Source organism: Mauremys reevesii, linkage group 25, assembly GCF_016161935.1.
Source record: "Mauremys reevesii isolate NIE-2019 linkage group 25, ASM1616193v1, whole genome shotgun sequence".
Taxonomy (NCBI): domain Eukaryota; kingdom Metazoa; phylum Chordata; order Testudines; family Geoemydidae; genus Mauremys; species Mauremys reevesii.
Window position 1 is genome coordinate 8,890 of NC_052647.1, and position 216,189 is coordinate 225,078.

General features: G+C 51.0%; 5 protein-coding genes across 14 annotated transcripts in view; all 5 read right to left on the reverse strand.

The window, feature by feature from the left end:
- The window catches only part of LOC120391203 (maestro heat-like repeat-containing protein family member 2B), a 15,384-nt gene extending 3,091 nt beyond the window's left edge, over window positions 1-12,293 (reverse strand). The window contains exons 1-9 of the mRNA XM_039514677.1: window positions 12,242-12,293; window positions 10,374-10,486; window positions 9,405-9,557; window positions 7,272-7,426; window positions 5,749-5,911; window positions 5,104-5,297; window positions 1,902-2,039; window positions 1,581-1,692; window positions 1-83 (exon numbers count right to left, since the gene is read on the reverse strand). The exon at window positions 1-83 is cut by the window's left edge and continues 64 nt beyond it. Of these exons, the coding sequence (XP_039370611.1) occupies window positions 1-83; window positions 1,581-1,692; window positions 1,902-2,039; window positions 5,104-5,297; window positions 5,749-5,911; window positions 7,272-7,426; window positions 9,405-9,557; window positions 10,374-10,478 (1,103 nt within the window). The 5' untranslated portion in view covers window positions 10,479-10,486; window positions 12,242-12,293. The remainder of the gene's footprint in view (window positions 84-1,580; window positions 1,693-1,901; window positions 2,040-5,103; window positions 5,298-5,748; window positions 5,912-7,271; window positions 7,427-9,404; window positions 9,558-10,373; window positions 10,487-12,241) is intronic.
- Window positions 12,294-19,155: 6,862 nt separating this feature from the next.
- Window positions 19,156-20,988, reverse strand: LOC120391204 (maestro heat-like repeat-containing protein family member 2B). The gene is made up of 4 exons (XM_039514678.1): window positions 20,840-20,988; window positions 20,096-20,122; window positions 19,650-19,772; window positions 19,156-19,239 (listed from the first exon to the last, which is right to left on the reverse strand). The coding sequence occupies exons 1-4, from the start codon at window positions 20,948-20,950 to the stop codon at window positions 19,156-19,158; spliced, it is 345 nt and encodes a 114-aa protein (XP_039370612.1). The 5' UTR covers window positions 20,951-20,988.
- Window positions 20,989-36,311: 15,323 nt separating this feature from the next.
- LOC120391476 (maestro heat-like repeat-containing protein family member 2A) lies at window positions 36,312-44,660 on the reverse strand. Its single transcript, XM_039515121.1, has 6 exons — window positions 44,551-44,660; window positions 43,687-43,829; window positions 40,120-40,242; window positions 38,320-38,482; window positions 37,670-37,768; window positions 36,312-36,394 (listed from the first exon to the last, which is right to left on the reverse strand). Exons 1-6 carry the CDS (start codon window positions 44,588-44,590, stop codon window positions 36,312-36,314), a joined length of 651 nt encoding a protein of 216 aa, XP_039371055.1. The 5' UTR covers window positions 44,591-44,660.
- Window positions 44,661-71,182: 26,522 nt separating this feature from the next.
- RASAL3 (RAS protein activator like 3) lies at window positions 71,183-128,317 on the reverse strand. Of its 5 annotated transcripts, none has more exons than XM_039514379.1 (19): window positions 128,190-128,317; window positions 124,240-124,666; window positions 105,115-105,233; window positions 103,699-103,783; window positions 96,735-96,832; window positions 96,232-96,320; window positions 90,703-90,835; window positions 90,227-90,325; window positions 89,064-89,609; window positions 88,326-88,470; window positions 87,205-87,349; window positions 84,479-84,715; window positions 81,955-82,156; window positions 77,817-77,917; window positions 76,526-76,850; window positions 75,775-75,897; window positions 75,095-75,294; window positions 73,021-73,096; window positions 71,183-72,136 (listed from the first exon to the last, which is right to left on the reverse strand). In XM_039514379.1, exons 2-19 carry the CDS (start codon window positions 124,664-124,666, stop codon window positions 71,993-71,995), a joined length of 3,294 nt encoding a protein of 1,097 aa, XP_039370313.1. In that variant the 5' UTR covers window positions 128,190-128,317; the 3' UTR covers window positions 71,183-71,992. The 5 variants fall into 5 exon arrangements, with proteins under 5 accessions (XP_039370313.1, XP_039370312.1, XP_039370315.1 ...); XM_039514378.1 differs by having other exon boundaries at window positions 128,153-128,219; XM_039514381.1 differs by lacking the exons at window positions 124,240-124,666; window positions 128,190-128,317 and adding an exon at window positions 112,679-112,698.
- A 3,875-nt stretch (window positions 128,318-132,192) lies between these two features.
- On the reverse strand, window positions 132,193-154,526 carry PGLYRP2 (peptidoglycan recognition protein 2). Of its 6 annotated transcripts, none has more exons than XM_039513673.1 (7): window positions 154,239-154,526; window positions 144,871-144,998; window positions 144,370-144,441; window positions 141,096-142,010; window positions 138,856-139,066; window positions 132,947-133,241; window positions 132,193-132,406 (listed from the first exon to the last, which is right to left on the reverse strand). In XM_039513673.1, the coding sequence occupies exons 2-7, from the start codon at window positions 144,938-144,940 to the stop codon at window positions 132,404-132,406; spliced, it is 1,566 nt and encodes a 521-aa protein (XP_039369607.1). In that variant the 5' UTR covers window positions 144,941-144,998; window positions 154,239-154,526; the 3' UTR covers window positions 132,193-132,403. The 6 variants fall into 6 exon arrangements, with proteins under 6 accessions (XP_039369607.1, XP_039369610.1, XP_039369608.1 ...); XM_039513676.1 differs by lacking the exon at window positions 154,239-154,526 and adding an exon at window positions 151,788-152,931; XM_039513674.1 differs by lacking the exon at window positions 154,239-154,526 and adding an exon at window positions 150,592-150,629.
- Between the last annotated feature and the right edge of the window lie 61,663 nt (window positions 154,527-216,189).

The window sequence follows — 216,189 nt, forward strand, 5'->3', positions numbered from 1 at the left end:
TTCCTATCCTGTGACCTTTCTTCCAAGATGCGCAAGACACTCTTAAGCAACTTCTTCTCCCTGAGCATGGGATCACTCATTAGCTGAAATAAAATCAACATGTCCATTAGCCCCCATATGATCCTTAAGATTGGGAATAGAATTTGACCAGACATGGAATTTTCTCACCCCTGGTGCACCCTGCCAGCTGACCTTAGTGAGTCTTCTGTGGCTCAGGCCTCTGGCTAAGTCCCAAAGTCCAAATGAACCCCTTCTGGGCTAGTCAAGAACAGTCCCATTGCCCTCACTAGGGTCTCCAGCCCCAACTCTGGGTCCTTGAAATTCTGCCCTTTGTTCAAGTTCTCCGTAAGCATTGTCCCCTTCCTGGGGCTTATGCCACTGTAAGTGGTAGGGGAACCAGGGCCTGCCCATAACTCTGAGTTCCAAACCATGGACCCTGTAAACAGTAGCTAGGCACCGCTTGATTTCAGTTCATTGTTGCTTTTTCCTACAGGCCACTTTTAGCTTCACCCTCACCTCAAGGTTCAAGTTCTTAAGGACTCTCTTCCTGTAAACCCAACTTAAGCAAATGCGGCCAGAATCAAACTCTGGCAATCCCCTGAATTTCTGTGGCCAGAGAGCAGCATCGTTTCTTGCCCCTCCAGTTCCTGGTAGGAACTGACCTGCTTAAGGCCCTGCAGCTCCTTTTAGCTGAGCTTGATGGGCTCGGATTGGCTGCTTTCATGAGGCCTCTCTAGACAGACCCAGATTTGTGGCTCTTTTCCTGGGGCAGGAGGCAGTAGGACCATGGGGCCTCTTGTAAGGAGCCTCAAAGCCCAGGAACAGCCCATCCCAGGCACAGATCAATTGTTTTTCTTAGAACCAGATGAGCCCCTAAGATAGTTACTTAGCGTAAGTGGAAATATGATGCAGATGTTAGAGGAGGGCTGTAGAAAGGGAGGATGGTCCAGCAGTTAACACACTTGCCTAGGACTTAGGAGACCCAGGTTCAATTTCCTGCTCCCTCAAAGACTTCCTGGGTGACCTTGGGCAAATCACTTAGCCCTTCTGTGCATCAGCTCCCTGTCTGTAAAATAGGAATAAGAGTGCTTCCCTACCTCCCAGGAGTGTTGTGGGGACACATACATACATAAATGAGTTTTGAGGTACTCAGATACAATAGTCATGAGAACCTAAGACAGATGTGAATGTATTTGTATGTTGCTTGTTTTATAGTATTAGGACACTAGGTTCATTCCGAAGATCTGCTGAGTGAAACCAAAACCAGGAGCTGTTGGTTAGTATCAGCACTGGGATTTGGCAGAAGAGGTCCAGAATTTCAAACTCTGTCTGTATCTCTCTCAGCCAGCACCTGTGGTTGTGTAGCTAGTATAGGCAATGACAGCAATACAAATATCAGCGAGAGAATGACTCAAAAAGGTAGAATGAAGTTCCTGGTCAGGTTTCCATATAAAGGGGGACCCAGTCTACTATCTAAAATGACAGTTACTCCTATGAACTGAACTGTACAACTCCTTAAAAGAAAGGCAAACAGACAACGGTCTAATGGTGAAACTGCTCTTCGGAGCCCCATGTCTTACCTGGGCAAGGAAAGCTGTGCCGGTGACTCGGAAGTTTTCCATTGGGGAATTCATCCAGGGGAGGACGCTCTGGATGATCTCAGGTGTTACTAGTCCTGATCTTAGCAGAACTCTGGAAGGCAAAAGAAACCACTTATGGGGTCGATTGCACACTTCAAAAACTCAGCTGCTCTGAGCAGACAGCTCTGATATCTATGGGTGGGAGCTGTGTGTTTCCACCCAGGGCACCCCCCACAAAGCTATAAACTGAAGGCTCCCTCTCAGCCACTCTATTTGCTACTAATTCCCAAAGGATAAAATCATGCCTCCTAGATCTCTTACCTCACCAGCAGACACACTCCCTCATGGTGAGTCTGGGGGTTTTCAAGCAGAATCCATGTTTTCTGCAGCCTGAGGACTCTCACCAGTCTCTCATTCCCAACATTGAAAAGCACAGACTCTAACGCTTGGACAGAAAACCTGGGGAAAGAGGCACAGAACTGCAGCAATCAGTAGGAAGGTGCAGCCTGAACAGAGTCAGGAAGCCCAGGTTACTTGTCAGGTCTGCTGTTCATCGACAGTTCATCCATTGGCAATATCCTGGACACCAATGTCCCTGGAAGGACTTGATGCCAGGAGGTAAGTTTCTGTCTCATACATCTCTTCTAACTAGTTTTGCTAGGGACAAAATTTTGCAGTTATTTTCACTTTCTGCAAGGAGTATGGGCACTAGCAGAGTACAAGGGTATAGAAAAGATACACGATCAGGACCCCAAAACTGGGGGGCATAGAATGTGGTGATCACTAGTGGATATTTTGGGGTCCTATCTCCAGATATGATGTGATAGAGTGCTGAGGGTTTGCACTTGAGTCAGCACTCTGGTCACTATTAGTACTAATTGAGTTCCTTACAGAAAGCCTAATTGGACAGAGGTGTAGCTGATTACGAGGTTAGACTGGGGCTACTGAGTCATGGAACCAATCATTCCATTAACAGGGAAACTGTATAAAAGGACATGGGCAGGAGCCCTTTGAGCGGAACAGACAGAGAAAGAAACTTGGGTGACCAGATATCCTGATATTTGGGGCTTTATCTTATACAGTTTCCTATTACTGCCCACCCCCTGTCCTGATTTTTCACACTTGCTGTCTGGTCACCCAAAGAGAAACAGAAAGACAAAAAGCTGGGAGAGCCTGACAAAGTGAGCTCTCTGAGTGGAAACACCTTACCCCCCCCATTTTGGAGAAGAGTTTAGAAAGTTGAGATACAAGATAAAGGTGCTATGTATTGGTAGGGGGATTAAATAGACTACACGTTGGTGTTTACAAGCCAGAAAGTCTCAACGTGCTCAGTGTTTGTAGAAGATGTGGGGGTGCAACACCCCTCCCTGTCACGGCTGGGGGCTCATCAGGGACTTCCCTGTTATCTATGCAAATGGAGAGCCTGCTGGAAAAGCCGGGGTAGAGGTTTGGCAGTGTGGGTGATGGAGGGAACACACTGAAATGGGTGGTGAAGCAGCAAGGAGAAGTATAGAACAGGGGCTCTCAACCTTTCTGTTTCTGAGCCTCCTCTCATCTCAACAAGCTATAAATACTCCATGGCCCACTCCCAGGCCTCTGCCCTGCCAGGCATCAGAGTTTGGGGCTCCTGGCTCTAGATTTTAACTCCACAGGGTGCAGGGGCTCGGGGCTTTAGTGCAGGTGCTGGGGCTCAGGGCTCCAGCCTGGCTGGGCTCAGAGATTCAGCTTTCTGCCCTAAGCCCCAGCTAGTCTCCTACCAGCCCTGCTTGGCGGAACCCCTAAAACCGGCCCGGTGGAGAACTGCTGGTGTAGAAGACCCCACAGACCTTCCAACAATCCCACCAGGCAGAAAAACAGCCTTTGCTTGCCTGGTAGGTTTAACAGCAAAAGAGCCTTCAGGAATTTATACGGGAGCAAGCCCAGGTCTGGCAACAACTCCTCCAAAGTCTGGCGAGTCCTGTGACAGGAAATGGAAACCAGGCACAGGTGATCAGACTCTGTAAAATGGGACCTGCGAACAACCCTGATCTGGTTTTGGTTACTCTTAAAGGAGCAGCGGTGAGACCTCACAAGGACAGAACAATGTGGGCCTTTCGACTGACACCCCATTTAACCGGGGAAGCACATATATGGCTCTTAGTGATTAGCGGGCAAGAGATTAGGACATGATTAAAGCAGCCATGCTGGATGAGGTGGGGCCTGTCCACAGAAAAGTACTGCCAGAAATGGAGAGTTGAAAGATGGATTGAGGGATTAGGCCTCTGTGCATTTGCATAGAAATTGAAAGATTGGGCCACTCACTGGTAAGGCCACATACTCAAACTGTGGGGGAGATCATGGATGGCATGATTCTGGAAGTTTCTTCAGAGTTTCCCTGAGCATAGCTGAGTATAGGTTACATGGCGCCAGCCAGTTAATCTGGACCCCGCAGTTAAAGTTACAGAGGAATGTGCAGAGGCGGACATTCCCAGAGTGAGTCAGTGGTTTAAGGGGCTAAAAGATCACTCAAAGATTGCCATATGAGTCTCAAATAAAAGCTCATGTCACCAATATCACTGTGAAACACATCTACAGATGCTGTGTAAACAGCCATGTATACGCACTGAAAATTACATTCTTATGATCTGTGTCTAGGGACTAGTCACCAGGAAAGGTGAAAAAATGGTTTTCTTTAAGGCAAGAAATGTTTCTCCATCTGTTTGTTTACATGTAAATTAAGCATGTAGGGTTCACATTCAGTTCAGAAGGACTGTGAGAACTTCAAAGAAAGAAAAGTAACAGGAAGGAGACAGGGGGTGGGGACCCAATTTTGGGGTACACCTCAAAGGTTTGCTCTAGTATATTTGGGGGACAAAGAAGACACCCTGGCATCTTTCACTTAGGAAGTAGATGGACAGCGAGACGGACAGCGGGGTCGCTATCAGGCTTGGTTGAGAACGTTGGGGGAGAAACATCTTTAGACAGGAGGTTAACCTGTTGGTTAAGTTTAGTCTCTAGGAGCATGTTATGATTTCATTTGACATGTAACCATTTTTTGCTTGCATTCTTACTCACTATCACTGGAATCTCTGTTCTTTGATCATCTCTGTTCTTGTTTGCACTATAAATATATCTAAGTGCTGTGTGTTTTGCACTATAGAGTATAAGTAATAAAGTATAGAGTCTACAGTATAAGTAGTAAACTGGTGTGTACTGTTCCATAGGGAACAGCAGGCCTGGTAATTCTGTGGGTGTTCAGTGGATAAAGGTCTAAACACCATACGGAACAGTCAGAAGACTCGGGGGTTGGTGTGTGTCTATCACTAACCTGTACAAAGAGACTGGGGTCTGAGGAGGCCTGGATGGCAGTGCTTGTTTTGCCAGAGCCTGGTCATTTTAGGGAACTGACCCACAGCAGACAGACAAGACTTCCTCACTCTAAGGGCAGGCAATGGTAAGGTGCCTCATAACCCTGGAAATTCCTGGGGAGTGTCACACAACTCTATTGGAATTCTCTTTGTTTCTCTCCCTTCCTTCTAATTACCGGCAAGGGTTGCCCTCAGTATGTTGTTGGTCTTTTTGGAACAGGCTCCGGCTTCTTATCCTTGGCAAAGGCATCTTTTGTCCTGAGGTTCGGCTGACCTGCTGCAGGAGAACAGGAAACCACTCTGGGAGCAGCTCCTGCACAGCTTTGCTCGACTGCAGTGCTGACACCACCTCAAAGATGGCACATGTTGCCTGAAAGGAGAGCATGGTAAAAAATGAGATCTCCTCCCAACACCATCACATCCTCTTCTCCCCTTCTGATATCAGCTGTACTGAATTTTCACTTCTGCCAGTAACTTGAATGACTGCGAGCAATTCCCTTAACTCGTGGCTCAGTTTCCCACATCTGTAAAAATGTGTATGACCTACCAAGGCATGTTGTGAGTCCTAAGGAATATTTGCAAAGCACTGTGAGCAACCTGGTTCAAAGACTCTCTAATTGCCAGATGTTATGAAGTAAATCAGCCACGTACTCTAAAACTGCCGTATTTGTTCCACAGACAGCAGAGCTGGACTCAGGGAAACAGTACATCAGAGGAGAAGTGCCCACACAGCAATATTCTACCACACTTCTAGCTTTCCAGCAGCAGGATTGTCACAGGGCAGAGGAAAGCCTGAAAGGAGTGTCTGTCATCTAACTTACTGAGAGAGGTTCAGCAGCTGCCAAATGCCTGTCAGTTTCAGTCTCTGAGGTGACGCTTCCTTCTTGCCTTGTTGAAGTCTTTATTTTTTCTATTAGGACCTGTAGGACTTGAGTGGCAAGCAAGGGGTCTCTCCCCAAAGATCTCCACAGCTCAGTGGTGTCACTGCAATTTAATAGAAGTTACATGTGACCCCTGGACACTTTTGTGGCTCAGACTGAATGCGTCCTATTTAAGTAAAGACCAACTTTTCTCCTTGCCTATGAGGAGAAAGTTAGGAGCACTGTCCTCCTTTAACGCTCCTCCTGTTTAAATATTGAGTTTCCAGTTACAGAACTAGGTTAAGTGACCTAGTCTTACTGCAGCCTAATCATTAATACTAGACTTCCGAAGGACAGGACACAGAGCGCCAACCTCAGTTCCTGTTTTCCCACTTCCCAGGAAATATGAACTCATGAGCATGTGGCTCCCAAAGATCCAGGGTTTGGAAGGCAAGTGGATGAAAGAAAAGCCACATTCCTACTAACTGGACATACAATTATGAGAACGAATATTCATGGCCATCCTAGTTCCCCTTCACAAAGGGTGTCCCTACCCTCTGTTTGCCAGAAGCTGGGACTGGGCAACAGGGGATGAATCATTTGACAGTTACCTGTTCTGTTCATTCCCTCTGGGGCACGTGGCACTGGCCACTGTCGGAAGACAGGATACTGGGCTAGATGGACCTTTGGTCTGACCCAGTATGGCCGTTCTTATGGTCTTAGATTCCAGCACTGATAACTGATAACTCAGTTGGGGACCTTTAAATGAAATGATGGATCTGCTTCCAGTCCAGTTTTAAATCCCAAGGATGGCAACGCTATTCTAGCAGCCGCACCCTCACCGATACCAAGCTGCGGTCTGATGACAATATTGGCCCTATTCTTTGTAATCAGCCAGGGATTGGACTTGAAGCTGTCATGCTACCAGGAAACCAACAGCAACTGCTAATTTCCAAAGTGAGGTCAATTCAGGTGTCTAGAGAGCCAGGCCGATTCCAGGCACCAGCCCAGCAAGCAGCTGCTTGGGGCGGGCAATGGTGAGGGGCGGCACATCTGGGTCTTCTGTGGCAATTCGGCGGCTGGTCCCTCACTCCTTCTCGGAGCGAAAGAGATGAGCTGCACATTGCGATCGCAGGGGTTTTTTGTATTCCCCCCCCCGTTTTTGCTGCTTGGGGCAGCAAAAGCCCTGGAGCCAGCCCTGCTAGAGAAGTAGATGTTTCCAACAATACACTCCAGTTATACCAGTAAAGTTAGGTCTTTAGGATGTCAAAGCAGTTATGAATTAATGGAAACAGAATGACACTTAATTTCTCTCCACACCCCACCTTAACATGCTCTTGGACCTTCCTGGAGAAAGACCCAGGCTATTAACCATCAGGAATTATCCCAAAATGTCTGCTGCTTAAATAAAAGCCCTGCATCTCCCAGTAAAGCTGTGGGATCCATGTTTTACCAAGATGAATGCAATAGGTAGCGGTATATACCTGTCCATCGGCAGATGGTTGCTGAGGAGGCTGGAGATCACTGCCTCTAGGTGATGGTGAGCTAGAATAGACACTGCCTCCAGCAGGGACTGCCTCAAGATGCCCTCCTGGATAGTAGCCATGTGGCTATATATGATATCCAGAATAGCTGGCACCTGGAAGGAACAAAACCAGAAAGCAATGTCCCTTTTTCTTTCTCTCCATTCATTCTACAGAATCAAAACCTTTATTTAGACATTTGCTGCTTTTTTAGAAATTCCTCAAGAAACAAATGATCAAGTATGTCTGTGTAACTTTAACCCACAACAATTGCCCACACTTGGCTGTAAAAATTAACACTGACACACACAGCGAAACCCCGCTATAACACGATGATCGGGGTCCAAAAAATTGGATCGCACTAAATGCGGGGTTGCGGTATAGCGGGGTTTACCATTTCAGGCTGGTCAGTTTCAAGCCAGTCAATTTCTCTTGGGCAGAAAACTACTTCCATTTGCGAACTGCCCACAGCAGTAACTGCAAGGGTGGAGCTCCAGCAGCGGGGGGCTCTCAGCCTGCAGTGAGAGAGGGAAACACTTGGGGAGAGCAGGGGAGACGTGCAACGGGCAGAGGAAGAGCGAGGAGCAGCCGGGGAGAGTGTGGCTCTTCTCACCAAAAGGGTAAGCGGGGGCAGGTGAGAAGAGGCAGTGGGAAAGCCACATTCCATTTTTTGCTTTTCCTTCAGGGGCACTCCAGCCTCTCTCTCTTCACAAAGCCTCTCTCTCACTTTGTTTTTTTCTCTTTCGTGCTTCTGCGGCACTCCAGCCGCTTTATTTATTTATTTATTTTGCGCTTCCGCGGCGCTCCAGCCACTTTTTTTTTTTTGGCCTGGGGCAGCCGGAGCCACCTTACAATCGCGTTATAGCCGAATTCACGTTATTGCAGGGTGCATTATAGCGAGGTCAGGGGCGACTCTAGCCATTTCGCCACCCCAAGCACAGTGGCACACAGCAGGTGGGGCTCTGCCAGTTGCTGGTCCCGTGGCTCCGGTGGACCTCCCGCAGGCGACTGGCAGAGTGCCCCCCGCGGCGTGCCGCCCCAAGCACGCGCTTGGCGTGCTGGGGCCTGGAGCCGCCCCTGAGCGGGGTTTCCCTGTACATACCAGGTAATTTAATGTGGTGGTGCCCAGCTATGCATTAAATAAACCAGCTGGCATGCATAAAAGAAGGATTTGCTTGCCCAGATTTTGCAGGTGTGATTTAAGCAGCCAAATGCAACCATTTGCCTAGAAGGATGCACAGTTCATAAACAACCACAAGCACAAAATATGCAAGTGCTTTAAACACAGTGCGCAAATGCTTGGGATTATGAACAGGTGACGACCTCTCATATTCATTCCTAGCCCTTCACATCTTCAAAACACTGTGCAAACGTGGCAGTTCTGCTGCGAGGGTTCCCTGTCCTGCAGCCTTTCACCAGCCTTGATAGAAGATTTGTGGAGTGCTCCTTTCATCTAGCCCTAACGCACTGGGCTCCAGAATAAGGCATATAAATAGTGGACCCCAAAGACACTATAGTTTTCTCCCTCCCTCCTTCTATTCTTAAATGGTACATCTACACACCAAAAAAATCCCACAGCAGTGAGTTTCAGAGCTCAGGTCAACCTGGGCCTGAGGGGCTTGCACTATGTGGCTAAAAGTGTAGCTGTTCCTGCTCGGGCTGCAGCCCAGGCTCTGAAACCTGGCAAGAGGGTGGGTCTCAGAGACCAGGCTCCAGACTCACTGGGAATGACTACAGGACTATTTTTATCCAGGTAGCCATTAGCCATGGGCCTCCTAAGAACTGGATGCCTCCAAGTGCCAGTCATTCTGTCTTCTTGTCTTTTCCCCAGAGTCTGTTTTTTCAAGCCTTTCTTGGCTGAATACTGTGGCAACAAGCCAGACAAATAAATAACCAACCATCTTCCTTTTCCCTTGGATTCTCTCTGTCTATTGCTATTGATTCTGCCATTGCCTAGTTTAGGGTGGCAACAGAGATGGAATCAATTCTATGTCCGAGGGGGAGAAACAGCAAGATTTTTTTTCATTACACATGAGGGCAAAGATCTAAAAGCCTCGAGTTTAGGCAGAAAACCTCTCCAGTTTCCCATTTTACCTTATCGAGCATGGCATCTTCACACTCCTTCAGTATAACCTTCATCCACAGTCCAGCTGCCGTGGCACAGGTGGGGCTGGCAGATAGCATACCTTCCACTGTGGCCGCAATAAAGTCTGTGGCCTGTTCTGGGGAAAAGTACTCACTAACAACCTGGGAACAAATCAAAAACAGGAGAGACTGCAATGATGTTTGGCTCCAGCACTTGTAAAAATGGAGGCCTAATATCTCTATGGAAAAAGATTTATGCATCAGCATTTTGCATCCGACAAAGTGGGTATTCACCCACGAAAGCTCATACTCCAATACGTCTGTTAGTCTATAAGGTGCCACAGGACTCTGCTGCTTTTACAGATCCAGACTAACACGGCTACCCCTCTGATTAATTAACAATTTGTTAATTAGCCTCATGTCCAGCTAGCCATTTGGGATTAAAATTCTCTCCATAGTCTATATACTACATTTTTGTATTCTACACTAATGAGATCAGGTTCGAGGCAAAGCTTCTGTTGCACAGTTAGCACAACATTGTACTGGATATGCAGGAGGTAAGTTTCCAGTTTGTATTCTCTTAGATACACTGCATCTTTTTACAACATATACAATGAAGTCAAGAGAGGCATGCACACAAATATAGGCTAAGGCAAACCCACAAGGTGACAGAATGAAGACTGGATGGGTTCTCAGCTTGATGTTCCACTAATACATTTTTTTCTCATGGATAGCTGGATAGGTACATGTGTGTGCATCTGCGTGTGCATTTTCATGGGCGTGCAACATTCTGTGGAATCTGGATTTTACATGGCATTCATAGCACACATCTATGAAAAGCATCTTGCTGGTTACTAGCAACGAATGCCCCTCGCCCACAGCTCGCTCCAAGTACGGAAAGGCATCATGAAAACATAAATGTAAAATGAACGGTGCCCGGTCACTAGAACATCCGCACAAGTTTTTTGAGTCAGTTACCCTGGCCATTTTGGAAGATGCCTGAAACAGAGCCTCGGGGTCTGGAGCTGCTGTTAGTTCTTCACGGAGACATCTCAGCTCCTCCTCCGCTGACCCCAGGTTCATGGGCTGGCCTGAAGTGGAGAAAAGGAAAAAAAGTACTGCAACAACTAATGAAACTGAACCTCTACTGCATGGATATTCATACAGGAGGATCCATGTGCTAGGCTGTTATCAGCATAGTGTAAAATCTTGGCCCCATCAAAGTCAATGGCAAAACTCCTGTTGACTATAATGGAGTCGGGATTACACCCTACATGTCTGAAAGTTAACAGTAGTGGTATGTTATTGTGACTGATACATGATTGAACAAGCACCGTATTCAGCTTGGAGCAGCTTTCTGGGGGTGTCTGGTTTCAGTAGCCTCTCTGCTCTCAGTATTTACATCTAATCTCACATTCAAGTACAACTCATGCAGGTAGATGTGAGGTTCCAATGTAGAGGTAAATCCCTCCACCAAACTCTCATTGTAAAAGAGATGGGGCTGGACAAAACCTTCGGCAGGAAACCCAGGCTCATCCGTCACTTCTAAACAATGCTGGGATTTCTATGTTGTACAGTCAAAGACTGGAGTCTCTTATTCTGTTTCTGAATCACCAACACTGTTTTTTAGGACTGATTAATAATGATTAGAAATAGGGTGACCAGATGTCCCAATTTTATAGGGACAGTCCTGATTTGGGGGTCTTTTTCTTATATAGACTCATATTATTCCCCCACCCCCGTCCTGCATGAGTTTCACATTGGCTGTCTGGTCACCCTAATTGGAAATGGCCTTCAATAATAACCAAGATCTATCCCTTTACATCTAACCATTAGGTGAAAAGAATATCCTACTCCAGGGGTCGGCAACCTTTCAGAAGTGCTGTGCCGAGTCTTCATTTATTCACTCGAATTTAAGGTTTCGCGTGCCAGTAAGACAATTTAACGTTTTGAGAAGGTCTCTTTCTAGAAGTCTATAATATATAACTAAACTATTGTTATATGTAAAGTAAATAAGGATTTTAAAATGTTTCAGAAGCTTCATTTAAAATTAAATTAAAATGCGGAGCCCCCCAGACTGGTGGCCAGAACCTGGGCAGTGTGAGTGCCACTGAAAATCAGCTCACGTGCCGCCTTCGGCGCCCGTGCCATAGATTGCCTACCCTTGTCCCACTCTTTCACAAATGGGAAAATGGCCTACACTTACTCCAATAGCTTTGAATGCTCATGACAGAGGGCTGCTGCAAGAACTTTTTGTTTAAAGAATTATTCCAGGAAACCCCTCCAAAACAGCCAGTGGCAGGGTAAAGAGAATGAAAATGTTTAGTACCAAGGGCTTGTCTACATGGAGATAGTCAAGAAAGCTAATCCAAATTCATTTTCAAACTGCATTAGTTAAACTTCATTAAACACCTCTGGGGACACACTTATTTAGAATTAAAGGAGCCTTTTTCAGGTTAGTTTAATTCATGTAATTCACTAAAATTAAGAAGGGCCATTTTCATTCAGAATCAGAGCATCCACACGTGTTTAATGACACTTTAAAATTTACACCTTTAGTTCATTTGGATGAACTCTCCTTAGTGTCCCTGTGTAGAGAAGCCCTAAGGAACTGAGCAGTTATCTACCTGGTGCAGACCATTTATTATTTGTACAGTTCCCAGAAGTGTGCTAGGCTCTTTACACATCATAATTGTCTCTTCTAATGAGCTATTTAAAAGATGCCCACCACTCTGTTATCTAAGTGCCAACAGACAGGACAGAAAGAACTGGACAGGCAGAAAAATGGACAATACAACAGTAAAAGAAGGTGAAGAATTACTTATACCTGCTAATGGTCTCTTCACCTTGTATACAGAGAAGGCAGCTGATACAGTCAACCACCCACTGACGAGACGTGGCCAGTGAATCACAGCTGTATGGTGCTATTGCTCCAATCAGAGATCCAAACTGATGAAAAGTTTCCTGAGTCTAATTAAAAAAGAATGAAGAATGAACATTCTCCAGCTGTACTAGACTTCACTTGCCGCCTTTATTGTTGATACCAGTCAGCTCTGTGTTTTTGGGGAACCAGGGCACAGTATCTAGCTTGTGTGACTCATGAAGGACACCCCCAACCCCGTCTCTGTTTGAACCAAAACCGATCAGAGAAAAGGCTTGCAGAGAACAATGAAGGGTTGGGGAGACACACCTAGAGGCCTCCTGACAAGGGTGACAAGATTAAGACATCTCCATTTGCATACAGAATGAAGATCAGAGACAACTCCCCTAGCCTCATCTGCATGAAAGATGGTATAGGGATTAGCATAAAGAATGAAGAACAGAGAACCGCACTGAACTCTGGGACCAGAAAGCAGGGACGCATTGAATCATGGGAATCCCTGCTCCAGATGCTAATGAACCTACGCCTGCACACACTCAGCTCAGCAATTATCAGACCAGTTCTAGTAATAAATCTTTGACTCATATCCCAAAATACTGAAGCAGCCTAGTTGCCTTGTGAGCTCCCTGGAAGAAAACACCCATAGCCAAGAGTGATTAGCTCCTATTGCCTAGCCTAAAGAAAACCCTTGAGCCATCAGTTTACCTATAAACAAATCTAGTGCTCTCCCTTGAACCACTGTATCTTCTCTACAAAACCCCTACCTATGCCCAGGTAAGGGTTCTGATATATAAATCCAAACTCTGCATCAGTTCCACTGGGATTCCATCTCCTGACTGATCGTGCTGGGGGCTCTGCCTGTCTCCAGCACTCAGGACCCTGAGCTACCACCATCACCTGGGAACCCCGACCAGTTCAAGCCTCATGGAGTGGGTGAGATCCATATCTCTCTCTCTCTCTGTTTTCTTTCCTACCTCAGGTATTAACCTTTAAAATGTAGCTGTTATGTTTGTTTAGCCCTCCTGGTGTGGTTATCACTATGATTCAATCAATAAATGACTTTTACGGTTCAGCTGGTTGCTTCTCTCTCTGAATTTTACTCTTTTGTGTTTTTAGCTTCCCCCATTTACTCTGCAGCAACACTTCTTGTACCTAAGCTAAAGATCCCTGTAGTGCCCCAAAATATACTGTGGGGTTTGCTCATCAAGTGGGTTACTACCAGTACAATTGTAATGTGAAAGTGTGATAGGAATGTGTTAAACTTGCGGCACATAAGTGGGTGCGGGGAGCAGTGGAAAGTGCTGCTGAACCCAGCCTGTTGAGACCAGGGGCGCATAAGGGTACCAGCTTGACAGTGCTGCTTAACCCAGCCCACTGAACACAGGGACATATGAGGGGATCAGCTGATTGACTTGCTCTGCTAGTGTGTGCGCATGTTCGTCTAGTTCTAGTTATTAGCCCTGGGGAACCGAGGTCCTGCAGGAAAGCTCCATTGGGAGGGGACTTGTGGAAGGAAGGAGTAGAGCTCCATATGAACACACAAATGACATAAGCAGCACATTAATACAATTACAGAACCGCCCCTCCCCCCCACAGAAGAGTGACCCTAATTAATGAGCCTCCCCAAAGTAACGGGCATGTCTGGTAACATTGTGCCTCTGAGTCCTGTACTGAACTGGGTAACGCACATTGGAAAATATAATCCCAATTGTACATACTGCTACAGACTAGGGACCGAATGGCTGGGCAGCAGTTCTGCAGAAAAGGACCTAGGGGTTACGGTGGATGAAAAGCTGAATATGAGTCAACAGTGTGCCCTTGTTGCCAAGAAGGCTAATGGCATTTTGGGTTGTATAAGTAGGGGCATTTCCAGCAGATCGAGAGATGTGATCATTCCCCTCTATTCAGCTCTGGTGAGGCCTCATTTGGAGTACTGTGTCCAGTTTTGGGCCCCACACTACAAGAAGGATGTGGATAAATTGGAGAGAGTCCAGCGGAGGGCAGCAAAAATGATTAGGGGGCTGGAGCATATGACTTATGAGGAGAGGCTGAGGGAACTGAGATTGTTTAGCCTGCAGAAGAGAAGAATGAGGGGGGATTTGATAGCTGCTTTCAACTACCTGAAAGGGGGTTCCAAAGAGGATGGATCTAGACTGTTCTCAGTGGTAGAAGATGACAGAACAAGGAGTAATGGTCTCAAGTTGCAGAGGGGGAGGTTTAGGTTGGACATTAGGAAAAACTTTTTCACTAGTAGGGTGGTGAAGAACTGGAATGGGTTATCTAGGGAGGTGGTGGAATCTCCTTCCTTAGAGGTTTTTAAGATCAGGCTTGACAAAGCCCTGGCTGGGATGATTTAGTTGGGTTTGGTCCTGCTTTGAGCAGGGGGTTGGACTAGATGACCTCCTGAGGTCTCTTCCAACCCTGAGATTCTATTATACAAACGGATAGGGTCTAAATTAGCTGTTATCACTCAAGAAAAAGACCTCAGAGTCATTGTGTACAGTTCTCTGAAAGCATCTGCTCCACATGCAGTCAAAAACGCTAACATGTTAGGAACCATTAGAAAGGGATGGATGACAAGTCAGTAAATATCATTATGCCACTATAGAAATCTACAGTACCCCCACACTTTGAATACTGCATGCAGTTTTGCTCATCTCATCTCAAAAAAGATATGATAGAACTGGAAGAAATACAGAGAAGAGTAACAAAAATTATTAGGCATATGGGACAACTTCTCGTACAAGGAGAGATTAAGGAAGTGTTATTTAGCCCTTCACATAAGACAAGAACAAGGGGTCACCCAATAAAATTAATAGGCAGCAGGTTAAAACAAAAAAAAAAAGGAAGCATTTCTTCACACAGTGCAGTCAACCTGTGGAACTCATTGCCAGGGAGATGTTGTGAAGGCCAAAAGTATAACTGGGTTCAAAAAAGAATTAGATGAGTTCACGGAGGATAGGTCCATCTCGGGCTATTAGCTAACATGGTCAGGGATGCAACCCCATGATCTGGATGTCTCTAATCCTCTGACTGCCAGATGCTGGGGCTGGGACTGTCCAACAGGGGATGGTTCACTTGACAATTGCCTTGTTCTGTTCATTCCCTCTGATGCATCTGGCACCCACCACTGTCAGAGGACAGGATACTGGGCTAGATGAACCATTCTTCTGTGGGATCCAGGATAGCCACTCTTATGGTTTATGTTCTTAGCTGATTACATAGAAATTCAGCTTTAGCATCCTGGGAGCATAAGAACCAAGAAGGCATTTGTGACACTGGCAGACCAGTCAACCTGTGTATGACCCATAATAACTTAACTGTATCAAGACAGTTTACTTGCATGTGAATTTCAAAGAGATGTATTAGACTAGCAATCATCAACTCATTCAAAAATGAACAATAGATGCTAAGTGTATTTGTCTGTGTTTATCTATACCTGGTTAGAAGTTTCACAATGTAACTAAATTAGCTTGTAGATGCTAATTCCCTTTCATGGCTTAATTGCCTTAATTATGTGTGCAAGGTGTTCAGTTAACCTTAAAATCAAAGATGGAAGACACTTCAGGAAACCAATCATTTCTACATTATCTTCAGCTTAACTATCTGTGTTATAATAGAAGAACGGCTAATTACCTTATGTGAATGAATGTCACTAGTTTACTGTGTATGCACAGGAAATAGAAGATTATCTTCAAAGCAAAGTACAATGGGCCATCTGCATTGGGGGAAGGTCCTTCTGTGACAATTTCTGTGAGGTAGGCTTGTCAGCCTGGTAGAATAGCTATAAAAGAGAAGGCTCGGGCCTGATCCTATCATCTCTAGTCTGCTTAAACATTGAACAGGGACAGTGTAAGCCATAGGACAGAGATATTCCAAATGATTATTTGGAAGAACCTGGAAAATGCCTGGAAAAACTAACAGACTTTACATCTAAGCAGCCTTTGGATTCTGATCTGTTGGGATGATTCCAGAGAGACTTTTACAAATCAGCAGTTTATTCCATCACTGTTGTGATCCTGAACTATGAACATTGAAAGTCACATGTCTGGATATTGATCTTTTAACCCTTTGTAACTCTCTTCTTACTTTTAACAATAAATCTTAGATTTAGTTATTAAGGATTGGCTGACAGTGTGATATTTGGGGAAGACCCAAGATTCACATTGACCTGGGGATAAGCATCTGGTCCTTTATGATCAGTGAACCCCACATATGGTGAATCAGGTTTCCAGTAACCCCTCACTGGTTACTGGACATAGAATATCAGGGTTGGAAAGGACCTCAGGAGGTATCTAGTCCAACCCCTGGCTCAAAGCAGGACCAATCCCCCAGACAGATTTTTACCCCAGTTCCCTAAATGGCCCCCTCAAGGATTGAACTTACAATCTTTGTTTAGCAGACCAATGCTCAAACCACTGGGCTATCCCTCCCCCATCTTCCAAGATGTGGCTGTTTAGATAGGAGCCAAAGTCTGGAATGCCAAAAGGGGACCGTGTTTCGCATCTTGTTAACTAGGGTGGAAGCTCTTTTGTTGTTGACTTGGTGAATCTAATGATAGAATAAGCCATCAGTTTGGGGTTGGTCTCCCTCTACTTCTTGCAGTCTGCCCGCAGTGTGGTCACAGCATTGTTGTGTAAACCTCTCTCTTACGGAAGCAGAGGGATGTTAGTCACCTTCAGATCCCAGCTGCTGTCCTGGAAGAGTTTTTCATGCATTCGCGTTGAGTGTCAGATCTGATGTAAGCAGGGAAGTCAGCTCAAGGAAGAGTACGGCTATACTCACTGTGCTGTGAACTGTCTCTTGATAGGCAGTCAGCAGCTGGGTGCTGGCCTGCAAGGCCCTTTCTCTCTCCCACTCCTTCCCTGAACTGAACCATGTCCTTAGGAGCTGTTGGTAGAGCAGGGGAATGGACAGAGTTAGTACCAGAAAATCCCTCCCAAAAGTTCCTCTTAACCAGGTTTAATTGTCACTAAAATCCCTCTCCAAAGCATCTGACCTCCATGTAGCAAAGGAATTACATGTCTAATGAAAGAGCCCCTTAGATATACAAGTCCCAGGGGCCAGATTCACCTCTGGTGTACTGTAGCTCGATTGAAGCCAAAGGAGTCACATGAGAGATGAATCTGGGCCCGTGTTTGTGATGTCTGCTGTAGACTGTCTGATGGGAGCTGTCTAGCACATTGCATGCTGTTTGATGTCTGCTGCTATGGTCTGTTTCCTGGGCAATTTCTCCCACGATGAGTGGCAAAATGACAGAGAGGAGCATTTCTTTTTATTAATTTGAATAAGAGCAGAGAAGTCCCCCCAGCCCAGCTCCTTTTATAACTTCATTTTTATACTGAAGGTGCATCAAACTCCCCACCCCTCAGCTCTTCATGATATTCTGTTCATGTCTGAAGAACAGGAAGTCTCCTCTGAATGAGTTTCCATACACAGGGCTTAACTCAATATTCATGAGTTCCTCTTAGAAGTGATCAGTTTCAACTGGTTCTCTTGGATTTGGCTACTGCAGTGGTGATTTTCTTGCCGCTCCAAGTAGTGTCAACGACACTGTAAGAACTTGGTCCCAATCCAGCCCTGGCATAAAATGGCATAGCTTCCGTGGATTTCAATGGGGCACATGCCCGTTTATCCCAGGAAGAATTTGGTGCTTTCTCCCTAAAATTCACTCAGTTGCGGAAAATTCCTCCACAACTGAAGCTTGACCCCCTAAATCTCTGACTCTTCCCTGCTGTAACACAAGAAACAATCTCCACCACGGTTCAATGGTCTACTCACTTCAAACATTTCCTGGAACCAGTCTGTGGTTGGTGCTTCCTCCAGCAATGTCTCCATTAGCTTTCCAAGGGCTTCCAAGGACCTCACGTAGGGTGACTGAAACCAGAAGAGAAGGAGTGAGGCTCAGCACAGATCATTTGTGTGTGTGGGCTGGGGAAAGCTAACCATAACCTTGCCAGGGAGGCCATGTGTGACTGCCATCACCCAGTGCCTGCTGGGCAGAAATACAGTGGATGGTGCCAGAGGAGAATTGTCGTCACGTACTTGTATATGCAGAGCATCCTTTGCTGTCTCGCCTTCCTCTTTCATCATCTCCAAGGGAGGAAGGGGAAATAAACTTTTGAAGCACTGATCAAGGAGCTCACGGTTTTCCTCCATGGTCAGAGATGGTTTGAGTTTGCTGGTAGAAGAAAGATAGAGAGAAAAGTCATGCATTAGACTCAGTACCACCTCCAAGTAAAAGAAACGGGTCCAATGATTGGAGATTGTCCCAATCTAGAACCCCAAATGTGAACAACCCTTCACTTTGCACCTCTCTTAAGTATTGGCTCATCTAGAAGTAAAGCTAAAACGTCAAGTCCCCTTTTTAGAGAAACCCACAAGCTTCCTTCCCTCTGCCAGCTAGCCAGACACCTCCCTCCCCATCTGAGCTCTGCTCCATTGTACTACATGCCCCACAACCTCCAATCTTGCGTCTTTCGAGCACAATCACCCAAATGGACACATTCAAATCCTTAAGAATTAAAGTCCTGCTGGGGAGCAGCATGTGAGCCACAGGGCCACCCAGAGGATTCAGGGGGCCTGGGGTCTTCGGCGACGGGGAATTGCCGCCAAAGACCCGGAGCAGAAGAAGCTCCGGGGGCTGGGGCCCCGTGAGAGTTTTCCAGGGCCCCCGGAGTGAAGGACCCCACTCCAGGGGCCCTGAAAAACTCTCATGGGGGCCCCTGTGGGGTCTGGGGCCTGGGAAAAAATGCCCCATTTGCCCCACCAGGAGGCCCTGGTGAGCCAAACCTTGCAGGCATTAAACTGCTCCCAACCTGACACTCATGAATTAACAAATAAGGCATCACAGTGCCAGGAAATATGGCAGAAAATAGCCTACCTCAGATGTTCAATAGCAAGAATTGCCTTGTAGCGAACTGGAGATGCCAGGGAATCCAGTGGTTCGTTTTTAATGAAGTCCTGAAATGCATGAATAGGGACATAAAAAATGGGAAATGGATTTGAAAGGCAGAGAGGCCTTCCTCTCACACCCTGAAACAGGGCCATATGCCAGACCTGGAATAAACAGACACTGTGCCCAGCAGGCTCTCTGCCTCAGAAATGGACCGTAGGGCCATCTGCAGGCTATACAGAGGACAGAAAGAGAACTCAGACACAAGCCATTCCTTCCAGTTACAGCCCACAATATGTCAGCATCCCTGCCAAGCTCAGAGTGGACCCAGCATTCTGGGTACCATGCAGGTAGCTCATGAGACTGCAGTAGTACAGTCACAGCCAATGGATAAAATATCATCTCCCTGGAAAGCCAGTCTCATTACATTACAACAAACTCTCTTGTACTTCAGTCCTCAAAGCTCCTAATCACTCACCAGCATGTAGCCAAGGAGCTCCAGTTTGTATGAGAATTCGAACTCTTGGGAGTCTCTGGTCTCCAAGATGGCACAGCTAATCTCCATGACATTGTGGATGAGGGTTAATTTTAGGTTCATGTCCTACATAATCCAGAAGGAGAAACAAGAGGATGTGGATGAGAAACAGAGAAGAACCAGAGTCCAGACGATAAAGATCAGGAATTAAATCTAGCCCCAGGAAAGGAGAGAGGTGTCCCCAGACCCCAGAAGGTAGAGGACTCTGGATCTGCACCCACCTAGGAAGAAGAGAAAACCCAGGTTCATCAAATAAATCCAGGTCCACTTACACCAGAGCAGCCAGGACTCCTGCTTGATGTAGCAAGGAAACCAAGCTCTGTGCAATTTAAACAAGCAACTTGTGTATAGAAAACGCAAAAGCTGAGGGCAGATTATTTAGAACGTACCTTGTTTACAACAGTGATGCCCAGCACCTGAAAAACAAAATGCAAAACAGCTATTAGCAATGTAGATAGTCCCACATAACACACAACCTCAAAATGTCCTGGCTGGTGACTATGGAGCAGAGAGAAATCACTATTGTTAAATCTTCTAAAAGGCAGGAAAGGTATCCAGAGGGGGTGTTTTCCAGAGGTCAATATCAGGGGCCATCCTCCGTAATATTTGCACTTGTGAACTACTGGAAAATCTCAGTTTGGTTCAACTGTTTTTGGCAAGGCCTAAGTGAGAGTCTCAGTTAGACAAGGCAGAACTGAATGGCAAAGTGACGTGGAGAGGTTGTACTGAGATGAGAGTCAGGACCAGCAGTCAGGCACCTGGGGAAGAGAAATAACGGAGCACACAGACAAACAAGACGACAGATAAGAGGTAAGGGAAGTAGTGAGTCCAAGAAACAGCGTGACAGAAAATCAACTACATACAGGCTAGCACTAGTCCCTCTTGGGTAGTAAAAGATAGAGCTAGATACACATCCATATGAGGGGAGTTAGATTGTTATTCTGAATAGCCTGAGCATCACTGCATCTGAATTACTGTGTAGCTGGAGTCTACAGAATTTCAGAAGAATATAGAAAAACTAGAGAAAATACAAAGAAGAGCAACAAAAATGATACAACATGTGACAGCTCACGCTCCATCCATTACAGTTTTAAATTTGAGTTATGTGACACTTATCACGCAAAAGCTCTTACCTGACAACTGGCTCTGTAATGGAGAAGGATGTTCCCTGTGATGTCTGCCTCTACTCGGGAGAGAAGCTGCTCTTTTGGAGCATGGACAGCCACGCTGCTGTAAATCAGCATCAGGGTGCTGCGAGTCTTGCCTCTTCTCCCATGGTGGTAGTCCTAGTCAATCAGAAAGTTCTTCTGATTCCTTTTGCTTTGGAATTCTCATCTGCTGCTGACCGAGGAATTCCTCACAGCAGCAATAGCAGCTTGCATTTGCAAAGCTCTTTTCAGCCAAAGATCTCAAACCACTTGCAAAAAGTATTTAAGCAATATAATAATGGTGAGGTGTGGAGATATTAGTATCTCCATCATTCCCACTAGGTAGCTCTGACACAGAGAGCCTAAAATGCTGAACCTACAGCAGTGAAGTACACGGGAGCTTAGTCATTGACACTGGTGGGTACAAGATCAGGCGCTAAATGTCTTGCCTAAGGCTGCACAGTGAGTAAATGGCAGAGCCAGCAGTGGAAGCCCAGAGGCCTAGTCTCCTGCTCTAGCCTCTAGATCAGTGGTTTTCAACCAGAGCTACTTGTGTACCCCTGAGGGTCTGCAGAGGTCTTCCAGGGGGTTGATCAACTCATCTAGCTATTTGCCTAGTTTTACAGCAGACTACAAAGAATGCAAGTACAATATTTATATTCCAGTTGATTTATTTTATAATTATATGGTAAAAATGAGAAAATAAGCAATTTTCAGTAATAATGTGCTATGACACTTTTTAATAATTTTATGCCTGATTTTGTAAGCAAATAGTTTTTAAATGAGGTGAAATTTGGGGTACACAAGACAAATCAGACTCCTGAAAGGGGTACACTAATCTGGACAGGTTGAGAACCACTGCTCTAAATCACAGGTTCCATAATTGTCATCCGTAGACCACTGGTGGCCTACCTAAAGCAGGTTGGTTGGCCACATGTTGCTTGCAACACCTCCTCATTTCCAGCTACTAACGGGGATTAAAAAAACCGCTAAAAATATCTTAAATGCTTTTCCATGCAAGCGACTGAGGTAGTTCCCACACATTGTGCATGGGAGGGGCGCTCAAGCCATGAGACATCAGATGATAAAAATCATTTGAGAGAACCCCAGCTCCAGAGTGTGCTCCTCTCTGCTTAACTGCAGGCGTCACGTAGAACGCACACACCGGGGGACAATGCGAGCTGAGCAGAGCAGACACTACCCCGGGGCTGCTGCCCCTGCTATAGAGGGAGAGGAAGTTGGAGAGAAGCCCCTGGCTCCTTTACCTTCAGGCCGCTGATGAGCCCAGAAATCTTCACCTTGCTCATTGCAGCCCCAAACTCCTGAAGTGCATTCAGGGTGAGGTCCAAGTGGCTCTCAGCAGAGAACGCGAGGATGGAAATGATTCCCTGTCACCCAAGAAAAATACTGGTTAGGATCTACCCACAAGTCCATTCCTTTCAGCTGAAGCGGTGTAAAGCGCCAGTCAGGCGTCAGACCCGTGGGCAGCGGGGGCTGAGTGGAACAGCAATGAAGAGGATATGAAGCGAAATGGCATCTGTCCCAGGCCAGCTCAGAGCTGAGCCCCACAGGGAGCATTCAGGGATTACTTGGTAAAGTGGAGAGAAGGACAGAGTCCTCACCTGTCTCTCAGGGGCTTCCATATAATCTGTTGCTGTCAAAAATTTATGAAGCTGGGATTTAATGTGGACCAGGTCCTGACAAACTGCTAAGGACGTTCCTAGTGCCTTATACAGGAAACTCTGAAAGAAAGAGACCGGCACTGAGATACCAGTAACAGAACGTGCCAGTCAGTACAGACCCAGCTCAGCAACACTCAGGAAAGAACAAGATAGCCAAGTCCAAGCACCCATACTGCAGAAACATCCCATCATCTAGCCCAGCCAGAGAACCAACAATGCAGCACAGACAAGCAGCCTGTCCAAGCAAATATTGGAAGGGCAGGGGGGCAAGAGAGCAGGGAACAAGTAAAAACAAATTTTATATGCAGAATAAAATATAAAGTAATGAAGCCTTGAGAGAAGCCTTATGCAGCCCCCAATCAGAATTTCAAGGGAAATTAACTAGAAACTAAGCCTTAACAGAGAACAAACCTTCTCATGGGAGGGGCTGGTATAGCCGGCCATCTGCTGGTTCAACTCAAGGCTTATCTGGCTGCTCCAGGCACTGTCGTCTATCATCGCCAGAGATGTTCTTAGGAACTGAGTGTAAAAGAAGAGTTAAAGCAGATGGTTAATTGCAAAAATTTGGGGGTTGTTGTAGGGTTTGTTTGTTTATTTGTTTGGTGGTTTTTTTTCTTCCTTGTTCTCTCTTGTAAACTTTCCAATATTCAGGTGTCATGGGAAGGTTATTTCCCTATTGAGAACTATAAACATCGACAACCCAGACTTTCTCTGCTGTTGTTCTTTAACCTTTGTCTGATGATTCTTCTCAGTCCCCAAACCCAGATGAAAAGTGAATTGGAGAATGAGATGGAGCCAAGAAATCTGACCATTGAGAAGTGATTTTATAGTGGATGGAGGATGGGCCCAGTAAACTTTGAACAAAGGGCCCTGGACTACGAAGGACCAGAAACCTTCTCTGAAGTGCTATGGACCCTTTATGCCACCTCCTGAGGGTCTCCAGGGTTGTGAGGTACCTCACTACCACCTGCCCTTAGCATGAGGAAGACTTCTCTGTGCTCTGCCAGCCACAGGAAATACAAGCACGCCCTTCTCATCCCATCCAGGTTCCACTGTCCTTCTACAGATAAGCAATTGGTACAGTCCAACCGCCGAACCCTCTCTGCAGCCCCACAATGTCCAGCCCCTGTTCCACTGGACACTCACAGAATTCATAGGTTTGCTACACACCACCTTACCAGTTTCACCTCAGCTTCACTGCTCCATTGCACACACTTAAATACATTTATAGTGAAAACAAGCAGAGTTCAATTGACAAAGATCATAGAGTTGAGAAGCAGCAAGTAAAATTAATGTAAACAAATGGTTACGTAAAAATAAAATCCTAACACACTTCTAGAGCTTGAACTTAGATAACCAAACATTCCCCGTCTCACAAAGGATAGCTCCCCCAAATCTCTCTCCCAGCATGAAACACCCAGACCAAAGGTCATCCTCCATTCATAAGACAAGCCAGCTGGCAGTTCGCCCAATAGGTGAAGGATACCTGGGGCCAGATACCTCTGGACCTCCAGATATAGTTCCACACATCCATTGTCTTCATCTGAAAACAGGGTACCCCCTACTGTTTGCTTGTTTTTCTTGTGTGAAGTCTCCAGAGGAGATTTGATAATCACTTGATTAGAATTTTCCTCTGTTGATTAGCATCCACTGTGAATAATTACTCACAGGCAGATAAGCGTCTCCTGCCTGAAAGAAACTTGTTTATCACTTTCTGGTGACCAGCCCCAACTCACAGACCTTAAAAGCATCAATTTCAGTATACAACCATAACACCTTATATATTACCCATCCAATCACTGTGCAATGATTATGATGAGCTGTGTGGCACAGGTATCCAGTAAAGGCTTTACATGACACCCTTTGATTATATAGAGATCAGATCCAGGGAATCCTGGGAATAAAAGGAGATGTACCAATCTCCTAGAACTGGAAGGGACCTTGAAAGGTCATTGAGTCCAGCCACCTGCCTTCACTAGCAGGACCAATTTTTGCCCCAGATCCCTAAGTGGCCCCCTCAAAGATTGAACTCACAACCCTGGGTTTAGCAGGCCAATGCTCAAACCACTGAGCTATCCCTCCCCACTCCTGTAGCCTAAGTCAGTGGGCACCCAAAGGACCCAGGGTCACACCCTCAACTCCCATTGAAGTCAGTCAGAGGTTAGTAACTCTCAGCACTTTGCTGTTTCAGGCCCGAATTTTGAACAGCCAGGAAATCTCAGAAACCTCACAAGAAAACCTAATCTTATTTGATTTTTTAGCCCAAAGAATTTCAAAGGAGGCTGGATCTGGAATGGGGAACTCTAGAGTGTAATCCAACCCCAAATGGAACTGCAAACTTTCTGGGGCGTATTTGTTACTGGGTCCCTTCCTTTCATTTTCAGCACTTGCCATCAAAATGTTCCTTGTCTGGATTTACACGAGGCTGCAAAGAGCTCTTTCTGAGCAGAAAGGCTTCTCCCTGAGATACAGTCACCAAACCCTGTCTTGTCTCTTCCTTTTGGGGTTTCTCATAGCAAATTTTCTTTTGAGTGGCAAAGAGAAAAAAAGAATCCTTTCGATGTCCCCCAGTGGTGCATTAGCACCATGAGCATGCTGGTTTTCTGGTTAAGTTTTGTGTTGTTCCCAGTGGTAACGCAGAGTTATTTATAACTAGAGCAGGTTGAACAATGGTAAGTCCATTTCACAAAACAAGTGGGATTTTTTGTTTTCTTGATTTTTCAAACGCACACATGAAAAGTGAAAGAAACAAAAATATTTTGCTTTTCAAAATAAAAAATGACCATTATTCAGTTCTTTGTTTTCCCCCTTTCCTTCCCTTTATCCCTCATCCCCAGGCCTTTCCTCCTCTCTTCCACTTTGTGACTGAAAAAGCCAGGGCGGGGGGAAGGAGACAAACAGGAAAGCAAATGAAAAAAAAAACCCAAAAAATCAACTTCAGTTAAAAAAAAACTGGACATTTTCCAGTTGGGTTGGGTTGTTTTGTGTAAAAAAAAAAAAATTGAAAATGTCCCATGAAAATAAAAAAGGCCAGTTTTCACTGAACAAAAGTTGCAAATGAAATGGTTTGACCAGCTCTACTTATCATGAATAGTTTATCATTAATATTTTCCCCAGCTGATACATTTGGAGGGGGGAGGGAGGGCTGTGACAATACAGCTGAAAGCCATCTTGTACCTGAAGCAGCATGTGCTCCCACCGCACGTGGTCCAGGGAATTCTCTGTGTTTCCTATGAAGCAGGAGGCAAAACAATAATGTCAGCTAGGTTAGCAAGAAGAGTCATCCCAGGAATCTCCTTTGCAATCAGTCCTTCGAAAACTCCTGCTCTGCCAAGCTGTAACATACCTGGGCTTTCAAGGCTAAATGGGACCTACGCCAACGTTCTTTGCTGGACCAACAGAAAGTATATTATGTACCCTGCTGGCATTTTTATTCAGGGTCAGTCAACCCACCAGGAGTGAGATGCTGAGCACTCCCAATTCCTTTTGACTTTAATGGGAGCTGAGGGTACTTAGCATCTCAGAAAACTGTTCAGCACATCAGAAGACTGGGTTTAATGGGAATACAAACTTTTCCTGCATAATAAGAGATTCTGGACTTGATCCTAACTTGATGTAAATCGGTGTAGCTTCACTGAAGTCAATGGAATGATACTGATTTACATCAGCTGAGAATCTGGCCCTGTTTCTGAATGTCCAGCTCTAACCTACCCTTCTTTAATGTCGGCACGAGGCAGTACTGGGGACTTTGTACAGCAACAACCACTAGGGAAAATACAGCTCATTTTTAAAATCTTTTTTTGACTATCAAATCCACTTGAACATTGTGGGGTCCGACCTTCATCAGAAACATATCGGGTTTGTGCTCCACGTAGGGTCTGTCATACTCCACAGAGACTACAATGGCACAGCCACGTCATTGGAGCTCTGCTGGCATAACCCCATAGTGTAGACGCAGCCTACACTGACTGAGGAGGTCAATAGATTCATACCACTGTAAAATTGCTGAAAGACATTATTAGGCCCACAATACCTAGAGTCTACATGGGCACCCACTTGGCCAACCTAGCTTTTATGGCTCAGGTTTCCTTACAGAAAGAAAAACTCTGGGTTTTTTAATTGAATCACCCTTGAAAGTAAACATGGGGTTTAATTTTCAGAAACATTCAGTTTGCAAAATCAGACTATATATGGGACCCCAAAATATTGCACTAACCTCCAGCTTCACGTGTAATTCACCTTCCCAAACATTAACCTAGCAAAGGTGTGGGGGGAAGTGCTGTAAAATTTCCATTCAGCTGAAACCTTCCTGGCCTGATTCTGCCCGGATTGAATTGGCTTCAGTGGTTTAACTCTAGATTTACCCCAGTGGTTCAGAGTTATCCAGATGAAGGAAAAGTGAGGGCCTAGAAGCCCAATTTCAATTCCCCGCTCTTCCCACATACTGCAACAGGAATGGCACAACACATGTCGATACGAAGCTGCATTTTCTGGCTTCCCTTCTATGCTCCATGGACCGCACTCCTCCTAACTAGCACTTTACCTTCAATGTACTGCAGCAGAGATGGGATCTTTACTCCCCACATCTCACCCACTGCTACATGGATATTTTGGTGCAGGGCCTGTAGTAACTGCAAGGCAGCACATCCGTGTCCTTCTCCTGCATAAGGGGACGAGGCCACTACCTGTCAGCGAGAGAGAAAGAACAGGCTAAGTTTGGTCAGCACAATACCAGTGTGTTCCTGAAGGAGGGAATAGTTCAGACTCTCTCATTGTGGAGACCATACAATAGAGTTGTTGATTCTACTGCAGTGCCTTCCTGAAGAAGAAAGCATTCTAGCTAGTACGAAGATACCGAACAGTGCGTCTCAGGAGAGGGCAGAGACAGAGACATCCAATCATACACATTCCTCAGCCTGTCTACAAGCATCTAGCTAGAAAACCCATTTTTATAGTTAACTGTCCCACTTCACATTCCGCAGAAAACCTAGTCTCATGGTCTACTCACCAGGAGTCGTGCCAGCAGCCCCTGGGGTGTAGGGAGTCTCACTAGGGAAAGAAAGAGAATATCATGAATTCTGCCAGACTTTCAGAGAGTCCTGCTGATGTTATTCACCTAGCCATTTTCAACGTGCCCACCAATGTTGAATGCAGCTGATCATAATTTGCATTTCCATAGTGCTATCAGTCTGAGCTTCTCAAAATGCTTTGCAGCCATGAATGAATTCCATCTCACAGCACCTCTATGAGGTTGGCATTAATTACTCCTTCATTTCACAAGTGGGGAAGCTGAGGGAGAAAGATCAGGTGATTTCCCCAAGGTCACATCAGAATTTTGGTGGCAAGCTGGGAACAGAACCCACATTTCCTAGCTCCCTCCCATGGCCATGTTGTAATCACAAGACCATCCCTCATTTTAGCCTTCTCATTGCAGATGAGAGAACTGGAGCAGACTGAACCTGTTCATTGCGTAGTGTGCCTGGAGAGAGTAAATGAAAGAGTTTCTGTTATAAACCTGGTCCACCGTAGTTGAGGCAAGCAGCTTCTTCTCCTTCCTGCTGCTTTTTCTCAGCCAGCTCCCTAAGGCATCTGCAGAGAGGCTTCAAAGTACCAGTGTACTGAGCTGGCACCACATATTCCAGAAGCCTTGGCCATAACACCTGCAGAGAAGAGCGAGACGACTGTTCAGTATGCAGCTATTTCCATCCCCCCACCTCCAGTATCCTGCTGTCAGAATCCCCCCTCTCATGTAGCTTCTCCTTTTATTCATCACTGACCCTTCCCTTACCTATCACCTCATCTCTCTCTCCCCATCATCTCACTCCACCTGTCCAATGCCCCCTCACTCTGTCTTTTGTGAGCAATTTGGCTCTCACCCAGAGATGAATCCTCTTTCCCTGCATTAGGGCATTATGGAGCTATTTAGATGGCACCATCAACTCACCCAGAACTTTACAGACCTATATAAGGCACAGTCCCAGCCCCAGCATTTGTTCAAATCCAGGATCACCAAATCTAAATGTCAGAAGTATTCATGGGGGACCTAAGGGGCAGTTGCACTCAGACAGTGGAAAGAATGAAGAGAAGATCTCTGCAACATGATTCCTTCCAGTTCAGTTGCTTTCTATCTTTTCTCTAATGTGAACCACTTACTCTGTGATGAAGGGGTCACATCCCTGACATGAATTTGACATGCTGTTCCTCCATTATGCTGATTGTGCAAAAAGCTTCCTTGTGGGGAGGTACAAGGAAGGTAAGGAAGAACGTCCCTATTTCAAGAAGCAGTAGCAACAGGTCACTTACTTGGGTCATTCCAGTGACTGAAGTGTCCAGACATTGCAGGATGTCAGTGCACAGGGTTTGGATAGTGTTTTCTTCTGGAATAGCCTGGGTGAGAAGTGTGGTACCCTGCTGTGAGACAGCTCTATAGAACTTATTAGCTAGTAGCAAGACACTGGCTAGAGAATCAGTGTCCTTCTCTTACAAAGCCATCTTGAACATTGACCTATGCCTGCTTTTATATTGCACTGGAAGTGCACAAACATCTGAAGGGAAGAGAATAATGGAAACTCCTAACTGGTGGGTCAGATCCCAGGCTTAGGAAAACCCTAAAGTGAAGGGAATGATTCACTGAACACAAAAGAGTTTCCCCAACAGGGTTAATTTTCTTTAAATTTGAAAAACTGTTTCATCTTTTTATCTCTGAGGAAAAACATTCAGACTCTGCCCTGTGGAAATCAATATGCAGAACCAGGGGGATCCACTCTGTTTGTTCTGATGCCCCAACCAGCTTGGTCATTCTGGGTGTAGTGAGTGTGATTCTATCAACGGGCCTAATTCTGCTCTTACTTACACCGGACTAAATATTGATTGACTCTACTGATTTCAGTGTAAAGGAGAGCAAAACTGGCCCGAGGAGAAAAAGCAGCCTTCCTTAAGATGGGGGTGTGTGTGTGCACACGCGCGTGTGTGTGTGTGAAAAAAAGGCCCTTGGAGAGTATTGCCACAAGCTCCAACTTTGTAGAAAAGGGGCCAGGCAGAGCTAAGATCTTCAACAACTTACTGTAAAGTTGAACTGTTTCTGTTAATACAGATCATGGAGCACAAAGTGTCTGGAGCCTCTGGCTGTGTCCATGGATAGAAATACGGATTGAAGATATTTTTAAACTAGTACATGTAGATTAGAGCGTGTAGTGAGGGAAATATGCAGCAAGCTTTCCCAGGCTCCTGACAGTCTGTGATGCAACCGGCATAACCTCGGTGTTTTGCTGATAGTTTATGTTTGCTTCAACAGCCACAGAATTGGGCGTCATTATGTTCTCTGGAGAGTCTATTGAACACAAAGAGATGTGCTTCCTTGTACAAGAACATTTCACTGGAAAATGGTGTTTTCAGAATTTTCAATGACTCATCAGAGGGTTGAGGAACCTAGATGACTCTGTTAGATGTAAATACCCAGTGTGAGAGTCTGATCTGTTACACTAGTATAAATCCAGAGTAACGCCACTAAAGTCAGTGGAGTTACCTTGACTTTACACCAATATAACTGATCAGATTCTGGCTCTAATCCTTCAGTCCAATTGTCCTTGAGTCAAAACTCCCACTGAAGGCAAGGGGAGCAGTCAGCATACAAGAATGGTAGGACCGAGTCTTAAGTGTTAAGAACTCTTCTTACCAGTTTGCTGGTGGACACACTGAACTCCCTGAAAACATGTGCTACCATATCCCATGCTGCACAGTTCTCCACACTTTCTGAGCTGAGCAGCCTCCGGATGAAATGAAGAACTGCCTTCCTCACCTGCAAGGGTAGAGATGACACACATGAGTTATTGTTATCCCTTCTGCCTGAAATAGGAGATAGGATATGAGAGTCCTTATGCTTTTGATTTGATCTCCTTGGCTTATAAACATGGATCTATTTAACACAGGCAGGAGAATGACATGCCTTCTCTAGTCTGCAGTCTCTCCTCTGGATCTGAATGAAAGCTCCACCCAGATGTCCATTCATCCCATATCATTGAAAAAAATTGAAATATTTCACTGTTCCACACACAATCTTACCGTAGCATTCTGATCACTGAAAGTGGATTTCACTGCCTTCACAATCAGAAACTTTTTCGGTCTTGTCTCGGGCACTGAAAGATAAGGAGAGGTGTACAGTACTTCTTTGTTCCACACACTCACTTTCCACATTGGAATGAATCCCGGATTTCAAAAGGCCCTATTTAAGAATAGTCCCAAGCTTCTCTCATACACAGAATCAATGGGGAAAACATAGGACCAGACTCTGGTCTCAGCTACACTAGTGTAAATCTAAAGTAATTCCAGTTCTATAAATAGTGCCATCATGCTGCCATGATGGAAATAGTGTAAAAGAATTAGATAGACTGAAGTCAATCTGTGTTTACACAGTATAACAGAACTCAGAATCTAGTCTATAGTGTCTAATACTAACGATTATCGAGTCAGGGGTATTATTTTATTTTTGATTATTGTTAATGTGCATTAGCCCCAAGTCAACTTCTGTATCTGAAGTTGAAAAATATCTTGGGCTGCATTCAGCACTTAGTTGAACCTGTTGATTTCTGTGTGGCCATAGGGGGCTAACTTAGGGCAGCATTTTGCCCCTTAGCGGATATCCAGACCACTGGTGACTGTGTGTTATAGAGATTCTGTGCCCCATTTGCAGAGGTGATGAGTCTGTTACAGCCCTGCCAGGCCTACAAAGCCTTGGTTCTTTAGCTCAATCTATAGTAGCTCATGCTTTTAGCTCTGGATCAGGGCTGGCTTTAGGCCGATTCCCCTGATTCTCCCGAATCAGGCCCCGTGCCTGACAGGACCCATAACAGGACCCCGCGCTCAGTGGCTTTTTAAATTTTTACTCACCCGGCAGCGCTATGGGTCTTCGGCGGCACTTCAGGGCGGGTCCTTCACTCGCTCCGGGTCTTCGGCAGCACGTGAAGGACCCGCTGCTGAAGTTCCACAGAAGACTCAGAACGAGTGAAGGACCCGCCGCCGAAGTGCAGCCGAAGTCTCAGGGCACCGCCCGGTGAGTACAAGCCCCACAAATCAGGCCCCGCACTTCCTAAAGCCAGCCCTGCCCTGGACGTCCCCAACTCAACCCTCAGCATGTCGGCCAAGAGGGCAGCTGGCACAGTTGCTCCTGTTTTACTTACAGTCAGCATCAACAATAGCTCTGAGCAGCTTCAGAGAGGTCACACGAACAGCCTCATTCTTAATCTTCAGCTGTGAGTACAGAAAGGCTATCAGATCCTCTGGAGAAGAACGGGCTGCAAGGAAAGAAATCACGTTCTCGCTGATGACAGAACTCTTACTGTTACCATACCTTACAAAGGTAAGGAAGTTACAAGGAAACTACTGTGTAACTCAGAGTCTCTTCCCCTTACCTAGTTGAACTATACAATGGACCAGCTCTGTGTGATTTTCCATGCTGAGCAGCCTAGCTTGAGAACAGAGCTGTGGGAAGAAGGGAAATGGTCAAAGAAAAACTAATCAGAAGCAATTGAAAAGAAAATGTTCAATTAATTTCTAAGCTTCCACTTCCTACTTGTCCAACTAGAGGTCTCAACCCCAGGTGGATGGTACTGAATACACAGCAAGAATCAAACACAATGTCCAATACATTAGACGGGAGAAGCTGAAGTGTTTTGAACAGCAGAGCTCATCGAATCAAGACACAGCCACAGTGTTTACTGTACAACTCTGACTCCCCCTGATAATCGGCTTATGGTGAAATTGCTTTACAAACTGAGCTGGATATTAGCTAAGAAAGTGAGACCACTACCTGCTTACTCTTGAGCCTGCAGAAATCAGTAAGGCATGAGGCGGTCCCCAGGCTCTGCACTATCATTTCATAGATTTTGATTGTTAATATGCTTCAGATCTGCTGTGCCTAAGCTCAAGGGATCCAAGCAAAACCACCCCTCACCTGGTTATGCAGAGCACTGCAGATGGCTTGAAACTTCCCGTCAGGGAGAGGGATCTTATATTCACCAGAGACCTCCAAGAGCTGGCTCAGACTCTGCAACAGAGGGTGAAAGTCAGATGGTGGCACACACAAGAGCAATATGTAGTGACTGAAGCAGATTCAGGGGATTCGTGGATTCCAAGGCCGGAACGGATTATTGCCATCATCTAGTCTGTCCTCCGGTATAATACAGGCCACAGACCTTGCCCAGAATAATTCCCAGAGCAGAGCTTTTAGAAAAACATCCCAATCTCGATTTAAAAACTGTCAGTGAGGGAGAATCTGCCTCGGCCCTTGGTAAATGGTTCTAATGGTCAATTATCTCACCATTAAAAATGGACGCTGTATTTCCAGTCTGAATGTGTCTTGCTTCAGTTTCTAGCCATTGGATCAAGTTACCCCTTTCTCTGCTAGACTGAAGAGCCCGTTATAAAACATGACTCCCTCATGTAAGATATTATAGACTGTCATGGAGTCACCCTGTCACAGGATAGGTCCACCCCGTCAGGTGGTACCAGGTTGTGGAGGAAATGAAGTAGATCTCGGGCGGCCCAGCTGGCCTAGTCTCCCTAGCCACCGCAGCAGTCCTGACTCCTAGGCAGCATAGCCTAATGGTTGGGATCAGCGCAGCAGCCCTTCAGTGAGGGTCCACGGCCAAACAGCCTGAGTCTGTAGGGCTCCCCTTCTAGGTATGGCAGTGCGTCCTAGTGGCCAAAGTCAATGGAACCACCCTTGGCAGCAGAGCAATGCGGCCTAGTGGCCAGAGTCATTAGAACCACCTTTTGCAGCAGGGAAGTGTTGCCTAGTGGCCAGCCCTTCTCCATTGGGTCCTACGTATTCCACAGGTCCCAGCCCAAGGCCCAGTCTTGCTGCAGAGGTATCTGCCACCAAATCAGCGGGGATCCTTCGAAAACATGCCAAGTCAAAGCCCGGTGCCTCAACTGGATCAGTGCTTAGTCTACCTAGGCTACTTTCCACTCAGGGATTCTGTGGTCTCTCCTCCATCTCTGGCATTGGGCGGTTGGGGGTCGGTTGCAGCCACAGTCTGGCTGGCCTCTGAATCCTGGAGCACTGGCAGTCTCTCTGCAGGAGCCTGCAATGTACCCAGGGCCGGCGCTTCCATTTAGGCGAGCTAGGCAGTCGCCTAGGGCGCCAGGATTTGCGGGGGGGCGGGGGCGGCATTTTGCCAGAAGGGCGACAGGCGGCTCTGGTGGACCTCCCGTAGGTGTGCCTGCGGCAGGTCCACTGGAGCCGCGGGACGGACCCTCCGCAGGAACGCCTGCGGGAGGTCCACCGAAGCCGCGGGACCGGCAGTGAAATGGGTAGAGCCGGCCCTGCGCCTAGGGCACCAAAAACCCTGGCACCGCTCCTGAATGCACCTCTGCTCTCTTCGGCAGCCAGCCCAGACTGAGCTGAGTGGCTCTCTTTTATATCCTAGTTCCAGCCGAAGCATGCCCAGCAGAGATGAGGGGCCATGGCCTCCTTGACCCATAAAGTATGATTAACCCATGTTGAACCAATGTAGGGTAGGTAAACCAAATCATGCACCCTTTTACTTTCTGTTTGTTAAACTAAATAGTTTGAGTTCCTTGATTCTACCACTGTAAGGCATGTTTTCTAATCCTTTAATCACTGTGGCTCTTCTGTCAATCTCCTCTCCAATTTATCAACACCCTTTTTGAGTTGTGGGCACTAGAACTGGACACTGTATTCCAACAGTAGCCACACAAGTGCCAGATTTAGAGGTAAAATAACCACTGAACTCCTCCTTGAGATTCCCCTTTTTATGCTTTTCAGATTTTTTGGCCACAGCATGAGCTCGTGTTCAGCTGATTATTCATCATGATCCCCACAATCTTTTTCAGAGTCACTGCTTCCCAGGACAGCATCCCCCATCATGTATGTATGGCCTAAATTCTTTGTACCTAGATGCTCACATTTACATTCAGCCATATTTAAATGCACCTTTGTTTGCACCAGTTTACCAAGTGATCTAGATCTCTCTGAATCTGTCCTCTCCATTTTTTACCACTTCCCAATTTTTATCTCATCTGCCAACTTTATCAGAGATGTTTTTATGTCCTTTGCCAGGTTATTGATAAAAAAAGGTGAAAATCAAATTCCTTCCTGCATCTAAACACTTTTCTCCTTTGCTGCTTCAAGCTTCCAGAATGTCTCTGATGCCATCTACAGATTTTACTATATTGAAGCAGTTCTGTAGTGCCCTGATGCTATCAAACAAGTCCATGATGTGTTGGTTCCCTCCAAATCATGGGTATTTCAACCCCAAAAGTGACCACATACTCTGTACCAGAAAGCTTCAACCAACAGAGATGGTGAGTAAATATCACTACCAAGAAGTTATAGCTGTCTCCTGAGTTCATTTACAACTGTGTAGCCCCACTGAAGACAGAATATGGCCCCTTAATTCTTGCTCATGTGGTACTCAGGGTAGATGAAATAGAGAGAGAAGGGGAGTGAGACAATATCTTTAATTAGATTATCTCACCCACCTTGGCGCTCTAATATCTTGGGACCAACATGGCTACAACAGCACTGCCTAGAACGGGAGATGAAATAGACAGGCAATGCTTTTAGATCCATCTAGTTACATAATCCAAAGCAATCATCCTCAAGCCTCCTTAGTATTAATTTTCAACCATTGACCATTGGCTTCGTACTGACCAGAGACAACATATGGCAGCCCCTGCTCTGAGGAGCTTATGAACTAAAAGAGACACGCAGAGTTGACAGGATGTACTGGGAAATCACAAGGAGGGAGGATCTTGTTGGGGAGGGGGACAGGTGTTTTGTTTTTTTTAATCTCCTTATCATCCTCCCCAGGAAACAGAGGATGCTTTTCATAAGAGGCATTTACCTACAAATCTCGTTGCCTGGGTCACCATGTATATAAACCCAGAACTCGTGTGGATATTTATTTTCTAAAAAGTCACTGTCTCAACCAGGAAACCCCACTGGCAGCAAATTCCTCATGCAGTTCATACATGCAGACACAGACAGTTACCTTAAAGACTGGTACCTCACCTTGGTGACGTGAAAAACATCTGTATTCTCCTTATATTGCTCAAGGAGCCATGAGATCTGTTCAAATATCTGATCTTGATATTCCTCTTTGTGTAGCAGGAGGCTCATCATGGGACCAAGGGCTTTGATGATAGCCTGCTTGTGCTGCATAGATGAGACACAGAATTTATGTTCCTACTAATTCATTCAGTATCATCCAATGGGCACACCTTTTCTACTTCTAATGCCTGCAACTTCCCTTGTTCCACTGTAGGAATGGGCCTATCTCAATATTTCCTGGTAAAGAACCGGGACTCGTAGGGCTGGTTTCAGGATTATATCCTAATGCACCTCTCAACTATACCAGGTAAAATATTCCCCAGATTAGTATGCATTCTAGGCCAACTCATCCCTGCTGGAACTCCACTGGGGCTGAATGGAGGAATTAATTTAGGCCACTATCCCATGTTTATCTGCACGTTAGGTGCATAAAACTAGAATCCATGTACACTGCGTACAGACAGAATTTCCGTGATGTGGTGACATTATAAATGTTTGGGTTTTAGATGTTTTACATGACACTCTGTTCCATCCAAAAGGACCTACCATTAAATGCCATCATCACAATGAGTGTCAGACACAGAATTTAATGTTACAATTTCTGCTAAAGGTTTAGAGAACCAGCAATTCTCACCTCCAGCTCCTCACAGGTCAGCCAGTTGCTGGTCACATGAGAGTAGACGGGAAGAAAATGATTGCAGAGTCACAATTTGCCCACTCTGGGGAATGAGCACTTGTCCCAGTTAGCCAAAAAGAGACGTACTGCCCTTGACCATTGTTCCAGAACTGCATGGATGGAGAGAAGACAGGCAATGTGAAAAGGACATATTAGTAACGAGAAGTTGCTTTATCCATGAAGACACCCAGGCCTAAAGTTTACTACAATTCCATGGCAGCTACTGCTCAGTTCAGGACTAGACGCTGAAATCCAACATCAATTCTGAGCTATTTCTCTGCCCCCCATTCCGTGTCTTGTTTCTCAAAAGGCTTTTTAATTTGCAGATCTCTCAATCTTTTTTCAATTACCAGCATCTGAAGACAATTTTTTCTCCCTTCCTTGTTACCTCTTAATTAGAGCTGCTTGAAAAAGCAGTTTAAATTAAATTACAAATCTGTACTGATTGCAATTTTGAAAGAAAAACACTAAGTTTAAAAATCATTTCTATTTTTCAAAAATCAGAAAAAGTTCAGCCACCTCTTTAGATACTCAAACACTGGATGCACACTTCCTGATCAGACTTGTCATTGACATTTTTCACGTTTGTTTTTCATCAAATTTGGGGGGAAAATTATGGAAAATATAATTAAAAAACAAAATATTTCAGCAAGCTCTCCTCTAAACGACTCGTGTCCTCTGCAGTTATTGTTTATTTAACACTAACACTGGATGATTTCATCTTGAGTTACAGTTTGTCTGAAAGATGTTCAGTGCCCCTAACTGCCATTGGCTTTACTGGGATTTGAACGTAGTGGGGAGCACTTTGCCCTAAAAGTAGGTGAATCTAGTGTCCTTGCTAAGAAGAATTAGGGCCCAATCCTGTTGTCTATGAACTTGATGGCAAAATTCCCATTTACCTCAAAGGCACAGGATTAACCTCTTACTGAGCATCACCTGAAAAGCAAAGGAAGAGAGAAGTGGAGAGGAAGAGAAGACAGAGAAAGAGGGTGAAAGGAAATGATAAAGAAACTAAGAGGGGAGAATGGGTGAAGGAGTGGGAAATGGGATTTTTAAATGTACAGTATTGAAATCTGCTCCCTTCACCTCCTCCCCCAGGAGACTGCTGGCAGATGGGCAGCTTCAGCCTTTGTGTCTGTTTATTTTAAATTATATTCATGAGTCATAAAGGGCTTGAACTTACAAATGCTCAGCTCCTCCTGCAAAGTGAGGAGCACTCTCAACTTCACTGAGTGCCGCGGGAGCCAAGGAACGCACCACCTAGTGCAATCCAGGGCAGGGAGCACAGTTCAGGGCATGTTTGCAAACTTGGTCAGTCACTCCAATCTGTACCGAGACCCCCTAAATATCCATTTGGGGCACCTGCAGGAAGTGCTGGCACTTACCACCGCAAAATGCTTGTCTCAGCCTGCCGTCCTTGACTAACTCCAGCATGGAGAATATGGCGTTCAGGGTCACTCTCACAAAAGGGATACACTTAAGTGCTGCAGAGAAAGGCAGAAGAGAAGGAAGATAGATAATCGGCTGCTCTCTGCCTTCTTAGAACACACTTAGAAACATTGTGGGGCAGGATGCTATGGGCTCCTAGGCCAGTTTGCACTGTGTAAGCAGAGCAGAATGGCTTTAAAGGAGCCATTGAAAGACAGTGGGGGATTCACCCTGAAGAGAGGAATCCTGCACCAGTGCACAGCTGTGCCCGATGCCCAACTCACTCCCAGCGTAAGGGGAGAGAGCACTGGGGCCGGATGGGAAGTGGGGTGGAGAAGAGCTCCACTAGACCTGATCTTCCACTCATTCCCATCCTTAAGGAACTTCAGTTGGGGGCAGAAGTTAGAGCTTGCACCACCGTCTGGATAGCTCATGATCTGAAAGCCAGAACTAGCAAGAGCAGTTAATCCTGTGTCTCTCCACGCACGCACACGCACACACTCAAGTAGAGCTCTGTTTAGCTGCAACATTTTTAGGTAGAGAGAGTAATCCCCTGTCCTTAAATGAAAGACGATAACTTTGAAACAAAAGATGGAAGTTACCATACCATGGGCTGATGACAGGTTGCCCAGCGTAACTAAAATAAACTCTTCAGGCAGCTTCGGTGGTTTCAGATGACACTGCAGCTCATACATGACATGATCAAAATAGCAGCTTGCCAGAGTCACTAACGTGTTGCTAGCTGCCACTTTTACTTCATTTGCTGCTTCCTAAAAAAAAAAAAAAAAAAGAGAAAGACTGAAGTAACTGAAGCCGGTTGCACTAGCCAGTGTAGTAAGTACAGGCCCTGAAAAAGGCCCAGTATGAGGCCTGAACTAAAGTAATGGTCAAGACTTTGCTAACATAAAGCAAAGTTAAGCTGTGAGCCAGAGGTAGGCCCTGCTCACAGAAGCTGGCACGAAAAGGGCTGATGCTGCATAAACATATATTCACCTAGCACAGACACAGCACTAGAACACACTATACTGAAACATTCCATAGATAATAAAAGGACAGGCCGACCCATCCCAATGACAGGGGCAAAAGGGTAAAATGATGGATAGAGTTGTTTTGATTGAACCAACATGTACAAGGTAGAAGGCGGCACCTAAATACGTAGAGGGGTTGTACCGTGCTCCGTAGAGGGGTGGCCCCTCAATACGTCAGGAGTGATGTGTAACTTGTTTGTATCTGTGTATAAGAATGTATCCCTGGGGCGGTGTCTTTGTCCGGCCTAGGGGGCAGTGGAAAGTCCCGCCACTGACTGAGCTTAGTCCATTGCCAAGAGGCATTTTGTTGCAGTACGCCCGGTAGACTAAGTAATCTACGGGGACCCTGCCAGGGTGTCCGAGGTCGCAATAAACCTAGTCGACGTGGCTTTGCATCTTACTGGACTCTGTGATTATTGGGGGGGGGGTCTCGTCGGGTCTGCTGTGTCAGCTATCTGCAGAGCTGGGGCAGCACACAGACGGAACTCACGCACGCAGCTGAGTGATATCAACAAGGAGAAAGCAGAGCACCACACCAGTACCACTCTGACAACAGCCAGAGTTGTTTATATGAGTCAAGTTCTTATTTCTGTGCATAAGTTCCGAATGAACTCACCCAACTTTCTGCGGATACAGTCATTAGTCATAAATATTCATTGAGTCGTTTGGCTAAACAATTTTCAGCCTTTGAGTTGCTTGCAAGCTGCTTAGTTAGACTATTCACTATTAGCACCTTGTGGTGGATGACTGGTCACCATAGTCACATGATATTTTGCCCCGCCCTTCCCTAAAGAGGCAGTGAGACACAGACTAGGCAGCTTCAAAATATCCAGAGAGCTTTCCTGGAATAAACTGTCCCCCCAAAGGGGGCTGACTTCCTTTGGAACAAGAGAGAGATTTTTCCATGGGTTTTCCTGCTGCCAAACTAGATTCTAAATCCAGTGCTGCTGCTTTTGGAGATAGCTCAGATTCTGTCTGTCTTAGGGCTTTATACTGCCACTTATCCCTATAGTATCAGAGTACCTCCCACATAACATCAGTATCAAAAATGAAATCCCTAGTAGACTTTGGGAAAGACGTGCTCATTAAGAAACCATAGGCCTGTCTCTGTGTCTGATATCATGTGTCCTGATCCTGCAAAGATGTGCATCCTGCATCCTCACATGTGTAACTTTCACATGTGAGTTTTCCCATCTTATGCATGTGCACAAGTGCTGTCTAGGACCTGGGCTTTGGTCTGGAGGAAGGTGTGTGCCTCTAACAGAAGAATACATTTTCATTTCAGTATATAGTTTACCCCCACCCCCAAATAAAAAAGAGAGTTTTAATTAGTTAAAGCTTTGGATCCTTTGATTAGTAGCTCAGGAGAACTAACTTACCTGAGTGTCTCTCATCTGGTCTGAGGCTAGGCTTATGATTTTTTTCACTAGCCTTATCTCTAGGCCTCCGGTGTCCTGCTGTAACACCTCCTCCAGGATATAGTAGATGGCTACTCTGTTTTGCTGGGGACAAACCAGAAAAGAGAACAAACAATTGGGAAAAGTTTTTCTTGATGACCACACGGTAATTTGACAAATAAGCCCCTGCCCTAAAGAGCTTCAAATCCAAACATGAAATGATTAGCCCAAGTCTTATCAGAACAGAGCCGGTCCGTGGCCAGGAAGAGAATCCATGTCTCCTGAGTCATTATCCAGAGTCCTATCCACTAGGCCACACTGACTCCTCAGCCAGCATGCTCACACAACTACTCCATTGACTTAATTGGTGTCAAACATGCCACGCCCTCCACAATCACCGCATTAGCAACACTTCAGAAGCAGCCGAACAATTGACATATTTTAATCTTCCTGCAGAGAAAAAAGCCAGAAGAAGCCTCCTTCACTGCCCCCTTCTCGAGTTTCATTTATTGAAAACAAACAATAAAAAGGAGCCCCTTGCCCTTGCTCTAGCCACTCCAGACAGAATTGGTAAATGTGTAATTACAAAATACCCAACTCCCGCAGTAAGTCCTCAACAGCTCCCAGGGGAAATTAGCTCAGCAGTTAGATCTACACTGACAGTCGCACAGTTAAAGGTGTCTTTTATGAGGCCCATCAGTGTAGAAATTCACAGATGATACTAAATATGGGGGAGGTTAGTATCAGCTGGGACAGAAAAAAAATAAAGAGGGAAACAGAGAAATTAAAAACCTGAGCGAAGAACAAGATTCCTTTCAGAAACCTGCAAACTAGCACATCTGGAAAGGAGGTAACTGACATAATGGGAGGGAGAAAAGTGGGAAGCAACAAGTGCCCTGGGGGTGACAGTGAAAAAGCAAGTCACCGTGTCTATGCAAGGGGTGATGGCTACCACAAAGAGCCATGTGGGTTGGGTCTTTTCCACACAGGGATCATGGCACAAAGCAGGAAGACGACAGTTCCTCTGTTCATCTAAGGTGTGACTGCCTCTGGATTATTGCATTTTCTAGCACCACATTCCCAGAGAGAGCAACAAATTGGAAGTAATTCATGGGACAGCAAAAAAGAATGCAGGGGGGTGGCAGAATTGACTTCTGAATAGAGCCCTGCAACCTGACCCAAATCCTATGGGACCTGACTACAGGCATCAGGGTCAGGTTGGATGAAAAAACAACTGACTCTCTTGGGCTCAGGTCAGGTCGGCTCTCCTCCTTTAGCTCATGGGATCGGCACAACAGGGGGCAGTGTCAGAGGATGAAGCCATCGCTGCACATCGTTGCCGCTGCGCCGGCTCCATGAGCAGGATGCGGTGGCAATATCCGGTTTGGGGGGAAGGGTTGGGACCAGGATGGAAAATGATTCAACCCTCTCAAGGTGAGGTGAGTGGGCTTGGGGCCAGTTCAGGTTGGGCTTCAAAACTGGGCCTGAGCAGATCTCTACTTCTGAAGACAGACTGAAAGAACTGTCTACGGCAGATGCGGCCAAAGGATGACTATGAGGGAGACATGATAATACCATACAACTATGTGAAGCGCGTGAACATCAAGGAGGGAGAGGAATTTTTTAGTATAATACATTTAGGTAAAAGTAGGAGTAATGGGATTAAACTAAAAACAAAGACATACAATTTAGACTTTAATAACAGGAAAAATGCCTCACCTGTGAGACAGGTCTATAAGGTTATGACATAGTCTTCCTAGGCTTTCCTTTCTCCAAAGAAGTTCAGTCATTAGGGGCTTTTAAAATTAGTTTTGCCAAACCAGTGGGAAATGGCCATTTGGAATGGTTCTGCATTCGCAGGGAAATGGACTGGATGATCCAATAGGTCTTTTCCATCTCTGTCTCCTGGGAGTCTCTAAATCTAGGTGACCTGCATGCCAAGGTCATAAAGCCCTTTGGAATGTTCAGAGCCAATCAGATCTCTCGATTGGCTAAACATTCCAGGGGTGCTGCTTGAAAAGGAGGCTTCTGCAAACTGCAACCAGAACACACAGCTCCACTGGGGAGAAGCTCCTTCCATTAATTTTTAAATGTCGGGAGGATTTGTTTAATTTAAAATTGTCACTGATAATTTATGAATACATAAGCACTACGTAATACAAGTAGCTCTGGATTAGGCAACAATTTTATTCTTTAAAACCAAAAGAGATTCATAATTAATCAAGTAATTCAAATAATTAAAGTACTAGGAGGCCAAGACAAGCAGTTCAGTTCTGCTCATAAGGGCTAGTGGGGGAGGACAGACTGGGGCAGGGGCTGAATGGGAGTGGAGACCCAGGGTTACAGGGGGGAGGGATGTGCAGAGCTACACAGGGACAGGGTGTGGTTGAGTGGGGCACAGAGCCACATGGGGATGGGGGGAGTGGGTGTCTGAGTGGGGGTGGAGGGACACATGTGAACAAGGGGTGCAAGGACCCATGAGAGTGCAGGAACACATGGAGACAGGGGCAGATGCCTTACTGAATGGGAGAGGTTAGGAGTCAGCCAGTGTCTGCATGGGGGAAACTCCCTAACAATTCCTCCCCACCCCTCCCAAAAAACCTGTTCCACACCTTTCCCATCCATACCCAGCAACCCTCCAAGTTCACACCAGGCTCCTTCCCAGCAATTCACCTCCCTCTCCCTCAGCTCCTCCATTACCCCTGACTCCACCAAGCCATGAGGGGTGCAAGAAATATGGCTCTGTAGTGAGTTGAAATGAATTGTTACTCAGAGTTCTGTATTAATATGCATAGTAAGGAATCTATTTGTCAAAAAACATTTCCTCAATCCTTTTTGTTGTCTGTATTGATACAGACATACTTGCTGACAGGGATTTTGAAATAAATAGTTTGAACTGGTGCAATTATATTGTATATTTGCAGAAATGTTAAAATACTGTGCACATAATTTTTATTTTTTTGTTGCAGAATCCCCCCACTAGAAAATATATAGATAAGGTCCCTTCAGTGCTATAATCTCAATAATCTTTCTTATGATGACATGAGTGTTGGTTAGGAATAAGAGCAGGGAGTCAGTTCACTTGGGTTTTATTCACATTCTTTTACTAACTTGCTAAGTGGTGTTGAGCAAGTAACTTAATTCCCTGTGACACAAATCATCTGTAAATGGGGATCATGCTTACCATTCTCACAAGGGTGCTGTGAGTCTTAATTCATTAGTATTAGGTAAGTGCTTTGAGATTTTTGGATGAAGATGCTAAAGAAGGGCAAAGTATTATTGGAAGAGATTACTGCAGGTCCTATAGTGTACTTTTACTATATACAACCCATGTACTCCACTGTGTGTAAACGGACAATGCTCTTTTTATAGAGCATTATATCAGCCTGATCTGTAATAACAGCATTTTGCATGATGAGGATAGAAGGGTGAATACTGATTATGCTGCTGGTTCTATACTGAATTACCCCCATGCATTCCCCCAGGAAGTCAGGCAGAATTTGGTGTGGACACATGGAAAGCAGATTTAATTCCATGAAACTGCCCTACCTTATCCTGTTGCAGTTTCTCCAGCAGAACTCTCATAACACTAGCCAGCTTGGTCTTAGCTATAGAGGCAATCCTGAGGGCAATTCTGTCCTTATCTTGGTCAGCTATATGCGCCAGGAGCGAAACAACCTCATTATAAACACCTGAAATTAAATAAAAGGATTTGGCTGGTTACCACTGATAGTAGAATTGGTGCTGGCCTCTTTAATTCACTATCCAGTAAAGATTCTGCAGGTGCCCAAACCCTGTGAGGAGAAGATGACCTGGGAATCATGTAAATCCTCTTCCTTCCTTCTGATGACCAGGTTTGTGTGCTGAAGGACCCAGTGTGTTTGGGGGGAAATCATAATGAAGAAAATTTGCTCCTTTCAAGTAGATCCCCATGTAAAATAATCTTCCTTTCCCTCTTTACTATCAGTTGATGAGGTTTGATAGCATACAGAATAATAATTTATGGCCCAAATTTTCAAAACCGGGTGCCTAAACTTAAGCTCCTAAATCCATATTAAGGCACCTACACCCTGATTCAGCATCCTAATCACATGCTTAACTCTAAGCCAACAAAGAGACCTAAAGTTAAGCACATGCTTTAAGAGTTCTGCTTAGTCAGACCTCCCCCATAACATTCAATAGAAACTCAGATTCTCAGGAAAGTTTCCAGGTCCAGAGGCTGTAGGCCAAGTCCTCAACTGGTGTAAATCAACACAGCTACAAGGAAGACAACAGAGCAACACTGGTTTACAGCAGCTGAGGTTCTGGTCATAGAAATGGAGAACATTACAACTAATCTATCTGTATGCCTAGGCTTTCTGAATGTGTGTGTGAATATAGACTGGATCTAGAAAATACAATGCTGACCCTTACCTCTCTCAGTTACCTCCTGTTCACTCACAAGATTATTCATGTTTTAGTCTTTTCTCACCACTTCCTCCGTCCTTTCTCCAAAGAGCTCCTGTCCTGGTAGGCAGCTGGCCTCTCAGTCTGTCATGGCCAGGATAGCCAGTTAAGATTATGCAAGCACTATTATGACATCGATGTGACTGTAGCATACCACACAATCTGCTGCTGACTAGGTATGTGCTGTAATTACATGGACAAGATCCTCAAAGGTATTTAGGCTCCTAACTCGCACTGAAATCAGTAGCTTTTAGAAACCTAAATACATTTCAATATCTGGGCCCATACATGTAAGCAGTTCAATAGGTGGCTACATTTGCTCCAGTGTAGAATTTCTCATTCTCTCAACATCACTTTGAATTTTGGTTTGGTTCCTCTCTCAGTTTACCACACTTTCCAGTATTGGTTTTACCTGAAAATCTGCTCCTGGTTGAATTTATATAAATAAAAGCACCAAACAAAGAAAGAGAAGAAACTGCCTTGGAGAATGCACAGTGACCCTTGAGTGTGGTTGGTTGGTTTCCTTTGCTTTTTAATATGGTTGATCAAAAAGCCTGATGAAACCTTATTGAACTGTATTACAAATATTGATTTTGTATTCTTTTACAATGAATTGAAATTTATACTTAATTTCCATGTCCTGCCAGACAAATCAACTACATTAATTTTTATTGTGTTTGATACAGTGTGGTGTCATATGTAGAGCCAACTCTTGATTTTGGAAGTTATGTTGCCTTTAAAGCATTCAGAGTGATGACACTCTTTGCAGTAAACCATATGGAAAAATAATTCCAATTACATTTGTCCCTTGCTATGTATAACTGTTTTTGTGCCTTACCCTTTCTGATTTTATCCTTACACATATATGCTATTCTTTTGTACTCCTCCTTAGTAATTTGTCCGTTTCACATTTTGTAGGATTTCTTTTTGATTTTCAGGTCATTAAAAAACTTACTATTCTTCCTATCTTTCCTTTGTATTGGCAGTTGTGCCTTTAATATTGTCTCCATGAGAAACTGCCAGCTTTCCTGAACTCCTTTATGCCTTAGATATTTTCCTTATGGGTGGCTACCTACCAATTCTCTGAGTATATTGAAGTGTGCTTTTTGTAGTCCTTCTTCTGTCATTCTCACTCCTTCCTTTCCTTAGAATCATGAAATCTATCATTCGTAATCACTTTCACTCAAATCACCTTCCATCTTCACATTCACAACTAGCTCCTCCCTGTTGGTCAAAATAAAGTCTAAAATGGTTGTCCTTCAGGTTACTACCTCCATTTTCTGAAACAAATCATAGAATCTCAGGGTTGGAAGGGACCTCGGGAGGTATCTAGTCCAACCCCCTGCTCAAAGCAGGACCAAACCCAACTAAATCATCCTAGCCAGGGCTTTGTCAAGCCTGACCTTAAAAACCTCTAAGGAAGGAGATTCCACCACCTCCCTAGGTAACCCATTCCAGTTCTTCACCACCCTACAAGTGAAAAAGTTTTTCCTAATATCCAACCTAAACCTCCCCCACTGCAACTTGAGACCATTACTCCTTGTTCTGTCATCTTCTACCACTGAGAACAGTCTAGATCCATCCTCTTTGGAACCCCCTTTCAGGTAGTTGAAAGCAGCTATCAAATCCCCCCTCATTCTTCTCTTCTGCAGGCTAAACAATCCCAGTTCCCTCAGCCTCTCCTCATAAGTCATGTGTTCCAGCCCCCTAATCATTTTTGTTGCCCTCCGCTGGACTCTCTCCAATTTATCCACATCCTTCTTGTAGTGTGGGGCCCAAAACTGGACACAGTACTCCAGATGAGGCCTCACCAGTGCTCAATAGAGGGGAATGATCACTTCCCTTGATCTGCTGGAAATGCCCCTACTTATACAACCCAAAATGCCATTAGCCTTCTTGGCAACAAGGGCACACTGTTGACTCATATTCAGCTTTTCGTCCACCGTAACCCCCAGGTCCCTTTCCGCAGAACTGCTGCCCAGCCATTCGGTCCCTAGTCTGTAGCAGTGAATGGGATTCTTCCGTCCTAAGTGCAGGACTCTGCACTTGTCCTTGTTGAACCTCATCATATTTCTTTTGGCCCAATCCTCTAATTTGTCTAGGTCCCTCTGTATCCTATCCCTACCCTCCAGCGTATCAACCACTCCTCCCAGTTTAGTGTCATCTGCAAACTTGCTAAGGGTGCAGTCCACACCATCCTCCAGATCGTTAATGAAGATATTGAATAAAACCGGCCCCAGCACCGACCCTTGGGGCACCCCACTTGATACCGGCTGCCAACTAGACATGGAACCATTGATCATTACCCATTGAGCCTGACCATCTAGCCAGTTTTCTATCCACCTTACCGTCCATTCATCCAGCCCATACTTCTTTAATTTGCTGGCAAGAATACTGTGGGAGACTGTATCAAAAGCTTTGCTAAAGTCCAGAAATAGCACATCCACTGCTTTCCCCTCATCCACAGAGCCGGTTATCTCATCATAGAAGGCAATTAGGCTAGTCAGGCATGACTTGCCCTTGGTGAATCCATGCTGACTGTTCCTGATCACTTTCCCCTCCTTTAAGTGGTTCAGAATTGATTCCTTGAGGACCTGTTCCATGATTTTTCCAGGGACTGAGGTGAGACTGACTGGCCTGTAGTTCCCTGGATCTTCCTTCTTCCCTTTTTTAAAGATGGGCACTACATTAGCCTTTTTCCAGTCATCCGGGACCTTCCCCGATCACCATGATTTTTCAAAGATAATGGCCAATGGCTCTGCTATCACATCGGCCAACTCCTTTAGCACTGTCCAAAAGCATTGTCCCCAGTACATTCCAGGAATTTACTGGATAATTTTGTGTTTTGCCATATTTCTTTTTTAACAGCTGTCTAGGTAGGTAAAATCCCCCATTATTATCATCAGGATTTGTGTTTTGAATATTTCTGGTTTTTGTTCTAGAAATGCCTCATCTCCCTCCTCTTCCTGATTGGGTGGTCTGTAATAGACCCCTACCAGGACATCACTCCTGTTTTTTCCTTCTTTTATCTTTACTCAGAGACTTTCAACTGGTCTGCTTCTCACCTCCTTCTGGACCTCAGAACAAGTGTACAATGCAAGACGTCCTCTCTTTTTTCCTGCCTGTCCTTCCTGACCAAGCTATAGCCCTCTATACCAATATTCCAGTCCTGAGATTTAGCCTATCAAGTATCTGCGATGCCAGTTAAGCTCAGTTATGACATATGTACTAAAACTCCCAGATTTTACTGTTTAGTCCTCTTTATTATTACTCCTTCCATTTGTGTATAGACATCTAAGATGTTAAGCAGATACCCCCATGGATTTCCCTTTTGTTACTCCTATAATGCTACTACAATTTTCCACATCTGCTTTTCCCCAAACATCTAGTCCTCTATTAAGGTCACCTTTTTTTACCTGGTGGCTTTTTTCACCCGCCCCCTCTGAACTTAGCTTTAAGTTCTTCTCATAAGGTTGGGGAGTCGGCACATGAAGATGTTCTCCTTCTTGGTCAGACGGACCCCATCTCTTCCAAGCAAACCTCCTTCCTGCAATAGCAGCCCATGGTAGAGGAAGTCAAACCCTCCCATAGACCCATCTTCATAACCCTATTATGTGGACCATTGAGTGTGTATTGAGCAGAAAGCACACTCACTGCAGGAGATGAAGGGACTGAGTTAAACTGCAGATGTCAAGTTCACATACTTCCATTTTCAGTGACTAACCTCTTAAGCCAGTGGGAATGGCTACGGTACAAAAGTATTTCTGTAGATCAGCATGTGATTATTTGTATTGCAGCACTGCCTCATAGTCCCAGTCACAGACCAGGATCCCATTGCACTAGGACCTGTACAGACATAGAACAAAATAGTCCTTAACTGTCATTAATTAAGACATAGTAACAGCACAATAAACAGACAAGAGGATAATAAAGCAAGCAAAAAAATCCCCTTTGAACCAGGTACCAGCATGTAACTAATAGAATGCTACATATTTAGGGAACTTTCTCCCTGATTCAGGGTCTGATGTGACTAAGCCCCTGTTCCATACCATTGTGTAAACTGGGGACTTGTACAAGATGGAAGGTATACAGTGGCACACAATCGAGGCCTACTCCATTTTTAGTACATAAACAGGAGGCCACTCTGTAAGAAGCTAATGGCATGGTCAGCACAGAGAATTTGCCTGTCTCTGTGCTGGTGTTATGCACCCCTCACTATCTGCACCTGGCTCCATAAACTTTGGCCTTTCAAGAATGCAGCATTGTGTAGGAGCACAGGTAATTGTAATAATGCTTGTTCATTGCAGCTGTTAACATCAGGGCAAGGCATCCACATATAGGTCCACTACAGATGGACCAGTGATAGGAAGAGTGTTCATGCATGTGACAAGTAACACCATAAACTATTAAATGCCACAGAACAAATTAAGATCAATAACAGAACAACATTATGTGTGGCGAAGCCATGACAAACACTGTGCAGGCATCAAGGAGCTCGGAAATTAGCACATCATCACCCGAACACTGGCTCAGCTTGACTTAGATCTTGGGCAATAGTAGGCCCTTAAAAGGAGGCCACAGCTTTACACCCATGGTCACTGTGGTGTTAATTGGCTGCATTTTACAAGAGCTGGATCATAGGCTGACTCTGAGTGTATTTACACGGGGCAAGGTTTGCACAACACAAGTCTTGTGCACACACTTCCCCTCAGAGCAGCTACGGGTGGAGGCCCGACCATTCCCCCTCCAGCGGAGGGGGAGACACGGCATCCGCCCCTCACTGCGCATGGGGGTGATTTCCTGGTGCACAAACAGCCCATGCTGTATTCTGCGTGGGGGAAGGCCCAAGCCCCGTGCATGGGGTGGTGGTTCCCGTCACCTCCTTTCCAATTTCAATCCTCCGCTCACGTTAGTGACCTGATGGTATGGCCAGGTGGGATGGCAGAACAGCTAGGGCACTAATGTGTCTTTGCGGTGCTGTCCTTCGTCGCTTCATTGTGTGTGACTGCTGCATGCTGGCATGTGCTCCTGCGGCCAGGCTGCCCCGAGAGCTCAGGGCAGCAGGAACCCTCTGTCCCGCAGCTCAGAAAATGGCAAGGCAGAGCTGCTGGAGAGTAGCCTTCTGAAGGACAGGTGCATAGCTCCGCAGGGCCGCCCAGAGGGGGGGGCAAGAGGGGCAATTTGCCCTGGGTCCACAGGGGCCCCCATGAGTGTTTTTCAGGGCCCCTGGAGCGGGGTCCTTCACTCACTCCGGGGGGCCCGGAAAACTCTTCCGCTCCTGGTCTTCACTGGTGGGGGGTCCTTCCGCTCCGGGGCGGAAGAACCCCCTGCTGGTGAATTATCGCCGAAGCGGGACCCGCCGCCAAAGTGCAGCTGGGGCTTTGGCGGTAATTCGGTGGCGGGGGGCCCTGCCGTTCCGGGACCCACCGCCGAAGTGCCCCGAAGACCCGGAGCGGGGGGCCGCCAGCCACCGAATTACCGCCAAAGAGGCAGCTGCACTTCGGCGGCGGGTCCCGCTTCGGCAGTAATTCGGTGGCGGGGGGCCCCCACCGCGGGTCTTCGGGGCACTTCAGCGGTGGGTCCCGGAATGGAAGGGCCCCCCGCCACCGAATTACTGCTGAAGCGGGGGCCCCCCGCCGCTGAAGACCCCAGGCCCCTGGAATCCTCTGGGTGGCCCTGTAGCTCCGTTCTGGATTTCAGGTGCCTGAGTGAAGCCCCAGGCTGTTGTGGCAGCACAACCTCTTTGCTCAGATTTGGATGGGCCTTGCTGCTAAGTAATTGGGCCGCAGCCCACCCAGGCCCATCTGTGGCTACGCCCCTGATTCTCAGCCAAAGGGTTGAAAATACTGGTGAAAGAATATGTGGTAAGCGATCTTGTGGAGACAGGATAACGTCTTGTTGGTCATGTTTAGTCTCTAGAAAGCATGTTATGATTTTGTTTAATATGTAACTGTTTCCAAAATTCTCTCTCTCTCTCGCTTGAATCGCTGTTCTTTGATGATAAATTTATTCCTGTTTTCACACACACTCTCTCTTTTTAAGTTCTGTGTGTTCAGTTGAGCAGTGGCCCTGAGTAGAATTGTACTATTCTTTTGGAATTAGCGGATCTAAAAGCAAAGTGAGTTTTCAATCGAACAGGAGCGCAGCACTCCAGGGGGATTCTTGAAGGGATTCTTGATTAAGTATTGATAAAAATGGAACACAAATACCTATGAGTCTCTTCACAATCTAGACCATTTTTAACACAATGGGATCACTATGGAACACCATTCATGCCTTGAATCACATGTTCCATCCTGCCTAACTAAACAAAGGGCAGCTACCAAGACCCCCCCCCCATGCCCTTCAGTGTTGCCATTACCTTCTTCTGTACCTACACAACAACAAGATAGGGATTGCATAAGAGACAGGGACGGCTCTAGGCACCAGCAAACCAAGCACGTGCTTGGGGCAGCACATTTTCAGGGGCGGCATTCCAGCCATCTTTTTTTTGTTTTGTTTGGGGTGGCAAAATCCTAGAGCCAGCCATGGCAGCAGCAGCACATTGTGCGCAGGGGTGCCCTGCGGCTGCTGCGGTTCGCGCCACAAGGGAGCAGGTCCCACACCTTGTGGGTGGGCCGGGCAGGGTCCGAGCAGGGGACACTCGGGCTGGGGGCCACCCTGTGGGGCACACGGCGCCGCCTGCAGGTGCCGCAGGGCAACTGCCCACTAGCACCACAGCCGGGGTTGGGCGAAGCGGCTCGAGACACCCAGAGACTGTGGCAGGGCGGCCAGAAGCAGCAGCAGTGGGGTCATAGAGGGGTCAACGCAATCTACAGCAGCTAACTGTGATGCTACAAACAGAGTTGTGACCATAGGTGAGAAATACCTAGTACATGAATTCTAAAAGCCAGTCCTGTGCAAGAATGAAACTATGGTAAAACAAACACAGGAAATGATTTAGAATTTCCTTTTGTTGAATACTTTGAGTGTTCCATAGCTCAAGTCTTTAAGTTGCACAATTGTTTTATGCCTCTTTGATGGCAGAGTAGAGGACTGTCGCTTTTCCAATCCTTATTTTTCGGTTTATAGTCTGGACTGTGTCCTCATGAGTTACAAGAAGAAATGCAAACCAGCGGAAGCCATCGCTCTTTCAAACATGCTGTATTCTCTAACTCTCACCTACTGATGTATAAAGCAAAATTATTTGGATTAGTCACGTGATAACTTTCTCTCATTTATAGGAAATGTGTCTTTATTTAAAAGTTACACTCCTAATTTTAAAATACTAATAAGCACAGCCCACAACTTGCACAGTGCCTTGGTAATCTGGAGTAAGAGCTGGTGACGAGGATTTCATGTTTGCATTTCAGAATCTAGAAGCACTGTAGTGTTGCCAGTGTCTACTGCGTTCAAAATCAATTTGAAGAATATGTTTGGGTATCTGTCCTCTTCCCTGTCTCCTTCATGCCCCAATTTAAAGGTGTCTCTTCTGACACACTACTAAAGGGATGGGCCATGCCTGCATTACCACTTATGTCGTCAAAATGTCTGTTGCTCATGCCCCTTCCCCGAGTGACATATGTTACGCTGGCATAAGTGCATCATTGGCAGGAGAGCTTCTCCCACTGACATAGCTCCTGCCGCTCACTGGAGTGGCTTTTTCATGCCGACCGGAGAGCTTTGCCACATGCGCTGCAGAGGAGTAGCTGTACCGTCCAGCTGCAGCGCTGTAAGTTGCCTTATTTTTTGGACCCGTTTGCCATAGTCTGCAGACCCCCAAGGGTCCGCTGACCACAAGCTGAGACCTACTAATTTGAGAGACTGTCAGAGGGTTTTCTTTGCAAAGCTGCTCTGCTGGTCAAGGGAAAGGGAACAAGAACAAAAATGTTGTTAAGATAAAAGCCTTCCTTAGTGTTTTACACCTCCAATGCTGTCACTGTTTTTCTTTCTTCTTCTGGATCTTCAGTAGAAAGTTACCAAGATTTTTAAAGGGATGTTTGCCATGGGACTAAGCAGCTTGAGGTCTCTGTATACCAGTCTCCCGACTTTGTATCCGAGTGTTTAATGTTGGACAGCTGCAGGGTCTCGTTAACACCTCTGACTCTCTGGGCCTGATCTTCCATCTGAATGAATACAACAAGTGCCACCCACTGACCAATGCAGATAAAAGGGAACACTGACTAGCTGCCCTTTCTATCAGCCCCATCCATCCTGTGCACCAAAGGAGGTGGGGCTCATGGAAACGCTACCATATGAGCTGCAATGAAGACTGTACTGGTCTGTCGCATCTTACGCTGGGGTTACGTTCCGCAGTCAGCATGTAAAGCGAAAATCTCCTATAGTCAAAATGACCCTTGAAAATCCCTTAAATCACCCATAAAGTACAGTTTTGTATATACAACCCTGTACAGTACTATGTATTGTATACACCAATGTACAGTATAAAAGAGACTACAAATGCACAATTTTACTATATTTTTAATAACATAACAGAAGAATAAAAAATGAAAACAGTACAGTACTGTAAACCTGAACAGTCACCAGTCATTCTGGATAGTCTTGCTAGTCTTGTACTGTACAAACTCCAATGATTAGTCTTCCTCTTCCCCTGACAACACTATAATTGAGTCATCAGGGCTTGATGTCGATTCAGGAGACGATGGACCAGGCTTGAGTGATGGAGAGCGAGCTGTAGACTAAGTGGTTGGCTCTGGTTCAGCTCGAGAAGTTGATTGTGTAGGCTCTGCTGCTGCTGGTTATTTTTTCTTTAAAAACATGGTGATTGGCAAGTGTAGCTCTTGTCTCTTGAGCAGGGGCGGCTCTAGAAAATAGGCTGCCCCAGGCAGCGCGGTGTGCTGCGCCGCCCTTCCTCGGTCCCGCGGCGGGTCCCCTCTTCCCGCAGCTCCGGTTGAGCTCCCGCGGCAGGTCCACCGGAGCCCCGGGACGAGCGGACCTGCCGCAGGCATGACTGCGGGAGCTCCACCGGAGCCGCGGGAACAGCGGACCTCCCGCGGGCACGGCTGCGGACGGTTCGCGGGTCCGGCGGCTCCGCTTGAGCTGCCGCAGTCATGCCTGCGGGAGGTCCAGCCGAGCCGCGGGATGAGCGCCCCCTCCGCAGTCATGCCTGCGGCAGCTCCGGTCATCCGCGGCTCCGGTGGACCTCCCGCAGGCATGACTGCGGCAGGTACACCGGCCCAGCCTGCCGCCCCCTAGATTTGGCCGCCCTAGGCAACAGCTTGGTTTGCTGGTGCCTAGAGCCGCCCCTGCTCTTGAGCTCCTCAAACATTTCTTAGTACGGTCTCAAATCATCTGTAATACTACGTGCGATTTTGAGGCTTCGTTCCATAGAAGGATCTGTGACGATGCAGTTCTGGCGGGACCCAACTGAGAGAGCCAATTCAGGACCAATTGCTCAAACAGGGCAGTCACAGCCCAAGGCTGGGGTTTTTCCACCTCTAAGGCAAATCAAACCAGCCAGACAAAAAGGACTTCGGTTTCACCCCACTGGCTAATCACAAGTCACACAAGCAATTTCCTTAGACACTCCAGTCTCCCAGTATCCCCACCAGTGCCACTCGTCCTGGGGATGAATGGTTATGAAAACCAATGCCCCAATAAAAGAAAAAGGTTCTCTTGATTCCAAAGAATCAAGCCCCAGACCCAGGTCAATGTACACATCAGATCTTACCCACAAATCACGCTGTTGCCAATCCTTTAGAACCTAAAATCTAAAGGTTTATTCATAAAGGGAAAAAGGTAGAGATGAGAGCTAGAATTGGTTAAATGGAATCAATTAGATACAGTAATGGCAAAGTTCTTAGTTCAGGATTGTAGCAGTGATGGAATAAACTGCAGGTTCAAATCAAGTCTCTGGAGTACATCCCCAGCTGGAATGGGTCATCAGCAGGGGTGAGCTGGAGCCGGTTCGCACCGGTTCGCGCGAATCCGTTGTTAAATTTAGAAGCGGTTTTAGAACCGCTTGTTAACTAGCTTCCCTGCCAGGGAAGCTTTGATGGGCTCTGCCTGGGAAGCCTGTAATTCCTCCACCCGGCCGCCGGGGGGCGCTGCGCTGCGCTGCGCTGCGAGAGCCATGTGAGCTGCCTCCTGGCCCTGTTGCTGCTCCTGCTCTTTGGAGCTCTGGCCCTGGGGCTCCTGCTGCTGCCTGGTGGGTGCCCGGCTGCGTCCTGCTGCTCCCAGCCCCGAGTGAGTGTCTGCGCCCCTCCCCCGCCTTCCCTGCCCCCAGCCACCCCCCTGCCCCACCCCCTGCCCCCCGCCGCCCCCAGCCCCCAGCCAGCCCCTGCCCCCAGCCGCCCCCAGCCCCCCCCAGCCACCCCCTGCCCCCAGCCAGCCCCAGCCCCACCCCCTGCCAGCCCCTGCCAGCCCCTGCCCGCCCCTGACCCCAGCCACCCCTGCCCGCAGCCGCCTCTGTCCCACCCCTGCCCGCAGCCGCCTCTGCCCCCTGCCACCCCCTGCCCGCAGCCGCCTCTGTCCCACCCCTGCCCGCAGCCACCCCTGCCCGCAGCCACCGCAGCCACCCCTGCCCCCAGCCAGCCGCAGCCACCCCCTGCCCCCAGCCACCCGCAGCCGCCCCCTGCCCACAGCCACCCGCAGCCCGCCCGTCTGCATCACCTGCCCCCAGCCAGCCCGTGTCACTCCCTGCCTCCAGCTAGCCCTGCCCCACGCCCCTATCTGCAGCCAGCCCCACATCCACTGGTGCCCTGCAGTTCCCAGGGCAGTAACCCTGCACACCTGCTTTAATGAGCAGGGGGGCAGGGAGCAGCTGGGACCCACACATGTGCACACCCTAGAGTGACCAGACAGCAAGTGTGAAAAATCGGGACGGGGGTGAGGGGTAATAGGAGCCTATATAAGAAAAAGACCCAAAAATTGAGACTGTCCCTGATCACCACCCACACATGTGAAACGGAGCTCATTTCTAGTTCAGCCCCATCTTTTTAAAAAAGAACTTTAGGTAGGGTTAAAATACATCTGTATTTTCCTTGACATGTCAGGCTTTTCGGTTCTTAATCACCTCCTGGGAAAATATGGACGTATGGTAACCCTATTGGTACAAAAAATACATGCTGTCGCACATCCCTTAAATCAGAACTTTTTATAGGGAACCCGTTGTTAAGATTTTGGCAGCTCATCACTGGCTGAGACACATTTGACTCTCTATTTTATCCCTCTCACTCCACCCTTGGTCTTTTCCACAGAATATAAACTCTTTGGGGCAGGGACCCTCATCTCTATACGTGCAGGCAGTGCTCAGCTCAGCAAGGGGGCTAACAGAGGGCAAATCACACACCACGCAGCAACACTGAACCACTTTTCCAGGGTTTTTGTCCTTTGTCCTTTCCTGCCAGTCCAATGGGTCTGTGGCCACTTCATCCATTGTGATCCACAGCTTATTCCATGCTAAGAGGGAATCCTGCCCCAACTACCTGCACTTCATGTTGGGAGCCATCCAGCTGCCTGTACTGTACATGCAATTTGGTGCTCTCAACCCAAAGCCCCAGTGGGCATATAAGAAAGGGGGCTGAACGCGGCAGACCCACTAGCCAAAACCCAGCATTGGGGTGAAAAACTATGGCCAAAGCTTTCAAAGCATCTAACGTCCAGTATCTGAAGCCAGATCTAGGCACCTTGAGAAGCAGCTTGATTAGTTGGAGACACTTGACTCCTGCTGATTTCAGCAACTCTGAAAAATGAGCCCACTTATTTAGGTGTCTAAATAGGGATGTAGGTACCAAACTTGAAAGCACCCAAATGGGAACAGATTGGTCCAAATACCTATCCCTTGGTCAAATTCTGATGAACGGCCAATGACCTTCAAAATGCTGGACCTCCCTGGCTTCAGTTCGGGCTGATGCAGATGCTCAGCAACCCCTTTACAATTTGGGTGCTGTGATTACAGCTGTGGAAAATTCCCAAGCCATGATCCTGGCTGAGCCAATGCTTCAGAGGAGCCAGGCCTTGGCTTTTCTTTATCTTAAAGGTAATTAGAAAATAGTTTAATTTAAAATTAATTAGGTCCATTACGTCCATCACTGGCTATTAGGATGGGCAGGGATGGTGTCCCTAGCCTCTGTTTGCCAGAAGCTGGGAATGGGTGACGGATCACTTGGTTATTACCTGTTCTGTTTATTCCCTCTGGGGCACCTGGCATTGGCCACTGTCGGAAGACAGGATACTGGGCTAGGTGGACCTGTGGTCTGACCCAGTATGGCTGTTCTTATGTTAAAAATTAAGTGGGGAACTCAGTGAAAATGAGACACTGCATCTAGCTCAAAGGTGCTAAACTTGATCATGCCAGTACAAGTGTGATCAGAATCAGGTCCAATATTTTAACCTCTACTGAAAGTCAAAGCTAACGTCACTCGTTTCTGGGCTGTTGAACACTCATCAGGCTTGTTTGCCGAGTGCACAACAGACAGATTTGTCAGGCACCACCGCTTTGAGACAGCAGTTACTGAACGAAATGAAGCCTGACATTGGTGTGTTTGTTTAGGAGGCCCTATATCTCCTTCTATAGAAATTCCAATCTGTTTGGGATCTAAACAAATAACATTTATGGGTCAGTGAAGATCAGTATGAACAATTTCACTGCGATTATCGCAGCTTACAGACTGAAGATGGAACGTCGTATTTAGATGCATCTGATGGAGACATGGGGAAGATGCTCCATGCACAGTCTGCATGGAAAGGGTTGTAATAAGCCAGCAGACAGCCGTTTGGAAACCTTACATTTTCCACGGCAACTTTAAACAAAGCTACAGGAGACACGAGCAGAGCCAGCAGAAAGCAACTAATTTGCATCAAATGAACCATACTGCAGGAACTATTGTTCAAAAGTGTTTTTTGACTCTGAAAGAGAGACTGTTGTCTAAATTTCAGGGGGGCCATCCATCATCTCTCTGAGGCTATGGCTACACAAAGCGCGAGTGTGGTCGGAGAGCTCTCCCAGCGCTGTCCGTACTCCACCTCCCTATGGGGATTAACGTACAGCGCTGGGAGCTGTGCTCCCAGCGCTGGGGCTCTGATCACACTGGTGCTTTGCGGCGCCGCAACTTGCAGCTCTGGAGGGGGTGTTTTTTCACACCCTGCTGCAGCGCTGCAAATCTGCAAGTGTAGCCAAGCCCTGAGACGCCATAGTAAATGCGCTCACCTTGCAAGGAAGCAGAGGTTTTCTTCTACTCACCCCGCAAACTAATGCCAGGATCAAAGAGTTAAACTGGGCTTTTCTCCTCATGCATCATTGCCTGTAATAACTGTTCTGTGGGTCAATTTCAAGGACACATGTGCTTAGTTGGCACAGTAGTAACTGATTAAGATTATGAGCAATCAGAACGTAAAAATGGCCATACTGGGTCAGACCAATGGTCCATCTAGCCCAGTATCCTGTCTTCTGACAGGGGCCAATACCTGGTGCTTCAGAGAGACTGAACAGAACAGGTAATCATCAAGTGATCCATCCCCGGTCGCCCATTCCCAGCTTCTGGCAAACAGAGGCTAGGGACACTTCAGAGCATGTGAGAGCAGTGCACAGAGAGACCTGGCCACTAAGCGCTGGACCTGCTGCTGGCCACTTTCTGGGTGCAGCGCAGAGCCAGGGCAGGGAGGCAGCCAGCCTGCGTTAGCCCTGCTGTGCCACTGACTGGGAGCCACCTGAGATAAGCCTGTGCCCGTGCCCCAACCCCAGCCCTGAGCACTGCCCACAAACCAAGCCCCCTCCTGCACCCCAACCTCCTCATCCCTGGCCCCACCCCAGAGCCTGCACTGCCAGCTGGAGCCCTCACGCTCTCTGCACCCCAACCCTTTGCCTCAAGATGCAGCCCGCTCCTGCATGCTGAATCCCTTGGCCCCAGCCTGGAGCTCCCTCCTACACCCCAAACCCCTTATCCCCAAGCAGAACCCTCACTCCCTCCTGCACCCCAACTCCCTGTCCCAGCTTGGAACCCCCCTGCCACACCCTAAACTCATCATTTCTGGCCCCACCCTGGAGCCTGCACCCCCAGTTAGAGCCCTCACCCTCTCCTGCACCCCAATCCCCTGCCACAGCTCAGTGAAAGTGAGTGAGGGTGGGCAAGAGCAAGACACCAAGGGAGGGGGAATGTAGTGATTGGGGGGCAGGGTCTCAGGGAAAGGGCAGGGCTAAGGTGTTTGGTTTTGTGTGATTAGGAAATTGGCAACCCTAAGCATATACAGCTCCCCAGCCCTCAAACTGCAGTCCCAGCATACACTGCTCCACCTTGAGCCATGTTCCCAGCATGCCCTGCCCCCATTCAGGGGGCAGTCCCATCATGCCCTGCTCGCCCATGCAGGCTGCATTGCCTCCCCAGCTGCCACTGCTGTCCCAGCATGCACCATGCCCCTCAGCCACACTCCCACTATGCACCCCGCCCTCCCCACATGCCCTGCGCCATTTCAAACCCAACCCCAGGGGGCGCTGCCACCAGCACAGAGTGACCAGGCAACTCCCTCACAGCCCGCCCCTCCCTGCGGTGCCCAGCTAGCCCCGCCTCTTCAGCTGGGCGGGGTGACTTCAGCAGCCTCGTTATGGTGCCCGAAACGGGGGTGGGGGGGGTTAGAGCCTCGCTGTGGTCTCACAGCGGCGGGGGGAGGAGTTTTGCACTGGCTGCTTCGGAGCCGCCTTCGCACTAAGGCCACGCGCTGGTCCGCGCAAAGCCTGGTGGGTAACGGCTGGCGCGCGATTCCTCTCAGCACGGCCGGACCGGGAGCTTCCTCCCCCTTTCCTCAGGTGCCCCCGGCCGGGTCGTTGGGGGAGGGGCGGGGGCTCTTCTCGCCTCTCTCTCGCGCTAGGTGTGGATGGCTGGGGAGGGGGCGCCCCGCGTGCCGCGTGGGGGGGCCTGGGCTCGGGCTCTGCTGCGGGCCCCGGGGCTGACACCAGCTGCCGGGCCCCGCCTGGCCCCAGCTGTGCGGGGCGCTGCGAGCCTGCGCGGGGCCGGGGATCGTGTTGCCCGGCGCCCCGGCTCGCGGTGTGGCGGGAGCGGCCCGCGCCACTGGGGATGCCGGAGAGCCCAGGTCCTTGGCTGCCCGCGCCTCAGCCTCGCTCTGCGCCGCCCCCCAGGCTGTGGTCCGTGCCCCCCGCAGTGTCCTGTGGCTGATGGATGCCCCCCCCCCCAGTGCCCCGGGGGCAGGTGGGGTAGGACACACCAGTGCCCTTGCGGGGGTGCCCTAGGCCAGACCGACCAGTTTGTCAAAGGCACCTCGGACATCGTGGTGCCGGTCAGATCTGCAGCTCACACTTTAGCGAGGGATACACAGCTGACACACGCGGCCCATGTGTGCCACTTTTATTAGGCATCTCCTTTTTGGCTTTTTTTTTTTTTAAAAGCAGTAACCATATTTTCTGGCGGGCAACCAAATCTGAGATTCAGATTGTCTCTAGAGTGTGTGCAGTCCTTTATAAATCTAAATAAGACAGAATTTAATCTTGTGAGGAAGGATTTTTTTAGATGAGTGATGCATTCAGATTGTATGAATTGCGGTGAAGACAGGAGAGAATCTAACTCTCTGCCTTTTTTTTCTTCTTCATACAGATCCTACTTTCTTCTTCAAAGTAGGGGCTTGGCTACACTTACAAATTTGCAGCACTGCAGCAGGGTGTGAAAACACACCCTCTCCAGTGCTGCAAATTGCGGCGCTGCAAAGCGCCAGTGTGGTCAAAGCCCCAGCGCTGGGAGCTGCGCTCCCAGCACTGTCCGTTAGCTTTCTCCCAGCGCTGGCGCTTTGACTACACTTAGCGCTTCAAAGCGCTGCCGCGGCAGCGCTTTGAAGTGTAAGTGTAGCCAAAGCCTAGGTGTAAAAGTGTTGACCTGTCAGGCAGGTGGAGTGGCTCAGGATGGAGCACTAAATTGTGTATAAGAGATAACTGAGCTCTCAAAATACATGGCTTAACTTTTCTTGGGAACTGGTTCTTTTAACCCTTTTAAATTTATTGGGCAAGAAGGATGTTTCAGATAAATATTTGGATTTTAGCATCTTGGAGGAAACCTTTCTGTGTGTGGCAGAAGAATATGAGGTTCCAGGTGCCCTACGTTATACGTGGGCCACCTTATAAGCTTGTGTCCTAAGCATACATAGCATAGATATAAAGTCTACTGGCTGCTGTCATGCAGTTGATCATTGACCCTTAGTAGCTGTGATGAATAAATTGAAATAACTTTCAAGTTATTTCCAGTGCTTGCAAGTTGAAGCTAGAAAAATTTAGAATGGAAATAAGGCTTATTTTTAACAATGAGGGTAATTAACCATTGGAAAAATTACCAGCTGTTGTGGTAGACTCTCCATCAAACTTTTGAAATCAAGATTGGATGTCTTTCTAAAGGATCTGCACTAGGTCAAATGGGAATTAAGTCAGGGCAGTCCTATGCCTTGTGTTATGCAGGTCAGCCTAAATCAGTAGTTTTCAACTTTTTTCATTTGTGGACTCTTAAAAAATTTCGAATGGAGGTGCAGGACCCCTTTGGAAATCCTAGATATAGTCTGTGGACCCCCATGGGTCTGTGGATCACAGGTTGAAACCTCTTAGATGATCATAATTGTCTCTTCTGGCCTTAGCAATCTGTGAATCTCTTCATTTTTGGTCTATAGGGTAAATATTTTAAGGAGGAGAGTGACACTCGGAGACTGGCTCAAAGGGTCCTCCAGCGAAACTTAAGTCAGCGTTCTTTCAGCATCATTAAAATGGATTTAGAAGACAACTATGGTAAGTATTTCTTTGCTGGCTTGTAACATTCATGCAGGGGTCTGGACTAGATGACCTCTGGAGGTCCCTTCCAGTCCTACAATTCTGATTCTATTCATGGTTCCTGCAAAGATACAGTGAGAGACAGCTTAGATCTTTGAAAGTATTAAAGTATCTTAAACTTGATTAAAAGGAGGGGGAGTGGCTTCTAGGGAAGTAACTTTCCTCTAGGCATTAAGTTTGGTGGATATATGCATCTGTGTATTAGAGCAGTGGTTCACTGCACCTGATTTTGGGTCCCAGAATGAAAGAATTTGTGGTCTTCTTGCAGTTCAAAACCACACAAACTTTAGAGGCAATAAAGGATGATGTGGGTCAATATCACAGCAAGAAACCATACCTAGGTTTTGCAAGGTGGGTGTGAGACTGCTTGGGTGATATGTAGTTCCTGGGTGGGTGACTGGGTGTACTGAGACAAACTCTTCTAGGCAGCATATTGGGTGCAGACATGCAACACCATGCCCCAACCTTTGTGAGCCGGGAAGGCTGGAGTGGGGGTGTAACTCAGCTGTGTGGGGTTCATTTTATTTATTTAGCATATGCAATCTGGCTAAGCCACAGCGTTCTTATCAGTAATGTTCAAGGCATGAAGGCCTCCAGGAAGTTGTCATTTTACAGTCCTCCACTGTGTTTGTAGGTTCCCACACTGACCCTAGTGGACTATGTCCCCCAGCTGCAGCATGTCAGCGGTCTGGAGAAATGGACGATCCAAGTAGCAGATTTGCTGTGTGGGGTACAAACTGGTTACAAAACTACAGTCATGTCTGGTGCAGACAGGGCCTAAATCAGTTTCCTGGGGATCATCCCAGTAAAGTGACTTCTTATTAAGGCCCTATCCATGCCACATTTTATAATTTACTTTATTACCAGTGGCTGGCTCCAAAACATGGTTAATATCCTGTTAGTTCTAGGGCTGTCAAACGATTAAACAGGTTAATCACACGATTAAACAGTAAGAGAATACTATTTATTTAAATATATGTGGATGTTTTCTACATTTTCAAATACATTGATTTCAATTACAACAAAGAATACAAAGTGTACAGTGCTCACTTATATTTATTTTTTATTACAAGTGTTTGTACTGTAAAAAAATAGTATTTTTCAGTTCATGTAATATAAATAATATAGTGCAATCTCTTTATCATGAAAGTTGAACTTACAAATGTAGAATTATGGACCAAAAAAATTGCCTCCTAAAACAATGTAAAACTTTAGAGCCTACACGTACAGTCAGTCTTACTACTTGTTCAGCCAATTGCTAAGATAAACAAGTTTGTTTACATTTGCAGGAGATAATGCTGCCCACTTCTTGTTTACAATCTCACCTGGAATGAGAACAGGCGTTCACATGGCACTGTTGTAGCCAGCGTCACAAGATACTTAAGTGCCAGATGTGCTAAAGCAAGGATAGGCAACCTATGGTACGTGTGCCGAAGGTGGCACGTGAGCTGATTTTCAGCGGCACTCACACGGCCTGGGTCTTGGCCACTGGTCTGGGAGGCTCTGCATTTTAATTTAATTTTAAATGAAGCTTCTTAAACATTTTAAAAACATCATTTACTTTACATACAACAATAGTTTAGTTCTATATTATAGACTTATAGAAAGAGACCTTCTAAAAACATTAAAATGTATTACTGGCACGCAAAACCTTAAATTAGAGTGAATAAATGAAGACTCGGCACAGCACTGCTGAAAGGTTCTGACCCTTGCGCTAAAGATTCATATGTCCCTTCAACCACCATTCCAGTCAATAAGTTCAGATGGCGTGAGCCCAACAGAGACAGACGTCCTCACGGAAAGTCCTCCTCCAATACCCCAATAGAGATTTCAAAAGGTCTCATACCTCTCATGTGGCGCTATGGGGTTCGAAGGGGAATGATCCGTAGTAGTTGTCTGTGGGTCCGTGGGCGTTGCCATCCCGGACGAGCCCCCAAATTGTCGAAGAAAAACTTAGTTCTCGCTTTTTGTTTGGGTGCAGCAAAATTAAATACTTTATTATTTCTCCAGTAATTACAATGGAGGGAGAGAGTGCCATAGGACACAGGGTCCTGGACAGGTCTCTCAACTGGTAAACAATTACATCAAGCCTTTATACCTTTGTTTCAGACAATTTCTAGCAATCATGGAGACAGTAAAAAGCAACAAATACATTTTGTTTATACATAGCAGAAAGGAGTGAGACAATAAGATAAGCCTAAGAAAAGCAAGCCTGCATTTTGGTTAGTGATTGCAAGGTCGTAATAACTTTGTACACAGTTCTTGTCCAGTCGCCTCGCACTATCTTTGCTCCTACAAGTCTCACGTCATTAGGGTTACAGTATGGCCTGACTCTTGCTAACTAACATTCATTAAGATCTCTTCAAACCTTGTTAATTATTTACTGGCTTCCACAGTGTGTTCAAGAGGAACTTTCAAGCCAGCAAACTCACCAGCATTGCTAAGAACCTGATATATGGACTCTGAAGTCATATGGATGTATCTGATTGCTTTAACATTTAACAACTCATAGAATCTCAGGGTTGGAAGGGACCTCAGGAGGTCATCTAGTCCAACCCCCTGCTCTTCTCTTTTTTTCTTTTCTAATAAGCCTTTAGTTTTAGGGCTGGTCTACACTGGGGGGAGGGGGAATCAACCTAAGATACGCAACTTCAGCTACATGAATTGCGTAGCTGAAATCGAAGAATCTTAGATCAATTTACCTCTCGTCCTCACGGCGCGGAATCGACGTCTGCGGCGCCCCCTGTCCACTCCGCTACCGCACGTTCGCGCCGGTGGAGTTCTGGAGTCGACGGGAGTGTTTTCGGGGATCGATATATTGCATCTAGATGCCCGAGAAATCGATCGCTACCCGCCGATATGGCGGGTAGTCTAGACATACCCTAAGATACTAAAGGATTGGCTGTCAGTGTGGTATCTTGGGTAAAATCCAAATGAGTATTGATCGAGTAATGTGCTTGGCCTTTTGGGGTCAGAAGAACATTTTGTATAGTGAGCAGAGTTTTAAATAACTTCTCAACTTTACTGGACCTATTTGCTGATTGGGAGCCAGAGAACTAGAATGCAGCAAAGGGGACCGTGTGATTTCTTTTTTTCTCTTCAGCTTCTCGATAACCAGTGTGGGGGATCCAGAGCATGGTTTGTCACTGGTTGGTGAATCTAACTGCCGTGTTAACCACCAGTTTGGGGAGAATCTGCTCTCCTTTTTGCAGCCTGCCCTGACCTTCGCATTTTCAGTGTGGGCTACTCTAGGCATCTTGGGTCACACTGCATAAATACAGGTCGACGTGTGCACGCGCGAGCACATGTGTACACATGTCATATGGAGCAGGGACCATCTTTTTGTTCTATGTTTTTACAGCACCTATCACAATGAGGTCCTGGTCAAAGACCTAGCCTCCAAAGGGCCACCATAATACAGCTAATAAATAATAATTCTGTGTGTGTGCTGTGTGTGTGTGGGGGGGGGAGTTTGGTACTATGTGTTTGGTATAGTGTGTGTGTGCACCATATGAATATGTACACTGTGTGCATGAATGTGGAGTTTGTGTGCACGTATGTGTAGAATTTCCTGGGGGGACGCTGCGTCTCAGAGGGAGCTGCGCTTCAGAGTTGCCAGCTAAGCTCTCACAATTTTATCACGTCTTATGCTCTTGGGGTGAGTTTTCAGGTGTGGTGAGCAACTGGGGCCAGCCAAGGTGGGACCTTGGGTAAAGGGCCCAGTGCAGAAAGATACCCCCCAGCCAAGGGTCCTTGCAGGCCAGACTGGGAGGGGGATCTTAACCCGATGGGGGGGCGTGGCTGGTGCTGGGAAGAATGGTCCCACCACCCAAAGCCTGGAGGTGTGTGGCCACTGCCAGAACAAGTGTCCAACCCGCAGTATCCCTGCAGCACAGCTAGGGCCTGAGAAGGAGCTCTGGGACCTACAAGGAACAGACTGAAGTGCCCGGTGTTTTCCTTTAACCTGTCCCATTTTTCCTTATTCTTTTTTAAAATTTGTTAATTAAACAACTTGTATTTGCTTTAAATTGTATGAATTGATCAGTGGGTCAGGGAGGTGCCCAGTGCAGAGAGAGTACCCCGGAGTGGGGACACCCTAGCCCCTGTCCCAGATGACCACAGCAGGGTTGGGGGTTGAGCCCACCAGGAATCCTTTGCCAAGGGGTGCTGATGTCACAGTGAGCTTGGGGTGTCTGACAGAATGGGGCAGGGCACTGAGGCTGTTGGGGAAGGTAACACTCACTGGCGGGGGGGGGGCAGGCGATGCCAGGATGGGGCAGGGGCAGTTACCTGTCAGTCTCCAGTGCTCCGGCCGCGCCAGCAGCCTCTTCACCTCAGAGTCTCCTCTGCTTGCCCGGGAGCCGCTCCTCCTCTCAGGCTACCTGGCTGCTGCTGCTGCCGCGGCCGCCCAGGAGGACGCAGGTAGGGGTGCCGTCACAGAGGAGAAGCAAGGGGTTGGGCTCAGCCAGGGCCCTGCACCTGCCAGCAAGAGCAGCAGGAACTGGGCGCCCCTCCAGGAGAGACAGGCGGCCGGAGCCCAGGGCAGTGGCAGCCTCCACAGCAGCAGGGGCAGGCATGAAGCATAGCCCACCATGGGGCAGGAGAGGCCACACTGCTGCTGCTGCTGTTTCCTGCCTACAGCTGTCCTTCTCCTATGCCCAGGAGCCGCAGAACCCAAGTGCGGCGAGGGGGAGGCAGGGGGTCGCACAGGGTCCACTGCCCATATGCATCGGCTACTCCCCACTAGCAGCACTGCCACCTTTGCAGGGCTGCTGCCCCCTCCCCTCCCCCGTGCTGGCTCCTCCATGGCTGGGGCTTGCAGCCACCGCAAGCGGAGGCTTTGGCTCTCCAGTCCCTGCCGAGCCAGGGCACCGCTTTTTGGCATCCCCAGCCACTTGGCACCCTAGGTGACCACCTAGTTCACCTAGTGATTGCACCAGCCCTGCTCCCAGGGTCACCAAAGTCCAACTAAAAATCTCAACAAAGAAAGAGGTTCTTCAGCCCATCAGGGCGTCTCTTCAGCTCACTCACAGGGGCCTGTTCCCTGGGCTACTTTGGAGTCTTTCCCCGCTCTGGCCCCAAGCAGGTTCCCCCGAAGCACCTGGCTTCCTGCAGGCCCTAGCTGCAGGAGCCAGCCAGCCTGCCTGGGGTTCCACACTCAGGAACACGTCAGTGGGCCAGACCCCTGAGGGGTCCTGCTCTTCCTTCAGATTAGCCCATGTGGCCTCCCCGCCTCTGAGACTGAGCCCCTGGGCTCCAATCCTCCTGCTGCACTCTGTGAGCTCCGCCCAGTGCATCCACCGGAGAAAGATGCCTGTCCAGAGCCTTGCCAACTCCTCAGGGCCCAGCACACCCTGGCAAGGATGTACAGCAACACCAGGCAACATTTTCAAACAGAGTCGGGTTTATTAGTTGGCTGAAACCAGGCCAGGAAGTCCCCAGGTTAGCGCAGCGAAGCAAAGGCTATGACACCGTCCATCCTGGTCAAGCCAGCACGCCACCCAGCCGTGGACTCCACTTTTGGTCAGTCTCTGATGAGAGCTTGGTGTCTCTCCCAAAGCCAGATCTTCTCCCCCGCCACAGATCCCTGCTGAGTTCACATGTTCTGCCCACAAGACGCTCATGGGTAGGTATCAATTGTTGGGGCTCCCTTTGTCTTTCCAGACCCTCCATTGACATGGTTTGGGCTGAAAGGACCCCTTCACTCCACCCCAGACAGTCACATGACCTAACACCTCATGGCTCCTGCTCTGCCCCAAGAGCAGCCTTTTAACCCTTTTGCACCCACGGGGTAGCAACATAAAGTGCAGAGAGAAATTGAGGCACACACAGGCATAAAAATATTCCAGACAATTTTGACTTTGCCACCCTCTGTGAATGGGGGTTGTTGGAAGGGCCCTTCCCAGGAGGAGGGAACGCTCTGTGAGTGTGGGGGGGTGTGGAAGAGCCCCTTCATGAGGGAGAAGGGGAAGCAGCCCAAGGGGGGGATGAGAATCCCCAACTGTGGATCCTCTGGGGTGTCTCAGTACAGGGCACCCTCCTGCCTGCCCCTTGGTACACATCAGTGCCTCAGACTTCCCTGCACTTAGACTGTGGAGTCCTTGCCTCAGCCAAAGGCTGGTACTTGGCACCCCCCCAGCCTGGCGCATAGCAATTGGGCACAATGATGCCCTGCTCTCAAATCAAACGGATAGGCGCTCCAGGGCTCTGAAGGCCTATTTCCAGCCAGAGATCAACCCCTGCCCCAGTGTGGGGCTGGATCAAGCCCAAGGCAGCAGGGGGCTGGAGGCCTACAAGGTGTCCCCACCCCACCCCCCCTCCTCATTCTCCAGTTTCACACTGTAAAACAAAATAACCTCCTTCTGGGCATACTCCCAATGGCTTACGTGCTTAGCCAGTCTGGCTGATCCAGCGGATGCTGCCTGAGTCCTGAAAATCAGGCCCAAGTTGGGAAGCCAGCCAGCCCCACAAGGCACTTGGGAACATCTTGGCCCAAGGCTAGGAAGTGCAGGCAGGTCAGAGCTAGGGGGATTCGAATGGAAATATGCCTGCAGGCCTCTCCCCATCCCTCCCTCCCCCCACATGGACACACTGGCACATGGACACCAGGGCTGCTGGCTGGTGGGTGCCATGTAGAAGGGCACAGGAGGAGCCCTTTGTCTGTGTCTTCACAGCAGCGACCGCCCTGACAGTGGGACAGGGGAGCCAGTGTCTGGAGACTGCAGTGCGCCAGTGCTTGTTGCTCCCAGACAGCCTGCCTGGCCCCTGGAGGCAGGCAGCCCCCATGAGGTTGCTGGGCTGGAGCTTGGAGCTCCCGGCCAGGCTTCATTCTCGTGTTCTGCCATTTATCAAGAGATGCTCTGGCTGAGCCCTTGCAGACTGTGGGAGCACTGCAGGCCCCGGCTTCTCATTACAATGTTCAGGGCTCAGTGAAACTCTCTGCCTGCCAAAGATTCTCCTGAAATCCAGCCAGACGGGCATCCTGGGGCTGCAGATCTCTGCATCATCCCCCCCCCCACTCATTCCCTGCAGGGGCCAGGGCCGCCCAGAGGGGGGGGGGGCAAGAGGGGCAATTTGCCCCAGGCCCCGAGCCCCACGGGGGCCCCCACCAGAGTTTTTCGGGGGCCCCGGAGCAGGGTCCTTCACTCCCTCCGGGGGGCCCGGCAAACTCTTGTGCGGCCGGGCGCAGGAGCTTCTGCCACTCCCGGTCTTCGCCGGTGGGGGGGTCCTTCCACTCCGGGGCGGAAGGACCCCCCCGCTGGCGAATTGCCGCCGAAGACGGAGCGGGACCCGCCGCTGAAGTTCAGCTCGGTCTTCGGCGGTAATTCGGCGGCGGGGGGCCCTTCCCTTCCGGGACCCGCCACGAAGTGCCCGAAGACCGCGGCGGGGCCGCGTAATTACCGCCAGACCGGGCTGCGCCGCAGCGGGTCCTGCTTCGGCGGGGGCGGGTCTTCTTGGCGGCGCCGGCGCCGGAAGACCCCGGGCCCCCGGAATCCTCTGGGCGGCCCTGGCAGGGGCTACCCTCCCCTGAATCACCAGGGAATTTGCTCGACTAAGCTGGCCTTTGGGGCAGAACATGACGGGTACGAGAGACAGAGAGGAAGGATGGCTCCGCTCTGTGCATCAGGGATGCCAGCCCTGCCCTGCCCCAGAGAGGCCTGGATCCCTGGGTGATGGGGCTGAACCAGAACCTCAGGTTCCTGGGTCCCTTTCCTTAGGATCCATGCTGGGCTGGCGTTATTCACCTAACACAGCTGGGGGAGGGGGTGTTCCTCACATTGTGTGCCATGGACCTTCCCCTGCAAGGTGACAGCTGCTGCGATCTCACAAGAGTTTGTGTTGGTGTCACAGCAGCTGAACTGTATCACACAGGGGAGCTGGGGACGAGTGTAGGGTGACCAAATGTCCCGATTTTATAGGGACAGTCCTGATTTTGGGTCTTTTTCTTATATAGGCTCCTATTACTCCCCCATCCCCTGTCCCGCTTCTTTACATTCGCTGTCTGGTCACCCTAGGGATTGTGTGTGTGTATGTGTCCCTAAGTGGTGCTGCTCCAGCCCCCTCTGTTAACCCAAAAGCCCAGAGGCATCTAGGTCTAGCTCCTCAATGCAATTCAGGTGCCTCGCTCCTGTTGAAGCCAATGGAAGTGAGCCCTGATCTACACTACTAAGCTGGGTCCTAGTCACTTGCCCTCAGAGCAGTGGGGACGGACTCCCTCCCTCTTAGATCCTCCCTCCCAACTGCTCACCCCTCCCTCCCCCACCTGGCTCCTTGCTGCGGCTTCCCCTCCCTGCAGTCATGAGCCCAGCAGGGCCCCTCCAGGACTAGAATGCACCTGTCCTCAGGAAGGCGACTCCTACAGGTGCTAGGAAACATTGGAGAGACAGGCTGCATCAGGAGTCACCCCGAGACCCTGACTATCATCCCACTGCAAATGCACAGGCCAGCCCCTGCAGACAGGCCTGCTCCTAGGGGCAGGGGGGCGAGCTGGCTCTGTGCGTTGCTGGACTGTCATGGGAGCAGAAGCCAGCTGTAGCTCTGAAACAGAGTGGTTTCCACTCTAAGTCTTTGTCTATACTGGACTTTCGTCAGTAAAACCTTTGTCGTTCGGGGTGTGTGTGAAAAAAACACTCTCCTCCCCAAAGCGACACAAATTTTACAGACAAAAAGTGCTTATGTGAACAGCGTTTTATTGGAGGGCGCTCTCTCCTGCCGACAAAGCTATCACCACTTATTGGGAGTGGGAGTTTTTTGTCAATGGGAGAGCGCTCTCCTGCCAACAAAGCTACTGCCGCTCATTGGGGTGGGAGTGTTTTGTCGGTGGGAGAACTCTCTCCCGCTACGCTGTGTGCCTTTTAGCTGCAAAAGCGATGTTGCTAAAAGGTGCGTAGTGTAGACATAGCCTAACGCCCTGAATTTGATGACCCTTCCAAGCTGGCCTGCCCAGGCCCAGCCTGCAGGGGACGGGGAATCAGTCCGGAGTTTGGGCCAAGTCAGGTCACCCATTTGGGAGGACGAGAAGAGCTCACTCCCACCCTGAATATCCCCATTGTTCTCGTTTTGCCCAGTGCCAGGGTCCCAGTGGTAGGGGACAGAGCTTGGAATGGCCCCAGTGAGCAGGGGACACGGGGACCTGGGGGAAGCTGGTTTGGAATTCAGCAAATGATAAACCTCTGCAAGTGACAGCCAGCCCTGATGTGCACTGCACACATGCTGGGTGCCAGCTGTGACGGGGCCTCAGCCCTGCAAGCCTTGCAAGGTGTCTGTGTGAGCGCTCTGGGGCGCAGGGAGAGACTTGCAGAAGTGCTCAGCCCCCAGCAGCACCCACTGAGAACAATGTGAGGCGCACATGTGTGTGCACAGGTTGTGCCGTGTGTGCGCATACATGCATGTGTGTTTTTCCTGTGTGTGCTTGTGCACGTGTATGTGTGTGTGCATGAACAGCAAGGCCGGGCGTTTCTCAGTAGGAGCTGGGCTTTTCTGAACCCTAGCCCTGTGGCAAGAGGCTCTCGGAGCTTGGTGCCTGCCATGCTTCCTTCTGAATCCTTGGGCCATGGCCTGTCTGGTCCCATGTGGCGAGTGCTCCAGGCTCCAACCCTCATGCTCGTCACAAAAGGCACCATCAGGGCCGGTGCTTCCATTTAGGCGACCTAGGCAGTCGCCTAGGGTGCCAGGATTTGGGGGGGCGGCATTTTGCCACCCTCGGCGGCAATTCGGCGGCGGGGGGTCCTTCCGCGCTCCGGGTCTTTGGCGGCAATTCTGTGGCGGGTCCTTCACTCGCTCCGGGACCCGCCACTGAAATGTCCCAAGGACCGGGAGTGCAGAAGGACCCCCCCCCGCCGCAGAATTGCCGCCAACGACTGGGAGCGCGGAAGGACCCCCGCCTAAGGCGCCAAAAACCCTGGCGCCGCTCCTGGGCACCATGTTTACTGCCTGGCTGCAAGGGACCCTCAGAGACAAGGAAGGTTTTTGACAAAGCAGCCACTGCATTTCTGGCTCTGCAGGGAGTCGTGGCCCAAGCACGAACCCGGAGACAAGCTCACTGTGGCAGCCCATCCCTGAATCCTCCAAGAGCCAAATGAGGCCTGAATACGGGTCCGGGGGCATCTCTTCTAGTCAGCCCCCTGGGCCTGTCGGCAGTCACTGGGCAGTGGCCCTGGGCAACTGGTGCTATGCAGCAGCCAGAGCTTGGGCATGTTGAGGCAATGTTCCACTACTGGGATGGCAGCATGGGTACGATGGAGGGGGCAACAAGGCATCGGGAGTGTGTGGGAGGGGTTCAGAAGGAAGCACCTGGGGACCCTTTGGATGCAGGAATAAGGAAGGGAACCCCAGTTGGGATGAGAGAGGGGCTGAATGGGCCTCTCACAAATCTGATCACTCTCCACCACTCCTGGGAGTGGAGAGCTGCAGGGGATTCACAGCAGCAGCCTGCAGCTCCCTGGGACTCCATTATCTGGAACAACATCCCTGGCAGACTCAGGACCTCCCATGCTGGACTCATACCAAGAAAGGGCTGCTGGGTTTAGGTCTGTGACAAATTTCTAGAGACAAGGTCTGGCTGGCAGGGTGTCCAAAGCGGGTGGCAGCTGCTGGGGTGGGGTGCGTCCCACGCAGGGCCCAGGGGCTGGCCGTCTGGGCCCACCAAGTTGGCTAAACCTCCTGCCAGTCCTCGGCCCCGTCCTGTGACGCTGGCATCAGCAGCGAGTTGGGTGACTTGTCCTGGAGTCCCTGCCGCTGGCTGATGGCACAGAGCAGCTCGGCGTGTTCCCGCTCCAGGGCTGACAGGCGGCGCTCCTACAGGGACAAAGGGCTCATAACCCCAGCCTGCTGTCCTGCTCCCCTAGCCAGACGCCTAAAGCCGGCAGCACGCGCCGCGCTGCACGGAGATCTGACACCAAAGGCAACTAGCACCATCACCCTCCACTCCTGGGCAAGGTGTGGGGCAGCTCCCTTCATTCCCAGGGTCTCCCTCTTCCACGCTCCACCCCTAAGGGACCCTCCCCTATCCCCTTTAGTGCTGCCTTCTTAGCCACCCTTCCACTCTGCCCCGCAGGAGCTGTGGCTGAACTTACTCCACTCCCATGAGGTCTAGGAGACAAAGAGTATCAGGTGGGTCAGAGCAGGGGGCTGGGAGTCAGGACTTCTGGGTTCTATTCCCAATGCTGGTAGGGGAGTGCGGGCTGGTGGGCAGAGCAAGGACTACTTCACCCCACTAATATCGGCCCTCCCAGCTCAATGGCTCTAGGTATTTTCCCACTCTCTCAGCGCTAAGCAGGGATCAGCCATAAGGGTGGAGGACACTGGTCCCTCTTGTTTGACTCACTATGGGTGTAGGAGGAGCTCAGGTGCTGGGGGTCCTGGTCCTTCCACCTAAGGGCCCAGGGGTCCCCAGCTCTGCTAGATGCAGGTGCTGGGGGTCACTCATGGGCAACCTGGGGCCCTGTCTGACTGGGCGGGAGAGGAATGGACATCACACACCCCTGGGGCTAACTCCCCCTGCCTCCCCTCCTCCTCCCCATGCAGTGAAAGCAATGGGGCTGCACAGGCTGGAGCTGAGATCCAGCATGCCCCATAATACACTGTGCAGGGTGGCTCCCAGAATCCCCTCGGTTACTCCCTGATAGACCAATCGGGCGGAGCCGCTGGGCTCGTCAGCCCCAGGGGGGCATGGATCTTACCAGACGCTTCGTCCTCTCCTCACTAGCCTTCAGCTTCTCCTGGTCCTTCCTCCGGCTGCCCTCTGCCGCCGCCACCCTGCAGGAGGAAGGGTGTCAGTGGATCCCACAGCTTGCTCTGCCTGGCTGCAAGAGCCCAGACACTGGACACTTATCTCTGCCCTAGCCCCAGGCACCTCCCAACCTCTGGACACCTCACTGCCCCACCCCCAGGCACCTCACTGCCCCACCCCCAGGCACCTCACCGCCCCTGGACACCTCACTGCCCCACTCCCAGGCACCTCCCCACTCCTGGATACCTCAGTGCCCCACTCCTAGGCACCTCCCTGCCTCTGGACACCTCACTGCCCCACCCCTGGGCACCTCACTGCTCCACCTCCAGACACCTCCCCATCCCTGGACACCTCACTACCCCACCCCTGGGCACCTCACCGCCCTTGGACACCTCACTGCCCCACTCCCAGGCACCTCCTCACCCCTGGACACCTCAGTGCCCCGCCCCTAGGCACCTCCCTGCCTCTGGACACCTCACTGCCCTGCCCCCAGGCACCTCCCCATCCCTGGACACCTCACTGCTCCACCCCCAGGCACCTCACTGCCCCGCCCCTAGGCACCTCCCCGCCCCTGGATACCTCACTGCCCCACCCCCAGGCACCTCCGTGCCACTGGACACCTTACTGCCCCACCCCCAGGAACCTCTCCACCCCTGGACACCTCACTGTCCCACCCACAGGCACCTCCCCACCCCTGGACACCTCACTGCTCCACCCCAGGCACCTCACTGCCCCGCCCCTAGGCACCTCCCGCCCCTGGATACCTCACTGCCCCACCCTCAGGCACCTCCCTGCCGCTGGACACCTCACTGCCCCGCCCCCAGGCACCTCCCCACCCCTGGACACCTCACTGCCCCACCCCTGGCACTTCACTGCCCCGCCTCTAGGCACCTCCCTGCCCCTGTACACCTCAGTGCCTCGCCGCCAGGCACCTCCCCACCCCTAGGCACCTCCCCGCCCCTGGACACCTCACTGCCCCGCCTCCAGGCACCTCCCTGCCCCTGGACACCTCACTGCCCTGCCTCCAGGCACTTCCCTGCCACTGGACACCTCACTGCCCCGCCCCCAGGAACCTCTCCACCCCTGGACACCTCACTGCCCCACCCCCAGGCACCTCCCCACCCTTGGGCACCTCACTGCCCCACCCCTGGGAACCGCCCCACCCCTGGGACCTCCCCACCCCTGGACACCTCAGTGCCCGGCCCCTAGGCACCTCCCTGTCCCTGGACACCTCACTGCCCCACCACCAGGCACCTCCCCACCCCTAGACACCTCATTCCCGTGTCCCCAGACACCTCCCCCTGCCCTGTGCCCAGGCACCTCATCGACCCGCCACCGGGCACCTCATCACCTTAACCCCAGACACCTCATTGCTCTGCCCCTGAAGCACCTCATTGTCCTACCCTCAGGCACCTCATCGCCTTACCCTCGGACACCTCACTACTTCAACCCTGGGCACCTCCCCGCCCTGCCTCCTGTTATCTCCCCCTGCCTTGCCCCATGGCACCTCCCCCTGCCCTGCCCCCAACACCTCATCACTCTGTCCCTAAGCACCTCATCACCCCACCCCTAGGCACCTCACTGTCACACATGTGTGAATATACCCCTGACCCCTGGGCATCTCCCCGTGCCCTGCCCACGGGCACCTCACCATCCCACCCCTGGACACCTCATCGTCCCACCCCCCTGGCACCTCACTGTCCTGCCCCTGGGCACCTCCCCCTGTCCTGGCCCTGGGCACCTCACTGCCCCACCTACTGGCACCTCACTTTCTTGCTCCTGGGCACCTCCCCCTGCCACGTCCCTGAGCACCTCAATGCACTGCCTCTGCGCACCTCCCCCTGCTCCTGGAAAACCTCACCCCACCTCACTCCGCACTGTTCCTGGGGTACATTCCCATATCCCCTGGGAACCTGCCCCTGGGCACCCATGGCTCTCTGCTGAGCCAGCACCCAACATCACCCAGAGGCTCAGCAGGATCATGGTGCCCCAGCGCTGCCTTTCTCCCTGATGGGCTCCCTTACCTGGTGCTGAGGTTTGCCAGGTGCGTTTCCAGCTGCTCCAGCTGCCTCCGGAGTCTCTCCTCCTGCCCCTGGCTTTTGGCCTGCTCCTCCAGCAGTGTCTGGTTCTGGGTGACCAGCATTTCCAGCTGGCTCTCAAAGAGCCTCTGCTTCTCCCTGGACTCTGCCAACTCCTTCCTCAGCTCCTCAATTTGCTTCCCATGCTAGGGGAGCCCAAGACAAGGTCAGCTCGTCAAGGGGCGTGCAGCAATCCACGGGCACAGAGAGGGCACCGTTCTGCCACGTGGGCTCCTTACCCAGCTGCAGAAAGGCTGAGAGCCCAGCACAGGCTGGCAGCAGGAGAGGGGCCTAGTGGTTAGAGCACTGGTGGCTGGGAATCAGGATTTGTGGCTGTGTGTGTGAGGAGCTCTAGGATCCTTGCCTGGAGGCCATAGGGTTGGGGAAAGGATGGTGACACATCTGCCGCCCCCTACCAGGCTAACATGGTGAGGTTTGGGGGATGGCACTGTCCTTCCCATTGCAAGCATGGGGGCTGGTTCTGTGGACTGGGGTGGGTAGCAGTGATGCACCAGCACCCTGGCAGAGGCTGGGCGTTGAGGTGGGGAGAAGGACCCTGGCATGGTCCCATAGGGCCTGCTCTGGAGCCTGTATTGCCTGGGGTCTCTGGGGGTGCAGAGTGTTACCTTCTCCAGCGGCCGCATGGCATACAGCTCAGTCTGTGCCTTGGCTGCTTCCTCAGCGTGGCGCTGCCAGGGCACCGTGGATTTCCGGGGCAGCGAGGCAGATTGGCGGAGATTGGATCGCCCCTAGAACACACAGCACAGAGCCCTTCAGGTCGTTGCAGGCAGCACGGGCTGGCAGGGGGCCATGGCTCTGCCTGTCAGTGACATGGGGCCAGACACCTCCCGGTTCCTCTCGGGATAGGCTGGAACAACTGGTGATTCCTGCTGGAGCCCATCACCAGACCCTACCCAGTGGCAAGGGAATGGGGACAAGGACAGCTCCAGGCCCAGCCCCGAACTTCCCTGCCCCTCACTGCACAGAATGGGCTCCGGGCTCCGGTGCCAGCTCTCTGGGGCTGGGGTGGGGCCCTGGCACTGATAGTGCCCCAGGAAGGGCAGCCCTTGTTCTCTGGAGAGCAGGCTGTGGCTGGCCCCTGGGGAGCGGGGCACGAGGGGTGAGTGTGCTCAGCTCCATTCCCCCTATCCTCAGTCCCCAGCAGGCATCAGGCGGAGCGTGGCCTCTGTGGGAGTGGCTCTGGCAGTGATCGCTTTGCAGCTTGAGCAGCCTGCATGGGTCAGAGAAGGGGCGGGCAGCTGGGTGCCAAGACCCCCTTTCCAGGTGGACTTGGACCCCCTTACCAGGTGGGCTTGGCCATCCCCCAGGGTGGGAGCTGCCCAGAGCCCCTTACCGAGTGGGCTCGGACCCCCTTACCGGGTGGGCTCGGCCATCCCGTGGGCGGAAGGTAGAGGGGCGAGGGCTCCCATCGTGACTGTCTTCTCCCTGGGACTCAACCACGTGCTCCATGCTGCTCTGCTTCTGCAGCCTGCGTCCTGCCTTGCTCTGGGCAGGCACACTCTGGGTGCGCTGCACCTTCCTCCTCTCCCAGGCCTGGCGTGGGGAGGCAGGCAGCTGCTGGAGGTGCTGCTCATCCTCCTTCCCCCGGCCCTTCTGGATGTTGGTCATGGAGTGACTCTTGATCAGGGGGCTGTACTTGCTCAGCTCCCTCGGGGGCAGGAATCCTGGCTTCTCACCAGGGCTGAAACACAACGGTTGGGGCTGAGCGTCATTGGAGAGAGCTAGGAGCACTGTGTTGCCCGGGGCCCACAGCCTGGACCAGAACCCAGAACCATCCCATGAACCAGTCCCTAGAATCGGAACTATCCCCTGAACCGCAACCTAAAACCAGAATCATTCCCCAAACTGAACTATCCCCTGAACCCCAAAGCGAACCAGAACTGCAATCGTCACCTGAACCAAAACCATCAACCACACCCAAACTGAACTGGAGTCATCACCAGAAACAGAACCAGAACCATTTCCCAAATTGGAACCAGAACCATCAACCAAACCCAATCAGAACCATTCCTTGAACCCAAACCGTCACCCAAGCCCAAACCTCTAATTGAACCAGAACCATCCCCTGAACCAGCCTGAATCAGAACCAAACTGCCAGCTACAGTCACCCCAAATTCAAACCCAGCCTGGCACCAGCCCTTCAAGCAAACCCTTGGACTGGAGCCATCACGTGAATCTCCAACCCAACCCATTGTCTGAGTCTCTGCTCCCTGCTGTCCCTCTTCCCCATCCACCTGGCCCGGGAACCCAACGCCACAGCCTAGCTTTGGTCCTGAGGCTCCAGAGTCCAGACCCAAACTCGCTTCAGGCCCCACACCTGAGCTGCCTCCTAACCCCCCACATAAGCTCAGACCCTCCCCCGGGCCTTATGATGGCCAGGCCCCACTCCCATGAGCCAGAGCACCATCACTTGTCTGAGCCCCACTGGCAGGATCAGCCCAGTCTGGAGCACATCTTGCAGGGAGTGGATTTCCCAAGACTCATTTCCCAACATCATTGCACAGTGCCAAGCTCTTCTGGCAACACCAACGGCCCTGTCCTGCTCCTGCTGCTGTCAATGACAGAACCCACCCCCCCAGGCTCATTGAGCCCTGCACTGCCTGGACCACCGCTCATGGGGAGGGGAGGGGAGAGGAAGGGGAAGTACCTGTCCATGCCTGGGCCAAGTTTGATGGAGACAGGCACTGGCGTCCCCTCTTTGATGGCATTGAGGATGGTCGGCAGGGGCTCTAACTGCTCCCTCGTTTGCTGCCGGGAAACACAAAGGGAGAAGATTCACCGCTGTGGGTTTGCCAACAGCGGTGTCTCTCAGTCTTGTGTGAGACAAACCCAGCTTGGCCCTGCCAGATCTGTTGGAGGAGCTCTGACCAGCACAGCCGGGGGCAGCGGTAACAGATGCTTTTCTTCTTGTCTGGCGTATTGTCTGCTTCCCAGTGGAGGTCTATTTGCACACTTAACTGGATGATAATCAAGACTGCAAAATCAAGGTGAGAGGAAAGCCCTAGAAGACTCACTCAGCAAGGCTGTTCTGCGTAGGAATAAGGATGAAGGACTGCTCTGATGTATCTAGGGGTACCAAAGACGCCTGGATCCTTCACTGAGGTGGCAGTGTGGTTTGCTTCATGAAAAAAGGTCACAACCCGCCTGGCTGTGACGTTCTAGTGAGCAATACTTGATTAGCCAGGAGAGTAGCTTGCTAACTAAGTCTGGGTTCTAGAATGTGTTATGAGTTCATTTGCTATGAAGCCATTCGTTTCCAATCCTTCTCCTTGCTATTACTCAAATCGCTGCTTTGTTAAGTGAAACTGTTGTGGATTTCACTCTAGCCAGATCTGTGCTGTGTGTTAAACAGAGCACTGATCTCAGTTGGGACTGGTAGGCGGGGGTGGATTGTTCCTTTGGAAGCAGTGAATCTGAATACTGCGGCGTCCAGTGGACCAGGGGCTGGACACTCCAGGGACACATTCAAGGGCCTTGGGGCCTGGGGTATGCCAATTGCTAACCGGCACAGAGAGCAGGGCCTGCAGAGGCCTAGAGGGCAGGGCTTGTGTTGCCCGTGGCTGATGGAGTCGGGGACCTGAACCTGTCAAGATGCCACCCAACCCTGGTTACCAGTGGAAAGTTTCACAGGGGCAATGCCCAGCTGGGTCGGCTCAGCACAGCTCCCATCAGCACATCCAAGGGGCGATACCCAGCTGGGTCCAGCTCAGCATGGTTCCAACTGGAACAGCCATGCAGAGACAGTTCCCAGCTCAGACCAACACAGCGTGGCCCATGCAGGTCCTATGGTCTCCGCTGATGGAGCTGCTCGAGGATGCTAGCAGGTTCCAGACATACACAGACAACACCGGCTGCTGGCTGTGGAACCCTGCAGTGGATAAGCCCTTTCTACTTTCTGGCCACAAGAGGGCAGATGTGCTCTGTCAATGCACTTCCATCCCATCATGGGTGCTATTTCAGATTTTGGGAGGGGGCATCTTTAACCCTGATTCCAGAGGCTACATGGGCACCTGAAAATTTTCTTTTTTTTTTTTTTTTGCAGATAATAACTTAGATACAGTGCTCCTGTCAGATAATAATTTCTAATTCCTATATAAAGAAAGAAAGTTAAATTAAATATTAGACCCACTCAGCTCTAATACTTGTTCTGACATCTTGTGTCGATTCACTTAAGGGACACTGGTTAGGTTTAAAAATTAATGTATAGTCTTACTCTGTTACTAATCCTTGAATACAACAATTGAAACAATTGTACAAAAAGCTATATGACTTTCTATCACTTTTTTGCAGTTCATCAAGCTTGGAATAGATCATTGAACTTTTGGAAACATCTTATTAGGGTAAGGCCTTGTGAGTTTATATTGTGCCTGCCTGGAGCTGTAGAGGTGTTACCCCACTACAAATGATAGACTAGAAAATGACTTTGAACAGGAGTGAAACTGACACTTTCAAGTCACTTTCATAGTATTGCCAACCCCAAATGTTCAAAAATCAAGAATCAGGCTCACCAAAAATCATAAGATTGGCTTTAAAATAATGAGATTATGTAAAAAGAATAGATTTTGAGGTTTTTTTTTAAATTTACATTCTGCTTTTTGAGTCTTTAGGGTGCACTGGGGCCACATTTTGAGGCTTTCTCCACAGCCACAAGGGCTAGAAACTTCATTTTTCTTTAAGATTGAAGGCTGAAATCATCACACATCACTTGACTCCAGGATCTGGGGCTTTAAGGAAAACAATAATTATCATGAGACTCATGACAAAATCATGAGAGTTGGCAACACCGCTTTCACTTCTGTTTAAAAGCTAATTACTTTCCAGAAGGCTCCTAAATACTACAGTGCTTGAGTTGCAGTTTTCACGGGAGAATATTTTAAATCAAACACCAAGAAAAGTCAACATTTTAAAGTTGGGGGGAAACTGAGACTTCTGAGGTATATCAGGGCCACTGCAGGTAGGAAAGGAAAATAAACAGATACAGGCGCTCTGGGCAGCTCTTCCTCTTGAAAGAAAGTTGGAGGTCCTTAATAAAGTAAAACTTCTATTGCCATCAGCACCTCCACTCATAGATATAAACATCACGGTGAACATGTGATAACATGTGGGGTCAATAACTATACACTTCATACTTAAATATCTGAGCCATCTTATCCAGAGTTACACATCTTATATGCATTGGTTCAGGGATTACATTTTCTGGCATATTCTGAACCGTGCTGCACACACAGATTGTGCCCAATGAATAATACAAATCATGACAATAATGGTTTACTTTATGGACTCTGTGGATCAATTTCTGTTCTTAGTTCTGGAATTGGTCTGAATACAGCTGAAACCCTAAGAATCTGATGTATAATCACATCTGATACTCATATGACACTTTCTCATTCCTTCCTTTTCTCAAACTCAGAACAAAAACATGACAAAACAAATGGTTTTCAGTTAAAATCTAAAATTGCACAGCAGGCATTGCTGTACAACCCAGCCTGGGGCAGAACCTGCCACTCATTGGCCATTAAATGATCGCCTCTCATCTGACTCTCATTCTCTTTCTTTCTAGTTCAGCCTTCTTGACCTCTGTGCTGCTTTTGATACTGTCAACCATGACATTATTCCCAATCATCTGGTACCATGTGCTGGAGTCTCAGAGAACTGGCCTTCTTGGTTTTGCTACCATCCATCAAAGGCCTCTTTTTTGCAGCATGCAGCAGAGAAAGACTGGTCCAGCGGATAGGGAGCTAGTCCTAAGAGACATGGGTCCTGCCTTTCTCCCCTCCCCCCCGACTTCCTGTATGACCTCAGGTCAGTGCCTTAGGGACAGAGTTTCAAAGGTTTTTAGGCAACCAAAGATGCAGGCACTTTTGAAGATCCCACTAGGTGCCTAAACACATATAAAAACCTGGCTGTTAGTGTCTCTGTGCCCAGGGCCGGCTCCAGACCCCAGCGCGCCAAGTGCGCACTTGGGGTGGCATTTTGCCGGGAGAGCGGCAGGCGGCTCCGGCGGACCTTCCGCAGTCATGCCTGCGGGAGGTCCACTGGAGCCGCGGGACCAGCAGACCTCCCGCAGGCATGACTGTGGAGGGTCCGCTGGTCCCGCGGCTCGGGTGGACCTCCCGCAGGCATGCCTGCGGATGCTCCACCGGAGCCGCGGGACCAGCGACCGGCAGCGCGCCCCCTGCGGCGTGCCGCCGTGATTGGGGCGGCCAAATTCCTAGAGCCACCCCGTCTGTGCCTCAGTGCCCCTTCTGTACCATGGGGATAACAGCACTGCTCTACCTCACCAAGGGGCTGTGATGTGACGCGCGCAGATACTACAGTGATGGGGCCACATAAGTACCAGAGGTAGAGTGGGAACTTCTCTATATCATTGCTAGCCCTTTCCTGAGTTTTGGCCCCTTCTTTTCACTTATGCCCCTTACATCTTCCTCTTTTCTGATTGAAACTTTGGCTCAGAAGGCTCAGAAGCCTTGGCTGTATTCACCCCCACCCCCCTATTTTGGACATCTAACGACTTCCAGATCATTAATTTAATTACTAGCCTTTTCTTAATCACCCTGCCTCTGTCTGTAAACAAAACACTAACTTTCTGCCCCAGGGACACAAGCTGGTAGAAGCACCTCTCTGCAGAACTCACATTTCACACTAATGCTGAGCAGTTAAGAACTCTGCCTGGGAGCACACCTCCTGTATGAAACTGGAGGGGGGGGAGGGAGAAGGGGGGAACAGATAGCCCCCTTCTGCCTACCTAACTGGCTCTTTTGCACTCCACTCCCAGCCCGCAGTACCTGGTCCAGGCCAGTGAATATGTCGCAGAGCAGTGCGTGCAGGGTGGAGAGCTCCAGTGCCAGGTCCACATAGCCATCATAAGCCACCAGGTGGGCACTGCTGTCAGGGTTGGCCACGCTCTGCAGGAACAACTTCATGCGGCTCCAGTTGTGCTCCAGGAATTCGTTCATGAACCCCATGTACGCCTCCTTTTCGCCAAACCTGCAGGAGCCACAATGTCACGTGGGTGTCATGCACACAACACGGGCATGCACACAGAGCGGACGTCATGCACACAGCATGGGTGTCACGCATATGGCACAGGCGTCATGCACACAGTGGTCGTGCACAGGCATCATGCATACGGCATGGATGTCATGCACACGGTGGTGCTGTGTGGGCGTCATGCACACAGCAGGGGCATCACACACATGGCATGGTCAGCATGTGCATGGCACGGGTGTCACACACATGGCATGGGTGTCACACACACAGCACGGGGTCATGCACACGGCAGGGCAAGCACATTCCCACACATTCTCTAGGAGCCAGTGTCAGGTGAGTTGGTCCATGCTGAACAGTCTCATACTGAGCAGTGGCTCTTCAGGGGACAGCACGTAGCTGGTGAAGGGTTGTGACTAGCATTGCTGGAGACGTGAATGCCTCAGCCTTATGCTGCCCTCTCCTGGTGGGGGAACCACAGATTCAGGTAATCACACTGCTCAAGTGCCCCTGCACATGGGGGCATCACAGCCATGTCTCCCTGCCTTCTGCCCAGTGACTCTGCCTGGCTGCTGGGTGAATGGTCCACATAAACCATAGGAGAAAGTGAAAAGCTGATTCTGCAAGGGAAACTGAGCCCACCTCACATGCTGCTAAAGTGATGGGCACTGTAGTGCCTGGCTAGCGCTTGGGCTCTCAGGGCTACTGGTAACCATAGCCAAGAAGCTGCTGGTAGCTGAAGGATGGCCCTTTGGTTTGTGCACTAGCCTAGGAGTCAGGAAACCTGCGATCTGGCCCCTCATCTGACACAGACTCATTGTGTGTCCAAGTCACTCTGGGCCTCAGGTGCCCTCAGCCTCATGGGGACAGTAGCCCTGTCCCAGGGCGATGAGGGAGGAGAAGGGTACAGGTGATTGTGAAGTGCTCAGGTACTATGATAATGGGGGGAAAAGAGTGTGAGGGGGAAGCCTGGGGGTTGCACAGCACTGGCCTTTTGAATTGCTCTGGAGCACACATGTATTTCGAGGTGACCTACCTGGGGTTCCTGCATGGCCTTTTCTAGTTGAGGAGGCTGGAAGGGTTTTTCCTGCTTCTTCTAATAATGTGACTTTGGGTCTCTGGCAAATAACCAGATCCTGACCCCATGGGCTCCAGGGCCGGAGCCCAGCATCACAACTCCAAGGCTTGAGTGACGGAGATGGGGGCTGGGTGTTGTTCAGGCTCTTAAAGCTCTTTGGGGCTTGGTTACAGCTCTTCAACTTGGGCCAGAGCTCAGAGTGACCTGGATTCAGCTCCTGCCTGCTGGGAACCTCCCAGCCCACATCTCTATCAGGCCGAGCACCAAGCTCAGGGACAGGATCCAGCTGGGACCACCCAACATTTCTGCAGGAAGCCCCCAAAGTTTCTTCATCCCCCAGGGAGATGCAAACCCAGCACCTTTCCACAATTCCTTTCCTTGCCAGAGGCCCTTGAAATGCTAGTAGGAAGGGGAAGACCTGGGCAGACTGAGGTAAGGGACTCAGACTGACACTGGGCACAGCCTGGCTTGCTTGCCCAGAGCTGGGTCCACACCATAGGGGCCAGAGCTGTGTGCAAGATACAGACAGGATTGTCCCGCAGAGGGGCAGACCCCTGGGCAGAGCCGAGCCGTGATACAGACAGGATTGCCCCACAGAGGGGCAGAGCCGAGCCGTGATACAGACAGGATTGCCCCACAGAGGGGCAGAGCCGAGCCGTGATACAGACAGGATTGCCCCACAGAGGGGCAGAGCCGAGCCGTGATACAGACAGGATTGTCCCGCAGAGGGGCAGAGCCGAGCCGTGATACAGACAGGATTGCCCCACAGAGGGGCAGAGCCGAGCCGTGATACAGACAGGATTGCCCCACAGAGGGGCAGAGCCGAGCCGTGATACAGACAGGATTGCCCCACAGAGGGGCAGAGCCCTGGGCAGAGCTGAGCCATGATACAGACAGGATCACCCCGCAGAGGGGCAGAGCCGAGCCGTGATACAGACAGGATTGCCCCACAGAGGGGCAGAGCCGAGCCGTGATACAGACAGGATCACTCCACAGAGGGGCAGAGCCCTGGGCAGAGCTGAGCCGTGATACAGACAGGATTGTCCCGCAGAGAGGCAGAGCCCTGGGCAGAGCTGAGCCATGATACAGACAGGATCACCCCGCAGAGGGGCAGAGCTGAGCCGTGATACAGACAGGATCACCCCGCAGAGGGGCAGGGCCCTGGGCAGAACCGAGCTCTGATCCAGATGGGATCACCCCGCAGAGGGGCAGGGCCCTGGACAGAGCCAAGCCATGATACATACGTAGCAAAATTGGCCAGGTTCTGGATGACTTTTGCCACCAGGGTGAGGGTGCGGGAGGTGGCATCATCTGGGTACTCCTGGGTGAGGCCAAACAGGCTGGGGGACATGATGGCTGGGCACAGGAAGCGCAGGAAGAGCGAGGCCGAGATGAGCCGCTGCCCGATGTCCTCCTTGTTCCGCTCCAGACAATCCCCCTGCCACGCTGCAAAGATCTCGCTGAGCTCCGCTGGGAAGGCGCTGAGGAGACAGGCACAGATGGTGAGGGGGAGGAGGCCAGTGCCAGTTAAACACCAGCATCTCTCAGACAATCCCTGGCAGCCAATGGGACCAGAGGTCCTCATGGTGCCTCCCTCAGAAAACAGCCTGGGGAAGAAGGGGTTAACCTCCCCATATCTGCAGAGGCCAGCGCTGCCCCTGCGGTCCCAGAGCCGGGCCTCACCCCAATGTTCTGCTCATGCTCCCATGTCCCTTGTTCCCCCTGAGGTCAGGCCTGGCTGCCCATTACTGTGTTGGCCCAGCTCCCACCCAGATTCGGGGTGATGGGAGCATAGTGGGCGATCCTCCAGACCCCCCTCCAACTCTAGGGCCGTGACTTCCAGCACAGACTGTCCAGTAGTGGCTCTCTCCCCTCAGGGCTGCCCCATGGAACACAGGCTCCCTGCGAATGGGCAGCCCTGACGGAGCTGGTTGGAGTTCCGCTGCCTCTGCAATGGCCTCAGCTGGGGAGAAACAGGCCCCATGGCCATCCACCAGGAGACCCCACAGTGCCCACAGGAGCTGAGGAGGGGGAAATCCTTCCTGTGGCCAGCCCAGCCACTGGAGTCAGGGAAGGAGAGACGTTAGTTCAGCGGGAGGTTTGGGGAACCCCTGGTAGGGCTTGGGACCCTAACAACCCCTTAGTGTCAACTGGCACAGGGTTCCCTGGTCTGTAACAGCAATGCCTACCAGGCCTGACAAACTTACTGCACCTAACACTTTGTTGTCATAGCAGAGGGATAGCTCAGTGGTTTGAGCATTAGCCTGCTAAACCCAGGGTTGTGAGTTCAATCCTTGAGAGGGCCGTTTGGGGAACTGGGGTAAAAAACTGGGGATTGGTCCTGCTTTGAGCAGGGGGTTGGATTAGATGGCTTCCTGAGGTCCCTGCCAACCCTAATATTCTATTTATCTGCAGAGAGTGTTGTGTGGGGTGTCAAATGAAAGCCTATAGCACACTGGTCATAGTAAGCACTGTGAGATCTATGTACAGTTGGCACCTAAGAAGTTATGCGTATCTACTACAATACGTTCTGAACTAGGGCAGAACTGACAAACAAGTTTTCTTCCAGACACAGTATGTTTCTTCTCCTACCCCTGATGTAGATGATGCACTGTAAAGCCAACACAACGGGGACCCCATTTACGTGTGAAATTCAACACGAAAAAGAGGCTGACAGGGGGTTATGCAACAAACAGGAGTGTGGGAGCACTCCCTGGGACCAGCACTCCAGGAAGGGAACCACATGGGTCAGCCTGGCTTCAGGGGAAAAAACAGTGAGTTTGGGGAAAGCTAAAGAGAAGCAAAAGGACATTTGAGCATCCATTTGCTGAGGAAACCCCTTGAAGGGAGTGGGGAGTCATGAAACCCTGGATCCTGGTTGTGGCTGAAAACTAGCAGCTCTGTCAAAGGCTGTATCCATGGGAGAGAATCAACTCTATTAAACCGGAGAGGCCACCATGCGGGAGTGTGGGCCTGGGATTGCAGTTCATGTTTTGTTTTATCTGTGTACCCAGTTCTGCCTCCAATATTCTTACGACTCATCCGAGTCATTGAATCTTTGTAAATAAATGTATTCTTTTATCATAAACATACCTCAGTGCTGTGGTATTAGGCAGTGCGAATCCTCAGCTGAACCAAACCAGCTGGTGTGTGCACTGTTCCCTTTGGGGGACAGCGAGCCTAGTAACGCCAGCGAGTGCCCAGTAACGGGGTGGATATTACAGGGCTATGCTCTTCAAAGGGAGCTTGGGGATGGGGAGCACCGACTGTTAACCTACAAGCACAGTAGGACTGGCAAAGTCCTGAAAAGAGGGCGTGAGCAGCTGGAAGGCTGGTGGTGCCAGGGAGCTGACTCCCAGCTACCACAAGAAAGACTCCTTCATACTGGAGGCAACAGGGTGGCAAGAAAGCATCACAGGGCTGCTGGGACTTGTCCACATGGGAGGACACTAAGCCTCTGCTTACCATAAGTGCCAACTTTCTCCGGAGCTGGTGGGTGCCATGCCCCCCTACCCTGGCCCCGCCCCTGACCCCACCCTGACTCCACCCTTTCCCCGCCCCATTCCAACCCCATCCCCAAAGTCCCCGCCCTAACTCTGCCCCCTCCCTGCCCAGTGAATCAGCTGTTTCATGGCGCAAGGACTGGGAGGGTGGGGAGAGAAGCAGGACGCAGCAGGGCACGCTTGCGGAGGAGGAGGAAGTAAGCTAGAGCTGGGGGGTGGGGCGGGGAGCTACCGGAGGGTGCTGAGCACCCACCAATTTTTTTCTGTGGGTGCTCCAGCCCAGAAGCACCCATGGAGTCAATGTCTATGCTGCTTACCCTTTCCTTTCCCACACAGGCAAGCCCAGCCCTGCGTTGCCCCCCAGGAAAGCCTGGCCCTGCTTTCGCCCCTCCCTTCCTGCAAGCCAAGTCCTGTCCCTTCTCCCTCAGGTAAGCCCAGCCCCCTGTCCCCCGAGGGTTCTCCCTCACTCGCTGGAGTTGGTGATTCTCTGGAAGACCTCCTCACACGCCTGCCGCAGATTGTTCTGGTTGTCAGACAGGTCATTGGCTGCACACTTGCTGGGGTCAACTTCACAGCTATCCTCCGACTCATACAACTGGGCAATAGCCTCCCCTGCAACACACATGGAAAAGCACAGACTGACACGGAGCCTGGGCAGGGTCCAGAGATGAGGTGCCAGGGCTGCGGCCAGGCAGGACACAACGGGCATAGTACAATCCGGCTGGCCATTTGGAGACGCCCAAAGAATGTGCCCACTTGTGTGTGAGTATATGAGAGTGTGCATGCACATGTGTGTACATACATGTACAAGTGGGCTTGTGTGTGCATGTGTACAAGTGTGTGCATGTGTGCATGTGTGTGCACCAGTGCATGTGTATGTTTGTACAAGTGTGTGCGCGCATGTATGTGCACATACAAGTGTGCATGTGTGAATGTGTACAAGGGTGTGCATGTATGCACATGTACCTGTGTGTACATGCATGAGTGTGTACGTGTGTTAACAGCTGCATTCTACTGCTGCCCTCTGCTGGGTGAGGTCTGAGCCTGGCTAAGAATAGCATTGGCTGCCCCTGTCCCATCTTGGGCACTGCGTGGCCAGAGTCAGGACTCTCTGATCAGAGCTGAAGGGCCAAAGCTCAGCCTGATGCAAATGCACTTGGCCATAGGGGCTGAGGGAGCAGGATGGGGACGTCGCTGGCAGAAAGGAGAAAGCAAAGTGCTGCAAGGAACAGGCCTTGGAGGCCCATCCCGCTCCAAAGCCAGCATCCTCTCTCTGCACCCCCACCCAGCAATGTGTATTGCCCCCCTGGGGCATTAGCCTGCCTCTACAAACTCACCAGTAAATTGGCCGGCCCATGACACGCCCCCCACGTGTTAGCCAGCTGGCCTATTACACACACCGACACACACACCCTGTGGGCTAGCTGTCAACCCATTTCCCTCCCAGCCTGTTAGCCAAATGATCCATCTCTCTCTCTCCCTCTCACTCACACACACACACACACACGTGCGTTAGTTCATCAGCACATAGGTCACTCACCACCAACTGTTACCACCCCCCCCAGTGCATTTGCTGGCTGGCCCATACCCAGTGTGTCCAACAGGTACTGCCCCCCAACCAGCTTCATGTATTCATCGATGGCCTTGGTCGCCAGTGTGTTCTCGCGGAAGATCAGTGCCTCTCTGTCATCGAAGCGGTCCAACTCCGCCACCCCCAGGTCGATGAGAAATGCCTATGGGACCAGAGGGGGTGGGGTCACTGGGAATCAGACTTTCCAGCCCCGGCCCCCAGCCCTGGGCCCACCTGGCTCCATCCCTGCAACACACACCCAGCTCAGGGGTGCTGCAGCACCGCCATGCTGGGTTTGGCTGTGGGGTGAGGGGGGGGGGGTGCTGCTAATGGCTGTTTGCCCCTCCAGGCACCGAGGAAAGCAGCTGGGGAAAGACCCTGACTACCCTCGCCCAGGGGCCTGTGAACGACTCACTGCCCAGCACACGCCCCATCACAGTGCCACCCCCAGCCCTCCCCTCCCCCTGCCAGGCAGGACAGCCCTTCCTCTCTGGGCTGAGCCCCCCAATTATACCCCAGGAGGTGATGCTAGGCAGCCCACCACCCACATCCTGGGGCAGAAGGGGGGATTCCCCCGCATAGGCCTGCAGAACAGCTCCCTGCCCCCTGCAGTGGGTCATGCCCTGGCTCCTGCCCCTAGGAGCACAGCAGGGCTCTGTGGCCCACATGGGGCTGCTGAGCAGGCCCTAGCTCAGGCTTTCCTGTACAGTTCAGATGTCCTGGGACTGAGAGCGCCCCCTGGTGGCTTGGCCATACCTTAGCTTTGCCCGTGCTCTGCAGCACATGCACCAGGGCACAGGCAAGTTCTTCTTTGTGGCGCACAGCAATAGCAGGCTCCAGCCCGGCACACAGCTCTCGGTAGTGGAAGGTGATGTACTCGGCGAACTCCTTGTAGCTCACAATGGGCAGCACCTGGATCTCCTGGTAGCGTCCGCGCAGCCGCAGAGAAGGTGCCCGACTGGGGGCAGCTCCACACAGAGGGTACCATTTCTCCAAGGGCTGGCGTGAGGTGGCCAGCTCCCCCAGTTGGATGGTCACGGTGCCCAAGGGGCTGGTCTCCCGCCGCCGCCCCTCTTCCTCCCGCAGCACACTGATGTGCAGCTCCCGCACTGCAGGCAGTGTGGCCAGCTCGAAGAGCTCGCCCCAAAAGAGTGCCCCATCCGCACCCGCTGATTTGGCTGTAGTGCGGGCGTACAGGGCGCCATCCAGGTGCAGCTGGCAGAAGTAGCGCTTCTTGGGGGGCAGGTCTCGGGCCTCGTACACCCAGAGACTCAGGGTGTTCTCCACACGCTCGCAGTTGTCCTGGGGGAACGGCACAGCATGAGGGGTGTGGACACGCCACAGCAATGCAGGAGAAGGGAGAGCTCCCCTGCTCACATGGAGGGGGAGCAGCTCATGGGGAGGGAGAAAGCCAGGGTGCTGTGGGGCAGGGCAAGAGTGGGGGGGTGCTGAGGGGCCAGGTGATGTGAAGGGCAACTGGCAGAGGGAGAATTCCTTGTGCCCGGTGCAGATGGGAGTGGCTGCACTCCCCCGCCCCAGCTGGTGAGTCGGGGGGACACAGCCGTTCCCCAGCTGACGTGTCGGGGTGGGGGGGAACGCAGCTACTTCCCAGCTGGAATGTTGAGGGGTGTAGATAGTATTTTGAGGACTGGGGGACATAGCCATTCCCCAGCTGGCATTTCGGGAGGGTGCAGCTGCTCCCCAACTGACATTGCAGGGAGGATAGCCACTCCCCAGCTGGTGTTTTGGGGGGGCACAGCTGCTCCCCAGCTGACATTGCGGGGGGGATAGCCATTCCCCAGCTGGCATTTCAGGGGGATGTAGCCATTCCCCAGCTAATGTTTGGGGGGGCGCAGTTGCTCTCCAGCTGACATGGTGGGGGATACTGCTCCACAGCTGGCATTTTGGGGCCATCTCACCTTGTTGGGCTGCACGGTTCTGCGTAAGTTTTCAATCCACCGGTCCCGCTCAGCCACTGATGTGCAGCCGAAACAGCGGCTCCCCTCAGCGTTGATTATCTGCGGGATGCGGGGGGAGGTTGTCAGTGTGGGGAGCACAGCTGTAGTAAAGCAGAGGGGACCTGGTGCGGGGTCATGCTGGGTCAGTGGCCAGCATTGCCATGGAGGGGAGGAGGGGACAAGAATCTGCTTGGGCTTGTCCTGTGTGCCCGGGACAGGGCTGGTGCTCATGGATTGGGGCTGGTGCCTTGGAACTAGGGCCTGTGCTGCTCCATGGGTAACCCCCATTCAATCCTTGCCCTTGATGCCCCAGGGCAACAATGCGCTCTGGCCCTGGAAGGGCTGGTCCCTAGGGCGTGCTACACTGTGAGGCGCCCTGGGAGCATGGGAGAGGCAGGGAGACCTGCCCAGAGTCTCTGGACCAGCAGCACCATTACCTGGAAGCAGAACTTCTCGCCCAGAATGCTGCTGTGCAGCGGGCGGATCACTACGTCCTCGCCGCTCAGATCCAACTCGGCTGCACTTGGTGCAGGCAGCAGGGACTCACGGGAGCCATGCCGGCTTGGCAGCCTGGAGGGAGAAGGAGCCGGTCATGTCCTGCCCAGCCCTAAGTCCAGAGCCTTTTCTGGAGCAGTGTCACAGAGTGTGGGGGAGTCAGGGCCCTTCACCTCCCATTTCCTGTGATTCACCGTGACCCTCAGCCAGCCAGTAAAACAGAAGGTTTATTAGACGACAGGAACACAGTCCCAAGCAGGGCTTATAGGTACAACCAGAACCCCTCGGCCAGGTCCCTCAGGGGGGCAAGGATTTTAGACCCCAGACTTGGGGTTCCCTGCCTCTTCCCAGCCAGCCCAAAACTGAAACCAAAAACCCCTCCAGCAGGCTCTCTCCCCCTCCTTCACTCCCTTGCTCCCTTTGTCCATTTTGGGCAAAGGTGTTGACTCGCCCCTCCCACCTTCCTGGCTCAGGTTACAGGCACAGGTATTGTCCCTCACCTAAAGTCATCCCCTGCTCTCCCATACCCCATGTAGACAGTCCCAGTAAAACTAAATGACATTCCCAGGTCAATCCACCCTGCTCCCTACTGCGTCACATCTCTCCCCGCTTCGAGACTGAAGTGAGCAGGGTCACTCTGACCAGTGACCTGGGGAAGTTCAGGGCCCCCTCTCCAGGACAACGCATCCACTATCATGTTGGCACTTCCCTTCACATAGACCACATCCATGTCATAATCCTGCAGGAGCAGGCTCCACCTCAGGAGCTTGGAGTTGACTCCTTTCATCAGGTGTAGCCAGGTCAGGGGAGAGTGGTCAGTGTACACGGTGAAGTGTCGCCCAAACAGATATAGCTCTAGTTTCTTAAGGGCTCACACCATGGCCAGGCATTCCTTCTCGATGGTCGCGTAGTTCTGCTCCCGGGGTAGCAACTTTTTGCTCAGGTACACGATGGGGTGTCTCTCCCCCTTTTCATCCTCCTGCATTAACACCGCCCCCAGTCCTGTGTCTGAGGCGTCGGTGAACACCATAAAGGGCTTGTCAAAGTCTGGGTTTGCCAGAACTGGGCCACTGACCAGAGCCTCCTTCAGCACCCGGAGAGCCTCCTGGCACTCCTCGGTCCAGACCACCTTGTCTGGCTTCCCCTTCTTGCATAGTCCAGTGATGGGGGTAGCTATGATGCTAAAGTGGGGCATGAACCTTCGATAGTACCCCGCCATCCCAATAAAGGCCTGGACCTGCTTTTTGGTTTGGGGAGCGGGCCAGTCTCTGATCACCTCCACCTTGGCTGGTTCCGGCTTTAGGCAGCCGCTCCCCACTTGATGGCCCAGGTAGGATACTTCAGCCATCCCTACCTTGCACTTCTCAGCTTTTACAGTCAGCCCCGCCTTCTGGAGCCGGTCCAGCACTTGTTTAGCCTGGGACACGTGGTCCTCCTAGGTCTGGCTAAAGACCCAGATATTGTCAATATATGCCACAGCAAATCTCTCCATCCCCCACATAGCTGATCCACCAGGCGCTGGAAGGTGGAGGCCGAAAGGCAGGGTCAGATACTCATAGAGCCCCAGAGGGGTGATAAAGGCTGATTTCAGCCTGGCATCTGCGTCCAGCGGCACTTGCCAGTAGCCCTTTGTAAGATCCATGGTGGTGAGGTACCGAGCGCCTCCCAGCTTGTCTAGGAGCTCGTCAGGCCTGGGCATGGGGTAGGCATCAGATATAGTGATGGCATTGAGCTTTCGATAGTCCATACAGAACCGGATAGACCCGTCCTTTTTGGGGACCAGCATCATCGGCGAGGCCCAAGGGCTGGAAGATGGCTGAATCACCTCCAAAGCCAGCATCTCCCTGACCTCTCTTTCCAGGTCCTGAGCAGTTTTCCCTGTGACACGGAAGGGGGAGCATCTTATAGGAGGGTGTGATCCAGTCTCCACCCGGTGGACAGTCAAATTAGTGCGTCCAGGCTGGTTGGAAAACAGCTGTTGGTACAGATGCAGCATCCCTCTGATCTCAGCTTGCTGGCCAGGGGTTAGCTCAGGTGTCCCCAACGCAGTGCCCGTGGACACCATGGTGCCTGTGGGGGCATCTAAATGCACCCGTGTCCTGGCTGGCGGTGGAGCATCTGCCAAAATGCAGCCGAATTTCTGCGGCATTTCGGCGGCAACGCCTCTCGATGATGCTGCTTGCCGCCGACAAGTGACATCATCGATAGGCGTTGCCCCCGAATTTCTGTGGCATTTCGATGGCGATGCCTCTTGATGACGCCCCTTGCCACTGACAAGCGACATCATTGAGAAGCGTTGCCGCAGAAATTCAGCAGAAATTCAGCAGCATTTCAGCGGATGCTCCACCGCCGCCACGGTCCTTCATCTGGCGCCTGCCAGACGGAAAGGTTGGGGACCACTGGGTTAGCTGATCAGAGAGGAGAATTGTTTCCAGGGGGGAGCCAGCCCCTGTATCATGGAATAGATCTACTAAAGGGTCGGCTCCCTGCTCCTCCCAATGTCCACACACGGCCAACACTACATTCCCCCTGTCATAATATGGCTTCATCATATTGACATGGTACAGCCGGCGGTGATGTGCCAGGTTAGACAGCTCCACCACATAGTTTACCTCATTTAGCTGCTTGACAACCTTGAAGGGACCTTCCCAGGCAGCCTGTAGTTTGTTTTTCCTCATGGGGATGAGAACCATCACCTGATCCCCGGTGGTGTAGGCGCGGGCCTGTGCCGTGCGGTCATATCAGACTCTCCCTGGCCAGGTCCATGAGCTCAGCCAGTCTTTCTCAGAAGGTCAGGACATACTCCACCACGGATTCTCCATCGGGAGTGGCCTTCCCCTCCCATTCATCTCTCATCAGGTCCAGGGGCCCCCTTACCCTCCTGCCACATAACAGTTCGAAAGGTGAAAACCCAGTAGACTCCTGGGGTACTTCCCTGTACACGAACAGCAGGTGAGGTAAGTACTTGTCCCAGTCCTGCAGGTGCTGGTTCATAAAGGTTTTCAGCATCATCTTTAGCGTTCCATTGAACTTCTCCACCAGCCCGTTGGATTGGGGGTGGTATGCTGAGGCCCAGATGTGCCGGACCCCGCATTTCTCCCACAAGCACTGGAGCAGGGCTGACATGAAGTTGGACCCTAGGTTGGTCAAGACTTCCTTGGGGAACCCCACTCGGCTGAAAATGGTCAGCAGCTCATCCGCCACAGTGTGTGCTTCAATGGAAGCTAAGGGCACTGCCTCGGGGTAGTGGGTGGCGAAATCTACCACCACCAAAATGTATTTCTTCCTCGACTGGGTCGTCTTACTGAGAAGTCCCACTATGTCCATAGCCACCTTCTGGAAAGGTTCCTCTTTGATGGGCAAAGGTCTCAAAGCCGCTTTCCCCTTGTCCCAGGCCTTCCCCACCCTCTGACAGGGTTCACAAGGTCGGCAATACTGTTGGACCATAGTAAAGACCCCTGGCCAATAAAAGTTCTGTAGCAGCCTCTGCCTGGTGCGCCGGAATCCCTGGTGCCCTGCGAGAGGGATGTCATAGGCCAGGTACAGTAACTTGCAGTAAAACTTCTGGGGGACCACCAGCTGCCTCCTGCTCCCCCATGACTCCATTTTCCCTGGGGGAGCCCATTCTCGGTATAGGAATACCTTCTCCCACAGGAACCTCTCCTGGCAACCTCTCCCCATGGTATGTACTGCACTGAGGTCGGCCAGGTCCCTTAGCTTCTGCAAGGAGGGATCTTTCTGCAACTCGGCCTGAAACTCAGCAACTGGGGAAGGGATGTGGACCCTTTCGCTCGCTGGGTCTGAAGCTGCAGCCTCCCTGAGCTGTGTCCCTGGGCACTCCCTCCCCTCTGGGGTAGGATCCTGCACCTCGGGCTAGGTACCCTCCCTGAGGTCAGGGCGTAGTGCTCCTCGCTGGCTCTGGCTACGGGTCACGACCAAGGCACCCTGGGGGTTGCTTGGTCAGTCCTCCAGGTCCCCCACCATTAACACCTCAGTGGGCAAAATTCCTTGGGGCCCTCCTTAGCCCCCTATTTCAGGTGTACCCTCACCACGGGCACCTTGAATGGGGTCCTGCCCACCCATGTCAGGGTCAGGTAGGTGTTGGGCATCACCCGATCTGGAGCTACCACCTCGGTCCGGGCCAGTGTCACCTCAGTGCCCATATCCCAGTATCCACACCCCTAGTGTGCCAGAACTTCTCGAGGTCACCACCTCTCTGCCAGGGTCGAGCAGCAGACTCATCTGCCCCGGGGACCCTGTTACGGCAAAAGTCCTTCTTGCTGGTCACACACTCCCAGGGGTTAATCGCCCCCTGAAACCATCCCTCGCTGACTCTTCAGCACGCCTGGTTCCTGTCAATCCCCCTTCATTTTACTGCTCCCCAGCCACTTACTGCAGGAAGCGCTGTCCACGGGGTGCAGTAGATCCCACCGCTGCCACCAGTTGTCACAGAATGTGGGGGGGTCAGGGCCCTGCACCCCCCACTTCCTGTGATTCACTGTGACTCTTAGCCAGCCATTAAAACAGAAGGTTTAATAGATGACAGAAAAACAGTCCCAAGCAGGGCTTGTAGGTACAACCAGGATCCCTCAGCCAGGTCCCTCAGGGGGGCAAGGATCTTAGACCCCAGACTTGGGGTTCCCTGCCTCTTCCCAGCCAGCCCCAAACTGAAACCAAAAACCCCTCCAGCAGGCTCTCTCCCCCTCCTTCTCTCCCCTTCTCCCTTTGTCCAGTTTCCCGGGCAAAGGTGTCAACTCGCCCCACCTCCCGTCCTGGCTCAGGTATTGTCCTTCACCTAAAGTCATCCCCTGCTCTCCCATCCCCCATGCAGACAGTACCAGTAAAACTAAATGACGTTCCCAGGTCAATCCACCCCGCTCCCTACTGCATCACAAGCAGTGATCAGCATTTGCCCATGCCCGCTGCTTCCCTGCTGGAGATACCACCTTCCTGGTGCCCAGAGCACTGGGGTGGCCTAGGGGCAAGGGGGTTCTGGTGCCGTGGATAAATGCTACACAGGATCCTTTGGCACCGCTGTAACCAGCTCCTTGCTGTGGGGAGTGATTCCACCCATCTGCCTAGGCCCCGGCATCGGGGGGCAGGGGGGGCACACACTTGCAGCAGGGCCCCTGGGGGACACAGGGATGGCCTGCCCTAGACCTGGGAAGGGAGGAGGCTCCAGGGTGGGGGATCTTCCCAGGGGCATCCACACTTTCAGTCCTGTCTGGGGGGTAACTCCCAGCACCCTGCACACCGGGGGCTGCTGTTCTACTGAACCCTATACAGGTTGTTACACTGCTCTCACAACCAGGGCATCTGATCACCCTCACTGGTCTCCTTGTAGGGGTGCCCAAGGGCTTTGCTCAGAGGAGGCACGCTCCCCAAACTCCCCAGATCCTAGGGCCTTGGCCAAGCAGGGGAAGATGGGGCTGAGGCTTCTTGCTCTCATGCCAGGGGCAGCGGCGGTGTACCTGTCGCCATCCGTAAGAGGCGCTGTTTGGGAGTCGGGCTTGGATGCAGTCCGGCCCTTGCGTTCTCTTAGCCTCTTCCATATCAGCCCCTAAGATGAGGAATAGCCAACAGTAACAAGGCTCTCATGCCACTCAGCCAGCGCTGGGGGTGGGGGGATGGGAGGGAGAAGAGCTACCCCAATAGCTAGGGGAGGGGACTGGACAAGGGCTGTGAGCCCAAGACAATGCTGGGGGGCCAGAGAGGCAGGAGTTAGTCAACCAGACCAGCTGGGCACCTGGTAGTCAGCATGGTCGCTGGGCTCAAGGTGCAGGTCTCTGTGTGCTCTATGGGCATGTGTGAGCGTCCTTCAGTGTCCCCAGGGAGATGTGTGAGCGTCTCTGGGATCTGTGTCCCTCTCCGGAGTTATGTCCCTGGGGTATGACACCTGGGGCCTGTCCCGTCTCCCATTCCCCTGGGTCAGGGCAAGATTCTCGTCCTAGCTCAGCAGCTGGGATTTTCTTACCTTCACGTTACTGAACTGGGAGCCGGTTGACACGTCGCTCTCAGTGCCTCTTCCTGGGGCCCGAGGGCTGGGTGAGCTCTTCCCCTCAGAGGAGAGATCTACAAGAATCAACCACACTCAGCAAGAGATCCCAGCCCTCTGGGGGGGTCAGCTGGGGTAGGGAACTGTAGAAGGGCTGTGCAGTCTATATGGTTTTATAAAAATATGCTAATGAGTGAATATAATGTAACTGGAATATGAAATATAACTCTGAGGGCCTATCGTAATTATGCAAATGTGGGCCATTAATGGTGGTTTGGAATCTTGATGACTCCCATTAACCAGGACAATTGTCTTCAGCTGGCTAAAGAGAGAGCCTCTCCACCTCCACCCCCAGGATGCCTGAGAGAAAACTGGAAAAAAAGGCCGTGACTGCAAAGGGTGTGAGTGATTGCTGGACCCAGGCTAAAAGGAGATTAGTCTGTAAAAGGGAGCATTCTGGAACTGGTGAGGATCTTATCTGTATTCAGTTTGATTAGACATAGATTTGTGCGTTTTATTTTATTTTGATTGGTGACTTACTTTGTTCTGTCTGTTACTACTTGGAACCACTTAAATCCTACTTTCTGTATTTAATACAATCACTTTTTACTTATTAATTAACCCAGAGTGTGTATTAATACCTGGGAGAGCAAACAACTGTGCATATCTCTCTATCAGTGTTATGGAGGGTGAATAATTTATGCGTTTACCCTGTATAAAGTTTATACAGGGTAAAACGGATTTATTTGTGTTTAGACCCCACTGGGAGTTGGGCATCTGAGTGTGAAAGACAGGAACACTTCTGTTAGCTGCTTTCAGGTAAACCTGCAGCTTTGGGGCAAGTAATTCAGACCCTGGGTCTGTGTTGAAGCAGACGGGCGTGTCTGGCTCAGCAAGACAAGGTGCTGGAGTCCTGAGCTGGCAGGGAAAGCAGGAGCAGAGGTAATCTTGGCACATTGGGTGGAAGCTCACAAGAGGGTTTCTGTGATCCAACCCGTCATACCCAGGACAGTGCTGGGGAGTCAGAGAAGCAGAAGGGAGTCAACCGAACCAGCTGGGTACCTGGGAGAGGGGCCCTGGGAGCCTGAATGGCCACTGGACTTGGGAATGTCACTGTGCAGGACTCCCCCCAGCTCTTCCAGTGCCCCTCTGTCCTGGTCCGCAGTCCCCTGGTATCCCAGCTGTGGGCTCTCCCCACAGCTCAGCCAGTGCGCCTCAGTCCCAACCCACAGCCCCTGCCATCCCAGCTGAGGGCTTCCCCTGCAGCTCTGCTAATGCCGCTTGGGCCCAATGCATAGACCCCTGCTATCTCAGAGGCTCAGGGGTGCAGGCTCCTGGAAGCAGTGGCATGTCCCTTTTCTGGCTCCTACAAATGGAGCGGCCCCTAACTCTGCTAGTGCTGGAGCAGGACCATGCGGCTGCTTCTGGGAGCTGCGTGGTGCGGCCCCTGACCCTGCGCCCCAGAGCAGGGCCATGCCACAGTTTCTGGGAGCTGAGTGATGTGGCCTCCGACTCGGCGCCCCGGCTGGAGCAGGTCCAAGCCGCGCTGTGCAGCCCCCAATCTGACACCCCATTTGGAGCGCCGGAGCTGGGCAAGTCCCATACTCTGCTCCCCAGCAGGAGCTTGGGGACCGGCTTAAAATGGATCCGGCCCGTGGGCCATAGTTTGCTCACCCCTGGTCTATACCCTGGCATTAGCCCTCTCAGTCCCAGTATTGCACGGGCAGCTCCTGGGCACTCGTGACCCCCTAAGTCCATTCCAGTCGCTGCTCTCCAGGATGCAGCCCACCCCACCCCAGCAATGGGACCTGTATCTCCCTAGGGGACGTGCAGTTCCTGCCCTGGGGACATAGTGAGGCCCTTGCTATGCAGGGGAGAGCAGGGGGCTCAGGGCAGGGGGTTGGGGTGCAGGAGGGGTTCAGGGGGCGGGCTCCCTGCCTGCCCTGCCCTGCCCCCGTGCCGCCCCAGGAAGTGGACGGAACCTGGGGGAAAGTGGGCACAGGAGTCTGTGTTGCTGTTGCTTCGGGCACTGCCCCCAGCAGCCCTCATTGGCTGGGAACGGGGAACCGCGGCCAATGGGAGCTGCTGGGGGCAGTGCCTGAAGCAAGAGCAACACACAGACCCCTGTGTCCCCTCTTCCCCACGTTCCAGCCACTTCCTCAAGCGGCGTGGGGTCAGGGCAGGCAGGGAAGCCTGCCCTTCCCCTGGTGTGCGTAGGGCCAGAGGCGCTCTAGGTAAACGCTGGGGGACCTGTGAGGAGCTTACGGGCCGCAGAAAATAACTCTACAGGCCGCGTGTTTGAGACCCCTGGCATAGGGTGACCAGGTGTCCTGATTTTATAGTGACAGTCCCAATTTTTGGATCTTTTTCTTATAGGCTCCTATTACCCCCCAACTTCTGTCCCAATTTTTAACATTTGCTGTCTGGTCACCCTAGGCATGTCTGATCCAGGGCTGGAGCCTCCCATAGGGGGGCAGGGATGGGGTTACCGCTCCCCCTGGAGGGGATCAAACCCCCACCAGTCCCAGTTCCTGCCCCCACCCCCATTAGTCAAGCTGCTCTGGGAGGAAGTGGGAGGTGCAGAGCCAGCCGCAGGGACAGGAAGAGGCTCAGCACAGAGCACCAGCCCGTGAGTGCTCAGAAAGTGTCACCGGGGCTCAGCCACCCTCTGCAGATGGCCCCATCCCAGATCTGGATGTCCTTGGGGGGGAGCAGAGGGAGAGCAGGCACTGGGGGCAGCGCTGAGGAGGGGATCGGACCCCTGGAATGGGGAGGGTGTGATGTGGGAAGAGGAGCCCAGGGAGGGGGGAAGGCAGAGTGTGGAGAAGTTAATCACTGGGGAGAGCTGGGCAAGGCAATGAGTGGGGGAGCTGACCCCCAGGGGTTGGGCAGGGCAGGGTGGGGGTTGTTATAAAGGGCAGGGTATGCGGGAGCTGACCCCCTGGGGCAGAGCTGGGCTGGACAGGGGGTGGGGGAGCTGACCCCACTGGGGGCTGGGCAGAGCAGGGTGTGGGGAAGTTGGGCCCCTGGGAGGGGAGAGCAAGGTGTGGGGGAGCTGACCCCCTGGGGGGTTGGGCAGGGCAGAGGGTTGGGGAGCTGACCCCCTGGAGGGGGTTGGGCAGGACAGGTGGCACGGGAGCTGACCCCCTGGGGGGGTTGGGCAGGGCAGAGGGTTGGGGAGCTGACCCCCTGGAGGGGGTTGGGCAGGACAGGGGGCACAGGAGCTGACCCCACTGGGGGCTGGGCAGGGCGGGGTGTGGGGGAGCTCGCACCCAAGAGGCAAGACAAGATGGTGTGGGGAGCAGATGGTACCCAGCCCCTTCTCAGAGCAAGGGATGGGGGTTCTTAAAGGGTCAGCACCAAATTTAAAAGTCATCTGAGTTCCCAGCACTTGGTAGGACTCTGGGAACAATCATGTGTCCTATTCTGTCACATGGCCCCTTTGGACCAGCAGTGCCATCCACTAGTGGGTGGTGTCACTGCCCAGCTCTCAGGTACTAGCCCTGTGCTGCAATATCTGGGCTGTGTGTGCCCCAGGGAAGGGGGTTCACACAGGCACTAACTCAGAGGTAGGCAAACTACAGTGGTCTGCGGGATTGTCCTGTCTGGCCCTTGAGCTCGAGGCTAGCCCCCATCCCATCCCCTGCTGTCCTCCTTCCCCGCAGCCTCAGCTTGCCGTGCCGCCAGCGCTCTGGGCGGTAGGGCTGCGAGCTCCTGCCAGCCTGCGCAGCTGAGAGAGCCACCAGCCTGCCCCGCTGCTCTAGACTGCTCGGCAGCATGGCTGGCTCCGGCCGGGCGGCCCAGCTGACAGTCCTGCTGCTGTGAGTGGCCTGGGAGTGGGGAGCGGGTGGGGAGGGGGTTGGATAAGGGGTAGGGGATCCTGGGAGGCAGTCAGAGGACAGGGAGCAGGGGGCAATTGGATTGGTGTGGGAGTCCTGGGGTCTGTCAGGGGTGGGGGTGTGGATAGGGGTTGGGGCAGTCAGGGGACAGGGAGCAGGGGGTTAGATGGGGGTGGGGTACCAGGGGTGGTTAGGGGTGGGGGATCCCGGGAGGGGGTGGTCAGGGAACAAGGAGCAGGGGGGTTGGATGGGTTGGGGGTTCTGAGGGGGCAGCCAGGGGGCTGGAAGTGAGAGAGGGCGGATAGGGGGCAGGGACCAGGCTGTTTGGGGAGGCAAAGCCTTCCCTACCCAGCCCTCCATACACTTTCGGAACCCTGATGTGGCCCTCAGGCCAAAAAGTTTACTCACTCCTGCACTAACTGCTGAATTTGGGGTTCGTATGGGTGAGATGAGACCCAGCCACATCTGGCAGGTGCCCAAAGCTTGGTGCCATCATAGACAGTGGGGAAACAGGGAGGGAGGGTCAAGTGACTTTCCGAGGGTCCCCCAGAAAGTCTGGCCAAGCCAAGGATAAAACCCAGCTGGCTGAGCACTTCTCTCCACCCTCTGGCCCACTCTGCCCCTGGCCGGACCCCAATTCACCTCCGGCTCCAGGCAGTCTCTGCTTCCCACCACCGGTGGGGCCCCACCTGTCTCTCCGGAGCTGAGCCGCCTGGGACTGGTGAAGAAGTCAAGCCAGTCTCAGCCAGGTGCGGGTGGGGGGAACAGTGGGGGGGGCTTGGCTGGGCCTCTCCAGGCAAGTGCATCTTGAGGGAGCCTGGCCAGGGCAGGCCCTGGCTGATCGCGTCACTCTCGAGTGGCCAGAGCAATTCCCTACCTCGGGACCAGCCCTGGCTGCACTGCCATCTCAGCCCGGCAGACAAATTGCCTTCCAGCAGAGCAGGTGACTGCGGCTGGGAGGCAGGGCATGGGGGAGTGGGTTTCTGAGGTGTGGAGGGGATGGGCTGTTAGGGTCTGGGGAAAATGTGTGTTGGGGCACTAGGGAGTGGGGGTTCTGTGGGGAGTGCTGGGCAGTTGTGGTGGGGCTGTGGGCAGGGGGGCGCTGTGCATAGTGGGTCCAGGGGGACTCTGGCCATAGGGAGTTGGGGGAAGTGGTGTTGGGGGGGGGAGCTGTGTGGCACAGCATGGCCTGTCCCTGAGGGGGAGGGGCATGCTGGCAGCACACAGCCATGTGCAACTGCCAATTTGTAAATAGTGGCCTCGCACTGGGCTGGGCTGCCATGTACCACCGCCTCCATGGGGGCCCACAAACATGTTTGGCGCTGGCAGGGCCAACCCTATCCATTTGGGTGCCTTACACAGTGGGGCCCCAGACCTCCCACCCGGGTCTGGGAGGCAGGAGCTTTGGGGGGCCCCACAGGCCCAGAGTGGCCCAAGGGATTAGTGGGGGCCGGGAGCAGCCTGCTCCACTTCCCTTGCCCCAGCCCCAGCCGTGTCACTCGAGGGAGGAGGCTTGGGCCAAGGGATCCCCCCCCACACTCACCAGCAGCAGCGGGAAGCGGAGCAGCCCGGCCCCAGCCCACTCTACTCCACCAGCTCCCAGTCACAGCACTCCATTTCCCGCTGCCAGTGAGAGCTGGGGGCGGTCCTTTCCCTAACCTGAGCGACATGGCTGGAGCCGTGTCTCTCCACTTCCCGCCACCGGTGAGTGTGGGAGGAGATCCTTTCCCCGCACTCACCGGCGGTGGGAAGCGGAGCGCCACGCCTGGGAGCTGGTGGAGTAGAGAGGGCTGGGGCCAGGTTGCGCCGCTTCCCGCCGCTGCCGGTGAGTGCGGGGTTGCTGGGAGAAGTGGGGGTGGGCCAGGGGCAGAGCGGGGGAAGGGTAAGAGGCAGGGCCGAGGGAGTTGTTCGGGGCCCCACACACCCCTAGGGACAGCCCTTCCCCTTGGGGTGTGCGGCCAAGGGCTAGTGCTATTTGCCAGGGCTGGTGCTGCCGTGTATGCAGCATGCAGCTGCCTAGGGCACCATGAAATTTGGGGCAATTTGGTGCCCCAGATTTCATGGTGCCCTACGCAGCTGCGTATGCCTAAGGACAGCCCTGGATGCCGGGCCCACAAAAGATTAATCCGGGCCTGCCTGACTTCTAGACTGTGCCGCCTTCTGGTCGCAATGCAATCATCACAGCTGCAAAACCAATAAAACCAGTCTCTGCTCCTATTAGTAATAAAAAAACCCACGTGCCCCCAGTCCCCCACCTGCCAAGTACCCTGGCACTGCATCCTGCCTGTGGATACAGTGGAGCTATCCCTGCCCCTGTAATGCAGCTACCTTTGGGGTAGAGCCCAGCAGCTGCCAAACAGCATCTTTTGCCCCCATGATGTCTCTCCAACAGGCTGTTCTGAGCTCAGTGGAGGGACAAAGGACCAATTCCCAAACTGAACCACTGGAGTGGATCCCCTCCCTGCCCCTGCACCCCCACCCAGCTGGTGTGCTCCCCTTCAGGCCAAACTCAGTCCCAGCAGGAGCATCTGTGGCTGGCAGGGGGAGGCTCCTAGTGCCCCTGCTCCCAGCGCCATGGGGCAGGTGCCTGGAGGTGCTGGGGTGCCCATAGAGGGCAAGCTGGGTGGGGCTGCCCTGACTCACCTCTCCGCCTGGCACAGAGCAGCCAGCACCACGAACCCATCGCTCCAGCTGATCCCTGGGCTGGGGCGTCTCCCCCATCAGCGCCCAGGCAGCTGGGAGCCCTGGGGGGTGGGGAGGGGAAGGAAACAGCCTGGCCCTATCTCTCAAGATCAGCACACACAGCACAGAGGAAGCCATGACACACCCGAGACATCTCTGCTCAGAGCGCTTCCTCCCCAGAGCTGCATCCACACAGCCCACAGCAGCATGGCTCACACACAGCACTGGGTAGGGGCCTACGGGTGGCATGTGTGTGTGCATGGATGTGAGAGTGCACGTGTAAGCGTACACGTGTGAGTATGTGATTGTACCCGTGTATGAGTAGGAGTGTGCATATAGGAGTGTGTGCGTATGAATGCATGCACTTGTGTGGGTGTGTGCATGTTGTCAGTGTGCATGGCACTGTGTCAGGGCTCACTCACCGGTGTCCCTCCTGCTGCTCAGGGACGGATGAGCATTGGTCTCCGAAATGGAGCTGCCAGTTCTGTTCCGGCTCTTGTACAAAACCTGGGAGTTAGGAGCAGAGCCTAGAACATCAGCAACTGACTGACCCATTCCTCCACTGGGCCTCCCTCCCTCTCCCCCTCCCTGTCAACCCCCTCCCTCTGCCGGCCCCTCTCCTTCTCTGCCAACCCCATGGCCTCCATCCCTCCACTGGACCTCCGTCCCTCCCCACGACCCCCATCCCCTCTGTTGGGCCTCCCTCCCTACTGCTCCCATTCCCTGCACCTAGCCTCCCTCCCCACAGCCCCCATCCCCTCCACCCGGCATCCTTCCCTCCCTGCCACCTCCATCCCCTCCGTCTGGCCTCCCTTCCTCCCTCCCCACCGCCCCCATCCCCTCCACCCGGCGTCCTTCCCTCCCTGCCACCTCCATCCCCTCCGTCCGGCCTCCCTTCCTCCCTCCCCATGGCCCCCATCCCCTCTGATGGGCCTCCCTCTCTACCAGTCCTATCCCCTGCACCTGGCCTCCCTCCCCACGGCCTCCATAGGCCTCCCTCCCACCCTGACAATCACATCCCCTCTGCCTGGCCTCCCTCCCCGCAGTCTCCATCCCTCCACCTGGCCTCTCTCCCTCCCCACGGCCTCCATTCCTCTACCCAGTCTCCATCCCTCCCTGACACTCCCATCCCCTCCATCCAGCCTCCTTCCCTGCCACCTGCCCAGTCTCTCTATTCCCCATGCCTCGCTCAACCCTCCATTGCTCACCCCTCCATTCCCCACACCTATCCTTGCCCAAGCCCAGAGGGTCTGCAAGGCTGTGCCCGCTCCCAGTGGTGCCTCTCCAGCAGAGCAGAGTCTCCCCACACCAGCCCTCCTGGGCAGTGGCTGCTGTGGGGCAGCTTCAGACATTGGGTCCTCCCCGCTCCTGACCCCTGGTGCCAATTCCACCCCGACAATACACAGGCCCAAGAAGCTACCCCAGCCTCCAGCAGGGGGTTCAGGAACTGGCTCAGCCCAAGGGCAGCAAGTTCAGCCCCCAAGGGAGCCCTTGGTAGACTCTAAAGCTGCCCGGTAGGGACCCCTGGGGCTCGAGCAGGGGGTGAGGAGCCCTCAACAGATCCAGAGTCCAGTTGGGAGCACAGTGACCAATGGGGTGCAATGCTGGGAGCGACATCCCTGCCCCTACCACAGGCCCCTCAGCTCCTTGTCCCCTTCCCCCCACCCAGGCCTGTCACCTCCTTGTCCCCATTCCACGCCCCCCCCCACAAGTCCCTCACCTCCTTTCCCCATCATCCCCCAGGCCCTTCATCTCCTCATTTGCATCCTCTTGTCCCACCCCTCAAGCCCCACCCCTCCTTTCCTCATCCTCCCCTTTATTCCCCCCAGGTCCCTCACCTCCTCATCCCTGGCCATCAGCACCAGCTGTCCATCCACCAGGGAGAAGTTCGAGACATCCCAGACAGGGACCTCAGGGGATGGGGCCAGCGGAATCTGCTGCACGGGGCGCACACCATCTGGGGGGAGAGAGGCAGCTCGTCAGGAGGGTGACACCTGGCCTCAGGGATCAGATCCCCCCCACATCTCCTGACTCCTCTCCCCACCTCCGCCTCTATCCATCTCCCCGCTCCTGTCCATCCTTTCCTTTCCCCCTCTCTTTACTTTTCCCCTGTTCCACTCTTCCACCTCCCTTCTGCTGTTCAGGTGTTTATACCATGCCCATCACCGTGGGATCTGGACAGGGCTGCAGTCAGGCTCTGGGCCTGGATCCCCGCTATGCTGCTCTATGTGTGAGCGGCTGCCCCTGATATAAGAGGCTGGCCTGGCTGTGGGCCCATGGACCCCATCACACCATGCCACACTCTGGGTCTGCCCCTCTGCCCCCGGTGAGTTGTGGGTCTGTGTCCATCCCCTTTGGTCTGCATGCAGGCTCTGGCAGTGGCACTCTCTCTATAGATCAGCCTCACAGTTCAGCTCCAGGGGACCTGGGGGGCTTGTGGCAATTGGTAAGCCAGGTTATTGGTGGGTCAGGCAGGCCCAGTGTTCACCAGCAGTTAGGGCCTTTGGGTGGCACTGGGGCAGGTGCTGCCCAGGTCCTGGGAGTCGGAGCTTTCCTGGGCACCTCCCTCTGCATTCATGCTCCCAGCTGGCTGGGCTGCCCCTGCTCCCAGCAGCAGGGTCAGGAGCAAGCAGCCCAAGTCTGGGCTGGGATGGAATAGAGGGGGTGGGGACCAGGCCCCTCCTGTCCCCTGGAGGGGCTCCTGCCTGCACTTGTGTATTGCAGGCGTGGGCTGCCAGGGCATGGAGCCGGTTACACTGGAATTGGTGGCGGGGGATGGGGATGGGGATGGGCAGCTGCAGGTTGTTGGACACCTGCCGAGCCCAGCTCAGAGCCTGGAACACACCCACTCTAGTTTCTTCACACAGGGTGGTGCCCGGCAGAACCAGCCACGCTGCACATTTAAAATACCACTGCAGCCTGCTCGAAGGGGATCCCTAATGCCGAGTGTGGACCCACAGAGTCTATGCTAGCTGTGAGCCAGTCTCTTGGAGGAACTCCATCCGGGTGCCAGACCCTCTTTCTCCAGGGCAGGCCACTCAGCCTCACTGACTCCTGAGACTGAACCGCTGGGCTTCAGCCCTCCTTCTTCTCCCCGGGAACTCTGCTCTGTGAGTCCAGCTGAGAGAGACTTGTACATGCTTCAGGAATTAATGCCCCTCACCCCATAGTTACAGTGACACACAGCGCTGTCAAAACAGTCAGGTTTATTAGTCACCTAGAACTCAGCATGGGAAGACCTTAGGTCAGCACAGAGCAGTGATGGTTAAAGCAAAGACCATTCTGGTTAGCCCAGATCCCAGCCAAGCTGAAGTGAACAGCCTGTGATTGTCTCTCAGGCTGTCTACACTGCACTTTTGTCGATAAAACTTTTATTGGTCAGGGGTGTGAAAACGATGAAAAGCACCGGTATCTTCCACCAACTAAGCTACCTCCGCTTGTTGGGGGTAGTTTTATTTTGCCAGCAGGAGAGCTCTTTCCTGCCAGCAGAGAGCGGCTATGTGGGAGACCTTTGTGTCGCTGTAAGGTACGCAGTGTAGACACAGCCTTAGTCTGACCTCCTTGGTCAGTTCCCAGGTGAGAGTCCAGCTTCCACCAGAAGCCAACATTTATCCAGGACCACCCGGGGGGGGCAAGTGGGGCAATTTGCCCTGGCCCCACGAGAGTTTTTTGGGGCCCCTGGAGTGGGGTCCTTCACTCGCTCTGGGGGCCCCGGAAAACTCTCGTGGGGCCCAGGCCCCCGGAGCTTCTTCTGCTCTGGGTCTTTGGCGGCAATTCGGCAGCGGGGGGTCCTTCCGCTCCGAGACCCACCGCTGAAGTGCCCTGAAGACCCACAGCGGGAGGTCCTTTTGCCCAGGGACCCGCTGCTGAAGTGCTGGGTCTTCGGCAGCAATTCGGCGGTGGGGGGGCCTCTGGGCGGCCCTGCATTTATCCCCTACCTCAGACTTCCCCAGTCCTCTGTTCTCAGGTGGGGGAAGGAGGGCAGTCTGGTCTGTGCTCACCTTCCCTGCTGAGAGCGTGGATCATTGGAGCTGGCATTGTCTCTCTGGGACACCCTGTTGATCTGGGTCAGATTCAACTGGTTCCTTAATTACTCTATTTCATTCCACCCAGACAGGAAGGTAACACACACACCTATGTCTCTTAGCTGTGGAAGCTTCCACATAGCCTTCCCTGAGAGCAAACTTAGGCCATGTCTACACTATGAAGTTTTGTCGACAACAGTTATACCACTTTAATTAAACTGCTGTTGCATGTTCACATTAATCCTTGTGTCTGCAGAGCGCATCCACATTAGCAGCTCTTGCATCGACACAGAGAGCAGTAGCTATCCCACTGTGCAACTGGCTGCAAGGTGCTTTGGGAAAGGTTTGCAATGCCTCATGGTGTGCAGTGTCACATGATGCAGGTTTCTCAATCCCATCCTTCCATAGGCTTCTACTGGATTGCCAGCGGTCTTTTCAACTGAAGTGTATGTGTGGGGGAGGAGGGGAGAATGTGTTATAGAGAGTGAGGGGGGAGGAGGAAGACAGAAACAGTGTGTGTGTTGGGGAAGAGCATCTAGGCATGCTGTCTCTTTAAGTTCAGACAGCAGCCTGAGCAACCAATCCTGGGGGAGGGGACACCCTCCCATATCAGTCCCTGGCTCTGCACAGCACAGCAATCTCCCCGCACCTAGTAGCAGCAGCCGCCTGCTCTGCCTGCCTGCTGATTCCACATTAATGGTTCTGTGACTCCCTCTGAGTTCTCCCACAGGCATAGGCGTCAGGTTTGTATAATTTTTGGTGGTGCCCCCCCCCCCATGCTCCTGCCCTGTAAGCTGATATAAAATGAAGCTACAACGCGTCAGCACCACAAGATTACAAGGGTCAATTAAAAGTGGAAAGTCAGAAGCAGCACTTGCCTGCTTCAATATACGGTATTATATTTTGTTGCACCTGTTGTGAAAAAGTGGGAATGTTCTTAATGTTTTCTCTGAATACTGTGTGGGTGCCTCAGTTTCCCCTGCAAGGTGCCAACTGAAGGTGTGGGGGACAAAGAGATCAGGTGGCCTCCTTGTCCAGAAGAGACACAAAGGCCAGAGGAGGGAGTGTCAGTTTGGAGCTGGCTGGGGAAATGGGGAGAGGCCCAGAACTTGGGTCTAGGCTCCCCACCCTCCAAGATGGACCTGACTGAGGGGTCCTGTTTTCTGTACCTACAAGCTCTGTTTTAGACTGTGATCCTGTTGTCTAATAAACCTTCTGTTTTACTGTCTGGCTGAGAGTCACATCTGACTGCAGAGTTGGGGTGCAGGGACCTCTGGTTGCCCCAGGACCTGCCTGGGCAGACTCGCTGTGGAAAGTGCATGGTGTGGAAGGGCATGCTGAATGCTCCGAGGTCAGACCCAGGAAGGTGTAAGCTTCTTGCCCTGGAGACAGTACGCTCAGAGAGAGGAGGCTCCCCCAGAGTCCTGACTGGCTTTGTATGGAGTAGTTCCAAAGCATCCCAGCATCCCCTTCCACACCATGCGCTTCCCGGAAGTCCGCACAGGCACTGACACTCCCTCCTCTGGCCTTTGTCTCTTTTCCAGGCATTAGGAGGCCACCTGATCTCTTTGTTCTTCAACATCTTCAATTGGCACCTTGCAGGAGTGTGGCCCAGGCCATCAGTTGCCCGGAGACAGGGTTTCGGCCATTCTCTGTGCAGACAGCATCACACTGGCACTCTAGGACTCTACAACAATCACATACCCTTATCCCACCATCTAGATCCTTGAGAAATGCATAGGGGAAACTGAGGCACCCACACAGTATTCAGAGAAAACATTAAGAACATTCCCACTTTGTAACACCTGTATACAACTACTTATATACTTTAAAGGGTGTAAAATAATCAAGTATTGTGCTAAACACAATGATACTCCAAACTGACCTCCAAATTTAAGTTGCACGTTTTTCCCCTCAAGTGAGGGCTCTGGGGTGGGGCTGGGGATGAGGAGTTCACAGTGCAGGAGGGTGCTCAGGGTTGGGATGCTGGGGGCGTAGGCTCTGGGGTGGGGCAGAGCTGGGGATAAGGAACTTGGGATGCAGACAGGCTTCCCCAGGGCTAGGGCCAGAGAGGACTCCCCACCCTTACTGGCAGCAGCAAGCTCCAGGGGAGGGACCCCTCCTCTCCCCCCCTCCCGCCCGCAGCACACTCACTCTGAACCACGGTCACAGCACATGCTCATAGGGACTCTCTCAGGTCCAGAAAGCTCACTCGCCTCCCCTATGGTGGGTACTGGGGGGGATTTGCCATCACATGTGGCCTCCCCTGCTGCTGCCCCTCACCATAGCCTCACTGGGGATGGGGGATGGGACTGCCCCTTGCCCAGCATGGGGCAGGAGTGGGGACTGCAGGGTAGTGGCTGAGGTGGGGGGGGGTAGGGTGTCACAAATTCCCCTAAGCCCCAGCTGCTCAGGTCTAGGAAGCTCCCCTCCTCCATCTCCTCTGTGGTGGGTGGGTGCTGGGGAGCGGGGGGGAGGGGGTGAAACTGCCAGCACATTTGCTTCCTTCCTCCCCTGCTGCAGCCTGCTGCCTCTCACCCTTGTCTCACTGGGGATGGGGCTGCCCCTTGCCCAGCATTGGGCAGGAGTGGGGGCTGCAGGGGGAGGGGGTGGATCACAGGGTCAAACCTCACTGAAGCCCCAGCAGCTGCTCAGGTAAGTGAGGTCCACCCCAGATGTCCATCTCCTGGCCAGAAGTCCCCTTGGCATCTCCTCCATGTGGCCCAGAGAGCTCCCAAGCACGTGTGCCTCCCCCACCCCCCTCCTCTCTCCCTCTTCCCCTCCCCCGGTGCTCCAAGAGGCTGCCGGCCGCTGATCTCTATAGCCTTAGGCAGAAGCAGCACAAGCAAGGGAGAGAGGCACCAGCTGTTTTCTTTCAGGCAGGGAAGCTCTGAGGCAGGGGAGGGCCCACTCCAGGCAGGGCCAGGGGAGAAACCCAGCTCCAAATATTGGTGGAGCACAGCCCTCAGCCTTGAATATTCCTGGTGCTCGAGCACCTTGAGCCCATATAACCTGCCGCCCCTGCCCACAGCCTCCTCAAGCAGCTCTGTGAGCTCTCCAGGCCGAGGAATGTCAAAACTTCTGGGAGCTTTGAAAGGGGAGGGGCGCATACCTGCCCACCCAGTGGCTGAGATCAAAACAGTCAGCAGAGCGGTCACGATAGGCATTGTGGGATACTGGGGGAGGCCAGTTATATCTACACCAGTGATCACCAACCTGTAGATCGCAATTGACTGGTTGATCCTGGAGCCTCTGACAGTCGATCGCAATCTCCAGTTGCTAAAAGTCCAGCAGTACAGAGGAGCTAAGGCAGGCTCCCTGCCTGCCCTGGCCCCGCATCACTCTCAGAAGCGTCCAGCACGCCCCTGCGGCCCTGGGAGGGGCAGGGGTCTCTGCACACTGCTCCTGCCTGTAAGCACACCCCTGCAGCTCCCGTTGGCCGGGAATGGATAACTGCTGCCAATGGGAGCTGCAGGGGCAGTGCCTGCAGGGATGGGCAGCGTGCGGAGCCATGTGTCCCCTCGGGGGCGGCAGGGGCATGCTGGCTGCTTCCAGGAGCGGTATGGGGCCAGGACAGGCAGGGAGCCTACCTTAGCACTGCTGTGCTGCAAACCAGGAGCTGCCCGAGGTAAGTGCCACCCAGCGGGAGCTTGCACCCCTCACACATCCCAAACCCCAGCTCTGAGCCCCCTGCCAGAGCCAGCACCCCATACCCCCTCCTACACCCCAACACTCTGTCCCAGCCTGGAGCCCCCTCCTGCACCCCAACCCCCTGCCCCAGTCTCAGCCTGGAACCTCCTCCCACGCTCCAAACCCCTCAGCCCTAGCCCAGAGCCCACACTCCCTCCCACACCCCAACCCCCTGCCCCAGCCCAATGAAAGTGAGTGAGGGTGGGGGAGAGCAAGCGACAGAGGGAAGATGGAGTGAGCGGGGTGGCACCTCGGGGAAGGGGCGTGGTAGATTCTGGGTTGAACTTAAATTCAAAAAGTGATCTTGTGCGTAAAAAGGTTGGAGACCACTGGTCTACACTGACGCTTTTGCCTCAATAAGCTCTGTGCCTCTCGTCAAGGTTGTTTTATTTTGTCATCAAAACAGCAGAGTTTTGCCGCCAAAAGTAGCTTTCTAGTGTGTACAGCTCCACTGTTTTGTCAGCAAAAGCCACCTTTTGCTGACAAAACTGTTTAATGTAAACAAGTCCTTTTTCCCAACTCTGGGTAGCCATGGGTCCCCAACATATAGGGGAAACTGAGGCACACACAGGCTTCATACAAAATATTATGATTCCCATTTTCTCACAGGCAGGCAGTGGTCCACAGAGCACAGTTCCAGGCAAGATCTTCCCTCACTGAGACTTGATCAGGCCTGATTCCCCCTCCTGAGGCTCCTGCCAAAGTTTTTTTTTGGGGGGGGGGGGGGGGGCTGGTGGAAATAAATAATAATAACTATAACTATATTGTCAATGGTATCAGGGTAGATTATCTTGAATTCTATGAATAACCTAGCTCTTATCTAGTGCATTTCATCTGTAGATCTCAGCGATCAGTATTCCTATCCCCATTTAACAGGCACAGAAGAAGGCAAAGATACTTGCCCCAAACCACCCAACAGCCCAGTGGCAGGACTGGGAATAGAGGCCAGGTCTCCTGAGTTCCAGCCCTGTGCTCTATCCACTAGGCCACACTATCTCCCAGCAAACACATTAAGCAAAGAGCCTACAAACCCCTGGGGGTGTAAATGTGTTCCGTTCCCCACAGAGTGTTACAACTCCTCTTTGTGCCTGGTCATTGTGGAGGGAGGGAGGAGATTAACCACGAGTGCCAGGACTGGCATGAAATAAAATCAGGGCAGATGTGTGCTGACTATCAGGACGGCCTCCTGGCAGTGGAGGATGCGGCTGTGGGAAGGAGTGGGGAGGGTGCCCTGTTGCCAGCCAAGCCAATGTACAATGGTGAACATGGTGGCTTTGCCATAGCAGGCAAGGAGCAGTGAGGTCTATCCTCATTGCAGGTGCAATGTGCCTGCCCTTACTAGGAGAGCCCTGTGGCAGGAGAGAGCTCGGGGCCTCCCTGCTGGGATCTGGATCTCTCCTGATCCTGTCCTAGGGAAGGTTTCCTTTGAGCTGGGGGCACTGTGCCACCCGTGCGAGGCCAGCTCTCAATGCATAGCGAGACGGCCTCACCAACAAAGCCACAAGGGCCGTGAGCCACACATGTTGCGTGCCTTCCTGCACATCAGCAGCCCGAGCCCCACCCAGCAAGGGGTGGAATTTCCAAACAGCCCCGCCCCCAGCAGCTTCCACGCAGACTGACAGAGCGATCCCCTCTCCCCACACAGATGAGGAGGCACATGACTGGCCAGAGGAGGCCTCACCCTCACCTCAGTCCTGGCCTGGTCACAAAGAGGAACAAGGCTTGAGAAATCCCAGCGCAGTGCACCATGGAGATGCCCTTCCCCACCACACTGGCCAGGCCAGGCCCCTTTCTGGGCTTCTGGCTCAGGCCTCAGGCAGAAGGAGTCTCAAAACATGCAAGACTGAGCGCTGGCCCCAGTACGCCCCCCCCCCCCCCCAACCAAGAACAGCCACCAAGGCCATGCTCCCTGTGATTTCCCAGCCGGCCTCTCCCTGCTGTGGATGTGGGAGGCAGAGAGAGCAGGGCTCAGAGGAAGCAGGGACAGAACTTCTAGGGCACAGAGCTTGCTGGAGGGGCGGGCCTGGAGATTTCTGTGCAAGAAAACTGTCAGCTGCTGTTTGTTCTGCTGTGGTCAGGAAACTGGACTATGTGTAAATAAAAAGATCCCACTAAGAATATGCTGACTAGGAGCAATGACTACTCCCCCTACCGGAAGCAACCTTGCAAAGTTCCAGCTATTTGCAAATTGCTCAGGTCAAAGGGGAACAGCATGGGTCCATGCCCATCACTAATATCCATACAAGGGGACACGACAGAGCTAGGCAGAATGGCCCCAACACAACATGGAACCTGCCATCTTGTGCTACAGACCTTGAGCTCAGCCCAGCCAGTCCGGGAATCCTGACATCGGTTTAGCTGGCTGAGCTGGCAGGACTCCCATCACCCACTCTATGCATGTGCAGCCCTGGAGAGTCAGCCTTGGCCTTTCTGTGACCAGGACTTGCTGAGTGTCCATCCCAAGAGCTACAGTTCTCTCCAAAGACCCTGCCGCCCATTCCCCTATCCCCAGGGGCTTAGCTGTGGTGTCCTGGCCAAGTCCCCTCTTCAGTTGCCCCAGTGTTCCAAAACAAGGATTCATCTCCATGTCCCATCCAAAGCTGTTGTGTAGTGTGGCTGAGTGGTGTTAAGCAGCTGCTGCATCCCACCCCTGAGATGGCTGCATTTCAGTGGTGGGGGCAGTGAGTTCTCTTGGTGTGTTTAGCACTTGGGGATGTGCTCTGGTGGATGGTGCTCTAGAAACACTTGCTAGGTGTATCCGGAGGATGGAGGTGTCTGACACTGTGAGGCCCCCTGACTAAACGGAATTGTATGTCTGCCGTTTTTAGCTGCCCAGGTCTCAGGATTAGTCAGTCCCCGCTGTCTCTCGGTTGTGAGATGATTCACACAAGACACAAATGGCTCCTAACCTTCAGATCAGCCTTTTCTGGAGCACCAGCAGAGTCCTGAAGTGCCATGAAAATAGGTCATGGCCTTGTCTGAGTCCCTGCGGGCCCCAGGAGAGCAGCTCTTCAGTCCTGTCTGAGCCTCGCCAGGCCCTAGGAGAGCAAATCCCCAGCCCTCTCTGAGCCTCACTGGGCACCAGGACAGTGGATCCCCAGTCCTGTCTGAACTGTGCAGGGGCCCCAGGAAAGCAGCTCTAGGGGCTGCAGCCCACATAGTATTCAGCATCCTCTCTTCTCTGCAAATCCCTGCTGCCCACCTGAACACTCCCCTCCCTCAAGGGCTGTGCAGCGAGACGTCCCCACACCACAGGCTGATCCCAGGGAATGCGAGTTCATGGCCTGAGTTGGGGCTGGGGGTGCCTGAAGAGATGTCAGCAGGGCAGGCAGGAGCAGCCCTAAAGGGCTCCACTCATTGGGGGCAGGGGCAGGCCACAAGCGACACATGCAGGGCCCTTCTTCCATAGAACCCTTGTTCCATAGGAAGAACAGCTCAATTCCACTGATGCAGGGGTGGGAGGGGAGATTCGCTGGAGGAGAAGGTGCTGGGCAGGCAGTGGGGGGCATGCCCCATGCCAGGCATGCTGCAGGCCTCATGCTGGGAGGAAGGGCAAGAGCTCCCAGGAGTGCTGGAGGCACATGAGGGGGAACTGCTGCCAGGTGGTGACTGTGGCAGGGGAGAGGACCAGCTCTAGGCACCAGCAAACCAAGCACGGGCTTGGGGCGGCACAATTACAGGGCGGCATTCCAGGAGGTTTTTTTTTTTTTTTTTGCTTTGGCGGTTGCACTCTTGGAGGTGTTTTGGGGTTTTTTTTTTGCTTGGGGTGGCAAAACACCAAGAGCCGGCCCTGGCAGGGGGTGGGGTTGGGGCTGCTGTGACACCGCTATGCCTTCAGCTAGGGGGGCTGCTGTGCCATCGCACTGTACTTTGTGAGACGCTATGCGGGGGTGGCAGCGCTGATTTCATACCTATCTTACTTTGCAAGTCTGTCCACAGGGACTGGGACTACCTGCCTGTATGGACTCCATGGGGATTGGGACTGCCTGCCGATATGGACTCCACAGAGACTGGGCTGGGACCCGCTCATCCCCCTGAATGGACTCCATGGGGACCGGGACCAGGCCCACCTGCCCGTATGTGGACCGGGACTGCCCGCCGACATGGACTCCACTCGGTGGATTTGAATTAAATCAAATTGAATTAAATTGAATTAAATCATGATTTAAATCACTAGTCAGGAAGACTCGATTTAATCATGGATTTCTACATAAAAGTGTATTCTTGTTGGTTGTTATAACCTTAATACAGGGGCTGGCAAACTTTTTGGCCTGAGGGCCACATTGGGTTTCCAAAATTGTGTGGAAGGTTGCTTCGGGGTGGCACATTTTCTTTTTCTTATAGCCAACGCCCCCTATCTGACTCCCCCATTTCTCGACCTCTTATGGCCTCCCCCGGGACTCCTGCCCCATCCTGTCCCCTGACACCCTCCCCGGGAATCCTGCCCCATTCACACACACACTCCGCTCCCTGTCCCCTGACCACCCCCGGACCTCCTTGTCCCCTGACTATCCCCCGCCGCCCCATCCAACCCCCCCTCCTTCCTGACTGCCCCCAGGACCTCTGCCCCCATGTTCCCCGCCCTCTGACAGCCCCAACCCCATCCACACCACTTCCCCCTGACTACCACTCTGAACTCCCCTGCCGCCTTACTGCGCTGCCTGGAGCATCGGTGGCTGGTGGTGCTACAGCTGCGCCACCTGGAGCACCAGGACAGGCAGCCACGCCACTGTGCAACACAGAGAACCGGGGCAGCACAGAGCATGCGGCTCTGCAGCTGCACTGCCCCAGGAGCTTGCAGCCCCACCACCCAGAGTGTTGCGCTGGCGGCGCAGTGAGCTAAGGCTGCGGGGGAGTAGGAACAGCAGGGGAGGGGCCAAGGGCTCAGTCAGGAGGGTCCCGCAGGCCAGATGTGGCCCACAGCCCATAGTTTTCCCACCTCTGCCTTAATACATATTCTTCACAGGTAGAGAAACTTCATTAAAATATTCCCAAACTGGGTCTCTTTTATGGCCTGCTGCCATTATAGGTTTTCCCTTCTAGTGAGAGAATGGTATGGTAGATCTCAAATCAATGAAGTCTACACTCAGAAAGACCTCAAGACTTCTGGAATATGCTGCTCAAACAGTTTCACTTTTGTTTCTACTGCCTGTCCCTCCCCTTCTCAAATTTATCTCCAGATTTATTCTCCATGTCCAGATCTATACCGCCCCCAACAATCTTCTATTCATTGAACTTTTTGAAACTTTGCACTTTTAGAGAGAGGTAAGGGATTAACTCTGTGTACACAAATTTGCAGAGGGACAATAGGGTTGAGGTCTGTTGTTTCTCACCTCTACACATTATTTATTTATTTAATTTAAAAACATTTTTGCTGTTAATAAGCATGTTATGTCTGGAGACACAAATCCAAAGTTTGAGACTTGCAAAACTAAGCATCTCTGATGGTATCTTCTAGACTGAGCACTGAGTCCCATTGGGTAGATAGAAAGATTAACCTAAATACACACAGAAGCCCCTGGAACCTATAAGCTTGGGTCCTTAATCCATTAACTATTGGAACTCATTTGCAAAACTTTTCTAAAACATTACATGAATATATTGTCTCATACTATAGAATTAGAATTTATAATCCTTATTCCACTATGAGATATCTTTGAGCTATAATGTATCTTAATTAAAACTATTTTTAGATAGGTTTTTTCCTCAAAAAGCATTTTATAAAAAAAATCTGGTTTAAATAAAACAATCTGTTTTTTTTTTTAAATTTTAATGGATTTTTATCTACTCTGACTCCACTGGTATGGGCCGGGTCCCTCTTGCCCACCTGTATGGACTCCAGAGGAACCAGGAATGGGCCTGCCTACCCATATGGACTCCACAGGGACTGGCCTAGGGCCTGCCTGCCTGCCTGTGGATTCCATAGTGATTGGGCCAACACGCCTGTATGGACTCCACAGGGACTGGGTCTAACTGCCTTTCTGGTTTAGCATGATGATTTCTGCTCATTGATTCTCACTGCCCCTGAGCTGGAGCAAAGCAAACGAGAATCAGCCTGTGTGATGTAGTAAGGACTGTCTGTGTGGGGCATGGGAGAGCCGGGGATGACTTTAGGTGAGGGACAGGACCTGAGCCTGTAACCTGAGCCAGGGAGGAGGGAGGTGTGTCAGCACCTTTGCCCGGGAAGCTGGACAAAGGAAGGGGCCGGCTGGAGGGAGTTAGTTCAGTTTCGGTTTGGGGCTGGGTGGTTGGAATTCAGGGAATCTCAAGCTGGGAACTAAGCTTCCTGAACCCCAGAAGGACTTGAGTGAGGGGTCCTGGTTGTGCCCACAAGCTCTGCTGTAGCCTGCATTCCTGTTGTCCAATAAACCTTCTGTTTTACTGGCTGGCTGAGAGTCACTGTGAGTCCCAGGAAGAAGGGTGCAGGGTCCTGACTCCCCCACACTCCGTGACAACCTGAGCTCCTGTCTCCCAGCAGAAACCAACCCTTGAGCTGTGGCTGAAAGCCTGATCCTGCCTTGGCCACTGGCCAGTGCTCAGAGCAGCGCCCAGCAGCCACATCTGAGACACGGCTCAAATCACAGGCTGCCCACATCAGGGTAGCAATGGTAGCATCTCCCCCCTGCAAATCTGAGAAAACATCCTGAGAGCAGAGTCTCTGCCCTGCCCGGGCAGGAGCCTTTGCTTTGCTCCGTCGTGGTGAGCTTAACGTGCTGACATGGGCTGGCATAGCCCAGCCCTGGAGATAGGGTCCTGCCTGCACAAAGCTGGCCCCACCACACAGCCCTGCGAGGTTTGCCTCTTCAGTCTCTGGCTTCTCTGCTGAGCCTGCCAGCAAGAGGGGCTTGGAAAGGTTTAACTGAGCCCCATCCTGCCACAACCCACTGCCTGGCCTAGCCCCAAATCCAGCTTGGGGCTACCTCCCCTGGGATTCGTACCAAGCTCCAATGCACACTCCAGCTCCAGCGTTGTACGTAGATTGCAAGGCACTTTATTGACCCCAGGAGGCTGTCTGTGTGCCCCACTGCCCCCTGCTGGTTATAGTCAGAACTTCAAATGTGTGTCACAGTCCCGCTGTCACTAACAGAATCCTCTCTACTCAAGCCACAGGGCCCTGAGCCTCTGGAGCAGGGGCATCTCCATTCTCTCCCTGCTGCCACTGTGACCTGCTGGGTGGGGGCACCACTCTCAGCTGCAAGATTAGAACTCAGCTTGTGGGATCACAGCTTGGGAGGTAGCTGCTAGTAACAGGGGGAAGAGGCCTCGGCACAGCCAGAAACAGAATGCCTGTGATGTAGTAATGGGCTGATCACTAGCAACAAGTTCCCCTGCGCGGAGAGCTGCCAGTCACTCTGTGGAGCAAATTGGCATGAGTGAAACAGGAGGGGGCATGGAACAGCAAAGGGGCTATAACCCAGGGAGTGGTCAACCGAGCACACGTGGCCCTCTGTGAGATGGCTGAGATCCCCGATCCACACACACCACACATGGCCCAGCTGTACCATGGTTGGGATCCGCAACACACACTATACACGGCCCAGCTGTGCCACAACTAGGATCCCCGACCCATACACACCGCACATGGCTCATCTGTGCCACAACTGGGATTCCTGACCCATATGCATCACACACAGCACATCTATGTCACGGCTGAAATCCCCGACCCACACGCATAACACACGGCCCAGCTGTGCCACAACTGTGATCCCTCACCCACACAGACCTCCCACAGCCCACCATGGCTGGGATTCCAAATCCACACAAATCTCACACGGCCCAGCTCTGCCACAATTGGGATTCCTGACCCACACAGACTGCACGCAGTGTCGCTGTATGACACCTGGGATCCCCAACCCACACATACTGCACATGGCCCAGCTGTACCACAACTGGTATCCCAGACACACACAGACCTCACACAGCCCAGCTGTGCCATGGATGGGATTCCCAACCCACACACACCACACACAGCCGAGCTGTGCCACGACTGGGATACCCAACCCAAACACAGCCCAGCTGTACCATGGCTGGGATCCCCGACACACCACACACGGCCCAGCTGTGCTACTATTGGGATTCCCTACCCACACATGGCCCAGCTGTGTCACCTCTGGGATCCCCGACACACACCACACACGGCCCAGCTGTGCTACTATTGGGATTCCCTACCCACACATGGCCCAGCTGTGTCACCTCTGGGATCCCCGACACACACCACACACGGCCCAGCTGTGCTACTATTGGGATTCCCTACCCACACACACCGTACACAGCCAAGCTGTGCCACAACTGGGATGCCCAAGCTCAACATACCACACATGGCCCAGCTGTGTCACCTCTGGGATCCCCGACACACAGACACAGCACAGGCCCCAGCTGCACCAAAACTGAGATCCCCGACTGAGACACAGCTCACAGGGCCCATCTGTGCCACAGCTGGGATCCCCGACACACACAGACCTCAAAGAGCCCAGCTGTGCCACGGCTGGGTTCCCCAACCCACACACATACCTCACATGGCCCAGCTCTGCCTCAAATGGCCCAGTTCTGGGATTCCCGACCCACACACACCACACACGGCCCTGCTGTACAACTGGGATCCCCAATCCACACATACTGCACACAGCCGAGCTGTGACACAACTGGGATCCCCAACACACACTCACTGCACACGGATCAGCTGTACCATGGCTGGGTCTGCCAACCCCCACACACCACACTGGGCCAACAAGGCCCAGCTGTGCCACGACTGGTATCCTGGACCCACACATACTGCACATGGCCCTGCTGTGCCAAAACTGGGATCCCCAATCCACACACACCACACAGAGCTAAGCTGTGCCACAACTGGGATCCCCGACCCACACACACTTCACATGGCCCAGAGGTGCCATGACCCACACAAACCGCATATGGCCTAACTGTGCCACAACTGGGATCCCCGACCACACACACCACACACAGCCCAGCTATGTCACAACTGTGATCTCTGACCCACACGCACAACACAGGGCCCCGCTGTGCCACAGCTGTGATCCCCAACCCACACACACCGCACAGGGCTCAGTTATGCGACAACTGGGATCCCTGACCCACACATACTGCACACAGCCCAGCTTTGCAAAAATTGGGATTCCCGACCCACATGCACCACACACAGCCCACCTATGTCATGGCTCCAATCCTTGACCCACAAGCACCACACGCGGCCCAGCTGTCTCACGACTGGGATTCCCAGTCCACACACACCGCACACAGCCAAGCTGTACCACCGCTGGTATCCCTGACACACACCACACACGGCCCAGCTGTGCCGCAATTTGAATTCCCTACCCACACACATTGTACATGGCCGAGCTGTGCCACAACTGGGATCCCCGACACACACGCGCTGCACCCGGCCCAGCTGTATGATGTCTGCGATCCGCAACACACGCGGCCCATCTGTGCCCTAACTGTGTTTCCCGACCCACACATACCATACATGTCCCAGTTTTGCCAAAATTGGGATCCCTGACCCACATGCACCACACACAGCCCAGCTATGTCACAGCTGTGATCCCTAGCCCACATGCACCACACACAGCCCACCTATGTCATGGCTCCGACCCCCAACCCACACACCCCACACATGGCCCATCTGTGCCACGACTGGGATTCCCGATCCACACACACCGCACAGGCCCAGCTGTATCATGTCTGGGATCCCTCACACACACACACACACACACACACACACACACACACACACAGAGCCCATCTGTGCCCCAACTGTGTTTCCCGCCCCACACACACAGTACATAGCCAAGCTGTGCCACGGCTGGGATCCTCAACCCACACACACCGCACAGGGCCCAGCTACATGACAACTGGGATCTCTGATCCACACATACTGCACACGGACAAGATTTGCCAAAATTGGGATCCTCAACCCACACGCACCACACACGGCCCATCTATGCCACAACTGGCATTCCTGACCCCCACACACCGTACACAGCCCAGCTGTGCCACAACTCGGATCCCCGACCCACACTCATCACACACGGCCCAACTGTGCCACAACTGGAATCACCTGTATTTTAAATATCAGAAGAGTAGCTATGTTAGTCTGGATCTGTAAAAAGCGACAGAGTCCTGTGTCTCTTTGTCGCTTTTTACTGTATTTTAAAGAATCCTTATTGAGGTTGCAGGAACAAACCTTCCCGATGTATAGAAAGAATAGTAAATAGGCGACTAGCTTGGCTTAACAGTGAAATCCTTGCTGATCTTAAACACAAAAAAGAAGCTTACAAGAAGTGGAAGATTGAACAAATGACCAGGGAGGAGTATAAAAAGATTGCTCAGGCATGCAGGAGTGAAACCACACTTGGAGTTGCAGCTAGCCAGGGATGTTAAGGGTTTCTTCAGATATGTTAGCAACAAGAAGAAGGTCAAGGAAACTGTAGGCCCCTTACTGAATGAGGGAGGCAACTTAGTGACAGAGGATGTGGAAAAAGACAATGTACTCAATGCTTTTTTTGCCTCTGTCTTCACGAACAAGATGTGATGGTGCTGCCCGTGGGAGCCAGCTGAGGTCACTCAATTAGGGTGAACTGCAAACAGAACAGGGCAGACAAACCCCAAAAGCTGGTGCAAGCCAGCACAAAACAACTTCTATATTACCATACAGGTTATTCAGAAGTCCAAATGATGCAGTTCCCTTAAAGTACCCAGCCTCAGGCGTCCGTCCAGACACACATGTCAGATATGATGATGATTATTGAAAATCTTATCTCATCATAGAAAAGGTTCTTCCAACCCCAAAAGGTCAGCCACATACCCAGGTCCAATTATAAATTAGATCTTACCCAAAATACACGTTATTAGCCAGTTCTTATTAACTAAGCTAAAAGTTATTAAAAAAGAAAAGAGAGAGAGGGTTGGTTAAAAGATCAATATACATACAGACTTGAATTCAATTCTTGTAGTTGCCAAAAGTCCTTTTAGAAAGAGTTCATAGGTTATAGTCCAATGTCCATATTCAGGGTGACTCCAGTCAATGACTGGGAATCTCAATCCTTATGGCTTAGGGTTTCCCCTTCTTGAAACCCAAAGCAGATCTGAGATGAAGCAGGATCGTGTCTCAGGGTTCTTATACATTTCCAGCAGCCTTTCTGCCTGAGAAAACAATAGGCTTAACTCCTTCTCCCAAACATCCCAATTAGCACAGGATAATTTATCCATCAAACAGTTCAGTTACAGGTTACCACAACCTTCAAAGAGACACATAGACAATAATACTATTTCACTCAAGTATCTTCCTAAATGTTAATATTCCTTTTTTGATCTTTGAATCAAAGCTATAGCTATAGCAATAGTCAAGACTTGTTTGCTTACATCACAAAATCTGAGCAAACATCTCCCCTTCCATCTTTAACAATGCAGACTTGCATTTCAAAGCTCTATTCATTTACATATTTCCCTAACAAGTCTCTAAAGTTCATCCATGGGTCAAGTCAGTCTGTTAGTTAATTAACTCTTTCTGGCCCTTTCATCCTTCAATGAGATATTAGATCAGACTCATAACATCACACAAGGGCAGCTCCCAGACTACTGCACTGGGCAGTACAGTATGGGTAGGCGGTGACCCAGCCCTCTGTGGAGAAAGAAGTGGTTCAGGACTATTTAGAAAAACTGGACGAGCACAAGTCCATGGGGCCGGATGCGCTGCATCCGAGGGTGGTAAAGGAGTTGGCTGATGTGATTGCAGAGCCGTTGGCCATTATCTTTGAAAACTCATGGTGACGGTGGGAGGTCCCGGATGACTGGAAAAAGGCTCATGTAGTGCCCATCTTTAAAAAAGGGAAGAAGGAGGATCTGGGGAACTACAGGCCAGTCAGCCTCACCTCATGAAAAATCATGGAGCAGGTCCTCAAGAAATCAATTCTGAAGCACTTGAGGAGAGGAAAGTGATCAGGAACAGTCAGCATGGATTCACCAAGGGCAAGTCATGCCTGACTAATTGCCTTCTATGAGGAGATAACTGCCTCTGTGGATGAGGGGAAAGAAGTGGATGTGTTACTCCTTGACTTTAGCAAAGCTTTTGATACGGTCTCCCACAGTATTCTTGCCAGCAAGTTAAAGAAGTATGGGCTGGATGAATGGACTATAAAGTCGATAGAAAGCTGGCTAGATCATCGGGCTCAACAGGTAGTGATCAATGGCTCCATGTCTAGTTGGCAGCCTGTATCAAGCAGAGTGCCCCATGGGTCAGTCCTGGGACTGGTTTTATTCAATATCTTCATTAATGATCTGGAGGATGGCGTGGACTGCACCCTTAGCAAGTTTGCAGATGACACTAAACTGGGAGGAGTGGTAGATACACTGGAGGGTAGAGACAGGATACAGAGGGACCTAGACAAATTAGAAGATTGGGCCAAAAGAAACCTGATGAGGTTCAACAAGGACAAGTGCAGACACACATCACACACAGCCCAGCTGTGCCACAGCTGGGATCCCCAACCCACACATGGCCCAACTGTATCATGACTGGGATTCCTGACACACACCACACACAGCCCATCTGTGCCACAACTGGGATTCCCGACCCACACACACTGTACAGGCACCAGCTGTGCCACAACTGGGATTCCCGACCCACACACACTGTACATGGATCAGCTATACCACAGCTGGATCCACAACTCACACAGCCCATCTGTGCCACAACTGGGATTCTCGACCAACACACACTGTACACAGCCCATCTGTGCCACAACTGAGATTCCCAACTGACACACAATACACAGAGCCCAGCTGTGCACGTCTGGGATCCCCGACCCCAACACACCACATACAGGCCAGCTGTTCCATGACTGGGATCCTCGACCCACACACAGCACACATGGACCAGCTGCTCTGCGGCTGGGATCCCCAACCCACACACACCTCACATGGCCCAGCTATGCCACATCTCGGATCCCCAACCCATACAGACCTCACATGGACCAGATGTGCCACAGCTGGGATCCCACAGACCGACCACAGACCTCGCACAGCCCAGCTGTACCACGGCTGGGATTTCCCGACCCACACAAACCTTGCAAGGCCCAGCTGTGCCACACTGGGATCCCTGACACAGACCCACCCCATATGGCCCAGCTTTGGCCAGTCTAGTTCCAATTGCCCCACTGCCCCGGATGCCCATTCCCCTGCTGGACACAGCCCAGTGCCAGAGCGTTCAGCCCCACGCTGGACCCACCTTACCTTTGGCTGCCTCCTGAGGTGCCTGCTCTGCCTTGGGCCCACTCTCCTGGCTCCTGCGGTGGGACTTGGAACGCAGGTATTTTCGCAGGTTCAGCTTAATGCCCTCTTGGCCCTTGGGCTCCTTGGGCACCTTGCTTGGGGCAGAAAACGCCCTCTGGAATACAGACCTCCGGGCTGCTGTTTTGCTCCCCACAGGCTCTGGGGGCTCGGTGCCTGGGCTGCTCCTGGCCATGCGCATCTCGGGGGCATCAGTCTCAGGCTGGCTATGAGCGCGCTTCCAGTTGTGCAGTTTGGCCCAGCGGCTGCTGGCAGGGGCCATGGGGTGCCGCTCGGGCTCCTTCTCCCCACCCTGGGGGCCTGTCCGCCATTTGTAGGACTTCAGTGGGGATGGTGCCTCAGGTGCGGGTGGTGGTGTCATCTCCTCCATCTACAGAGCAAGAGAAAGGTGGCATGGGACTGTGCCATGAAGTGACACATGGTCTGGCCTGGAAATGGCACCTTGGCACCGGAGCCACCACTTCCCATGGGAATGGAGACGGCAGGGGATGGGGATGGGATTGGGCAGCACAGAGGGGGTGGGAGAGGGCATTGGAGATGAGATGGAGTGGTTGATACACTGGAAGGTAGGGATAGGATACAGAGGGACCTAGACAAATTAGAGGATTGGGCCAAAATAAATCTGATGAGGTTCAACAAGGACAAGTGCAGAGTCCTGCACTTAGGATGGAAGAATCCCATGTACTGCTATAGACTAGAGACCGAGTGACTAGGCAGCAGTTCTGCAGAAAAGGACCTAGGGGTTACAGTGGACGAGAAGCTGGATATGAGTCAACAGTATGCCCTTGGTGCCATTAGAAGGCTAATGACATTTTGGGCTGTATAAGTAGGGGCATTGCCAGCAGATCAAGGGATGTGATCATTCCCCTTTGACATTGGTGAGGCCTCATCTGGAGTACTGTGTCCAGTTTTGGGCCCCACACTACGAGAAGGATGTGGAAAAATTGGAAAGAGTTCAGCGGAGGTCAACAAAAATGATTAGGGGGCTGAAGCACATGACTTATGAGGAGAGGCTGAGGGAACTGGGATTGTTTAGTCTGAAGAAGAGAAGAACGAGCGGGGGATTTGATAGCTGCTTTCAACTACCTGAAAGGTAGTTCCAAAGAGGATGGATCTAGTCTTTTCTCAGTGGTAGCAGATGACAGAACGAGTAGTAATGGTCTCAAGTTGCAGTGGGGGAGGTTTAGGTTGGATATTAGGAAATATTATTTCACTAGGAGGGTGGTGAAACACTGGAATGGGTTACCTAGGGAGGTGGTGGAATCTCCTTCCTTAGAGGTTTTTAAAGTCAGGCTTGACAAAGCCCTGTCTGGGATGATTTAGTTGGGGATTGGTCCTGTTTTGAGCAGGGGGTTGGATTAGATGACCTCCTGAGGTCCCTTCCAACCCTGATATTCTATGATTCTATGGGGCAGCAGAGAGAGGGTGGGATGGAGGCAGAGGGGATGGGATGGAGCAGCAGAAAAGGTGGGTGGCATGGGGCAGAAGGCATAGGTCAGCAGGGGAGTGGGGCTAGTAATTGGAGCCTCTGAGATTTTGATGTGCCCATGGTGCTTCTGACTGCCCACCAGCCTCTGGTGCACAGGCAGGCACCTCTGGTGCACAGGCAGGGGACATGAGCCAGGTACCCATGAGTTCCCAGGGCAAACCAGGCACTGGGGGAGTGGAGGGACTGCCAGGGGTCATTCTGCACTGCCAAGACCTTGGGGACACGCATGTGCCTCATGCAACAACAGTGCAGCTCGGCTGGGCTGGGCTGGGCATGGTGCAGGGCCTGGTAGCAAAGGTCTGGGGTGTCCCAAATGGAAGCCGATGGTTCTCCTGGTTACTGTGGTTTCCCTGGGCTGTGTGCTGCCCCACTGGCTCCCAGGGCTGTGCATGCTGTGCCATGAGCTCTGGAGCATGGCAGCCTGCAGTGGGTGGCCGGGGACAGCTTCTTTCCTTCCTCTGCTTTGGTGGTGCAGGCCTGGCTGGTCTCACCAGCGCCCAGAGGCAGGTCCAAGCAGGCTGGTTTTGCGCATCTGAATCAGGCTCTCTCTCAGGGCTGGGCCCAAAGAGAAGATAAAGGCCCTACTGTTAGTGGCGGTGAAGGGAGCACTCCTGTAGCCCAAGTAGGGTGACCAGACATCCCAATATTATGGGCTTTGTCTGATATGCACAACTATACACACACACTCTCCTCGAAAAAACTAAAGTGTCCTGATTTTTCACACTTGCTGTCTGGTCACCTGAAGCCCAAGCAGCTGAGACTTGGAATGCTGGAGTGGAGGTCGCTGGCCTAGTGTTGCAGCCTGTGAGAAACCTGAGGGTTGTAGCTCTGGATGGTGGGCGCCCTGCAATGGGTCTAGGCCAGTTACAGCCTGGCTGCTCAAGAATGGGAGAAGGGCCTGGTGGGAACAGCAGAGGATGCAGGAAGGCTGGGGCAGGGTAGCCAGACTAGAGGGGTCTGGTGTTCCATGTCTCCCTGTGGCATCTGGCCAGGATGAGTGCTGGCTGGGGGAGGGGCCCCCAGTGCTCTGGGTCTCCCTGTGGCACCTGGCCAGGATGAGTACTGGCTGGGAGAGGGGCCCCGGTGCTCCAGGTATCCCTGTGGCACCAGGGCTGGGGGAAGGGCCTGGTGCTCTGGGTCTCCCCCTGGCATCCAGGCAAGGTGCACTTTGTGGGCGGCAGTACGGCTCCTCCCTGCCCTGCACAGAACCAGTCCTTCTGCTTCCCAGGCTGGGCAGAGATGCCAGGCTGGGACAGGTGCGATGCTCAGGCCTGGGCTGAGCAGCCCTTGCCATGGGATGCAGACAGCAGCACTTCCGCTTCCTCTGGCTGTTGTGGTGCTGCTGCCCCTCCCCCCCGCCCCCCAACCACTGAGCCATTTCCTCCCTCTGCACCTGGCCCTGTGCTCAGTCAGTTTCTGATGTAAATAAAAGGTCCCCAGGTTCCTGTGGCTGCAGGGGGGAGGGGGCAGTCCCTGGGGGCCTTTTCCCCCAATGCCAGAGCTCCTGGGGGTCAGACTGGAGTGCAAGGAGGGGCAGGGCTGGCCACAGCCCAGAGGCTGCCCTGAGCACAAGGGCTGCTCACTGGGTACCAGCCCCCCGAAAGACCCATGGCCTCACACGTGAGCCATACCAGCCAGTGGGGGAAGGGACACAACACCCCTACTTGGGCCACCCGGCCACCACCATGCACCAGGGTTCTGGAGCCCAGACACCTTACATGCCCCCAGATCCCAGGTGGTTCTGCCCACATGGGCCCAGTGTCTGACCGTGCTGGCGGGGAGGGGGAGGACCAGACCCCCTTGTGCCTTGCCTGGAGTTCCTGGGGCAGGCAGGAAGCAGCGCCCCCGCAAGTGCTGCTGACAAATGCGCAGGTGGTGGTGGGTTTTTGCGAGCACGCGGGCAAATGGGGCTGGGTTTCTCCAGCAGCACTGAGGGCACGGGGCTGACAGCTTTCCCTGACGACTGCCCATCCGAATCTTTTCCTCCCCCCCCCCCCTCCCCCGTGGCCCCTTCTCCTTTCCCCCGGCTTCCCCATATCCCGTTTCCCCTTCTCTCCCGCGATCTGCCCATGTCCCCTGCTCCCTCCAGTCCCCTTCTACCCGCCTCAGTCCTCTGCTCCCTCCAGTCCCCTCCTCCCTCGGGGATCCCTACTCCCCCCCATGTCCCCTCCTCCCTCCAGTTCCCTCCTCTCACACACACCCCCGCCCCAGTTCCATTCTCTCACTGGTCTCCTGCTCCCCGCATCTCCCCATGTCTCCTCCTCCCTCCAGTCCCCTCCTCCCCGCGGGACCCCTGGTCTCCCCCATCTTTCACCCTCCCGGGCGCCTTGCTTCCCCCTCCGGCCACCGGTGCCGAGCGGCTCTCACCCAGCAGCAGCAGCAGCCCGCGCTGCCGGAGAGGTACCTTAGCTCCCTGCTGCAGTCGCTCGCTCGCTCTCCGGCTGGTCCGTCCCGGCAGCGCTGAGCTGTGGCGAGGCACATGTGATCAGGCAGCAGATGCTAATCTCGCCCTCACCTCCGCCTGTGACTGAGCGGCCCGATGGCATCTTCGCTCCCAGCAGAGAGGGAGTGGGATGGGGGCAGAGGGGATGGGATGAAGCAGCAGGAGAGAGGGTGGGAGGGGGGCATTAGGGATGGGCGATGGGATGGGGCAGCAGAGAGGGTGGGACTGAGGCAGAGGGGATGGGATGTGGCTGCAGGAGAGGGGGTAGGAGGGGGCATTGGGGATGGGGTGAGGGCATGGTTCTGGCTGGGCCCAGGCCCATCAGGCCCGGCGGTCTCAGGCAGGTGGACCAGGCTGGGGCTATGCCAAGCTGCACCCATGCCTGGCCCCATGGCAGGCTCACAGAGCCCACAACCCTATTGACCCTCTCTTCCCCTGAAGGCCTTGAACAGCCACGAAGCAGTTAAAAATGGACATCATCGTTAGGTTTCAGAGTTAACATGACCAGGTCTCTCTGAGCTCCTATACAGGGCTGTGCAGACTCCAGGAAAGTGAAGCATGGGTCACACACCACACTGGCAAGGGATTTTTGCAGCTAGAAGGACCCAGACTAGGTTATTTTAAATGGAAGTTGAGATCCTTCAGCACAAGATGCAGCCACCGGGGAATTGGCACTGGAGGGACTTTGCAAACCATCAGCTCTTCAGTGCACCATTGGCCCAGACAGCCTGGTATTGCTGGGGCAGCTGGCCCATTTGCACCACCTCTGAGAACTTGCTGCTGTCCTCTGCCAGTGACACTGGTATGGCTGGTGCTGGCACAGACAATCCGTCATCATTTCCAGTGGCTCGGCTGGTGCTGGCATGGTCAGTCTGTCAGCATTTCCACTGGCACAGTTGGTGCTGGCACAACCAGTCCTTCAGCATTCCCATTGGCATGGATGGTGGCACGGTCAGTCTGTCGGCACTTCCACTGGCATGGCCGGTGATGGCACAGTCTGTCTTTTGACATTCCTACTGTCACAGCTGGTGCTGGCAAGGTCAGTCCATTGGCATTCCCACTGGCATGGCTGGTGCTGGCAAGGTCAGTCCATTGGCATTCCCACTGGCATGGCTGGTGTTGGCATGGTCAGTCTTTTGGCACTTCCACTGGCATGGCTGGTACTGGCACGGTCAGTCCGTTGGTATCCCACTGGCACGGCTGGTGCTGGAATAGCCATTCTGTCCACAGCATCACCGGAATTGCTGATATGTCAGAGAGCAGGAGACTGGGACGTGGAGTGTGGCACCCCAGCGGGGCACGGTGGCAGGGACGGGAGCTCCGAACTGTATTTGGCCAGGGACTGCCCTTCATTGAGCTCCTGCTAGCGGCACCACAGCGCCCCCTGGTGAGTTCCCAGGGAACTCAAACTTGCCTCCTGGAATGGCAGCAGCACCTGCACCCAGGACTTCCCCTGCTTGGCACCACACCCCGACACAAGATGTATTTAGTGCAGAGGTCCCCAAGTGGTATCTAGGGTGCTGGGTTGGATTGGGGCACTGGCTCACCTAGGGCACTGGCTAGCCTGGAGTGCCAACTCCCCCATGTTCCCAGCTGCTGAGTTGCACTGGAAGACGATAAAGCACTGAGCTCCTATGGGGTTTGGGTATGGCGTGGCAAAGAGCAGGGGTGTGGGGCTGGGGAGCAGGGTCAGTGGCTGGGTTAGGATTCGATGGATGTGGATGTCATGGGCTATTTTCCTAACATTTCCGTGGAAAGCAGGTGCAGTCTGTGAAATGCCCCATTCTTGTGAGGTTTTTGCCACCTCGGATGAATCTGCAGAAGGATCCTTCCAGTGTGACTTAGAACCAGAGCCTGGATCAGCCCCCCTCTCCCTAGAATCCCAAGGGCCGAGGCTCTGGGTTTGGCTCATTGCAGGCTCTCATGGGGGCTGGGGGCTGAGTTAGGCTGCCTCACCCTGACTGAGCACACCCAGACACTGACAGCACGAATGCCAGGCACCTACTGAGGGCATTGACGTCCTGGAGGGATGCCCTGGAGGGAGCGGTGCTGGGCCGGCAGGAGTTCATTTCTATAAAGGAGAGGGAGGTGATCCCTGCCCTGGGGCTGATGTTAGGGGCAGCTGCCTGCCTCAAAGCCAGCCTATCCTGTGGCTGGTAAATTGCAACAAGAGCTTTATTGCTGGAGACTCAAGTCATCGGCCTATCCATGGGGCAGGGAGAGCACAAGCTGGGACCCAGGTAGCCCCTCAGTGCCAACTGGCCGAGGGCACACCATGGCATAACTCCCACGCATTGCCCCAACACACTGTTAGCATCTGAAAAGTGCCATGTGAGGAGTCATATGCAAACCGGAAACATGCTGGCATTAATGTCATTGCGTGATATGTGTACGGGCCGTGTATGAAGAAATACAGATGGTGTTGTAAATATGTTCTGAAAATGTGTTTGGCAAGCAGCCCAGCCTGTCCTAGCCAAAGGAAGGGTGCTTCACCCCTTGGCTTGGGCTTCAGTGTAGACTGAGCAAGGGAAGGCCAGAAACAATGGAAATACATTTACATATAAGTTAAAAAAGCCATCACTCTAGCCAGTTGGGGAGCTGTACACTTAACAGTCATGAGGGGGCGGAGGCTGCACCCCGGGAAGCCTTCCTGGCTCTTGGAACAGAGACAACAGCCTTTGGGAAATAGAAGCAGGAACAGAAAGTCATTTGGGCATCCAGCACGCGGAAGCCATGAAAGGCCAGAGCTCTTGAAATTTGAGACAGATGGATCCGTCAGCCGAGGGGCTGACATCTCTGGGAACTGACTTGAGATGAGAAAGCTGCTTAGACAGAGCATAACTTGCTGAAGTTAAGTTTTAGGCACTAGACAGCATGTTTGGTTTGTAACTTTTCCTGTCACTTTCACTCTGATTTGAAATCACTTAAGCTTCTGTTCTTTGGTCATAAATTAATTCCTGTTTTATTACAAACCATCTCAGTGCTGTGCATTAAAGTGAAGTGTGAGTCTTCAGCTAACCTGACTGTCTGGCGTGGGCTCTGTGGAGGTAGTGAACGTAACAACTTCTGTGAGTGTCACAGTGAGAGGCACTGCACACTGCAGGGAGCCATCTCTGGGGAACACGGAAGCTGGGGCTCAATGACTGGTACCTGCAAGGCAAGGCTTGGACTGGCAGAGTCCTGGAGAGTTTGTTGGCAAGGCCGACGGGCTGGTATGACCCACAGCTTAGCAGCGTGGTAACACAGTGGCTTGCAGCTATGGGTGACCTGAGCAAGATGTCACAAGCACACATACATACACATGCATGCACACTTACAACACACTGAAAATGTGTGTGCACAGGTACACACACTGCACACTGAAAACACATGCACACGCACACACGTTGCACACCCACTGCTCCTTGCCAGAGAACAGCCCCCTCTTGTTCTCTTTGTGATGTGCCACCTCCCCAACCTTGCTGTCCTGGGGGTCACAGTGCCACAAACACTGGAAATACATTTATATATAAGGGGGGAAAGCCATCAACCCGGCCTGTCGGGGAGATGAGCACTTAACGATCCTGATGGGGAATGGCACACATCATCCCAGCCAGTGACTTGGCATCAGATTGTCATGGTTCCTGGTGCCTGCTGAGCTGGGGTCACATTCAAGCCAGTGACCCAGAGACTATCGAGTTCCCTGTCTCGGGGATTGCAGTCCTGAAGGGCTGGGGACAAGAGTCTGAGCCAGGACTTCTGGGTTCAGTTCATTATTTAATCCACCCTGCCCGGATAGGTGACCATAGGCAAGTCTCATCCCCTCTCTGTCCCTCAGTTTCCCCGCCTCAGTCACAGTGGGGATGGGAGGGTAATGAGGGGGACCTTGAGGGGCACTTTGCTCTGCTTAGCCGGGTGATGGCATTGGGACTCTCAAATGGAAGCCAGGCTGCAGTGACACTGAATCATGTTCCCATGACCAGCTTTATTGGAGGGGGATTTTCAGTACAGGAGCAGAGCAGCACATTGTAACTACTGGGGCTAGCGAAGCCCCCCTGGCCTCCGTTGAGCCACCCTCCTGGGAACAGGCCACTGCAGCCTGCTCCCTGGGCAGTCTGAAGGCATGGTCCTGGGTCCCGGTGGGATGTGTCCTGAACTGGGTCATTACCTGGATCATGACCCATGGCCGGGAGTTCTCACTGCAAAAGCAAAGAGAGAAAACATGGGTTTGATCCCAGTGTGTCCAGGAAATGCCCAATTCCTTCTAGCCTCCCACACTCCAACACACTGAGCTCCAGAGAGCCTGCCCAGGGCATGAGTGAGGCCAAAAGAGCCAGCTCCCCGGAACTGCCCAGGGCAGCCGGAGCGTGCCATTTCACCATCTCCGGGGCAGCAAATCTCAGCTTCCAGTTAGAAAGCCCTGGGGGTTGGAGAGAAAAGTTGGAAACTGTGACTCCGAACAGCTCAGGAACCATAAGGCGAGGAGCCAGAACCCAGCAGTGATCAGCTGGAGACATCTCATGCTGTCTGAGCCAGTCTCATGACTTTGGGGGCTGGTCTCCCCTGTAGACTGCAGGGGAGCAATCCCTGATGGGAGCCCTTGCTGCTGGGGTGGAGGGAGGACAAGACGGGCCACTGGCTTGGAAGCCTTCAAAGCATCTTCACTCTCCCACAGCCCCATTAGCAGAGTGCCCCCTAGTGGAGAGGGAGTGCTGGGGAGCATGCGGGAGAGGTCTCACCTTGAAGCCCTGCCATGTTTGGATCTCCCGGTAGAGTAGGTTCCCCGGGCACGCAGTGTGCACCATCTGCCGGTGCCCATGCACTGTGTAGTTGGCCCGGATCTTGGCGCCCTTCACCGCACACGGCAGGAAATTGTCACGCACCAGTGTGAGGGCAAATGCTTCCGGCAGTGTATCCATGTAGTTCCCAATGAAACTCACGCCGTAGCCTTTACTGTTGTAGCCACGGGTGTGAGCGCCAACCCAGTGCCAACCCCGGCCCTGGTACATGTACCCATCTGATCCGACCACGAAGCTGCAGAAGGGCAAGAGCAGACAGAAGCTGAGAAGGAGACAGATCCTGTTTCCCTTGCAGTTTGGAACTGGGCTTTCAGCCCACTAGAGAGACGTGGGTTGGCTGCCAAACAGGGGTGCCACTCCAACCCAGGGAGGGTGGATGGGGTTCATAGAATCATAGAATCATAGGGTTGGAAGGGACCTCAGGAGGTCATCTAGTCCAACCCCCTGCTCAAAGCAGGACCAAACCCAACTAAATCATCCCAGCCAGGGCTTTGTCAAGCCTGACCTTAAAAACCTCTAAGGAAGGAGATTCCACCACCTCCCTAGGTAACCCATTCCAGTGCTTCACCACCCTACTAGTGAAAAAGTTTTTCCTAATGTCCAACCTAAACCTCCCCCTCTGCAACTTGAGACCATTACTCCTTGTTCTGTCATCTTCTACCACTTAGAACAGTCTAGATCCATCCTCTTTGGAACCCTCTTTCAGGTAGTTGAAAGCAGCTATCAAATCCCCCTCATTCTTCTCTTCTGCAGGCTAAACAATCTCAGTTCCCTCAGCCTCGCCTCATAAGTCATGTGCTCCAGCCCGCTAATCATTTTTGTTGCCCTCCGCTGGACTCTCTCCAATCTATCCACATCCTTCTTGTAGTGTGGGGCCCAAAACTGGACACAGTACTCCAAATGAGGCCTCACCCGTGCTGAATAGAGGGGAATGATCACGTCCCTCGATCTGCTGGAAATGCCCCTACTTATACAACCCAAAATGCCATTAGCTTTCTTGGCAACAAGGGCACACTGTTGACTCATATTCAGCTTTTCGTCCACCGTAACCCCTAGGTCCATTTCTGCAGAACTGCTGCCCAGCCATTCGGTCCCTAGTCTGTAGCAGTGCATGGGATTCTTCCGTCCTAAGTGCAGGACTCTGCACTTGTCCTTGTTGAACCTCATCGTATTTCTTTTGGCCCAATCCTCTAATTTGTCTAGGTCCCTCTGTATCCTATCCCTACCCTCCAGTGTATTAACCACTCCTCCCAGTTTAGTGTCATCTGCAAACTTGCTAAACGTGCAGTCCACACCATCCTCCAGATCGTTAATGAAGATATTGAACAAAACCGGCCCCAGCACCGACCCTTGGGGCACTCCACTTGATACCGGCTGCCAACTAGGCATGGAACCATTGATCACTACCCTTTGAGCCCGACCATCTAGCTAGTTTTCTATCCACCTTACCGTCCATTCATCCAGCCCATACTTCTTTAACTTGCTGGCAAGAATACTGTGGGAGACTGTATCCAAAGCTTTGCTAAAGTCAAGAAATAGCACATCCACTGCTTTCCCCTCATCCACAGAGCCGGTTATCTCATCATAGAAGGCAATTACGTTAGTCAGGCATGACTTGCCCTTGGTGAAGCCATGCTGACTGTTCCTGATCACTTTCTCCTCCTTTAAGTGGTTCAGAATTGATTCCTTGAGGACCCGTTCCATGATTTTTCCAGGGACTGAGGTGAGACTGACTGGCCTGTAGTTCCCTGGATCTCCCTTCTTTCCTTTTTTAAAGATGGGCACTACATTAGCTTTTTTCCAGTCATCCGGGACCTCCCCTGATCACCATGATTTTTCAAAGATAATGGCCAATGGCTCTGCAATCTCATCGGCCAACTCCTTTAGCACCCTCGGATGCAGCGCCCCATGCCCTCCTGGGTGCCCACAGGGATAGAGGAAGGAAGCTTTAATTTGCAGCCAGGCCTTCATAGGGGTTTGCATGGATTCATTTTACCAAGCTGTGCTCCCTCCTGGCCTTTTTTCGAGTGGCACTGGCCTGCTGCCCTGCAAATGTCACCTACATCACTCCCTTCAGCAGGGCTCTCCCAGCACTTGGAATTGAATGGCTCTCTGGGGTAGTGCCCATGAGACCAGAGCAGGTCTGGCTGTCTGCATGAGCTTGGCAGTGCCTGGTGACAAAGCCCTGTACCAGGCACGTCCCTGCCCTTGGGGATTCAGGTTTCATAGCATTTAAGACCATAGAGGACCTGTATAAGCCAGGCCAGAGAATTTCACCACTTACTCCCACCTGAAGCCCAGTAACTTGTGTTTGGCTAAAGCATCTGCCAGCCAGGCCCCCAGCCTGGCTTTGGAGCCATCAAGAGCTGGAGAATCCACCACTTTCCCTGGGAGTTTGTGCCAGTGGTTCATCCCCCTCCCTGGTAAACACTTGTGCCTGATTTCTAGTTTGAATTTGTCTGGCTTTAGCTTCCAGCCACTGTGTCTCGTTGTGCCATTCTCTGCTACAGCCCAGCAGTACCCAGTGTTCTCTGCAAGTGGCTCAGCAAGTCACTGCTCTATCTTTGTGATAAACTAAAATGACTGAGCTCTTCAAGTGTCTCGCTGTCAGGCACATTCTCCAGCCCACACGTCATTTCTGTGGCTCTTTCCTGTACCTTCTCCAATTTTCCCACATCCTTTTAAAACCGTGGACACCTGAAGGAGGCGCTGTATGCCCGTGTTGGTCTCTCCAATGCCGTAGACAGAGGGAAAATCACCCTCTGCACCTGCTCTCAGCTCCCCTGTTTACACATCCAAGGGTCGCACTCACACCCCTTTTTTGTGCCACAACATTCCACTGGAGAGCTCATGTTGAGTTGTTTGTCCCCCTATGACTCCAAAATGCTTTTTGGCCCCCGCTTTCCAGGATATAGGCCCCCACATGTAGGTGTGACCTTGGTACTAGACTGGAGACCTTTGCATGCAACTGTATTACAATGCATTTTTTTGAATGGACCTAGGTTTCCAAGCAAACCTGATCGTTTTGTATGACTGCTCTGTCTTCATCATTATTTCCCACCCTGCTAATCTTTTATCAGCAGCGATTTTGTATTTACTTCCAGATCATTGATAAAAGCGTTGGATAGCGCCAGGCCCAGAACCAATCCCTGTGAAGCCTCCCTCGAAACATTTCCATTTAATGATGGTTCCCCATTGACAACTAGTTTTTGAGTTCTGTCATTTAGCCAGTGCCTTATCTATTTAATATATGCTCTATTGACAGTGTATAGTGCTGATTTTGTAATCAGAATGCCATGCGGTACTAAGCAAAATGCCTTTCAAAAATCTATTACATCTACATAGTTACCTTTGTCAACTGAACTTGTAATATTCTCAAAGGATGAAATCCGTTTTGTTTGACAAGACCTATTTTCAATATAACCGTGTTGACTGTTAGGATATAGATATTCAGGCCTGTTTGCAAAGGCCTATACTTTAAGAATTTAGGTGTATTCTTATCACTTAGCTAGTTATAGAAGTTTAAAAGAAAGAATCAAAAAAATCACTGTCTGTCTGTGTAATGGCCTTCTCTTACTGTGACAGTCTGAGGCCTGGTTCTTCAGCTAAGCAGAAGAGACCAGCCATAAACTGGGAAATGTATGGTCACATCCTCACATTCAAAACTAGTCACAGTGAAATAAGATGCTATTGGGCTGTTAGGAATACAATCCTGTCCTGATATTCTTATCACCTCCAGAGAAAGGGAAGAGCCTAGAAGATGTAAAAGGAAACTTAGTTTGATAGCATCCTGTCTGGCAGGAACTCACTTATCAATAGCTGGGATGTGAAATCCTCATTTTTGTATTGTTCTATCACTGTAGTCTCCACTTCCCTATTGTTTGTCTGTATAATCTCTGTCTGGTTCTGTGATTGTTTCTGTCTGCTGTATAATTAATTTTGTCGGGTGTAAACCAATTAAGGTGGTGGGATATAATTGGTTAAATAACCATGTTACAATATGTTAGGATTGGTTAGTTAAATTTCAGTAAAATGATTGGTTAAGGAATAACTAAGCTGAACTCAAGCTTTACTATATAGTCTGCAGTCAATCAGGAAGTAAGGGGGAGGAGGGGATGGGAACAGGGACTGGGGATGGGGGTAGGGGAATTGGGATCATGTTTTGCTAAAGGGGGAAATGGGAACAGGAGATGGGAACAGAAACAGGGACACAGGCAAGAGTCTGTGGTGTCAGAGCTGGGAAGGGGGACACTAAGAAAGGAAACTGGAATCAGGCTTGCTGGAAGTTCACCCCAATAAACATCGAATTGTTTGCGCCTTTAGACTTCAGGTATTGTTGCTCTCTGTTCATGCAAGAAGGACCAGGGAAGTGAGAGGGTGAAGGAATAAGCCCCCTAACATTGACTGGCATTAATTATATTCCTAGTGTTTAATTCTTTATCAAATAAATCCTGTACCAGGTTTTTCCTTAGTTTGCCTGAGGATGATGTCGGGCTAACAGGCCCACAGTTACGCAGATCACACTGCTTACCCTTTTTGAATATTGGCGCAACATTAGCACTCTTCCAGTCTTCTGGAATTTCCTCAATATCCCATAATTTATTAAAAATGAACATCTTTGGGCTGGAGATCTCCTCAGCCAACTCTTTTAGGATTCTTGTGTGCAAATTATCAGGGTTTACTAATTTAAAATGTTTACCCTAGTAGCTGTTGCCTAAAATCCTTCTTCATCATCCCCATGTGATTCAAGATCATCCTGTTTCTTTCCAAATACAGACAGAAATATTTATTTAATACTTCTGCCTTATTTGCATTATTATGAACAATTTTACCATCTCCGTCTAGTGATGGGCCTATGTTATTGTTGGGAATATTTTTTTATTCCTAATATACTTTAAAAACTCCTTATTGTCCTTAGCCCTGCCAGCCATGTATTTTTCTCTGGTGTCTTTAGCTTCCCCATCAATTTCCTACCTTTCATAATTTCTAATTTATATTGATTGCCATCCATTTCTCTTTTTTCTCTTTTTTATATATTGCTTTTTTATTTCTAATTGTTGCTAGGATGGGCTTTTAGCCACAGCCACCCTCTTTCTGGATCGTGGAGTCATGGTGTTTTGGACACCTAATAAATGCTTCTTAAAGAACTCCCAATTTTCATTCACATTTTTTTTTCTGTGCAAATGTTTCCTCCCCATCAGTTTGGCTCATCCTCTCCCTCAGCTTGGGGAAGCTACTCCTGTTGAATCATCAAGACTGTATATTGCAGTGCGGGGGGGGGGGGAGGGGAGCTGCTGGGGTCTGTCCTGTACTCTCATGTGGGGGGCTGAGTTTGAGCCATAGGAGGCTAGTGGCCTTTGTGGAGCAGAGGGTGGCTCTAAGGTGGGGATGGGCATCCAGACTAGGGGGAAGAATGCTCAGAACCAGGGAGGGAATGGGAAGGGAGAAGTGAGTTGGGGAGGTATGGCACCCACTGCTCTTGTCAGGATGGAATGAAAGTGGCTCACCTATGTGTCATAGCCCCTATTCCTCCAGCAGGAAAAGGAGAGTTGCTTTTATGTCAAGGCGTCACAGCCCGCACTGAGGCCCCCATTGATCAGTGTTCACTGTAGCCAGGACTGTGAAGGCTCAAGCTGGCCAAGGATCTGCTGCAGGGCTGGGTGGGAGGCCTGAAGCAGAGCCAGGACACAGCAGACACTGCACATCATCAGTGCTGTGTTTCAGGGATGCAAGGCTCCAGGCGGCAAGGGCCCTCCCCCTAGGCTTTCTCATGGGCTGCCCAGTCCCAAACCATCTGATGGGCACTAGCCGAGCCCAGTGCATTCTGGGAAGGCCATGCTCCTGCTCACCTGTAGCCTATGTCGTCCCAACCACGGTCGTCCTGGTGGAAGCGCTGCATGGCCCTCATGTCAGCAGCGCACTCGGGGAAGGTCCGGCAGGGCTGGCTGGGTGAGCTGGTGTGGTGGATGTACACGAAGCTCAGGGGCAGCTTGAGCTGCGTGGGAGTCCCCTTGTAGGGCCTGGCCCCCCACATGCAGCGGGGGATGATGGCTGGGCATTCTGGAGGCAAACGCACAGGGTGAGACACAGGCCCCCTGAACCCAAGCCCCTCATGCTGCCAAAGAAGTTGCTTGGTATTGCAGTCTATTTGCCAGAGCGAGAGGACTAGCTGAGTGCTGGAAGCTCTGGTTCTGACCACAGTTCCTGCTGTATCCCACAAGTCCCCACCCCCACGTGCCTCAGTTTCCCCCATGATACAGTTGTGTAATGCTGCCCCCTACCATCCCCAGGACACTGTGGGGCCGAGGTAGGGAACACGCTGCCAGGAGGGGAGGCCTAGCCAGGCTGCTTCTAAACAAGAAACAAGCAGTTTCTAAATGAGAAATGTTCAATCTCTTCCAGCCATTTGGGGGTTTATCTTTCAAATGTTTTCAACAAAATGTTTTTAAAAAAAAGTTTATTGGCGGGTTCCCCTCCCCTTTCAGGAGAAAGGAACAATGGGGGGAACCCACTCCCAAAGGGTCCTGTTTCGAATGAGAGAGTGGCCCAAACACAGAACTGGACCTGAACCTCACCGTCTCACTGCAACAGGCAGAACCGGACCTGAGGCCCAGAGCTACACCGTGACCTGCAACAGGCAGAACCGAACCCGAGGCCCAGAGACACACCGTGACCTGCAACAGGCAGAACCGGACCCGAGCCCCAGAGCCACACGGTCTCCTTACAGTGGGCAGAACCAGACCCGAGTCCCAGAGATACACCGTGACCTGCAATGGGCAGAACCAGACCCAAGGCCCAGAGCCACACGGTCTCCCTGCAATGGGCAGAACCGGACCCGAGGCCCAGAGCCGCACCATGACCTGCAACAGGCAGAACCAGACCTGAGGCCCAGAGCCGCACCATGACCTGCAATGGTCAGAACCAGACTGAGCCCCAGAGCTGCACCGTGACCTGCAAGGGGCAGACCGGACCCGAGGCCCCAGAGCCGCACCGTGACCTGCAAGGGGCAGAACTGGACCCGAGGCCCCAGAGCCGCATCGTGACCTGCAAGGGGAAGAACCGGACCTGAGACCCAGAGCCGCACCGTGACCTGCAAGGGGCAGAACCGGACCCGAGGCCCAGAGCCGCACCATGAACTGCAATGGGCAGAACTGGACCCCAGCCCCAGAGTCTCACCGTGACTTGCAATGAGCAGGACCAGACCTGAGCCCCAGAGCCGCACCATGACCTGCAATGGTCAGAACCAGACCTGAGGCCTGGAGCCGCACCATCTCCTTGCAATGGGCAGAACCAGACTGAGCCCCAGAGCTGCACTGTGACCTGCAAGGGGCAGAACTGGACCCGAGGCCTGGAGCCGCACCATCTCCCTGCAATGGGCAGAACCGGACTTGAGGCCCAGAGCCGCACCGTGACCTGCAAGGGGCAGATCGGACCCTAGGCCCCAGAGCCGCACCGTGACCTGCAAGGGGCAGAAACGGACCCGAGGCCCCAGAGCCGCACTGTGACCTGCAAGGGGCAGAAATGGACCCGAGGCCCCAGAGCCGCACCGTGACCTGCAAGGGGCAGAACTGGACCTGAGGCCCAGAGCTGCACCGTGACCTGCAAGGGGCAGGACCGGCCCTAAGGCCCAGAGCCGCACCGTAAGCTGCAAGAGGCAGAACCGGCCGTGAGGCCCAGAGCCGCACCGTGACCTGCAAGGGGCAGGACCGGCCCTAAGGCCCAGAGCCGCACCGTAAGCTGCAAGAGGCAGGACTGGCCCTAAGGCCCAGAGCCGCACCGTAAGCTGCAAGAGGCAGAACCGGCCCTGAGGCCCAGAGCTGTACTGTGAGCTGCAAAGGGCAGAACCGGACCTGAGGCCCAGAGCCGCACCGTCTCCTGCAATGGGCAGTCCCCAAAGTGTGGATCTGGGGTTCTAGAGTTCAGATGTGAATGGAACTCCCCACAGCCCGGGAGCTGGGATTCAGCAGGTGTTGCTGTAAGCCCCACATGGGCCAGGGGTGGCGTTTGCTCCGGGCTCATCTCTAGAACCATGTAGTCCTGTTAGTGTAGCATCGCCCCGGCTGGTGAGGGGAGAGAAATAAGCACCTACCCAGGTAGGCCTCCGTGAACTCCTGCACCGCCCGGCTCGCAGCAGCCAGCAGCTCCTCGTCCCCAACCCCGCTAAGCAGCGGCGCCATCCGAGGCAGCGCTCGGAGCAGCTGGAGGGAATGCACCACCTGCTCCTCCAGCTGCCTGGCCTCGGTGAGCTGCACAAAGTTCTGGCGCCTGAAGTTGCTTCTGGCCTGGCTATCTCCGGCCAGGCCGTCCCCAGCGTAGTACTCTCTCAGCAGGGTGCTCAGCGGGGCTGCGGGCACACCTTGCCCTGCCAGGTGTGCCCCCAAGATCACCCCGTCCAGCGCCCCATTGACGAAGGCATCAGTGAGGTGTGACGGGCGGCCCAGGAGGGTGAAGTTCTGGGGCTTGGACACGCTGTCCCAGCAGCCATTCGGCCCCATGGGCACCTGGCTCTCGTTGGCCTGGGCCAGGAGAAAGGCCACGCCCAGGGCCTTGGCAATGGTCACTGCATAGAGGGCATCTATAGTCAGGGGCAGCTCCGGATGTGTCTGGTTCAAGGGCTCAGTTGTAACTAGCAAAAGCTCTAAAGCCTCAGGGGGCAGTGGCATCTCCCGCCTCCCCTTCAGCCCTGCTTCAATCCCAGCAACCAAGGGGCTTACAGCCACTGTGGTGCCATCAGGGAGCAACACCACCCCCTGCTCAGTCGAGGAGGCCTGGACTTTGTGCTTCACGAGGCGCATGAGGAAGGATCTCTGCTCCTGGCTCAGGAAGGGCAGGTCCGGGGGCACGGCGGGTGCCTCCCCCAGCAGGAGCTGGTAGAACTCGCTGTCACAGCAGCCCAGGCCTCGGGCGAGCTCCGTCACGGTCAGGTTGAGGTGTCCGTCCAGGTGGTGAGATTCCAGCACTTCTGCGACTTGGATCACGGAGTTCATGTGAAACGGGAGGGAGCCTGGGAAGGGAGGAGCAGGAGAGGCTGTCAGATCCCTGCCTGGCTGCCTGGCCCCTGCACTGCTCACTGGGCTAAGCAATGGGCAGCCCAAGTCAGGAAGTTTTGCACTCCCAGGGATGGGTGCTATCGGGGAAAACAGGCTAGTCTGAGAGCTCAGTCGCGCTCTGGGCCACCTGGGCTGAGGGACTGGAACAGCACAGAACTGTTGCTGTTGTGGCAGTTTACTGAGGTCTTGTCCACATGGCGCTGCGGTCTGGACTGAGGGGTGTGAACTGCTCTAACATGTTGTGCTCAAACTGCCCCATGTGACCTGTTGGCATGCTCTAAAGGGAAACCTCATGCTGATCTAGACCTGTTTAAACAGGGCTACATTAATGTGCACTCCGTACCCTTTCGTTCATGCCAGCAGCGTCCACATGGGGCACTGAGAGTAGTACACAGCAGAGTACTCTGCAGGTTATACCCCTGGAGTCCGGAGTGCAGCATCATGAAAACAAGCCCTGGGTGTACTGGGGGTTCAAGCTGATAACGCGCTGTGTGGCCTAACAGCCCCTACAAACCATCAGACAGATGGCAGTCTCTGGCAGAGACTGTGGGAATCCTACCAAACCATCTCTCCCCCAGGCTGCTGGTGGCTGCAGCCAGGGCATCTCCACGTTTCGAGATGGAATCCAAAAGCAATTGAAACTGTTCCTGACTGTGTGGCTGGATTAAGGAAATTAACAGAATGCTGCTAGTTTAGAGACAGTTGAAATGAGGCAACACAGGACTGATCAGTGTGTGGTCTGCAAAATGAAGCAATCCAAACCCGGATATTGACAGGCTGATGTGGCTGTAGGGGGGGGCCAAGAAATTGCTGCATCAATGGAGGTGGCTACTAAAGATGCTACAGAGTTTCAACAGCATCAAGTGATCTGTGCCACAGATACACTGGGGGTCAAGCAGAGAACACACACAACTCCGAGCCCACTGGAAAGCTGTTTGCTTTCGCTGTCACAAACTGTCTTGCAATACAAGTGGTTGGCTCAAGGACACACTCTGCTGGAATTGCAAGATATTGGGGCACACACAGAAGATGGGCTGGTCAGGGCAAAACATGTTGCCCCCAGGTGGCAAGAGCAGCATCAGACAATTGCATTCAGCTTGCTGAGGGCAATGTGGAGTGCACCAAGGATGCTGGAGTACCTCCCCAGGGGCTTAGAAGACACCTGAAGTGTTATTTGGATTTCTTTGCAGTTGGCATTTGTAGCATGGAGTGTATTACTGATAGTAATACATTGGTAATTCTTTCTGGCCTACCCTTTCACACTAAAGGAGAAAGAGTATGTAGTGTACAGGAATTGGGTAATGTCCCTTTAATAGTTTGGAGCCCTCTAGTGGCATCCCTGTCTTTCTGTTGCAGAAGCCAGCCAGACCCCTGCCCAAGGGCCGGGTGTTTGTACATCATTAACTCGCATGGCTGTTTGGGATCCCGTTCTGCCAATGTGGGGTCCCTGTATTGCTAATGCTGTGTAGAGAGCACAAACACGGTCGCTGCCCAACTCTGAGGCTGAAGATTTCGGGTTGTTTTGTAAAATAGTTTGAAGAAACATAACACTTAAGAGAGACGGGACAATGTGAACCCTCCACTCCTGTATGCCTGGCATCCCCTGCTATCGTCCCAGGTGATCCCTGAGATCCCACTCACTGAGAGCGATTGGAGGGAATAAATCCCAACCCAGCCACCCCCACCACACTTCCTCTCTTTCCCAGCTAGCTCCTTTGATCATTATGCAGCAGGTTGCAACGAGTCACTTTCATTCTGTGCCCCATACAGTCACTTTCCCCTTGCTGGTTGGTTGGGTATTTGCGGGCAAAACAGGAGGTCTGCTCCTCCAGTCCCAGTGTAGACGTACCCTTATTTAGCCTCAGTTTCCATCTCTCAAACTGGGCAATAGCTCTGCCCCATGTTGCGTGAGCGTTCACATGTTAAAGATGGAGAGGTGCTCACACTCTCCGGTAATGGGGTCCCCAAGTACCTCAGCGAGTGAGGTAGCTAGATCTTCACAAGCTAGGTTTAAATGGACTAGATTTCATGTTGGTCAGACATCCCCCAGTGAGCATTCCCATGCTTGGGGTCCTAACGAGAGCCTGCTGAGAGTGGAACTTTTACCTAAAGACCCAGCTTCTGCAGTCCTGGGATTAGGTCAGAATCTCAGCTGTCATTATAAAAAAGGTGAGTTTCTAGCTCTCCTGCCAACAGAGGTGACCCCAGTGTGACCCCAATGGCTCCAAAACCAGAACACAAAGAATCAGCACTCAGAATGTATTGTTTCTTCTAAATTTCAAGGTTTAGGGGGTCAGACTCATGATTTCTGACCATGTGGGGGTGGCTGTGCGATCCCCTGCAGCCTTCCCAGTCCAGACATTGCATCTGGGGGTACATGAGAGCCTAGGAGAGTAATTGATTAGAAGTGGATTAGAAGCAAAGTGAAACTTGCAGAAGCCAGTCCCAGGCCCCGAACCTCCTGGCCCCCAGCCCCATCACTCATCCTGAGCCCCTAGGGATGATCAGGAAAGGACGGATGCAATTTCACTCCCCAGTCACACAAACTCTCCCTGGGGTTGGTGGCATTCGTCAGGGCAGCGCTAAGCTAGCATGAAACCGACCCCTCTGGCTCCAGTGCAGGAGCTGAATGAAACGCAGGAGGCAAAAAGCCATCAGGGTGATATTCCTCACCTCTTCCCCGTGACCTGGGCTGGTATCAGAAAGGAAAGCTGTGGTTTTATTCCCATCCCTTTCAGCCTCTCACCTCACCTGAGCTGTTCTAGCAACCACACAGGTCTCCCCACTGCAGAGCTGCTCCGGCTATGCGCCTACCTTTGCCAGGCTCCAGCCAGGTGCAGAGACCCAGCAGCACAGCAAGGAACCACAGCTTTGTCTGGCCCATCTTCTCCAAGGACAGCACCAGTCTCCTGGTCTTAGGACAGAGCTAACAGCATGGCTCCCTACAGGGACACAGCAAAAATCAATAGACGGGTGTCAAAGTCTCCATCCTCAGGGCTGCTGCGCCTGTGAGTGGGTGAAGGGCAGTGCTGTGCACTCCCAGACTTTGCCCCTTCACCTTGGAGCTGAGCTTGCCTGTCAGCACTCAGGGGCTGGTTGGGGAGTGGGTGACACATGGGGCAGGATGGCCCAGCCTCGCTGCTGAGCCCACATGAGAATCTGCAGCCCCACAGCCCTCCACAAACACAGAGATCCCCCTACCCCCAGAGCATTCCCCCTTAGGGATGGCACAGGCTCCAGAACACAGCCAGCCTGCAGCAAAGTCACTGCAGCGCCCCCTCCTGGCTGTCCACAGGCTTATTCATCCTGTCCAGAGTCCACTGCCCCTGTCTCCCGGCAACCGTCCAGTCCATCCCTCCACCCCAGCCCTCCCTGCCCCGTCCTGTCCCTCCACCCCAGCCCTCCCTGCCCCGTCCTGTCCCTCTGCTGCCAGGGAACCCTGCCCCCCGTACCTCTGCCCCAGTGCTCCCTATCCCCTCCTGTCCTTCCATCCCATCCCTCCCTGCCCCCTCCTGTCCATCTGCCCCAGCACTGCCTGCCCCCTCCAGTCCTTCCATCCCAGGGCTCCCTGCCCCTTCTGTCATAGAATCATAAAAGAGACCATCTAGTCCAACCCCCTGCTCAAAGCAGGACCAACTCCAACTAAATCATCCCAGCCAGGGCTTTGTCAAGCCAGGCCTTAAAAACCTCTAAGGATGGAGATTCCACCACCTCCCTAGGTAACCCATTCCAGTGCTTCACCACCCTCCTAGTGATATAGTGTTTCCTAATATCCAACCTAGATCTCCCTCACTGCAACTTGAAACCATTGCTCCTTGTTCTGTCATCTGCCACCACTGAGAGCCGCCTAGATCCATCCTCTTTGGAACCCCCCTTCAGGTAGTTGAAGGCTGTTATCAAATTCTCCCTCTCTTCTCTTCTGCAGACTAAACAAGCCCAATTCCCTCAGCCTCTCATAGACTTTAAGGTCAGAAGGGACCATTATGATCATCTAGTCTGACCTCCTGCACAATGCAGGCCACAGAATCTCACCCACCCACTCCTATAACAAACCCCTAACCTATGTCTGAGTTATCGAAGTCCTCAAATTGTGGTTTGAAGACCTCAAGCTGCAGAGAATCCTCCAGCAAGTGACCCGTGCCCCATGCTGCAGAGGAAGGCGAAAAACCTCCAGGGCCTCTGCCAATCTGCCCTGAAGGAAAATTCCTTCCTGACCCCAAATATGGCGATCAGTTAAACCCTGAGCATGTGGGCAAGACTCACCAGCCAGCATCCAGGAAAGAATTATCTGTAGTAACTCAGATGCCACCCCATCTAACATCCCATCACAGACCACTGGGCATATTTACCTGCTAATAATCAAAGATCAATTGCCAAATTAATTGCCAAAATTAGGCTATTCCATCATACCATCCCCTCCATAAACTTATCAAGCTTAGTCTTAAAGCCAGATATGTCTTTTGCCCCCTCTACTCCCCTTGGAAGGCTGTTCCAGAATTTCACTCCTCTAATGGTTAGAAACCTTCATCTAATTTCAAGTCTAAACTTCCTAGTGTCCAGTTTATATCCATTTGTTCTTGTGTCCACATTGGTACTAAGCTTAAATTCCTCTCCCTCCCTAATATTTATCCCTCTGATATATTTATAAAGAGCAATCATATCCCCCCTCAACCTTCTTTTGGTTAGGCTAAACAAGCCAAGCTCTTTGAGTCTCCTTTCATAAGACAGATTTTCCATTCCTCGGATCATCCTAGTAGCCCTTCTCTGTACCTGTTCCACTTTGAATTCATCCTTCTTAAACATGGGAGACCAGAACTACACACAGTATTCCAGATGAGGTCTCACCAGTGCCTTGTATAATGGTACTAACACCTCCTTATCTTTGCTGGAAATACCTCGCCTGATGCATCCTAAAACTGCATTAGCTTTTTTAACGGCCATATCACATTGGCGGCTCATAGTCATCCTGTGATCAACCAATACTCCGAGGTCCTTCTCCTCCTCTGTTACTTCCAACTGATGTGCCCCCAATTTATAACTAAAATTCTTGTTATTACTCCCTAAATGCATGACCTTGCACTTTTCACTATTAAATTTCATCCTGTTACCATTACTCCAGTTTACATGGTCATCCAGATTTTCCTGTATGATATCCCGGTCTTTCTCTGTGTTAACAATACCTCCCAGCTTTGTGTCATCCACAAACTTTATTAGCACATTCCCACTTTTTTTGTGCCAAGGTCAGTAATAAAAAGATTAAATAAGATTGGTCCCAAAACCGATCCCTGAGGAACTCTACTAGTAATCTCCTTCCAGCCTGACAGTTCACCTTTCAATACGACACGTTGTAGTCTCCCCTTTAACCAGATCCTTATCCACCTTTCAATTTTCATATTGATCCGCATCTTTTCCAATTTAACTAATAATTCCCCATGTGGAACCGTATCAAATGCCTTACTGAAATCGAGGTAAATTAGATCCACTGCGTTTCCTTTATCTAAAAAATCTGTTACCTTCTCAAAGAAGGAGATCAAGTTGGTTTGGCACGATTTACCTTTTGTAAAACTATGTTGTATTTTGTCCCAATTACCACTGACCTCAACGTCCTTAACTACTTTCTCCTTCAAAATTTTTTCCAAGACCTTACATACTACAGATGTCAAACTAACAGGCCTATAGTTACTCAGATCACTTTTCTTCCCTTTCTTAAAAATAGGAACTATGTTAGCAATTCTCCAGTCATACGGTACAACCTATGAGTTTACTGATTCATTAAAAATTCTTGCTAATGGGCTTGCAATTTCATGTGCCAGTTCCTTTAATATTCTTGGATGAAGATTATCTGGGCCCTCTGATTTTGTCCCATTAAGCTGTTCGAGTTTGGCTTCTACCTCGGATGTGGTAATATCTACCTCCATAGCCTCATTCCCATTTGTCATCCTACCATTATCCCTAAGCTCCTCATTAGCCTCATTAAAGACTGAGGCAAAGTATTTGTTTAGATATTGGGCCATGCCTATATTATCCTTAACCTCCACTCCATCCTCAGTGTTTAGCGGTCCCACTTCTTCTTTCTTTGTTTTCTTCTTATTTATATGGCTATAGAACCTTTTACTATTGGTTTTAATTCCCTTTGCAAGGTCCAACTTTACATGGCTTTTGGCCTTTCTCACTTTATCCCTACATGTTCTGACCTCAATAAGGTAGCTTTCCTTGCTAATCTCACCCATCTTCCACTTCTTGTAGGCTTTCTGCTTTTTCTTAATCACCTCTCTAAGATGCTTGCTCATCCAGCTTGGTCTTCAACTCATGCCTATGATTTTTTTCCCCTTTCTTGGGATGCAGGCTTCTGATAGTTTCTGCAACTTTGACTTGAAGTAATTCCAGGCCTCCTCCGCCTTTAGATCTACAAGTTCTTCAGTCCAATCCACTTCCCTTACTAATTTCCTTAATTCTTTAAAGTTAGCCCTTTTGAAATAAAAAACCCGAGTCCCAGATCTATTTTTGTTTATCCTTCCATCTAGTTTGAACTGAATTAGCTCATGATCACTCGACCAGCCCCCTAATCATTTTTGTTGCCCTCCGCTGGACTCTCTCCAATCTATCCACATCCTTCTTGTAGTGTGGGGCCCAAAACTGGACACAGTACTCCAAATGAGGCCTCACAAGTGCTGAATCGAGGGGAATGATCACGTCCCTCAATCTGCTGGCAATGCCCCTACTTATACAGCCTACAACCATTTATTCTATGAGGTCCTCACTACTCACCAAAACCAAATCTAAAATGGCATCCCCTCTTGTTGGTTCTTCAACTACTTGGTGAAGAAATCCATCAGCTATCACATCCAGAAAAATCTGAGCCCTATTATTATTACTAGCACTTGTCCTCCAGTCTATATCTGGGAAGTTAAAGTCTCCCATGATCACACAATTCTCATTAGTGTTTACTTCATTAAAAACATTAAAGAGGTCTCTATCCATGTCCAAATCAGATCCCGGCAGTCTGTAGCACACCCCAAGCACTATCTCAGGGGAGGCTCTAGTAGCTTTCTTTCCCAGTGTGGTTTTTGCCCAGACAGACTCTGTCTTATCCATTCCATCACTTCTTATTTCTTTACAGTCTACTTCATCATTGATATACAATGTTACTCCACCACCTTTGCTTTTATTTCTGTCTTTCCTAAACAGCACATAGCATTCAATATCTGTACTCCAGTCATGACTACTATTCCACCATGTTTCTGTTATCCCTAATATCCGGTTTCACTTCCTGCACCAGTAGCTCTAGTTCCTCCATTTTGTTTCCTGGGCTCCTCGCATTAGTGTACAAACAGCTTAATTTTTGCCGTTTGGCTTCACTGACATTCTTTATCTGGTTAGGCACAGACATTCTACTACCAGTATCACCAATTAGACTGGTATCTATACTACCATTCCTGCTTATGTCCATTCTCCTGCCCATGGCTGCATCCTCTCTTACTTTGTTTTCTTCCCTCTCAATGTTGAATTCCGGCGTGGAGATTACCTGGATATCTCCCAACCATCTCCCCCAAATTCCTAGTTTAAAGCTCTCTTAATCAGTTGTGCCAGCCTCCATCCTAGAAGTCTATTTCCCTCCTTACTCAGGTGAAGTCCGTCCTGAGAGAACAGTCCTCTGTCCATGAATACTTCCCAGTGGCCGTACATCCCAAAGCCCTCCTTATAGCACCACTGCCTGAGCCATCTGTTGATCACCATAATCTTGTCACACCTTTGTTGCCCTTCTCTAGGAACAGGCAGAATCCCACTGAAGATCACCTGAGCCTCGATTTCCTTCAGCGTCTTCCCCAGTCGGACATAGTCTCCCTTGATACGTTCCAGCGAGAATCTAGCCATATCATTTGTTCCCACATGAAGGACAATCAGCAGATTCTTTCCCGCTCCCGTTAGGATCCTTTGCAGCCTCAGGTCCACATCCCGTATCTTAGCACCCGGCAGACAGCACACCCTTCTGTTCTCTGGATCAGCTCTAGTTACAGGCCTGTCTATTCTTCTCAGTAAGGAGTCCCCAATCACGTAGACCTGCCTTTTCCTGGTGACAGTGTGATTCTCCGGTCTATCCCCTGTTCCCTCTGGCTGCAAGTCCTCTCGATTTCCATTGTCCCTTGCAATCCTCCGCAACCCATCCCGTATCCTCCTGGGGCTCATATTTGGTGTGGTCTCCATTGACTCTTCCCCTCTTCCTGTAGGACTAGCTGCTCTTCTCTTCTTCCTTGCCCTCTCACCTTCAGCGAGCACCTGCTGCGCCCCTTCTTCATTTTCCAACTCTGCAAACCTGTTCCTGAGCTCTATTTCTCCTTCACTGGCCCGTCTTTTTCTCTGCCTGGTTCTCTTAGTCACATGCTTCCACCGTCCACTTTCCTCACCCAGCAGTCTCCCCTCAGAATTCTTTGGCCCTGTTTCCATCTGCAAGTCTGAGCTTATTCCTTCAGCCTCCTCATGTCTTTGCTCCATCATCCACTTGAACCCCCTTCTACACTCTACCAGAGTTTCCACCTGCATCTCCAGTCTTCGGATCTTTTCTTCCATCAGTTCTATCAGGCGGCACTTCATGCAGACAAAACTCTTTTCAGGTACCCCCTCCAGGATCATGTACATGCCGCAGCTTCCACATCCAGTCATCCTCATTGTGTCTTTCACTGCTGCCTCTGTATCGGTCATAGCCTTCCCACCTAAAACCTGTTAGTCCAGGAAACACAAACCAAAACAAACCCCCAACAGGCACCAGAATACCGGCAGAACACCACCCACTCCCTTCACTAGGCTGTCAGTTCCTCAGCCTAGGTCTCTAAGTCTCCTCCTGTAAACTCCCCTGTTTACAGCTCTGTTTGCTGGCTCCTGTGCTGTTGCAGCTGTCTATGCAGATGCCTGACTGGCTGGCTACCTTTATAGGATCCCTAAGCAGAGGAGCCCCGCCCGCTAAGCAGGGCTCAGCTTCTCTCCCAGCACACTGCCCCTACCAGCCTCCACAGATGCAAACTACATACTCTCCTAATATGTCATGTGCCCCAGAGTGTCCTTCCGCCCCAGCCCTCCCTAGCCCGTCCTGTCCCCCTGCCCGAGGGCTCCCTGCCCCCTCCTGTCCGAGGGCTCCCTGCTCCCTCTGTCTTTCCGCCCCTGCACTCCCTGCCTGCTCCTGTCCCCCTGCCTCAATGCTTCCTGCTCCCCCCGTCCCTCTGCCATAGCCTGCTCTGTCCCCTCCTGTCCCTCTTCCACGGAGCTCCCTGCTCCCTCCCATCCCATCACTTCCTGTTGCTCTGGAGGCCCCAGGCCTGCTGCCTGCACACCCGGAGTAACTCAGAAGGCAGGAGGTAACCATGGGATGCAGTGAGCCCCCACAGGGGACTAGGCAGGAGGCCAGAGGGGGCAGTACCCAGCTGAACCTGAGTGTCACTGCAGGGGAGGGACTTGGGCTGTGGGCTTCAGATGGGAAGTGGGCTCTGGGGCTGGGTGGCTCCCTGGGGAGTCAGCCCTGGATCTCGGTGGCTGAGGGGCTCCTGAGGAGAGCTCTGGCCTGGTACGAATGGCTCAGCTCCGGCTGCCTGGAGCTGGCAGGGCTCCCCAGCACCTACCCTGGCATGGTGCTGAAATGCCGGATGGGGGTGGAGGGGGAGGAGATTCTAAAGTGACCAGGCCCTCGCTAAGGGGAAGCAGGTGATGCGGATTTCCAGAGTGCAGCCAGGGACACTCACAGTGGAGGGGGGCTGCAGAGATCCTCTAGCCTGCCCCCTCCCCCAACACAGGCCAGAGACCTTTCCCCAGACAATTCCAGCTGAGACTAGAGCAGATCTTTGGAAATCAGCCAGGCTGGATTGAAAATCCCTGGTGCTGGGAAGTCCCTGTGGCCCGGCTAGGCTGTGCCAAGGTTAGTAATTTGCATCTTATTTCCAGTCTGGGTCTGTCTAGCTTCCATGCCCAGCCTCTGGCTGCTGTTAGACCCCTCTCAGCAGGACTCAAGGGCCCAGGGATAAATCACTGCTCCCCAGGTTGGTGAGTACAGCACCCTCCCGTGTGGAAGTGCAGTCGAGCCCACAAATAGCCCTGCCCTGGCCCATCCCTCAGGCTGCCTGTGGAGCTACCCTTGCCAGGCTCCCCTGAACAGCAGAGCTCTGCTCCCTGCCCTGGTGCACTGGTCTGCCCCTGCCACGCCACTAGGATTGGACTTTCCAGGGGTCCCCAGACTGGCCTGACTTCTAAGGACACCTGCAGTTCTCTCACATTCCCAGCTCATGGCACTATGCGGGGAGTGGGGGGGGGGGGAAGAGCTGAGGGTCTTTGGGGCCCTGACTGAACATTGTCAGCCTGTCCAGCTTGTACCTTGAACTCCAGCTGAATCTCCTGGCCTGGGTCAATCACATCGTCCTTGTCCTGGGCTCACTCTGATTTCCTGCTCTGAGCACTCAGCTCCCAGTGGTGTCAGGGGGGTGGGCAAGGCACAACATTTGCCATGGGGGCCTCGGGGGGTGGGGGGAGCAGACCCTACCCAGGAGAAACCCTGCCCTGGTCTGTTCTCCTCCACCTTTGCCCGGGCGACTCTTTGCTGTGCTGGAAGGCCATGCTGAGTGTTCTGTGGGCTAGGTGGGTGCTTTCCCATTCACCACGCACCAGGTTCTGTGTGCTGGTATGGCAGCTCCTGGAGGGAAATGAACAGGGCCAGACTGCGCCCCTGGAGCCGTAGCACAGCGGGGCAGAGGTGGGAGGGAGGAAAACAGGATAGGGATGAGAGAGCTGGGGGCTGCGGGTCGGAAGTGAGGGGTGCCAGCAGAGATGTGACTGGGGTGCTCATGGCTGGGATAGCAGGGGCTGTAGGTCAGGCGTGAGAGCTGGGGGGCAGGGCTGGGATAGCAGGGGCTGTGGTTGGGATTGAGGGGCACCAGCAGAGGGGTGCCTGGGATGCTCAGGGCTGGGATAGCAGGGGTTCCAGGTCAGGGCAGGCAGTTGTGTGCAGAGTGTTCAGAGCTGCTCTGTATCTGCCCTTTCTCTCTACCGTCCCTGCTCCCAGAATGCACCAGGCCCTGGACTGAACTCTTCCCCTGCGGGCTGAGCTGGTTTTGTTTGCTGTGATCCTGTTGGGCGGGCAGAGGGGGAAGTGACAGTCTCACCCTACAGTCACCGCCCACCTCTGTCACCCAGCTCCCTTAGCCCCGGAGCAACCCAGCCTGGTCAGACGGGTTCTTTCTCCCTGCCTGGAGAAGAGAAACCAATGACTTGCCAAAGAGGTAGAGTGTGTGTGTGTGTTTTGCCATGGCCACACTGCTGCTGTTAGTGCCCTAGCTTGGGCAGAAACTTCTGCACGGATGGACCCTGAGGGTGAAGCAGGCACTAGGGGAAACCCGCCCCCGGGTGAGATTCCTGGGAGCTGCCCATCCGCATGGCTTGTGTGGCTGCCCCTCAGGCCCAGCAATAGCTTTGGAGGGCGACTCGCGTCACCTGGGGGAAGAGGTGACCCAGGCAGCGGGTGGCCAGGGGATCTGACTTACTGCTAAAATTGGCCTCTTTGCTCCATGGTGCTTGGCGGCCTGGGTCAGCACCGGCATCTACCAGTAACAGGTCGGGGCGGGGGGCAGCTGGGCCCAGAGAGGGGAAATGACTCAGTCCAGGCTGCCCAAGGAGTTGGTGGCAGAGCCAGGAATGGAGCTCAGATCTCCTGGGCAGTGATGATTCTTAACATCCACATAGCTTCTGGCATGGCCATGACACCACATGGGGATTAGCCAAGGAATCCGCATGACCCGGGGAGAGGATCCTCCTCGTTGGTCTGAGCTCCTGCGTCACTGTGCATTGCCCAGATGAGGGAGCTGAGGTAGACATGGGGGAGTGGGTCACCCCAGGCCGCCGTGACAGAGAAAAGCTGAAAGCTCAGGACTGCGGAAGGCGCCCATCCTAACCAAACCATGCTGTGGGGAGGGGAGCGCTCTGTCCAGTGGTGAGCGAGGGTGTTATGGGCATGGGAAGGTCCTCGCATTGTGCCAAGCCATGGAGACCCCCTGTGTGTGGCACTTTGCCCAGGCCTGGGTGCCCAGCCTCCAGAAGGGATCACTGCTCCAGCTCCACTTCGTCCCAGAAAAGAGTCTGAGATGGGCAGGAGAAGAAAGGAGACTTGATCCAACCTTTATCATCCCCTTCTAATGAACAGCACTTACCTGGTGCTGAGCTCCCGCGGGGCCCCTTTTCCCTGCAGCCAGACACTCTCCACTCTCTGGCGATCCTGGGCAGTAGGAGGCTCCGGTGGCTCTTATATATCCTGTGATTAGCTGGGACTGCATGAGAAATCTGCGATGACTTCACTGCAGTGGCACGTCTCCCGTTCACTGAACAGCTAATGTCATCTCAGCCAGCTCCCTGCCCCAGTCAGGAATTCCCCAGGGATTCCTGAACTGCTGAACTGCTGCCTTCCCTGACCTTCCCAGGGAGCTCCCCTGCACCCACTAGCCCCACTCCCTGCCCCAGGAATTCCCCTGGGCACTCCAGCTGCTCTCTGTAGTAGGAACCCTCTTGGCCCTGCTCCTATGGAATGACGATCACCTCAGCCCTGGGCGTGGAGCTGGCACTTCTCCCTGTGGCTGTGAAAGGCCCAGGGCCAGGCAGGGAGCGTCAGACACACACGGGGCTCTGGAGAGAGCCGGCTTTGCTTGGCTGGTTTGTTCCAGCAGAGCAAGTTAAAGTGAAAGCGGAGTGTGAGCCTGTGTGTGTGCATATGTGGGCAACCACAGGCAACTGTGTGTACAAGCATGTGTGTATGAGCATGAATGTATGTGGGTGTGTGTTCACATGTAGGGGTGTGTAGGTGTGTGTGTAACCCACATACCTCCTGGGTGTGGTGGTCTGTCCCATTGAGTGGCACCACTTAAAAAGAGAGATTAATGAGTCTGCTCTACAGCTTTAACTAAGGGTCAGTTGGCTTTTAGCTCATGCGGTTGAAGCTCATGCTTTAAGCTCCAGTGGTCCTAGGTTCAATCCCACCCGCCGACGACCGGGGTCCATTGGCATTACATGTGCACACATTCAGGTGTGTGTAGGAATGCACGCACATGCAGGCATGTGTGAATGTGTGCTCACATGCAGGTGTGTGCACACATGAAGGAGTGTGAAGGTGTATGGTCACATGCAGGGGTGTGCAGGGGTGTGCACACATGAATCATAGAATATCAGGGTTGGAAGGGACCTCAGGAGGTCATCTAGTCCAATCCCCTGCTCAAAGCAGGACCAATCCCCAGCTAAATCATCCCAGCCAGGGCTTTGTCAAGCCTGACCTTAAAAACCTCTAAGGAAGGAGATTCCACCACCTCCCTACGTAACCCATTCCAGTGCTTCACCACCCTCCGACTGAAAAAGTTTTTCCTAATATCCAACCTAAACCTCCCTCACTGCAATTTGAGACCATTACTCCTTGTTCTTTCATCTGCTACCACTAAGAACAGTCTAGATTATCCTCTTTGGAACCCCCTTTCAGGTAGTTGAAAGCAGCTATCAAATCCCCCCTCATTCTTCTCTTCTGCAGACTAAACAATCCCAGTTCCCTCAGCCTCTCTTCATATGTCATGTGCTCCAGCCCCCTAATCATTTTTGTTGCCCTCCGCTGGACTCTCTCCAATCTATCCACATCCTTCTTGTAGTGTGGGGCCCAAAACTGGACACAGTACTCCAAATGAGGCCTCACCAGTGCTGAATAGAGGGGAATGATCACGTCCCTCGATCTGCTGGCAATGCCCCTACTTATACAGCTGCAAATGCTGTTAGCCTTCTTGGCAACAAGGGACACACTGTTGACTCATATCCAGCTTCTTGTCCACTGTAACTCCTAGGTCCTTTTCTGCAGAACTGCTTCCTATCCACTTGGTCCCTAGTCTGTAACAGTGAATGGGATTCTTCCGTCCTAAGTGCAGGACTCTGCACTTGTCCTTGTTGAACCTCATCAGGTTTCTTTTGGGCAAATCCTCTAATTTGTCTAGGTCCCTCTGTATCCTATCCCTACCCTCCAGCATATCTACCACTCCTCCCAGTTTAGTGTCATCTGCAAACTTGCTGAGAGTGCAGTCCATGCCATCCTCCAGAACATTAATGAAGATACTGAATAAAACCACCCCAGAACCGACCCCTGATTCCTACAGCAGTTTCTAATCAATCAAACGTACAGTTTCCAATACACAGGTCAGAGCAGTTTCATAGAATCATAGATCTAATAAGGGTTGGAAGAGACCTCAGGAGATCATCTAGTCCAATCCCCTTTGGTCTGGTCTGTTAGATGGCACCAGCAGGGCGCACATCAGGAGTTTTCATGCAGCCCTGTGCCCTTTTGCCACCCTGAAACCTTTGGTGTCAAACTGGGATGGGTCCTTGTCATAGAGTCCCCGGGCGAGGCTCTGGAACTGCTCCCCACAAAGCCAGTCAGGACTTTGGGGAGCCTCCTCTCCCTTGGAGCAGACTGTCTTCAGGGCAAGAAGCTCACATGGCTTCACCTCCTGGGACTCTCCTTGGAGCATTCAGCCCCTCTGTGCGCTTCCCACAGCGAGTCCGCCCAGGCGGGGTTGTCAAGGTTCCTCCCACACTCTGAACTTTAGGGTACAGATGTGGGGACCTGCATGGACACTTCTAAGCTTAATTACTAGTTTAGATCTGGTAACACTGCCACCATCCAGAAATTTCAGTGTCTGGATCACTTTCTGTCCCCCCAAAACCTTCCCCTCCCTGGGCAGCCTTGAGAGGCTTTTTCACCAAGTTCCTGGTGAACACAGATCCAACCCCTTGGATCTTAACACAAGGAGAATTTAACCATCCCCCCTCCCTTCCCCCACCAATTCCTGGTGAGTCCAGATCCAATCGCCTTGGATCGTAACACAAGTCAAAAATCAATCAGGTTCTTAAAAAGAAAGCTTTTAATTAAAGAAAGAAAGGTAAAAATTATCTCTGTAAAATCAGGATGGAAAATACTTTACAGGGTAATCAGATTCATATAGCCCAGAGGAACCCCCTCTAGCCTTAGGTTCAAAGTTACAGCAAAAAGAGGTAAAATCCTCTCAGCAAAAAGGAACATTTACAAGTTGAGAAAACAAAAATAAGACTAACACGCCTTGCCTGGCTATTACTTACAAGTTTGAAACATGAGAGACTGATTCAGAAAGATTTGGAGAGCCTGGATTGATGTCTGGTCCCTCTTAGTCCCAAGAGCGAACAACCCCCAAACAAAATTCCCTCCACCAAGATTTGAAAGTATCTTGTCCCCTTATTGGTCCTCTGGTCAGGTGTCAGCCAGGTTTACTGAGCTTCTTAACCCTTTACAAGTAAAAGAGACATTAACCCTTAACTATCTGTTTATGACAGGGGTCCTGGGGAAGCCAGAGGGTCCTGAATCCCCACTTCGTAGTCAGGTGTGACTCTTAGCCAGCCAGTAAAACAGAGGTTTATTTAGACGACAGGAACACAGTCCAAAACAGGTCTTGCTGGTACAGACAACAGGACCCCCTGTAGTTAGGTTCATCTGGGGCCCCCAGGGAGGCCACAGCCCCGTTGGGAAGCCCAAGCCCTGTTTGGGCGCCCCTCTCCATTTCCCAGTCAGTTCCAAAACTGAAACTCCCTCCAGCCTTTCACTCAGTCCCCCCACCCCCCGGCTCCTCCCCCAGCCTTTGTCCAGTCTCCTGTTACCTGGCCTCCAACCCCCACTCCTGGGTTCTCATGTTACATGCTCAGGTATGCTCCCTTCCCCAAGGCATGTCCCAGCCCAACTCCCCTGCAACCTTCCCAGGTCAATACTCCCCACTCAGCATTCACATAACACATCAAGAACATTCCCACTTCGTCACAGTCCCGACACTACTTCCTCCCACCTCCTATGCCAGGGTGCATGGAGTGGAGAGCACCCACATTCCTCCATGTGTCAGCGCATGGTTGCAGCAGGGGGTGTCCTGATGCCTGGTTATTGACCCCTTGAGGATTTGGGAGGCTCAGCATATGTTTGTCCCCCTGCAAGGTTGGACTTAACCCAGCCACATCTCTGGGGCTCTGATGTCCCAGGGGCTGGTGAGGCAGGGATGCAGGGTGCTTCTGTGCACTGACAGGCCCCTTCTGGAGCTGTGTCCCAACCCCAGGGCTGTGTGTATGCAAGAAGCCCGTGTCCCCTCACACACATGTCTGGGCTCTCTGGGTTAAGAAATTACCACACTCTGAGCAGGGGTCTCTGTTACCAGCAGTGGCCATCTAGCTGTTTTACATTTCTCTGGTGCTTCTTGCGCCCCTGGACAGGGCAAACACATTTGGCAGCCCCCCTTCCCTGCCCTGCCCTGCCTTGCCTGTGTCTCCCCAACTCAACTGGGGTCTCAGCTGCTACAAAGCTCAGCCCAGTCTTTGCTTTCCCAGTGAGGCCAGGCTGTGAGCTAGCTCCTTGGGTCACAGCATCAGGTTTCAGGGAAGTTACTCCTGAACCAGGGTGACTCACATCTCCACTGGGTCATCCCCCCACCCCACTCAGATCCAGGTGTCTGGTTACAGACAGGAAGGTGTCCTGAGCTTAGCAGCTTTTCCCCAGTGTTGCAAGCAAGGAGGAAAACCCCTCCTTGTCCCTGGTAGCGAAGCTATTTGCATTTTCACTCACAACATGCACTCTGAGCCTTCTGGCTTAGGTTCAACTCCTGGGCTGGTACAGACACAGGAACTGTATTTTGTCTTAGGCCTTGGCTACACTTGCAAATTTGCAGCGCTGCAGCAGGGTGTGAAAACACACCCTCTCCAGCGCTGCAAATTGCGGCGCTGCAAAGCGCCAGTGTGGTCAAAGCCCCAGCGCTGGTGTTGAGTCTGAACTTTTGATGAGCTTAAACTTAACCCAGACTTGATGTCTCTGTCTGAAACTTTTCATCAAAGCTCTGACCTGCGAACTACTCATGACGCCCCCCTCCCCTTAAGTAGCCATCTCCCCTTTTGTCTTTTTAAATTTACATTTTAACCTGTTTTATCCTGTAGAATCTTGATTGATTATGCATGACCATTATGATCTGTTAATCACTTTGTTTACTTCTGTGTATAAATATTGATGCTCACCCCTAATAAACTTGCCACACTTACTCCGAAGCCTTTTAAGCTAAGGATAGTGTGAGCCCGTTGATCAACGAATTGGTGTCTGGTCTCTGACAGATTGTGAGCCCCATACCAACTCCGCACGAACTCGGGTGCTGGAGAGGTGAGTAAGGACTTGCTTTTTACCTAACACTGGGAGCGTGGCTCCCAGCGCTGTACGTTATTCCCCACAGGGAGGTGGAGTACAGACAGCGCTGGGAGAGCTCTCTCCCAGCGCTGGTGCTTTGACTACACTTAGCGCTTCAAAGCGCTGCCGCGGCAGCGCTTTGAAATGCAAGTGTAGCCAAAGCCTTAGAGTGATACAGTCATTCCCCAAAGGGTGTCCAAGCTGATATCCTGGAGAACCCCAACTACCAGCCCCACCGATTCTTCCTGTGTCTGCACAGGGATCTGAGTCACAGGCAGCCCTTCAGCATCTGATGGGCTTGCACACTTCACATGGTTTGACCCAGAATCTCTCCACCTCATGAATGTCTTCCCATTAGCCACAACCTTCTGCTCTCTATAGGGTTCAGATGTCTGAGCCCAGGAGAGGATAGCAGGATATGTGGACCTGTGCCTGGAGTGGGAGTCCGTCTCTCACCACCCCCTGGGCCCCCGAGGAGCTGTCTGCCTGTCTGATGGCTTTCCTCCAAACATACAGACACACTCCTGGAGCCCAAGCTCAGGCTGCCTTCTTGGCTGCGCAGATGGATGAGTTGCTAGCCCCTCTGCCCTGGGTAAGCCTGATTTCATCAGTCCTCAGGCATTTTGCCCACTTATGCCCAGTTTTCCTGCAAACCTAAGCCCCCTTGGAGGAGCTCTACCTGCAGCCACTGCTCCCCCCACTTCTGGTTTACCTGAGTACCACTTCTGAGGTGCCACCATTGGTTTCCTTTCCCAGGACCCATGTTTAGGCCAGTCCCTTTGGGTCTCTTGTCACACATGGTCCTGCTGTTCCCAAACTCACCTGCCAAGCAGCCTGCACTGCACATATCTTGAGGCTTCCTGGCCACTAAGCACACTTTAAGCTTTTGAGGGCAGATCTCATAGAGTTGTTCCAACCAACCAGGCTGTACAAATCCTCCAGCATGGTGACACCTGCACCCGTACATCCTTTGTGGAGATATTCTCCCCTCAGGCTGGGGGCTTCCATTTAGGTCACACTCTGAGTCTTTTGCACACCCCAAAACCTTTTCCTATAAGCCCCAGGTATCAATTCTAACTTAAGCAGCACAGCATTTTGAACTGTTCATAGTCCCCAGTATCAGCTGGCTGTATGTGTATTGCTTTGGGACAGAGTAAGGGGGTGAGATAGCAAAGCTGGTCTGCAGGGTCAGCTTGGTTCAACTCACAAGCCTTTGCAAAGGCAGTGAGGTAGGTATTCCCTCCCTTCTTAATCTGGGGAAACAATTTGGTATTTAGGTTCCCTGCAGGGCCGTCCTTAGGATTTATGGGGCCCTATGCAGTATTATTAAACTGGTGCCCCTATGCCCAATGGCAGCTCGAGCTCACAGCCTGGTGGAGGAGGGGTAGGAGGGACGAGATAGCAAAGGATAATGAGACGCCCGGCCCGCCTCATGGTAGCGGAGAGTCACAGTTCCCTGCAGAGACCCTCTCCCTCATGCAGAATGAGATGCCCGGCCCGCCTCACGGTGGTGGAGAGTCACAGTTCCCTGCAGAGACCCTCTCCCTCATGCAGAATGGACATGAAGAAGGTACCTAATTAAAAGCACTAAAACTTGGGAATAAAAAATGTCAGTCACAGGTTTTTTGATATGCCCTGAAGTTTATCAGAGATTTATTTGCAAAAACTTTGTAGTAAGGGCGAGTCAGCTGTCCTGTTGAATACAACATTACATATAATGGAATACATGATGCAGCTCTTCTCTGTTTTACATTTTCTTAATCAGTATTTCTAAGCTGAATTTCTATTTTAAATGTACTCTTAAACCTTAAGCCATGATTCCAGATTACTACATATTTAACTCACTGAAACAAAGACATTATTTTAAATTAATCAGAGAGGTTTAGTATGTTCATAACAATGTTCATTGCTTTTAGAAAAAGGGAACACTAATTTCCTTTGTGTGATCTCCATAACAATAGACATGTTTATGAAATTTCACTAACTTTAAAAAAACATGTTTCCAAAGATTTTAGGTATAACAAAGGATTTTACATCTTACTAAGTACTGATTTTGCTTGAGGGTTCTCTTAAAACTAGTTCATCGGATAGTCAGAAGTAAAGAAAAGGAAACGCTTTGTCCAGCTATCTAAAAGGGAAGGGCTGTTGTCCCTTTAAGGGCTTTCTTCAGTGGGGGGTGGAGGGAGAGGGAGTGAAGGGATGGACAGAAAGGACAGGAAGACTTGGAAGCAAGTTTTTTTTTTTAACTATAGTAATTAAAATGTGTATTTTAGATAAGGGAGGTCTTTTGAAGGAATTATTTAAAAAAATGTATGTCTGAAGATCCAAACATTTAAGGCTAAAGATGATTGTGCATCTAAAAGTCTATGCAAGGATTTTTTAGAAATGTGATTTTATAATCTTCACCAGCTCACTAATGAAATATTTTTAAAGCAAATTTTAAACTAAGGTCCTGTAGACTGACATGTTCTGAGTTAATATTACATTAATGCACAACTGTTTTTGGCAGTAAATTTGGGCATAAGCTTTCGTGAGGATCTGATGAAGTGGGTTCTAGTCCACAAAAGCTTATGCCCAAATAAATTTGTTAGGGTATGGCTACACTTGCAGCTGTACAGCGCTGGGAGTTAAACCTGTCTTCGTACAGCTGAGTAGGGAAAGCGCTGCAGTCTGTTCACACTGACAGCTGACAGCGCACTGTCATGGCCACATTTGCAGCGGCATTGGGAGCGGTGCATTATGGGTAGCTGTCTCAGCATTCAAGTGGCTGCAACATGCTTTTCAAAATGGGGGGAGTGGAGTGTGACAGGGATCGTGGTGGGAGAGAGAGTGGGTTTTTGGAGTGCGGACACTGTGTCAGCACCCTGCCTTGCAAGTTCCGACCCCCCTCCCTCCTCCACTCCCTTTCACTCACTGAAAGCAAACAGCAACTGTTTATTTTTTTCTCACAGACCAGATAAGCAGCTGCTCCCCAAAACGGATCTCCCCTCCCCCTGCGCACCGCCTCTCTCTTCAAGCAAACATTAGCTGTGGGCGTTCCAAAGGGAGCACCCCTGCCTGCCTCTACTCATTCACAGCAAACAGTAGCTGTGTTTAGGACCAGACTTCAAAGAGAAACTGCTGAGCTCCAGTTCATCTGCAAATTTGACACCATCAGCTCAGGATTAAACAAAGACTGTGAATGGCTTGCCAATTACAGAACCAGTTTCTCCTCCCTTGGTTTTCACACCTCAACTGCTAGAACAGGGCCTCATCCTCCCTGATTGATCTAACCTCGTTATCTCTAGCTTGCTTCTTGCTTGCTTATATATACCTGCCCCTGGAAATTTCCACTACTTGCATCCGAAGAACTGGGTATTCACCCACGAAAGCTCATGCTGCAAAACGTCTGTTAGTCTATAAGGTGCCACAGGATTCTTTGCTGCTTCTACAGAACCAGACTAACATGGCTACCCCTCTGATATTAGTAGCTGTGTTTGTTTTTTGATAAGCAGCTCCCGGAACCCGGAGTTCACAACAAAACAAAGAGAGGAACCTTCACTTAAAAGGATTATGGGGTGTTTCCAGAGCTCAATCGCTGCATAATAAGGTTACTCCCCGTTTACACTGGAGCACCAGCGTCTCAGCCACTCCGCAGCTGCTGTTATTCTTCTCGGGGAGGTGGAGTACCTGCAGCGCTGTAGCCACGGAGATACAGTGCTGTATGTGTCTTGCCAGTGTGGACGGGGAGTGAGTTACAGCGCTGTGGGCAGCTTTATTGCGCTGTAACTCTCAAGTGTAGCCAAGGCCTCAGTCTCTAAGGTGCCACAAGGACTCCTCATTGTTTTTGCTGATACAGACTAAGGCTGTGGCTACACTTAGCACTTCAAAGCGCTGCCGCGGTAGCGCTGCCGCGGCAGCGCTTTGAAGCGCTAAGTGTAGTCAAAGCGCCAGCGCTGGGAGAGAGCTCTCCCAGCGCTGTCCGTACTCCACCTCCCTGTGGGGAATAACGGACAGCGCTGGGGCTTTGACCACACTGGCGCGTTGCAGCGCCGCAATTTGCAGCGCTGGAGAGGGTGTGTTTTCACACCCTGCTGCAGCGCTGCAAATTTGTAAGTGTAGCCAAGCCCTCACAGGGCTACCACTCTGAAACCTGTCAGTATATACCTGGGGTTTGGCAAATGCCTATTAAATGGCTTCATTACCCCCTTGAATGGCTCTTTAACAGTTTCAATGTTGTGCTAACAGGTCTGGCAGGCTGGAGGCTTTTTCACTTTTAACTACAAGCCGCAGAATCTGCAGGACCGGTGGACCTCCCGCAGGCAAGCTGCTGAAGGCTGCCTGACTGCCGCCCTCGCAGGGACCAGCAGGGTGCCTCCTACGGCTTGCTGCCCCAAGCATGCACTTGGAGCACTGGTGCCAGGAGCCGCCGCTGGTGCTAGCCAGCTTTCCTGTTATTCACAGTTTGCCCTTTGCGGTTACAAGCTTCTTCTAACACTAGCAGTGGGCAGTTATATTTCACAAGCCTGGTGATTACAAATAGTTCTGCTTTTGTATTTTTCCTTTACCCTGTCTCTAATAACCCCTCCCTCCCTTTCTTTCTGCCCTCCGGCCACCCATATGATTAACTTGACCAAAGTTTAGGCCTGAGCAAATTTTTCTACCACACTACTGCCTGCCCCGAGGCAGCCACTGCCAATGTCCCAGGCCACTCCCCCAACGTATACTAGCTGCCAACCCACCCCACCAATGCCTCACTGTGCCCAAACCAGCCAGTGCCATCAGGAACACAGACCAATCTTTGTGGCCACTGCCACTGCGGCCACTACCTCATTGCACAAGCAGGCACCCTGGCCTCCTGCCCAGAGCCAGTGACCCAGCCCTATGGACCCAGACAAAACATCTGCTTATTGCCCCCTACATGCGCACACACTACTCAGCCCAATGAGCCCTCCAACCAGTCAGGTACTAATACCTCCCCACTGGCCCCAACAAACTAGTACCCGCACACCCTGCCAGCCATGCATTGCCTCCACCATCACTGCTAACCAGTACTACATCATCCCCACACACCTACTCCCACCAACCCACCATTATCTGCCATAACACCCCTAGGCAACAACATATTCCCTCACACCACCCCGATACCTAGCACCACACCCCTCGAACTGCCCTTTCCTCCATGCCCACACACTCACCCTACACACTGCCCCCTCCTGCTCTGTCAGCCACATACTCAATTCACCCTGACCACACCACAGCCCCTCCCCCCCACACCCACCCTACACACTGCCCCTGCCTGTGCTGCCAGCCACATACCCACCCCACCCTGACCCCCCCACAGCCCCTCCCCCCCACACCCACACTACACACTGCCCCCGCCTCCGCTGCCAGCCACATACCCGCCCCACCTAACCCCACCACTGCCCCGCCTGCGCTGCCAGCCACATACCCACCCCATCCTGACCCCACCACAGCCCCTCCCCACACTCACCCTACACACTGCCCCCGCCTGCGCTGCCAGCCACATACCCACCCCACCCTAACCCCACCACTGCCCCCGCCTGCGCTGCCAACCACATACCCACCCCATCCTGACCCCACCACAGCCCCTCCCCCACCCACCCTACACACTGCCCTGCCTGTGCTGCCAGCCACATATTCACTTCACCCTGACCACACCACAACCCCTCCCCACACCCACCCTACACACTGCCCCTGCCTGTGCTGCCAGCCACATACCCACCCCACCCTGACCCCACCACAGCCCCTCCCGCACACCCACCCTACACACTGCCCCTGCCTGTGCTGCCAGCCACATACCCACCCCACCCTGACCCCACCACAGCCCCTCCCCCCTACACCCACCCAACGCACTGCCCCCGCCTGCGCTGCCAGCCACATACCCACCCCGCCCTGACCCCACCACTGCCCCTCCCACACCCACACTACACACTGTCCCTGCCTCGCTGCCAGTCCAATACCCACCCCACCCTGACCCCACCACAGCCCCCACACCCACTCTACACACTGCCCCTGCCTGCGCTGCCAGCCACATACCCACCCCACCTGACCCCACCACAGCCCCCACATCCACCCTACACACTGCCCCACCTGCACTGCCAGCCACATACCCACTCCACCACTGCTCCTCCCCACACCCACCCTACGCACTGTCTCCATCTGCGCTGTCAGCCACATACCCATCCCACCCAGACCCCCCCACCGCCCCACCCCCAGACACCCACCTTACACACTGCCCCCCCCAGGGCTGCCAGACACATACCCACCCCCCCCCGACCCCACCAGAGCCCCTCCCCCATGGCTAGTCACTGACCCCATACACTGCTCCCTGTCCACACCGCCAGCCCCACATCGTCCCTTTTCCCAACCCATGGGCTGCTCCCTGCCCATGCATCCAGCCACACACACACACCCTCAGGGCCCTAGGAGCAGCTCCCTTGGGATCGCACACTCAACCCCCGCATCTACCTCAGCGGCCTCGCTGCAGCCTCCTGACCGGCTCCAACCTCCACAGTAGTTGGGTCATGGTCCCTGTCAGAGTTCCCTCCCCACTCTGAACTCTGGGGTACAGATGTGGGGACCCACATGAAAGACCCCCTAAACTTATTTTTACCAGCTTAGGTTAATAACTTCCCCAAGGCACAAATCCTTCCTTGCCCTTGGATGGTATCTCTGCCACCACCGAGTGAGTTAAACAAAGATTTAGGAAAAGGACCACTTGGAGTTCCTCTTTCCCCAAAACTATCCCCCCAAGCCCCTTCACCCACTTTCCTGGGGAGGCTTGAGAATAATACACCAACCAAATAGGTAACCAAGGTGAGCATAGACCAGACCCTTGGGTTTTTAGGACACTAAAAACCCAATCAGATTTTTTTAAAAACAAAACTTTATTTTAAAGAAAAAAATAAAAGTAGCACCTCTGTAAAATCAGGATGGAAGGTAATTTTACAGGGCAGTCAGATTCAAAACACAGAGGATTCCCTCTAGGCAAAACTTTAAAGTTACAAAAACAGGGATAAACCTCCCTCTTAGCACAGGAAAAATTCACAAGCTAAAACAAAAGATACTCTAATGCATTTCCTTGCTATTACTTACTATTTTTGTAAGTTTAGATGTATCATTCAGTAGAAGTTAGTTTACTTGCTTGGTCTCTCCCACTCTTGTCTCCGGAGAGAACACCCACTGAGCACAAAACAAAGCCTCCCCCCTACCCAGATTTGAAAGTATCTTTTTTCCCCATTGGTCCTTCTGGTCAGGTATCAACCAGGTTATCTGAGCTTCTTAACCCTTTACAGGTAAAGGAGGGATTTTATGCTACCCTTAGCTGTATGTTTATGATACTCCCCCCCACTCATAGACAGTGCTGGACAGCCTGCTCTACACTGGCTGTCATTTCTTCCTAGAGCTTTAGGAGAAAACAGAATTAATAAGACACATGCACCTATAGATATACTATATACTAACAATATTTTTCACATTTCAAGGGTGATTTTAATGAGTTGATTTTGGGAAACGTTCGTGAGAGAGTGCATTAGCCACTTTGTTAAAATTTTGAAGAGCTAAACTCCACTGCAGAAGTTTTTTGTTGTTGTCCTTGACAGTATGAAGACACTTGAGCGCAGCATGGTTGGTTTGCAGGTGGAAACACCATCCCCAAACGTATGGGCGTAGCTTTTCCAGAGCATATACAATGGTGTAACATTCCTTTTCGCTGATGGACCAGTGGCTTTCCCTCTCAGACAGTTTTTTGCTGAGAAACATGACAGGATGGAATTCTTGATCTGGTCCTTCCTGCATTAAACTGCTCCAAAACCATGCTTGGACGCATCTGTGGTGACTAGGAATGGTTTGTCAAAGTCTGGGGCCCTTAGCACAGGGTCAGACATGAGTGTTGCTTTAAGGCCTTTTGACACTTTTCAGTCCACTGCACTGCATTTGGCAGTTTCTTTTTGGTCAGGTCTGTCAGTGAGAAGGCAATTTGGCTGTAGTGCGGTACAAATCACCAGCAATATCCGACCAAGCCTAAAAAGGATTGGACCTGTTTTTTTTACTTTGGGACAGGCCACTTTTGGATATCATTTACTTTGGCCTGTAGGGGGTTGATAGTTCCTTGACCCACCTGGTGTATAAGGTAAGTTACTTTCTTTAGGCCTATTTGGCACTTTTTAGCCTTAACAGTTAGTCCTGCCTCCGTTATGTGCTCGAAGACTTTTTGCAGATGCTCCAGGTGTTCTGCCCATGAATCAGAAAAGATGGCCACATCATCAAGGTAAGCTACTGCAGATTCCCCCAATCCAGCTAGGAGACTATCGACAAGTTTCTGGAAAGTGGCAGGTGCATTTCACAGCCCGAAAGGAAGTACATTAAATTTATACAGCCCTACATAGGTGATGAAGGCTGACCTTTCCTTGGCGGATTCATTCAGCAGTACTTGCCAGTACCCCTTGGTTAAGTCTAAGGTAGAGATGAACTGGGCACATCCCAGTTTCTTCAATAGCTCATCTGTGCATGGCATTGGATGGTTGTTTGGGCCAGTTACAGCATTTAGCTTATGGTAGTCCATGCAAAAGCGTATCACCCCATCTGGTTTGGGAACTAGAACCACTGGAGATGCCCATGCACTGTTAGCAGGGTGGATTACACCCATCTGTAGCATATCCTGGATGTTCCATTTGATAGCAGTTTTGGCTTGAGGAGACACCCGGTGAGGTTGGGCTCTAATTGGGCGAGCATTACCTGTGTCAATGGAGAGGTATGCCCGTTCGGTCCATCCAGGGGTGGCTGAGAACATCAGTGTGAAGCTAGTGCACAGCTGCTTGATCTGCTGTCGCTGCATACGTCCAAGGGTTATGGAGAGGTTCACCTCTTCCAAGCCACCGTTACTTTTTCCTTTGTAGTAGACACCTTCAGGCCACTCAGCGTCATCTCCTCCCTGGGCTGTAAACTGACAAACCTTTGACTCTTGGAATAAAAGGGCTTTAGATAATTAACATGGCACACTTTAGGCTTTAGGTTTGAGGTGGGGAATGCTAGTTAACAGCTCCCAGGTGCTCTTGGACTGTGAATGGCTCTTCCCACAATGCTTCCATCTTATGGATCTGGAACGCCTTCAAGACCATGACCTGGTCCCCTGCTTTGAAGGAACGCTGTCTGGCATGTTTATTATACCAGGCCTTTTGCTCTTCCTGAGCATCTTTTAGGTTTTCTCTAGCAAGAGCTAAAGAGGCTTGGAGGGTGTTTTGTAGGTTGTTTACAAAGTTCAGAATGTTAGTTCCTGGAGAAGGCGTAAACCCCTCCCATTGTTGCTTCACCAACTGTAATGTCCCCTTAGCCTCGCGGCCATACACAAGTTCAAATGGTGAAAACCCTAAGCTGGGATGTGGTACAGCCCTGTAGGCAAAAAGCAACTGCTGCAACACTAGGTCCCAATCATTGGAGTGCTCATTTACATACCATAGCCCCCAATGTTCCATTAAATTTCTCCACCAGGCCATTTGTTTGATGGTGGTAAGGGGTGGCAACCAAGTGGTTCAACCCATGAGCTTCCCACAGGCTTTTCATGGTCCCTGCCAGGAAATTAGCTTCCTAATCTGTAAGGATGTCGGAGGGTCAATCTACCCTGGCAAAATTGTCTGTTAATGTCTGGCACACACTTTTAGCCCTGGTGTTGCTTAGATCCAGTGGTGAGCTGGAGCCGGTTCGCACCGGTTTGCAGGAACCGGTTGTTAAATGTAGAAGCCATTTTAGAACCAGTTGTTCCGGGACAACCAGTTCTATAAGGGCTTTATTTAACAAAAGCTCTGGCAGCTGTCCACTCCGCCCCAGCCCCCTCCTCCCCTGAATGCTCCTCCCCCCCTTCTCCTCCCCCTCCCCTGCTTCCCGTGAATCAGATGTTCGCAGGAAGCCTGAAAAAAGCAGCAGGCACACAGGTAAGCTGGGGCGCAGAGGGAGGGTCCCGGCCGAGCAGCTCCCTCTGGCCTGGCACCCCGGCCCAGTGCCCCCAGCCCCAGCCCAGTCCCGGCCCCAGCCAAGGGCCCCCGGCTCCGGCCCCGCAGCTCCCTCCGGCCTGGCTCCTGGCCCCGGCCAAGTGCCCCTAGTCCTGGCCTGTCCTGGCCCCAGCCGAGCGCCCCCAGCTCCGACCCCATGGTGCCAGTGCTGGTGCCGGCTCCGGCCCCGTGGCTCTGGCCTGGCCTGGCTTGGGCCCTGCGGCACCAGTGCTGGTGCCGGCCCTGCCCCCGGCTGAGCGGCTCTGGCCCGGCCCTGGCCCCATCCCTGGCTGAGCGGCCCTGCCTCCGGATGAGCACCCCCGGCCAGGGCCCAGCCCAGTGTCCCCACCCCCAGCCCCGGCCGTGGACGAGCACCCCCGGTCCCTGCTGAGTGGCTCCAGGCAGCGTGGTAAGGGGGCAGGGAGCAGTGAGGGGGTGTTGGAAGAGGGCAGAAGAGTTTGGGGGATTGGGGGGTGGATAGGGGTGGGGCGGTCAGAGGGCAGAGAACAGGGGGATTGAATGGGGGCAAGGGTCCTGGGGGGGCAGTCAGGAAGGAGCAGGGGTTGGATGGGGGCAGTGGGGGCAGTCAGGGGAAGGGGTTCCAGAGGTAGTCAGGGACAGAGAGAAGGGGTGGTTGGATGGGACAGGGATCCCAGGGGGCCATCAGGAATGAGAGGAGGGGTTGGATGGGGTGGCAGGGGGCAGTCAGGGGACAAGGAAGGGGAGTGGATGGTGCAGGGGTCCTGGCGGGGCGTCAAGGAACGTGGAGGGTTGGATGGGGCAGGAGTCCCAGGGGAGCGAACACGACACCCTCGTTGGGTGAGGAGGAGGGAACCTGTTGTTAATATTTTGGCAGCTCATCACTGCTTAGAGCTACTGTTTCCGGCCATCTGGTGGCAAAATCCATGGAAGTCAGTATGTATTGCTTTCCTCTGGGTGTCTTTTTTGGGAAAGGACCCAGAATATTCACAGCTACTTGCTGAAATGGAACCTCAATTAGGGGGCATGGTTGGAGTGGGGCTTTGACCTGTCTTGGGGTTTTCCCACTCTTTTGCACACCTCACAAGACATAGGTAGACACGTCTTTGCCCATTACCTCCAAACATTCTTTGGTCCTGTTCACCCCAGCATGGCCACTAGGATGACTGTGGACTAAACTCAAGAGCTTTGGCTACACTTGCATTTCAAAGCGCTGCCGCGCAGCGCTCCCGGCAGCGCTTTGAGCGCTAAGTGTAGTCAAAGCCCCAGCGCTGGGAGAAAACTCTCCCAGCGCTGTCCGTACTCCAGCTCCCTGTGGGGAATAACGGACAGCGCTGGGAGCCGCGCTCCCAGCGCTGGGGCTTTGACTACACTGGCGCTTTGTAGCGCCGCAATTTGCAGCGCTGCAGAGGGTGTGTTTTCACACCCTGCTGCAGCGCTGCAAATTTGCAAGTGTAGCCAAGCCCAAGAGCTTTACTCAGTACTTAGTTGGAACTACCAAACAGGGCCGGTGCAACCACTAGGCAAATTAGGCGGTCGCCTATGGCGCCAAGTGGTGGGGGCGCCCAGGGCCGTCCTTAGGCATAGGCAGCTGGGTAGGACACCTGAAAATTTGGGGCACCACCAGGTCTTAGTGTCCACCCTTCTGCTTTTCCTAGTCCTGTTCTGACCCTTCTTGCAGGTTCCGAGTCTTCCTGGGAAGGGGATCTAGTAGTTAAAAGAGAAAAAGCCTCCAGCCTGCCAGACCTATTAGCACAATATTGAAACTGTTAAAGAGCCATTCAAGGGGTAATGAAGCCATTTAACAGGCATTTGCCAACCCCCAGGTATATACTGTCAGTTTCTGAATGTACTGACAAAAACAGTTGTGCATGCCTGTAATATTTACTTAGGGCTTGGCTACACTTACAAATTTGCAGCGCTGCAGCAGGGTGTGAAAACACACCCTCTCCAGCGCTGCAAATTGCGGCGCTACAAAGCGCCAGTGTGGTCAAAGCCCCAGCGCTGGGAGCCGCGCTCCCAGCGCTGTCCGTTATTCCCCACAGGGAGGTGGAGTACGGACAGCGCTGGGAGAGCTCTCTCCCAGCGCTGGCGCTTTGACTACACTTAGCGCTTCAAAGCGCTGCCGCGGCAGCGCTTTGAAGTTTAAGTGTAGCCATAGCCTCAGAACTATAGGACCTTAGTTTAAAATTTGCTTTAAAAATATTTCATTAGTGAGTTGGTGAAGATTATAAAAATCACATCTCTAAAACATCCTTGCATAGATTTTTAGATGCACAATCATCTTTTAGCCTTAAATGCTGGGATCTTCAGACATATGGTTTTTTAAGACCATCCTTATCTAAAATACACATTTTAGTTACTATAGTAAAAAAACTTACTTCCAAAGTCTTCCCCTCCTTTCTGTCCACCCATTTCTCCCTTCACCCCTACCTCCACCCCATTGAAGAGAGCCCTTAAAGGGACAACAGCCTTTTGCTGCCAGATAGTTGGACAAAGAGTTTCCCTTTCTTTACTTCTGACTATCTGATGAACTAGTTTTAAGAGAACCCTCCAGGAAAACCAGTACCTTAGTAAGATATAAACTCATTTGTTATGCCTAAAATCTTTGGAAACATATTTTTTAAAGTTGGTGGAATTTCATAAACATGTGTATTGTTATGGAGATCACACAGTAAATTAGTGTTCCCTTTTTCTAAAAGCATTGAAAATTGTTATGAACACACTAAACCACTGTGACTGATTAATTTAAAATAATGTCTGTTTCAGTGAGTTAAATATGTAGTAATCTGGAATGATTACTTTATGAAGGTTTAAGAGTACATTTAAAATATAAAATAATCTTAGAAATACTTAAGAAAATGTAAAACAGAGAAAAGCTGCATCATGTATTCCATAATTTTTAATGTTCTATTCAGCAGGACAGCTGACTCACCAATACTACAAAGTTTTTGCAAATAAATGTCTGGCAAACTTCAGGGCATATCAAAAAAACCTGAGACTGACATTTTTTATTCTCAAGTTTAGTGCTTTAAATTAGGTACCTCCTGCACGTCCATTCTGCGTGAGGGAGAGGGTACAGGGGTCTCTGTGGGGAACTGTGACTCTCTGCCACCATGAGGCAGGCCGGGCATCTTGTTATTCTTTCTGCCTTGTCTGCCCCCCCCGGACCTGGCTGCAAGCTCAAGCTGCCGTCGGGCATAGGGGCACCAGTTTAATAATACTGCATAGGGCCCCATAAATCCTAAGGATGGCCCTGAGGGTGCCAAAAAGCAGTGTCCTGGCTCAGCAGGGAGGAGCCACCTTCCAGGGGAGAGCAGGGGAGGCTCTAGCTTTTTTGCCGCCCCAAGCACGGCAGGCAAAAGTTTTTTCTCTTACTTAATTGGCTTCTCAGAGTTGGTAAGACAACTCCCACCTTTTCACGTTCTCTGTATGTGTATATATATATATGTTCCATTCTATGCATCTGAAGAAGTGGGCTGTAGCCCATGAAAGCTTATGCTCAAATAAATTTGTTAGCCTCTATGGTGCCACAAGTACTCCTGTTCTTTTTGCGGATACAGACTAACACGGCTTCTACTCTGAAATTTGTGAGGGAGGCATACAACGTAACATTTGGGGGCGTTTCAGGCCACTACTCTGCAATGAAAACATCTCACTACAGAACGGATGGGAAATATTCAAGGAAGCAATACAAAATGCAGTGGAGGAAGTAACTGGAAATTGTAAGCAAATAGGGGAAGCTGGTCAAGTCAGTGAAAGAAGAATATTACAGGAAAAATGTAAACAAGCTAAGACTGCTGAGAAAGTGGAAGAAGTAAAAGCATTGCACAAAGCGGTGAAGAAATCACAAAAGCTCCCCAATCCTATTATTGTCAGTGGAATTAGAGAGCAATTTCCGTGTGTGGTGTGAGCAAACGCGCACAACACATTAATGAAATGGGTTGAAATTTGACCAGATTCTGATCTCACTTAGGCCATAGTTCTGCAGCAGTCAAGCATTCACTCAAGACACCCCTCCTCAGGACTTTCTGGAATCAGGCCCTTAACGTCCAGTGTAGCAGGGTGCAGTCTCTGAACATTCCCCCTTGTGGTGAAGCGTGCTCCTGCAGACACCTTGCCTCAGTTCCTCCCCTTTGTCTTCATCATAACACACATCTTTCAGCACATTCAGCTGCTGAGGTGACTTTAGCCCTGTACTATGCAGGGGCGGCTCTAGGCACCAGCGGGCCAAGCGCCCGCTTGGGGCGGCATCCTGGGGAGGGCGGCATTTGGCTCGGTGGAGCTCCGCGGCATGCCTGCGGCAGGTCCAGCGGACCTGCCGCAGTCATGCCTGCGGCGGGTCCCGTCTTCCCGCGGCTCGGTTGAGCTCCCGCAGGCGCGGCAGGTCCGCTCGTCCGGGCTCCGGTGGACCTGCCGCTGGCATGCCGGGCGGAGCTCCACCGCCCTCCCAGGATGCCGGAGCCGCGGGAAGACGGGACCCGCCGCGGGACTGGGGAAGGGCGGCGCAGCGCTCCGCGCTGCTTGGGGCAGCCTACTTTGTAGAGCCGCCCCTGGTACTATGGGCCAGATTCTGATACCATTACTCTCACCAAGCTGCACAAACTTTAGTCCCAGTCATGTTAATGAGATTACTCATGGAGTAAATTATTGTTCAGTGTGAGTTAGGGCAGGGGGACCCAGTCCTATGAACTAATGTCTGCAGCCCTTAGTTAAGCAAAATAGGTCAGAAGGAATTTACCTGAATGAGGATTGAAGGGTCTGTCCTGCATCCCATGCACCCCTTGGTATTGTAGAACTGATGAATGAAATTGTTTTTAATTGTTCACTTTATTAATGTAACTTCTGTTCACCATTCACTACACTTGTCTATATTGTAACTTCTGTTCACTGTTTGCCATATTGTAATTCAAATCCCACTTTAAAGCACTCATTCCATTTTTTAAAAGCTTCCTCCAACCTTCATTTTTGCAAACCCTGCTGTAATCTTATTAGTTTAGTTTGATGGAATCAACCTCCAGCCCCAGCCTGACCTGATGAAATAGAGTTCAAACCCCACCAGCTGAAGGTGCAGACAAGAGCCCTAACAAAAACTAAGAAGAGTCCATGCTAAAAAAGAAAAGGTACAATAGAAGGAAGATCAAAGCCAGGTCTGAGGCTGAAAGTCATGCCTGCAATTGACAGGTGATCAATCACCAAACCCAGAGGCAGCGTGACACAGCAAGACCTCTGGATTCAAACTAAAGTCTACAAAAAGAATGGGTGAGATGGAAGACTTTGGAGAGTAACATTCTGCTGCCAACATGGAAGGACATCGGTGCATGGCCAACAGAGACCCAGCTCGTCCTTGTGCCCGGCTTTCCTGGCCAGTTAGCCACCACAAGCTACAAACCCAAGCTGCAAAATCAAGCCACGAACTCAAGCTATCTTCAGGACTGGTAACTATGCAGCAGCTGCAGAACATCTGATGGATGTGTGTGTGTAAATGTATGTGTGTGTATAGGTATTAGGTATAATGTGTGTGTATAAGGATTAAAGTATTAGTTATTGGTCATAAATCAAATTGTTATCATAATAAATGTGGCCTCTTTGTCTTGCCCCCCTGAAAAGATCCTGTGTAGTTTTGTCTGTACAACAGTATCCTCAAAGCTTGCTCTGGCTCCAGTTGGCATTTTGTTGTGTCAGAACACAGCCTGAGCCCAGAGAGAGAGCTGCAGTATGTGGCTTTGTGAAGAAAAAGGAGAGTAAGTCACAGTAGTAATAAATCTCTGAGGGCTGATCTTGTGTTGGGGGTGGCATGCACTGGACAATGTCTACTGACGTGATCATGAAATGCCATATTTCATCAGAGACGCTATTAAATTAAATCCCAAATCTAACCTCACTGGGGCAAGATGTTGACTGATGTTACAGATAGAGATTGGCTGCTGCACATCACAGAAGGGCTAATAGCTATTTTGTGGTGCCCAGATGGACTTTTTAGAGTGTTGTTTACAATGAGGGGTCTCAATCTTTTTCTTTTGAAGCCCCCCACCCCCCAACATGCTATAGAAACTCCATGACCCAGCGAAGGAGGGCCCTCCAGAATTCAGATTAGGTGGGCTCTGGGCTTCAGCAGTGGGCAGGATTCTGCCCTATGGGGCTGGGAGTGGGAGGCTTGGGAGCTCCACGGGATGTGGGGGGCTCAAGACTTGCCCCGCAGAGCGGGGGGATCGGGTCCAGTGGGCCGTGGGCCCGCAGTTGAGAACGGCTGATTTACAACACAGCAATAATGAGAGTGAGCAATTAATCCAAAGAGAGAGACAGTTTGTTTGAACATGGGTGTAACTAGCTGCAATTTACATATAAAACAATGTAGATTACAACAGCGCTCCAGGATCTACACTGGCATAGGAGGCAGCAATAGTGCCATCACCAGCCATATACTTGTGGTGATTCCCTTATACGGGAGGAATTCTCTAACATCAAGCTGCAACTGGTTTAAGTTCACTGAGTGCTATTACATGGTGCAAAATGAACTTGGTGGGCCAGAGAATACAGCCCTCTGAGCTCACAAGCCACAACTCTGAGTAGCTGTCTATTAACATTTATTAAAGAGACAAGGTGGGTGAGATCATCGCTTTTATTGGACCAACTTAGAAGTGGGAAGTTGGAAGCAACTTGAAAGTTAGTCAAATAAAAACATATTACCTTACGCACCTTATCTTTCTAATCTCCTGGGACCAACTTGGCTATGACAACACTGCATATTAAAATTTATGTCCTGCACTTTCCTTGCATGTAGGATGGTGAATTATACCAACAAACTGAGGCATGAGGAAGTGGACCAAGCAGTAGAGATGACTGTAAATGTCTGGAGTGATATCACACCACTAAATTTTGTGACAGTAGACAATGGCAATGCTAATACCATGATTACATTTGCTTCTAAAAGCTGCCTGGTTTCTTTGGTGGTGCTTCCTTAAAGGGTATAGGTCTCTCGCAACTTATGCGCATTTAACATGCATGATTTCTGCTTTACGCTGAAAGGCCTGGAGTCCGGAAGGCGGCGTGGCCTCAAGTAGAAGAGGCGTGGCCTCAAGATTTAAAGGTCCTGGGGCACCAGCTGAGGCTGGGAGTCCCAGGGCCTTTAAATCACCCAGGGGGCTCCCAGCTGCAGAGGTGGCTGGTAGGCCCTGGGGCGAACTAAAGGGCCCGAGGCTCCAGCCACCGTGGAGCTTCGGGCCCTTTAAATGCCAGCCCCAGGCCAGCTGCCAAAGCTGCGGGCGGGATTTAAAGGGCTCCTCCGGGCTCCCCACCACAGCGGGAAGCCTGGTGGAGCCCTTTAAATCACGCCTGCAGCTTTGGCAGCTGGGCTGGAGGGGGGAACCCTTTAAATCCCGCCCGCAGCTCCGGCAGCGGGACTGGGGGGCATTTAAAGGGCTCCACCGGGCTCCCCACTGTGGTGGGGAGCCCGGTGGAGCCCTGGGAGCCCGGTGGAGCCCTTTAAATGCCCCGGTCCGCGCCGGAGCTGCGGGCGGGATTTAAAGGGCTCCACTGGGCTTGCCACCATGGCAGGACGCCTGGCGGAGCCCTTTAAATTATGCTCGCAGCTCCGGTGGCCAGGTCGGGGGGGGGAGCCCTTTAAATCCCATCCGCAGCTCCGTCAGCGGGACCGGGGGGTCATTTAAAGGGCTCCACTGGCCCTTTAAATGCCCTCCACCCCCGGCCCCACCGCCGGAGCTGTGGGCGGGATTTAAATGGCTTGGGATTTTGACTATACAAGGTTTTCGCTTTACGCAATAACCGCGGAACGGAACCCCCGCCTAAGATGCGACAGACCTGTCGCAAAAAAAGATTGCCTCAGGTTAGGCTATTGAGTTCACATCTAGGTCTCCAAATAAATGGTTTGATTTGTACTAGCACAGAGCGCTAAGAAATTCCCAATAGTTACTCATCTTTAAAAACACTATTAGGCAAAGTCCACTGGGAATGTGAAGCAGTTCTGCTATATAGAAAGAGTAGCATGTTCCAGCAAATAGGCTGCTTTCAATTATCTTTGCACTATAACAATTATTGGAGCATGACAGGATGAAAAAACTTTGCAAGAAAAATAAGTTTAGGCTTATTATCTCAGAAAAATCCAAAGACTATTGAGAACTATTGGAATCTTTTCATTACTTCAGTGGGTTTGGGATCAAGCCCAAAATAATTATGCTGTAAACAATAAATGGTGAAAACCAAAACCATGAAGGCATTGTAGCACACTTTTTCTCTATTCACTCATGAGCTCCAGTTAAAGTGTATTCTGTTTGTCAAAAGAATCGTCAGAGTTTTGTATTATGGCATGTGCCAGGCTTTTGAAGAATAGTCAATCCACAGCCTTTTAATGAGAAGTCATTTTTATTATTTCCTTCCATGTCCATCTTCATTTATTTAGTAAGAATATGCACTCTCTTTGTGGTTGTCACATCTGACACACATCCCTCCTGAAAACCTGTTTTCCAGGATTATACTTGATTTAGAGACAAATTTGACTTTTCCCCAGGAAATACCTGCAGGAGGCTAGCAGGTGGCCCAGGAAACTCTGTAACATACAGAGGTACAACAGCATCCAAAGAGTGTAAGATTAACAGACAAATTCAGTCTTGAAATAAGGTGCAAATTTTGAACTGAGGTTAATTAATCATTAGAACAATTTATCTAGAGATGTGATGGATTCTTCATCCCTTGACATCTTTAAATCAAAACTGGAAATCTTTCTGAAAGAGATGTTTTAGTTTATGCAGAAGTTATGGATTTGCTGGAAGAAATTCTAAGGCTTGTGTTCTGCAGGTCAGACTTTTGGCTTAAAAATCTATGAATCACATGCATCCATATGAGATGCTTATTATGGTATATCACAGGAGACATGGCTAACTAGGAACTAGGAACGTCTCCTGTAAGCTGAAATCAATATTTTCTATTCTGATGTTAAATCTAATCAGTGTTTTATTGTCAGGCTATGATTTGTTCCATGTTGAAGACCATGAGCTTGTCCATTCTCCGGAAATGGCATATTCCAAAGACCCAAATGCACTTATGCACCTGTTGGAAAAATCATAGTGCTAATGAAGCCTTTCCGTATTAGGCCTGAGTAAACCAAAGTTATGTTATGCTTGTCCAAACTGTGTTGGAAAGCTTACAGAACTCATTAGACTGAAGGCCGTGTATCTACCTAAGTCAGCTATTTCGCTTATCAGTTTTGTTTGGCTCCCCAAGTATATGTTGGCTCCCCAAGTGTATGCAGCTGCGTTCACATGTATGCATCCAAAGTATCTAGTACAAAGGGTCAACGGATGTATCTTGTGTCCCCTTCATAATGACAAATGTATCCTCAACAGATGTATCTTGTAGCCCCCACAAAATGATATGTGTATCCTGCATATCCAATTATCCCCTAACAGATGCATGTACAGGTTCTACAGGTCAACCAAATGACGTAGACAAACGTAGGCTAAGTTGTTTGTTTCGGGGTATAAAGGTAAGCCCATCTGGCCATGTAAGGTGTGTCTCTTTCTCTGGCACTAGCCGAGAGGAACACCCGCTCAGCTGACTGATCAATAAAGGGTGTGGTACTCGTCTTCCTGTCTCCGTGCCTCCTTGGTGTAATTAGGTAAGCTCCACGGGGAAACGGGCCCTTTTGGCTAACAAATGGCGACTCCGCCGGGACTTCTCTCCCTGTTGGGGGCGCTGACCGGCGGCCGAGGACGGCTCAGGAGAGTGGCCACCTTGAGCTATTGGTTTGCTCGAGCTCCGGTCGCCGCCTCCATAGAGAACTCCAAACGACACGGAGGCAAGACAGTACCAGAAGAGAGTCCACCTGCCAGACGTGGCCACTCCGGGCGTGGTAAGTGCGTTACCTCCTGGGTTTGAGGATTAATGCCCCCGAAGTGCGGGTTGGGACCTTGGGCCCCTAACGGTAAAGGAACCCACAAATAGGAAGGTGTGTGGGTAAAAGCTTTCTGGTTAAGGTACCTAGGTTCAGACACGGCTAATGAATAATTCCATTAACTCCACGAGTCCGTGGGCCGTGCTGAACAATTACTGGGACTTAGAGCAGCCCCAGGGCTGGCTTTTCTTTTGGTAGGGTACTTTTGTTTCTTGTTCTATTGGTATGCTGGAAGCCAAAACTGTAATCGGGTCTAGGAGCGTGTGAACCCATCTTCTCTTCCCCCCCCTTCTTTTCCGTGTGGGTAAGGGACAGTCTAAACATTCCACCTCACCCCCTAAGGGTACCCCAGCATATTATATGTACGTACATTATGGTTCTAAAACCTGCAGGTATTTAGAGAATTGGAATCTTTATACGCGTGAAGATCCATCTAAACAATGCCCATTAAAAGGTACCTTTAATCTAGATAGGATCATATATCTCAGAGGAGCTTTTAATCACCAAAGAAAAGCCTCTGACACAGTGTGAGCAATTTGTCTAGAAACGGGTTAATTTAAAACTCAGCTTCGCCCAGAGATAAAAAGAGAAAGCTGTTTTATGCTCAAGGTCAAGCAAACCAAAGGCAGTACAAGTTACAGAACTGAGATTACATTTGCAAAGCTTAACTGTTTGGTGAGATCCAACAGTCTGACTTTGTGACGGATGCCGGTGTTGGTGTGGCTTGGTGACACTGGAGAAGCCAGAGGTAGCTGACCTGGACTAGAATCTCTGAAAGAGACACCGCAGGAGATTCCAGGGTGTAAAAGAACAGCCCTCCCAAGAGCGGAAGCATGTTGGAAATTCTGAACAAGCTGTATACAGGATAATCTCCTTCCACCTATTCCCCTTTTCTGAATGTTATATACAGACGTGGCCAGTCTGGATATGTGTAAGTATGGGGCATTCGTATTTTTTATGAGTGATGTGGAAGCGTTCCCAACGCTCTCCATTGTTGTTTTATCATTTTAATGAAGCTTTAAAATTTGGTTATATGGTGTATTTTCTCTATCCTCCTGCAACGTCCTGCAGTGTCAGTTTGATCACCTGACATGAGGCATAAATTGGTAACAGAAATTTGTCACAGTTTGGTGAGCAATAGAGAATGGGGGAACCCTGTAGAATTTACACCATCTATTTGTTTTACCCTTGTTGTTTTATGTTTGTTTTATTTGGTTCTGTTGGTGTTATATGTTGAGGATTGCATAATTAAAGATGTGCCCATTCTCAGCTGCAGTAAGTCTGAGAACTGGAGAAGGGTTTAGCATTCCTCTCTCCACCCTGGTTGACCAGGAAGGGTGGCAGGTGAAAGGATCTACCCCCAGTCGTAGCAGGACTGGGCAATAGAGTAGTTGGAGAAAAGGAAGCCCTGGCTAAGCAAGTACCAGTCCTTCAGGGACTTGTTAAAATGTAACCATTCGTGCTCAGCATATGCCGTAACAGCAGTGTGTTTGCTACAAGAGGCAATTAAATAGTTAATGCCAGTGGGCCATGCGTTTTGCCCAGGTGGTGAGCCTCACGAGGGAGGACTCGGGTCGTCTTGTGAATAAAATGTTTTGGGAAAAGACCAGAAGGGTGGGGGCAGAAGCCCATGAAAGAAACGGTTCAGTGCGCAAAAAAAAAAAAAAAGGATCGGGCCCAGGCGGGCGGGCAACAGACAGAGAGCTTGGAGAACAGGTTGGAAACTTTTGAGGGTCTCGTGGAAGGAAGAAGTAAGTGAGTATAAGCATGGGGATTTCAAATACTCAGGAGGATATTTGGAATGGTGATTTGAATTGGTAAGTGGCTGTTGAAAGACAAAGCAAGTGATATAAGGAAAGAGCAAGTGATTTGAAGGAGAGTGAAGAGTTAACTCTGTAGTTGCTGGAAGGAATAGTAGTTGAACTTTGTAAAAATGCTAAAGAGAAAAGTTCTTGGTGTTTTTTTTAAAATGTTTGTAAATAAATTCAGGCAAAGAAATTATTAGATTGCAATCATTTGGCTATGAACAATTTTGTTGAATTAGCTAAAGAATGTACACAGTGCTGTGTAAATGAAAATTTATTAGGCTCTAAGGCACTATCAGTGGTGATGTTTTCTTTCAGTGTTTAAAAGCAGGAGTTAAAAGTAAAAAGCAAGCCAGAAAGCATCTGTATTAATGCAAATTATCTAACTGATAAGGTAAAAGCCACTGAAACCTGGGCTGCCTATAAAACATATACAAGAAAATATGGGGTAATTCCCCTGTTTTGCCTAAAATCAACAAGGGTATTTGTATATTTTAAGCAATAATTGACTGCCCAGAAGGGGTAGACCTTTGTTTTTGTCTTTCAGATAATCAAAGAAAACTAATGCCAGCTAAACAGCATACAACATACCATGATTTACTGGCAGAGTAAAAATTATGTTTTGTGTTCTATGTTCTTGTGGTGTCTGTCTCAAGTGGCCAGAATTGTGTTTAATATTTTCATGGGATGGTCTGGTTTGAAATAAAGCAGAAGGCTTGAATTGAAATGCAGATATTTGTTTTGTTCAACTTAAAATACAAAGTGTTTGAATACATCAGAAAAATGTAATATACTAAAGTCTTGTGTATTTTCTTAAGTAAAAGAAAAAACTGCATTGGCCAAATTGCATACTAACAGTCTTTGGAAGCAAGGACATAAAAAGTTAACCCACTCCCCATATTGTACATGGGATCCTTCTGGCTACCTCAGATTTCTAGCCAGAGGGCTGGGGAGGGTGGGAAGCTATTGAACTAGAGCTTGTATTAAATGAACTCATCAAAGTGGGTGTGCTTGTCCTGGCTTGTTGTTCCAAAGCTCTGTAATAAGGTTATTTTAGTAGAAGGATACATGTGGCATACATTAAATAATAAGACTAATGTACTGTATAACAGCAATGTGTATGTGTTCATTGTTAACAAAAGGTGTATAAGTAAAAAGTAAGTTTCCTTTGTAGGTTAAAAAAGGAAGCCAAAAAGGGGAAAAGGAAAAAGAACGAGTTAAATGAGAAAAACTTTAACTAGCAAGCTCAGTCCAAAAAAAAAAAAAAAATACACTGACTTCGTTCAAGGACACTTGGCTAACAACCAGAAAAGGGGGGCTGTACAATCTGCAAAGACACTAATGCAATGTGTTAGGTTTCCTTTTTACACAGGTAAAGACGCACTACCCGAAGACCCTAGCAGCCCTGCCACTCCATGGAACCTGGAGACCGGATCAATGTACAGGTCCACCAACAAAAGACTGCTTTGGCTCCACGCTGGAAAGGCCCTTATTGAGTCCTGCTGACTACCGACAATGCTGTGAAGTGCCAAAGACTGCCTGCTTGGACCCATGATTCTCACTGCAAAAAGACCCGTCCACATCAGGAGAACTCTCCTATATGATTAGCCTATTCCTTCTTCTAGCTCCACTGTGCCTTCTGGACAGCAGGGAAAAAGGACAAGGTGACGTGCTAGCTAACCTCTCCCTTGTCCGCTGACAGACCTACTGTGCCTTTGAACTTTTCTAGAAGAATCAAAAACCATTACAGGGTGATGTGCTGATAATCTCTCCCCTGTAGAATGCTAAACTACAATTGTTTTGGGAAAGGAGAAGGAACGCTCACTCCACTGACATTGCCAAAGTCCAGGAATTCCTGACTAAAAAGGACATTGAGAACTGACCCTGGTAAAGAAACAAAAATTCTACACTGGCAGGAAGAAACTTGTGGGATCCTGTTTGGAAATGTGGTATTAATTGAATTTTGGGGTTTATTCTACAGGCTGTGCCCTGTGTTTTGGATAAATCCTTTAGTATGTATTGCCCTCCCTAATTGGATTTTAAATGACATTGCCTTTATCCAGTTTTCAGATCACTTTTACATACCCAGATTGCTCACAAGGGGCTGCCATTAGATTAGCACAACAAAGAGCCTGGGTTATTTCCTCTGGAAAAAGAAGAAATTGGGCAGATCCCTGTGGGCTGGGGCTAACACTGTAACAGCCATTTGGAATATTCTTAAAGGCCAAGAACATAATAAGAAATTGGGCCGACTAGAAAGGGCCACTAGCCTTATTTTTTTAAGCTCAGCTATCTTAAGTACAGGCTGGAGCAGTTGAGTTACATGTCATTTCCACCCTTAGTTCTATAACCCAGAAGTTACTGACAGAGATGGTATTGAATATCACTGAGGCTGGGAAGGCATTGCAGTGGGATCTAGTATGTTTAAAATTTCAGGATTTCCTGAATGACCAGCTGATGGCCATTTGGAGTAATCTTGAGTACCAGACTTGGCCCACTGCCCTTACAGACACATCTGAAGTACCATCTGATCTGTGGTCATGGAAACATATTCGGACACTTTCTGGATGAAAGTGTGTACATTTACAGTGCTCCTTCCAAGCATATGGACCGGTTAGGGTGGGTGTGGCTCCCACATACCGAATCCTGCCGGGTCCATGGGGAGGATGCATATGGGACTAAATTATTCACCGAGGCATCTGGGAAATTAAACCATTGAGTATGCCTACCTGAGTTATAGTCAGTGCCCCAATCCCTTAGTTGTTAAATGAACAAGGTTCCACTCTTTTGTCCATGCATTCATTCCTGGGTTGGGGGTGACTAAGCTTAAAAGAGCAGTTGTAAATATTTCTGCAGAGCTTCATTGCTTTTGGCCTCAAAGTGTGAAAACTCAGCCAAAAGGTTTGGTGAGTATTCTCAAAGGGGGGAGTTGTTGGAAAAATCATAGTGCTAATGAAGCCTTTCCGTATTAGGCCTGAGTAAACCAAAGTTATGTTATGCTTGTCCAAACTGTGTTGGAAAGCTTACAGAACTCATTAGACTGAAGGCCGTGTATCTACCTAAGTCAGCTATTTCGCTTATCAGTTGTGTTTGGCTCCCCAAGTATATGTTGGCTCCCCAAGTGTATGCAGCTGCGTTCACATGTATGCATCCAAAGTATCTAGTACAAAGGGTCAACGGATGTATCTTGTGTCCCCTTCATAATGACAAATGTATCCTCAACAGATGTATCTTGTAGCCCCCACAAAATGATATATGTATCCTGCATATCCAATTATCTCCTAACAGATGCATGTACAGGTTCTACAGGTCAACCAAATGACGTAGACAAACGTAGGCTAAGTTGTTTGTTTCGGGGTATAAAGGTAAGCCCATCTGGCCATGTAAGGTGTGTCTCTTTCTCTGGCACTAGCCGAGAGGAACACCCGCTCAGCTGACCGATCAATAAAGGGTGTGGTACTCGTCTTCCTGTCTCCGTGCCTCCTTGGTGTAATTAGGTAAGCTCCAGGGGGAAACGGGCCCTTTTGGCTAACACACCCAAACTATACATTTTTTTGAACCAAAAGGATTCCAACTTTCACATGATGATCTGAGAGCAATACAGTGTTTGTACAGCCAGTGCTGAAATGGTTACTGTGTGAACAATAAGGGCCTGATATGCCACTCCATTACACCAGATTTACATGGAGGTAACCATATTCATACTGGCACCTAACTGGTGAAACATTAGCGGAGGATCTGTTGCTAAACATCTATTTGATCGAGGGAAGGTGCACTACATGTATAACTGAATTACCTGTAATTAGATTATTTTAGTTTTGTAGCGGGGTGGTCACCTGCTCCTGGCCTGAAAGCGTTAAAAGCCAGCCCTTGGAGAGGGCTGGGACTGGGAGCCTTAGGCTGGGCTGATTGGGGAGGCAGCCTCAACTGTAGCCATGCACCAAACAGACCCAGCTGGCCCTATAAAAGCCAGGAGCAGACACACAGTCTCCTCTAGCTGTAGAGGGAGATGGGCCTGGCTCCTGGGGAGCTAGAGAAGGTACCTGGAGTGGAGCAGGGCTGGCGGAAGACCACAGGAACTGGGGAGCTCCAGCCTGGAAACCCCGCCAGGCTGCGGCTTAGTACAAGGCCAAACAGGTACTAGGGTTGCAGGGGACAGCCCAAGGCTAGGCAGAGGCAGCGGGTCCAAACCCAACCTTGCCTGTGATGATTGGCTTATATTGCAGTCCGCCACAGTGAGGGATGTGCTAGTTGGTGACTGGCAGTAGCCTATGACTGAGTTGAGGTGGGGATAGTGGGTGGGGGTTCCCCTGGTGAGGAGACTCAGAGAGTGGGGGTACTGCCTGGGGTGGCAGCACCCTGAGGAAAGAGGCACTGGGTCCGGGAGGGACACGGGGGACAAAGCAGTGAATGGTGAGACTTTGGCCTGCAGAGGGTGCTCCAAGGCTGGAAAAAGAGCTAATTCCCAGGATGCCAGCAGGAGGTGCCACCCGGTGAGTCTGTGCATGATTACAAGTATCTTTTAAATTTATTTGTCCTTATTTACATGAAGAGTATAAAGTATACTTAATGCTGCAAAACATGTGTGCTCTAGGAATTTGGTTCAGACTAATAGTGCTTTGTATAATGTAATATTTTAAGCACAAAATACTGTGTGGGGAAGAGGTGGGAATTACTACTTCTAGAAGCTAGTTAGGAGTTGCTCTTTCATTACTACAACCACAGGTCCAATACAGTTCTTATTTTGTTTTGGGCTTCAATCACCCCTTGCCAAAGTTCTTTCTAGCTCTGCTATGGCAAAACTGATAATGATGACACTTGAGGCAGGCTTCAGTTGGACATGCTGCTTGAACTTGTGATATTGTTTTGTTATTGACTGCTGCAGCTGCAACTTCTCCAATTAATCTCAACCTGCATAAATGCTGATTACATTGATAGCATTCATCTGCTTGACTTTTCAAAACAAAAGAGGGAATTAACTCTTTCTTTCTTTCTTTCTTATTTTAAATACTAAAGGATTGGCAATAGCATGATTATTGGGTAAGATCTAAGTTATATATTGACCTAGGTATGTGGCTGGCCCTTTGGGATCAGAAGAACCTTTTATTTGATAAAATTAATTTTAAAGAAACACTCATCTTGAAGTCTAGTGTTTTTGGTGCTGCTACAAGAACTGGAATACCTAAGGAAACTGCTTTTCTAACTTATTGTTAGCCAGTGTGGTGAAACAGAAGTTTACTTTTGTTGCTGGTTTGGTATATCTTATGAAAGAATAACAACCAGTTTTTCTGCCCTATTTCTCTGCAGTTTGTCCTGAATTTGGTATTCGAGGGTATGTCTATACTACCCGCCAGATCGGGAATCGATTTATTGCATCTCGTCTGGATGCGATAAATTGATCCGCGAAACGACCCACGTACTCCACCTCAGCAGGAGGAGTAAGTGGTGTTGACAGGGGAGCCGTGGCAGTTGACTCACTGCCGAGAGGATGGCCAGGTAAGTCGAACTAAGATACTTCGACTTCAGCTACGCGAATAGTGTATCTTAGTTCGAACCCAGGCCTTACATGGTTATACCTTGATTAAATGACTTATTTTTATGAGGCTCCAGTCTCTTCGGGGGCATGGGTTTGGATCCCACTTCTGCCACCAGTTGTCACGGAGTGTGGGGGAGTCAGGCCCTGCACCCCTCTTACTGGGACTCACAGTGACTTTCAGCCAGCCAGTAAAACAGAAGGTTTATTGGACAACAGGAATGCAGGATACAGCAGAGCTTGGAAATACGGCCAGGACCCCTCAAACTGGTCCTTCTGGATGTGCAGGGAGCTTAGTTCCCAGCTTGGGATTCCCTGCACTGCACCCCCCAGCCCAAACTGAAACTGACCCAACCCTCTCCACTCGTCTCTCTCCCTTTGTCTAGCTTCCCGGACAAAGGTGTTGACCTCCCCTCCCCCCTGCCTAGCTCAGGTTACAGGCTCAGGTCCTGTCCATCACCTAAAGTCCTCTCCGGCTCTCCCATCCCCCACACAGACAGTCCCTACTCCATCACAAGGGTCTCTTTAATACTCGGCACTTTTAAAAAGCTTATTTTAACAAAGTAGGCCCAATTCCACAAAGCATTTAAGCATGTGAATAGTCCCATTCCTATTCAACAAAAGATTCAAGTCTCATTGGCTTCCACAAGCTTATTTGCTTTGCTGAATCAGGATCTTGGGCCCAAATGCTGAAAAACCACTTAGCTGTGTAACTTTAAGCATATGACTTCAGTGGGGCTACTCATGGGCTTAAAGTTAAGCATGCGAGTGCTTTGCTGAATCACAGCCTTAATGAGTACAGGCTTGAGGTAACTATCACAATAGACCAGTTCTTCATATATCTAATTGCACTTGAAAAAAAATTAAAGGAAAAATCCAGTGCTTTCCTGCTAAATGTTCTAGAGGTAGAGAAATCTACTACTACTAAAACTGGAAGAAACAGTATTGGAGAAATGCCTCTTGAAATCTCAACATTTCTATAGATGGCTGTGGAGGTCTCTGAGCTTTCCCCCTGAAAGCCACCTTTTTTCCCATTAACAGGAAGCAGGAGAAATTAGGAAGGGAAATAAAACTCATTTTGCACAGAAATCAATAGGCAATGCATTTGTTTACTTCCTGGTTGCCTGAAAACAGCAGCTGCCAAGGTACATGTGACTCAGTAAGCTTTGGGTGACTGATACTATGGAAGGACTCCTTCCGAGTTATTTCCCAAAGATTCAGACAAAAATTGATGTGCTTATGAAATTCCAGGAAGAAGGAAAGTCTGTCTTTTGACAGGTAAATATCATACCCCAACCTACCCATTAGAGATGCATATATAGTGTTCTTCAACTGATACTTAAGTGTTTCTTTCACTACATTCTTAAGAATTTAGAATTCATCCAGAAATTTCACACACACACACACACACACACACTAGTGCTTTCCAGATTTCACAAAATTCAGGAGGATTTTTTTCTTCCCCTAATTACAAAGTATTAAAAAGATGTGTTTGAACTACAAATGCAAAAATAACACTCAAACCAAGTAACATGCTTGCTTTATTTTTCTGTGGGCTGTTTCTTAATCATCTGACATGTCAGGGTTTCAAAGCCGAGTTATACTTAGGCCTGGTCTACACTACGCGTTTAAAACGATTTTAGGAGCGTTAAACCGATTTAACGCCGCACCCATCCACACTAAGAGGCCCTTTATATCGATATAAAGGGCTTAAACCGGTTTCTGTACTCCCCAACGAGAGGAGTAGCGCTAATATCTGTATTACCATATCGGATTAGGGTTAGTGTGGCCGGAAATCGAAGGTATTGGCCTCCGGGCGGTATCCCACAGTGCACCACTGTGACCGCTCTGGACAGCAATCTGAACTCGGATGCAGTGGCCAGGTAGACAGGAAAAGCCCCGCGAACTTTTGAATATCATTTCCTGTTTGCCCAGTGTGGAGCTCCGATCAGCACAGGTGGCAATGCAGTCCCAAATCCAAAAAGAGCTCCAGCATGGACCGTATGGATGTGATCGCTGTATGGGCAGACAAATCTGTTCTATCAGGGCTCCGTTACAGAAGACAAAATTCCAAAGCATTTTTAAAAAATCTCCAGACAGAGGCCACAGCAGGGACTCAGCACACTGCTGCGTGACAAGCGTAACGGAAAGCCAAAGAATCAAATGGACGCTCATGGAGGGAGGGAGGGGGGACTGAGGACTCAAGCTATCCCACAGTTCCTGCAGTCTCCGAAAAGCATTTGCATTCTTGGCTGAGCTCCCAATGCCTGTAGGGTCAAACACATTGTCCGGGGTGGTTCAGGGCATAGCTCATCAATTTACCCTACCCCCACCCCCAGAAGGAAAGGGGAAAAAATCGTCTCTTGACTCTTTTAAATGTCACCCTATGTGTACTGAATGCTGCTGGTAGATGCGATGCTGCGGCAGTGAACTGTAGCATCCTCACCCCCCCCCCTCCTTGGTGGCTGATGGTACAATATGACTGATATCCATCATCATCATCAGCCTTGTGGCAGATGGTACAGTACAGAAGGACTGGTATCCATCCTCATCATCAGCCCATGAGTGCTACTGCTTTCCAATAGATGGTACAGAACGGCTGGTAACCATCTTCATCATAGCAACAGGGGGCTGAGCTCCATCAGCCCCCGCCCTTCATGTGTAAAGAAAAGATTCTGTTCTGCCTGGACTATCATAGCAGTGGGATGCTGAGCTCCTCTCCCCAACACTGCTTAATGTCCTGTCTGGACTATCATAGCAGCTGGAGGCTGCCTTCCCCTCATTTTATCTCACTAACAAGTCACTGTTTCTTATTCCTGCATTCTTTATTACTTCATCACACAAATGGGGGGACACTGCAACGGTAGCCCAGGAAGGCTGGGGGAGGAGGGAAGCAACAGGTGGGGTTGTTGCAGGGGCACCCCCTGTGAATGGCATGCAGCTCATCATTTCTGCGGGATCTGACACGGAGCGGCTGTGCTCTCTGGTTCTCTGATACACTGGTTCTCTAGTACACTTGCCCCATACTCTAGACAGGACTGATTCTATTTTTAGATACCATGAAGGAGAGATTGACTCGGGGAGTCATTCCCATTTTTGTCTTTTGCGCCCCCGGCTGACCTCAGCCAGGGGCACCCATGACAGCAGCAGACAGTACAGTACAGAAGGACTGGTAACCGTCATCTCATTGCTAATTTACAATGACAGCAGACGGTACAGAACGGCTGATAACCATCTCTGCTATCATGCAAAAGCAAATGAATGCTGCTGTATAGCGCTGCTGAATCGCCTCTGTCAGCGGCATCTAGTACACATACGGTGACAGTGACAAGAAGCAAAACAGGCTCCATGGTTGCCATGCTATGGCGTCTGCCAGGGCAATCCAGGGAAAAAGGGCGCGAAATGATTGTCTGCCGTTGCTTTCCCAGAGGAAGGAGTGACTGACGACATTTACCCAGAACCACCCGCGACAATGATTTTTGCCCCATCAGGCACTGGGATCTCAACCCAGAATTCCAAGGGGCGGGGGAGACTGCGGGAACTATGGGATAGCTACGGAATAGCTACCCACAGTGCAACGCTCCAGAAATCGATGCTAGCCTCGGACCATGGATGCACACCACCGAATTAATGTGCTTAGTGTGGCCACGTGCACTTGACTTTATACAATCTGTTTTACTAAACCGGTTTATGTAAAATCTGAATAATCCCGTAGTGTAGACGTACCCATAGTCGAGTGATATTGAAAGGATTTGCACAAGCACTTAGTATTGGCTTAACTTTGTTCCCATTGAAGTTGATGGTAAAATTCTCATTGACATAGATGGAAGAAGAATTTGACCAATACTGAGCACTTTTGAAAATATGACAGATAAGAGGAAAGATCACAAAAATGCTAGTCACCTTGTAATACCCAGAAGCAGCAAAGAATCCTGTGGCACCTTATAGACTAACAGACGTTGTAATACCCAGTTTACAAAAGTGGTCTCTCCAATAACTATTTTTATTGTGACTTGGTATTCAGATACTAAATGCTGGATAATAAATACTTTGACCCTGAAACTGACAGTACACTGTGTATATGATCTAGGATTTCTTCCCACTGTGTCTCACGTTGACGCTGCAAAAAGACCTTGGCTATGAATACTAGAGGTGTTAATCTCACTGGTTTCTGTATTATCTCTTATAGTAAAATTATAGTTTTACTGAAACAGTTGACCAAATCAGCACTCCCTACTTCCATCGATTACAACAGGAGCTCCATGCATAGAGCAACTGCAGGTTAGACACTAATATGAATAATATTCAAAAAACTTTGCTGCAAAGCAATTAGTGTTGCGAAACGTACGTAATGTACTTGACACAAATGCACAAAGCAAGGCACTGAAATGCTAAGCTACCTAACACTACATACCTTTTTCTCCTCCACATACCTTCCCATTACCACAACTACCATGCATTACAAACGTAATCTGCTCCTCACACCAGGCCTCCTTACGGCACACCTCTTATCAAATTCCCTCCTTTACAGACTATTGGTTGTGAATGTTTGGTGTAATAGTTTAAGGTGTATGGAGGGGGTAGTTTGGTAAAGGCAACCCCAGGGGACTGAAAGTCTCAAAACAAAAATCAAGAATTTGGCCAACGTTTTCTCAAAACACATCACAGGCGTGTGAACCTAGGGGAACCTTATGTCAAACCTGGGTTGTATTTTGTTTGCAACCTAGTTTCAGGCCTCGTTTCAAAGATTTTGTCCACAGCTTTTGGGTCTGATTCTGCAAACCCTCTGCACACAGATCTCCCACTGAAGGCAGTGGGACCAGATGATGCAGCAATCAAGGCATTTCAAGCATTAGGCCATGAGGGAGTGGTGATGAGTAACTTTTTCCATATAATACACCAAACTGGAAAAATGCTTAACAAGTGGAGGAAGAGCACACTGGTTTCTACCTTCAAGCTTAAAGGGGCTGTTCCAGAATGTAGCTACCAACCTATCACATTAATGAGTATCACAGTGAAATGGCTGGAAAGAATTACTGAGAAGACTGTGTGAGGATCGGTTTTATTCAATATCTTCATTAACGATCTGGAGGATGGTGTGGACTGCACCCTTAGCAAGTTTGCAGATGACACTAAACTGGGAGGAGTGGTTGATACGCTGGAGGGTAGGGATAGGATACAGAGGGACCTAGACAAATTAGAGGATTGGGCTAAAAGAAATATGATGAGGTTCAACAAGGACAAGTGCAGAGTCCTGCACTTAGGACGGAAGAATCCCATGCACTGCTATTGACTAGGGACCGAATGGCTGGGCAACAGTTCTGCAGAAAAGGACCTAGGGGTTACGGTGGACGAAAAGCTGAATATGAGTCAACAGTGTGCCCTTGTTGCCAAGAAGGCTAATGGCATTTTGGGTTGTATAAGTAGGGGCATTTCCAGCAGATCGAGGGATGTGATCATTCCCCTCTACTCAGCACTGGTGAGGCCTCATTTGGAGTACTGTGTCCAGTTTTGGGCCCCACATGACAAGAAGGATGTGGATAAATTGGAGAAAGTCCAGTGGAGAGCAACAAAAATGATTAGGGGGCTGGAGCACATGACTTATGAGGAGAGGCTGAGGGAACTGGGATTGTTTAGCCTGCAGAAGAGAAGAATGAGGGGGGATTTGATAGCTGCTTTCAACTACCTGAAAGGGGGTTCCAAAGAGGATGGATCTAGACTGTGGTCAGTGGTAGAAGATGACAGAACAAGGAGTAATGGTCTCAAGTTGCAGAGGGGGAGGTTTAGGTTGGATATTAGGAAAAACTTTTTCACTAGTAGGGTGGTGAAGCACTGGAATGGGTTCCCTAGGGAGGTGGTGGAATCTCCTTCCTTAGAGGTTTTTAAGGTCAGGCTTGACAAAGCCCTGGCTGGGATGATTTAGTTGGGTTTGGTCCTGCTTTGAGCAGGGGGTTGGACTAGATGACCTCCTGAGGTCCCTTCCAACCCTGAGATTCTATGATTCTATGAACTGGAGCACCAAGCCACCAACAACCAATTTGGGTTTCTGCTAGGAAGGTCAGCAATGAGTGTCTGAATATTGCAGAAGTACAGAGAGAAACACAAGGACTTGTAGGTAGTGTTTGTGGACTTAGAAAAGGCTTATGACAGAGTTCTTAAAGAACCAATATAGGGGTGTCTGCAGCAGTTATTCAATCTGCCGGAGACATACGTTAATACTATCATGGGCAGCACAATGGTAGTGAAAAGCATCTGTGGCTACAACGAATCACTCTCTGTGAGAGTCTACATCAGTGTGAGTCAAGCCCTTTCTGACTTGAGCTTGTACTGACACGAAGGGATTACAGGAGAGGGTCCAAGGAACATGCTTTTCACCAGTAACATTATGCTGTGTTATGAAGACAAACATGCACTGGAAAGTGATCTCCAGGGGTGAAGGTGTGTTAGGAGCAAATGGTTCACAATTTAGGTGACAAAAGACAGAATATATGTTTCATTGAGGGGGACAATGAGACACTAGTAAAACTAGATGCTATAGAGTTAAAGTCTGCAACAATTCAGATACCTTGGTTCAGTGTTGAGCCATGATGGGAATGTGAATGAGGATGTTAGGAGTCTCATGAAAAGTACTTGGTGCAAATGGAGGGAGTTGATGGGAATATGTCCAATAAAATAAAGAGGAAAGTGTATAAAACAATGCTCAGGCCAGCCATGACATAAGGGTTGGAATGCTGGCCAATGAGGAAAAGGGAAGAACTATGCACTGTTGAAATGAGAATGCTCATGTAAATATACTGAAGGAACTCAACTCTGTATGGGGATCTATGATTCAGAAACAGTGAAGGGGAGGGGGCAGCCAAAGGGATGGAGAGAAACTGGGACTGACAGAAACCAAGAGTGAGTGGAGAGGCTGAGGATGGGCAGGACAAACAGGTGTGCAGGAGAGGGTCCCTTCTGTTTAAAGCTGGCTGGTCAAGTTAGTCCATGTTGGATGGCGTGTTCCTGATCATCCATTTCTGTACATTCCTGAGCACTGGATTCAGTTGTCTCCTGTCATTGTTTCATGTGGTTCCAGAGAACTAGAACAGGAGAATCAAAGGTCCTTCAGATCCTGTGGGTCTGGCCTAATGTGCATCCCCACAAGTCAAGCACCACTGGAGTCAAATCCATCTCTTCAGGAAGTCATGGGAGGCATTTGAGGGTCAAACACTAACTTGAGCTTAGGGAAGCTGAACAACAATCCCCAGCTGGAGATCAAAGGACTGCAGAAGTCTGAAGTGGGGGGACCAGTTCTGGCTGCTGGAAGGATTTGGGGATCTCACCTTGAGTTTGACCAAGGAGGTCAGAGTGAGACAGACAGAGGTTGAACCAAAGGTTTTATTACAGTTTGGCTGGGCTCTGAGCTAACCAGAATGGACTAAACTTTAACCTTCATTTCTCTGTGTTAACCTGAGGACTTCTCATGCTTGGTTCCAGCTGACTAAAGCCATGTCTATATGTATGGCCAGTGGTGGCTCTAGGGATTTTGCCGCCCCAAGCACAGCAGGCAGGCTGCCTCTGGTGGTTTGCCTGCGGAGGGTCCACCGAAGCCGCAGGACCAGCGGACCCTCCGCAGGCAAACCGCTGAAGGCAGCCTGCCTGCCGCCCTCACAGTGCTGGCAGAGCGCCCCCCACGGCTTGCCGCCCCACGCTCGGCTTGCTGGGGCCTGGAGCTGCCCCTGTGTACGGCACTGGAGCAACACAGCTGCACTGATACAGCTGCATCACTGTAGCACATCTGGTGAAGACACTCTGTGCCAATGGGAGAGAGCTCTCCCATTGGCATAAAAAATCCACCTCGAAAGTTGGCAGGCGAAGCTCTTATGTCAATGTAACTTTTTTCCTGGGTTACCCATGCAGATGCCAGAACACAGCAAGCCTGGAGCCCACTCAGCTCATCGTCACACACTTTAAAAGCTCGCTGGCGCTGTTTGCTGACTAGGTCAGACCTCAGCGCAACTAACATTCCCATTGTTATTGCTGCTTGCTGTGTGCTCCATAATATCTGAGAGAGTAAGAGGGAGAGGTTTATGGTGGGGTGGGAGGTTGAGGCAAATTGCCTGGCGTCCAATTTGGAGCAGCCAGACACCAGGGCAATTAGAAGAGCACAGCAAGGCGCGCTACACATTAGAGAGGAGTTGAAAACCAGCTTCATGCCTGGTCAGGCTACAGTGTGACAGTTGTGTGTGTTTCTCCTTGATGCAAATCTGCCCCCTTTGTGGATTGTAATTCCCTGTAAGCCAACCACCCTCCCCCCTTCAAAATAAAGTAAATATTGGTTTGAAACCATGCATTCTTTCTTTATTAATTAAAAAAAAAAAAATCAGATAAAGGACAACGTAGCCCGGGTGAGGTGGGGGAGGAGGGAAGAACACAGCCACACTGCTTATTGTAGCCATACTAAAAATCAAACTGTTTAAATGACAGCCTTCTGTTGCTTGGGCCATCCTCTGGAGTGGAGTGGCTGTGTAGACGAGTGGACTCACCCCTGCGGCACCTCCTGCTGGTGACTTCCGGGAATTAGATCGATTCAGCTCTGGAGCGCCCTCTGCAGGCTGGTGATCCGTCTGTCCTCTGGCCTCCATGTCCCTCCCTGGACCCGGTGCCCTTTTACATGGGGTGCTGCCCCCTGGCAGTAACCCCTTTCCCTCAGGGTCTCCCCTCCCCGGGGAACCTCCCACCTTCTATCCCCACCTTGCCTCAGTATATGGCTACTGCCAGTCATTGTCTAGCCCCATGCCCTGGGGCAGACTGCAGTATCAGCCAACTCATCACTGGCAAGGAGGGTTTGGGCCTGCTGCCTTGGCTTACCCCTGGGCTGCCCTCTGCAACCCCCAGTACCTATTAGCCCAATGCTAGGCCACAGCCTGGGGCTTTCCAGGCTAGAGCTCCCCAGTTCCTCTGCCTTTCTCCAGCCCTGCTTCACTCAGGTACCTTGCGTCTAGCTCCCTGCAGCCAGGCCCATCTCTCTCTACAGCCAGAGAGAGACTGTTCTGGGCTTCTGGCTCACAGCCTCTTATAGGGGCCAGCTGGGCCTGATTGGGGCATGGCCACAGCTGAGCCTACTTTCCCCAATCAGCCCAGGCTTCTTGCCCCAGCCTAACGGCTGCTTTCTCCAGCCACAGCCCCTTCCCAGGGCTGTTTTTAACCCCTTCAGGGCAGGAGCAGGGGTCCACCCCACTACAGGCTGGGTGCCCAGAGCCTCCCCCCGTGTTCTTGGGCATCTGGGTGAGGAGGCTATGGAACATGGGGAGGGGGGGGAGGCGGTTATACAGTGGATGCAGCGCTGCGCGGGGCTGTGCTCTTTCCTCAGCATCACGTCCTGCCTCTGCTCTTTGCGCTCACTTAATTCTTTCCTGGCCTCTGCCACTGAATGCTTCCATGCATTAAGCTGTGTCCTATCAGTGCAGGAGGACTGCATGAGCTCGGAAAACATGTCATCATGAGTGTGTTTTTTTCACCTTCTAATCTGCGATCACCTCAGGGACGGAGATGATAGGGGAGCACAGAAACATTCTACGCTCTATGATTCTGGGGGGACTGCATGGTCACCTGTGCTGCTGAGTGCTGCTGAGTTCACCACTCTGACCAAACAGGAAATTAAATTCAAAAGTTCCTGGAGCTTTTCTTGTGTACAAGGCTAGTGCATTGGAGTTCAAAGTGCTGTCCAGAGCAGTCACATTGGAGCACTCTGGGATAGCTCCCGGAGGCCAGTACCGTCAATTTGCATCCACACTACCCCAAATTCGACCCAGCAAGGTCGATTTTAGGGCTAATCCACTCGTCGGGGAAGGAGTACAGAAGTCGATTTTAAGAGCTCTTTAAGTCGATGGAACAGGGTTGGTTGTGTGGACACATTAATTTTAAAATCGACCTTTTAAAATTTAATGCGTCTAAATTTGACCTAACCCCGTACTGTAGACCAGGCCTTATACTGCTCAGGGGGCTGGTTTACACCCTGAGTGACATAAATTATGCCGACATAGGCTGTAGTGTAGACATAACCTAACAAATGCAACAATTTTGACAACACCATGTGAGTGTCACTGCAAATGCTGAGTGAGGTGCTTTCATCTCTGAAGCGTGGACAAATCTCCACTACGAGTCTGTCTCAGTTGAACTCGCTGAGTGGAGCACAAGGCGTGAAGCAGGAGGGCTGAAGGCCCAGAGGTACAGGCTAGGGAGGTAGTGAAGCTGCATGACTTACCCAAGGGGGTCTGACTGTTCCAAAGCTGGGGTCATAGTAGCAGTCATGTGGATCCATGACAGCCTCTCTCCTAACAACTTCAGAATCCATCACTTAGAGTCTTTAAATCAAAACTGGACTTCTAGCTAAGCCAGAAAGTATGGCCTGGATGCAAGAATCATGGATGGGTTCTCTGACCTGGGTTATCCAGGATGTCAGACTGGAAGATCATGACATCCTGTATAACCCTTCCGGCCTTAGCATTCATTTATATCTGATGTAATTCGTTTGTGAAGTGATTGAATTTCTCAGGGATTAAAATTGCAGTGATGACTCATAGGTGTTTAGTTCCGTGGGGTGGCGTATGAAATGGGGTAAAGGTCGTGTGCTCCAAGGTGAGAGTATGTTGCCTCATCTCAGTATAGAACTGTGAATCTTTTGGGGTTAATGTAACAATTTTTATGATCTTTTCATAAATTCTTTTATCTTTGATAATCAGTGAATACCCACTTCTTCAGATGCAAGACTTGCATCTGAAGAAGTTTTACAGATCCAGACTAACACGGCTACCCCTCTGATACAAGGTAATGATCATTGGGTTGCAGTAGGGATAATGCAGCACCTGTACATATCTATATTGCTAACACTTTACCTAAATAGAACAAACAAACCATGTAAACATAGTCATGTGACTGAAAGGAAACCAACTCACTCTTCTAGCTCAGATCCACATTGCATAGGACAGCCCAGGATTCACTCACTAGTTCACTGGAGGAGCAAAGTAAACCCATTGAATGTTGTTTGGTGGGGCTGGAGCGACCCATAGCTTTGGAATAATATTATCCAGACAAAGACAATAGGCCCCGATCCTGCATGAGATTGTGCATCCTCAGGGGCTGCAGCTGCTACAGGATGTGGGTTTCAGTTTGAGGAAATGAACATAGGGGAGGCATTCAGGAGATATGGATGTGACGTTCCCCCGGGACTGGTGCTAGGATTTGGGGGGTGGCATTTTCTTCGGCAGCGACCGCGGCGGCCAGATCTTTGGCATTTAGGCGGAGGGAGCTGGGGCAGGGGAGGGCTGCCTGCAGCAAGTAAGGTGGGGTTGACACTCAGGGGAACTCCCCGCCCCAGCTCACCCCTGCCCCGCCTCCTCCCCGAGCACGCCATGGCTGCTTCACTTCTCCCACCTCCCAGGCTTGCGGCGCCAATCAGCTTAGGCGCTGCAAGCCTGGGAGGCGGGAGAAGTGAAGCAGCGACAGCGTGCTTGTGGTGAAGGCGGGGCAGGGGTGAGCTGGGGGGGGGGTGCCTGAGGGTGGGGGGTGGGGAGCTGCCGTGGTGGGGGCACCTCAGGGCAGGGAGGGAGCTGCCACGGGAAGGGGGTGCCTCGGCTCGGGGACAGGGGAGGGTGCAAGGTGGAAGTTTCGCCTAGGGCATGAAACATCCTTGCACCAGCCCTGCGTTCCCCTCTGGTTTTATCCAGACCAGTGATCTGCTAGGTCACTCCAATCCTTGACTTTGGGAGCCAGCCTTACCCTGCTCTGCTTTGAGAACCCCCACTTCAGGGCTGTTCACGCACAGCCTCTGGCATGTAAGCTGCTTGGATTGTGCAACCAAAGGACACTAGCCAATATCTCCGGTCCCAGACACAACCCTAGGAACTTCCATCTTGCAATGTCCAGTTATGCCCGCTGGATGCTGCAAGCTTATATGAGTTTGTCAATTTAAAAAGAAATTGATATGTGCCAGTCTTGTTATCCCAAGGAGAGTCTCTGACATGCTTCAAACCAAACACACTGCTTCAGGTAGAATAAACAAACAAACTTATTAACTATAAAGGGAGATTTTAAATGATTATAAGTCAAAGAATAACAAGTCAGATTGGTCAAATGAAATAAAAGCAAAACGCATTCTAAGCTGATCTTAACACTGTCAATGGTCTTACAAATTTAGATGCTTCTCACCACAGGCTGGCTGGTTTCTCTTCAGCCAGGGTCTCTTCTTTCATCAGTGCTTCAGTCGCTTGGTGTGGTATCTGTAGATGTAGGTGGAAGACAGTGAGAGAGCATGGCAAACATCTCTTTCTTTCCTCTTGGCTTTGCCACCCCCCTTCAGAGTCAGGTGACCATTACTTCCTCTCAATCCCATACTCACCACAGGAAGTGGGGTGACTCCCTCAAACAGATCCTTTTGTTGCTGCCTAGGCCAGAATCCTTTGTTCCTGTGAGGCTGGGCTGGGTTTGTCTCATACCTGCCCTGATGAGGTGTGAACTGCCTCTCTGCTCTTGGAGAGTTTTTGCCTGGGCTTATTTTAAGCCATGAGGATACATTTTCAGCCTCATAACTATATACATAAAATTATAACCTATAATGTTACTGTAGCAGTTACTATAACAGCACTATAACAACAATGCTCAGTGCATCATGAGCCTTCCGAAGACACACAACATGACAAACTTTTCACTGGCTATCACACTATTTTACAAGGATGAACATAGGGGTGCTCAGTGTTCCCCCAAGGTACAGAGCATCGCAATGGGTTCTGGTCCCAGCTCTGCCACTGAGCTGCTGGGTGACATTAGATAAGACCCTATGCCTCAGTTTTCCCATCTGTAAAATGGCAATATTGATCCTGACTTCCTTTGTAAAGCATTTTGAGATCTGCTGGTGAACATGGCAAGGTATTATTGTTATATAGCTCAAAACCATTGAAAATAGGAAATAAGTTAAAAAACTTAAAAACAACTTTTCTGGAGCGCTTCTCCTCTCAGAATAGCAGCTCTTGATATCGTTTCAAAATAAATTGTCTTCAGCTACTGTGTGCGGTTTTCAGTCATTTTCTGTAAAAGCCCTAGAAGCAAATCCAGCCCCACACGTAGTTTGCTAGAAGTTAAGGTTGCTTTCTGACATCCTCAGAACCCAATGAGACGGGGTAAGTGAACAAGGACATGAATCATGACACGTATCGGCTATATTGTCACTGCAAAAAATAGAGGTGTTTTTCAACGGTGATAGCTCTGAAAAGGGGATTAGCCACTGGAACAAACTCCCAGGGGAAGTGGTGGATTCTCCATTCCTTGATGTTTACAAATCCAGGCTGGAGGCCTTTCTGGGAGATGCTTTAGTCCAACACAAGTTACTGGGCTCAATGCAGGGCAGCTGGTTGACAGGTAAGGGCCTGTGCTATATAGGAGGTCAGACTGGGTGATCTAATGGTTCTTTCTGCCCTTAAACTCTATGAAATTCAATGTCAAATCCTAGTGGAAACAAGACACGGGTAATTTTTACCTCCGTGTAGCTAATCGAGGTCAAAACTAGACCTCCCCACCACCTGGGGTTGAGCTTGCCTAGCTACACAACTGTAAAAACTTCAGAGCCTTGTCTCCACGGAACTGTCCCCATGTCAAAACATACCTGGTTTTGCAGAGACATCATAGCCCTACACATTTCTGGGTACCTTGGTGCCACTGCTGGCTCCTAGAGATGCTCCTTCAGCTCCAGGCAAAGCTCATAGTTTTAGGTGCTGATGTCCTGGGTTGAATTACCACCAGTGACCCAACCAGCAGCGTTATTAATACAGATTTAGGGCTTTGAGTTCCAAGCAAGTGATTTAGTCTCCACTGTAATTGGTATAATTTTGCTAATGGAAATAAGTTGGCGAAAGGTTAATGGCATATGATCTGTGTGCCACTGTTCATGGCACTGTTAACTTCCTGATGGTTTAGCTTCAAATTAGGTCTGAGAGAAACCTGGATTGCCATTTGCTTTCAAAACGAACTTCACTTTCAGATACACACATCAGGGCTACCCTTCCTTTTGGCCCATTTAGAGCAGTGATAGCGCAGGCTGCATGTGTCAGATGATCAGGCTGTGTGTAAAGTGGTGGTGTATTTCAGGTTCTCCTAAGTGTATTATTTCTGTTCATCGACTGTCCCAGGAAGCAGTGTGGCACTCACCTGGTCCTAAGGAGACTTGGATTATGTTCCTGACTCTGCCTTTGGCCTGCTGTGTGACTCTGGGCAAGTCCCTTCTCCCTGTGCCTCAGTTTCCCTATCTGTAAAAGGGGATAATGACCTCCTTTATAAAGCACTCTGAGGCCTGCTAATGAAAGGCACTAGATAAGAGGCAGGGCCAGCTCCAGACCCCAGCGTGCCAAGTGCGCGCTTGGGGCGGCATGCCGCGGGAGGGCAGCAGGCGGCTCCTGGAGACATGCCTGTGGAGCATCTGCAGGTGTGCCTGCGGGAGGTCCACCAGAGCCGCGGGACCAGCGGACCCTCCGCAGGCACGTCTGCAGGAGGTCCACCGGAGCCGCGGGACCGGCGACCGCCAGAGCGCCCCCCATGGCGTGCCACCCTGCTTGGGGCGGCACAATTCCTAGAGCCGCCCCTGATAAGAGGTATTTATTATGATATATAAAACATGAAATTAATTTTAAAAGTCCCTCTACCTTTCTGGGGTACTTCCTCTCTTTTCTTAAAGTAATCAATAAATAAATATACTTTAGCCACCCTGTGCTGTTTTTAGTTATTCTCTATAAAAGCCCTGGAAACAAATCCAGACCCACACATAGTTTGCTGAAAGTTAAGACAGCTTTCAGCAATCACACAACCCCGTGAGACTAAGACTAAGTGAACAAGGACATGAACTGTGATGTGTAACAACTACATCTTCTCTGCTAAAATCAGTGATGTTTTTACATGGGAAGCACTCTAAAGGGGCTTAGCTATTGGAACAAACTCCCAGCGGAAATGGTGGATTTGCCATCTCTTCATGTTTCCAAGTCAGGCTAGAGACCTTTCTGAGAGATGCTTTAGTCCAACACAGGTTACTGGGCTCAATGCAGGGGTTGCTGGGTGGCAGGAAAGGGCCTGTGCTATAGAGGAGATCAGACTGGGTGATCTTATGGTCCCTTCCCACTCTGACTTTTTGCCTATTACTTATAATCACTTAAAAATTACCTTTGTAATGAATAAACTTATTTTACTGTTTATCTTTACCAGTGACTTTGCCTGAAGTGCTTGATAAATCTGCTTATGTTTACAGAGGCTGGCGTATGTCCATTTTCCATTGATGAAGCGGTAACCTATTAATACATTAGTATTGCTCAAGAAAGGGTCTTGAGCAGTGCGAGACAGTATATGCAAGACTGGAAGCTGGGGGGATTTGGCTGGTGCTTTTCTCTGTGTGATTCGTGAGTGGCTCAGAGAGCATTCATGCAATCTAGCTGGGTGTGGAGCTCCACATGCAGTTGTGCTGAGTGATAACAGGGGGTTGCTGCTTGTCACTAGCAAGGCATTGTAAGAGACAGCCCAAGCTGGAGAGTTAAGAGGGCACAGGCTGCACCCTGGGGATCCTCTCACACAAATCTACTTTGTGTAGGTATCCAGCAGACAGGAATTGTGTAGCTCCAAGTGATCAACTTTGGCTGATGTTGGGTTGCAAATCACTTTAGTGCTGAATGCAGGGGTAGTGAAATATTATTATCAATGTTGTTGTCTTTAGTATATGAGTAAAGGGGAGCAGAACTGTGCTGAGCCTGTCCCAATTGAGGGGGTCACCTTCAGTTGAAAGGGACTCGTTAAGCCAGAAGCTCGAATGCCATATCCCTGTGAGTGCAAAAGGGGATGGGCACAGGTGTCCCTGTCAGGAGGTGTAGACTCTACCTAAGGGTCCCCAGTCTGGTTTAACCTTGTCAAGGCTGATTCCACACTCTGATACTCCGAGTGCAGAAGGTGAGGGATTCTAAAAATTAATACTGGCCACTCCAGGCTTGCGTTAAACTCCAAAGGTTACAGCTTCTCTCTGACCTTGGATGGGTAGATGCTGCCACCACTCAAATGCAAAAAAACCTTTGAGAACCCAGAAGGGCACACTTGGGAATTCCTTCCTGTGGGGTACCCTCAAGCCCTTTCACTCCCCCCCTCCAGGGAAGAGCTGAGAAAGAAAAACAAAGGAAATCAGCTGTTGCCACCAGCTAATTACACATGTGACAAACCTCTTAGGGATACAAAAATCCAATCCTGTTCTTAAAAATGTAAATTTTATTAAAAAGAAAAAGAAAAAAATACATTGGGAACTTAGGCTTTTTGCTAGATAAAAAAAAAATTACAAAAATTAAGCATCACGATAGCTCTCCTGAGCTTCAATTTAAAGGTTGCAAGCAAAACAAAAGCACCTGGGATTAGCACAGAGGAGTCCACAAGCCAATAAGAAAAAAAGAAATAATTCTAATTGTGTCTTCCTTGACCTTCCCTGACTTACTTACATATCTGGGGTTTCAGATAAGCAATCTCTAGGTATGCTCTGATGGTTTTTCATACCTGGCTCAAAGCTTCCTACAGCATAGTTCAGCCCTGTTCCTGCTCTGCGTCTTCTCTCTCTAGAGAACAACAACAGCCAGACAAAGGGAAAGTTTTTTTCCCAATATTTTAAAAGTTCTAGACCTCCCATTGGCTCTTTTGGTCAGGTGCGCACTCCCTTCTAGTTATCTATGGGCTTTTTTAACCCTTTACAGGTAAAGCAAGTAGAGAACAGCTATCAAGAGGGATTTTATAGCTAACTGGCTAGCTGGTTTTAACCATCTTAAATTTAATGAAACAAGCACAGAAACAGTTTCCTTACCTTGTCAATTTTTTTTAACTTTCCCTTTTTAAAAATAGTTTACATTTAACACAGAACGGTACTCGATTTGGGGGGGAAGGTCATATTTTGGTCTCTGCTGCTCCTGATTGTATATGTCTGGTTCCAAATGAGGTGTGTGATTGACTAGTTTGTAACTCTGGTGGTCATAACACAGGTTCTACTATATCTTTGCTATATGATTGATATGCAAAAATAAATTTATGATCTGGTCATTATTATTAACGGCTATAAACACTGAAGAACATAAATCCACACCGTGTAGAGTTCAAGCATAGGAGTTTATTACACACAGTGCTGGCGGAATGTCACCTTGCTTATTAGGCTCAGAGACACTGTCAATCGATTACAATAGAATATGTGGATTTTCCATGGGCGGGGGAAAGTGACGGGGTAGGCAGTTCCACACTCCGGGATAGGTTTTGCAGCAAGACAAGATCGCATAGTAGCCAATGGTTAATAGGTTACATAATGTCTCCGCCCATGGTCTTAAGTTAGCAAGTTAACATTTAATTAATACTTTGATAAAATGTTATTAGTATAAAATATATATGTTGAATTCTGATATGGGGTCCATAGGAATGGAGTAACTCCTCTGATTGTCCAGCAGATATATTTCTAGGGGTTAAAACAAAGAAACAGTGAAAGTATAAGGCAAGGCATTGGTCCCTCGGAAGGGGAGTTGGGAGGATGCCATATCTTATAGTGACGTGTCAACTTTTCATAGACTCAAGGTTGGATATGTGGGAAGAACGTCTCCCTACAGAAGAAACTAACACAATAGGAACAGGGATCCTTTATTCAATTTGAAAAAGACACAATTATTTAGATCTTAGCTCCAGCACCTGGCAATTTGCTGACTAGTTTTATTTTAGCAAAACAAGATTATCTGTTTACCCCAGGTTTCTCTTAGCTGATCACTATTTGCTAGGCCTTTGGTCTCTTGACCATACTCTGGACTTTGGGTCTGGAAAAGAGCTGGCACAATCCATGTAGCAGGTTGTTATATAAAATGCACAAGGATTTTAACCCTTCAAACACTGACCGTTCTTAATGAGTTAAAAGCATCTTTTGATGGGTCATCCATTACAAAAAACATCTGCCATAATGAGTAACCCTTATCAATCACTCAGTTTTATTTCTAACACACTTCCGTAGCGGTGGGCAGCTAGATTTCCACAGACTGGAAGGTAACAGCCCTGACTGATTATAGTCTAACACTCAATCATAAGAAATTCCTGAATATAGTTCACTCATAGATTATGAACCAACACTCTAGCCTTACTATTCAGGCATGGTCTTTGCTAATACCATAAAGATTTTGGAGACTAGTTAATATGTACATGTATATGTACTATTCTAAAGGGGTTAATATTTACTAAAAGGTGTCAACATCCCAGTCTTACACCTCTGTGCTGTTTGCAGGGGCGGCTCTAGGATTTCCGCCGCCCCAAGCAGGGCGGCACGCTGCGGGGGGGCACTCTAGCGGTCGCTGGTCCTGCGGCTCCAGTGGACCTCCTACAGACATGCCTGTGGAGGGTCCGCTGGCCCCGCGGCACGCCTGCGGATGCTCCACCGGAGCCGCGGGACCAGCGGCCCCTCCACAGGCACATCTGCGGGAGGTCTACCGGAGCTGCGGTCCCAGCGGACCTTCCGCAGGCATGCCTGCGGGAGGTCCGCTGGAGCCGCCTGCCGCCCTCCCGCTGGGACGCCACCCCAAGTGTGCGCTTGGGTCTGGAGCCGACCCTGGCTGTTTGGGATCATGAAAGTCTCAAGGAACAAGACCATCAAGCTGGAAGAGAGGGAAATGATTCCATAGTTGGGCCCCATCTTCTATATCGGGTCATGGTATCTTCTCATTTTGAGGATACCTCACTGGGGGAGGAGATTCCAGTTATTAGGAAGAGAAAAGTAATAGTAATTGGGCATTTGATTGTTAGAAATATAGATAGCTGGTTGTGGTTTGAACTGTATGGTGACTTGCCTGCCATGTGAGACATTTGTGGATCTCTTGAGACATTTAAACCAATTTACGTGAAGTGCTGGGGAGGAGCTGATGGTCTTGGTACATGTTAGTGCCAGCGACATAGGGGAAAGTACGATGGCACATTGGGCCCCTGGGCTCTGTCTCTGGCACTGGACGGGGCAGGTGGGGCATGAATCGTGGGGCAGCTGGGCCTTCGGCCCACATGCAGAGTGTGTGTGTGGGGGTGAATGGTCCCCTTCCCCATCCAGTGCCCTGCACTCAGCTGCTGCATTCTCCAGGCAGGGCCCCAGGCTGAGCATGGATGTGCCCTAGTGGGTGGCCCTGGGTGTGCCCTGGTGTGCCCTGGGTGTGCCCTGGTGGATTCCTGGGTGCTTACCAAGTGGCAGGGGACTCTAAGGGAACCAATCCATAGATGCCTCTGTGCTCACCACTGCCCCTGCCATGCTCCCTGGCCAGCCCTGTGTCACCCCTGCCAGCCAGCTGCACCCCACTGGCTCTGCCTGCATTGGTGGTGAATGAGAGCTGGTTCCCTAGCCAGGGGGTGCTGTGCTGCAGAGAGTGGGATTGGGGGGCTCAGTAGGGGGCACTGTCCCCTCGCAGTCACTACTGACCCAGCGCCCCAGCCTAGCACTAGGGGGCGCTGTGCTGCAGAGAGTCGGATTGGGGGGGCTCAGTAGGGGCACTGTCCCCTTGCAGTCACTGCTGACCCAGTGTCCAACTTGGCACTAGGGGGTGCTGAAGAGTCATCGATGTAGCAGCTTCCTATTCCAGCGACCCGCCCCAGAGAGGAATATCCCCCCCCACCCCCGAGATCTCCTAGAGTGGACTGAGGGTCACACTCCCATTCACACTGGGCAGGGCTGGGTCACTGGGTCTGGCCCAGCTCTGAGTGCTGGGAGAAGGAGAACCATCCCCACTGCCAGCGCTTGGCGCCAGTGGGCAGCTCGGTCTTGGGGATCCTGGCGCACAAGCTGCACCTGGGGAGTGGCCACCTTTCCCCCCCCCCTTGTCTCAGGGACCCCCAACCCCGCACCCCCCCCGATCCCCTCACTGTGCCCTGTGCTTGCTGCTCCAGGCCTATAACCCGCACTGCTTCTGTGACGTTATTGACATGAACTGTGACCATATAGAGCATTGGTGCAACCAAGATCCTATAGTTGCACCAAATCTTGTACAAAGGAGGTCAAGAAGGTGTCTATGAAAAAGTAATTTGCTGGTTATGATTATACTGTCTGTATGTGTGTATCATTTTTGTATTTGAAGTTATGAATATTGACTATGTACTTGTATTTCAATGTGTTTGATTCTAGGTAGCACCAGTGAAGCATTTGGCCAGTTTAATGAGAAATGACTCTTCAGATTAAGTGCCCAATCAAGAAACACTTAACTGACAATGGACCTTGGGAGATTCCAATCCACATATAAGACGTCTTCCTGGGAATGTTCAAGGTAGCATGTGAGCAGGGCCGGCTCCAGGCACCAGCTGAGCAACCTGGTGCTTGGGGCGGCAGATTCCCAGGGGCGTCATTCCCGCAGGTTTGTTTTTTTCCTCTTTGCAGCTCCGGCCGCCCTGCAGGGGGCAGCAGTGCAGAGGAGGGAAGCGCCCTGCTGGGAGCGGTGCCTGGTCTGTAGCAAGCCCGGCAGTTTTTTGGGTTTTTTTTCCCTTTGCCGCTCCAGCCGCCCCGCAGGTGTGTGTGTCCCCCCCCGTTTTCCGCTCCAGCCGCCCCGCAGGTGTGTGTCCCCCCCACCTTCACCGCTCCAGCCACCCTGCAGGTGTGTGTCCCCCCCACCTTCACCGCTCCAGCCGCCCCGCAGGTGTGTGTGTCCCCCCCTTCGCCGCTCCGGCTGCCCCGCAGGTGTGTGTGTCCCCCCCCGTCACCGCTCCGGCCGCCCCGCATGTGTGTGTGTCCCTCCCCTTCACCACTCCGGCTGCCCCGCAGGTGTGTGTCCCCCCCACCTTCGCCGCTCCGGCCGCCCCGCAGGTGTGTGTTCCCCCATCCTTCACCGCTCCAGCCGCCCCGCAGGTGTGTGTGTCCCCCCCCGTTTTCCGCTCCAGCCGCCCCGCAGGTGTGTGTCCCCCCCACCTTCACCGCTCCAGCCACCCTGCAGGTGTGTGTCCCCCCCACCTTCACCGCTCCCGCCGCCCCGCAGGTGTGTGTGTCCCCCCCCTTCGCCGCTCCGGCTGCCCAGCAGGTGTGTGTGTCCCCCCCCTTCACCGCTCCAGCCGCCCTGCAGGTGTGTGTGTCCCCGTTTTCCACTCCAGCCGCCCGCAGGTGTGTGTCCCCACCTTCGCCACTCCGGGCGCCCCGCAGGTGTGTGTTCCCCCCTCCTTCACCGCTCCAGCCGCCCCGCAGGTGTGTGTGTCCCCCCCCTTCACCGCTCCGGCCGCCCCGCAGGTGTGTGTCCCCCCCCCGTTTTCCACTCCAGCCGCCCCGCAGGTGTGTGTCCCCCCCACCTTCGCTGCTCCGGCCGCCCGCAGGTGTGTGTTCCCCCTTCACCGCTCCGGCCGCCCGCAGGTGTGTGTGTCCCCCGTTTTCCGCTCCAGCCGCCCGCAGGTGTGTGTCCCCACCTTCGCCGCCCGGCCGCCCGCAGGTGTGTGTTCCCCCCCCTTCCCCGCTCCGGCCGCCCCGCAGGTGGGTGTGTCCCCCCCCGTTTTCCGCTCCAGCCGCCCCGCAGGTGTGTGTCCCCCCCACCTTCGCCGCTCCGGCCGCCCCGCAGGTGTGTGTTCCCCCCGCCTTCTCCGCTCCCGCCGCCCCGCAGGTGTGTGTGCCCCCCCCCTTCTCCGCTCCGGCCGCCCCGCAGGTGTGTGTGTCTCCCCCCCCCTCGCCGCTCCAGCCAGCCCGCAGGTTTGTGTGTCCCCCCCCTCACCACTCCGGTCGCCCCGCAGGTTTGTGTGTCCCCCCAACCTTCGCCGCTCCGGCCAGCCCGCAGGTGTGTGTCCTCCCCCTTCGCCACTCTGGCCGGCCTGCAGGTGTGTGTCATTCCCCCCCTTCACCGCTCCAGACACCCCGCAGGTGTGTGTGTCCCCCCTCACTGCTCCAGCCGCCCTGCAGGTGTGTGCCCCCCCCCTTTGCCGCTCCGGCTGGCCCGCAGGTTTGTGTGTCTCCCTCCCCCTTCACCGCTGCAGCTGGCCCGCAGGTTTGTGTGTCTCCCCCCCACACACACTTCGCCGCTCTGGCCGGCCCCCGGGTTTGTGTGTCGTCCCCCTCCCCCGCCACTCTGGCCGCCCAAAGGTTTTTTTTTTGTTTGTTTGTTTGTTTGTTTTTGTTTTGTTTGCTTGGGGCAGCAAAAAAGCCAGAGCCCCCTGCATGTGAGCAATTTCTGCTCTACCTGTAAAAAACGGAGACATGCATGGACATGTGACTTGCCCTTGTGACTCCAAACTCCACCTTGCTGCTGCAATTTTCCACAGTAAGAACAAAGGGGTCCTTCCATTGGTGGCCCTGGAACCCCCTCCATTTTGTCGTCAATCCTGCTTCTAACCTCTGGAGGAACTTTGCTACAAACTGAAGCTCTGAACAAAGGACTGAATGACCCATCCAAATCCGTGGATGTACTCCAAAGACTTGATTTGAGCCTGCAATTTATTCCACTCCTGCTCTAAGCCTGAACCAAGAACTTTGCCATTACTGTATGTAATAGATTCCATTTAACCAATTTTAGCTCTCATCTATATTTCTTTCTTTTTATGAATAAACCTTTAGATTTTAGATTCTAAAGGACTGGCAATGAAGTGATTTGTGGGTAAGATCTGACTTTCATATTGACCTGGGTCTGGGGCTTGGTCCTCTGGGATCGGGAAAACCCTTTTTCTTTTACTGGGGTATTGGTTTTCTAACCATTCATCCCCATAAGGAGTGGACTGCTGGTAGTGATACAAGGGAACTGGAGTATCTGAGGGAAATGCTTGTATGACTTCTGGTTAGCCAGTGGGGTAAAACCAAAGTCCTCTCTGTTTGGCTGGTTTGGTGTGCAAAGAACCCCCAGCCTTGGGCTGTGACTGCCCTCCTCTAAGCAATTTGTCCTGAATGATATTCTCAGTAGTGTCCCCCAGAGGCCGCATCATTATAGCGTCAGCTCAAAGAACTCCAAGAACCAGACCCCCTCTGGCCTTCATGCCCTTTTTTGCTGGACCCAGGTAACCTGCCTGCCAGGCTCAGAGTCCCTCGCCACATGAACTACCCTCTCCCTCTTCCCCCCCAGCTGCCCACCAGCGAGTGGTTCCCTGTTAGTGCCCTGGCTGCAGTGAAGCATTGTGGGATACACAGGAGGTGACCTCTGGTCAGTGCTGGGGTCAGCTGTTATTGCTGAGCATCTGTCCCTTCTCCCACAGGGGGGTTGGGCTCTCCCCAGCGTCTGTCTGTCTCTGCGGGCAGTGGGTTCTGGGGTGTCTGTCCCTGCTCCCCCATCCCTGCTCTCACATGGCGTGTGGTTTCTGGGCGAAGAGCACCGGCTGACACACCTGGCTCTCTCACAGGAACTGCATCGGGCAGAACTTCGCCATGGCAGAGATGAAGGTGGTGCTGGCGCTGACGCTGCTGCGCTTCGCCGTGCGGCTGGATGACAGCAGGCCTGTGCGGCGCAAACCCTGGATCCCCTGCACCCCGCTCCTAGGGCCATCCACTCCCTCACGCTGCGGGGGATCCAGCCCGCTCAACACAGCTCAGGGGCCTGGAGGTCAGGGGCCTGTTTAGATGCGCAGGTAGAGGACCTGGGGGCATCTACTCTGCAAACCCAACCTGCTGCCTCCGGTCACTCCAGGTAATTGGGGTAGGAGGTGTGGAAGTGCCTTTGTTTCCATGTAGTCGGCACAGGAACATCCAGCAAGAAAAACTTTTTCTTGTACAATGTTGTATTTGCAAAATGGCCAGTTCTGCCCCCCCATTGGTGACTGTCCCTGGGCCTTCAGTAGAAGGCAAGAAATGCCCATAATGCACTTGGTTGGTTCAGCAGGGGTTGTGGACAATTCCCTCCTAACTGATGGAGCAGCCAATGGGTGGGGGCAACACAGTGCTGCCAGAGTAGGGTTGCCAACTTGGTAATAATTAAAAATCAGACAGTCTTCCCCGCGAAGCCCCACCCCGTTTCTTCCCCTGATGCCCCACCCCCATGCCCTCCTCTTCTCCTTCCCCCCCATTGCTTGTTGCTTTTGTTACGCAGATAAAACTACACAGGATCTTTTCAGGGGACAAGGCAAAATGCCATGTTTATTATGATAACACAGTTTGATTTATAACCAATAGCTAATACCTAATACCTATGTACACATACACAGACACAAACACATCAAATGTTCTGCAGCTGCTGTATAGTTATCGGTCTTGAACGTAGCTTGGGTCCGTGGCTTGATTTCATAGCTTGGGTTTGCAGCGCATAGCCGCTAACTGACCAGGAAGGCCTGGCACGAGGAAGGGCTGTGTCTCTGTCAGGCACTCACCGATGCCCTTCAGTCTTGGCAGCAGAACATTACCCAAAGTCTTCCATCTCACCTATCTCTTTTTATAGGCTTTAGTTTGAATCAAGAGTCTATAGGTCTTGCTGTGTCAAGCTGCTTCTGGGTTCAGTGTGATTGTCAATTGCAGACTTTCAGCCTCAGACCTGACTTTGATCTCGCTTCAATTGTACCTTTGTTCTTTTCCTTTAGGGTGGACTCTTCTCACTTTCTCAAGGCTGATGTTTGCATTTTCAGCAACTTTACTTCATCAGGACAGGCTGGGGCTGGGGGTTGATTCCATTATCCATACATACCTCGTTCACACATCTAAACTAAATTAATACCGTTACAGCAGGGTTTTGCAAAATGGAGTGAGCATTTCAAAATGGAGTTTGAGTTACAATATGGAGTCTTATTAAAACAAAGGTAATGAACAATTTACAATGTTGGGAGGCAAACAGAGTTACAATATTAAAACAGTGAGCTTGTAGCAGGGGAGGGCTATGGCTGGGGAAAGGCTGAATGGGGAAGCAGCCTCAGCTGTGGCCATGCCCCAACCAGGGCCCAGCTGGCCCTTATAAGAGGGCAGTGGGCTAGGAGCAGACAGTCTCCCTCTGGCATCAGAGGGAGAAGGACCAAGCTGCCTGGAAAGCAAAGGGTACTGGAGTGAAGCAGGGCTGGGGAGCTCTGGGCCAGCAACTCCTCAGGCTGCAGGGCCTTGTCCAAGGCCCACGGAGGTACTGGGTTGCAGGGGAAGGCAGCAGGTCCAAACCCCCACTGCCAAAGATGAGTGGCCAATACAGACTGCAGTCAGCGTCAGTGAAAGGGGGCTAGATGGTGACTGGCAGTAGCCACTGAGGCAAGGTGGGGGTGGAGGTTCCCCTAGGTGGGGAGACCCAGATACTAGGTTACTGCCAGGGCAGTACCACAGATAAAGGGGCACTGGGGTCTGGGAGGGACATGGGGGCCAGCAGCAAGAGGGACGGCGACCAGGAGAGGATGCTCCTGAGGAAAAGAGCTAATTCCCTGGTCAACCAGAAGGAGGCACTGCAGAGATAAGTCCCTCACCGCTATGGACCCAGCAAGGATCGGTGATCTAAGCAGCAATTGAATTGAAAGTGAAACTGCAAGAGCAGCCTGGCTGAACAGCTGCGGCTCTTAACAAGCGGACAGTAATTGAGCGGAACAGCAGTGGACTTTTCCAACAAGTGCGAACTACGGGGGCTTAACAAGCGGCTTAATTGTTAATTAGCTGGTTATTGCTAACCAGTTTTATGAATGAATGCTGTTTCATTCATAAAACTTTACTTATGAAGTTCTGTTTGTTTATTTACATTCTTCAGGAAAAAAAGTGATATTAATAAAGTGTTAATAATAATAATAGTAATTAAAAGCAATTTCATTCTTCAGTTCTACACTTTTCCCTTCCTGCCCCACCCTCACCTGGGTCAGGAAGGCACTTGCCTGCAGAGCTGGGGCAAGGAGCTGCAGCCTCCTGACTAAGGCCAGAGGCAGCCTCAGCTGAGTAGGGTCTGGAGCAAGTGATGAGGTGGCGCCTCCCCACCTACCTACCTTGCAGTAACTGGACTTTGGGTATTGGGTCAGTCGAGCTGACTGGACACTGTCAGGTCCCCTTTTCGACTGGATTTTCCAATAAAAAACTGGGCACTTGGCCACACTATGCTAGAGTAGGGTTACCACATGGCTGGTATTTGACCAGCTTGGCTGGTTTTTGTATGGATTTGCCCCAGGGAATCCGCCTCAGGGAACTGATGGGCAGGATCCCCTGGGAGAATAACATGAGGGGGAAAGGAGTCCAGGAGAGCTGGCTGTATTTTAAAGAATCCTTATTGAGGTTGCAGGAAAAAAACATCCCAATGTGGAGAAAGAATAGTAAATATGGCAGGAGACCAGCTTGGCTTAACAGTGAAATCCTTGCTGATCTTAAACACAAAAAAGAAGCTTACAAGAAGTGGAAGATTGGACAAATGACCAGGGAGGAGTATAAAAATATTGCTCAGGAATGCAGGAGTGAAATCAAGAAGGCCAAATCACACTTGGAGTTGCAGCTAGCAAGAGATGTTAAGAGTAACAAGAAGGGTTTCTACAGGTATGTTAGCAACAAGAAGAAAGTCAAGAAAAGTTGAGAAAAGTGTGGGCTTACTGAATGAGGATGTGGAAAAAAGCTAATGTACTCAATGCTTTTTTTGCCTCTGTCTTCACAAACAAGGTCAGCTCACAGACTACTGCACTGGGCAGCACAGCATGGGGAGGCAGTGACGAGCCCTCTGTGGAGAAAGAAGTGGTTCAGGGTTTTGCAAAATGGAGTGAGCATTTTAGAAAAACTGGATGAGCACAAGTCCACGGGGCCGCATGCGCTGCATCCGAGGGTGCTAAAGGAGTTGGCAGATGTGATTGCAGAGCCATTGGCCATTATCTTTGAAAACTCATAGCGATCGGGGGAGGTTCCGGATGACTGGAAAAAGGCTAATGTAGTGCCCATCTTTAAAAAAGGGAAGAAGTAGGATCTAGGGAACTACAGGCCAGTGAGCCTCATCTCAGTCCCTGGAAAAATCATGGAGCAGGTCCTCAAGGAATCAATTCTGAAGCACTTGAGGAGAGGAAAGTGATCAGGAACAGTCAGCATGGATTCACCAAGGAAAAGTCATGCCTGACTAACCTAATTGCCTTCTATGAGGAGATAACTGGCTCTGTGGATGAGGGGAAAGCAGTGGACATGTTACTCCTTGACTTTAGCAAAGCTTTTGATATGGTCTCCCACAGTATTCTTGCTGGCAAGTTAAAGAAGTATGGGCTGGATGAATGGACTATAAGGTGGATAGAAAGCTGGCTAGATCGTCGGGCTCAACGGGTAGTGATCAATGGCTCCATGTCGAGTTGGCAGCCTGTATCAAGCGGAGTTCCCCAAGGGTCTGTCCTGGGGCTGGTTTTGTTCAATATCTTCATTAATGATCTGGAGGATGGCGTGGACTGCACCCTCAGCAAGTTTGCAGATGACACTAAACTGAGAGGCGTGGTAGATACGCTGGAGGGTAGGGATAGGACACAGAGGGACCTGGACAAATTAGAGGATTGGGCCAAAATAAATTTGATGAGGTTCAACAAGGATAAGTGCAGAGCCCTGCACATAGGATGGAAGAATCCCATGCACTGCTACAGACTAGGGACTGAATGGCTAGGCAGCAGTTCTGCAGAAAAGGACCTAGGGGTTACAGTGGACAAGAAGCTGGATATGAGTCAACAGTGTGCCCTTGTTGCCAAAGAAGACTAATGGCATTTTGGGCTGTATAAGTAGGAGCATAGCCAACAGATCGTTCCCCTCTATTTGGCATTGGTGAGGCCTCATCTGGAGTACTGGAGTCCAGTTTTGGGCCCCACACTACAAGAAGGATGTGGAAAAATTGGAAAAAAAATCCAGCGGAGGGCAACAAAAATGATTATGGGGCTGGAGCACAGACTTATGATGAGAGGCTGAGGGAACTGGGATTATTTAGTCTGCAGAAGAGAAGAATGAGGGGGGATTTGATAGCTGCTTTCAACTACCTGAAAGGGGGTGCCAAAGAAGATGGATCTAGATTGTTCTCAGTGGTAGCAGATGACAGAACAAGGAGTAATGGTCTCAAGTTGCAGTGGGGGAGGTTTAGGTTGGATATTAGGAAAAACGTTTTCAGTCGGAGGGTGGTGAAGCACTGGAATGGGTTACCTAGGGAGGTGGTGGAATCTCCTTCCTTAGAGGTTTTTAAGGTCAGGCTTGACAAAGCCCCGGCTGGGATGATTTCGTTGGTGATTGGTCCTGCTTAATTTGTCACTCTCCCATTTGGCCAGCTCTAGCTTTGTAGTTGCTTTGCTGATGCTCCTGTTTTTGCTTTACTTTGTTCTATTTCCTTTACCCAAAATAAACAAACAGAAAATAATAAAATTGTAACCTTTCCTTTGGCTGTTCTCAGTCCCTATACTTGGGTATCACGTAAGTGGTTCTGAACCAGGGGTACGTGTACACTGGAGGTACACAGAGGTCTTCCAAGGGGTACATCAACTCATTTAGATATTTGCCTAGTTTTACAACAGGCTACATAAAGAGCACTAGTGAAGTCAGTACAAACTAAAATTTCATACAATGACTTGTTTATATTGACATGTAAGTACATTTCTATTCCAATTGATTTATTTTATAATTACATGGCAAAAATTAGACAGTCGGTAATTTTTCAGTACTAGTGTGCTGTGACACTTTTTTGCATTTTTATGTCTGATTTTGTAAGCAAGTAGTTTTTAAGTGAGGTGAAACTTGGGGTATGCAAGACAAATCAGACTCCTGAAAGGGGTCCAGTAGTCTGGAAAGGTTGAGAGCCACTGACTTAAACTGTTTCCCGAGTGCTTGAGCTGTAAATCGCAGTTAAAATAGCAGCAGTATGTAAATCCTGCATGACTACACCACTGTGCCACAAAAATTCTTCGTCTGCCCTCTCTGTAGCACTTTTCCATGTAACTTGAATGTAGCATTAATATTGAAAATAATGTTTCAACTATTGATTAGGTCAATAGAAATCATCAAAATTATTTGCATAATCAGTAGCATGTATTAAAGCAAAGATGTCATGATAGCTGTTGGGATAACATACGACAGTGAGAACCATTTTGTATATTTCCACAAACATGAGAGCTGGCATTTCTATGATGGAGTTTGGGGAAGGAAAGGAGGTGTAGGTATTCTAGCCATACGATAGGGTTTTCCAAACTCTATTAGCACATACTAAGCCACATTGCTGCTGTACGAGTCTCCCTAAACCACTAAGGATGCTAGCTGGTTTAACTTAGTGTAGTCTATAGGACTAGGATAGTATTTCTTTAAGTAGTTTGTGAGCACTCTACTGCTACGAGACAGACTCAGATTTGAAGGACTCAGAGAGCCGACCCCATAGGGATGGGATTAGGGCTAGAAGACAAAGAGTTTGTGAGCACTGTAGTGCTATTCACTGTTGTCTATATTTTAGAAGCCACTCAGAACCGCAGGATAGGCTAAGCTAGACCTTGGATGTTTGCATGTAGTTAATAAACATGGTTATTTGAGAGCCAGCTATGCCCAAGCAGCGTCTTCATGTGAATTTTGCTGCGTAACACGCAAAACACACAACTTTAATAATGTGTTTTATTATTTTTATTAACACAATGAAACAAATTTAGATAAATGTTGCCATTTTCCTGTTCTTAATTCACCAAACAACAAACTCCTTCATTTGTAACTAGTGTATAATGTTCCTGGATGGGGTGTACCAGACCCTCTGAGGCCCTGTGCTGGAGGCCTTGTGGCCTTGCCACTCCCTGCCCCAGGAAGGGGCAGTGGAGAGGGTCCTCCAACCTGCCCAGAGTGACTATCA

Bases quoted from the DNA above. Each gene is read 5' to 3' on its own strand.
- RASAL3 (XM_039514379.1), bottom strand. From the start codon at position 124,666: ATGGAGGAGATGACACCACCACCCGCACCTGAGGCACCATCCCCACTG. The intron at 87,350-88,325 runs GTATGGGCCAGC...TGTGTGTTGCAG, and splicing joins GTACCTGTTGGACACACTGG to GGGAGGCTATTGCCCAGTTG. The intron at 72,137-73,020 runs GTAAGATCCATG...TTGTCCCTGTAG, and splicing joins AGGAGAGGACGAAGCGTCTG to GAGCGCCGCCTGTCAGCCCT.
- LOC120391476 (XM_039515121.1), bottom strand. From the start codon at position 44,590: ATGAATAATCTTGTGAGTGAACAGGAGGTAACTGAGAGAG. The intron at 43,830-44,550 runs GTAAGGGTCAGC...ATTTAATTTCAG, and splicing joins ACAGGAGGTAACTGAGAGAG to GTGTTTATAATGAGGTTGTT. The intron at 37,769-38,319 runs GTATGGTAACTT...CTTTCTCTGCAG, and splicing joins CAACCTGTCATCAGCCCATG to CACTTAAGTGTATCCCTTTT.
- LOC120391204 (XM_039514678.1), bottom strand. From the start codon at position 20,950: ATGCTGATTTACAGCAGCGTGGCTGTCCATGCTCCAAAAGAGCAGCTT. The intron at 19,773-20,095 runs GTACGTTCTAAA...TGGATTATGTAG, and splicing joins GCATCACTGTTGTAAACAAG to GACATGAACCTAAAATTAAC. The intron at 19,240-19,649 runs GTGAGTGATTAG...CATGCATTTCAG, and splicing joins AGCTCCTTGGCTACATGCTG to GACTTCATTAAAAACGAACC.
- PGLYRP2 (XM_039513673.1), bottom strand. From the start codon at position 144,940: ATGGGCCAGACAAAGCTGTGGTTCCTTGCTGTGCTGCTGGGTCTCTGC. The intron at 144,442-144,870 runs GTAGGCGCATAG...TTACTCTCCTAG, and splicing joins CTGGCTGGAGCCTGGCAAAG to GCTCTCATGTACCCCCAGAT. The intron at 139,067-141,095 runs GTAGGTGCTTAT...GTTTGCCTCCAG, and splicing joins GTTCACGGAGGCCTACCTGG to AATGCCCAGCCATCATCCCC.